Raw genomic sequence first — 273,844 nt, 5'->3', positions numbered from 1 at the left:
AATCATCATCATTGTAGACTGAACACTTCAAATTGTCCCCCAGAGCCAAAAGCTCATAGTTGTCATTCTAGTGTTGGGTCCCTCCATAATTGTATCTCCCTCCCTGTCCCAGTCTCTTGGATGCTTCACTAGGTTCCCAAACATGCTATATGCAGACAAGAGCCAATATAGACATGTGAATTGAAGTAATGTGGATTTTGGAAAATCAGGTAAAATGAAAGAGGACAAAAGAAAAGTAATCAGGTTTTTTGTTTTTGTGTTTTTTTTTCCCATCAAAGTCCCATGCTTTCACCTGAAAATTGGATTCAAAAATAAATAGGGGCACCTGGGTGACTGTCAGTTAAGCATCTGACTCTTAATTTCCGCTCAGGTCATGATCCCATGGTTCATGAGTTTGAACCCCGCCTCAGGCTTTGTGTTGACAGCACATAGCCTGCTTGGTATTCTCTCTCTCTCCCTCTCTCTCTCTGCCTCTTCCCAAATAAATAAACTTAAATAAATAAATAAATATTGCATGATCATATCCATTTCTGGCATGAAATGGAGTAGATCCACTTATCTCTATTCCTCTGCCCCTAAAAGCAGCTAAAGACTCTGAACATTATACATAAAACATACATAAAAAGGCTCTGAAAGGTGGAGAAAAGCAGGCAGATCGGCTGGAGATCTTGGGAGCTGAGGAACAACAGAGGTAGTTCTCTGTTTTCTTCTCACTTAATATATCCTACACTGGAAGCTAGAGAAGTTGTTAAACTGTAAATGCCAAGGAGAAAAGACAAGAAGAGCCCCCAAGAAAAACCAAAGGAATAGGAAACAAGCAGCCCAGAGATAGAAGACATATTTAGATAAAAACTGGCCTACTCCAGCCAAACAGCACTGAAAAATCTGCTGTGCCATGCCCATCCCATCAACAAAGGCCATGTGGGGAGCCTCAGCTTCCACTCTCACCCATCCCTCCCCGGGTGGTGTCAGAGAAAGCCTAGTAGGGAAGCCATAACTTTTATCCCTATTCTTCCATGATGCCAGTAAGGGAACAGTAACAAAATGGCTCTCATGCCCAGCCTAGTGGTGTCAGCAGAGGCTTAATGGGGAACCTGAACTTTCTCCCCCAGCCAGTATACTGAGGCACCCTTACCATCTCAGGTATCAATGGAGGGGGGGCACCTGGGTGGCTCAGTCTGTTAAGCGTCCAACTTCGTCTCAGGTTATGATCTCAGTTCATCAGTTCGAGCCCCACATCAGGCTTTGTGCTGACAGCTCAGAGCCTGGAACCTGCTTTGGATTCTGTGTGTCCAGCTCTCTCTGCCCTTTCCCTGCTCAGGTTCTGTCTCTCTCTCTCTCTCTCTCTCTCTCTCTCTCTCTCTTTCTCTCTCTCTCTCTCAAAAGTAAATAAACATTAAAAAAAAATTTTTTTAAAGAATGAAGGAGAAAGCAACACATTCTCAGACCAAAAAAAAAAAAAATTAAGAGAATTTGTGGCTAGTAGATCCACTCCAAAAGAAAGCTACAGGCAATTATTTTCATAATGAAGAAATGACAAAAGAATCTTGGAATATCCAGAAGAAAGAAAGAATAACAGAAAGAATGAAAAAATGCAAATATGAATAAATATAAAACACTTTCCTTCTCTTGAGTTTTCTGGGGTTTTTTTAAGTTCATTTATTTTTGAGAGAGAGAGACAACGTGAGCAGGGGAGGGACAGAAAGGGAGAAAGAGAATTCCAAGCAGGCCCCCCACCTTCAGCACGGAGCCCGACGCAGAGCTCAAACCCATGAACTATGAGATCATGACCTGAAACAAAACCAAGAGTCGGGGACCCAGGTGCCCCTTCTCTTGAGTTTTCTAAATTATGTTTGACAGTTGACACAAAAATCACATTGTCTGATATGCTTTTCAATGTATGTGAAGGAGGTATTTAAGACAATCATATTATAAAGGGAAGAGGATGAAGAAACTTAAAATAAGGTAAGATTTTTATAATTCATTTGAACTGATAAATAACAGTAGTAGATCATGATAACTTATGTAATGTGCAGCAGTGATGAACTAGTTCTAAAGTATCTTGATTGTTGTAGTGGTTGCATGAATCTATACATCTGATCAAATGGCATCGCAGTATACACATACATTATCAATGTCAATTTTCTGGCTTTGCTATTGTGCTATAGTTATATAAAATATATCTATTGGGGGAAACTGCATGAAGGGTGCACAGGAGTGGCCTATACTATTTTTGCAAATTTTTGTGAATCTATACTTATTTCAAAATTAAAAGTTTTTTTCTAAAAAAGGTGTGATCCTTACTCTAAACAAACTTACTGCTAATGTACATCACTTTCTGAAATTACAAGCCTGTTTTTAAAAACACACAGAAGAAGGGGACCCCTGGCTGACTCAGTTGGTAAAGCATGCAACTCTTGATATTGGGGTTGTAGGTTTGAGTCCTATGTTGGGTGTAGAGATTACTTAAAAATAAAATCTTTAAAAACACACACAGAGAAGAATGGTGGTTACCTCTAAGGGTTGCAGGGGCTAGAGCACTGAAGTATATGGGTTGGAAGGAGAATGACTTTTCACTGTACCATTTTTTATATATTTTAAATGTGTCATATTATATAGATTATCTATTAAAAATAAATTAAATAAATAAAAATTTGCATCATGATCATTGTCATTTTATTGTTTTCTAGAATATAACAGAAGTTCACTCAGATGGAGAGACCAAAAAGTATTTCTTTTCCCTATAGTCTTCATCTGCAATAAAAGAGCTAATTGAATGTCTTTGTGGGAATACTAGTTGCCCTTTCATGCATCCTATCAGTGATCAGAACACTGGGGCAGTGATCCTCAAATTTGAACATTTGGTTTTAGTCCATAAAAATCACCCAGGTAGATTGGATGATTTTACCAGGTATATTGTAAAATATAGATGTCCAGGTCCCAAGCCTACAGATTCTACTTCTGTAGGCCTATTATGGGACCTAAACATCTACATTTTAGCAAGTGCCTTACATGAATAAGTTTGAAGCTTGGCCCCAGAAGCTCACAAAGGCATGGGGGAAATGGAGTAATTTACAATGAAAGTCAGTGTGATTAGAACCCTATTGGAGGCATCAACACAGGCCAAGGGCCACAAAAAAGCAAGTGACACTTCTGCCTGGGTATGCAGCATGTTAAAAGGTATGTAACTTTCAGTCCCTCCAGAAGAAGGAATAAGTATGAGGAAGGCTACAGGAACAAGAAAATACAAATAATTTTAGTTAGGACAAATAGTTCAAGTGGTCAGAATGTTGAGGTGGGCACTGCCACAAAAATAATAAGAGCTATTCACCTCATTTTGTTTATAACAGCAAAAAAAATGACGATAATAATAAGCTGACCTAAATATCCAACCACAGGGGACATTTGGCTAAGAGAATTATGGTATTTCCACTCCATAGAATATTAAAATGTTACAAGCAGCAAGGAGATACTGTTGGGGAAAGTATGGATGTTAGAGTAAGGTGATTCTATACTCACTAGCTAGGTAAACTCAGGCGTTATTACACCTCCTTCTGCCCTCATTTTTCTTATCTTCAAAATGGGGATATATAACTCTCCTTTGCAGAATTGTGACATTTAAATGAGATAACCTTTGCAAAGGGCCTGGTTTATTCAATAAACATTATATATTGTCATTTCTGTTATCTTTGTTAAAACACTATATATTATCATTTCTGTTATCTTTGTTAAAAAGTTTTCAAAGGCCATACTAGAACACGAAAAACTGCTCAGAAGAGAATGCTAAGTGAAGAACAGGCTAGAAAACCATTGAGGTAGTCTGAGCTTCCTAAATGAGATTTTATAAGTGTTTTCCATAGTGCCACAGTGCTACTAACAGCCCAAATTAATTTGTCCCTTACTATATCTGCTGTTTCAGGATTCCATGCTTCTGCAGACTCAAGTATTTCTGAAAGCCCCCTGAGGGATCTCAGAAGTAGTGCAGCCAGGCTTCATGTATCATCTAATTTTCCTCCTTAGCCCCACCAGTGGGTGGTCTCTCCACCAAACACAGCAGCCTCTTACAGTCCACCCACTCCTTCTGTGGAATACCCAGGCACTCCCCCTGCCCCACTTCAGAGAATGTATTGACAGGCATCTTAAAAGTGCCAAAAACTATGAGCCATCATGTGCCAATGCTGCAGGGTAAGTTATTCCTACTTTTCATACTCCCTACAATTGGGAGTAGGGGACACCAAAGCCAATCTATCTTGCATCTATTGCCTTATGAAGTTTCATAGTGAAAACAACTTTCCATTTTTACTTGTAGACAACTCTTTTCCTGCCTAGGACATAAATCTGATGAGCAATGGGAGGAATGTTGAGTCAGGGACACATTCAAACATCACCTACCACACCTAGTCAGAATTACTTCCCCCTCAGATGATAAGGACTTTGTGTCTGTCCACACTTGTCTACTTGATTCCTTTCCTTAGCATAAGTTCTTTTCCAGGAGACACCTAGCTATTAGTAGACTCTTGGTTGCCTACCCTAGCATTCTGGCATATGTGCCTAGAAACAGCTAAACCCAAGCAATGAACATAGCTTAGAATCCAGATAGGAACCACCCCGTGGACCAGCGTATATCTTTGATTACAGCAATGTACCAATGCCCAGTGCCCAAATTAATCAATATAAGGAACCAGTCCTTAGAGAAATGGTTGGTTCTGGGGCAGAGAAAATACAAGATAAACCCAAAGCATCTCGTAGTATCAAAAAGTATTCAAGGGGCATGGGGTGGCTCAGTCAGTTAAGCACTTGACTCTTGATATCTGCTCAGGTCATGATTTCATGGTTACAAGATGGAGCCCTATGTCAGGTTCTGCACTGACAGTATGGAGCTTGCTTGGGATTCTCTCTCTCTCTGTCCCTACCCTGCTTGTGCTCTCTCTCTCCCAAAAATAAATAAATAAACTTTTAGAAAAAGTACTCAAATTCTCAAGAAAAAAAAAAAGAAGACTAAAACCAGAAACTCAAACAGAAGTACAAGAAAAAAGACAGGAAGGAAATACACTGAAATAATAAAAATAATTAGATTAATTGTATTAATAAATGTAATAAATAATAAGAACTATAGTATTAAAGCACTACAGGCAATTAATTTTCTTTTTCTATTTTTTAATTATTCTCTGATATGGTCTTATAAACTTCATAATGGAGAAAATATATAAATTAATGATATTTTAAGGGAAAATCCCTAGACATGGTAGTTATCTGAAAATAGAAGCTGAGGGGAGAGAAGTAGTGGAAGAAGACTCTGAAGTTTTTAGCTTCAGCAATCAAGTATCTGGTGATGCCCCACAGTGGAGGGTCTACAAAGGGGGAGGGTAAATACGAGGTGAAAAAGTTGGGTCAACAAGGCATATGTTTCATTTGAAAGGCCTCTGCAAGATCAGGTATGTCTAGTGAGAAAATAGAAATTTGGCTCTGAAGCTCTAGGAAGAGATCAGAGGCAGAAATTTTCCTCAGAGGAAATGAATAAAGTTTTTTAAAGTAGAGTGTATTGGAATCAAAAATAACAATAGGGGCGCCTGGGTGATTCAGTCGGTTAAGCATCCCACTTTGGCTCAGGTCATGATCTCACGGTTTGTGAGTTTGAATCCTGCTTCCAGCTCTGTACTGAGAGCTCAGAGCCTGGAGCCTGCTTCGGATTCTGTGTCTCCCTCTCTCTCTGCCCCTCCCCCACTTGTGCTCTGTCTCTGTCTCTCAAAAATAAATGTTAAAAAAATTTTTTTAATAAAAATAACAATGGAACATTGTTCAAGTATGGATAAGTTTGTGTTTATATTGTCTTAATACTATTAAGGAAAACATGCTGATTCAATCATTGATAATGTCTATCTTTTCCTTAGCATAAAACCTTTAGCCAAACAATAAATATTTCATAATGATTTTGTTGATCATAATGCTGACTTTGGGGAGGGAAACTCCTCCCTCTCTCATATTTCCTCACTAAAATTTCTGCTTACTCTATACTCATTTGGGGATAATGTATTCTCAAGAGATTAAGTTTTACCCTTACTTAGTTACAAATACCTGTGTAATTTCAGAAGATTCATTCATTTGACAAAAAGTAAGATTGATAATAGTGGCTGAAAAAGTTTATTTCATGTATAGGAGGACAAAAAGGAAATAAATGTTTTGTAAGCATCCTCTATGGCCAGCCAATGTTAGGAATTTTGTGCACATGATCTCATTTGATCGTCATAACCACCTGTGATGCAGGCATTGTTAACCCATTTCATACATAAGGAAACTGAGGATCAGAAGGTTAAGTAATTTTCACTCTTGGTCAGGTCATTCTCTTCTTTTCAGTGTTTTAATCATACTACTTTATGCTGTAGTTTTGAGGGTTAGTACAGTTAACCCTCACCTTGCCTTTTGCATGTATTTCCTCACTTCCTGGATTAGTTATCTATATATTTATCATTGTGCTAAAGATTTTATATGACATAGAATAAGCATTCCAAAACAATATTTTTTTCACTGCATATTTTTAGCCAGGAGTGGGAATGTGAATAGTATGATCCAAGAAGAAATAATAATGTAAGCAAGATGGCTGAGTTAAAAAAAAAAAAAAAACAAAAACCTGTCATGTAAAACTCACTTTAAAGATGATCTTTCCTACCAACAATCAAAAGGCTTAGCCAAATCTCCTTCACCATAACAGAGAAAGAAGAATCATACTGCAGAATTAGAGAGCATCATGAAACCTAATTAATTTGTATATAATTAAGAGTGTGAATTAGGAAGGGCCAATGGTATAGTCAATACAATTGATAAATATTCAACCTGAGAAATGGCAAAGTAACAGAATTCTTTGCATAATTCATCATCCCAAAGTACTTATAAGAGAATAGAATTGGCCCAAGGGGGAAAAAAGTAGCCTGGAAAATAGACCAATATAGATAGTTGAACAAGGCAGCAAAAAAAGAGGAGAAATGGGACCACAGCCAAAACATTTTTTGTTGTTGTTTGTTTGTGTGTTTGTGTGTTTTCTACACCTCGTTATGAGTTTTATCAGTGATCTAGCAAGGATGTCTTGGACATTACCATTAGAACTAAAGTAGACAATTTTTATACATCCATACTTGTCCATGTAACTCAATTTCATAAGCCTAAATGCGGTTCTTCAAATGTTATCTGATAATGATTTGAAGCACTACCTTACCAGCTGCCACCCGCCAGCCAACAGTTAAGTTTCTATGTCATTTAGGCATTCCAGTGAGACTTTAAATACATTTTGTTACATTTAAGTAATTCAAGGTGAAACTACCAGTTTGAAAGAAAATTGGAAGAAGCACTTGGAAAAGGTACTCTGAAATTTTAGGCAAGTGAAATTTAGTTTGATAGTCTTAAGAGGATACTTCCTACCTTATATTAAGTTTTCCCTCCTGTCAAAAACAACTGTAAAATTGAACACAACATGTGAGACAACCGTTTTTCAGGAAATACTCAGCAAAAGATTGATACCTGAAAGAGGAAAACATGAGGTGAGCCCTCAATTTACCCATCTTTTTACCTGGTAACAATTTTACAACCATTGGATGGTGAACTCCAAGAAGAGCATGATAGTCCCCTGAGCTGAGGAGTAAGAGAATAGAATACGGGAAGTGCTAAAGCATCTGAAATTTTCAGTACAGGGTACCCAAATTCAAGGAGCTACACAGAAAAAGAGGGAGATTTCTGAGAATTCCCTCTTGATTTTCAGACAAGGAGTAAGGAGAATGGGCAAGGAAGAAATCCCATGAAGTCTAGACTAGAGCAACGGGTTTAAGAGCATAACAGACACTAGAGGCACAGTCTTTGGGGACACAGACTGTCTGTGGCTGAGTCACAATGGAGAGATCTTACTGAACACGCTGGGTATTATGCTAAGATGCCAAGAAGATCACTACTTAGGAGTAAGGATCATGCCCTAGGGCCACTCTAAAACTACTCTGTAATGCCTAAAAGAAAGTCTCAATGGTATCAAAATAAGTTGCCAGTTTACTAACAGCCAAAATAAAACTCAACATTTTTTAAAGAAAGAATATAAACCAGATACGTTACAAGGACTCATTCACAATGTCAAGGATATAGTCAAAAATTACTGAACATGTGAAGAAGTAGGAAAATTTGACTCATTAAAAAAGAAAAAGTAGTCGATACAAATTCACCAGATCACCCAAATGTGGTCATTAAAAAAACAAAGACTTCTGAAAGTCTGTTATTTACATTTTTAAGGATTTAAAGAAAAATATGGACATAATGATTAATGAGATGGAGAAATCCCAAAGAAAAACTAGAAACTAAAAAAGAACCAAACAGGAATTCTAAAATTGAAATTTACAGCATTAATTTTTAATTAAAAATTTAGTGGATAGACTTAGCAGATTAGCAACTTCAGACTAAAAGCTCATGAAGTTCAAGATATATCAATAGAAATTATCCAATGTGAAGTAAAAAGAGAATAAAATGATTTTTTAAAATACTCAGTGAATTGTGGGACATAAAGTAGTCTAATTGTAATTAGAGCCATAGAAGGAAAACAGAAAGAATGATACAGAAAAAATATATAATTGAAAAAAATGTCAAATTTCATGAAAACCACAAATGTGCAAATAGAAGTGTCTTTTTTTTCTAAATACATTAAAAAAACACATATAGTCACTACACAATTTTTGGAAACTGCTGAAAAAAATCTTAAAAGCCACTCTAGGGGCAATAATGTGAGTGACATGGAGGCTAGAAGACAATGAAATGACATCTTTAAAGAAGTGGGGAGAGGTGCATAATTAACATAGTATCATCCATCAAGCAAAAATACTTTTCAAAAATAAACACATTTTTGGATAAATGAAAGCTGAATTAGTACGCTTGCACTACAGCAAGCACTGAAGAAAATTCTTCACACCTTAAACTAATGTCATATCTATACTTCAATTAAGAAAAAGAGGGAAAGAGAAGATTTTTCAGACTGAAGGGAAGTATCACTAGAAGGAAGCTCTGATCTATAGGAAGGAATGAGGAACACTAGAAATAGTAAATATGTGGCTAAATATAAAGGTTTACATTTTTTTCTTTTCTTAATCTTAAAAAACAAAGATTGCTGTTTAAAGCAGAAGTAGTGGGGCACCTTGGTGGCTCAGTAGGTTAAGCATCTGACTCTTGGTTTCAGCTCAAGTCATGATCTCACAGTTCGTGAAGTGGAGCCCCACAGAGTCTGCTTTGGATCCTTTGTCTCCCATTCTCTCTGCCCCTCCCCTGCTTGCACTCTCTCTCCCTCTCAAAAATAAATGAAACAAACTTTAAAAAAAAAAAAGCAGAAATAGTGACATTGTGAGGTGGGATTACAATGTATGTAGAAGTTAAATATGTAATAACAGCACAAAGCATGAAGAGGTAATGGAATTACAATGATGCTATGTTTCTACATTTTATTTATTTTTTTATATAATTTATTGTCAAATTGGTTTCCATACAACACCCAGTGCTCATCCCAAAAGGTGCCCTCCTCAATGCCCATCACCCACTTTCCCCTCTCCCCTACCCCCCATCAACCCTCATTTGTTCTCAGTACTTGTCTCTTATAGTTTGCCTCCTTGCCTCTCTGTAACTTTTTTTGCCCCTTTCCCTCCCCCCATAGTCTTCTGTTGAGTTTCTCAGGATCCACGTAAGAGTGAAAATATATGGTATCTGTCTTTCTCTGCCTGACTTATTTCACTTAGCATAACGCTCTCCAGTTCCATCCACGTTGATACAAATGGCCAGATTTCATTCTTTCTCATTGCCAAGTAGTATTCCATTGTATATATAAACCACATCTTCTTTATCCATTCGTCAGTTGATGGACATTTAGGCTCTTTCCATAATTTGGCTATTGTTGAAAGTGCTGCTATAAACATTGGGATACAAGTGCCCCTATGCATCAGCCCTCCTGTATTCCCTGGATAAATTCCTAGCAGTGCTATTGCTGGGTCATAGGGTAGATCTATTTTTAATTTTTTGAGGAACCTCCACACTGTTTTCCAGGGAGGCTGCACCAATTTGCATTCCCACCAAGAGTGTAAGAGGGCTCCCATTTCTCCACATCCTCGTCAGCATCTATAATCTCCTGACTTGTTCATTTTAGCCACTCTGACTGGCGTGAGGTGGTATCTCAGTTGGTTTTGATTTGTATTTCCCTGATGAGGAGTGACGTTGAACATCTTTTCATGTGCCTGTTGGCCATCTGGATGTCTTCTTTGTTTTGTTTTGTTTTTTTTATTTTTTTTTTAACGTTTATTTATTTTTGAGACAGAGAGAGACAGAGCATGAACGGGGGAGGGGCAGAGAGAGAGGGAGACACAGAATCGGAAGCAGGCTCCAGGCTCTGAGCCATCAGCCCAGAGCCCTATGCGGGGCTCGAACTTATGGACCGTGAGATCGTGACCTGAGCTGAAGTCGGACGCTTAACCAACTGAGCCACCCAGGCGCCCCTGGATGTCTTCTTTAGAGAAGTGTCTATTCATGTTTTCTGCCCATTTCTTCACTGGATTATTTGTTTTTTGGGTGTGGAGTTTGGTGAGTTCTTTATAGATTTTGGATACTAGGCCTTTATCCAATGTGTCATTTGCAAATATCTTTTCCCATTCCATCGGTTGCCTTTTAGTTTTGTTGATTGTTTCCTTTGCAGTGCAGAAGCTTTTTATCTTGATGAGGTCTCAATAGTTCATTTTTGCTTTTAATTCCTTTGTCTTTGGAGATGTGTCAAGTAAGAAATTGCTGCGGCTGAGGTCAGAGAGGTTTTTTCCCACTTTCTCCTGTAGGGTTTTGATGGTTTCCTGTCTCACATTCAGGTCCTTCATCCATTTTGAGTTTATTTTTGTGAGTGGTGTAAGAAAGTGGCTCGTTTCATTCTTCTGCATGTTGCTGTCCAGTTCTCCCAGCACCATTTGTTAAAGAGATGGTCTTTTTTCTATTGGATATTCTTTCCTGCTTTGTCAAAGATTAGTTGGCCATACATTTGTGGGTCCAATTCTGGAGTCTCTATTCTATTCCATTGGTCTAGGTGTCTGTTTTTGTGCCAATACCCTACTGTCTTGATGATTACAGCTTTGTAGTAGAGTACATTTTAAAAAGATTAAATTTAAAATTATATAATATTAATATTGTAATATATAATATAATATGTAATAATTATATAATATTAACTCTGGGTAGATAATTTATGGATGCATATTATAGCCCCTAGAGCTACCAATAGAACATAATGAAAAAAATGAGAAATTAAAACAAAATAATAAAAAGAATTGATCAAAACAAAAAAAGATGGGAAAAGAGATAACAGAATAAAGGAACAAAAGGATAAAGGAACAAAAAACATATGAGATAAATAGAATACAAATAGCAAGATAGTAGATTCAAATTCAACCATATCAACAATTGCATTAAAAATGAAGGGACTAAACACATCAGTTAAAGGCAAAGATTATTAGACTAAATCAGGCATAGCCAAACTATGATCCTACAGGCCACATCCAGACTACCACCTATTTTTTTTTAAATAGATTTAATTTTTTTCAACGTTTATTTATTTTTGGGACAGAGAGAGACAGAGCATGAACGGGCGAGGGGCAGAGAGAGAGGGAGACACAGAATCAGAAACAGGCTCCAGGCTCTGAGCCATCAGCCCAGAGCCCGAAAAAATAGATTTAATTTTTTGTTGTTGTTTTTGTTTTGTTTTGTTGCCTGTCTTTATTTTATTTTTTTTAATTGGTTTCCATACAACACCCAGTGCTCATCCCAACAGGTGCCCTCCTCAATACCCATCACCCACCACCCCTCCCTCCCACCCCCCATAAACCCTCAGTTTGTTCTCAGTGTTTAGGAGTTTCTTATGTTTTGGCTCCCTCCCTCTCTAACCATTTTTTCCCCTCCCCCATGGTCTTCTGTTAAGTTTCTCAGGATCCACATAGGAGTGAAAACATATGGAATCTGTCCTCTGTATGACTTATTTCACTTAGCATAACACTCTCCAGTTCCATCCACATTGCTACAAAAAGCCATATTTCATTCTTTGTCACATAGTATTCCATTGTGTATATAAATCACAATTTCTTTATCCATTCATCAGTTGATGGACACTTAGGCTTTTTCCATAATTTAGCTATTGTTGAGAGTGCTGCTATAAACATTGGGGTACAAGTGCCCCTATGCATCAGTACTCCTGTTACATTTAATTTTTTAGAGCATTTTTAGGTTTGCAACAAAATTAGGCAGCATGCAGGGAATTTCCATATGCTCCTTGCCCCCGCACACACATAGGTTCCTCCACTATCAACATCCTTCACCAGTTTAAAATTGGTTTAAATCAATGAATGTACATTGACACATCATTATCATTAATATCAATAGTTTATACTAAAGTTCACTGTTGGTGCTGTACATTCTATGGATTTTGACAAACATATAATGACATGTATCCACCATTATAGTATCATTTAGAATAATGTCACTGCCCTAAAAATCCTCTGTGTTCTGCCTATTTATCCCTCCCTCCCTCCAAACCCTGGAAATCTCTGATCTTTATGCTGTCTCCTTGTTTTTGCCTTTTTCAGAATGTCATATAGTTGGAGTCATATACTATGAAGCATATTGAGATAGACTTCTTGCACTTAGTAATATGAAGTTAAGTTTCCTCCCTATCTTTAGTGATAGCTCAGTTATTCTTGGTGCTGAATAATATTCCATTGATAGATATACCATAATTTAGTCATCCATTCATCTTCTGAGGGATATCTTGTTTGCTTCCAAGTTTTGACAATTATGTATAAAGCTGCTATACATATCTATGTGCAGGTGTTTGTGTGGAAAGAAATTTTAACTCCTTTGGGTGAATATCAAGGAGTGTAATTACTGGGTAGTTTGTAAAGAGTATGCTTAGTTTTCTGAGAAACTGCCCACTGTCCTCCAAAGTGGCTATGCCATTTTATATTCCCATTAGCAATGAATGAGAGTTCCTGTTGTTCCACATCCGCACCAGCATTTGGTGCTAAAAGTGTTTCAGATCTTAGCTATTCTAATAGGTGTGGTGGTATTTTGCTGTTTTAATTTGCAATTCCCTAATGCATTTAAGTGAAGTATCTTTTCAGATACTTATTTACCATCTGTATATCTTCTCTGGTGAATTATCTGTTCAGTTATTTTGTCCATTTTTTAACAGGATTTTTAATTTTCTTACTGTTGGGTTTTAAGTATATTTGTATATTTTGGATAACAGTTCTTTATCAGATGTATCTTTTGCAAATATTTTCTTCTTCCAGTCTGTGGCTTATCTTCTCATTCTCTTGACATTGTCTTATGCAGAATAGCAGTTTTTAATTTTAATGAAGCCAAGCTTATCAATTATCTCTTTCATGTATCATGCCTTTTGTGTTTTATTTAAAGATTCATCACCCAATCCAAGATCATCTAGGTTTTCCTGTTTTGTATTTTATATTTAGGTCCATGATTCATTTTGAGTTAATTTTTTGTGATGGATGTAAACTCTGTAAATAGAGTCTTTTTTTTTTTGTATGTAGATGCCCAGTTGTTCTAGTGCCATTTTTTTAAGTTTATTTATTTATTTTGAGAGAGAGAGAGAGAGGGCAAGCAGGGAGGGAAAGAAAGAGAGGGAGAGAAAGGATCCCAAGCAGGCTCTGCATTGTCAGCACAGAGCCTGATGCAGGGCTTGAACGCACAAACCATGAGATCACGACTTGAGTTGAAACCAAGAGTTAGACATTTAACTGTCTAGTGCCATCTGTTGAAAATCATTTCTTCATTGTATTGTCTTTGTTCCTTTGTCAAAGATCAATTGACTATATTTATGTAGGTCTATTTCTGAGCTCTCTGTTCTGTTTCATCAATCTATTTGTCTATTCTTTTTTTAATAGTTTTGGGGTTTTTTTAATGTTTATTTTGAGAGAGAGACAGAGACAGAGAGTGCAAGTGGAGGACAGACAGACAGAGAGGGAGAGAGAATCCCAAGCATGTTCTGGACCATCAGCACATGGCCCACCATGAGGTTCAATCTCATGAACCATGAGATCATGACCTGAGCCAAAATCAAGAGGTGGATGCTCAACTGACTGAGCCACCCAGGTGCACCTGTCTATTCTTTTGCCAATACCACTTTGTCTTGATTACTGTAGCTTTATAGTAAGTCTCCAACTCAGGTAGTATCAATCCTCTAACTTTCTTCTTACTATGTTGGCTAATCTGGGTGTTTTGCCTCTCTATAAATACCTTAGAATCAGTTTGTTGATATTCACAAAATAACTTGGTATTTTGATTGACAGTGCACTGAATCTACACATAAAGGTGAGAAGACCTGAAATCTTGACAATATTAAGTCTTCCAATCCATGAACATGAAATATCTCTCCACTTATTTAGATATCTGATTTTGTCCATGAGTTGTATAGTTTTCTTCTTATAGATTGTATAATACTTTGTTAGATTTGTACTGAAGTATTTCATTTTGGTGGGTTCCAAATGGTATTGTGTATTTTATTTCAAATTCCAGTTGTTCATTGCTGGTATATAGGAAAGCCATTGACTTTTGCATATATTAACCTTGTATATTGCAACCTTGTTATAACTTCTTAGCTTCAAGAAGTTTTCTTGATTTGGGGGGATTTTCGACATTTTCACAATCACATCATTTGTGAACGAATATGTGAACGAATAGTTTTATTTCTTCCTTCCAAAACTGTACTTCTTTTATTTCCTTTTCTTGTCTTATGCCTTAGGTGCACTTCCAGTACTATGTTAAAAAGAAGTAGTGAGAGTGGATATTCCTGTCTTTTTCCTGATTTTAGCAGAAAAACTTCTAGTTTCTCACCATTAATTATGACGTTAGCTTTAGGGTTTTTGTAAATGTTCTTTATCAAATTAAAGAAAATCCTCTCTGTTCCTAGTTTACTGAGAGTTTTTAATTACATATGGATATTGGATTTAGTCAGATGTATTACCCACATCCATTAATACAATCATGTTATTTTTCTTCTTTAGCTTGTTGATGTGATGGATTACATTAAATGATTTTTGAATGTTGAACCAGACTTGCATAGCTGAGGTTAATCCAACTTGATCATGTTGTATGAGTCTTTTTATAACTTGTTGGATTTAATTTGTTAATATTTTATTGAGGATTTTTACATCAATGTTCATTGATCTTCAGTTTTCTTTTCTTGTTATGTCTTTGTCAGGTTTTGGTATTAGTGTAATACTGGCCTTATATAATAAGTTAGGAAGTATTTCCTCTGCCTCTATCTTCTGGAATAGATTGGAGAAAATTGGTACGAATTTTTTCTCCAATATTTGGTAGTATTCCCAAGTGAGCCCATCTAAGCTTTGTGCTTTCTACTTTTAAGGGCTAATAATTATTGATTCAATTTCTTTAATACATATAGGCCCATCTGGATTGAGTACTTCTTGTGTGAGTTTTGGCTGATCATGTCTTTCAAAAAATTGGTCCATTTCAGCTAGGTTATTAAATTCGTGGGCATACAGTTATTCATAGCATCCCTTTATTAACTTTTTAATGTTTATGGGAACTATGGGGATGTCCCTGCTTTTATTTTTGATATTATTATTTTGTGTCTTCTCTTTTTTCTTTTTCTTACTTAGCCTGGATAGAGACTTATCAATTTTATTAATCTAAAGCTAAACATTAGTTTATGATTTTATTGATTTTCTCTATGATTTCCTGTTCTCAATTTTACTGATTTCTGCTCTAATTGTTATTATTTATTTCCTTCTACTTCTTCTAGATCTAATTTTCTCTTCTTTTTCTAGACTTCTAAAATAGAAAGAGATTATTGATTTTAGGTCTTTCTTTTTTTCTAATATGTGCATTCAATGCTATACATTTCCCTCTAAGCACTGCTTTCATTGCATTTCACAACTCTGATAAATTTTATTTTCATTTTAACTTAGTTCAAAGTATTTTTAATTTGCACTTGTGATTTCTTTTTTGACCTGTGTATTATTAAGCACAGTGTTGCTTAATCTGCATGTATTTAGGAATTTTCCAGCTATCTTTCTATTTTAATTCCATCATGGTCTAAGAGCATGTATTGTATTGTTTCTATTCTTTCAAATTTGTGAAGGTCAGTTTTATGGCCCAGAATGTGGTCCACTTCAGTAAATAGCCCACGTGAACTTGAAAATAATGTGTATTCGGCTGGTGTTGTATGCAATATTCTATAAATGTCACCCATATCCAGTTGATTGATGGTATTGGGCTCAGCTATGTCCTGACTGATTGCCTGCATGCTAGATATGTTCAGTATATACAGAAGTGCTGAAGTCTTCAAGGATAATAGTGGATTCATCTATTTCTCCTTGCAGTTCTATCAGTTTTTACCTCATGCAATTTGACCCTCCTGTTGTTAGGTGCATACACATTAAGCATTGTTATATCTTCTTAAAGAATTTACCCTTTTATCATTATGTAACGCCTCTCATTATTTCTGATATTTTTTCTTTTCTGAAGTCTTTTCTGTCTGAAATTAATACAGTTACTCTAGCTTTATTTTTATTAGTGTTAGAATGGTGTGTTTTTCTCCATCCCTATACTTTTAATCTATGTTCATTTTTATATTTAGAGTGGATTTCTTGTAAACAACATAACGTCTAGGTTTTTTTTTATCTACTCTGACAATCTCTTTTAAACCACTGATATTTAAGATGATTATTGATACTTTTGGATTAACAGCTCCCATATTTGCTAATGTTTTCTACTTATTGGCCTTGTTATTTGTTCCTATTTTTGTCTTCCACCCTTTTTATGTCTCTTGTGTTTTGTTTTTTTTTTTTAATTTTTTTTTCAACGTTTATTTATTTTTGGGACAGAGAGAGACAGAGCATGAACGGGCGAGGGGCAGAGAGAGAGGGAGACACAGAATCGGAAACAGGCTCCAGGCTCCGAGCCATCAGCCCAGAGCCTGACGCGGGGCTCGAACTCACGGACCGCGAGATCGTGACCTGGTTGAAGTCGGACGCTTAACCGACTACACCACCCAGGCGCCCCAGTGTCTCTTGTGTTTTAACTGAGCATTTTATATGACTCCATTTTCTTTACTTTCTTAGGATATCAATTATATTTAAATTTTTATTTTAGTTCTTCTAGAATTTACAATATGCATTTACAACTAATTCAAGTCCACTTTCAAATAATTCTATAATTCTTCACAAGTACTATAAGCACATTATATTAATAAAATATTCCTAATTCCTCCTTCCTATCTCTTGTATCATTATTGCCATTCATTTCACTTGTTCATAAGATACAATTATCAAATACATTGTTGCTATTATTTTTTAAACAACTGTTATCTGTTAGATCAACTAAGAATAAGAAAAACAAGTTTTTATTTTACCTTTATTTTTGCCTTCTCTATTACTTTTCTCCATGTAGATCCTGGTTTCTGACCCATATTATTTCCCTCCTCTCTGAAAAACTTCTTTCTTGCAAGCAGGTCTATTGGCAAAAATTCCTCAATTTTATTTGTCTGAGAATGTCTTTGTTTCTCCTTCACTTTTAAAGAATAGTTTTGTATGATACAGAATTCTAGATTGGTGGAGTTTTTTTTCTCACACTCTAAATACTTCACTACACTCTCTTTGCTTGCATAATTTCTGAAGGGAATTCAGATGTAATTCTTATCTTCCCCTATAAGTAAGCACTCTTTCTCCCGCCCCACCTGGCTTCTTCCAGTACTTTTTCTTTATCTCTATTTTTCTGAAGTTTGTACATGAGATGTGAAGGTGTAGTTGGGAGGGGCGTGTTGTTGTTTTTTGGGGGTTGTCATTTATCCTTTTTTGTGTTGTCTGAGCTGTTTGAATATGTGGTTTGATGTCTGCCATTGATTTAGGAAAATTTTCTGTTGTTCTGTTCCTTTCTCTCTGCTTTCTCCTTTTGGTATTCCCATTATGAATATGTTACACCTTGTATATTGTCCCACAGTTCTTGAATATTCTACTCCATTTTTGTTAGTTTTTTTCTCTTTATTTTAGCTTTTAACATTTCTAACATTCTCCAGCTCAGAGATTCTTCCTCAGCTGAGTCCAATCTAGTAATAAGCCCATCAATACATTTTTTATTTTTGTTACAGTAATTTTGATCTCTAGCATTCCTTTTTTATTCTTAGGATTTCTATCTCTCTGATTACATTACCCATCTGTTCTTGTATTTTGTGTACTTTGTCTACCTAGTGAACCTACCATATTAATCACAGTTATTCTAAATTCCTGGTCTGATAATTCCAACACTCCCGATACTTCTGAGACTAGCTATGGTGCTTGCTCTGCCTCTTCAAACTGTGCTTTTTGCCTTTTAATATGGCTTGTAATTTTTTGTTGAAACTGCACATAATGGGGGCGCCTGGGTGGCTCAGTTGGTTGAGAGTCCGACTTCGAGTCAGGTCATGACCTGCTTCCCATTCTGTGTCTCCCTCTCTCTCTGCCCCTCCCCAGCTCATGCTCTGTCTCTCTCTCTCTGTCAGAAATAAATAAACATTAAAAAAAAAAAAAAAGGATTCCCTTAAAAAAAAAGAAAGCTGCACATAATGTACTGGGTAAAAAGAACCATGATAGTGATGTAGTGGTAAGGTGGTGTGTGGGGAAGGGAAGTGTTATATAATCTTATGATCAGGTCTCAGTCTTTTAATGAGCCTGTGTCCGGGACTGTGAACTTTACAAATGTTTCTCAGTTTCCCCCACACACTTAGGTGGAACAAGAGTACTTGAGGGGGCTATAGTTGGATATTTCCCTCTAAGTAGGTTAGGCTCTGATAAAGCCCCATCAGATGAAGCTCTTGTAAAATAGAAGCTCTGGTAAAAACAGAATACTGTAGCATATTTCAAAATGATTTTCTCTTCTTACTGCTGGAAGCACAAGAAGATTTTTCTTTAATATTTCCTATGAAAATCTGGTCAAACTCCTGGATGTAAAACCAAAGTGTGGGCACCCTCCTAAGACTGGATCCCCCAAGGAGTTTTTAACCTCATAATTGTTCACACTGAGCCTCCAGCAATTCATCAATTACAGTTTAGGTTTTCTGATCCCGGTACTGGTTCCTGAGGAAATTTCTGCTCCTGGCTCCAATAAGGTGTGACTCTCTGTATCTGCCTGTCTTTTTAATTTTGAGGGCAGAGTTTTGCCATGTGATCTCAATTCTTTGAAGGATCTGAGCCGAGTTGTTTTCATTTTATTCAGCTTTTTACTTGTTAGGACAAAATGACAACTTCCAAGTTCTTTGCATGTTTCATTGGGAACCAGAAACCTCACCTATTTCTGTAAATAATGTTTGGGTGGAATATACAAATGGATTGTCAATGGCTGCTTTTGTGTTACAACGCACATCAAGTAGTTTTGAAAGAAACCATATGGCCTAGAAAGCCTAAAATTCTTACTATCTAGCCCTTTGCTGAAAATGTTTGCTGACCCCTGGACTAGATTTAAAGGCAGGAGTCAACTATATTCTGTCTCCAAGAGACACATTTTAAATATATAGACACAAATGTGTTGAAAGCCAAATTTAATTTTTCATTTGCCTTTGTTTCTCACATCAATAGTGGTGGTAGTGATGGTGTTTATGTGTTTATGTCATGGGATGAATAGAGATTGCTTTTTCCACGAAGGGTTGAGGCAGCATGGGCTGTGGGATGCTTCTGGGGCAGCTATTACTACTGTTATGACTTCTATCAGCCATTTTTAATGTTGTCACAATAAGATTATTTGGGGGTAAGAGGGAGAAATGTTTGCAATGCAAGAACTTAGTGATTTTTTTCACTATTCCAGTTTTCTGGGAATAGACTCTTCCTCTTTCCCTCTGCAGTTACAACATATAAGTGTTGTCATACCTCTTCAGGAAGGCAGTATGAACCAAAGTAGGAGAAAGCCTATTATGTATATGTTTTTTTTTAAGGTTTATTCATTTTTCAGAGACAGAGAGACAGAGCATGAGTGGGGGAGGGGCAGAGAGAGAGGAGAGACACAGAATCCTAAACAGGTTCTGGCTCTGAGCTGTCAACACAGAGCCGGACGCGGGGCCTGAACCCACCAGTGGTGAAATCATGACCTGAGCTGAAGTCAGACACTCAACCAACTGAGCCACCCAGGCGCCCCGTATTATGTATATGTTTTAGGTGTGTATGTGTGTGTGTATGATTGATTTCTCAGCTTCATTCTAAATCTAGCCAATTCATTCAGGCAAGTAATGGCATGCTTGGCATAACTTTCAAACTGGTATAGTTGCTCTACTAAAGGCTCTGTCTGTGCTCAGGGTTGAGGTGGATCTTGGGAAAGAACTCAGTTCTCCTCCCCTGTGTTTTTTTTCTCCCATTCCATGCAGCTGGAGATAAAGCCTTCCTGGTCTATTCTGCCCTATTTTAGGCAGCTTGCCTAAACACTCCCCTGGCCAGCTACTAAGGCTAGTTCTACATTTCCAGGGAGCTTGGATTTTTACCCCTATAGCTCTAAGCCAGGAGTCTTTCCAATAATCTCTGAAAAGTCTAGAGACTCCATCAGATGCATTCTCATCTCTTTGGTGTGGCAAACTCCTACTCATCTCGCTAAGTCCAGTTTAAACACTTCCTTCTAGGTAGTGCTTTCCCCAACTCTCCATTCACCCATGAAAGTGCTCCCTGTGGGCCTATGGTGTATTGGTTGAATGTCTGAAAGGGCATTGTGTGGCTGTGTGTTAATTTATCTGTTTACATACCTGTCTTCCCAAGAGACTTTAGTTTCTTAAAGACAGAAAAAATATCATCTTCATCTCTGATTTATAAAGCCTAGCATAGAATTGGACATAGTGGGGTATAAATAAATGGCAAATAAAAGAATGAATGAATGAATGAATGAATAAAACAGTGAACTAATGAGTCTCCAAGTGTTTTCTTAAAGAAAATGTGTTCCTCCTTTTTTTTTCTCTTCTTGTTTTTTTTTTTTTTAATTCAATGAAGACTTATTCAGTTCTGATGTACTTGGTGTAGGTGCCAGGGATTCCACAGAAAATAAGACTTTCCTGACTTCAAAGAGCTTCTTGTAGAAATTTTCCCTTAAAAAAAAAAAAAGAAGTGAGGAAAATGTGTCTCTGTCTTTGACAGATACAACAGAACTTTCAACTATCAGCTCATGAAAAAGAAAACCCAATTCAGAGGTCCTCAGATTTGGATAACTATGGTAATTTAAATAATATTTCTGCTATTGATTTTACTACCACATGAAGCCATGTGGTTATTACAGTGAAAACAACAGAAGGTGTTCTTTTTTTTTTTTTAATATGAAATTTATTGACAAATTGGTTTCCATACAACACCCAGTGCTCATCCCAAAAGGTGCCCTCCTCAATACCCATCACCCACCCTCTCCTCCCTCCCACCCCCCATCAACCCTCAGTTTGTTCTCAGTTTTTAAGAGTCTCTTATGCTTTGGCTCTCTCCCACTCTAACCTGTTTTTTTTTTCCTTCCCCTCCCCCATGGGTTCCTGTTAATTTCTCAGGGTCCACATAAGAGTGAAACCATATGGTATCTGTCTTTCTCTGTATGACTTATTTCACTTAGCATCACACTCTCCAGTTCCATCCACGTTGCTACAAAAGGCCATATTTCATTTTTTCTCATTGCCACGTAGTACTCCATTGTGTATATAAACCACAATTTCTTTATCCATTCATCAGTTGATGGACATTTAGGCTCTTTCCATAATTTGGCTATTGTTGAGAGTGCTGCTATGAACATTGGGGTACAAGTGGCCCTATGCATCAGTACTCCTGTATCCCTTGGATAAATTCCTAGCAGTGCTATTGCTGGGTCATAGGGTAGGTCTATTTTTAATTTTCTGAGGAACCTCCACACTGCTTTCCAGAGCGGCTGCACCAATTTGCATTCCCACCAACAGTGCAAGAGGGTTCCCGTTTCTCCACATCCTCTCCAGCATCTAGAGTCTCCTGATTTGTTCATTTTGGCCACTCTGACTGGTGTGAGGTGATACCTGAGTGTGGTTTTGATTTGTATTTCCCTGATAAGGAGCGACGCTGAACATCTTTTCATGTGCCTGTTGGCCATCCGGATGTCTTCTTTAGAGAAGTGTCTATTCATGTTTTCTGCCCATTTCTTCACTGGGTTATTTGTTTTTCGGGTGTGGAGTTTGGTGAGCTCTTTATAGATTTTGGATACTAGCCCTTTGCCCGATATGTCATTTGCGAATATCTTTTCCCATTCCGTTGGTTGCCTTTTAGTTTTGTTGGTTGTTTCCTTTGCTGTGCAGAAGCTTTTTATCTTCATAAGGTCCCAGTAATTCACTTTTGCTTTTAATTCCCTTGCCTTTGGGGATGTGTCGAGTAAGAGATTGCTACGGCTGAGGTCAGAGAGGTCTTTTCCTGCTTTCTCCTCTAAGGTTTTGATGGTTTCCTGTCTCACATTTAGGTCCTTTATCCATTTGGAGTTTATTTTTGTGAATGGTGTGAGAAAGTGGTCTAGTTTCAACCTAACAGAAGGTGTTCTAATTAACTAGTCAACTTTTGAGGACAGAGAAGGTAGGGAGAAAGAGAATAAAGTGAAAATTGAATTAGGAAGAATATAATCTGATCTAGGATCTTATCCTACCTATGACCTTCAGAAAGTGACTCATCCTGTGAGTTTAATTTCACATAATTACAAACTGGGGATATCTACCACATATGTATCAGTAGCTTTGTGTGCAGAAGATGACAATCAGTTTTATTCTTACTGAGCATCAATTCTCAATGTCTTTTTAAGTCATAAGAAAACATATTTTGCTCCCGAGAAGTTTGCGTAGAGTCTATAAAGATAAGAAATAATTTCTAAAAAGAAATTGGTACTCTTCATTACTCTCAAACCTGGACAGCTTGGAGAATATTCATATCTCACTTATGTCTGAGTTTTATGGTTGGCTTCTCACACATTGGAAATCTCAGAAGTAAAAAAGGGCATTTTGCTGATAGCTTATTACATCTCCATCTCTCCAACTGTTCTTTTTTAGGTACACCAAAAACATCCTCTGCTGTCGAATGCCTTCTCTTTCCCGGCCTTTCAAATCCTTCCACCCTGCTTGCCCTTTACAATGCCAATATCAAAATTTAAAAATGGGAAGCAATTGGCTTTTTTATCTAGCAATCACTTATTTTGTCAATTAGAGGTCCATTCTCTAAAGACAGATATATTTAGTCATGAAATATTGGCTGCAGTACTACTGGTAATAGCTGAAGAGAGACCAGCAGGGAAAATGCATGTCTGCTCTGGAACTAAGAAGATACAGCGTTAAAACTTCTAAAAATTGTTTTGTCATGAAATAATTGTTTAACCATTTTTCCTCAAATATTGATTTCATCATACTTGTAGCAGTCAGGGCCCCTCCTTGAGGAGGAGCAATTTATCCAGCAAATTATCCACCCTTTATCCTTTCGGTAAGTATTACTGAATACCTATAGTATGTGAAACGTTGTCCAAAGATACCAAGAAGTGTGCTCAGTGGACCTAAAAGATAAATGCAAGTCAGGGAAAGTAATCCCAAATGGAATATACTGTGGTCTCCTCATTTTATTATATTTTATATCTGAGTTTTAATGTCTTTTCTAACTTAGATCTAAATCCCCAGGGTGAACTTTGTTCTTTGCTGGCACCCAGTGTGCACCCAGTAATGACAGTTATTAAAATAGCCTCTATGTCAACATTGCCATTTTCAATGCCCACTACCAACCATAATCCAAAAGAAGTTTAAAAGATATAAATAAGTACATTGATTGATGTAGTCTCTATAGGAGCCACAGTATTCTTTCTTCCTTGGGAGTATTTTTTCATAAAACACAAAATTCTCTAAAAAAGTCCACATTTTGGCCCTGTAGTCCAATCTGTCAGAAGCTGCATGCACATCCCTATATGTTTATTGGATTTGAGCTGATGACCACAGTTCTGCTCTCATAACACAGCCAAAAGACATACTTAGTCACACCTTTGGGACTGAACAATGCTTCTTCCAGTTTCTTATATCACCTACCCTAACAATGACCACACCATGTCATAAGTCAACATGATTAAGGATGCACTATGGGGTTTATAGTTATGAATTCTAAGACTTCATGTGATGAACAAAATACTTGTTAAAGGTCAGTGTCACAGCTCTGCCTATCCCACCAGGAAATACAGATCTGTCATCAGCATTAGTTACTTGTAAGGGCAGTGGACAATTTTATCCTTAAAACAGTCAAGACTTTCATAGGCAAAATACTTTACAACTATTTTGGCTTTACAGCAAGTCTCCAAAGCCTCCAGGGTAGGGACTGAGTACAAAGTGGTAGGCAGGGTGCAGAAGAGTCAGCTTTATAGCAGCTCTGTTTCTCGGGAACTGGTCAGAGGGAAAGGCCTTTGGCAAGTACCCATACTTTGCCCAAGGGAATCAGTATTCTGCCTGAGTTCCTAAGTTAATAATAACCCAAGAAGTTTCTCTGGCCAAGACACTTACACAAGCCACTCTCCACATAGTTTTCTATATGCCTCTAACGTAATAATGACAACCACAAAAAATACTGTCAGCACTTAAATATTTTGGTTCCCTCTACAGGATCTCCATGCAGTCCGTCTGGGAAGCAGTGATGATGGTGGGTGTCAAGCACCCTCTTTCTTCCACTCTCCGCTTGGTGGAGAGTGGCATCAGGTACCCAAGTTACCACTGATTGTTCATTAGGACCCTCATTGAGCCCTGAGTCAGCTCTTCTCTGCTCCCTTCACCCCTGGCCCTCAGAGAGTGGTTCCCAGTGGTTCCCAGGCCCCCTGCTAATACCTCTTGCTGCCCATTTTGGATTTATTTGAGTAGCTAGACTGGGGGAGAGTAGGTCATGCATTTGAGGTTGCCCTAGGAGCGCCCACTCCTTGGCTAGGGTTTCAAAACACCTGAGCTATTCCTTTCTAAACCCAATTCCTCATTTCATCCAAGGTCTTGATCCATCAAGTACCAAGGTGAACTTTAGATGTACTTCATTGGATATTAAGAGTACCATAGAGCTACAGTAATTAAAATAGAATCTAATCTGGCACAAAATATAGTATATTGATGAAACAGTAAAGCTCCAAAACAGACCCTCTTAGTGATAGAACCTGGTATGTAATAATAGCCAACATACACATAGCAGGTAATCATGTGTACGGCACTCTTAATTGCTCTATGCACATTAATCCATTTAATTCTCATGACCATTACATGAGTAAACATTATTATAACCATTTTACAGAGGCACAGAGTGGTTAAGTAACTTGCCTGAGATCACCAAGCTAGTAATTATTGGAGTTGGGATTTGAAACCAGGCAGGCTGGTCCTGTAATCCATGTATTTAAACTCTATCCTATGACAAAGAGGGCATCACAAATGATTAAAGAAAATATTTTTTAAAGTAAATAATAGAAAAGGAAAAGGACATAATAGCTTTACTCTATACTTTGCAAATAAAATTCAGATGTTTTAGAGTTAAACATTAAAAAAATAAGAAAACTTAGTTCAGTATTGATACTTGATGTTGAGAGAGGGAAGAATTATGGATGAATACACAAATGAAAACATTTAATAGATTTGACAAAATAAAAATTTAACTTCTAAGGGGTGCCAGGGTAGCTCAGTCAGTTGGGTGTCCGACTTCAGCTCAGGTCATGATCTCGTGGTTCATGAGTTCGAATCCCACATTGGGCTCTGAGCTGACAGCTCAGAGCCTGGAGCCTGCTTCGGATTCAGTGTCTCCTTCTCTCTCTGCCCCTCCCCCACTAACTCCCTGTCTCTCAAAAATGAATAAATGTTAAAAAAATTTTTTTTTAATTTAACTTCTACATGTTAAAAGTCAAGTAATTAGCTGGAAAAAATATTTGCATTGTATAATCTATGGTTAATAGCTTTACTATATAAAATATAGTTACATGTTGGCAAAAAAAAAAAAAGAGAGAGAGAGGGAGAGGGAGGTTTATCTTAATTAAAAATGTGCAAATTGAGGGGAGGCTTATATAGCTCAGTCAGTTAAGCGTCCGAATCTTGATTTCAGCTTGGGTCATGATCTCACAGGTGTGAGATTGAGCCCCCTCTGCACTGACAGGGACCTGTCAGGCCTGCTTGGGATTCTGTCTCTCTCCCTCCCTCTCTCTCAAAATAAATAAACTTTAAAAATTAGGCAAATTGTGTTCACAAAAGAAGTAAAATGATCAAAAAACTTAGAAAAAATAATCCCTCTTATAATCAAAACAATGCACAGGAATAAATAGTAAGATATCCTTTATACCCTATTAAATACACAAACATTTCAAAAACAAGGAATATTTTCGGCATTGGTAAAATGGGTTATCACTGGTGAGTATGTAAATTGTGCAAGCTTTCTTGAGGCCAATTTCTCAATGGTTATCAAGAACCTTAAAGATGTTTATTCCCTTCAGCTCCGTAATTCCATTTCCTGTCAAGATCATCAGATGGCCAACAGGCACATGAAAAGATGTTCAACGTCACTCCTCATCAGGGAAATACAAATCAAAATACAAATCAATACCGCCTCATGCCAGTCAGAGTGGCTAAAATGAACAAATCAGGAGACTCTAGATGCTGGAGAGGATGTGGAGAAAGGGGAACCCTCTTGCACTGTTGGTGGGAATGCAAACTGGTGCAGCCGCTTTGGAAACCAGTGTGGAGGTTCCTCAAAAAATTAAAAATAGATCTACCCTATGACCCAGCAATAGCACTGCTAGGAATTTACCCAAGGGATACAGGAGTGCTGATGCATAGGGGCACTTATACCCCAATGTTTATAGCAGCACTTTCAACAATAGCCAAAGTATGGGAAGAGCCTAAATGTCCATCAACTGATGAATGGATAAAGAAGTTGTGGTTTATATATACAATGGAATACTACGTGGCAATGAGAAGGAATGAAATCTGGCCTTTTGTAGCAACGTGGATGGAAATGGAGAGTGTTATGCCAAGTAAAATAAGTCATACAGAGAAAGATAGATACCATATGTTTTCACTCTTATGTGGATCCTGAGAAACTTAACAGAAGACCATGGGAGAGGGGAAGGGGGAAAAAAAGTTAGAAGAGGGAAGAAGGCAAACCATAAGAGACTCTTAAATATTCTGCTTTTTTGTGTTTATTTCAAAGAGTCTAATTATGAGCCCCACAACGATATAACCCAAGTTTAGAGCTCTGGACGTAGAATTATATGATGATTTATGTTATCATCATGTTTGTTTTTAGGGTATTAGCTGTGCATCTTTATGTAAATCTACCTTGTTTCTCCTTATCTGCAAAAAGGAGATAATACTTTCCTTTCAGAGTGGTTGTGAGCCTAACACAGGGTCTTGCCTGTATCAGAGTACATGTATCAGAGTAAGTGAAATGAGGAGGGGCAGAGACAGTCTTACATGTGTGTGATATGCCAAGTAGACTCTAGTATGGTGCTGGTCACGTTTGGTAGGTCAGTAATTTTTGAGATGAATGAATGAGTGCTTTACGCACTCTGGTCATGACACTTATTAAGGAAACTCAAAAGTGCAGAAGCTTTGCTTTTTATCCATCCTATGATCCTGCCAGTTTTCCGTAATTCAAAACAATCTAGGTATTAGGTTTAAAGAACCTAAGAATACTTCTTTAGTTGACACTGAAAGAAATCACTTGGAGAAGGTGGTGGGTTATGAAAGCTTCTTTGAAAACCCACCCAGGCCACTCTGTTAAAGGATCTCCCTACTGACATTTCTTGTGAACCTGATGATCTCACAGCTCAGGCTTGTGCTGGTCCCTGCAAAATTATAAAGCATGATCAGCTTTCCTTTCCTCCTCCAACACCTGCTGTTCCTGGTTGCAGGGAAAACACTGCCAGGCAGAAAAGTGCTCTCAGACCCCTGGCTTCCTCCCAGCTGTCCTGTAACATGGAGTGCTACCTGCTTCACAGATTGATGGTGAGGGGGAGCCCTGGGTCTACTTCAGGCCAGCATATGGTACTCCTTGGATCCAGGTTTCTCCTGCTTTCCTGACCCAACAAGGCAGCCTGTGGGCTGGATTGGGCCACTGAGATTTTGAGGCACATACGGATTTTTGTTCGCTTTTTAAAAAATTCAGTCATCCATATTTAAACATAAAGAGGTTTTGCACGTGCACAAAATTTAGATTTTCAGCTTCCCTTGAAAAACCATGGAGAACTAGTAACATTGACCAACATCCTCGTTTGGAAATAGTCATTTGGAGAAAGCAAATGGGGACTGCCCCAATCAGTACAGTCCCTTTAGTTTAAGGATAATTTTGAAACAAAGGTAACAGTTGCAACTTTCATACAGATTAAAAGATAATACATGTTAAAGGCTGTATCTCATTCATTAATGAGTCAAGTGGTGAGGTATTACCACCAGTTCAAAGGAGCATCCAAAGATCAGGAATACTGGGGCGCCTGGGTGGCGCAGTCGGTTAAGCGTCCGACTTCAGCCAGGTCACGATCTCGCGGTCCATGGGTTCGAGCCCCGCGTCAGGCTCTGGGCTGATGGCTCAGAGCCTGGAGCCTGTTTCCGATTCTGTGTCTCCCTCTCTCTGCCCCTCCCCTGTTCATGCTCTGTCTCTCTCTGTCCCAAAAATAAATAAACGTTGAAAAAAAAATTAAAAAAAAAAAAAAGATCAGGAATACTGAAATAAAGGTGCTGTTGGAGGAACAATTAGGGAAGAAGGTCCGCTGAATCTCTGCTGGACAGAATTCACGTGTCTAGAAATAAAGGTCCTGTTGGAGGAACAATTAGGGAAGAAGGTCCGCTGAATCTCTGCTGGACAGAATTCACGTGTCTACAAGCAAAGATTAACTTTGCATTGTTATCACTTACCTCCAGCTTACAGAGTTGTGAAACAGCCACCATAGAATCTGAAGCAGATAGCCAGGCAGGGTGAGCTCTCTACAGCCTAGACTCCAGCCTAGACTCCAGACAGTGCAGTTTTCCATGGAAGTACACATTTTCCCTTACACTTCCATTTCCAGTTGTCATATTTATGGACTGCCTGACCCCAGAAGTGTTTGTTTACCCAGATCATACAGAGCCGTCATTTCTCCTGTTTTCATTCTTCTTCAGTTACAATGTGTGCAGATTAGACCTGATATCTCTACCTTCCCTTACAACTCCCTAATTCACATTTGTTAGTACTGACACCCTTCTCCACACACACATATCAACTCCATAAATTATTCATCCTTACTGGGCCATTCGGGTCGTTATCAGTGAGGTGTAGCTATTTCAATTTGTGTTAACAGGTGGTTGAATTATGTGATACTTTATCTTCCACTGCATCTGCTTTCATAGCTTCAATTACCATTGCAAACCATCATCACTTTCCTGAAAGCATCCCATGACATTCAGCTTCAAACATCTGCTGCCAAGAAGGCCCAGACATCTCTCTGCCAGCGAAGACCCTTGCCCCGTAAGACTGTGCCTTCCCCCCACCCTCCCACCGGCTCCCGCGACTCCCTCACCCTTGGCCCAGTCCTGGGAGAAAGAAAATCTGTTGGTTAAGTGAGGATGATGATGAGTGAAGGCCAACCACACCATCTTCCTGGACCCCAGCGGAGGGACAGAGAAAAAATTTAGGTTATGAAGCTAGGATTTTAATTACTACCTGAGACTGGGCATCCTCATGATGAAATTAAGCCTGAGATTTTATTACAAAATTAAAATTGCTGTTATGTGGGGGCGCCTGGATGGCTCAGTTGGTTGTCTGACTCTTGGTTTCCACTCAGATCATGATCTCGCAGTTTCCTGAGTTCGAGCCCCATGTCGGGCTCTATACTGGCAGCATGGAGCCTCCTTGGGATTCTCCCTCTCTCCCTCTTCTCCACTCATGCTTTTTCTGTCTCTCTCAGAATAAGTAAATAAACTTTAAAAAATTATGTGAACAAGACCAGAAAACAAGTTGCAGTTAGATGGAGTTTTCACCCAAGAATAAAGTGAGAAGCCCTCTATCTACTCCATTAAGTATTTACTGAATGTCGACTAGATTTCTAGCACTGTTTTAGGTGTTTGGCACATTGCAGGGAACACGACAAATAAAAAGTCCCAGCCTCATGTGTTTACATTCTAGTGTCGAGATTTTCTTAAAAAGTGGAGAGACAAAAATTGACATTGCATTTTGGATACTTTGGGAATAGGTTTTATTGAATGTACACTTTTGTACTACTATTATGGTTAGCACACACTATCCTGGTGTTTGAGGCTGAAACCATCCCTTCCACTTCCCCCAGGACCAGGCACCACAGATTCTGGGGTGTCACCCCAGCACGTGAGGGACTTACATCTGTGTACCTCCTGATCAAGAGGTTCTTACCGCTCTCTCAGCCTGACTAAACTTTGGACAAGATTTTTCCTGACTCTAGGCCCCGGACCTCCCATAGAGCATTTTCTTTAGAAACCTTGTGAAGTCTTTCATTTCCCTTTGAGATGTACCTAATATTTAAAAAAGGCTTTTGTCAATTTTACAAGCCAGGAGTGTCTTCCTCAAGGACCTGACAGCCATCCCTTTGAAATGCAATCATCAAGGAGACAGCAGCCCTAGGTGCCAGTCTCTGTAGGGGAGTAGGAGCCTAAGTTGGGCACCTTGCTCCAATCTGTAGCATCACCTCCTCTCATACAGTTATGAACAGTTTTCCTTTGGATAAAGCCAATAGACAAACACAGATGACCCATGACCTTTCATCCCAGGCCTCACAGAATCCAGATGGCCTAATGACCCCCAGGACTTGTCCTCCAGCTCACCCCAGCTCTTAAGAACCCTCCCCCATTCTGCTTCAGCAGACCTGAGCTCAGACTTAGTTTTGGTCTCTCTCTGATTGCAATAGTCTCTTTCCCTTCCTTGCAAAAATCTTTTCAAATAAAATCTCCCCCAAGTTCTGAATTTGCTATTTGACACCTTTCAAACTTCAGCCTTGCTCTTGCTCATTCTCTCTCAGGTCTTTCCTTCACGAGAGAGGCTTCTTCAAATATGCCTTCCATTCTTTACATCTCCCACTCACTCCATAGTCTTCTAGAACGTAAATCGGTCCATGTCCATTTCTCTTGAGCATCCTTAAACCTTTCCTGGAACAAGTCTCCAGTTGTGTAGCCAGAGAGACGCTGATCAGAAAACCAGCTCAGCTACTTACTAATGTGGCAATTCATTAATGTGGACTTCTCTAAGCCCCTGTTTCCAGTATTTGGAAAACAGGGATTACTCCTTCCCTCAGGAAAGGGAGCCATTACTTATGAAGTCAGGAAACAAATGCATGGACTAAGACAGCCATGGTATTTCCTACTTAAATGACCACAGCTAATTTTTACTTAGTGCTTACTATGGGCCACGTTCAACATTTTACATGTATTATCTCACTTAATTCCTCACTACCATCCTATGATGTAGATATTTGTAGGTATTACCACCATCATCTCCCTTTTATAGACCAGGAAATTGAGGTTGAGAAAGAGAGATTAGGTAATTTGTCCAAATTTCCAGTTGAGAAGTGTTGGAGTTCATATTTGAACCCGTCTGTATAGAGCTTACCTGCTAAACCTCCAAGGTAAAGGTTATACTCCCCATTCCCTTCCCCTCCCAACACATGGACTCTGCCTCCCACTGATAACCACCTACTCTCTATGCCCCAGTGCATTTGCTCATGCTGTTCTCTTTATGCCAAGAGATTGCTTCCTCTTCACCCAAACACACATACAACAAATTCACGCACACTCACATGGTCCTCCTGGTTATCAAGGCAGCTTTAAAATCCATTTTCTGTGGAATTTTCCCAACCCTTTCAGAAACAGCATTTTATTCATACTCCCAGAGCTTGTCACATAGATCTCCATATATGCTTCCATTATAGAATTCACATTTGTCATTAGGATAAAGTCTATGAGGTGACCTTAGAGCAAAGCAAACCTGAGGGAGATGTACAGGAAGGCCATGAAGAACATGATGAAAGGAATTTACAGTACGATCAGAAGATAAATACATTTGTTGCATTACAGAGGTGTAATGGTAAGTGTAGGTAAATTATAAATGACAATGTAATGACAAATAGGATGGGTTTATAGTTTGTGGGCTGAAATCAGCTGTGACAATCAAGTCATGTGCAACCTGAATCCAGAGAACATGGGCTCTAAGTGCACCCCTGTGAGAGCATGATTTGAAGTCTCAACAACAAAAACAACAACAACAACAACATAAAGCTCCTATAAATTAACACTCAGCTCATCCTTCTTTACCATGAAAAGAACCAACCTGGATATGACTGGCCCAGATTTTGTGCCCAGGGCACCATCCCTAGTCACCTGCAATCTCCATGCACTGAGAAAGGAATTCCAAAAAGCTTGGGATGGTATAACTGCCTCCTTAGTTGCTAAAGGTCTTCCACCTGTAAAAGACTTAAAACTATACAGAATGAGGTAATTCAAACCTTGATTAATATTCTAGGTCTAATTTGGGAATAGCCTGGGCATATTTGGTATGGAAAGTATTTATAATATTTAAGGATTTAGCATTTTAGAGTCTAACAGATTCATCTTATGATTCCAGTTTCAAATGCGTATTTTATTAATTTAGAGTTTGGTTTTCAAGTTGAAAGGTACGAGAATTTTGCAAAGTTTATAAATAGTATCATGATTACCAGACTTTAATATTAGTTATATAATTATTAGCTTTACTAGATTTGTTCAAGTACATGGAAAGGTTTTGTATATTGCAAAACTTAAGTTATAAAACTTAACAGAAAAAAATAATTTATTAAATTACTAAATTATTTTTATTTAATTTTTTTTAAATTAATTTATTTTGAGAGAGACAGTGAATGGGGAGGGGCATAGAGAGAATCCCAAGCAGGTTCCATGCTGTCAGCACAGAGGCTGACATGGGGCTCAATCTCATGAACCGTGAATCAAAACCTAAACTGAAATCAAGAGTCAAATGCTTAACTGACTAAGCCACCCAGGTACCCCTTAAATTATTTTTTTAAATGAATTTAACTATCCACAGAAATTTAAGTAACTAAATTGTAAGAACCCCTTAAAATAAATTGTGAAATTCAATAAATTTAAAATTAGAACTGTGGGTTGAATATAAAAAAAATTTAAATTATGGTTATTTCAACAAATTATAATTTGAAAATTTCTATACTGATAAACTGCCCTCCTAGAAACCTAAAAATCAATATCGAGGCACAATAATTACTACTTCTATGTCTGTTTCCTGCTACTAAACTATGAATTCATTGAGTGGAAAGCATCCTTATATTCCCATCATCTAGCACAAGAGTACCCAGAAGGCTAAGTTATCCAGCAGCTGATATCATCTGCTTTCTGCCATGACTGTAATATGCGATTTATCTATACGCTCTCAAGGAATCTTCACCACAACCTATTTACACAGTTGAGCGAGGGAACAATGACAACCCAGAAAGGGCTGAACGCTCCCAGTTCACACAGCTGGGGAGAGTTGAAGCCCAGGCTGAATCCAGACTGACTGCAGGGGCTGCATGTTCCCTTACCTTTTGTCACTAGTTGAATGGGTGAAAATCTTTAATGGTGGGACTTCGGACAGTATTATTTCAGCTGAGGACACAATATGCATGTGCTAGACATGGACATAAACTCTCCTGTGGGAACAAGTCACCAGGATCCAAGTGGACCTTCCTGGGAACAATATGAGAAGAGTAAAAAGGCTATCTTCCCTAAGAGACAGAAAACCATAGAGCCTGGAGAGGAGGAGATAAGCAATGGAGAAAAAGAAAGCAGTTTGACTTCATGCATGCAGAAGGATCAGAAAAAGTGCTTGCTGTCTGGTCGTGATTTATTTAATGGAGGCCCACCGGACATTTCCTTCACGGGCAGTTGGCATTTTGATTTGGAGCTGAGGAGCAATGCCAGGCAACCCAGATTAAGCAAACAAGATTCCTAGGAGTCAAGGAAGATTAAAGAGAAACTTTGGCACTGGTCTCAGGAAGAAGTACAAGAGGACAAGCAAGGGAGGGCAGCCCAAACAAAGGAACAGTATCAGAGGGGTTGGCTGACCCGGAAGTGAAACCCAGCAAAATCACCCACAGAAGTTTGGTTATTGTTCTAATTTGTGGCCAACTATGACTAACGAGTCTATTCTTTTAATTGACCTAACTAGAATCAGCACCAGAGGTGCTATGGGAGCTTTTTGCATTCTGAACTTCAAATGTACGCTCTTCTGAGGAGTGTACTGCAGGGGAAGAAAGAAGTCAAGTGAGAAGCGTGAACCATGGTATGCCCTGGGCCTACCTGACAGAAAAGCCAACAAACGATGTTAGGCGCTTGTGTTGCGCGACTGGCAGGAAAGTGAGGGAAATAGTATACTTCTGCTCAAATGGGGTTCTAGACTTTTAAATTAAACCATCATCTTGCCTAAATCCATCCCTTGACCCCCGAGACAAGAATGCAACATATTTTTCAACTATTTCCACGGCAGAGATCACAGCAATAGTGGTAAATCCCCCTAGAGGCATCTGGGGAAAGCTGTGGGTATATCTGGTTATCACAATGACTGAGGGGCACCATGAGCATCTAGGGGGCACAAACCAGGAGTGGCAGGCTTACCACAGTGAGTCAGAACACGCAAGAGCTGAAACATATCTCATATGACTTCCCAAAACCCATCTGTAATCATCTGAACTTAGAGTCCAACTCTGTTTTACAGATCTAAGGAACTTCTCAGACGGGTTTAATATATGCTGCATTTTCTAAGAATGGAGTTACCATATAAACCTAGGAAGGGATTATATTGTGCTCTGAACTTCACAAGGTGTTCACTAAATACAGAAGCTGATATCACAGACAGTGACAGCGCTCACGGTATTTTGGTGGCAGTACAACTCCTGCCCCTCGTATAAGGCCAGTTTACATTTGTGCCATTGTGACTGCCCAGCGGATGCAAGCAGCTGACGACTTCACAATGCCTTCAGTATGGCTGTGCACACGTCAGTATATTGGAGTACGTGCTACTGTATTGTGTCCTACTTTCATTTCTTGTCTGTTATTATATTTTGGTCACATGTTAGGTGAGAGCAGTTATGACTTTCATATGAGGATAATAAAGGATGCATTAGAAAATAAAAAAGAAGGCACTGGTTATGACAGGAAAGAAAAGGGTTGAATTATGGTTTTAAAGAAAGCAAGTATGTGGCACCATGACTTATGATTCCAAAGAGATGAGAAACAGCACTGCTGAAACATGCAGGTTCTGTAAGAAAAGACACTGTACATTATAGAATTATGATTTCTTTTCAGATCACACCCACCCATCTGTGTGCCTACCGACTGGCTTGTGACCAACCAGGGTATCATCCGAAATAACAAGTTATCTTAGCTGAAGACAAAAAGTGAAGCTTGGAATTGGGCTCCTTTCCCTAGAACACGACTCTCACACATTACCATGCAGGAGAATAAACTGGCATGTTTAATAAAACTGCTGGGCATTTTCTCTAGAGATTCTGATTTCGGTCTGGGTAGGATTCAGCCACCTGAGTAATGGGAACGGCACTACTCGGTGCAGTGCTTTCCACTAATGTGCACACAGATCTTCCAGGGACCTTTCTAAAATGCAGCTCCTGATCCAGCAGGACCAAGGTAGGGCCTGGCGTTCTAGACTTCCAACAAGCTCCCAGGTGATACTGATGCCGTTGGTCCACGACCACACCTGAATAGCCGACCTCTGTCCATCTGGGGACCAAAGATTCTGGAGCACACAGAGGGCAGGTAGAGAACTCACCTTCAATTCTCACGTACCTTACTCTGTGAGGATGAGATGGGCGTTGCCAGAACTGGACAGGGTTTTCACGGACATTCCCCTCCTACAGACCAAGGGGTCACACTGCAGGGGGATGCAGTTGGTCACCTTGGCTTCACCACAAATTACGGGGAGTTCTTAATCCTACTGCACGGAGGGATTTGCTCACACTGTACCAACTGTTCATCTGGATTTGGCTGCGATATTAATAACTTATGTAAAAAGTTCTATCCTTAAGCATTGCCATTACTAAAGAGAGACCATGGCACTTCCTCTGCATGGGAGAAAATCCATCCACAACCATTATCTGAAATCACCTAGATGTCGTCCAAACAGCAGTGGGACAGAGGCCTCAGGGAGTTCAGATCCAAGCAGAGGACTATGGAATTACCGCAAGCAGTTTGAGAACCCATATCTACAGACCATGTTTTTACACGTACCGACTATTTTTAAGTGCATGTGGATGTCATTAAGACACATTTTTTTAAATACCTTGTGGAATAAGTTCGGATTAGTTATGGGGCACTAGATATTTTCTCAACTAATGGATGTTAAAAAGACAATCACATATCACTTGGGGTGATCACACTATCTTAACATTAAAAAGGGGTCCTCATCTTCCAAAACATATGCCAGAAATAGCCTGACATAGAGAAACTCAAATCCTTCCATATTTCAGAGAATAAGTAACATATGTCATTAAATACATATATTTAAAGAAACTGTGTTCAAATTCTAAATGACTGAATTTTTCATTTTATAAGCCAAGAAAGAAAGGGCTGCAGCAGAATTTAACCTCAGATGGTTTAATAGAGTCATCACATTCACTATGTACAGGATTCTCCGAAGAAAGTGGGCCGGTCGCTTGCCGGGTGACCCAACCAGCACCAAAACCCCAGAGCAGCTCAGGGGCCGCTAGAAGGTGACAGTCTTGGCCGGCTTCACGTCTTCAATTTCAGACGACAGCCAACGGTATGTACGATGGCGCCGCAGCACCTCAATGGCCTTGAGTTCCAGCGGTGTTGCCTGAATTCCGAGGTCCTCCAAGCCGGGCAGGTGTGGCAATACCATGTCTGTGATGTGAAGCTTTGGACAGACAGAACCACAGAGAACACTGAAAACTGACCCAAACATGAAGTGCTATCCCACCAACACTTCAACACTCAAGCTGGCCTGAGTCCCATTACCGAGACTTGTTTTCAAAGGATACATGGCTGTTTTTGGTTCCTGGACCTCACTAAAAGCAGACCACAGAGAAAGACTGGAAGTGGGGAAAAAAGGCAAGGTCACCATACAGCAGCACAAAGGTCCCCAGCACAACCCATGAGCGCAGAACACTGGCTCTAGATGAGCCATTCTACAGACTGAAACAGAAATCAATCTGCAATGGAGATGCGCCAGTCACCATTGTCAGGGTTGCTTTACAGGAGGTTCAGGAAGAAAATAAAGTAGGGGCAAATGCAGAACTAGCCCATTCCCCAATTCTCCTTTCTGCTTCTGTTTTCACTCCTGAATTCGGGAGATAATTAGCATTTGTTCCTTGCTCATTAAGGGATAATCCATTAACCTTTGTGCTCCTGCTATACTTAGTCTGGTAGACTGATGCTCACCACAGATCTAAAACACCAAACCCATCTTGTTTGTAGAGAAGGAGTTGGAAGACTTCCATGATCCTAGACCATCCAAAAGCGTATGAAGACAATCAATCTGCATATAAAGCAGCATGCCCCTTCACCCACCTGACAAAGTCTGCAATCCTTCTACTAGGGTGCTGTGAGACAGCCTCCAAACCAAATCCAAAGCCCATTCAGCCTACTGTATCAACACCGGCTCCATTATCAGTGTAAGAGGCACATTAGCATAAGATACACTGAAGTGCTCTGACAGTCAGTCCTCCAGTCCCATCTGTCATGAACGTAGACGGGATAGATCTTCTTTCCAGACACAGCGTGTCAGAGGGGAGGATAATGCCTGCCCATTCACATCTGTTTCCTGAAGACTGTTTTCTCATCTTGTCTGCATTTTAAGTTTTAGGTAACATTCAGAGGATAATTTGACTGTTCTGGTTGAGAAACGGTCAACAGGCCTTCAAAAGTAGAGATAGTATCGTATTTTCATTTTATTTCATGTCCTCCCTAGAAACACTTCTACACACAGTGAGAAAGACTAGCATGGGAGACAGCAAGACAGGAAGAGCCAGAGCTCTGGAGTCCAACTCAATGTAGAGGGACAAGAGAGGCAGCCAGACACTAGTCAAGAGACTGAGAAAAGATGGGCACCTGGGTGGCTTGGTCGGTTAAACATCCAACTCTTTGTTTCAGCTCAGGACATGATCTCATGGTTCGTGAGTTCAAGGCCTGCATTGGGCTGGGCTCTGTGCTGAAAGTGTGGAGCCTGCTTGGGATTCTCTCTCTCTGTCTCTCTCAGAGCTTGTTTGGGAGTCTCTCTCTCTCTCTCTCTCTCTCTCTCTCAAAATAAATACATAAACCTTAAAAAAATATTTAAAAAAATAAGAGAATGAGAAAGAAATAACCAACCGAGTTGGATTACAGCGGGCAGAGTGGAGACCTTTCTTACCTTTCTGGAAGATGAAAATGTTCACTACTATTACACGCATTTTCAGCATAAAAAGTTGAAGAAAAATAAAAGGCAGGGAGAGGCAGGAGTAGTAACATCTGGCATGTATTCTGAGGGCTGCCTGAATAATACTTGCTGATGGTCTACAGCTGTGCTGCCCAGTACAGTAGCCACTGGCCAAATGTGGTAATTCTCATTTATACTTAAATTAATTAAAGTAAATAAATTTCAAATCTTCTTTCTGCAGCTGCATTAGCCATATTTCAAATGTTCAACAGTCACATGCTGCTAGGGGTTATGTTTTGAACATTGTAGATTCTAAACCATTTCCATCACTGCAGAGAGTTATATTGGACAATACTGGTTTAGATCCAGAAAAAGAAAGGAATAAACTGGGGGAGAATGCCTAGGTTTCTGGCTTGAGTAACAGAGAGAAGAGTGACCTCGTTAATTAAGATGAGGGAAGCCAGGAGAGAAGCAGGTTTGCACTTCTATTTGTGGACACGTTCAGTTTCAGAAAACTGTAATATACCCAAATACATGGAAGAGTCTGCAGCTGGGTAGGGTAGGGGCGCAATTCAAGGCTGGAGATAAAAATGCAGCCACGAGCTTACAGACAGCAGCTGGAGCATGGGATGAGCTGAAGGTTGCTCAGAGGATGAGCAAAAATACAAAGGGCTGAGGGCAGAGCTCGTGGGTCCCCCAGCGTGTACAGATCAGGGAAGAGAGGGTAAGTCAGGAAGAGAAACCGAAAAGCATGGCCTAGTGAGAGGAGGAAAAGCAAGGGAACATGGAGATGGCCAGAAAACAGATTGGCAGCCAGGGGTTCAAGGAGAGAAGGGGTGATCATAGGTAATCTTGCAAAGAGCAGTTTGTGGGGGAGAAACGGGTATAAAAGCTTGAATGGAGTGGGCTCTTGCTGAGGTTAACAGCAGGAATAGACAGCTCTCCTGAAGGGCTATGACTAAAAGGGACCCAGACAAACAGGACGGTAGCCAGAAGGGACATGAGGGAGGGGAGGGTTTTGTCTTTAAAAAAATGGAGCACTAAAGGCATGTTTGTGTGCCGTTGGGTATGCTCCAGCAGAGAAGGAAATCAGATCACATCCCAGAGAAGCTTGGGGAGGACGCACGCACTGGAGCAGGCCAAGACAGCGTGAGGTACAAGGCCCAAGCCACGGGGCTGGCCTCAGACAGGATAACAGACAAGAGCATGAAAATAACCCATGCCAGCAAGCAAACAACAATCGGTTCTAAGTCCTCCAACTCTGCAGCTCTCGGCCCGGCACCTGCCCACCAGGCAGATGTTCACCACACTCACACTCACCCGCTCCACTTTATCCCTCGTTGTCCAGGGCTCAAACGGACTCATTTCAAAGAGTCGTGCTACCCACCTGGAAAAAGGAATAAATAGGGCATATGTGGTAAGCATCTCCATAGCCAATACTCAAGCGAGCCTGCAAGAAGCAAAAGGAGAGACGCTGCTGTAGAGACAGGAGTTCACTGATTTTTTGGGTGTTTTGTTTTTTGTGTTTTTTGTTTTGTTTTGTTTTTTAAAGAAAATAGCCAACATCCTGGCACCACTACCTGTGAGGTTCCCCTCCCTTTCAAGCTACCCCAGCCTGACTGCCGTAACTCGTGGCACTCCTTACTCTTCATGAAGGATACAACAAATCTGAAATGAAAACTAAAATAAAGCCATTACTATGAACAAAACAAAAACTATCCAATGTTCAAATCTTATTTAACTTATCTAATCTAATTTAAACCTCAAACATTCACATATGCTTCTGTTAAGAATGCAGGGCAAGCTGAGTACTATGCTAGATGTAAACTGTAATACTTAAAAGCAGGCCCCCCCCCCAAAGGAACCAAAAGAATTCAAAAGTAAGGAGAAGCCTAAGATGTAGGGTGCAAACCAGGAAGCCACCCAGGACAGGAGAGCTGCCGGCCTCAATTAGTGCCATCTCTCCACTCTTAGTCAAAATAGAGCTCTCCTTATCTCTGCCACCGAGATCCTGTCAAGTACACTCAGGGCAGTGGGTTTCAGCTATCGTCGAGGCCCCCAGGAATTCCCCAGGGCCCCCACAGAGAACTGGGCCACAGGCTGGGAGTCCATGCTTGGAGTATCACCTGTCAGTACAGCCAGACCAGCTCTGCTTTTATCTGATTGACCCAGTGGGCCTTCAGTGGGTCACAGAACACGGGGTTCCAGAGCTTTTTAAAAACTTAACATCATTCCAATGTGCATAAAAAAATGAAAAAGGAAGCTGAAGATTGGCCAAAATTTCTCCAGGAACATATAAAACCTCAGATTCCAGACCACGTGTCCCAGTGGCAGAAAAGGGCACTTTACTGGGCTACCACAGCTTAATTAAAACTCTCGGACAAACCTTCGACTGTCTGTGCTCTGCTTCTACGCTGACAGACGACTTCCGCTGTCTATTTCTGTGTCCCCAGTGGGCCACTCCGTGTGCATACGCCAAATCCAGCTGAAGGTAACTCTCAATTTCATGCATTCCCGAGGAGACAGTGCCCGGCAATCTGGCTGACACCCCTGCTCTGTGCCGAAGCCGCTGACATAAGTGACCTCACCACCAACCCCAGTGGACATTTGTAAGTCCTTTACCTCATGTGACTTTTCTGCAGCATTTCATCACACAAATACTGACAGAGCGCCTCCTGTGTGTCAAGTACTGTTCTGGGTGCAGGAGATACAGATGTGAAGAAACAGCCAGGCTCCCCTTCTTGAAACAGTCATTTCCTCTTTAAAACACCCCCTTCCATTTGGTTTCTAGGCTTCCAAACACTCTACTTGTTTCACTTAAATGTCTGAATACTCATTTTGGGCCTTTCGGTAAATTCCTCTCACCCTGCAGGTCCTCCAAATGGCAGTATTCTCTAAGCTACATCCTCAACCCTCCTCCTTCACATACGTTATGTGCTCTTCCCTACTGATATCAGTCACTGAGTATCAAATGAGAATGAAGTAGGCAGCTTGAAAGACAGAACACTCTCAATAAATATTATCATCACACTGCATTCTACTTTTCTGACACCTCTGTTTGGTCATAAGCTTTCTGAGGGTTTAGTATAATATCTTGAGTTCCTAGTGCACTGCCTAAGACATAGGACGCATTTCATAAATATTTGCTGAATGAATGCAGGGGTGAACTGCCATGTTGGTTTATAAGTCAATCTCTGGCATGGGGTACCTAGGTGGCTCAGTCGGTTGAGCGTCCGACTCTTGATTTGGGCCCAGGTATGATCCCAGGGTCATGGGATCGAGACCTGTGTTGGGCTCCGCACTGAGTGTGGAGCTTGCTTAACATTCGTTCTTTCTCTCTCCCTCTGCCCCTCTCCCTTGCTCGCATGCTCTCTCTGTCTCTCTAAAAATAAAAAAATACATAAAATAAAAATGGAAAAAATTTTTGAAAAGTCAATCTCTGGCAGACTGGATTTGAAAGTCTCCCTGACCGGACCACTGTTAAGTGACATAATTCTGAGATCCTAAACCTGCAAAAGGAAGAAGTGAACCAAGAAGCAGGGCAAGAAGAAAGAAGATAAGGCGACCACAAGGCCAAATCAACCTGGCTTCTTCCCCTTCCCCCAACTACATGATCAGACTGGTTTAATAAAGAAGGATCCCCTTTCGACGTCTGGGTGAGTGGTATGAAACAGACGGAAATCTCATTGGTCCTTTACACAACCTCCTAAGCAAGACACTTCTACAAATTAACTAAGTGGTTTCTATGGAGAGAATTTGAAGAACTATAGATTTTACCTCTCGACTACATTGTACTTCTCATCCACAGTAATCCACACTCCCTTTCTTAGACACCTCTGGTTCCATCCTAGACTAAAATCAAGACATCAGGAGCACCACCTACTTAGAGATTCAGAGACTCCACTGTAATGAACATACTCCCTAATAACCCTAAGTGAGAGAGCATTACAAACAAATGTATCAAGTTAGGTCTATTTTAGAAGGCATAAAAAGAAGCACTTTACTTACTGATAGGCAAAATGTGGCAGAGGGTACGGGAGGAAAGGTCTGTGAGCCATAGCAAAGACATACTGCACCAGGTCAAAAAGGAGGTACCGACTGGGCCTACAAAAAGAAAATTCATAGTTCTTCAAATTATTTGCTCCTTACAAACTTTCTTCCTAAATTTAACAAAATAACATTTTCTCAGTGAAAGAGGAAACACATAGGCACTGAAGTAAATACAGATTAGTACAAAGAAAAATCAACCATAATCCCAAAGTTAGTATGTTTATATATCCTTATTTCTCATCCCCTTACATACACACGATTTTATTTTTATAAATGTAAGATTGCACAGGCATCCTATTCTGTAATGTCTTTTTCATTTAACATTATCATGGTCACTTTTCTGTGTCTCTCCATATTCTAGTGTATGTTTAACGACTGCATATATTGCAATGCGTGTAGTTGTAACTATTCGATAAATTCCCAAGTTGAGGGATATCTAAGATATTAAAAATATTTTTTCTCTACAAGATAATAACTTAATGAACATTCCCGCAGTAAATATTTGTACTTATCCAGAATTATGTATTTGTAATATATTCTAGAGGTGGAACTGGCTCAAAATATGCTTGGAAATCTTAAGGCTTTTACTGATACTTCCAAACTGCCTTCCAGAAAGGTCATATTAATTCGCATAAGATGCTACTAGCCCCCTTACCAACAATGAGGTTAGTCATAAAAAATAGGCAAACAAAACTTTGCCGATCTGCGAGGTAAGAAAAGTACCTCAACCTTTTAATTTGTGTTAACTTTCACTCTAGAGATTAAGTTTTTTTCTATAGGTTTGGCTACTTACGCTTCTTTCTTTTCTCTCTTTTCTCCTAAAGTCCCGTCTATAAAGAATAATTTGTAAGAATTCTTCACATTTTAATGACATAGTTGGAAATATTTTTTACTGTTTGTATTTTGCTTTGTAATGTTTTGTGGCATACATAAGTTTAAACATTTCACTTAAGCAAAAGTTCTGATTTATGATTTGCCTTTATAGTTAGAAAATCCCTCTACTGTCACCAGTGACATAAATTTCCACGTATTTTTTTGTAATGCTCTTGGGGTTCTTTAATCCATAATTTTGTGGATAACGTATTTTTATATTGATATAAGGAAAAGATGTAACAATGTTTATTGACTGATCTACCCTTTCCCCATATTCTGAAATGTCACCCTATCACATACTATATTCTTACATATATTTGAGATGGCTTCTGGACCTTCTATTCTATTCCACAAATCTGAATAGTTTTGTACTGGTACAACCTAGCTTTAATAATTATTATTGTTTATAATATATTTTAGTATCTCTTCACCCATTTTCCTAGTCCCCTTTGCCTCAAAAAGCCTGTGAGAGCTGAGAGCTGAATTCACACAATTCAGTGAGAAACTCAACATTCTGACATTTTAGCAAACAAAAACAAAAACAAAAAACATGAAAATGTCAGCTAGGGGAACATCAGACCAAGCCCTCAAACAGCATCCTTCGAGTACCAGAAGGACGTGTAAGGATCACTGTTCAGCACGCATGCTATGCCAAAAAACAATCTGTAATCTTTACAACAACAGGCAATACTGGTATCATGGGTAAACTAATTACACATAATGTACTTGCTCTTGTCCCCCAGCCGCCTCTCCACTATACTAGCGCAGCAAAGTCCCTCCTCTGGTTCAAGCGAGTATCTGCCTTCTTTGTGCCTGAACCACCAGCAAGATGGAGTTGCAGAGAAAATAACAGCTGGGCCACCTGGCTTCACCTATGTTTCTGATCACTAACTTCAAATGGAAGACTCAGTTCTGCTTTGCAACCCTGCCATGCTCTCCTAAGAGGTGTTTGTCCATTCTACCAGAGAATACCTCCTATCTTCAACTCGGTCCTCAAATTTTCCACAGACCTCTCTCACCCACCCCATCCTGCCTTTTAGCCGATGATCTCACCCACCATTTGTCTTTTCATCATTTTCTTAATGGTGCCTTCTGAAGTACAAAAGTTTCCCATTTTGGTGCAGTCTAACATCAATTTTTCCTTTTACAAAGTATGCTTTTGATATCACATCTAAAAAATCTCTGCCTAACCCAAGGTCTAGAACATTATTTTTCTTCCAAAAGTTTTTTTAGTTTTAACTCTTACATTTAGGTCTCTGATATATTTTGAGTTAATGTTTTCAGGTATTTTGTGAAATTAAGGGCCTATGTTCATCCTTTGGCATGTGGATTTCCCAGGACCACCTGTTGAAAAGACCATCCTTTCCCCACTGAAGTGTCATGACAGTTCTGTTAAAAATCAAACATCCATAAACACAAAGGCTGATTTCTAGACTATCTAGACTATTGATTCAGTTTAGTTAGAATAGAATATTCTTATGCCAGCATCACACTGTCTGGATAACTCTGGTTTGAGAGTTAAGTTCTGAAATTAAGAAACCTAAGTGCTCCAACTTTATTCTTCTTTGTCAAAATGGTTTTGGCTGTTGTGGATCTTTGCATTTCCATATAAATTTAGAATTACTTTGTCAATTTCTGAAAAAAAAAAAAAAAAAAAAAAACAAAAAACCCTGCTGGAATTTGGATAGGACTGGCTTGAGTAGAGAGATCAATTTGGGGAAAGTTTCCATGTTAATAATATTGGCTCTTCCAGTCCATGAACATAAGATGTCTTTCCATTCATTTAACTCCTCTTTAATTTCCCTCAGCAATGTTTTGTAATTTTCTGGATACTGGTCTTATATTTGTTAAATTTATACCTAAATACTTTATTCTTTTGACGTTACTGTGAATACAATTATTTTCTTAGTTTTATTTTCAGATCGTTTATTTGCAAATATATGGAAACTGAGTTTTATATCTGATCCTGTACCTTGTGACCTCACTGAATTTGTGAATTAGTGCTCCCAGCTTTATGTGTATTATCAATAGGTACCTAATAAATGAATGACAGAATGGACCAACATCATAAAATTAATAACTATGAAAAAACTAGGAGCAAAATTTAAGGTCTTATGCCTCTTTGCATTAGCCTCAAAGTGTCTGAGAAATAAGCAAAGTTTTCCTCTGCGTTGACGAGACAAAAAGAGAAATGCAGACACATATCCAGTTTCACACACACAAAAAAATGCCTGTGTTTCCATGTGTGCCAAACAACTATGACGCAATGCAGCCCAGCCAATGACCGTACTGGAGGGGGCTGGGGAGCGGTAAAGAGGAAACCGGTTAACTCATCACAGAGCTATTTCTACAGAGTAGGAAGCAAAGTCTGTAAAGCCATTTCTGTTCTTCTCTTCTCTAGAATCCTAGTCTAAGTACCTCTTGACTAGAGCCCGATGGCTTGAGGCTAGTGATGTATGGGCTCTGCGCTGAACACACTTTGTGACTAATTCTCCTAGAGTATGTAACTAATTGCACTGAACTAGGGAACTCAAAGAGAGGCCTAGCCTGCAGCCACTAGATTCAGAAATACAATACAATCATTTGCACTGACAAAAATTTTACTAAATGAAATCTATAATAATAGTGAAACATAACAATGTATGAATTCACAATCCTGGGAATGTATACTATGCCTCCTGGCTTAGAGAGAAACGTGTCTTTTCTCTGGAAACAAATATTTCCTAGGAATTAAAGTTATCACTTAATTGTTGAATCAGATCTCCACCTTTCATGGAACATCAGGTGTCATTAGCTTGCTTCACTGAATGACGGGGTTCTGGGCCAATTATTAAGTGGATTTGGTACTTTTCGGTTTGGCAGACTGAGTCTTAATTTTTTAGTCTTAGTTAAGCCAGAAAAAAGGTCCTAAACTCAGCTGTGACAAAATTTAATAAAATCAGGTAAGTTATACAGTTTAACTGTTTTCTATCTGTCCTAAGTGCAAAGACAGCATACCATAAATGATCAGTCTTGTGCAGCACTAACAACTGTATCGTAAACCAGGCCATTTCCAACCTTTGGGGGACACTGCAACACTCTATCGAAAGCAATTTGATTTTGCAACTGCACTTACTCCCTAAAAGTGTTCTGCTTGTGTTTCTGAATTTATAGTAACATCCTTTATTAAAAACATCACTGGAGTAGTACAAAAACATCCTTGGTAATCACTGGACTAAGTATATGTAATATACTAGGGCAGTTGGTGCTCAGACTTTGGTTGACAGAAAAATCACTTATTAAATCCGATTCGGTGGTTCACTCAAATCCTGATGCAACAGAACCATTCAGGAGATCCTGACAGTGGTAGCTTTTGGACAGCTCTTTGAGACACAATGGCTTCAGGGCTAAGGGAATAAAATTTCTGGAATAAAAATAGTTGAACAAAGACACTAAAAATGCAACAAATACATCTGTTAGTAGTAGGTTTAGATCTTATTGTTCCTGTAAATCATTACAATTCATTCATTTTAACAGGTAGTTTAAAGTCAAACTCTAGCCACCTACCCAACAAAGGCAAAAGATTTCCCTCTGGCATCTGGATCCTTAATGGCATTAACAATTCCTTTTGATACATCTACAACCTATAAGAAATTGTAACACATGTTTAAGCAATCCTTGAAAGAGAGAAACAGAGAGATGGGAGAGGGAGGGAGGGGGGGAAAGAAGGGAGGGAGGTCAGAAAACAGGCCACAACAATCACAACCAAAAAAAAAAAAAGATAAAATGGCATTGTCTGTTTCCAGAAAGCCCCTTAAAGAACCCACTCCTCAAAAGCTCAAATGATCTGCACATTGGAAGGTTCACCTATATATTTTTTCTAGTCAGAGCACATTCATGCTCAGGCGGCTGTCGAGGCCGTCTGATTTGACTTTGCCTACCATCTCTGCAATCTCACACCTTACCACTTGTTCCTCTAACGCTGTTACCATGCTATCACAAACAAGTAGGCTGAATCCCATGGAACTGCCAACATTCTACCATTTTGCCTTTCCAAAATAATACTTTTATATGGTTTCAGATCCCATGGTTTTCAACTGGGGGCGATTTTGGCTCCCAGGGGACCTTGGCAAATGCCTGGAGACATTTTTCGTTGTCACAACTGGGGAGGTAGTGCTACTGCCATCTGGTGGCTAGGAATGCTGCTAACCATTCTACAACAGTCCCTCTGACAAACGATTATCTGGCCCAAACTGTCAATACTGCCAGATGAGAAACCCTGATTCAACATAATATGGAACCCAACACGCTCTCTCCTCTGGGCCCCTGTACACGCTGTTCCCTCTGCATGAAATATTCTTGCCCAACCCCCTCATTTCCTCTGGGAGGCTGTGCCTGACCCTCAAGTCTGGATTAGGTGTCCTATATAAATCCTCTCCCTATCATAGCACTTACCACATTGCACGGCAACTGCTTTGCTAGCCTACCCTTCCAGCCTGGGGATAGCAATGTGTGTCTAGTTCATACCTCTATATGCCCAGTGACAGGTACAGCGTGCCTAGTACACTCAACGTATTTTCTTAAATGAGCAAACAAGTGAACACACAGAGAATACATGTAGCTCTTAAGTAAACTGAGAGGCAAGCAGTTGATGCAAGCTGAAAAGAAGAATGATGGAGTTACAGGATTAAGATAAAACCAGAATACTATGACCTGACTCTGAATCCAGCCAAAGCCCCTCCACCCAGGGTACTTACATAGACTGGTTGTTTCACTGTCTTCTTGCCCAAGGAAATAAGAGGTACACCACCAAACCAACGGATATCTGGCAGAAGAATGAGAAGTATTCTTAGAAGGCCTAAGGTCCTAGAAGACCCCCCCAATCTCCAGGTGCTCCAGGTTAGCATAATCAAGTGACTGAAGTAATGGAATAGATGTAGCTGACTTTGAGAGAGCTAGTCGGCAGTCACTTGTTTTTCAGATAACAAAGATGGAAAGTAAAAAAGCCAAATCTTTAAGAACATGGACAGCAAGGGAAAGTGGTCAAATGGCTTGGCCACTTGATGCATGGCCACTCCCAAGACTGGAGTCTAAACTGCACCCCATACTAAGGAGGCACATAGGAATCAATAGATCAGCGGCACAACATAGGAAACCCAGAAAAAGACCCTGGGTTTTTAGTATGGGAATTTAGTAAATGATGAATGCATTACCACAAATATGTGAGAAATGGAAAGATTATTTATACTACATGGTGCTGAGACAATTACTCTACTTATTGGGGAAAAAGAAAGGGAGGGAGAAAAGCCTCATCTCTTACCATAAACCAAAGTAGATTAAATGTAAAGATAAAAAAAAAACCTTATAAAAAAATTTTAAGGTAAACATTATTTATAAGAGCATCAAAAAGAATACAACACTCAAGAATAAACTTAATCAAGTTGGCTAAAGACTTGCACGCTGAATACTAGAAAACACTGCTGAAAGAAATTAGTAAGTCACAAACAAACAGAAACACATCTCACGTGGAAGACAATACTGTTAAGATATCAAACTACCCACAGAATCTACAGAGCTAATGCAGTCCCTGTCAAAATCCCAATGGTGTATTCTGCAAAGTACACAAAACTACACCTTAAAATTTATATGGAATCTTCAGAGACCCCAAATAGCCAAAACTATCTTTTTGTTTTGGTATTTTTTTTCAATGAAATTTATTGTCAAATTGGTTTCCATACAACACCCAGTGCTCATCCCAAAAGGTGCCCTCCTCAGTGTCCATCACCCACTTTCCCCTCCCTCCCACCCTCCATCAACCCTCAGCTTATTCTCGGTTTTTAAGAGTCTCTTATGGTTTGGCTCCCTCCCTTTCTTTTTTTTTTCCTCCCTTCCCCTCCCCCATGGTCTTCTGTTAAGTTTCTCAGGATCCACATAATAATAAAAACATATGGTACCTTTCTCTGCCTGACTTATTTCACTTAGCATAACACTCTCCAGTTCCATCCACGTTGATACAAATGGCCAGATTTCATTCTTTCTTATTGCCAAGTAGTATTCCATTGGACAGCTTCTTTATCCATTCATCAGTTGATGGACATTTAGGCTCTTTCCATAATTTGGCGATTGTTGAAAGTGCTGCTATAAACATTGGGGTACAAGTGCCCCTATGCATCAGCACTCCTGTATCCCTTGGGTAAATTCCTAGCAGTACTATTGCTGGGTCATAGGATAGATCTATTTTTAATTTTCTGAGGAACCTCCACACTGTTTTCCAGAGCGGCTGCACCAGTTTGCATTTCCACCACAGTGCAAGAGGGTTCCTGTTTCTCCACAACCTCTCCAGCATCTATATTCTCCTGATTTGTTCATTTTAGCCACTCTGACCGGCATGAGGTGGTATCTCAGTGTGGTTTTGATTTGTATTTCCCTGATGAGGAGTAATGTTGAGCATCTTTTCATGTGCCTGTTTAGTCAAAACTATCTTGAGAAAAAAAAGTTGGAGGTCTCATACCTCTTGATTTCAAAACTTACTACAGAGCTATAGTTATCAGAGATCAAAACAGTGGCATAAAGATAGACATATAAACCAGTGGAATAGAACAGATACAAATAACCTTTATATGTATGGTCAAATGAATTTTTTGGACATGGAACCAAAACCATTCAACAGGGAAATGACAGTGTTTTCAACAAATGATGCTGGGAGAACTGAATATCCACATATAAAAGAATGAAGTTGGATCCTTACCTTCCATCATACACAAAAATGAACTCAAGATGGATCAAAGACTTAAACATAAGAGCTATAACTACAAAATCCCTAAGGAAATATGGGAGAAAGCTTCATGACACTGGACTCAGCAATGATTTCTTGACTATGATACTAAAACATAGGCAACAAAGGAAAAGCAAATAAACTGGACTACATCAAAATTAAAAGCTTCTGCGCACTGAAGGACAGAGTGAAAAGGCAGCCTGCAGAGTGGGAGAAAATATTTTTAAGTCATATATCTGGTAAGGTGTTACTACCCAGAATATATAAAGAGCTCTTATGATTCAACTATAACAAAAAACAACCCAATTGAAAAATAAGCAAAGGATATGAACAGACGTTTCTCCAAATAAGATACACAAATGGCTAACACATGAAAAAAAAAAAAAAAAAAAGTTCAACATCAGTAATCATTGCAGAAATGCAAATCAAAATCATGAGCTATTACCTTACCCTCATTAGGATGGCTACTAACCAAAAAACAGAAAATAAAGTGCTGGTGAGGATACAGAAAAATTCGCACCCTGGGCACTGCACGGTTGGTGAAACTGTAAACTGGAAAAACCACTATGGAAAATAGTATGGTAACTCCTCAAAAAATTAAAAATAGAACTACCATATGATCCAACAATTCTACTTCGGGTATGTCCCCCAAAGAACTGCAAGCAGGGTCTCAAAAAGAGATTTGTATATCTGTGTTAATAGCAGCATTATTCATAATAGCCAAAAGGTGGAAGCAACCTAAGCGTCCACTGACAGATGAACAGATAAGCAAAATGTGGTGTGTGTATATGGTGGAATATTACTCAGCCTTAAAAAGGGAAGAAAATCCACCGGGCACCTGGGTGGCTCAATTGGTTAACGGTCCAACTCTTGGTTTCGGCTCCGGTCATGGTCTCACGGTTCCTGAGTTCGAGGACCACATCCAGCTCTGCACTGACAGCACAGAGCCTGCTTGGGACTCTGTCTCTCCTTCACTCTGCCCTTCCCCCACTTGCGCATGCCTGTGCGCTCTCTCTCTCTCTCTCTCTCTCACACACACGCACACACAAATAAATATTTTTTAAAAAAGGAAGGAAACATAATAAATGAGGACATTATACTAAATGAAATTAACCAATGACAAAAAATAGTGTGTGATTCCACATATACGAGATACCTAGAGCAGTCAAATTCAGAGGGGCAGAAAGCAGAATGGTGCTTGCCAGGGGCTGGGGGAAGGAGGGAACAGGAAGGTGTTTACTGGACAGAGTTTCAGTTCTACAAGAAGAAAGGAGCTGCACAGAATAGCTGCAGCGTGAATACACATGAACAGTACTGAACTGTACACTTAGAAGTCAGCTCAGGCAGCCATCACAAAATACTGTAACGGGCTGGCTTAAACAAGAGAAATGTATCTCCTTGCAGCTCTGGAGGCGGCAAAGTCCAGGATCAAGGTGTCAACAGTTCTCCTGGTGAGAACTGTCTTCCTGGCTTGCAGTCAGCCAGCTACGTTCACCCTCAGCCTTTCCTCAGTGCACATGTGCAGGGAGAGAGCTCCTCTTCTCTTAAGGCCACCAAGGACCCCACCCTTATTTCTTTATTTAACATTAATTACCTCCTAAAAAGCCCTATCTCCAAATACAATCACATCAGAAGTTAGTGCTTCAAGAAGAATCTGGGGAGAGGAGGGAAGACAAGGACATAATTCAGTCCAAAGCAAATGGTAAATTTTATGTGTATTTTACCACAATTTTTTAAATTGGAAATTAATGCAGAATGTGAAACGACATGAGCAATCAGGAGGAAAAAACACACAAAAACACATGATAAAAATATCTAAGTTGGATAAATGAACTGTGGTCCATCCATACAATTGAATATTATATTGAATATTATTTAGCCATAAAAAGAAATAAACTCTCAGCCATGAAAAGACATGAAGGAAACTCTTTTTAATGTTTTATATTTTGAGTGAGTGAGAGAGAGACAAACAGACAGAATGTGAGCAGGGGAGCAGCAGAGAGGGAGAGAGAGAACCGAAGTAGGCTCCAGGCTCTGAGCTGTCAGCACAGAGCCTGATGCAGGGCTTGAACTCACGAATCCTGAGATCCTGACCTGAGCGAAAGTCAGATGTTTACCTGACTGAGCCACCCAGGCACACCCTGAACACAGATTTTTAAGGCAATGAAATTATTCTCTATGATACTCTAATGGTAGATGTTATCATACATTTGTCAAAATACACAGAATGTACAACATAAAGAATGAATCCTAATGTAAATTATGGACTTGAGTTAATAATAATGTATCAATATTGGCTCATCGATTGTAACAAACATACTATACACTAATGCCAAATGTTAATAATAGAGAAAAGTGTGGGGAAAGACTGAGGGATTAAAGAATATATGGGAACCTGTGCTTTCCACTCAACTTTTCTGCAGACCTAAAACTACTCTAAAAAAACTCAAATGGGGCGGGGTGCCTGGGTGGCTCAGTCAGTTGAGCATCTGACTTCATTCAGTTCACGTCATGATCTCACGGCTCATGAGTTCCAGTTCCACGTCGGGCTCTGTGGTGACAGCTCAGAGCCTGCAGTCTGCTTCAGATTCTGTGTCCCTCTCTCTCTTTGCCCCTCCCTCACTCATGCTCTGTCTCTCTCTCTCTCTCAAGAATAAATAAAACATTAAAATAATAATAATAAATAAAGTCTATTTAATTTTAAAATAACTCAAGTAAACATGCCAACAAAAAAACTGCAGCAAATATAACCAAAGATGTGTACCCTTAATATACAAAGAGTCTAGACAAATTAGTAAGAAAAATACCTCTCAAAAAAAGCCAAACATACATGGACAAAGGACAAAGAAAACTGAAAGAAATAATATAAATAGCTAACGAGGAAAAATAGAAAGCTAATGATAAAACTGTACCTCACTAACCATCCTACTACTCCCTAGGAGAGGCAGAAACGTCTCCTAATATATGAGTGAATAAACTGACAGGTGCCTGGTAATTTGATAGAATCAGAAACTAAAGCTGGGTTCTTATCACAGACTTTAAAAATATATTCTCCCCCCAAGGGTGCCTGGGTGGCTCAACTGGTTAAGCAACTGACTCTTGATTTGGCCTAGGTCATGATCTCACGGTTTGTGAATCTGAGTCCCACACTGGGCTCTGTGCTGACAGCATGGAGCCTGCTTGGGGTTCTCTCTCTCTCTCTCTCTCTCTCTCTCTCTCTCTCTCTGCCCCTCCCCCGCTCACGCACGTGCTCTCTCTCCCTCTCTCTCAAAATAAATAATAAACAAAAAAATGTATTCTCCCCTGCCACTCCTGCAAATGTACAGGGAAATCATTTTTTTCCTGTAGAATGTCAAAACCTCATCACTTAGTCAAGGAGACTGATTTCCTTTGCCTAGACAAGTCTAATTATTAAACAAACAAAAACCCTGAGAGTAAGCATAACATGATGCCCAGCTCATGAAAGCAGTTTACATACCAACTACTTCCAGTTTACCAATGGCCAAATTAATATTTATTAATCCCTAATCCCATTCCACAGAAATGACTATTTACAAGGAAGACCTATTACACGCACCTGACAAAATATGACGCTACCTCTCTGTCTTTCAGATCAACATCTAAGTGACTTGACTGAATGTGGACTAATGTGAGAAAGTGGTTAGGAAACAGGGGCTTCATAAGAAAAATAAGTAAGGCCAACATTTAAGCAGGTACTGTGGGCCAGGTGCTGTGACAGGGGCTACTGCATTCCAGTAACACACCAGTCCTGAGGCAGACATTACCATCTCCATTGCAACAGATAAGGAAGCTGCCTCTTGTGGACTTGCCACCCTCACAGAACTCCCACGACCTTTCTGTGAATCTAAGGTGCTCTTTTCACAGGCTGTAACGAAGATCACGCTAGGCAAATAGGACCTCTGGGGAGAAAAAAAGCAACTGGGGGAGAGAAAATACACCTTAGTCTGTCAAATCAGAGAACACTGTTAACTTATGCTTCACCTCAACCTGGCTAACTCGTATCCTCTTTTCTATGACTAGGACAGAACACAAGCATACATACTTGCAAAATGATTGAGGAATCTATCTTCTCTTCCAAAGATGTCCGACGGCTTTATGATAATGGCTTCCGGAAAGGCATCTCTCACTTCCTTCTCTCCAACAGCCTAAACAAGCAACCAAACAAAGCAGAGTTCTGAGAGGAGAGAACAAAGCTCGAATTCCTTCTACTATTAGGACGTTACTGGTATTTCAAAGGTCAGTTTCTGCAGATTACGGTATGATTCATAAAGGTCAGTTACCCAGAATTTTTGTTTTTAAATAATACACAAAAATGCCCTGCCTCATATGGCTCTTGTTGGGTTCCTTCCCGTATTTATTCTAGGGAAGCTTAGGACAAAGAAGAAAGGAGAAAAATCAGAGTAGAACTTTTCTAGCTTCCATTTTTCTTTCTACTTACAGGTCCTCTGGTTTGTGTCAACAATCTAGCAGCCTGCCAGAGAAAGGATAGCGTGGTGGGAGGCCACGATATGGAAGTGGCAGCACACATACATACCCAGAGGAGTCGGGGAGGGGCCAGGAACCTCCCGAACCTCAACACCCTTTCCTATCATCTATCTCCTCCTAGACAAGGCCTCTTTCAATGCAGGTATCAGCACCAAGTCCAGCCTTCCTCTCCACCTGCACGACTCCTGTGAGTGACCTATATGTCCAGATAGGCTTGAACCTCTCAGTTTCTTGAGCTTCTCAATTCCAATGACCTCCTCTTCTCTCCACTTCTGCCCCTCTCAACTCGTTCAGGCCACAGTCCATATCAACAACTACAAGTGCCTGTCTTCTGAAACACTAAATGAAGACATCCTGCTCTCAGATGGCAACCTCCCATACCTCCAGGTGCTCCATTCATCTCTTCCTGAGATATCTGGTCTTCACCTGAATTCTCAGGCGTTCTAGTCCTCTGATGCTGCTTTCCTACTCATCAAGCCCTCCTAACCTGCCTCAGATTAGATTCCATGGCCCAACTTTTTAATCACTCTCTTACCAATATTGTAAATTACCTTGTCCCTTTGTCTTGACTCCACCCACCAGGCAAAATCCCAATTCTGAAAGAACCCTGTTAGCCTCCTTTGAGCCATGCACTCCTCCTGCCTTCAGAGATGGAGGAAAATAAATCATAATCGGACAACTCAATAAAAAATAAAACCACCCCAATTTGATTAAAAAATGGGAAGAAGATCTGAATAGACATTTTTCCAAAGAAGACATACAGATGGCCAACATGTATAAAAAGGTGCCCAGAATCACTAATCATCAGGAAAATACAAATCAAAACCACAAATAGGTGTCACCTCACACCTATTAGCATGGCAATTATCAAAAAGACAAGAAATAACAAATGTTAGTGAGGATGTGGAGAAAAGGGGGTCCTTGTGCACTATTGGTGGGAACGTAAATTGGTGCAGCCACCATGGAAAACAGCACGGGGGTTCCTCAAAAATTAAAAAATACAACTACCATGTGATCCAGTGATGCCACTTCTGCTAATATGTCCAAAGGAAATGAAAATACTAAGTTGAAAAAATATCTGCACCCCCATGTTTACTGCAGCATTATTTACAATAGCCAAGACATGGAAGCAACCCAAGTGTCCATCGGGGGATGATGGATGAAAAAAATGTGATACACACACACACACACACACACACACACACACACACAGAATATTTTACTCAGCCATTAAAAAAGGAAACCTTGCCATTTGCAACAATATGGATGGACCTTGAGGGCATTATGCTAAGCAAAATAAAGAAAGACAAATACCATATGATCTCACTTATACATGGAATAAAAAAAAAAAAAAAAGCCACCAAACTCTTAGATACAAAGAACAGATGGCCAGAGGCAGGGGATGAGGGTGGGTAAAATGAGTGAAGGTACAAGGTACAAGGTACAAGGTACAAGTGAAAGGAACAAACTTGGGGGTTACAAAATAAATAAGTCTCGGGATGTAACATAAAGCATGGCAACTATAGGTAAGGAAAATACTATTTCAAAGTTGCTAATCAAAGAGTAGATCTTAAAAGTTCTCATCTTGAGAAAAAAAATCTTTGAATATGTGTGGTGATGTTAACCAGACTTATTGTGGAGATCATCTCTCAATATATACTTATGTCGAATCATTATGTTATATGCCCAAAAGTAATGTAATGTATGTTAATGACACCTGAATTTTAAAAAATCATAAACTGGTACCACTATACACTCATGTCACCCATTTTAACTGCATCTTCAACATTTCCCACAAGTAGTGCTTTCTTCTAATTAGGTATTCTCTCATGACAGTTTCAAACACTCTCTATCCTATTCAGATTCCTCCCTTACTTTTTTCTTCCTTCCAGTAACCGACTTCACCTTCTAATTCAAAGAAAATACAACAGCAGACAAAAACCACCTCAGGTTCCCACCACAAAACCTACAATTCTCCTCCTTTCTTACCACACAGGGAAATGGCCCTGCCTCCCATGCTCCAGGGCTCACTTGCCCTTCCTCAGGAACCTGCCCAATTGACTCTCTCCTTTATCCTCAGTCTCTTAACCAGAACCTTCTCACCAGCACTTAAACAATGTCAAGGCCTTGAAAGAAAGAAAGAAAGAAAGAAAGAAAGAAAGAAAGAAAGAAAGAAAGAAAGAAAGAAAGAAAGAAAGAAGAAAGAAAGAAAAAAGAAAGAAAGAAAAAAGAAAGAAAGAAAGAAAGAAAAAAGAAAGAAAGAAAAGCGAAGAGAAGAAAAGAAAAGAAAAGAAAAGAAAAGAAAAGAAAAGAAAAGAAAAGAAAAGAAAAGAAAAGAAAAAAGAAAAAGACAAAGATTCCCAACTCCACATGCTCCTCCAGCTGCCTGCCTCCCTCCATCCTCTTACCAAACCACTTACACATGCTGCCTGCCCTTCCAATCCCCACTGCCTCGGCTCCTGCTCACTCTCTGCTCACCTGTGCTCTGGATTCTGCCCTAACACCTACGCCCAAACCATTCTTGGTCAGATCACAGATGACTTCCATGTCCGCAGATCCAAGGTGACTTTCTAGTTCTCACCTCCCTTAGCTTCTCAATGGCGTTCGTAAGCAACTACTCTCTCCTTGCGACGGTCTTCCCTTGGCTTCCATGACCTTGTACTCTCCTGGTTTCCCTACCTCACCACATCTACTCCTTCTCAGTCTTTTTACTTGTTTGGGTTTTTACAGGTGTCTCCTTGTCTACCAGAGCACACTAATCATTGGTACTCCTCTGGGCCCCGTCCAAAGTTCTCTCAATCTATGCTTCCTCACTAGGCAATCTTATTCCAAACATTGCTTCAATTAACTGGTTTTGTATCTCCAAACCAGACCTCATTTCTGAGCTCTAGGATCATAAACCCCATTCACGATTGTGACTTGGATGACTGACACATACCTGAAATGCGACCTGAGTACAAAACTAGATCATCCTCTTCCTTCTCTGTAAATATTCTATCTCAATCTTTGCTGCACAGTGGAACTCTCTAGGGAGACTTAAAAAATACCAAATGCCCAAGGTCTATCCCCAGAGATTCTATTTTCATTGGCCAGGGTGAAGCCTGGGCATCAGGATTTTTCAAAATTTCCTCAGTGATTCTAATGAGCAGCTACAACTAACAACCACTGTCCAAAAGCCTTGTCCTTCTCAAGTGTTTCTCACCTTATTCAACAGCACCATCATCTGTCCAGTGGTGTAAGCTACAGGGCTGGGCATCTTGGAGTCTTCTCTCTCCCCCACCACTGACTCCAGCCCCAGCCCCTGCCCTTCCAAATAACCATGGATTCAGAGGATTCTGTGAATGCCAGGGGAGAGGCAGGCACAGAGTGCACACACCCATTCCCCTTCATCCATGCAGTATGAAAATGGTGAGGCTCAGATGTGCTGCTAGCCAGCTCTGTTTCTTACAGCTCTGTTTCTTACAGGATTTCTTACAGAAACAGAGCTTACACAAAAAGAAAGAGGTGAAAGAATCACAGAGAAACAAAGCTGAAACCCTGATGTACCTTGGCACCAATGTGGCTAAGCTTCCCTATCCCAATTGCTGGATTTTTCAGAAACATGGGGCCTTTCACATTGGGTTTTCGGATGCTAGCAATTAAATGCACCTGACTGATAGATGTCCTCTCTCCCCCATTATATGCTCTTATGGCACAGCTCTCTACTTTGCAACACCAGGCACAACTGGAGTTATTTTCCTCAGTGGACTAGAAATGAGATATGGGCTAAGACCAAGTCTGTTTTATTCACTACCGTATGCCTACCGCCTAATTCAATATGCAGCATGCAGTAGGTACTTAATAAATAATTTGTTCAATAAAAAAATGCAGTGGGTCAAAAAGCTGGAGCCATTGTCAAAGAACTCTGAAAACAGGTAATAATGCTCTGTCCTTCTCTGAAGCCCCTTACCATAGTTCCCTGCAAACAGAGGGCACTTAACCAAATTGTCAGAACACAACACACACATATCACACACGTCAATCTAATTCTGGATACAGAGAATCAGAAGCCCCTTTTAATTCTGGAAATGTCAGTGAGAAACCCTTCTCACTTAACTTATGTTTCAAAGGGGCCAAGAAACTCTGGTTCTGTGAACCACTTCCCAGGTCAACTTGTCACTTACCTTATTTCTCAGATATCTAGAAGAGCTTTTAATATCAGCATTCAGATGTGAAACATGAATGAATTTTTCAACTCCAGCTTCCTTGGACACTTGAGCAATTGCTTGGGGAATCTTCACAAAAACATCCTCAAAATCAAAGTTTCTGAAAGAAAGAAAGAAAAAAGGAGGATCAGTTAAGAACACTTGACTCAGGATTTCAAAGTTTTCTGTGATAAACTGGTTTTCATACTATTGCTGGAATTCATAACAGTTAAACTTTTATTATTTATTTATTTTTAATTTGTGTGTGTGTGTGAGAGACAGAGAGAGAGAGAGAGAATGAGTGAGGGAAGGGCAGAAGGAGGGAGAGTGGGGGGGAAGAGGGAGAGGGGGAGAGAAAGGGAGGGAGAAAGGTAGGGAGGGAGGGGGAGGGGGGAGAAGGGGAGAGGGAGGGAGGGAGGGAGGGAGGGAGGGAGGGAGGGAGGGAGGGAGAGAGAGAGAGAATATGAATCTCAAATAGACTCCATACCTAGCATGGAACCCAACATGGGGCTAGATCCCATGACCCTAAGATCATGACCTGAGCTGAAATCAGGAATCAGACATTCAACCAACTGAGCCATCCAGGCACCCTCATAATAGTTAAATGTTTAAATGGCAATGATTTAACCCAAAATCAAAATATATATGTAAGAAAAAATATATATATGTATATAGTATATATGTGTGTATTTTTTTTTAATTTTACTGCTCACTGTCATTACTGTACATAGTTTAAACCTCACCATAAGTTATAAATCAGCACACATAATATTCTCTGTCCTCAAGGAATCCCAAGGCTGAGACCCTTTAAGGGTATCTGGCTGCAGTGATTGGGTAGGGAGGGGGGAAGTGTTGGGAGCTAAAAAGGAACCACTTCTTATGCTTGGGCCTTCTTATCCTTTTCCCTCAGGGAAAAAAAAAGAAACTAAAAAATCAGTCACCAATTTAATACAATAACGTTAACATTACATAATAAGATTAATACTTACTCTGTACAAGGCACTGCTATAAGTCACTACAGGAGATATAAAGTCAAAAAAGACCCTGTAAGTAATCAAAGAACTTAAAAATATGTGCTAAGGCAGACATAGATAACCAAACTTAATAAATATTAAGAAAATGGTGTGAACAAAGTGTTGTGGAACTGTGAGATTAAAACATTATTTGTTGATGAACAACCCACACAAAAGGTAAAAAGAACTGTTCAAACCAATATTCATGTTATCTTTAACAGTGTGAACAGATCTAGAACACTGTTTACACAAGAAAAACCAATGTTCAGTTTGACGAACAGCAGGATAGGCAAAATCCTCCTACCTAATCCATCCCAGCTGGACAAATCCAAACACAGCATCGGTAATTCATGAACAACCGGTGATTCCATCAAGTTGATGACACCAACCATACTAACACAATCTCTATTAGCTTTTTATGGGTAACATATCACATTGCTTACATACCAGACTTACCGCCGACTAAACCTCTTGAAAGGGTGTTATTGGGTATATAAACGGGTGTTCAATATTAATGCTTAATGATGGACTAATAAAAAATGTGACAACTACAATGCCTGACAGTAGAAGGTACCCAGTGAATGTCTACTGAAACTTAAGTCATCACATGCAAAGAAAAAACAAGAGACATCCAGATGGCTACAGACATATGAAAAAATGCTCAACCTTGCTCATCATCAGGGAAATACAAATCAAAACCATAATTACTGCCTCATCCCTGTCAGATGGCTAACATTAACAACTCAGGAAACAACAGATGTTGGCGACGATGTGGAGAAAGGGGCACCCTCTTACACTGCAAGTGGGAATGCAAAGTGGCCACTCTGGAAAACAGTATAGAGGTTCCTCAAAAAATTAAAAATAGAATTAGCCTACAACCCAGCAACTCACTACAAAGTATTTATCTAAAGGATACAAAAATGCTGATTCAAAGGGGCACATGCACCCCAATGTTTATAGCAACACTATCAACAACAGCCAAATTCAGAAAGAGCTCATGCGTCCATCAACTGATGAATAGATAAAGAGGGTATGTGTGTGTGTGTGTACACACACACACACACACACAATGGAATATTACTTGGCAATCAAAAACAATGAAATCTTGCCATTTGCAACAACGTGGATGAAACTGGAGTATATATTATGCTAAATGAAATAAATCAGTCAGAGAAAAATAAATACTGTATGATTTCACTCACATGTGGAATTTAAGAAATAAAACAAATGAACATAAGGGAAGAGAAGAAAAAATAAGATAAAAACAGAGAGGGAGATAAACCGTAAAAGACTCTTAAACACAGAGAACAAACTGAGGGTGGCTGGAGGGGAGGCGGTGTGGGGGATGGACTAAATGGATGAAGGACATTAAGAAGGGCACTTGTCGGGATGAGCACTGGGTGTCGTATGGAAGTGATGAATCACTAAATTCTACCCCTGAAACCAATACTACACTGTACGTTAACTAACTTGAATTTGAATTTAAAAAAAAGAAAAGAAAAAGAAAAATCAAGCCAAAGACTTACTTGGTTTCCCATTCTCGCCCAACAAGATTAATGACCACATTGCTGTGCTTCACTGCTCTTCGGATAGAATCTTTGTCCTTGCCATTCCATTCCTAGAAAAACAGTAGCCAGTCAGATGAAAACATAAGGGGTCCCCCCTGGCACGTTTCAAAATAGGCCATCTGATGTAGTCAGAATTTAGTACCATTTTATATAGGCTCCATTTATTACAACAAAAACGGTCATGAGGTCTGAACTCCTTGCTGATTCTCTAGCTCTCCTGGAGACAAATAGGTCAAAGAACATCTATTTCATTCAGGTAATGAAATGACAGAATTAGAAAAGACAATATTCATTTCTAGTGGGGCATATCCATTTTTGGCCACCCAACTGTCCCCAGCAAGTTTGTAAGGGATTCTAGTTACCAAATCTCCCTTCCTGAAACACAGCCAAAGACCAAGGATTATTTGGGAGGAAAATGGACTTTCCCTTTTGGTGGCAACCAGTTACAGACTAAAGACAAGAGGACTATCTCCTAAAGGCTAATGTTAAAATGGGAGCCTTCGTGACTATTTTCTTATTTCTTTTTAACTCTTTCCTCTTCACAATCCCAGATCTAGTCATTTCTACTTCAAAGACATGTCAAGCACACTCGGGGAGGTGTGACCTGCCCCAAAGTGCAGGCTGAGCCCATGGCAGATTTTCGTGTAGAACTAAAGTTCTGAGTGATTCAGACTATAGTCAGACGACGATTCGGGTCCAAAATAACCCCTAGCAAAGGTACAGCATTTTCTACATTAAAATGAAATTGGATTTTTTAAGCATTTGAATGGGAAATAATAAGCAGTAAGAAGTTTCTTAGGGTCAAATGCTAAGGTGTACATAAGAGTGAGTGGGGAGGGAGGTGAGGGGGGAAGTGAGCAGGAGGGGGTGCACTAACATCCCTGTGCAATTTAGAAAAGAGAGCCATGGCTACAGAAATCCGATTCCAGAGCAAAAGATGAAGCTCTCAGAAGGAGGAACTAGTTATAAGCGAAGGAGTGGGGGGGGGGGGGGGGGGGGGACAAGGGAAGTGTAGAGTAATAGCTGTGGAGTCAGACAGGAATGCAAATTCCATTTGCCTTTTTATAAACTGTACAAATTCTCCAACCTCCATGTAAAATTTGAAAATAAAAAATAAAAAATTTGAAAATACAACCTACCTCATGTGTTTGTTATGAAGATTATGTAAAAGAGACATAAAATCTGCTGCACGGTGTGTGACATACCCAACAAAAACAGCAGTTCTACACATACAGAGCTGAAACTTTTTTAGAAAAGATGGCACAGGGAGAAGAAAAAGAATCCAAGAAGATTCACAGTGGAAGAGATTGGTGCATAACTGCATGAAAGGCCCAAGAGGGATGCCTGGAGAGAAAGAACTAAAAGGAAACCAAATTCCCAGGGATGAGGCCCAGGGAGCACACTCAGGTTAGCAAACCAAGTGGCCATTAAGACAGAAGTTTCCAATGGAGACCAAAGCAGGGAAATCAGGGCTCCACACCCAGTATGGTCCATCCTTCTCAAAAATAAACAACAGTGAAGTCTCCCCTGTTTTACCTTTCCTGTACTTCCCCTTTTGTAAACATTATTACATTCAAAGTTATATGTTTAGTCTCCATACTCTCTTTTAAGACTGAGAGCTCCCTGTGGTCTTACTCATCAAAGCTTAAATACCTGTGGTAAAAACGGAATATACAGGGGCACCTGGATGGCGCAGTCGGTTAAGCGTCTGACTTCAGCCAGGTCACGATCTCGCGGTCTGTGAGTTCGAGCCCCGTGTCAGGCTCTGGGCTGATGGCTCAGAGCCTGGAGCCTGGTTCCGATTCTGTGTCTCCCTCTCTCTCTGCCCCTCCCCTGTTCATGCTCTGTCTCTCTCTGTCCCAAAAAATAAATAAACGTTGAAAAAAAAATTAAAAAAAAAAACAAAACGGAATATACATCATATGGCTCAATTCCAATGACTCTGCATGTGTAAGCCAGTCAAAGTGTTCACCTATTATTTGCGAAATACTTTAATTCTGAGGACTGACAAGGCGACCCATAATCTCAAGTCACAAAGAAACAGGAGAAAAGCTAAGCTCCTGTAACTGTAACACCATGAAGATTAAGATTTTAGAAAAGAAAAACACTTTATAGAAACAAGAAATTTCCAATATAGTATTATACTTAGCTTGTGAACTTTCAGTAAAGAATAAATGAAAAGGAATTAAAAGTAAAAATGTAAGAGAGATCACAAATACTCTGAATGAATGTATCAGAGATCTTAAGGATGTTTACCAAATATTTTTTAAGAGGGGAAAGTGGATTTTGAGAAACTTAACAGAAGACCATGGGGGAGGGGAAGGGGAAAAAAAAGAGAGAGGGAGGGAGGCAAACCATAAAAGACTCTCAAATACTGAGAACTGAGGACAATAAATTATATTAATTAAAAAAAAAAAAAAGAGGGGAAAGTGTGTAAATGGAAGAGCTCAACTCCATACAGGATGATAAACACAGGAAAATTTAGGCAGAAGAATAGGAGAGGAAGCATCCAGAGTGTTTCTCAATAGGGTAACTGTAGACATTGGGGCAACAGAGTTCTTTGTGGAAAGGGACTGCCTTGGGCACTGTATGCTACTTAGCATCCCTGGTCCCTAGCTAATAAATCAGTATGATCACCAGTCATTGTGGCAACCATAAAGGCCCACACATTTCTAATCACAGCATTGAAGGGTCTCCCCTACCCTGTATCCCCTGCCTCGCCCCATAGGCAACCACTGGCCCAAAGAAAGAACCTTCAGATTAAAGAGTAACAACAGGGAAGGCACAGCAAGCAGTGTTCTAAGCTAAGTCTGTGCCAAGGAAGCAAGTCATAAAACACCGTATGTGTGATTTTCAGTCTACAGAAGCACTGTCCAACAGAAATATAACATAAGGCACATAGGCAATTCTGAATTTTCTACTCTCACATTTATTGTTATTTATTTATTTATTTTTGAGAGAGAGAGAGAGTGAGAGAGAGAGAGAGAGAGAGAGAGAGAATATCTTAAGCAGGCTCCATGCCCAGCACAGGGGCCCGATGCGGGGCTCTATCTCACGACCTGGAAATCATGACCTGAGCCGAAATCAAGAGTTGAACGATTAACCAATTGAGCCACCCAGATACCTCTCCACTAGTCACATCTAAAATGGTAAAATGAGGGGCGCCTGGGTGGCGCAGTCGGTTAAGCGTCCGACTTCAGCCAGGTCACGATCTCGCGGTCCGTGAGTTTGAGCCCCGCGTCGGGCTCTGGGCTGATGGCTCAGAGCCTGGAGCCTGTTTCCGATTCTGTGTCTCCCTCTCTCTCTGCCCCTCCCCCGTTCGTGCTCTGTCTCTCTCTCTCTGAAAAATAAATAAACGTTGAAAAAAAATAAAATGGTAAAATGAGGAGCGCCTGGGTGGCTCAGTTGGTTAAGCATCCCAACTTTGGCTCAGGTCACGATCTCATGGTCTGTGAGTTTGAGGCCCACGTTGGGCTCTATGCTGACAGCTCAGAGCCTGGAGAGTGCTTTGGATTCTGTGTGTGTGTCTCTTTCTCTCTATGCCTCTTCTCCACTCACACCCTGTCTCTGTCTCTCTCTCTCTCTCCCTTTCAAAAGTAAATCAACATTAAAATTTTTTTTTTTTTAAATTTTAGGGGCACCTGGCTGGCTCAGTTGCCTAAGCATCCAACTCCTGGTTTCGGTTCAGGTCATGATCTCATGGTTCAGTTCATGGGTTCGAGCCCCACATCAGGCTCTGCGCGGACAGCTCAGAGCCTGCTTGGGATTCTCTCACTCCCTCTCTCTGCCTCTCCCCCCAAGCACACACATGTTCTCTCTCTCTGTCTCTCTCTCTCAAAATAAATAAATAAATATTTTAAAAACTTTTTTCTTAAAGAGTAAAATGAAACAGGTGAAATTCATTTTAATAATATACTTTATTTAACCAAATATACCCCTTATATTATTTTAATATTTAGTAAGTGTAAAAAATTATTCATGACTTATATTATTTTCTTTGTACTATGTCATTGAAATTTGATTGTATTTTATACTTACATCACATCTGAATTAAGATTGGCCACATTTCAAGTGTTCAGTGGCCACATGTGGCTAATGGCTACCATACTGGATGGCAGGGGCCTAGAGCAGGGATCAGCAAATTATGACCCATGGGCAAATCTAGCCTATAGTCTAACTTTGTAAATAAACTTTTATTAGAACACAGCCACTCCCATTCATTTATATTTTATCTATGGCTACTTTCAGGCAAAAGGGGAGAGCTGAGTAATCATGACAAAGACCCTATGACCTACAAAGGCTAAAATATTTACCAACTGGCTTTTTACAGAAAATGACATTTGCCAACTGCTAGATAAGAGTTTATAAGAATGAGGTAAATGGAGGATGCCCTTGGTTCACTCTGAGATGAAACTGCTGCTTTATTATACTGCCTCTCTCCCCTAAAAATGACCTCAGTACTTTACATCAGTCAACTCCAGTAATCAGCAATCAGTCACACAGACTCTTACCAGAAAGATAATCTGACCCAGGTCACCCATGGGACGAAGGTGCATGGTGTCATATGCTTCACACCGATAGGGTATGATCACCTGTGACCCCATACGTCCTAAAAAAGAACGGGTTGAAACAAGGATCAATACTAACATAATATGAATACTTTATACAACAGTGAGTTGGTAAATATTTAAATTACAGCATGACAAGTAAATGGAAATCATGTTTCACAAAAACATATTTTGCCCTGCTAGAGATGCCATAACTTTTCAGAGACCCCTATTCCTGTTTCAACATCCTACAGAGGAAGAGTGGTAATGCTTCCTAACATATAGCAGATCAAAATTACATAAATCCAAGATACAAGTAATTTGTAACACTGTTAAATTGAAAAGAAACATGGTTCATGGTTTTCATTAGGCAACCCTAATAAGTGGCACTGAGCATACTGAACTCAAGGAACTTTACTTACCAAGGCGGTTGACAACATATCGGCCCAAGAATCCCGTTGCTCCAAACACAGTGGCCACAACCCCACTGACTGAAGAACGCCCACCTTTCCCATGAGGTATGAGTGAATGATGAAGCTGGCGATGAGGAGGGCCATGAAACACAGCTACGGCTCTCGCAGTAATAGAAGAACCTTAAAGAAAACCCCAGAGTATAAAAAAGTGGCAAACGTTAATATAAAAGTGAGTATGAATAACCTCTTTTCCTAGAAACTTGTAACATTATTTTGCTATCAGTACTTCCAAATACTTAAGTTTAAAATGAACTTTTAAACCAAAAGTTATAATGTAAGTGCTTACAGCAATAATAAACACAAACAGCTGCAACAAAAAATCCATACGTCATAAGGAAATATATAAAAATTAGAAAGTACAGTTGATCCTTGAACAACATGGGTTTTAACTGCATGGGTCCACTTATATGAGGATTTTTTTTGATAAATATAGCACAGTACTATAAATGTATTTTCCCTTCCTTATGATTTTCTTTAATAGCATTTTCTTTTCTCTTGCTTTATTGTAAAAACACAACATATAATACATATACATAAAACATACAAAACATGGTAATCAGTTCTTTACGTTACCAGTGAGGCTTCTGGTAAACAGTAGGCTATTGGTGATTAAGTTCGAGGGGAGTCAAAAGTTATACATGAATTTTTTACTGCATGGGGAGGGAGGGGGTCAGTGCCCCTAACTACTGCATTGTTCAAAGGTCAACTATAAACTCCCTGCCCTATGGGATACAATATACAATATATTGTGATACAATATTTAAGTCACATTAAAAAAATTAAACAGTTAAAAATTAAGAGAGTAGAAACCTCCACAGTGAAAGGCACTGAGAGAATGCAAGGAAGGGAGCAATAAATCAGATAATTATGAGGAAGTATTCCTGGATAAAGTAGGTTTGGGGGCCTTTTTTTTTTCCAGTTTTACTGAGAATGAACTGACATACAGCCCTGTGTAAGTTCAAGGCATATGGCATGATGGTTTGATTTATATATATATATAATGAAATGATTACACTAGGTTCAGCTGGCATCCACCAACTCATAGAGATCCAATAAAAATGAAAGAAGAAAAAAACAATTTTCTCCTTGCATTGAGAACTCTTAGCACGAACTCCCTTAAATTTTCTATGTATCTTACAGCAGCATTAGCTAAAGTCACCATGTTGTACATTACATCCCGAGTACTTTTTTACGTTATAATGGTAGGCTTGTACCCTCTGACCACCTTCCTCCAATCCTCACTCCCGCAACCCTTCACCTCTGGCCACCGCAAGTCTGAGCTCTTTTTCTACAAGTTTGGGTTTTTTTTTTTTTAATTCCACATATAAGTGAGATCACACAGTATATGTCTTTCTCTGTCTGACTTATTTCACTTTAGGATAATGCCTTTAGGGTCGATCCATGTTGGAGCAGATGGTAGGATTTCCTCATTTTTTATGGCTAAATAATATTCCAGTGTGTGTGTGTGTGTGTGTGTGTGTGTGTGTGTGTGTGTGTGTGTATATATACACATATATATATACAACCTATTTATCTGTTCATCCCCTAATGGACACTTAGGTTGTTCTCACGTCTCGGCTACTGTAAATAATGCTGCAATAAACATGAGAATGCAGATATCTTTTTGACTTAGTGTTTTCATTCCCCTTGAATATATATTAGCAGAAGTGGAATTGCTGGACAGTACAGTTGTTATTTTTAATTTTTTGAGGAATCTCCATGCTGCTTTCCATAGTGGCTGCACTGCTTTACAATCCCAACAGCAGTGCACAAGGGCTCACTTTTCTCCACATCCTTGCTAACACGTGTTATCTCGTCTTTTTGATGATGCTGATTATAACAGGTGTGAGGTCATAGCTTACTGTGGTTTTAATTTGCATTTCCCTGATGACTAGTAATGTTGAGTACCTTTTCATGTACCTGTTGGCCTTCCGTATATTTTCTTTGCCCATGTTTTAATTGGGTTATTTGTCGGTTTTTCCTACTGAGCAATAAACTATTTTGAGAAAGGTTTTAAAGAGGAGTAACAACAGATTTCCATGTGAAACATGTAACACATACAACAATGTAGAGAAGGAAATGAATAAGCCCAGTGCAGGTAACAGAAGATTTACCTGGAACAGACTCTGAAACTGATGATGAATGAAAAATAAAGTTGATGATATATGCTGGAGGTAGAGGACTGTTCGTATAGAACATTTTTTTAAAAAAGAGTACAGTTCAGGGGCGCCTGGGTGGCGCAGTCGGTTAAGTGTCCGACTTCAGCCAGGTCACGATCTCGCGGTCTGTGAGTTCGAGCCCCGCGTCAGGCTCTGGGCTGATGGCTCGGAGCCTGGAGCCTGTTTCCAATTCTGTGTCTCCCTCTCTCTCTGCCCCTCCCCCGTTCATGCTCTGTCTCTCTCTGTCCCAAAAATAAATAAAAACGTTGAGAAAAAAAAAAATAAAAAAAAAAGAGTACAGTTCAGACTTAATATAAAACTATTGAAAATCATCAAAAGTAATGACAAAAGGAGTGTTTGAGAAAAGATTTCTGAACTTTGGAAAGGTTAATAGTGATTTGTCAAACCTCTCACTATTTCTTTTTAATACACTCAAGTTCTTGATCCTCAAAGTTCCTGCATCAGTGCTTTACATCTTCTCCACCCAGTCTATATGTGCAAGGAGACTATGTGGCCTTAGCCCGAACGTCTGCCAGGCTGGGAAACACCACTTCCCATGGCAGACCATACTCATTCCATCCAATAGTGAGCAAGTTCCACCACATGGGAGATCAGTGGCTGCTTCCCAGTAGCGTTGATCCCTATGTTCCTCTGGAATGACAAAGGACAAATCTAATCCCTCTTCTACACCTAAGTGTAGCAACGATATCTCTACTAAGTCTTCTCCAGGTTACACATCCTAGGTTCTGTTAACTATTCCTCATTTGGCAGAAGTGTAAAACTCCTTTGGATACATGTCAATTTTCAAGTGCCTTGAAACTCATTAGGGCAGTTTTAGAGCAAGTTACCTAATGTTCAGGGAGTAAGTAAAAAAACAACTGAAAGGTCTAAAGTGCTGATAAACGTCTGCTCCAATCAACAAACTGCTTACCAAGAGCACTAGTGCTTTGTAAACTTGGGGAAAGCTAAAAGAAACAAACAGAAATTGCTTTAGAAAATCTGTGTTTGGAGGAAAAAAAAGTCAATTCAAGCCCCAAGTTGGGCTCTGTATTGGGCATGAAGGAAGGAAGGAAGGAAGGAAGGAAGGAAGGAAGGAAGGAAAGAAGGATGGAAGGAAGGAAAAAAAGAAGGAAGGAAGGAAGGAAGGAAGGAAGGAAGGAAGGAAGGAAGGAAGGAAGGAAAGGGAGGAAGGAAAGTAAATAAGTAAGTCTGTGTCTATTTTCTGCACCAGACCCTCAGTGGCACTCTGCCCAGAAACCATGGTTTTTCCCTATGCAAAAGCATGAAATTACACAAAAAGCCTAGCTTACTGAATAGCATCTGAAACCACACTAAAAAGGTTAAAACAAACCTAGCTTACTGAAAAGCGTCTGAAACCACACATCTGAAAGGTTAAAACAAACACTGCAGATCAGACACACAATAACTGTCATAGTAACAGCAAAACTTACAAAGCTGTTACCCGATGCCAGGCATTGTTCTATGTGCTTAGTAGGTACTGTCTTATTTAATACAATTTTTACTGTCAGATTACAGATGAGGAAACTCAGGCTCGGAGAGGTTAAGTGATTTGCCTGAAAAGCCAGCAAAGGAGAATGAAAAGCAGTCCAGTAAGGGAAGGGGAAAAAAAAAAAAAAAAAAAAGGAAATGGTAGGAGCCAAACGAAGAGAGTGATTGATAGAAGTAAGAGTTAACTGTCAAATGTTGAAAAGTGAAGTAGGATGGGGACAGAGGACCACAGATCTAGAAGATGTTGGTTCTGAATGGCCTTAATAAGAGCAATTTTATTGCAGTGGGGATGACAGTCTACTGGAGAGGGCAAGAGAGAATGAAAGGCAAGGGAGTGGGAAAAAGAGTATCGAGGATTCTTCTGAGGAGACATGGGAAAAAAGGACTAGAGGAACATGAGGACAAGGAAGGATTTTTTTTTTTTAAATATGAGCTATTATAACATATTTACACGCTGATGGAAATGAGCTGGTAGAGGGGAAACATTAATGATTCAGGGGAGGAAATGCACAGGTAATTGAGGATGGGATGGATTGCAAAGCAAAGGAACTAGCCTCAGATCAAAACGAAAGGAGCTCATCCACTTTAACAGGAAGGAAAGTTGCAAATTATTGCAGCTCAGCTATTAGATTTTTATGGTGGAGAAAAAGATTGTTCTCATCTAATTCCTTTTTATTTTTTTTTTTTTATTTGAGAGACAGAGAATAGGGGAAAGGTGCAGAGGGAAAGAGAGAGAATCCCAAGCAGGCTCCATGCTGAGTGTGAGCCCCAACATGAGGCTCGATCCCTCGACCCTGGGGTCATGACCTGAGCCAAGATGGAGAGTCAGATGCTCAACCGAATGAGCCACCCCATGCCCCTAACACTGCTGATTTCTAGGTTAAGTTGAGAATGAGAGAGAAGCACATGTTAGAAGTTTTAGGAGACTGGCAATGGTAAATAATCATTACAGAAAAAGGGAAAGCAAATTTCTTTGAAAAAATGTAGTACTGAAAATCTACTTGATGTTTGTATTCATGAATTTAAAATAAGTCAGTTTGGAGTTTTCCCTAGTTCAGTTCTCTACTGCTCAGGGGTAAGCAAGAAATATGTGGTAAGCTTGTTTTTTTTGTTTTTTTGGGTTTTTTTTAATGCCACAGGCAGATGCACTGGGAAGTTGAGAATTTATAAAAGGGAATGATTAAAATGATGAGTAAGGAAGGAAATGAGGACACTGGACAAAGGACAGTTAATAAATTGTGAAAAATGACTGCAGCCAAGGAATTAATAATGCCTCAAATGGTTGTTATGAGGATTAGAGTAATGTATATAAAGTATTTAGAACATTATCTAGCACATGTTAAGCACATGTATTCAACTTTCTTTTCTACTACTCCAGATCTATGGGTAGTCATTTCACTCCCTTCTAAGTACTTTGTGATTCCATTCTTGTGAATTCTTGTGATTCCACCTTGTCCTTGCCTATGCCCGTGCCGGGAAAATACCCAGCTTCTCTGACTTTCCAGATTGTAACAACCCTAAAAAATCAGTGGAAGCTTTGCAATTCTCTACTGGTCTTCCAATCTAATTACTTCAAATGATACAATATTTCCCTTTTCTGATTTCCTATGTACTTAATAGTCTCTCCACATTTCACCATATATAATGTATTACAAAGTTCTGTTCTATAGTGTTTTGATTATGTTACACCCTAGACTTGCCTCTCCAGAGTTTATGCAAAAGCTTATTTTACCAGAGACAATAAAGCATACTGGTTAAGAGCACAAACAATGGCTTCAATTTAAAAGGGGTACGTTACAGTGAAAATGTTTATGGAAATATTTAGGATTGTGGTTAGCAGATAGCAGATACTCAACCAATAGCAGTTATTATCATTCATGATCTACATTATGTCACACCAATGTAATACTTTGACAAGAACCAACAAATGTCTTGCAAAGAAGTCATGACTACAAAACCATCACTACAAATGATGTGAACCAATCACCTTCCCAGTAGTATGCAGAAGCCCTACCCAAGATGTAAAACTAAAAAAGTCCTCCAAATACTTCTGACTTGCTTCTCAGCCTAAACATCAGAACTACTTGTGTAGCTTTTTAAAATTTAAGGTGCAAGGAGCCGATCTCAAAAATTCTGATTTAATACCTCTGCAATGAGTCCCCATTTCTATTTTTTCTAAAAGCATTAAAAATTATTCTAACATGCAGCTAATTTTGAGAACAAACAATATTTGGCAATGACTAGAATACACTACGAAAAAATACAACTTTTGGAGGCTGATTGGGTCAAATTTGTGAAAGGATGGAGGCAGAAGAATGATAATGAACCGTAACTGTATTTCCAATTTCCTTGCTTTTCTTGCCTCCTTTTGTGTCTGTAAGAGCAAATATATACTGTATTCTCAAACTGAGGACCGTGACAGCAGATCCAATCAGAATAGAAGGAAAAATAAACAACGCTTAGACAAACACTAGATATCCTTTACTCTTCTTCCCTTTTCTTTCCATTAAATTCCTGATTGTTGGTTCTCTCTCCAGCATCCCTCGCTCCCCCAGACCTCAGTGCCTCGACCTAACACACTCTACATCCGCAGAAATGCCTCGGACTTAGAAAATGCTTTTATAAATGTTACTTTAACCGTTTCAGAAACTCCCTGACGTTGTGGTATTACCGCCACTGTAACAGGAAGAATCTCAACTTGAGAGAGATTAAGGGTTTGCACAAGATCATACAGTCAATCCATTAAGAACATTCTCTCACTATCTTTTTCCCCCCATCTTTTTCTGATTCTTCTCCCCACGGGGGCCCAAAAGGCCCGCTGCCGGCCACACACACTTGTCTCATAACCTCAAACCGTTCCAACTCTACCAGAACTCATTCTTTCGATCCTTTACAACACCCCCCGCCCCCGCCACGTTCCCCTTTCCAAGTGTACAATTTAATATGTGAGCCGGGGAGGGGAAAAGGAAAGCAGAAACTACAGGCAGTTCCGGACCTAGAAAAACCGAGGTGCCTTGGGAGTCGGCATGAACGCTGCAGCACGGCACCACTCCCAACACTTCGGATCCCCATCTCGGAATCCCGATAGGGAGCCCCTGCTCCCGGTGACACTTACGTGACATTGGCAGGGCTCGGACAACCCTAGGGTGGAAGGCGGCCGCCATCTTCTCCCACAATCCCCCGCAACCGGCGCTCTGGCTACGGCTACTGAGCTGGGCCAAAAGTAATCTTCCACGCCTTGCTGCGCAGGCGCCAACGGGAAAAGAAGGGCCGGGTCAGAGATTAGGACAGGGTGTAAACTGGAGGGAACTGGGGAGGAGAGCAAGGTACAAGGGAGGGTTCGTGGAAAAGAGGGCAAAAAGGGGAAATAGAAAGTGAAGAATTTTGGGGTCAGAATCTCAGATCTGGAGCCGACCGTAAAGATAATCTCATTACCAAGGAATGTGAAGTTCAGAGTCAACCAGTGACTGGCTCGAGGGCATACAAAATGGCACAACCCGAGCTGCCTGAGCCAAGCTTTCCTGACTCAGTTCAGTTCATTATTTCCTGAAAATGTCAGATAGAGAAGTTCTGGTGAGACTAAGGGAAAGTAGAGGCGCGGCCCCTGCGCTCGGGAAGTTTTCGACGGAGAGAACCAGGGTCTAGAGGAGAAGTCAGAAAAGAAAGGAGTGAAGCAGGAACGAAGAGAAAGGGAGGAAGAAAAACAGAAATGAGGATGTGCACGTCGAACTCGTGCACATTCTCTCCCCGGAGACTTAGCTCTTGTTGTACCCTTTGCCTGGCAGGCTTACTTAGATGTCTACTCCAGCTCAAGTTTCTGCTTGAAGAAAACTTCTCAGACACCCAAGGTGGTCATCACTCCATCAGTCTCTTCGTTGCTATTTTATACATGAAAGCACTTACCACCAACTGACATGTGAATCCAGGTATCCTTATCCTGGTGTATGATTCATGAGTGGACTTAAGGAAGTCTGTGAACCTCCTGAAATATTAAGTAAAATCTAGTGGGTATGTATGCCACTGCACATTTTTCTAGAAGGAAACTCAAGATGACTCTAGAACAGTGGTTCTTAATTTTTTTTTAACTGTGGACCAATTTGAGAATCTGCACTGTTTTAGAAAGAGGTATCTAGACTCCATGGAGATTCCAGAAAGATTAAGTACTTGGCTTTTTTAACTAGTCTATTTTGGTCGTTCAAGACCTTGGAATAGGAGACAGCAAACTGCTGTGAGACATCTGCCTTGGGCTTATCAGAAAACAAACTAGTTGGGGGATCTTTCTAGATTGGTAATTCTTTCAGTGTTTTGGGGTTTTGTTTGTTTTTTGGGGTGTGTGTGTGTGTGTGTGTGTGTGTGTTTAGGAAGAAAGCAGTGCGAGTTGCTTGGATGGACAAAAGTCCCATAATGAGCAGAGGTTATTAGGCTTGTAAAATTGGTTGTAAAATTCAATCTACCAAATTGAATTGCAAGAGGAAAGAAACTTTTGAAGAAAATCAGAGAAGTTTAAAAATGCTACACAGTCTTAAATCTCTTGGCCTCGTCAAGTTTTCACCCAGCGCTTAAAATTTTCTGATATTTGATTCTGGGGTCAATATGATTATAAAAAACTGGTTCTGAAAAGTTGACAGACCCCATTATCATCACCATCCTCCTAACACCTGTGTAACATGCCAAGTATGGTATTTTACATTTCCAAGTCAAACACTGATGTTCTCAATACTAGTTTCAAGGTGGCATATTGTTCAAAAAGCACTGACTTAAAACTCGGAATGTTAGATCCCAGTCCTAGCTTTACCAGTTAATAGTTGTGACCTGGGCAAGTTTCTACACCTGTCAAACAGGGAAAGTAATACCTGCCCTATTACCTCAAAAGGTTATTGTGAGGATCAGATGACATAATGGGTGTGAAGGTGCTTTCTCAACTGCAGAATACTGTATGCATGTAAATGAAGTTCTATTTAAATACCACTGAAGTATCAAAATCCTAGACTGTTAGAACTTGAAGGGATGTAAGACATGAGTAAGCCCAATTTCTTTATTTTAAAGATGAAAAAAACCGAGGCAGTATAAAAAAATCATCAATAGATAAATAACCTTGTTGAAGAAAGCCTGTAACAAACAAGTCAGTCACTTTTGGATTTGTTAACAGTTGTAAACTTTATCTTGTGACCTTGATCAAGATTCTTCTTGTTTCATAGAAACTACATATCAGTCCTATATGGAGTCATTAATTAAGAGTACCTAGGATAACATTTCTAAAGGGGATGTACTAAAAATAAAGTCCTCCTCAAGGAAAGAAATTGCCAATCAAATGCCTGTTGGTCTGATTTATCCCAGCTCATTCTCAGGTCAAGGCATTGTAGAGAAAGGATTAGTGCTATTGTATCTGACCATCAAAAACAAAATTATAACCCAGAAATGGTCAGTTTGGGCAAAATACCTGCAAATTTATTATTATTATTACAAAAGGTAAGATGCTTATAACAGAGTCAAGGCTGAGTCCACAAAATGAAATGATTCCATGGGCTTTGTATAAAAAAATTAGCAGATGCTCAGTTTTTATTTCTTCTCTGTACCCATCTGAATTTGTTTGTACATAACACTGTTGTTTTAAGTGCAACCCATTGGTAAAATTCCCCGTCCCGTATTCCCTTCCTAAATTAGATACTTAAAGGAGAAAAATAATTGGAAGCAAGCCAGCCCAGTCCTTCCAAACTAAGCATCAGAGCCTTGAAGTGTATCTTCACCTATCCCCCTTGTCCTTTGACAACTCAGTTTCTGGTAGCTTCACTACTGTTGCTATAGAGACAATGATATCACCAGTTGTGATTCTGATGTCACTCTTCAGTCCCAACAAGGGGGAGGTACATGGAAGGCTGGGGGAGGAAACAAGATCTTGAGCTGAGCAAGAACATCCCAGCATCTTCACTGGGCATCACTGGAGTCTTCTGTGGTTCACTATTCCAGTGCTACAGAGGTAAGAAATTCCACTGGACTGATAAAACAGCCCATTTTCTGAGCCTCTGTGGTTAAAAAGTAGAATTCAGTGACAAGCGATGGTTAACTTTTAGTATTCAACCCAGCCTCCTTCTTTGCACAGTTTTAATTTTTGCATCAGTTTTCTGGGAATAAATAAGCCTCTCACTCAGTAGCATTACAGCTAAAGCTACCATCTTCACTGCTGAAATTTTTATTTTGTTGCAGATTTGACCAGATCTCCTTGGCCATCTTTTTGGGATCATGAGGGGCTCTTACTCCCTGCTTCCCAATTTGACAATGAGACTGGAAGCTTGACTACCTGCTGCCTTATTTTCATTGTGTAGCTATTCCAAAAGTTTTTTGTTTTTTATTTTTTAACCCCACTGCTCTAATAGCAAAATCAGACTGGTGTAGCTCTGAGTCCCGAATCTCCTCTACTTTCATTCTCTCTACTATTATTTCTGAAGCCTTGGCTAGACAATATGTAGCCATGTGGAGGAAGTGTCTGTACTTTATGGTGCAATAGAGGAAGAAACTAAGGGAAAATGAAAGTGGAGGAGATTCACAGAGAAGCTTAACACTGAATGGTATCACCAAGGGAAAAAGACACACACACACACACACACACACACGCACACTTCTTATCCTTAAACAAAATCAATTGTAACTGATGTCAACAATAACCAAATTTATTGAGTGTGTACAATGCGCCAGGCACTTAGAGGAAGGCAGCAAGACAGAAAAAGAGAATATATATAATTGAATATATTCCTTTTTAAAACTAGTTACGAAACTTGGTTGAATGAACTTTAAAACCTAATATATGTATCAGCCCTGCTTCATATATGTTGTCTGTAGTTTGGGCTTTTCTGTGACTTTAAGAACCTTGAGTAAACAGGAGCCTCTTGCTTATGATGGATACAGAAGAAAACAGTCTTGAGATAGAGTTATGGTATGGAGTACAGCAACCATAACCAAACCCACTGTGTTATGCCTTCTCTGGCTGGTATTCATGATTTGCACTCCTTCTCAATTAGTATTGAGGTAGCAATCACATTGGCACTTTTAAGAAATATCCCTTCTATTGGCTGCAGGATCCCTCTATTGGCCATAGAAAAATTTCACAGCTTGCAGGATGCTAACCTGTATTATTTAAAGTAGTATGTCCATTGTTTTTAACACTCCCTTTCTGAGCCTCAGTTTCCTAATCTGTAAAATGAGGTTGTTAGAATGGTTTCTAGGGTCCATTTGTCTATACATTGTATACAGTTATCTTTCTTTCCTCATCAAATTTAATAGATAATACAAAGCATTCGTTTTGTCTTTTACATCCTACCCTAACTCCAGGGTATTGTTCACCAACTTTAAGCATAAGAAATTTATGACACCATTCATTGGCTCCATTAAATTCTAGAGTTTCCTTCCCTCTTTTCCATCTCATTATGAAAAATATATACAGATTTAGAAGTCTGAATATTACCATCAAAAGATATTTAAGTACCATATATATTATTATATACATAGTACTATACATATAGTAATACTATAGATGTATATACACTATACATATATAGTACTGTGTATATAGTAATATAATGTACTTATTGTATATGTATACTATGCATGTGTATACTATGTATATGTGTATGCATATACATGTATATATGTATACTATGTATATAGTAATATATTTAGTACTATATATATAGTCTAAACGTCCATGGATGCAGATAAACACGCAAGAAGACATAGAAAATATAATAAAAAATGCTAGTACATCTAGGTGGAGGTGTTTGCTGGATACATGTGACTAAAATATGTTCTTTCTGTTGTGAAAGAAGTTCAAGAGCACTTTTGAAGTAATGATTTATCTGTATTATTGGGATAGGAGAGTCTGTTAATAAACCACTATATATATATATATATATATATATATATATATATATACACATATATATATGTACATATATATGTGTAAATATATATATACATATATATGTGTAAATAAACACACACACACACACACACACACATATATATATATATATAGAGAGAGGGAGGGAGAGAGAGTTATTCTCAGATTCTCCTATTAAAGAAAGAACAGTTGACATTATCTGGAATTTGAAATGGGCGCTATTCATATATTCATTCTTTCAGCAGACAATTATTAAGCACCAACTTTAATACACTAGTTATGAGGGATACCAAGATGAGTAAGAAAATGCATCTGCCCTTAGAAAGCCATCTAATAAAGGAGATGAACTATATGTGAGCAATTAAAAAACTAGATGGGATGTAAAGGTTGAAGCAAAATATGACGTAAACCTTGATGGAGGACCAATCACATTGAATTAGGTATTTAGGAAATATTTCATAGATGGGGTAAGCTTTGTCCTGAACTATCAAGCAAGGGTGGTATTTAGAGAGACATCACTAGGAGGTTGGGTGGATATTCCAGTATGAGAGTACAATGTCCTAATGTCCTAATTTAAATGTCTCATAAGAGGTAGTGTAAGGAAGATCATTGATCTGGGAGTTATATCTGACTAACTATAAATCCCCTTTACAACATGAAGATGTATATTTCTCTTAAGTCCTCAAAATAATATTTACAGAGTGTTTTGAGATCCATGAATTAATTCAGGGCACTTATTCTTCATTCTAGCTATTTATTTTTTGACTTACTAATCAAGCAAGTTTGAGATTAACCTAAAAACTTTTAGTTTCGTCATTGTTATTTAAGGCTATAAATCACTGATTTGAAGTGGAGAATAATAATAGTCATTTCAGGAACTGTTGGCCAAAAGATAGAACCTTTTTTTGTCATCTGGGAACCATCAGACTGCACCCAGAATAAGATCTGGACTTGAAATTTGAATGTCATTTTGTGCTCATGACTTGTGTGCTACATGTGAAAAATAATGTGTAAGTCAAAATCATTATTTGGTAATAAGGGCAATTGGGTTCATATGTAAAATTAGTCATTTTTATCTGTGTCTTTCCATTGCAGATCCCTTATATTTCATGGCAGGAGGGGTGGGTAAATTTAGGGATAGTGACGACAACAAATTAATCAAGAGCTTTCCTCGTATCTCAGAACCTGTCATCAGTAAGAGTAAGTGATCACATAATTTCCTTGCTTTTGCACTTAATTTTCACTCTTACTTTTTAATTGTGATATATAGCTTAAATAAGTTAGGAGATCCTGTTGAGTTTGTCATTTTCTATTAGAAGCAATTCATTAGGATGAAATATCAACTGGAGATTGAGAGGTAAGCTATTGACTCTCACTTGCTCTGTCAACAGTCCAGAGCAACCTGTTTCTAAGTCTTCTCATTATTTGTCCAAGTAATAGTAATATCCATTCCTTTATTCGTGGTAATGACTCAAGCATAAGGATATTAGCATATAATAGCTGCTGAGAGACCATACTAGGCTTAACTTCATAGACTTTAAAAACTCCCTTGTTAGGGTTAAAAGAAAACTATTAAAATGAGATACCAAAGAACTTTAGGAAATTGTAGAAATGTTTTAACGAAAAGAATAAATATTTATCTTTCTGGAGCTGGCCAGTCTTTCTCAGAGAGAATCTCTCCAGATAAACCCAGGCCCAGGGATTCTCATTCTTATGCAGAAGTATATTAGAATCATCCAGGGAGCTTTTACAAAATTCAATGTCTAAGTTTCCTCACCCCAAAACCATTGAAATAAAATTTTTGGGGGGTTGCCTGGGTGGCTCAGTCAGTTGAGCATCCGACTTTGGCTCGGGTCATTATCTCACGGTTTGTGGGTTCAAGCCCCTCATCAGGTTCTCTGATGTCAGTGCAGGGCCCGCTTTGGATCCTATGTCCCTCCTCTCTCTCTGCCCCTCCCCTGCTTGTGTTCTCTCTCTCAAAAATAAATAAACATTTTAAAAATGTTTCTTAAAAAAGGAAATAAGATTCTTTGGAAGGTAGTATCTGAGTCAGTATCTTTAAACAGCTCTCTGGGTGATTCTAAGGTCTAATCAGGGTGGAGAACCCATTGCTTACCCAAGGAAGAGAAACTGTGTCCCTAACTCAGGAATCTGAATTAGTGATTGGGGTATGAAAATACGTACAAATCCTTGTGGGAGCAAAAGACAAGTAGCTCTTAAAAAGTCTTCTGTTTATTTATTTATTTGTTTATTTGAGAGAGAGAGAGAGAGAGAGAGAGAGAGAGAGAGAGAGAGAGAGAGAATGAGCTGGGGAGGGGCGGGGGGAGGGGGGACAGAGGATCTGAAGCAGGCTCCAGGCTCTGAGCTATCAGCAGAGAGCCCGATGCAGAGCTCGAACTCCTCAACCACGAGATCATAACCTGAGCAGAAGTTGGACGCTTAACCAACTGAGCCACCCAGGGACCCCTATTTTCTTTTTAATAATTACCCATAATATTCTCTATGACAAGAATAATAAATCCATTTATAAGTAAGCTTAAGTCATGTGTGTAATCTGTATTTTATTTGTGTTGGTTTAATTTTGAGGGAGGATGTCAACCCCCACCACTGCCCAAAGTCCTTTAAAACAAATATTTCCAATTAACCAGCTATTCAACCTCTAATAATGCTTATTTCAAGCAAATTTTTATAAAATGTAATTTCACTGTAAAAAAAATTAGGATGAGCTTTTGGACTTTACTGTAACAGTTTAAAACAACTTGTAACAATTTTAAATACTTGCTTTGCTTTGTGCAAATCAAATATGAATCTGTATATCTGCTTAATAAAATTTTTTAGGCACATTAGAGAGGAAATATTGGCTTATTCTACCTTATTGAGAAGTGTAGATGTAAGCAAAATTTGTAGTGAAAGCAGGGAACTTCAGTATGGAAGCCTGGTAATGGAAATCTGGCATGGAAAAAGAGGTCAAAGAGAAGCTTCTCATACTTGTAGATTAGCAGTGGACAAATATTATGATAATTGACCATATTTTTGAAGACTATCAAACAAGATGCAATGGTATGGAAAGTGGACAAGACTACGGCAAGGAATATAAGAATAAGGGCTATTACACTAAATTTTGAGGTGAGCCAAAAGCAAGTGTAAGCAATTCTTTCATGACAAATGGCAACAAATGAGAGAAGACAGTGGTAGCAGCTAGATGGAGGCTTGTGGTGGGAGAAAACAACTAAAATGATTATCAGCTTTCTGGTTTGGAAGACTAGCTAGATGGCAGTGCCATTATTGAGATTAGGGAGTAGAGCAAAGTATTGGGAGAGCTATAGTACAGTCAGTATCAGCAAGGGCATCCACGCAAAGGCCCATTGGATGGTGCATGTGGTATCTCTTTTCTCTTGGCCTCAAGAATATTGGATGAACCATGGAGACTAAGAATTCCCCTAGGATCCTTGGCTACTTGGAGGAGGGATTGGTCTTAAGGAGGATCTACTAGACTTATTGTTAATGTAAGTTAAGCTAGTGCTCTAGAAATTAATGAAAATTAAGCATATATTACTTTAAAAATAAGCTGGTGGGCAAAAAAAAAAAGTTGGTGGGACAACAACAGGCAGAAAGACACAAATTTATTCTATTTTGATCACATTGAGTTTTGAGTGTCTACTGAAAATCCAGGATGTGGAAAGGTTATCAAGCAAGAACACATAGAGCAGAACACATGGCTACATAGGTTCATTTATGAACAAATCTGTATTAAGCACATCTACATATACCAAGCACCAGCTTCCGTACTAGAGACACATATATTTAAGAAATCTTCCTGCAGATGACAGCTGAGGATGAAGAGATCCAGAGTTCGGTGGGTTGAAGTAGCTTTTGGGATAGGTCTCTCTATTGAAAGCATTGCTCCTGTTTTCCACACCTCAGCCATTTGCCTATTTCTCTTTATGTTCATGTAACCTGTCCCTTTGATGACCCTTTCTCATTTTTTTTCTACTTCCAGATGTCGGATAGGGTTGACTGGCTACAAAGTCAAAATGGAGTATGCAAAGTTGATGTTTATACTCCTGGAGATAGCCAAGCCCAAGACTGGAAAATGGTAAGGGTCAACCACTTTTTATAGATACTAAATTAGGAATAAGTGGAGTACTATTAAGAGTAGCCTTACTCTCTCTACCACCACTACCCCACCTCTTATTTTCAACGGTGAAATTCTTGGGGAAAAATGTGAATTCCTCTAGAACAAAAAGTTACCATCCATATTGTTTTGGGGGTAAATTCTATAATATGGTAATTTCATAGAAGAAATATAGTATAATTAATGCAAAACATATATTACAGCTGTAAAATTTTGTTAGTTTTTAAACAGAAAGGGATTGGATTTCAAACAGAAATGTCTCAAAAGTTCACAAACTATTTTCCGAAATGTAGAACACTTCAAAACTCTCAAAAGCATAAATTCTCATCTAAGTAACATTATCATTCTGCCTTCATCAGCCAACAAACATTTATTAAGTACTTAGTGTCAGGCACTATAAATCAGGGTTTAGTTAGAAGATGGAAACCATATCAAGTAATTTGATACTAAAAAATTTAGTGAGGGGTTCCTGGGTGCTCAGTTGGTTGAACATCTGACTTCGGCTCAGGTTGTGATCTTGCTGTCAGCACAGAGCCTGCTTCAGATCCTCCATTTCTCTCTCTCTCTGCCCCTCACCTCCCAAAATAAATAAACATTAAATTTTTTTTAATTTAATGAAAGGTAATTAACTAAGTTAACCACTAAAAGCTGTACAAGAAAACTGTAAGAGTTCCAGAAGTAGCAAGTGTAGAGAGAAACCACTACCCCTAGGCTGCAAGAGAGTGAACAGGAAGAGACTAAGAACTCACAGAAGCTCCTTCTCCTTCAACCAAGGCAGCTTCAGATTTCTTTGGACAGAGTGTGGCTGCCACAGGAGCACTAGCCTGCTGGTGCAGAATACATTTGCCAGAAGGTGCAAGTGGGCCAGAAGTTCAGTGTCTCTCCAGTGCCCTCTACTAACAAAGCCAGTTGCCAAAGAAAAAATGGTAAAAGGGGTCCAATTCTAGTGTCACAGAGCAAGGCAAAGGATGGTAGACTTGGAGTTGAGAGACAATGTGGATAACTGGCACAGACTCTGTGCTTAGTCCTAGGGTCAGAGATATAAAAACAGGTTAGACAGAATTCTTTTTCTTAATTTAAGGGTTTCATAATCTAATGGAATCACTATGGTGATTCTCATCCTTAGTATTAATATTTATGAAACACCTATTTGCATGTAATGTTGCATGACCCATCTATTTATTCAAAATCTATTTGGTCTATCTTATATAGCCTAAGAGAGAAAACACTAACAAATATGCACAAAACATTAAGACATATAGATAATGAATATCCAATTACTATAGAGTAAATGCCAATCAAAACTGCTTCTATTAGATCTTTTCTTTACCTTTGCTCTTTCCTGTAGAAAAACAAAAGATACATCAATTTTAATACTAAATCAAATTAAAAAAACAGTCACAATTTATCATTAAGGAAGGAACACTCTGGGGTATGCAACAATAAATAAATAAAAACAGTTTCTGCCCTCATAGACCTTGCCATTAATTTGGGGAAATAAAAACTATATATGTGAAATATAAATATAATATAAAAGTTCTAAATAACCAGCAGACCCTAATTAGATCTAAATAACCAGTAGACCCAAATTATCCATTTGCCAGATGGATTTTCTGGCAGTAATTGCTATAGGTTTTTAAAGAATAGATCCAAGTCGGAGGTTGTCTAGGAAAGTTTCATAAAGTATGCTTAGCAGAGCTAGAGGTGAAGAAGAATAGAATGGGAGCTATATATGTTAACTTCAAACTAAAGTACTGGAGCAGAAGATGGCTGAGGAGAGAAAGTTAAAACCCTTAACCCTTTTTATGTTCTCTTTCATGGATGTGAAAATTTTCCCTGGCCTTGATTAAGAAAGACTCAGAGGGGCGCCTGGGTGGCTTAGTCTGTTAAGCGGCCGACTTCGGCTCAGGTCATAATCTCGCACTCCGTGAATTCGAGCCCCGCATCGGGCTCTGTGCTGACAGCTCAGAGCCTGGAGCCTGTTTCGGATTCTGTGTCTCCCTCTCTTTTTGCCTTTCCCCTGTTCTCTCTCTCTCTCTCTTGCACGCACGCTCTCTCTCTCTCAAATGTAAATAAATCTTTAAAAAAATTTTTTTAAAAGAAAGACTCAGAAATAATTTGGCCTCTACCTTCCCACCTGTTCATGATACTACTGTATAAGAAGAGAAAGAATTAAAGGTTGCAAGAGGGCAATGGGGTTTGGAAGATATAGATGTTTGATTGTAGACTTCATTGATAGAAAAAGTCATGTGATTAGTCTTTCAGTCAGTCATTATGGCCTCATCAACCACTTTTGCAAAGTTCTGGATAGAGTGGAATAATAGATATAAGGTGCACACTTTTTAGGTTTAAAAATGTAAATAGGCAATAAAAACCTATAAACACAGCCAGCTAACAGTTCTTTATACTCTATCATAAAGTTGTATGCTATGCTATAATTTTTTCAATGTTCTGTGAAAAGAATTGAAAAAGATAAGAGAAATAAACTCTACATCTGCATTATAAGACTTCCCTGTACATTTTACAGCCCAATTATGGAACATGTCTATTTGCAGATAGTGTGCCTATCTTCAAATAAGTAGGTAATATTGAAGGATAATTTTCAAAAGGTAAAATCAGGACTCCCAATCAGATATTAAAATGAACACATGTTAAAGATTTTATTTAACTCATTAATGAGGAAATTGGTGAGGTGTTACAACCAGTTCAAAGGAGAATAAAAAAAAGATGTATTATAGATCAGAAATATTGAAATGAATGGCAAAACTGGCCTCTTCCACAGTGCAGAAGGGAAATCAGCTGAACCTCCACTTGACAGAATTTGTGTGTCCACAGACATGTAGAATTATTCTGCATTGTCGTTCAACTACCTACAGCTCACAGTTGTAAAATAGCTCCCATAGAATCAGAATCAGATTATGTGGAGGGCTGTAAACAATGCTTAGTCTATAAACTATAGACTATAGGGAATGCATCATTTTCTACTGGAGGACAAATTTTTTTACCTTAGTTGCCTACATTTTGATAAATCTCAAAATAAGGTAACTTTTGATCACAAAACAAGGCTAATTTCACCAGATTTGGTCTGATTATTTACATAGGTATAGCAACCAGATAGGCCTTAAGTTTGCTTTACTGGAAGTTTTCATAAGGAATCTCAGGTTGGACTTTTAAAGGCCTCCATCATTTGATATCCTGAGACTAGGAAGTCGAGACTAACAAACTCTTCCTACCAGGTTTCACCTGTAGTTCCTAGAAGAACTCGCCTGTACACAGCTGGATTTCCGTGAAACCATTGTTCATAAAAATAGTTAAGTGATACTAATAAAAATGTTTAGGCCAAGTACTTTCAATTTTTTTCTATCTCTCTCTCTCTCTCTCTCTCTCTCTCTCACACACACACACACACACACACACACACACACACAAAATGTGGGGAGGGGTAGGTATATAATTGTGAACTGTTACACACAAGCTAAAGTGCAGACTAGTCGAACTCATGAACACACATAAGACAACTTTCACAGCCATTTACATCCCTCACATAACCAAGTGGCAGAAGTAGACACATTAACAGACCCAAAGATATAGCCTCTCTATCATAATAAAAAATAAGAAACAAAAGCATAGAAACTATTTTTAGCCATCAATGTTTCAGTATTCTATCTTAGAAATGAGCAAGGTAGGGGGGGATCGTCGGAAGATGGCGGCATAGGAGGACGCTGGGCTCACCGCACGTCCTGCTGATCACTTAGATTCCACCTTCACCTGCCTGAATAACCCAGAAACCCGCCAGAGGATTAGCAGAAAGGAGTCTCCAGAGCCAAGCGCAGACGAGAGGCCCACGGAAGAGGGTAGGAAGGGCGGCAAGGCAGTGCACGCTCCGGACTGGCGGGAGGGAGCCAGGGCAGAGGGGCAGCCTGCCGGCCAAGCAGAGCCCCCGAGTCTGGCTTGCAAAAGCAGAGGGGCCGGACGGAGTGTGTTCTGACAGCAAGCGGGACTTAGCATCTGGGAGGTCATAAGTTAACAGCTCTGCTCAGAAAGCGGGAAGGCTGGAGGACAAAGGGAGGGAGAGTTGCTGAGCCCCGGGACTGGACGACAGAGCTCAGTTTGGCAGGGAACAAAGGCGCTCAGTTTGGCGGGGAACAAAGGAGCTCGCCAGCGCCATCTCCCTTGCCCATCCCCCAGCCAAAATCCCAAAGGGGACCAGTTCCTGCCAGGGAACTTGCTCGCTCGGCGCAAACACCCAACGCTGTGCTTCTGTGGAGCCACCCCTCTGGCAGCGGGTCTGACTCCCTCCTGCTGCCACAGGGCCCCTCCTGAAGTGGATCACCTAAGGAGGAGCGAGCTAAGCCTGCCCCTCCTGCCCCCGTGCACCTTGCCTACCCACCCCAGCTAATACGCCAGATTCCCAGCACCACAAGCCTGGCAGTGTGCAAGTAGCCCAGATGGGCCATGCCACCCCACAGTGAATCCCGCGCCTAGGAGAGGGGAAGAGAAGGCACACACCAGTCTGACTGTGGCCCCATCGGTGGGCTGGGGGCAGACATCAGGTCTGACTGTGGCCCCACCCACCAACTCCAGTTATACACCACAGCACAGGGGAAGTGCCCTGCAGGTCCGCACCACTCCAGGGACTATCCAAAATGGCCAAATGGAAGAATTCCCCTCAAGAGAATCTCCAGGAAATAACAACAGCTAATGAACTGATCAAAAAGGATTTAAATAATATAACAGAAAGTGAATTTAGAATAATAGTCATAAAATTAATCACTGGGCTTGAAAACAGTATAGAGGACAGCAGAAAATCTCTTGCTACAGAGATCAAGGGACTAAGGAACAGTCAAGAAGAGCTGAAAAACGCTTTAAACGACATGCAAAATAAAATGGAAATGACCATGGCTCAGATTGAAGAGGCAAAGGAGAGAATAGGTGAACTAGAAGATAAAATTATGGAAAAAGAGGAAGCTGAGAAAAAGAGAGATAAAAAAAATCCAGGAGTATGAGGGGAAAATTAGAGAACTAAGTGATACACTAAAAAGAAATAATATACGCATAATTGGTATCCCAGAGGAGGAAGAGAGAAGGAAAGGTGCTGAAGGTGTACTTGAAGAAATAATAGCTGAGAACTTCCCTGAACTGGGGAAGGAAAAAGGCATTGAAATCCAAGAGGCACAGAGAACTCCCTTCAGACGTAACTTGAATCAATCTTCTGCACGACATATCATAGTGAAACTGGCAAAATACAAGGATAAAGAGAAAATTCTGAAAGCAGCAAGGGGTAAACGTGCCCTCACATATAAAGGGAGACCTATAAGACTCGTGACTGATCTCTCTTTTGAAACTTGGCAGGCCAGAAAGGCATGGCAGGAGATCTTCAATGTGATGAACAGGAAAAATATGCAGCTGAGAATCCTTTATCCAGCAAGTCTGTCATTTAGAATAGAAGGAGAGATAAAGGTCTCCCAAACAAACAAAAACTGAAGGAATTCGTCACCACTAAAACAGCCCTACAAGAGATCCTAAGGGGAATCCTGTGAGACAAAGTACCAGGACATCGCTACAAGCATAAAACATACAGACATCACAATGACTCTAAACCCGTATCTTTCTATAATAACACTGAATGTAAATGGACTAAATGCACCAACCAAAAGACATAGGGTATCAGAATGGATAAAAAAACAAGACCCATCTATTTGCTGTCTACAAGAGACTCATTTTAGACCTGAGGACACCTTTAGTTGAGAGTGAGGGGATGGAGAACTATTTATCATGCTACTGGAAGCCAAAAGAAAGCTGGAGTAGCCATACTTATATCAGACAAACTAGACTTTAAATTAAAGGCTGTAACAAGAGATGAAGAAGGGCATTATATAATAATTACAGGGTCTATCCATCAGGAAGAGCTAACAGTTATAAATGTCTATGTGCCGAATACGGGAGCCCCCAAATATATAAAATAATTACTCATAAACATAAACAACCTTATTGATAAGAATGTGGTAATTGCAGGGGACTTTAACACTCCACTTACAGAAATGGATAGATCATCTAGACACACGGTCAATAAAGAAACAAGGGCCCTGAATGAGACATTGGATCAGATGGACTTGACAGATATATTTAGAACTCTGCATCCCAAAACAACAGAATATACTTTCTTCTCGAGTGCACATGGAACATTCTCCAAAATAGATCATATACTGGGTCACAAAACAACCCTTCATAAGTATACAAGAATTGAAATTATACCATGCATACTTTCAGACCACAATGCTATGAAGCTTGAAATCAACCACAGGAAAAAGTCTGGAAAACCTCCAAAAGCATGGAGGTTAAAGAACACCCTACTAAAGAATGAGTGGGTCAACCAGGCAATTAGAGAAGAAATCAAAAACTATATGGAAACAAACGAAAATGAAAATACAACAATCCAAACGCTTTGGGATGCAGCAAAGGCAGTCCTGAGAGGAAAATACATTGCAATCCAGGCCTATCTCAAGAAACAAGAAAAATCCCAAATACAAAATCTAACAGCACACCTAAAGGAAATAGAAGCAGAACAGCAAAGGCAGCCTAAACCCAGCAGAAGAAGAGAAATAATAAAGATCAGAGCAGAAATAAACAATATAGAATCTAAAAAAACTGTAGAGCAGATCAACGAAACCAAGAGTTGGTTTTTTGAAAAAATAAACAAAATTGACAAACCTCTAGCCAGGCTTCTCAAAAAGAAAAGGGAGATGACCCAAATAGATAAAATCATGAATGAAAATGAAATTATTACAACCAATCCCTCAGAGATACAAACAATTATCAGGGAATACTATGAAAAATTATATGCCAACAAATTGGACAACCTGGAAGAAATGGACAAATTCCTAAACACCCACACTCTTCCAAAACTCAATCAGGAGGAAATAGAAAGCTTGAACAGACCCATAACCAGCGAAGAAATTGAATCAGTTATCAAAAATCTCCCAACAAATAAGAGTCCAGGACCAGATGGCTTCCCAGGGGAGTTCTACCAGACGTTTAAAGCAGAGATAATACCTATCCTTCTCAAGCTATTCCAAGAAATAGAAAGGGAAGGAAAACTTCCAGACTCATTCTATGAAGCCAGTATTACTTTGATTCCTAAACCAGACAGAGACCCAGTAAAAAAAGAGAACTACAGGCCAATATCCCTGATGAATATGGATGCAAAAATTCTCAATAAGATACTAGCAAATCGAATTCAACGGCATATAAGCATATAAAAAGAATTATTCACCATGATCAAGTGGGATTCATTCCTGGGATGCAGGGCTGGTTCAACATTCGCAAATTAATCAACGTGATACATCACATTAATAAAAGAAAAGAGAAGAACCATATGATCCTGTCAATTGATGCAGAAAAGGCCTTTGATAAAATTCAGCACCCTTTCTTAATAAAAACCCTTGAGAAAGTCGGGATAGAAGGAACATACTTAAACATCATAAAAGCCATTTATGAAAAGCCCACAGCTAACATCATCCTCAATGGGGAAAAACTGAGAGCTTTTTCCCTGAGATAAGGAACACGACAGGGATGCCCACTGTCATCGCTGTTGTTTAACATAGTGTTGGAAGTTCTAGCATCAGCAATCAGACAACAAAAGGAAATCAAAGGCATCAAAATTGGCAAAGATGAAGTCAAGCTTTCACTTTTTGCAGATGACATGATATTATACATGGAAAATCTGATAGACTCCACCAAAAGTCTGCTAGAACTGATACATGAATTCAGCAAAGTTGCAGGATGCAAAATCAATGTACAGAAATCAGTTGCATTCTTATACACTAACAATGAAGCAACAGAAAGACAAATAAAGAAACTGATCCCATTCACAATTGCACCAAGAAGCATAAAATACCTAGGAATAAATCTAACCAAAGATGTAAAAGATCTGTATGCTGAAAACTATAGAAAGCTTATGAAGGTAATTGAAGAAGATATAAAGAAATGGAAAGACATTCCCTGCTCATGGATTGGAAGAATAAATATTGTCAAAATGCCAATACTACCCAAAGCTATGTACACATTCAATGCAATCCCAATCAAAATTGCACCAGCATTCTTCTCAAAACTAGAACAAGCAATCCTAAAATTCACATGGAACCACAAAAGGCCCCGAATAGCCAAAGTAATTTTGAAGAAGAAGACCAAAGCAGGAGGCATCACAATCCCAGACTTTAGCCTCTACTACAAAGCTGTAATCATCAAGACAGCATGGTATTGGCACAAAAACAGACACATAGACCAATGGAATAGAATAGAAACCCCAGAACTAGACCCACAAACGTATGGCCAACTAATCTTTGACAAAGCAGGAAAGAACATCCAATGGAAAAAAGACAGTCTCTTTAACAAATAGTGCTGGGAAAACTGGACAGCAGCATGCAGAAGGTTGAAACTAGACCACTTTCTCACACCATTCACAAAAATAAACTCAAAATGGATAAAAGACCTGAATGTGAGACAGGAAACCATCAAAACCCTAGAGGAGAAAGCAGGAAAAGACCTCTCTGACCTCAGCTGTAGCAATCTCTTACTCGACACATCCCCAAAGGCAAGGGAATTAAAAGCAAAAATGAATTACTGGGACCTTATGAAGATAAAAAGCTTCTGCACAGCAAAGGAAACAATCAACAAAACTAAAAGGCAACCAACAGAATGGGAAAAGATATTTGCAAATGACATATCAGACAAAGGACTAGTCTCCAAAATCTATAAAGAGCTCACCAAACTCCACACCCAAAAAACAAATAACCCAGTGAAGAAATGGGCAGAAAACATGAATAGACACTTCTCTAGAGAAGACATCCGGATGGCCAACAGGCACATGAAAAGATGCTCAACGTCACTCCTCATCAGGGAAATACAAATCAAAACCACACTCAGATATCACCTCACACCAGTCAGAGTGGCCAAAATGAACAAATCAGGAGACTATAGATGCTGGAGGATGTGGAGAAACGGAAACCCTTTTGCACTGTTGGTGGGAATGCAAATTGGTGCAGCCACTCTGGAAAACAGTGTGGAGGTTCCTCATAAAATTAAAAATAGACCTACCCTATGACCCAGCAATAGCACTGCTAGGAATTTACCCAAGGGACACAGGAGTACTGATGCATAGGGGCACTTGTACCGCAATGTTTATAGCAGCACTCTCAACAATAGCCAAATTATGGAAAGAGCCTAAATGTCCATCAACTGATGAATGGATAAAGAAATTGTGGTTTATATACACAATGGAGTACTACAGGGCAATGAGAAAGAACGAAATCTGGCCCTTTGTAGCAACGTGGATGGAACTGGAGAGTGTGATGCTAAGTGAAATAAGCCATACAGAGAAAGACAGATACCATATGTTTTCACTCTTATGTGAATCCTGAGAAACTTAACAGAAACCCATGGGGGAGGGGAAGGAAAAAAAAAAAAGAGGTTAGAGTGGGAGAGAGCCAAAGTATAAGAGACTCTTAAAAACTGAGAACAAACTGAGGGTTGATGGGGGGTGGGAGGGAGGGGAAGGTGGGTGATGGGTATTGAGGAGGGCACCTTTTGGGATGAGCACTGGGTGTTGTATGGAAACCAATTTGACAATAAATTTCATATATTGAAAAAAATAAAAAAAGAAAGAAATGAGCAAGGTATCCAATTAATATCCATGAACTAACTCAATTTAATACCAATGTTTTAAGTTACATTAAAGATGCTGGAAATTTACAATCAAGCCAACAGTACCATAAAATATAATAACTGTTGTAATAAAGTTTGTCAGAATAATCATTCAATTTGATTAAACACAAATTTATATTTTTCATTATCTTAAACATTAAGTAGAAGTAATATAGCTTATTGGATTTTTATAACCTGTATAAGTTTATGAAGAACATATCAAAGTAAAATAAAAATGCATACTTCCATTATACTTAATACTGAGAAACCATAAAAGACATAGGTGTTTTTATGAATTCAAAATTATTTAATTCAATTTGTTTGTCAAAGATTATCCTAACTTATGTGAACTTAAGCTCCTAAAATCTTAACCTGATTAAGATTCCTTTATAAGAATACTTTTTCCAATCAGAATAGAGATCCTTTAATTTAAGACTTTATAATCTAATATAGCATTGTGTTGAGTATGAAGATACTACTGCTTACACTTAATGCTCTTTTGAATGACAAATACTGATAGCTTATAGCCTCAATTCTAAACTTGCAGCCATTAGATTCAAATGCCCAGTTTTCAACAAAAATCACAAGGCATACAAAGATACAGAGTAGTGTGGCTCGCTCAAAGGAAAAAAAGTAGGTCAACAGAAACTGTGTCTGAAAAAGACCTGATGGCAGGTCCACTGGACAAAGACTATAAAACAGCTGTCTAAAAGATGCCCAAAGAACTAAAAGAAACATGTGGAGAAAACTGAGAAAACAATGTGTGAACAAAATGCAAATATCAAAAAGAGATAGAAAACCTAGAGATAACCTAAAAGAAATTCTGGAGATGAGAAGTATAATAACTGAATTGAAAATTTCACTAAAGGGTTTCAAAGGCAGGTTTGAGCAGGCAGAAGAAGGAATCAGAAAACTTGAAAACAGGATAGTGGAAATTATCAACTTTAAGGAACAGAAAGAAAAAAGATTGAAGAAAAGTGAACAGAGTCAAGGAACCTGTGGTACACCATCAAATAAACAGTACATTGTGGGAGTCCCAGTAGGAGAAGAGAAAGAGAAAGGGCAGAGAGGATATTTGAGGAAATAATGGCTTAAAGCTTTGCAAATATGAAGAAAGGCATGAATATAAACATCCAAAAAGTTCAGTAAACTCCAAGAAAAATGAACTCAAAGCGACCCATGCTGAGACACATTACAATCAAACTTTCAAAAGACAAAGACAAAAGGAATATCAGTAGAAGTGATGTTTGACATTTCCAGGCCTGGACCACAAAAGTCTCCCATTCAGTTCTCTGTGATCTTGGTATTTCCCCATAAACCTGAAGAATAGATTTTGAGGAAACCACGCAAAAGCAGAGCCTAGGTCCCTGATTCACTGCAAAGAAAGCTTCTCATTGAATGTCCTCTGTAAGCAAAGTGATTGAGAAATAAACCTCTACTTTCTTCTACCACTGACACTTCAGGGGCTATTTGATTTAAACCTAGCATTATCCCAAATACTATACTTTGCATATGTCATTTTGTTGCCATGCCCACCCTGTTATATCTGACTACCAAAATGTTTAAAGGTCCATCTCAAATGCCACTACTTTTTCTAGTCACCCACCCCAAATTATCTGCCCCTTGTGTAACATTAAGCATCTCTCTTTTTATTCTTTTATAACACTGATCATATAGTATTTAGTAATATTTGTGTTCATATTTTGTCTCTACAGTGGACTTTATGCTTCCAGAAGGCAAGATCATATTTGTTTCATCTTTACATGTCCCACAGTTTCTAGTAGAGTGTGTTGTACACAAACACTGTATACATATTGAATTATGCAGATAGTTTGTATTACACATCACCTCCCCTAAATCCCTAAATCATCTCTGCAGTAGAGGGCCATTCAAGAAATGCTATCTCTCTCTGACTCCACCACCTTTTCTCTGTCCCTTTCTTGGACATGCCTATAGGCAGCACTCTTTCTTAAAACTTCTTCTTAAAGCTAAATTATGTCCATATAGAATTTCCCACTTTTTACTGATCTTTGGTTCAGAAAAACAATTTTTGTAAGTTTATTTGAGAGAGAGCACGAGTGGGTGAGGGGCTGAGAGAGAGAGAGAGAGAGAGAGAGAGAGAGAGAATCCCAAGCAGGCTCTGCACTGTCAGCACAGAGCCTGACGTGGGGCTTGAACTAACAAACTATAAGATCATGACCTGAGCTGAAATCAAGAGTCAGACACTTAACCAGCTGAGTGACCCAGGCACCCCAGAAAAAAAATGTTAAAAAAAATTCATCACAAAAGCTCAGCAATTAGCTGAACTCCTACCTGGTCTGATAGGAATGGATCTCCCATAGCTCCTACCTGGTCTAATAGGAATGAATCACAGTACACATCCCTAGCCATACTGTCTTCCAGTAATTCTCTTTTCATCCAGGGCAGTACTTCCCATATATACAGGAAGCCAAGTTTTGGGTTTTTTTTTTTCAATTTTTTTAACGTTTATTATTGAGAGACAGAAACAGAGCATGAGCAGGGGAGGGGCAGAGAGAGGAGGAGACACAGAATCTGAAGCAGGCTCCAGGCTCTGAGCTGTCAGCACAGAGCTGGACATGGGGCTCTAATTCACAAACCGTGAGATCATGACCTGAACTGAAGTCAGACGCCTAACCGAGTGAGCCACCCAGGCACCCCAGGAAGTCAAGTTTTATTCCCTAGTACTCCCATAGATGGCTAGCTATGTTTCACTGTATTATCAAGCTTATTGACTTCTCTTAATCTTCTCTTCTCTCTTCTGAAATCTAATCTCAACATGAAATGTTGGAGTAGTATTAATCATATCCACCACCATAAGATTACACAGTTTCGTGCATATTATGTCATTTAATACTAATTGTAACCACATGAGGAAATTATTAAAGTTAATAATTTTCATATGATCCAGCAATTCCTTTGTATATCTGAAGGAAACAAAATCACTATTTTTAAGAGATAGCTGCACCCCTGTGTTTATTGCAGCATTAGTTACAATAACCAATACATGAAAGCAACCTAAGTGTCCATCCATGGATGACTCAATAAAGAAAATACACAACAGAATATTATCCAGCCATAAAAAGAAGGGAGTCTTGCCATTTGCAATAACATGGATGGACCTAGAGGGTATTAAGCTAAGTGAAATAAGTCAGACAGAGAAAGACAAATACCATATGATCTCACTTATATGTAGAATCTTAAAAAAAAAAAAAAGGGACTCATAGATGCAGAGAACAGGTGGGTGGCTGCCAGAGGTGGGTGGTGTGAGAGTGAGCAAAATGGGTGAAGAGGGTCAAAATGTATAAACTTCCAACTATAAAATAAATAAATCCTGGGGATTTAATGTATAGCATGGTGACCATAGTTAATAATACTATGTTGTATATCTGAAAGTTGCAAAGAGAGTAGATCTTAAAAGTTCTCGTCACAAGAAAAATATTTTGAACTATGCATGGTGATGGATGTTAATTAGACTTATAGTGGTGATCATTTTGCAATAATGCAAATATTGGATCATTATAATTTGAATCTGAAACTAATATAATGTTATATGTCAATTAAATCTCAATAAAAAATAATGAACTTTCGACCATGCATCAAAAGTAAACACAGAAACACAAAAATCACATGTGCATAAATCAAAGAGCTCTTCTCCTAAGTGGGCACAAAATTCTTAATTACTTTGAGCTTGAGAGGAGCAAAAAAATACGTTGTCTCTTGCCCAATAGAAAATAAATCTCTATAACAATTATTCCATTAAAGAATCACAAAATGGTTAAGCAATAAAACCAAGTTCTTGATCATTGCTGCCACCAATGGTTATTGGCCATAAAAGAACCAAAATGAAAACCAAAAGCAAAATCAGTACATAGGAAAATTAAAACTAGAAAAAAGAAAATGTCTGCAAAGTTCTATTGCCACCTTGAATTCATCTCTGGGGTCAAAGAAAAAATGTACCTGGTACACTTCCCTCAATATTCTCTCAAGATGAATCTTTTGGACATATTGGCAAAGACTTCCAAAACTATTAAAATATCATTTTCAGAGAAGGGTGAATTAATAAGCTTCATATATGTATAGAAATAAACTCACATTAAAGGTTTTCTTTAATCATTAACAAGGAACTGGTGAGGTTCAAAGGAAAATCAAAGAAAAGAACCACATATATGGATCAGGGATATTGAAGTGAAGGTGCAAATGTAAGCAAAACTGACCTTTTCCACAGTGGGGGAGGAAGTCAGTGGAACCTTCTCTGAGAATTAACATGTGTAAATAAGGATACTATTGAATTGCTATCACTTATCTACAGAGTTGTAAAATAGAGGATCAGAAGATGTGGAAGACTATGCTATAAGATTATGCATAGTTTTCCACTGAAGTACAAAATTCCCCTGAAACAGCTATTATTCAAATTAGGAGAACCATCTAGGAGGACTTTACACCAACTGCCATGGCCCATGGATCCCTTAAACCAGCCCCATAGCAGACTGATACAACTGCTTTTCTCTTCTTTCCAAGTCATTAAAACACAGCCGTGTACTGTAGGTGTGGAGAGCCAATTCTGGAGTCAGAACTGTATTTGGATACTAAACTCCATCATATGGTAGCTCTGAGATACTAGCCAATTTATGTATCTTCTCTAAGCTACAATTTTGTCACCTACGAAACTAGAATAGTAATACATCCAGTGTAGAGCATATATGTAGATTAAGTGAAATAATGTGTGTAAAGCACCTAGTCCAGTGCCCGGAAAACACAAGTATTTAAGAAATAGTATCTAGCAACTATATGACACTTGGTAATTAAAATGACAAATCATTATTTTTTTTGATGGTTATAAATTATATCATTTAATCCTCATAATAATACTATGAAGAGTTTGCTGTTATTCCCATTTGACAGATAAGAAACTGGAAACTCAGATAATAAAGTATCCAACTTAAGAAACTTTAATAGAGTTAGTTAAAAACACAACAAAACAAATAACACAAAGGTATGTCAAAAAAGGAAAATGTTTAGATCACTCATATTTCTATCTTTCTGTGGTTACTACTGTGAACCAAATCATTCTTTAAAGATGGGTGATATTTGTAGTCATTCCTAGACAGACATTACTCTATTACACTGCTCCTTTACATTTGATAGTAAATAGGACACTTTCACATATTATTTTAGCCTGTGTCCAAGTGAAAATTATAGATTATAATATGTAAACATATACTATATGTACATGTGCTTATCACAGCTAGTGTGCATTAAAGAATCTGTATTCATTCAAAACCGATAAATTAACCACAGATATTAATTCCTCTATTATAAATTAGATTGTTCACTTAAGTGATATCAAATAGTTCACTGGAAGCCATTTAACATATCAAAATTGTGCTTGTGTACCTGGCAGAGTGATCAATTATGTACAATTGTCCTTGAATTCTCTAATTTTCTGAAGACTATAGTTGTGGTAAGAGACCTAAATAAAAACAGATGAACCATAGGAAATAGCAAGTAATATAAATATAATAAAAACTGGATTCAGTTCCAATGCTAACTCTGTTGTGTAGCTGTTGACTTTTCAGATCTTAAGGATGTATGTTGTTAAAAGCAATATCATGTAGTGGCTGACAGTAGGGACTCAAGAGTCAGACTGCCTAGGTTGGAATTCCTGCTCCATCAGTGATTAGCTGTATAACCTCAGATAAGTAACTAACTGAATCTCTCAGTTCTTCAATTCCCTCCTCTGTAAAATGCAGATAATAAGAGAGCTAACATTTAAGTTCACTGCAAAATAATGTTAAATGAGATAATAGTATTAAAATACTTATAACAGTGCCTGATACATACTAAGTACTCCATAAATGTTGGTTACTTTTATTGTGATGATGCAGCAGTTAAGGCTTGAGAGAGGTGACCATTTTTGTAACTAATATTTGAGGTTGTTCTGAATGTCCCATATCTTTACTCTGTTATAGTCGGATGAATCCTTGTCTATTTTTAAGGAAGCCTCAACTGATCCTATCAGAGTGCTCAGCTGGCTCCGCAGAGACCTGGAAAAAAGTACAGCAGGGTTCCAAGATGTTAGGTTCAAGCCTGGAGAATCCTCACTTGGCGGGGAAATGAGCAACCCAGGAGGAGACCCCCGCAGTGGTTTTTCTGTGGACTATTACAATACCACAACCAAGGGCAGTCCAGGAAGATTGCATTTTGAGATGATGCACAGAGAAAACCCTGTCCAGGGCCCCAGTGTCCCACTTGGTAATGGGAGTTCAGTAGATGAAGTTTCCTTCTATGCTAATCGCCTCACAAATCTAGTCATAGCCATGGCCCGCAAGGAGATCAATGAGAGGATAGATGGCTCTGAAAACAAATGTGTCCACCAGTCATTGTACATAGGAGATGAGCCCATACCCAACAAAAGCTTGAGTAAGGTGGCATCAGATCTGGTGAGCAAGACAGTCTCTGCATGTTCCAAGAATGCTACCTCAGATAAGACTCCTGGCTCTGGTGACAGAACCTCAGGATTATTACGGAGTCCCCCACATTTGAAATATAAGACCACTCTGAAGATGAAGGAGAGCACCAAAGAAAGCAAAGGTCCAGATGACAAGCCTGCTTCTAAGAAGTCTTTCTTCTATAAGGAGGTGTTTGAATCTCGTAACGCAGGTGATGCCAAAGAGGGTGGAAGGTTATCTGGGGAGAGAAAGATGGTCAGAGGGCAAGAAAGGCCTGATGACTTTACAGCTTCTGTTAGTCAAGGGATAATGACCTATGCTAACAGTGTGGTATCTGATATGATGGTTTCCATTATGAAGACACTGAAGATCCAAGTGAAGGACACAACTATTGCCACCATCCTGCTAAAAAAGGTACTGCTCAAGCATGCAAAAGAGGTCGTCTCAGATCTCATTGACTCCTTCATGAAGAACCTCCACAGTGTCACAGGGACCCTCATGACTGATTCAGATTTTGTCTCAGCTGTGAAAAGAAGTTTATTCTCTCACGGAAGCCAGAAGGCCACAGATATCATGGATGCCATGCTGGGTAAGCTATACACCGTGATGTTTGCAAAGAAACCTTCAGAAATTATCAGGAAAACCAAAGACAAGTCTGAGAGTTACTCCCTTGTCTCCATGAAAGGAATGGGTGACCCTAAAAAACAAAATGTAAACTTTGCATCAATGAAATCTGAAGGTAAATTGAGGGAAAAAATGTACTCTCCCGCATCCAAACCAGAAAAGAAGACTTGTGCCGAAACTCTGGGTGAACACATTATTAAAGAGGGATTGAGCTTTTGGCATAAAAATCAGCAAAAAGAAGGAAAATCTCCGGGTTTCCAACAGGTGACATTTGCAGCTCCCAACAAACAGTATAAGCCTGTACCAGACATTCCCCTGGGATATCCTCTGGATACTTGCAACCTCAGCCCCCCTATGCAATGCCGAGAGAAACCTGAGAATTTTATGTGTGATTCAGACTCCTTGGCCAAAGACCTGATCGTATCAGCCTTACTTCTGATTCAGTACCACCTGGCACAGGGAGGAAGCATGGATGCACAGAGCTTCCTTGAAGCTGCTGGCAGCACCAACCTGCCTGCCAACAAGTCCCCTGAAGTTCCTGATGAGTCCAGCCTTAAGTCTCCTCATATGGGAGGTGACCAAGATGAAGCAGAAAAGAAGGATCTAAAGAGTGTTTTCTTTAACTTTATCCGGAATTTACTTGGTGAGACCATTTTCAAGAGTGACCGTAGCTCTGAACCCAAGGTACCAGAACAGCCAGTTAAGGAAGAATATAACTACCAGTGTGAAAGACCTGTAACCCCTTCTTCCATCAAATTAAGTGAAGGTGATGAGGCTGGTGGTACCTTTGCTGGGCTGACCAAGATGGTTGTTAACCAGCTAGATGGCCACATGAATGGGCAGATGGTAGAATATCTGATGGATTCAGTGATGAAGTTATGTCTCATTATTGCCAAGTCCTGTGACTCTCCCTTGGCAGAGCTGGGAGATGATAAGTCTGGGGATGCAAGCAGGCCAACTTCAGCCTTCCCAGATAATTTATATGAGTGTTTACCAGTCAAGGGCACAGGGACAGCAGAGGCTGTCCTGCAGAATGCCTATCAAGCTATCCATAATGAATTGAGAGGTATATCAGGACAGCCCCCTGAAGGGTATGCAGCACCCAAAGTGATTGTCAGCAATCATAACCTAACTGACACAGTTCAGAACAAGCAACTCCAAGCCGTACTTCAGTGGGTAGCCGCCTCTGAACTCAATGTCCCTATTTTGTACTTTGCTGGTGATGATGAAGGAATCCAGGAGAAGGTAAGGAAGTAGAGTCAGAGGAATTTGGAGAGATCTATTATGGGTTAACTAGGGGTTTAAGTTCTGTTTTCTTTCTGAATGGGAAGATAGCCACAAGAAGGGTAGAATGGGGACAGCAAGAATTTGAAGATGCCTCTTGGAAGAAATAATGGATAAAGTAAAATTAGATTTTGCCCAATAGGAAGCATATCAAATGGGGAAAAGAGGGATAGATCTTATATAATCACATATATAAGTGGGATAAGTTTTATATTCATCACATATTATGTATGTGTGTGTGTGTGTGTGTATATATATATATATATATATATATATATATATATATATATATATATATACTTTTTCTGCATGTATTGTTGGGAATGCACAGATAAAAAACCTCTAAGAGGTTTAGCAAGAGTCAGATAAAGGTCTGGGCCTGGGCCTCAGGCTGAAGTTTGGATAAGACAGCATATTTTCCAAAGTATGAGAAGGAGCTGCTTGGAGGCATCCCGGGGATGTGTTGAGGGAGTTGGGAGTGGGGTAAAGATTCCAGGCTCATACCCTTTCAAACCTGTGATTATTCTCTCAGCTGATTGTCTAGGAAGTATTGAGGATTTGAAGGGATTCAATAAATAACATCCCTCTTCCCCATACTCTAAGTTCAATTGAGAAGTAAGAGTAAAGAATAAGGCAGATGGGAAACCCAAGTTTTCACTGTTGTTACTGGTAAAGGTAAGAGTGCCTTGTGCCTTCGAACTCCTTGCTTCTCCACGTATAGGCCTTGGAACTGCTTACTGAAGAAATGTGTGTGTGTGTGTGTGTGTGTGTGTGTGTGTGTGTGTGTGTGTGTGTGGTAGAACTGGTATATAACAAACACTACAGGAAGACCTCAAAGACATTGTGGGTTCTGTTCCACACCACTGCAATAAAGTCAAATTTTTTTGGTTTCCCAGTGCATATAAAAGTTATGTTTGCATTATAGTGTAGTCTATTAAGTGTGCACTAGCATTATTTCTTTAAAAAGTACATACTTTAAAAAATGCTTTATTGCTAAAAATGTTAACCATTTTTGAGCTCTTAGCAAGTATAATCACTCGTCAAGATCGCTACAACAAATATAATAATAATGAAAAAGTTTGAAATATTGCGAAATCACCAAAATATAACACAGAGACAGAGTGAACAAATTCTGTTGGAAAAATGGCACCAATAGATTTGCTTAATGCAGGGTTGTCACAAATTTCACTTTGTTAAAAAACACAATATCTGCAAAACACAATAAAGCAAAGTATAATAAAACAAGTATACCTGCATATCTGTTTCAGGTATACAACATTATAATTCAATATCTGGATATACTATAAAGTGATTTTCACCGTAAGTCTAGTTACCATCCATCACCACATGATTCAACTCTTTCACCCATTTCACTCACTCCTAACCCAGTTTCCCTCTGATAACTACCAGTCTGTTTTCTATCTCTATGAGTTTGTTTTTGTTTTGTTTTTTTAGATTCAAGATATAAATCTGGAAATCATATAGTATTTGTCTTTCTCTGACTTATTCCACTTAGCACCTCAAGTTACACCCTCAAGTTCCACCCTCAAGTTGTCACAACTGGCAAGATTTCCTCCTTTTTTATGGCTGAGTACTGTTACATCACACACACACACACACACACACACACACACCATACCTTCTTTATCCATTTACCCATTGAAGGACACTTGGGTTGTTTCCATATCTTGACTACTGTAAAAAATGCTGCAATGAACATACAGGTGCATATAGCTTTTCAAATTTGTGTTTTTGTATTCTTTAGATAAATACTCAGATGTGGAATTGCTGGGTTATAGGGTAGTTCTATTTTTCATTTTTTGAAGAATTTCCATACCACTTGCCACAGTGCCTATACCAATTTACATTTCCACCAACAGTGTGTGAGGATTTCCTTTTCTCCACATCTTCTCCAATTCTTGTTATTTCTTGTCTTTTTTATAATAGCCATTCTAACAGGTATGAAGTGATATTTTATTGCGGTTTTGATTTGCTTTTCCCTGATAATTACTTCAATTAGATATTGAACATCTGTCTTCTTTCAAAAAATATCTATTCAGATCTTGTGCCCCTTTTTTGTTGCATTATTCTTAAAATTTATTGAAATATGGTTGGCATACAATGTTGTATTAGTTTCAGATGTACAAAGTAGTAATTTTATAATTCTACACATTACTCAGTGCTCACCACAATAAGTGTAGTCACCATCTTTCACCATACAAGGTTATTACAATGTTATTGACTTCATTCCCCATGCTGGACTTTTCATCTCCATGACTTACTTATTGTGTAACTAAAACCTTATACCTTTTCATCTCTTTCACCAGTTTTGCCACCCTCCACACTCCTTCCCTCTGGCAACCCCTAGTTTGTTCTCTGTATTTAAGAGTCTGTTTTTGTCTGTTTATTAATTTGTTTTGTTTTTTAGATTCCATATATAAATGAAATCATGTAATATTTGTCTTTCTCTGACTTATTTTTTAATCAGGTTGCTTGCGTTTTGTTGTTAAGTTGTAGGAGTCATATATTTTGAATATTAACCCCTTATCAGATGTGTAATGTGTAAATATTTTCTCCCATTCAATAGGCTGCCTTTTCATTTTGTTGATGGTTCTATTGTTCTGCAGAAGCTGTTTAGTTTGATGTAGTCCTATTTGTTTTTGCTTTCATTTCCCTTGCCTTTGGAGTCAGACTCAAAAAAATCACTAAGACCAATGTGATGGAGCTTACCACCTGTGTCTTCTTCTAGGAATTTTATGGTTTCAGGTCTTATAGTCAAGTATTTAATCCATTTTGAGTTAATTTTTTATATGATGTAAGGTAGTGGCCTAGTTTCATACTTTTGCATGTAGCTGTCCAGTTTGCTGAGCACCATCTATTGAATAAACTGTTCTTTCCTTGTTGCATATTCTAGGCTCCTTTTTGTAAATTAATTGACTATATATGTGTGGGCTTATTTCTGGGCTCTCTATTCTGTTCCATTGACTTATGTGTCTGTTTTTAGTTTGCAAAACCATACTTTTTTGATTAGTATAGCTTTGTAGCGCAGTTTAAAATCAGCGAGCATGGTACATTCAGGTTTGTTTTTTCCTTCTCAAGACTGCTTTGGCTATGTGGGGCCTTTTGTGGTTCCTTACAAATTTTAGAATTATTTGTTTTAGTTCTGTGAAAAACGCCACTGGATTTTGATACATATTGCATTGACTCTGTAGATTGTTTTGGGTAGTATGGACATTTTAACAATGTTAGTTCTTCCAATCCATGAGCACAGGATACCTTTACATTTATTTGTGTCATCTTCAATTTGTTTTATCAGTGTCTTACAATTTTCATTTCACAGTACTTTCACTTTTGTGGTTAAATTTATTTCTAGGTATTTTATCCTTTTGATGCAATTGTAAATAGGATTGTTTTAATTTCTCTTTTTAGTAATTTGTTATTATTGTATAGAAACAAAACAGGTATCTGTATATTGATTTTTTTCCTGCAACTTTACTTAATTTCATAAATTAGTTCTGACAGGTTTTTGGTGGTGTCTTTAGGGATATATATATATTCATGTCATCTGTAATTAGAATTTTGCTTCTTCCTTTCTGATTTGGATGCCCTTCATTTCCTTTTCTTGCTTAATTTCTGTGACTAGGACTTCCAATAATATGTTGAATAAAAGTGGCTAGAGCATTCTTGTCTTGTTCCTGATCTCAGAGGAAAAGCTTTCAACTGTTCACCATTGAGTATGATATTAGCTGTGGCTTTGTCATATAAAGCCTTCATTGTATTGACATAGGTTCCTTCTATACCCACTTTGTTGAGTGCTTTTTATCATAAGTGGGTATTAAATTTTGTCACATGCTTCTTTCTGCATTTATTGAGATGATCATATAATTTTAATCTTTTATTTTGTTAATGTGGTATATCATATTGATTCATTGGTAAATGTTGAGCCATCCTTGCATCCTTGGAATAAATGCCACTTGAGCATGGTGTATGATTCTTCTATTGTAATGTTGAATTTGGTTTGCTAATATTTTGTAGAGGATGTTGTATCTATGTTCATTTAGGGATGTTGGCCTCTGATTTGTTTTTCTGGTGTCCTTATATGGTTTTGGTATCAAGGTAATGCCTGGCCTGTACAATGAGTTTGGAAGTGTTCTCTCCTCTTCAATTTTTTTGGAATAGTTTGAGAAAGACAGGTATTAAATCTTCTTTGAATGTCGTAGAATTCACCAGTGAAGCCATCTGGTCCTGGACTTTTGTTTGTTGAATCAGATTACTGACTCAATCTCCTTGCTAGAAATCAGTCTATTCAGATTTTCTTCATGATCCAGCCTTGAAAGAGTATATGTTTCTAGGAATTTATACATTTCTTCTAGGTTGTCCAATTTTCTGGCATGTAATTTTTCATAGTACACTCTTATAACCCTTGGTATTTCTGTAGTATCAGTTGTAAACTTCTCCTCTTTCATTTCTGATTTTATTTGAGCCCTGTGTGTGTGTGTCCTTAGATCTGAGGTAAATCTCTTGCAGGCAACAAACAAATGGGTCTTGTGGGTTTTTTAAATCCAATTTCATGATTATTTTCTGTTTTTGTTGTTCCTCTCTGTTCCGTTCTTCTCTTGCTTTCTTCTCTTGTGGTTTGGTGATTTTTTTTTAGCGTTACATTTAGATTTCTTTTCATTGTCTTATGTGTATCTAGATTATTGCTTTATGGTTACCATAAGGTTTACATATAACATCCTATATTTACAACAGTCTATTTAAGTTGATAGCATCTTAAGTTTGAGCACATTTTTAAAATTCTACATTTTTGCACCTCACCTTCCATCTCATTGTTCGTTCTCACCATGTTTATCTATTCTTCTCCTGAGTTTGGTGAGCATCTTTCTGACCACTACTTTGAACTCTTTATCAGGTAAATTACTTATCTCCATTTCATTAAGGTCTCTTTTTTGAAGTTTTGTCTTATTCTTTTGTTTGGAATATATTACTCTGTGTTCTCATCTTGTTTAACTCTTTGTTTGTTTCTATGTATTAGGTGAAACAGCTATCTTTCCTAGCCTTGAAGGAGTGGCCTTATATAGGAGATGAAACTTATTATCCAGCTGTACCCTAGCTTTTGGCTGTTTCTCAGATCTTAGTGATTTTCTGATTAGCTTGATTTGTTCTTTTTTTTAATATAATTTATTGTCAAGTTAGCTAACATACAGTGTATACAGTGTGCTCTTGGTTTTGGGGGTACATTCCTGTGATTCATCACTTATATACAACACCCAGTGCTCATTCCAACAAGTGCCCTCCTCAATGCTCATCACCTATTTTCTCCTCTCCCCTGCCCTTCCCATCAATCCTCAGTTTGTTCTTTGTATTTAAGAGTCTCTTATAGATTTACTTCCCTCTCTGTTTGCAACTATTTTTCCCCTTCCCTTCCCCCATATTCTTCTGTTAAGTTTCTCAAGTTCAACAGATGAGTGAAAACATATGATATCTGTCCTTCTCTGACTGACTTATTTCACTTAGCATAATACCCTCCAGTTCCATCCACGTTGTTGCAAATGGGAGGATTTTATTCTTTCTCATTGCCAAGTAGTATTCCATTGTATATATAAACCACATCTTCTTTATCCATTCATCAGTTGGGCTCTTTCCATAATTTGGCTATTGTTGAAATCACTGCTATAAACATTGGAGTACATGTGCCCCTATGAATCAGCACTCCTTTATTCTTTGGATAAATTCCTAGTAGCACTATTGCTGGATCATAGGGTAGTTCTATTTTTAATTTCTTTAGGAACCTCCACACTGTTTCCCAGAGTGACTGCACCAGTTTGCATTCCCACAGTGCAAGAGAGTTCCTGTTTCTCTACATCCTCACTAACATCTGTTGTTTCCTGAGTTGTTCATTTTAGCCACTCTGACCAGTGTGAGGTGGTATCTCAGTGTGGTTTTGATTTGTATTTCCCTGATGGTGAGTGATGTTGAGCATCTTTTCATGTGTCTGTTAGCCATCTGAATGTCTTATTTGGAAAAGTGGCATTCCATTCTGCCCATTTCCTCATCAGGTTATTTGTTTTTCGGGTGTTGAATTTGGTAAGTTCTTTGTAGATTTTGGACACTAACCCTTTATCTGATATGTCATTTGCAAATATCTTCTCCTATTCCATCAGTTGCCTTTTAGTTTTGTTGTTTCCTTCCCTGTGCAGAAGCTTTTTATTTTGAAGAGGTCCCAATAGTTCATTTTTGCTTTGATTTGCCTTGCCTTCAGAGACACGTTGAGCAAGAAATTGCTGTGGCTGAGATCAAAGAGATTGTTGCCTGTTTTCTCCTCTAGGGTTTGATGGTTTACTGTCTCACATTTGGGTATTTCATTCATTTTGAATTTATTTTTGTGTGTGGTGTAAGAAAGTGGTCCAGTTTCATTCTTCTGCATGTTGCTTGTCCAGTTCTCTCAGCACCGTTTGCTAAAGAGACTGTTTTCCAATGGATACTCTTTCCTGCTTTGTCAAAGATTAGTTGTCCATATATTTGTGTGTCCAGTTCTAGTTTCTCTATTATATATGTTTGTTTTTGTGCCAATACCATACTGCCTTGATGATTACAGCTTTGTAGTAGAGGCTAAAGTCCAGCATTGTGATGCCTCTGCTTTGGTTTTCTTTTTCAACATTGCTTTGGCTATTTGGGGTCTTTTGTGGTTCCATACTAATTTTAGGATTGTTTTTTCTAGCTTTGAGAATAATACCAGTGCAGTTTTGATTGGGATTGCATTGAATGTGTAGATTGCTTTGGGTAGTATTGACATTTTATTTTATTTTTAATTTTTTTAACGTTTATTTATTTTTGAGACAGAGAGAGAGCATGAACAGGGGAGGATCAGAGAGAGGGAGACACAGAATCTGAAACAGGCTCCAGGCTCTGAGCTGTCAGCACAGAACCCGACACGGGGCTTGAACTCATGGACCGCAAGATCATGACCTGAGCTGAAGTCAGCCGCTTAACCGACTGAGCCACCCAGGCGCCCCTTGACATTTTAATAATATTTGTTCTTCCAATCCATTAGCATGGAATGTTTTTCCATTTCTTTGTGTCTTCTTCAATTTCTTTCATAAGTTTTCTATAGTTTTCAGCATACAGATATTTTACATATTTGGTTAGCTTTATTCCTTGTTATTTTATGGTTCTTAGTGCATTGTAAATGGGATCAATTTCTTGGTTTTCTGTTGCTTCATTATTGACGTATAGAAATGCAACCGATTTCTGTGCATTGATTTTTGTATCCTGCAACTTTGCTGAGTTCATGTATCAGTTCTAGTGGCTTTTTGGTGGAGTCTTTTGGGTTTTCCATGTAGAGTATCATGTCATCTGCAAAAAGTGAAAGTTTGACTTCTTTGCCAATTTGGATGGCTTTTATTTTGTCATCCGATTGCTGAAGCTAGGACTTCCAACACTATGTTAAACAACAGTGGTGAGAGTGGACATCCCTGCCATGTTCCTGATCTCAGAGGGAAAGCTCTCAGTTTTTCCCCATTGAGGATGATATTAGCTGTGGACTTTTCATATATGGCTTTTATGATGTTAAGGTATGTTCCTTCTATCCCAGTTTTCTTGAAGGTTTTTATTAAGAAAGGATGCTGTATTTTGTCAAATGCTTTTTCTCCATCTATTGACAGGATCATATGGTTATTATCCTTTCTTCTATTAATGTGCTGTACACATTGATTGATTTGCAAATATTGAACCAACCTTGTAACCCAGGAATGAATCCCACTTGATCATGGTGAATAATTCTTTTAATACACTTGAATTCAACTTGCTAGTATCTTGTTGAGAATTTTTGCATCTGTGTTCATCAGGAATATTGGCCTGTAACTCTCCTTTTTTGTGGAGTCTCTGTCTAGTTTGGGAATCGAGGTAATGCTGGTTTCATAGAATGAGTCTGGAAGCTTTCCTTCCATTTCTATTTTTTGGAACAGCTTGAGAAGATCGGTATTAACTCTGTTTTAAATGTCTGGTAGAATTCCCCTGGGAAGCCATCTGGCCCAGGTCTCTTATTTGTTGGGAGATTTTTGATAACTGATTCAATTCCTTGGATGGTTATGGGTCTGTTCAAATTTTCTATTTCTCCCTGTTTGAGTTTTGGTAGTGTGTGGGTGTCTAGGAATTTGTCCATTTCTTCCAGGTTTTCCAGTTTGTTGGCATGTAATTTTTCATAGTATTCTTTAATAATTGTTTGTATTTCTGTGGTGTTGGTTGTGATCTGTTCTTTTTCATTTGTGATTTTATCTATTTGGATCCTCTCTGTTTTCTTTTTGAGAAGTCTGGCTAGGGATTTATCAACTTTATTTTTCAAAAAAACAGCTCTTAGATTCATTGATCTGTTCTACTGGTTGGGTTGGGTTTTGTTGTTTTTTTTTTTTTTTTTGATTCTATATTGTTTATTTCTACTCTAATCTTTATTATTTCTCTTCTTCTACTGGTCTTGGAGTTTATTTGCTGTTCTGCTTCTTGTTCCTTTAGGTGTGAAGTTATATTTTATATTTAGGATTTTTCTTGTTTCTTGTGATAGGCCTGGATTGCAATGTATTTTCTTCTTAGGACTCATTTGCTGCATCCCAAAGCGTTTGGATTGTTGTGTTTTCATTTTAATTTGCTTCCATATATTTTTAAATTTCTTCTCTAATTGCCTGGTTGACCCATTCATTCTTTAGTAGGATGTTCTTTAACCTCCATGCATTTGGAGATTTTCCAAATTTTTTCTTGTGGTTGATCTCAAGTTTCATAGCATTGTGATCTGAAAATATGCACAGTATGATCTCAATTCTTTTATATTTTTTGAGGGCTGTTTTGTGACCCAGTATGTGATCTATCTTGGAGAATGTTCCATGTGCACTTGAGAAGAATGTGTATTCTGCAGCTTTTGGATGAAAAGTTCTGAGTATATCTGTCAGGTCCATCTGGTCCAGTGTATCATTCAGGGCCATTGTTTCTTTATTGATTTTCTGCCTAGATGATCTGTCCATTTCTCTAAGTGGAGTATTAAAGCCACCTGCAGTTACCAGATTCTTATCAAAAAGATTGTTTATATTTGTGATTAATTGATTTATATATTTGGAAGTCTCCAAGCTGGGGGCATAAAAATTTATAATTGTTAGCTCTCCTTGATGGATAGACCCTGTAATTATGATATAATCCCCTTCTTCATATCTTGTTACAACCTTTAGAATCTAGTTTGTCTGATACAAACATGGCTACTCCAGCTTTCTTTTGACTTCCAGTAGCATTATAGATGGTTCTCCATCCCCTCACTTTCAATCTGAAGGTGTCGTTAGGTCTAAAATGGGTCTCCTGTAGACAGCATATAGATGGATCTTTTTTTTTTTTAATCCATTCTGATACCCTATGCCTTTTTATTAGAGCATTTAGTCTATTTACATTCAGCATTATTATTGAAAGATATGGATTTAATGTCATTGTATTATCTGTAGGTTTCATGCTTGTGGTGGTGTCTCTGGTCCTTTGTAGTCTTTGCAGCATTCCACTCACAAGGTCTCCCTTAGGATCTCTTGTAGGGCTGGTTTAGTGGTCATAAACTCCTTTAGTTTTTGTTTGTCTGGGAAATCCTTTATCTCTCCTTCTATTCTGAATGACAGTCTTACTGGATAAAGGATTCTTGGCTGCGTATTTTTCCTATTCAGCACATTGAATATTTCCTTCCACTCCCTTCTGCCGAGTTTTAGTGGACAGGTCTGCTACTACCCTTGATGTGTCTACCCTTGTAGGTTAAGGCCCGTTTGTCCCTAGCTGCTTTCAGAATTCTCTCTTTATCTTTGTATTTTTCCAGTTGCATTATGATATGCTGTGGAGAAGACCTATTCCTGTTAAGTCTGAAGGGAGTTCTCTGTGCCTCCTGGATTTGGAAGTCTTCTCCCTTCCCCAGATTAGGGAAGTTCTCAGCTATAATTTGTTCAATAAACCTTCTGCCCCTTTCTCTCTCTTCTTCCTCTTCTGGCACTCCTATGATACAGATATTATTATGTTTCATTGAACTACTTAGTTCTCTAATTTTCCCCTCATGGTCTAGTACTTTCTTATCTCTTTTTCTCAGCTTCATCATTTTCCATAATTTTATCTTCTGCTTCACATATTCTCCCCTCTGCTTCTTCCATCCTTGCTGTCACTGAATCTAGTTTATTTTTCACCTTATTTGTTTTGCACCTTATTTACAACATTTCTTAATTCATCGTGACTGTTTTTTAGTTCCTTGAACTCTGCATCAATAGATTCTCTGCTGTCTTCTATGTTGTTTTCAAAACCAGTGATTATTCTTATGGCTATTATTCTAAATTCTTGATCAGATGTATTGTTTATGTCTGTTTTAAGCAATTCTCTAGCTGTCATTTCTTCCTGGAATTTCTTTTCAGAATTCTTCTGTTTCATCATTTTGTCTAGTTTTCTGTCCCTTATGTGTTTTAGTAGCTTGTTATGTGTCCTGTACCTGCAAGCACTACTATATTAAAGAGGGGTCATGTGATGTCCAGGGCCTGGCCCTTCAGGAGGTGTTTTTGGAGTGTCTTACATGCTAGCTGTTGTTGTGACTCTGGTTGCTTTATCTCCCTACTTGTAGTGGTGGTTTGGACCTTCCACCAGGTGTGCTTTGATTTGTTCATTGACATAACCCTTGGGACCAGTGGCTGCCCTAGTCTGGATGAGGGGCCGTCTGGTTCAGTCAGTGTCAATCTTGCTCTGGTGGCTACACAGTTACCAGGCATGGATGGGTGTGGTGTGGCATAGGCATGTCCCACCTCCACTGTGGGCCCCTTGTCCATTCCCTGAAATCCCACCTTGTTGGTGATGGGGAGAAAAATGGCAAAACCCCATTCTCTCCTCCCCAGACTGGGTGTCCCAAACCACTCTGTTCAGACCATCTTTACAGTGCCATGCAGGCATGAGTAGGTCAGTTTGTTCTGCTCCACAGTCTCCTGTGCCCCCCAGGTGCTCAGCTGGGATTCAAACCCCAATGTATTAAAGGATCTTGCTCTGCACACCCTGGTTTCAGGGAAGTAGTACTCCAGCCAGCCAGCCAACAAAGGGCCTCTGGCTCCTCACAGTGCCACATGTGTGTGAGCGGGCTGTTTTGTTCCAGTCCGCAGTCTCCTGTACCTCCCAGGTGCTCGGCTTGGATTCAAACCCCAGTGTCTTAAAGGATCCCACTCTGCATGCCCCAGTTCCGGGGTAGTGCCACTCCACTCAGCCCACCAACAAAGGCCTCTGGTTGGCGGGCACCTGCAGGGTCTTTTGTCCTTGGAATGGCTCTGTGCCTTCTTCCCACAGCACTCAAGGGAGGGAATTGCTTTCTCTGACTGCAGACTGCACTCTGAGCTAGTTACCAAGCCTGGGACTGGCTCCCCTCCTCCCCAGGTGCATGAACAGGGCAGCTGGCCCCAGTCCAGAGAAAACCCTGCAGTTAGAAATTGATTCTTTCTCCATTTTGTCCATTCCCTGGTCCGTGGTTTTCTCTTGTCCAAATACAATCCTTCCACAGCCTCTCTCTTCCTTTTGTCTCTCCACAGAAGGGGATCCCTCCCCTCTGTTCCTATGCCACCTATTTTATCTCTCCCAGTTTGCAATCACATACCTATGGTCTGCCAAGTTGTCCCCGTGGGCTCTTGGAGATGTCTCTGCCACTCCGCAGCCTGTACTCTTGGAATTCCAAGTCCTCTGGCCTCAACAGTGCTGCGTTTGAGGGATGAGGGAACTTCGGGTTCCCCTATTTCACCACCATGTGGACTGGAACCTCACTTGAATTGTTCTTAATAGGTCCCAGTTGTTGAGGGTGTGCCCACATCTGGCAGTGTTCCAAAGGGAGGGATCTCAGACATTGCCTAGTTTCAGGTTAATTGTAAGCCAGATCCTCAGGCAGCAACTTTTAAGGTATGTAAATATACCCACAGTTGTAATCCCTGAAGACTTCCAGACCAGGAGATCTGGAGATCTTCCTGGGCAATAGTTGCAAAATTCATGTATTTAGACATGTGCTCAAGCTCCTTTTTAGGAGATATCAACAAACTGTGGCAAGGCCTTTTTCACATGAAGACTGAAGATGTATTTCAGTCTGCTGTCTGTGCAGTGCCATGGGGTGGTAGCCTGCCAAGGACTGTCTCTCTGTTGCAGACCCATAGGGCCCAGAAATGCAATTCCCCTTGGCCCCGAGACTCAGATGCTCAACGAGCATCCCTTTTGTGGTTTGTGCCTATCCATTGGCTGTGGCATGGTGAGCCATGGCTGCAGTGTGCAGGAACAGGGTGCTCTCACTGGAGCTAGCAGGCCTGTGGGTGGTGTGAAAATGACATCTGCCAGTATTGGCACCAACAAGGCAGAAGGAAAACACAAAAATAGCACCTGCCTTCATCCTGAGAGTCCCAGTAGGTTTCTGCTTCTGTGGCAGATGCTTTAAGATTAAGAAATGAGTCTCCTTTGCATATAGTCTAGGAGCCTTTCAAACTGTTGCTTTTGTGCTGTGTTCCAGGATGAGTGGGTTTGTATACAAACCATTTAAGAGCAGATTTTTCATTCCCTATAGCCATTTGGTTCTCCTGGGAGTAAACACTGTTGGTTTTTAAGGCCAGACATGTTAAGAGCTTACCTCTCTAGCACAGTTCATTAGGGTTGGGTGTCTGATATGGGGCACAAACCCCTCACTTCTCAGGGACAAGCTTCACATTATGAGATTCCTCCTGAGTGTAGCTCTGTGCATTTTCTTGCTAGACCATGTCTAACTGCCTCTCCTACCCATCTTGATGTGGTCCTTCTATATTCTCTTGTGGAAGCACTGTTCAGCTAGCTTTTGGGTCCTTTTCAGAGGGACTTATTCCATATGTAGCTGTAGATTTGTTGTGTTTGTGGGCAGAGGTGAGTTCAGGATCTTTTCATGCTGTTATCTGGAATCCTTCCCTGAAATCAAATTTTGAGGCTGGAAAGCATGAATACTTATTCAAGTTGCTGCTTCATGGTAATGTAGAGGAATTAAGGAATAGAGACCATCCCTACCACACATATACACATACACACACACCACACACTTAGGGCTTTTGATAATTTCATTTCAATTGAGAGAAATAGAATAGCACCAAGTAAGTAGTAAGCATGGCACAAGAGGTTGGAATTATTTATAAAAATAATTCATCCTCATAGAAACCAGAGGATGTGGAAGAATAAGTGGTATTGGTAACCCTTGTAACTGGGTTACTTTGTTTATCTGATTACTGAAAAGACACAGGATTGTATAACATACAGAAGAGGCTATACTATGTAAGAAACTCTGTGATTTATAAACTTGGAACTAAAGTGTGTCTATGGACCAACAGCACTGGCATCACCTGGGAGCTTGTTATAAGTACAGAATCTCAGGCTATATTCTTGCCCTACTGAATTAGAAACTCAATTTTAGCAAAATCCCCAGGTCATATGTGTGTACATTTAAGTTTGGGCTAGAGGATATAACATGGGGTTCCAATCCTAGATATATCCCTAAGAGTTCTTGGCAGGTTCTGTCTCTTTACAGTTTTTCCAGTCTGTAAAAGACAACTATTTTGATACACAACAATTAGTAGAGGGGCCTATATTCACAAAAGCTTTAGACTGAAGAAAAAAATCTAAAAAGGAGCATAGGTTTCATGTGTATGATATGTGAAATGCTTTTTTCTATAGCCATATTGTAAGTCAAACCCATTATACATAACATACATAACACATTCTGGTTTTATATTATTTTAGATTAGAATGTCTGTAATATACTTAATTAAAATGAAGGCAACATACTTGCATTCCTCTTATACACACAAACACATACACACATACATACATCTTTGCCCAGTGTAAAGATAAAGATGATCATCTATTTTATTAAAGGGAAAGAATGGAAAGGATGGGCAACAGCATGTCCAAATCTCAACTAATAAGTAGGTTTGCATTGAATATCAGTGTATTTTTAGTAAGAGTTGGATGAAGTATACATCAAAGAAACTACCTGAAAATTATTTGAGATTTTTTTTTTTTGGCAGAAGGGGAGATATGGAAATACTCCCATGCTAATGCTGTAACACTGTGATGCCCATGAACCCAATTTCTTTAAACAAATTTGTATCCATATTTCATTAGATAATATGTGTATAGTACTACATCCAAAGTCACAAAAGGCACAGTGAAATTAAGGATTTTTTTCTATCCTTATCTCCCAACCCATTGCCCTCCCTGGAGAAAACCTTTCTGATTAATTTCTTCTTTATCCTTCCAGAAATACATATGCATATACAAGCAAATGCTTATAGGTATATATCTTTTCCTTAAGTCAATATATATATATATATATATATATATATATATATATATATATATATGTATTCTCTTCCACAACATATTACCTGCCACATTCTTCTTAGTGGCTATATATTATTGTATAAGGATATTTAACCACTCTCCTATATATGGACATTTCAGTTGCTAATATTGCTCACTACAGGATGTTAACAAAAATTACCAATGTTTTTCTCTAGTACTTTTATGATTTTTTTTTTAATTTTTTTTTCAACGTTTATTTATTTTTGGGACAGAGAGAGACAGAGCATGAACGGGGGAGGGGCAGAGACAGAGGGAGACACAGAATCGGAAACAGGCTCCAGGCTCTGAGCCATCAGCTCTGAGCCATCAGCCCAGAGCCTGACGCGGGGCTCGAACTCACGGACCGCAAGATCGTGACCTGGCTGAAGTCTGACGCTTAACCGGCTGTGCCACCCAGGCGCCCCACTTTTATGATTTTTAAAAATATTTAAGACTTTGATCCATTTTCAATTCATTTGTACATAAGGTATGAGGTAGGAATGCAATCTCTTATTTTTTTCTAAGTGCTACAGGTTGTTGGTTCTTTTCTTGAATGTTCTGTTCTGTTATATTGAATTGTCCATTCCTAGTATTTTACTAGCATATTGTTTTAATTACTGCTATTCAGTAATGTGTTTTAATATCTGATAAGTCTAGGAACTCCTTACTTCTCTATCTCAGAACTTTCTAGGGTACATTTCTGTTTCTGTCCCCCAGCCACATGTAACCATTTATGTTTTCCATCATCATAGGTTTACCTTTCTTTCATTTTCTATAATCGAGCCATAAAATATGCAGTCTTTTACATCTGTAAAAGACTACACACACTAAGCATAATATTTTTGAGGTTTATCCATGTTGTAGCATGTATCAGTAGTTCATTTCTCTTTATTGCTGAATTTCATGAAATGGATATATAATGCATTTTATTTATCCATTCATTAGCTACTGGAAATTTGGATTATTTTCACTTTTTTGCTATTATGAATAATGCTATTATGAATACCCACATACAAGTCTTTGTGTGGACACATGTTCTCATTTCTCTTGGGTAACAAGAAGTGGGATTGCTATATGTTATGGTTAGCATAATTCTTAAGAAACTTCCAAACTGTTTTCCAAGATAGCTGTACCATTTTACATTCCCACCAGCGGTGTATGTGGGTTTCAGTTTCTCCATATTTTTGTCAACATTATTTTTTTATAGTTGTTATAATGGTATTTCACTGTAGATTTAATTTGATAAACATCATTTTATGTGCTCATTAACCATTCATATATATTTTTTGGTGAGTTGTCTGTGCGAATCTTTTACCCATATATTTTTGTTAATGTTTATTTATTTTAGAGAGCACAAGCAGGGGAGGGGCAGAGAGAGAGGGAGACAGAGAATTCTAAGCAGGCTCTGAGCTGTCAGCACAGAGCCTGATGCAGGGCTTGAACTTATGAACCGTGAGATCATAACCTGAGCTGAAGTCAGACACTTAACCAACTGAGCCACCAAGGTGCCCCTCTTTTGCCCATATTTTGACTGGGTTGGTTTCTTCTTAACCAAGTTATAAGAATTCCTTATATATTCTGGATACAAGTCCTTTATCAGATATAAATGATTTGCACATATTTTCTCTCAGTCTACAGTTTGTCTTTCTTACTCAATGGAGTCTTTTGAAGAGCAAAAGTTTTCAATTATAAAATCTAATTTATTTTTTGCCTTTATTGCTTGTGTTTTTTTTAATAGAAATTTATTGTCAAATTGGTTTCCATACAACACCCAGTGTTCATCCCAAAAGATGCCCTCCTCAATGCCCATCACCCACTTTCCCCTCCCTCCACCCCCTATCAACCCTCAGTTTATTCTCAGTTTTTAAGAGTCTCTTATGGTTTGACTCCCTCCCTCTCTAACTTTTTTTTTCCTTCCCCTCCTCCATGGTCTTCTGTTAAGTTTCTCAGGATCCACATAAGAGTGAAAACATATTGCTTGTGCTTTTTAATGTTATATCTAATAAATCCTTGCCTACCCCAGTGGTTCTCAACTGGAAGCAGTTTTGCCCCCAGGGGACATTTGGCAGTATCTAGAGATATATTTTGTTGTGTCATCAGCTGAGAGGGAGCTGCTACTTGGGTCTAGTGGAAGAGGCCAGGGATGCTGCTAAACATCCTAGAATGCACAATACAGCCCACAACACAGAATTACCTGGCCCATCACGTAAATAGGACCAGATTGAGAAACCCTGACCTAACCCAGGCATGAATATTTTCTCCTTTGTTTTCTTGGATAATTTCAGCTCTTATATTTTGGTCTGTGATCCACATTGAGTTCATTTTTGTGTATAATATGAGGAAGGCATCGAAATTCACCTGTTGCATGTGGATATGAGTTGTCTCAGTATCATTTGTTGAAAAGACAAATGGAGAGCTGGCCCTTATGAATTATCTTTCCCCTTTTTAAAAAATCACTTGTCCATAAATGTTGAGGTTCTAACTTTTTTTCAATTGATGTTTCAATGATACATTTTTTTCAATATTTTTACTTTTAACTTACCTATATCATTTGAAGAGTTTTTTTCTTTTTTGTAGGTAACATATAGTCTAGTTATGTTTTTTTTAATCCATTCTGACAGTTGGTATGTTTACATCATTTACATTTAGCCTAATTATTGATATGTTTGGATTTGGGTCAACTGTTCTAATTTACCTCCTTTTCCCCCATTTGTTTCCACCTTTTGGATTATTTTTTTTTTTTTAGTATTCTGTTTTAATTTATTGTGTTTTTTGACTATATCTCTGTGTTGTTTTTTAAGTAGTTTCCCTAAGGATTACAATATACATACTTTTTAGAGTCTATGTAGAATCAATAGTTGCCACTTAAACTGTGGTGTAGAAATCTTACTACTTTATAGGTCTCATTACCTTCTCCCTTACATTGTAGTTATTTAATGTAATCTACATATATTAGAAAAATCCTTAGACAATGTTATTTTTGCTTTCAATTATAAAAAATAAAGTCACACCTCATTTTATTGTGCCTCACTTTATTGTGCTTTGCAGGTATTTCATTTTTCACAAATTCAAAGGTTTGTAGCAACCCTATATCTGGCAAGTCTGTTGGTGCCATTTTCCCAGCAGTATTTGCTCACTCTGTGTGTCTGTGTCTCATTTGGGTAATTCTCAAAATATTTCAAACTTTTTCACTATTATATTTGTTATGATGATCTGTAATCAGTGATAAAAATTCACTGAAAACTCAAATAATGGTTGACATTTTTTAGCAATAAAGTATTTTTTAATTATGTACATTGTTTTCTGGACATATGCTGTTGCACACTTAATAGTGTAAACATACTATTATATGCACCATTATACTATTAGTATAGTGTAAACATATAGTGTAACTATTAGTATAGTGTAAACAATAGTGTAAACATACTATTATATTTTTTTGGTTTGACTCACTTTATTGTGATAAAAAAAAATTGACTCACTTTATATAAAGTGTGATATCACTTTATTATGGTGGTCTTGAACTGAACCCACAATATCTTCAAGGTATGCCAGTATTTTAAAGAACAGAGAAAATTTATTATTGAGATTTTTACTGTTTCTGCTGTTCATCATTCATTCCTGATGTTCCCAGTTTCCTTCTGACATAATTTTCCTTTTGCCTGAAGAATTAGAACACAATTTCTGGCCATGACTTCTTTTGTGTTTTTTTTTTAAGTTTTTAAAAAATGTTTTATTTATTTTTGAGAAAGAGAGACAGTGCAAGCAGGGGAGGGGCAGAGAGAGAGCGAGACACAGAACCAAAGCAGGCTCCAGGCTCAGCTGTCAGCACAGGTCATGATCTCACAGTTCGTGGGATCAAGCCCCACATCAGGCTTTACACTGCCAGCATAGAGCCTGCTTGGGATTCTCTCTCTCTCTCCCTCCCTTTCTCTCTGCCCCTCCCTGGCTTGTGTGCACTCTGTCTCTCTCAAATAAATAAATAAACATTTTTTACCTTATTCCTGATGTATAATTTTTGATACAGGATTCTGATTTGGCAGTTCTTTTTAGTGCTTAAAAGTGTTGTGCCATTTCCTTCTGACATTTTTGGTTTTTGACCAAAATATGCTGTCATTTGAATTATTCTTTTAAAAATAATTCAGCATTTTCTCTGACTGCTTTCAGATTTTTCTTTAATTTTCAGCAATTTGATTTTGACAGGTCCTAAAGTGAATTTCATTAGGTTTATCTTATTTTAGGCTCACTGAGCTTTTTGAATTTGTCAGTTATATTTCTTGGCAAGTTGGGGAAACTTTCATCCATTGTTTCTTGCAGCATTTTTTCTGCAAACTCTTTATTCCTCTCTTGGAACTCTAATGACATAAAAGCAAGGCCTTTGGCATTATTCCACAGGTCCCTGAGCTCCCTTTATTTTTTTCAAAGAGGTTTTATTGAAGAAAGTTTAATCAATTTCTTATGTTGTTCAATGCAGTTTATTTCTATGAATCCATCTTTAAGTTAACTAACTTTTCTCTCTCATCTTCATTCAATTTAGCCCATCTGACAAGTTTTCATTTGGATTTTATGTTTTTAGTTCTAAAATTATATCTTCTCTTTGTTGACTTGGTCCTTCCATTTGTTTTAAGAATATCCGTATGTTACTTTATTCTCTCTCATGGAAATTTCCCCCTTTGGAAAAGCTCCTGATACTTGGCCTATTTATTTTCCTTTTAACTCTTTCTCAGAGAGTCAGATGCAGAATACACAAAATAAAAATCTGGTTGTTTTTATTTGACAGAAACAGTGCAAGTGGGGGAGGGGCAGAGAGAGAATCCCAAGCAAGCACCACCCTCCCAGCACAGAACCCAATTCAGGGCTCGAACCCATGAAGAAGCCGTGTGAGATCATGACCTGAACCGAAACCAAGAGTCACGCTTAACCAACTGAGCCACCCAGGTGCCCAAAACTCTGGTTACTTTAGATGAATGGTGATGTACTGTGTTCATATGGTCAGAATTATTGCTTTGGCTAATTTTTCTCATTTCGAGCTTGGAAAGAGAGAGGAACATGGGGTTCAGAGATCTGGATATGCATGTTGCTTCTGCTAATTTCTAGCACTGTATTACTGACAAGTCTCACCACCTCTCTGAGCCATATCTTCATGAGGGTTGAATGGATCTCTGAGTTGCTCTTGTGCTCTAGCATTCTAGGCTCTCTGTTCTGTGGGGCATGGAAAGCAACATGTCCGTTTGTCCTCTGGTTATTTCACCCCTGCCCTTGTCAGTCTTAGGACAATGGTGGAAGACTGTTTTATGATATTACAGTGAGCTTAAGAACTTTAAAAGTCTTAGAAAACAAGATCACTCTTGACCAAATACCTACTGGAGGAAGCAAGATTTAGTCTTAGTGGGAGATCGTACTTTCCATATGATGTACAGGTGGATGCTAACATCTCTTCTTTCCAATTATGGAAGTCTTCTCAGCATCTAATTGGAGCCCCTTCTTCCGAAGTTTTCCAAGTTCTGCCCAGCCTCTTTGTTCCAGCCTTGTCAGGCCCTTTCTGGTCTGCCCTGGGATGCTCTGTCCTTACACTACTGCTTTCTTTCCTTTCCACAGCTACTTCAGCTCTCGGCTGCTGCTGTGGACAAAGGACGTAGTGTAGGTGAGGTCCTGCAGTCGGTGCTGCGCTACGAGAAGGAGCGACAGCTGGACGAGGCAGTGGGAAATGTTACACGGCTGCAGCTGCTGGACTGGCTGATGGTGAACCTGTGATCGGCGCCCACCCACTGCTTTCCCTTCTCCCCATCCCTTCTTACTTCCACAGCTCTCCATATCCTTACAGAGCCCTATCATACCACTCACATCAAAGACACGTCATCTTATGCTAGTCACTGGATTTTGCAGATTTTCCCGTCCATGCAAGCAAGGACACAAAATTAAAAAGATTACATTGAAAGGACTCCAGGTGTTTGGTTTCCTTGGGATCCAATGGACAATAAGGTCAAGAAATTTCAGGAATTAAAAAATAATCAGATGGATAACAAGAAGAAAAGTAGTGCTGGACTGAGAGGACTGCTAAGGTGTTTCTATGTATCCTGTCTGTGCTACAACTTGCAGATCTCTGGCCTTAAAATGTTCCCTAAGAATAAGACTATTTAGCCTTTATAATCATGCAAATCACAAAGTATCTTCTATTCAACCTGTATCATTCTCATTATGATATGGAGGACTTGGCTTCTTCTCCTATCTCTGTAGAACAACGGTCTTCCTCAATTTTATTCATAGTTGGTGTCAAAAAAGGTCCAGAAGACCTGAGTTCTATTGCCACGTCTATACTTTTCTGGCTATAGGACCTGGGACAAGTCACCTGTTAGGACATTTCTCCCACCTAAGGCATTTTCTGTTCTTACCCTCAACTTTCTGTGAAATTTTATATTTTTGATCTTGCTAGAAACTTTCTGCTTTGGTTCCTAATTTCTGTATTAATTCCATCTCTTGGGGGCTCTACTCAATTCTGTCAACCCCTGGAATATTTATCTTTCCTATTTCCTTTTGACCCTCTGCTATTCTCATTCTGTTTCACCTTTCCTGGGTAAAAGGTGTCTCCCTTCATGGAATATGACACAGTGATTAAAAGGAAAACTATAAAGTCAGGTATATTTTCTATGTTGTTTATGAGGTTATGATCTTAAGTTTCTTGTAAAATTGTATCTGTTCTATAATTACAATCATATAAAGATTATGTATTCATGTAGATAAGGACTAGTAAACCAAAAGAACCCGATTAGATTTTGAGGATGCTGGATGAATGAACATATCCTGTTGTTTACTCGACTTCCCTTCCTTTGGGAAATATTCTGTCCCCTACTCCACATTCCAAGAGAGGCATCAGTCATGGTGCTACCACCATCACAGTATAGGCTTGTGACCCAGGCTGGCCAACCACAGGATCCCAATATCTCAGACATAGTGCTTGGTTCAAATCCAATAATTTCTGAGATTTTCCTGCCAGCACTGCATCTTTTTACTGGATAATGGTGGTTACTTTAACATCTTGGCAGAGCTTGTCTTTAGAATGAAAACCACAAAAAGAAGCAAAACTAATAGGTGATGAGGGAGTCTGAGCCCTATGACCTTGTCTGAACTTTTAGATTCTGCTGTGCCTGAAACTACACTTACTTACACCTCCTGATTCCCCAATTACATAAGCCAATAGATGTCCTTTGTTGCTTAAACTAGTTAATAGCTGAATTCAAACTAGTTTTTCATTTTCATTTTCAAATAAGAGTCCTAACAGGTTAGCTGTCTTGTGGGGAAAAGAAAAAAAATTCTTTTATTTAGAGTTCTATTAGTGATACTATACCATTGAATACTTACCCCTCCCCCCACCCCACACACACATTGTTTTATCTGATTGAGGGCATAAGAAGGGAGTGTAGGTGCAAGGACATTCTCCCCCATCTCTCATAATAGGAATCATGCTTAACTAGCCATATGAATAAAGTTTTTTAAAAAAAAAACCTTTATGCGTTAAAAAACAACAATCTCTGTAATATTGTACAATATAAGTGCTGTCTCTAATAAAAATCCTTGGTGGAAAGGAACAGGACACACCTTCAGCAAAGGTCATACAATAGGTGGTAAAATATTCATGTTTTTGGATGAGGAGTTTTTACTTCGATGCCCTGGGGAGGTTTTGGACTCCTCTGGTCCAGCAACTGCCTCTGGCTTTCTGGAAGCTTCTGTTAGCTGAGGCAACTGGACAACTTCAGATGTGTGCTGGAGAATGCCCTGCTGGTCACCTGAATTCTGAACCTGCTTAGTGGTGCCACCTTTTATTTTGTCTATGGTCTCTTCTTTGATGGTCACCTCTGCCAAAGGAGAGAGAAGACAGAAGGAACAAGTGTTCAAATGTGAATTATATTCTATTAGACCATAAATCACTTTGGGAAAATCCTGGTAGTAATGATATAAAAACAATTCATTTGTAAAGAGCATTCTCTGTGTCAGGCATTATTCTAAGCGCTTTACATTTATTAATTTCTTTGAGCCTTTTCACAACCATAGAGAATAGGCATTATTCTCATTCTCATAAATGAAGAAACTGAGACACAGGGAAGTTAACTAAATTGCCCAAGGGCCTACACCTGGTAAATGGTAGAACCAGAATTAATCCCAGGCAACCTGACCCCAAGGATGATGTACATAACCATGAGGCTATATTGCATATAAAAGATATCTGCATAATGCCATAATCAGTCTGATAAAAATTCAAAAGCTAATTATAGGCAAGCCAGAGGAGAAGAAAAGGAAAGGACAAGAAAAGAATTGAAGACAGAGAAAAATGGAAAATCCTAATGATAACAGGGCAAAAAGGGGGGCAAATCCAGCTAGAAGTAAGACTCCTGAAAGAGGTTATACTCAAAAGTGAGAAATGGCAGGCTCCTGGTGATGTAGTCAGAATAATTATCCAAGATGGAGGTCAGAGAAATTGACATACAATCCTCCAGAGGTACCCGATCCCTGGACTATAGGAAGAGGACTGACTGTACCTTTTTTGCCCAAGGGATGATGCCCTTGAACCTTTTCCTTCCGAGCCTCAGAGGGGAAACAGAGACTGGGTTTCCTCAGGGTCTGGGGCCTGGACCGTGGTTTGAAATTCCGTGGCTCATGAATCCAAGCATGCTTGAGGGCCTGGTCAGGGGTCATGCGAAGAGAAGGTTCCCATCTATACACCAACAAAGCCCAGCATGGGTTATTGTTTTGCTTCCCTTTCTAATGTTGAAAATATTTTAAAAGACCCTGACAACCTCAGTAAGGTATAATAAAAATAGTTCGTTCTTAACCAATCTAAGCTGCGTTATACCTCAAAGATATCATAGATATCAAAGGTATCAAAGATAACAACATATAAATTACCTGGAAACAACTATGAAAATAATCTTTTTAGGAAATTTGCATGACAAACCAGGGAACATATGAGAGCCCAAATCTTCCAGAGTTCCTGGAAATTCCCGCAAAAGAAATATTATAATATTATAGAAAATCTTAACTGCTTGGGCTTTAGGGTTCAGTAAACTAAGATCAAAACAAAGAGATGCTTAATTTCAATTCCCAAAACTTGGGACTTCAATTATATCACACAGAACATTATAGAATGCTAGAATATTAAGCTTATAAGGAGATTTGGGTATAATCTAGTCAAACCTCCAATGCAGTGACAAGGCATCTGACAGAAACTTCAACACAGAATCATCTTGCTATTCTTTTTTTTTTAGCTATAATATTCTTGTCTTTATTTATTTTTTTAATATATGAAATTTATTGTCAAATTGGTTTCCATACAACACCCAGTGCTCATCCCAAAAGATGCCATCTTCAATGCCCTCACCTGCCCTCCCCTCCCTCCCACCCCCCATCAACCCTCAGTTTGTTCTCAGTTTTTAAGAGTCTCTTATACTTTGGCTCTCTCCCACTCTAACCTCTTTTTTTTTTCCTTCCCCTCCCCCATGGGTTTCTGTTAAGTTTCTCAGGATCCACATAAGAGTGAAAACATATGGTATCTGTCTTTCTCTGTATGGCTTATTTCACTTAGCATCACACTCTCCAGTTCCATCCACGTTGCTACAAAGGGCCAGATTTCGTTCTTTCTCATTGCCCTGTAGTACTCCATTGTGTATATAAACCACAATTTCTTTATCCATTCATCAGTTGATGGACATTTAGGCTCTTTCCATAATTTGGCTATTGTTGAGAGTGCTGCTATAAACATTGGGGTACAAGTGTCCCTATGCATCAGTACTCCTGTATCCCTTGGGTAGATTCCTAGCAGTGCTACTGCTGGGTCATAGGGTAGGTCTATTTTTAATTTTTTGAGGAACCTCCACACTGTTTTCCAGAGTGGCTGCACCAGTTTGCATTCCCACCAACAGTGCAAGAGGGTTCCTGTTTCTCCACATCCTCTCCAGCATCTATAGTCTCCTGATTTGTTCATTTTGGCCACTCTGACTGGTGTGAGGTGATGTCTGAGTGTGGTTTTGATTTGTATTTCCCTGATGAAGAGTGACGTTGAGCATCTTTTCATGAGCCTGTTGGCCATCTGGATGCCTTCTTTAGAGAAGTGTCTATTCATGTTTTCTGCCCATTTCTTCACTGGATTGTTTTTTGGGTGTGGAGTTTGATGAGCTCTTTATAGATTTTGGATACTAGCCCTTTGTCCAATATGTCATTTGCAAATATCTTTTCCCCTTCCATTGGTTGCCTTTTAGTTTTGTTGATTGTTTCCTTTGCAGTGCAGAAGCTTTTTATCTTCATGAGGTCCCAATAGTTCATTTTTGCTTTTAATTCCCTTGCCTTTGGGGATGTGTCAAGTAAGAAATTGCTGTGGCTGAAGTCAGAGAGGTCTTTTCCTGCTTTATCCTCTAGGGTTTTGATGGCTTCCTGTCTCACATTCAGGTCCTTTATCCATTTTGAGTTTATTTTTGTGAATGGTGTGAGAAAGTGGTCTAGTTTCAACCTTCTGCATGTTGCTGTCCAGTTTTCCCAGCACTATTTGTTAAAGAGACTGTCTTTTTAACATTGGATATTCTTCCCTGCTTTGTCAAAGATTAGTTGGCCATACTTTTGTGGGTCTAGTTCTGGGGTTTCTATTCTATTCCATTGGTCTATGTGTCTGTTTTTGTGCCAATACCATGCTGTCTTGATGATGACAGCTTTGTAGTAGAGGCTAAAGTCTGGGATTGTGATGCCTCCTGCTTTGGCCTTCTTCTTCAAAATTACTTTGGCTATTCAGAGCCTTTTGTGGTTCCATGTGAATTTTAGGATTGCTTGTTCTAGCTTCAAGAAGAATGCTGGTGCAATTTTGATTGGGATTGCATTGAATGTGTAGATAGCTTTGGGTAGTATTGACATTTTAACAATATTTATTCTTCCAACCCATGAGCATGGAATGTTTTTTCCACTTCTTTACATCTTCAATTTCCTTCATAAGCTTTCTATAGTTTTCAGCATACACATCTTTTACATCTTTGGTTAGATTTATTCCTAGGTATTTTATGCTCTTGATGCAATTGTGAATGGGATCAATTGCTTTATTTGTCTTTCTGTTTCTTCATTATTAGTGTATAAGAATGCAACTGATTTCTGTACATTGATTTTGTACCCTGCAACTTTGCTGAATTCATGTATCAGTTCTAGCAGACTTTTGGTGGAGTCTATCGGATTTTCCATGTATAATATCATGTCATCTGCAAAAAGTGAAAGCTTGACTTCATCTTTGCCAATTTTGATGCCTTTGATTTCCTTTTGTTGTCTGATTGCTGATGCTAGAACTTCCAACACTATGTTAAACAACAGTGATGAGAGTGGACATCCCTGTCGTGTTCCTGATCTTAGGGAAAAAGCTCTCAGTTTTTCACCATTGAGGATGATGTTAGCTGTGGGCTTTTCATAAATGGCTTTTGTGATGTTTAAGTATGTTCCTTCTATCCCGACTTTCTCAAGGGTTTTTATTAAGAAAGGATGCTGAATTTTGTCAAATGCTTTTTCTGCATCAATTGACAGGATCATATGGTTCTTCTCTTTTCTTTTATTAATGTGATGTATCACGTTGATTGATTTGTGAATGTTGAACCAGCCCTGCATCCCAGGAATGAATCCCACTTGATCATGGTGAAAAATTCTTTTTATATGCCATTGAATTCGATTTGCTAGTATCTTATTGAGAATTTTTGCATCCATATTCATCAGGGATATTGGCCTGTAGTTCTCTTTTTTTACTGGGTCTCTGTCTGGTTTAGGGATCAAAATAATACTGCCTTCATAGAATGAGTCTGGAAGTTTTCCTTCCCTTTCTATTGTTTGGAATAGCTTGAGAAGGATAGGTATTATCTCTGCTTTAAACATCTGGTAGAACTCTCCTGGGAAGCCATCTGGTCCTGGACTCTTATTTGTTTGGAGATTTTTGATAACTGATTCAATTTATTCGCTGGTTATGGGTTCATCTTGCTATTCTTGAGTATTTTTAGTGACAAGGCACTTACTCACATAATTAGCTATTCCAGTATTGATAAAACTAATTCTTTAAAAATTCTTCATTTTAATTGAGCCTAAATTTATACTTCCCAGGAACTTGCACACTAATAACAGACCCAGGTTCTAATTCTACCTACTAACATTACAGTAGTCCCCCCCTTCTCCATGGGGTAATACATTCCACCCCCAATGGATGCGTGAAACTGGACAGCACAAACATCTGTATATACTATGTGTTTTCCTATACACATACCTATGATAAAACTTAATTTATAAATTAGGCACAGTAAGAGATTCACAACAATAACTAATAATAAAATAGAATAAGTATAATAATATACTATAAGAAAAATTATGTGAATGTGGTCTCTTCCTCTCAAAACATCTTCTAGTGTCATACTCACCCTTCTTATGATGTGAGATGATAAAATGCATATGTGATGGGATGCAGTGAGGTGAATGACACAGGCAGTGTGATGTAACGCTAGGCTACCAATGACCTTCTGACGAGATGTCAGAAGGAGGATCATCTGCTTCTGGACCACGGTTGACTGTGAGTAACTGAAACCACGGAAAGTGAAACCGTGGGTAAGGGGGGGCCACTGTATACAGAATGGGACAACCCACCTATATTTTATGTTACAATCCTCCAACTATCCAAAAACATTTACATTGCTACTAAGTGTTGCTCATATGATATGGTTGCCACCTTCCTGCATAGGAAATTCTAGCTATTGTCTTACTGGTGTCCACCATGCTGGGGATAGCTTTTAACTGCAGGTAGATGGCATTAATATTGTAGACTCATCACGCTCATAAACAACTCAATCTCCCAGTTCTTTTTCAAATGAACTGCTGTTAAGCTACAACTCCCCACAGGACTTTACATTTACCTTTCTTAAATTTGACTCAAAATTTCTAGTCTCTCATTCCAAAAATTTGCTAATTAGTAAAAAGAAGAAGAAGAAGAAGGGAAAGAAAAAGGAATGATCAGATAATGGACCCATTAGCGTGACTGCTCCTCGCAAGTTGTGAACAGCCAGCCCTTTGCTCTAAAAAAGAAAATAATTTCTTTTTTGGTTCTGAGCTGTGTTCTGGATGGCTGGGGTTTATGGATAATTCACCTCAGTCTCAGTAGTGAGTTTTTGTCATGTGTTAAAGCACATTCATTTTATAGTCTCAGCAAGAAGCTGGCAGTGGGTGGTGACATGGAGATAATGATGGAGTACAGGATCCTTCTCTATCTCCATTCTACAGATGAGTAGCATGACCCACAACCTTCAGAAGTACTTGACGGCTTATCCGCTTAGCTAGTGCACAAATGCCAGAAGAGTATTTTGCTAAAACTACTCCATCCCACTGGAAGAATGAGAGGCCATAGACCTATGGTCTCTAAAAATGCTAAACACTTATAGGACTGATATAACTGGAAGGCACCTTAGGAATACCTGTATTATACAGAAAAGGAAACTGAAGCCCACAGAGAGACAATGACTTATCAAATATCATGCAGCTAATCTATTTGCCATTCAGTGGAAACACACTTGCAAAACTTCTTTTAAAATAATGACAAGAGCTAACATGTTCTAAACACCTTCTAAATTAGGCACTGCTCTGAGTGCTTTTTTTACTGGTCTTTTTTTCACTGTGACTTGACTGAAGTACAGAACCTAATTTCTCAGAGTCAAAATAAGCATATAGGTTTGTAAAAGCTGTACAAAATAAATGGTTTATAGATAAACCCTTCCCTAATTCCTTAATACAAAGAGGATTTAGGCTTTATTTCCTAGGGAGATAGGGAGGGAACCAGAGACATACACTGGGTATGTATGTAAACAGTTACAACATAGAGGAGGTTGACTTCAGTTCATGAAGCAAAAGCTATTCAGAACTTGCCTACACCTTGCTGCCCGGCAGTTTGAGGCCAAGAAGGCAAGTTCTACCCACACACTGTAATCCAGGGCAAGTCACTGTTTGAGCCTCAGACTCCACATCTCAAAATTAAGCAAATCATCTACTTGCTAATCACACAGGAAGGGAAGAGAGCAGTCTGATGAGGGAAAGCATTATATAGACTTCAAGCTCTATGGTCAGTATTTATTATTATTTTTATAACTGTGTCCCAGTCCCAGACTTTCACCAGCAAATGAGTGGGAAAGTACAGTGTTTAAGAGGACACCTAGAGGCAAAGACACCATGACAAACTCACACCAAACATCTTCTGAGAAAGTCCAGGAAGCTGGCATCGTAGGTTTTCAGCACCATCGTGAGATCCTTGGAATCTGGGTATCTTTTTCTCCCCCTGTTGTTGGTCATATTTTTAGGAAAACCTTTGGAATCTTTGGAGATACAACATTCTGTGTTTAGTTCCAGGTGTTAATATCCATTGGTCACATCACAGCTTTTTACTCAACCATGCTGCTTCTTGGAATGGTCTTTGCAGCTCTATCTCAGTCCTATACCATACCCCTCCCATACACACGAACATGCCCTCAGTCTCAGTCAGACAGAAAGAACCACATGTAGATTATCCAGTGAACGCAATTAACCTTTACAAACAATACTCCCTACTATCCAGTATGTTCTGAGCCTCCTTCCTGCCTCCTCCTCCCCAAATCAAATGACTTAAATGGTTTAACATTAACCAAGGTAAAATAATAATGATAATGATAATACAATAATAATAAATCTAAAGTGACAAAAACATCAGCTCTGAACAGAAAAAGATGTTGTCTATTCTTGGATTTTCTATGCCCTCTCTCCTTTCTCACTAGCCCAATAAAATGAGAATTTGGGATATGCCTAAAGTATAACAAGAAAGTTATTGTAGGAGAATCATCTGCTTTCAGAACTCATTTACAAGCCACACAAGCAAATAAATCGCATTACTTTCTATAGTCACATCAAAATTTTGTCCATAAATTGGAATCACCAAACTTGGTTTGTTGCTTAAGACACAGTCTGGAAGTCTCTTTTCTTCAGTCATTTTTCATTGATTAAAACCCTTACCAAAGGTATTTGTCATGCCTGAAAAAAAGCCCTGAAGACATCTCCAGAGGTTTCCCTAAAATGCTCTGTGCAGTGCTTTGAAGGTGAGGCCACTCATCTGGATATCTATACTCTGGTGTGCATGTTCAGAAAAGACCACTTTTGCTCATACCTTCTAAATCTGCATAAGGATGGACATGAACAGATACATACACTTTGCATACTAAACTGAATTCTCACAAAAACTCAGTGGGGTTCACATGATGGGCATTCTGGAAGGTGTATAGTGAAGCCCTTCTATTACTTTTGTAATCAATACAATTTGTGGGTCCTCAAAAAGAACATCTGCTCATACTGAATTCCTAGAAGAAACCACAAATGTGTATATACACATACATGGGCATGTGTATCTACAGACATAAAAATAAATTGGGGACATTGCACAGGGTATATAGGTCTTGTGAACTCATATAAACCCCATTTCCTTTGTTCAAACCCCATTTCCTTTTTTACTGTGGCACTAGTACTCCCATTTGATCTTATATGTCTCTTTTTACAAATGACTGAAGAATCAGGCTCACAGGCTTATAAAAATAACAGCTCATGAGGTTGTCAGTATGTAATTGTTTTTCTTGTTCAAGTTTTTCTCATTGCTCTGACACTCCCCAATATTTAATTATTATCTCCATCTCCTTTTTGCAGCCTGGAGTATCTAAGTAGCTTACTACCCTTGAGGCAACATCACTTTCTGCTAATCAAACATATAAACTACAAGTTGCTGGGGTTTGAGGAGCTTTTGGCAGCCCAAATATGGGCAAGGGAGAGACAAGAATTGAGGTGAACATATTGTTTCTCCCACTTACTTTATCATAAGAATCACAAAGAGCTGTTGTTAGAAACTGACTCTTGAGTTCCACCTCAAATCTGCTATATCATAGGTTATATAGGAAGATAATGGGAATTAGCATTTTTGCCAAGTTCCTAACTGATTCTTTTCTTTTTTAAGTTTATTTTTAGGGTGTAAGGGGACACAGAGAGAGAGGGAAGAGAGAATCCCAAGCAGACCCCATGCTGTCAGCACAGTGCCCCATGTGGGGCTCAATCTCATGAACCATGAGATCATGATCTGAGCAGAAATCAAGAGTCAGATGCTCAATGGACTGAGCCACCCAGGCTCTCCTCTCCAGCTCTGATTCTTATAATCAGATAAAGTTTGGGAAACACTGAAGAGGATGCAGCTCCCAATAAAGCCCTTTCTTATGCAGGAAGTGAAGATATGTGGATGTTGCCACCAAAAACACATCATTATTTTAAAGCCTCAATGCTGATGGTAAAAATCAGTACTCTATGAACCAGACCCTCTTACCATGCCTTATATTACTTTCCTTTTAGTGCCCCCCACTATAATTTTGACTTCAGTGTTATGGGCTTAAGACGTGACCCTTCCCACAATGTCTTATCTAGCCACAGGGAACACCAATATTCCTACTTTTCTTTCCCTAAATCCTTTGAAATCCAAAAGGCTGAATTAAATATGGTGGATAGGAAAAATATATTTGGGGTTAAAAGACCAATTCCATTGTTCTATGTATAAGTTATACAAACAAGCCAGCCAGATCTTCCTACCTAGCCATCAGACTGCTCTAGAAGAAGTGTTAGTGCATGGGCACTGTTCTAAAGCAACCAGGACACTGATCATGCCCAAAGGGAAGGTCTTCAAAGCTCTGACTACAAGGTGACATCTCAACGTTTTAACCATTGGAGTGGCATGGGACTGACCAATCAGAAAGGATGACATCTTTGGCACTGAAACAAGATCATGAGGTCTGCTTGCCAGGCCTTAAAATTTTAGTTTCTGGATCACAGAGTCCAATGAGTCCTGGAAAAGGGGCCAGGGAGCCTGTAGCTGTGGCAGTGGTTTTTTACCAAATTGTGCAGATGGAGACTACATTTTAACCCCCCACATGATTGAACCAGTGTATATGACTCATCACTAACATGACTAAAACATTTTAGTCCAGAAGGATCCCCCATTAGGGTATCTTTAACTCTTTTGTTGATGGGGCAAGTTAAAGAAAGTAGAGGATTCCCCCCCAAATTTTTGGGGGGCCCTCTTGGGTGGAAATAAGATGTGAGATGGCTAAGAGTGATGGAGATTCCACAGCCAATATAAGCCTGTAAATTGACCTGACAAGAATGGCTGGTCAGAAATGTCATTCCAGATGGTGCAGAGCCCCTAATTGTGGAGTCCCTTTCCCCTCACATCTGGCTTCGCTCCATATGGCTGAACTTCCATTTCACTATGGCTTTCTTTCTTTCTTTCTTTTTCTTTTTTTTTTTAAAGAATCCCTTAGGTTCTTGTGATTCTTTAAAAGGATTTTAGATATGGGACTGAGTTCATCTTTGCGGTGCATAGTGCCCTGGAAACCCTGCCTCAGTTGGACCTGAGGTAGATCATTGATCTACCTGTCCACATTGTACAGCACCAATCAAATAGAAAGGCAGAGGGTCAGAAAATCCAGAGCCTGGAAACAGCATGGGGCCATCGATGAGGCTTAATTCCAACAATTAGGCAGATGTCCTCCACATAACTGGCAAGCCACAACATACCCACAGCCAAACTGTTCTGACAACCTTTATTTACCCATTTCATAGCCAAGTTTCAATGATCCTGGCATAGTAAAGATATGGGGATTTAAGATAATTTCAGCAGGAAAGAAATGCTCCATTATTTATATAACAAAGAAATTTCCCACTCTTCTGGAAAAGAAGCTTCTGCTCTTTGATTTCCCTGAACAGTACATAGTGTGAAAGGGGAAACTGCTTGCAGACATAAGGAGAATTTACAGGAGATGACATAATTATAATATTTCAAGTTTTCAAGATCTGCTGATAGATTTTCTGAACAGGAACCTGGTTATTTTTATGCCAAGACCTCCTTTGCAATGTGACTGCCCCATCCTATCTCCATCATGCTTTCTGGTACCACTTCTCAGCATCTTTTTACTTTTCTAACAGAAACTCCCAATCACAGCTTGCCCTTTGGGATGGAGCCATGGGAAGAGAACTAAATGGGGTTTAGAGTATGGAAGATATCTTCAAGGTCTGTAAAAGCTCATCATCACAATGGGAGAAAGAGATTTAGACCTGGGGACTTACCAAAAAATGTCTGTCTCCTGGAGGCTGTCTGAATGAAGTGGGTTGGCGGCAGGCCCAGCACCTTCAACAAATAAAATGCAGTGGGTTCACTCTTGTGGACTCACACATTAGAGCTGGTGGGACTTTGGCCAAACTTTGCTTCTACAGACAAGGACCCGAGGATATTAAGTGATAACCTCAAGTCAGTGGCAAAAAGGCCCAGAGCACGGATCTTCTGACTCCTAATTTAGGGCTGTTTCAGTATCCTGAGGATCAATATTAGCCATGTTATTCTAAATAAGCATTAGCACCAACTAGAGGTAGGCCACTCTAGATGGCAGCCAGATCTCATTGTCAGAATAAATAAACCAGTGTACATGCTAGCCACCCTTGAATTAAGGAATGACCTCCCTGGGAAGGAAGGAGGAGAAAAGGAGGTGGAAATCACCAGATGGGCATCAGTCTACTATTTGACAAAATATCTTCTTGAAAAGAAAAGTGTAAACGTTATTATTACCTAAATTATTCTTTAATGTTTATTAATTTTGAAAGAGAGAGAGAGAGAGAACGACCAGGGGAGGGGCAGAGACAGAGGGAGAGAGAGAGAGTCCCAAGCAAGCTCCACACTGTCAGCACAGACACCAATGTAGGGCTCGAACTCACAAACTATGAGATCATGACTTGAGCCGAAATCAAGAGTCGAACACTTAACTGACTGAGCCATCCAGGTGCCCCAATTACCTAAATTATTTTAATACTTATTATTTTCAATCATGAGATGAAACTATGTTTACTAATTCTCAAGGGTGTGTGTGTATCCCTCTGAGCACCTATAACTTTGAGGCAATCTAGAAAATAGAATTTTTGGATTAATGGGTGGACAGACAGATAATTAAATAGAGTAACATAAATATATACATGGAGAGAGAGAGAGAGAGAGAGAGAGAGAGAGAGAGAGAACAGAGACAGAAAAAACAAACAGGGAAATTAGATAGATCTTTGTTCACAAAATATCTTTGTTTACTGATATAATAGTAAAATGTGAAATTTCCATTTTTTAGGGTTATTTTCTCCTGTTTTATCTTCCATAACAAGAAGACTTTAAGAAAAATATACAATAAGTAATATACAATGAGCCTTAGTAAAGCCTTCTTATTGGAAGATATTCTTCCCAGAAAGTTAGGATAATAAATGACTAATGACTGAACAATATATAGATTTGGATAGGTGTCATCTTTGGTTTTTGGATTCTTCCGAGCATATTTGAAAGGATGGTATAACAGTTTAATTTTAAAATGTCACTATTCTAGCTGAAAGAGAAATTAAGAAAACAGTTGCAATTACAATTGCACCAAAAATAATAAAATACCTAGGAATAAACTTAACCAAGGAGGTGGAAGGCCTGTACTCTAAAAACTATAAAACATTGATGAAAGAAATTGAAGATGACACAAAAAAGATATTCCATGTTCATGGATTGGGAGAATAAATATTGTTAAAATGTCCATACTACCCAAAGCAATGTACAGAATGTAATTCCTATCAAAACATCAACAGCATTTTTCACAGAATTAGAACAAATAATCCTAAAATTTGTATGGAACTCACAGAAGACCCTGAATAGCCAAAGCAATCTTGAAAAAGCAGAATGAACCTGGAGGTATCACAATCCCAGATTTCAAGATATACTACAAAACTGTAGTAATCAAAACAGTATGGTACAGGCACAAACATAGACACATGGATCAATAGAACCAAATAGAAAGCCCAGAGGTAAATCCATAACTATATGATCAATTAGTCTTTGAGAAAGTAGGAAAGAATATGTAATGAGAAAAAGTCATTTCAACAAATGGAATCGGGAAAACTGGACAGCAACATACAAAAGAATGAGACTGGACCACTTTCTTACACCATACACAAAAATAAACTCAAAATGGATAAAAGACCTAAATGGGAGACCTATAACCATAAAAATCCTAGAAGAGAGCACAGGCAATAATTTCTCTGACATCAGCTATAGCAACATTTTTCTAGATATGTCTCCTGAGGCAAGGGAAACAAAAGCAAACATAAAATATTGGGACTACAACAACTAAAAAATAATGTACTGGATGGGAAAAGATATTTGCAAATGACATATCTGATAAAGAGTTAGTATCCAAAAATATATAAAAAATTTTTACAACTCAACCCCCAAAAACTAAATAATCCAATTAAAAATGGGCAGAAGACATGAACAGACATTTCAACAAAGAAGACCTATAGGTGGCCAACAGACACATGAAAAGATGCTCAACATCACTTATCATCAAGGAAATGCAAATCAAAACCACAATGAGATATCACCCATACCTGTTAGAATGGCTAAAATGAAAAACTCAAGGAACAATAGGTGTGGACAAGGATGTTGAGAAAAAGGAAACACCATGCCCTATTGGTGGGAATGTAAGCTGGTGGAGCCACTGTGGAAAACAGTTTGAAGATTCCCCAAAACATTAACAATAGAATTACCACAGATCCAGTATTTCCACTACTGGGTACTTACCCAAAGAATACAAAGATACTAATTCAAAGGGATACATGCACCCCTTTGATGATTATTGCAGCATTATTTACAACAGCCAAATTATGGAAGCAGCCCAAGTGTCCATCAATAGATGAATGGATAAAGATGTGAGATATATACATATATATGTGTGTGTGTGTGTGTGTGTGTTTGTGTGTGTGTGTGTGTAATGGAATATTATTCAGCCATAAAAAGAACGAAATCTTGACATTTGCAACAACATAGATGGAGCTAGAGAGTATAATGCTAAGTGAAATAAATCAGAGAAAGACAAATACCATATGATTTCACTTATTTTTGGAATTTAAAAATCAAAACAAATTAACAAAGAAAGTAGAGACAAAACAAAAACAAAAAACAAAAACAGACTCTTAACTATAGAGGATAAATTGATGGCTACCAGAGGGGAGGTGGGAAGGGGAATGGATGAAATAGGTGAAGGGGATTAAGAATACACTTATCATGGTGAACACTGAGAAATATGTTGAATCACTACATTGTATACCTGTAACTAATATAGCGCTGTATGTTAATTATACTGGAATTAAAAAAATTGTTAATGATAAATAAATAAATAAATAAATAAAATGTCACTATTCACAATATGCTGGAAATTTCATCCTCTGCAACTATTTAAAGTTATGATAAAAATGCTAGGTGTCAACTCAAAAATGTACAGAGGGGCACGTAATTCCAAAAATATTTTAGAGAACATCCAACAGCAATAGGAAGTATTCAGGCCACTGCCCTACAGCGAGTCTGATGCAGCCCCATGTTTCAGAGTGTAAGCTGACCACCCTGTGGGACCTCAGTCCTCCTCCTCACCTCCATGATGCAGGCTAGCTGCTCTACTTCATTCTCCCCAGGAAACAGAGGGTAGCCCGTGTACAACTCAGCCATGATGCAGCCCAGGCTCCACATATCAATGGCCATGTTGTAGGGATGGCCTAGAATCACTTCTGGGGATCTGTAGAACCGGCTTTGGATATAGGTATATACTGTGAGGAAAGAAAGAGAGCCATCATGTAAAATCCTCCTCTCCAAAACACGCTCCTCCAGGGCACCTTCTCATGTGAGGGCCCAGGATAACTAACACTCCCTACCACTTTTCACTCTCTCAGCTTGGCAGGGAGATGGAAGTACCAGCCAACCAGCACATCTGAGTCACACTGCATATTTAATCTCATCTCTCAAAATAAATAAATAAACTTAAAATTAATGTAAAGCTAAATTTTCAACTATCATGTGAATTTGGGGGTAGAAACTTTCTTTTTTTATTTTTTTTTTAAATTTTTTTTCAACGTTTTTTATTTATTTTTGGGACAGAGAGAGACAGAGCATGAACGGGGGAGGGGCAGAGAGAGAGGGAGACACAGAATCGGAAACAGGCTCCAGGCTCCGAGCCATCAGCCTAGAGCCTGATGCGGGGCTCGAACTCACGGACCACAAGATCGTGACCTGGCTGAAGTCGGACGCTTAACCGACTGCACCACCCAGGCGCCCCTCTTTTTTTATTTTTAAAAAATGTTTATTTATTTTTGAGACGGAGAGAGACAGAGCATGAGCAGAGGAGGGGAGAGAGAGAGAGAGGGAGACACAGAATCGGAAGCAGGCTCCAGGCTCTGAGTTGACAGCACAGAGCCCGACGTGGGGCTCAAACCCATGAACTGTGAGATCATGACCTGAGCTGAAGTTGGACACCCAACCGACTGAGCCACCCAGGTGCCCCTGGGGTAGAAACTTTCTGAAAGTATTCTGATTTGATAAGGGAAGAGGCATATTAAAATTGAAAAAGAAATACAAAATGCAGACTCTTCTAATGTGTATTGAATATATTATGTGCATTGCATAAAGTATAGAAGGAAGACCCCAACAAAATCTGAGCAAATGAAGCCAGCAGAAGAAGACAGTACTGTGGGGAGCCTAGATTTTACAGTGGTAGGAGAAATGGGACATTATAGTGATTTCCACATGCTGTTATAGGGGCGGGACAGGGATTCTGCAGTCACTTCTCTGTTGTTTGCATTGGTTAGAGAAAACAGGTAATAATTTTGTGATTTAAAATACAATAAAGATAGGGGTGCCTGGGTGGCTCAGTTGGTTAAGCATCCAACTCTTGGTTTCAGCTCAGGTCATGATCTCATAGTTCATGGGTTTGAGCCCCATATCAGGCTCTGTGCTGACAGTGCAAGCCTGCTTGGGATTCTCTGTCTCCCTTTCTCTGTGCCCCTCCATTTGTGCTCTCTCTCTCTCTCTCTCTCTCTCTCTCTCTCTGTCTCAAAAATAAGTAAATAGCCATTAAAAAATAAATACATAATAAAAATGACTTTTATACTCTGCCTGCTTCCAAAATGGATTTGATGTACTTTGCAATCAAAGTACATATACGCACAGCATAGTTCTTTAAAAATTGATTTAATGAACAGTTATATAATCCTTAACATGTGCCAGGCACTATTCCAAGTGCTTTGTACAGAGAACCCTTTCAGTCCTTACAACAACCCTATGAAGCAGGTACTATTATTGTTCCCATCTAAAAATGAGAAAACCGAGGCATACAAAGATTCAAGAAATAATTAGAGTCAGCAAGCTGTAAGTGGCAGAGCTGGGATTTGAGCTCGGGATGTTTGAGTCTATACTGGCTAAAATAAAGATAAAAGGAAGTCAGAAAATATGTAAAGGGGAAATGACTATCTGAAATAAGGATAGGATCATTATAAATTCTATTTGGAGCATCCTGGCAGCCAAGACAAGAGGTTGCATGCTTTTGTAGCTGAGAAGAGTAAGCAGATGAGTGCTTTGTGGGAGGCATATTGTTTTCTAGCTGGAATTTCTTTGGGGTTCCATACATAAATTGTAAAGAACATGTGTCTTCAAAAGTAGTGCTCCAAAATATTTGGAAACAGCCATCTTTCAGGGGTTTTTTTCAGCCTCTGATGAAGAGGGTCCTCTGATATCCCCTGCCACCATGAAAGCTGGTCCCAAAGTCCCTCTTTGGTGGGCCCTTAACCCAGTCTGTACATGTTTGTAATCACTGCACCTGTCATATTACCTGTATCTTTGTTTCTTCCGCTGAACTGTAAGCAAGCAGAGCACAGAACATGTTGGGCTTATTTTGTTGTTCCTGTGCCCAGAACAGTAACAGACACGTAGAAGATACTCTAAGTGTTTGTTAAATGGTACATGTTCTTGCCATCAAATTTGATAAAAGTCAAAAGAAGAGACACTTAAATCAAGTTCAGTGAAGTTTATGCAAATGTGCTCCAGGGATGCTTTCTGGATTCTAACCTGGAAAAAATATAGTCTACAGAGCCTAGGGCAGTGAATCCCAAACCTCAGAATGGCTGTGTACTCTAAAATCAGACCCCTGGGTGTTCCCCCAGAAATTTAGGTTCGGTGCATCTGGGGTGAGGCCCTGGGAGCTGTAATTTTTTAGAGGCCTCAAGTGATTCAGATATACATCTTGTTAGTTTGGGGACCCAAAGCACTAGGATAATTCCAGATTCACAGAATCTGAGTGCTGCAAAGGACCCTTACGGTATTTGAGTCCGATCTTCTCATTTTGTAGATCAGGAAACTTAGAGAAGTGAAGCACCTTGTCCAAAATCATTCTTGGAATTGTTGTGACAGAGCCCAGGCTACAACCCAGGTGACCTCGCATGGGAAGTACTGTTTCAGTAAGGGAAAGAACTCACATTAGAAAACTTCAGACAAAGGGGCCAGAATGGGCTTACCTTTCTGGTGTTCATAACAACTTGATCCAAAGTCAATGACCTTAACAGAGACTTGGCCCTTTTGGTATAACACTATATTCTCCTAGAGAGAAGAAGAAAGACATAGTTAGGTTTTAAAAACGTTGCTCTACACACTCTGTTTACCTGAATGTCTGCCATCTTCTGGGACCCAGTTCAAAATGTGACCACCTCCAAGTGGGCCTCCTCCCATGCCTTCTCCAAACACCATGTTCTCCCCATTCCTCTGACTTCCTATTCAATTTGTGGTCTGCACCTCTTGTTTGGACTCAGTATTTGCTGCTTTGAAGTATTTCTTTTGCATAGATTTTGTCTCTTTCTGCATATAGAATGTGTAATTCCTGAACACTGTGGTTTATTTTTCTCTCCTTGGCACCTGGTTCTATCCCTTGCTTGCATAAGGTCTTAGAAATATCACTGACAATTTAATGTTTCCATTAAGTGTTCCACCAACATACTGATATGTCAGTAATGGACAAAAAAAAGGGGCAATAGTTTAATTCGAGTTGTGATTCTTTTGCTAACTTCGGGGGCAATGTGAAACCAACATCCCAGGAGAGTCATGGTTAAGCAAGCAGAGCTCATGGACTCTTAGAACATGAGGGTGTACTACCTAAAGGCTAGAATATTAAAGTCCCAGTCAATGGCTTCATGGATCTCAATATCAGATGGATTGACGATTATGAATATCAGATGAATTGCTTGCTTACTGAGTTCCTTAACTTTATTGCTATGGCATAGGCTTGGTCTAAAGCCTCTGGCACCACAAATTAAGAAAGTACAAACTTAGTCCATAATATCTTTTCTAGAATATCTATATAACTTGAAGAATTCAATCAGCAAGTGTTTAAGAAGCAGACATTTCCAGTGTGTCTGCATCCCAATGGAAAGTCTCCTTAACTAAATGGGGCAGGCCTTCCTACCATATTGACAGAAACAGCTCTATCGAAGGGATGGATGCATCACAGGTCATTGAAACTAACCTTTGAGTACATAAGAATTAACTCCCTGATTCTTGATCTACACACATCAAGCACTCTCCTGGTTGCATGTGTACTTTTCTACTGGGCACATATATTCTAGGTTACTATTTCTCAAGTAAACCTATTATGTCATGTCAATTTCCTTAGTAAGAGTCAGTACCCTAAGCCCAAAGACCATGGATGTTGTAACCCTTTGAAGCTGCAAAGCTTGAATATGGAGAATAAATCAATGTATCACTATCCTGTGAGACTCCACCAGTAAACCCTGAAAGAACAACCCTATCTTGTCAATATTTAATTTTAAAAATATCTCACATTTACCTGATGAGTTTCTCCAAAGAGTTAAAGATAGAACTGCTTTATGATCCACTAATTGCACTACTGTGTATTTACCCCCAAAATACAAAAACACTAATTCAAAGGGATACATGCACCCCTATGTTTATAGCAGCATCATTCACAACAGTCAAATTATGGAAGCTGAGTGGATAAAGAAGATGTGTATATATAAGCAATATAATATTATTCAGCTATAAAAAGGAATGAAATCTTGCCATTTGCAACAACATAGATGGAACTAGAAAGTAAAATGCTAAGTGAAATAAGTCAGTTAGAGAAAGACATATATCATATGTTTTCACTCATATGTGGAATTTACGAAACAAAACCAATGAGCAAAGGGAAAGGAGAGAGAGAGAGAGAGAGAGAGAGAGAGAGAGAGAGAGAGAGAGAGAGAGAGAAACCAAGAAACAGGCTGTTAACTATAGAGAACATACTGAAGGTTACCAGAGAGGAGGTGGAGGGGGATGGGTGAAATAGGGGATGGGGATTAAAGAGCACAATTATCATGATAAGCACTGAGTAATATATAGAATTGTTGAATCAATATATTGTATATTTGAAACTAATATACCACTGTATGTTAACTATACTGGAATTAAAATTAAAAACTCAAAAATTTTTGGGGTGGGTGAGGAGAAGGGAATGAGGAAAAGTTAAGGGATATTTAAATATTTGTGAGGGTCATGCTGTTTCTGGAACCAGTTCCTGACCCCACATTTTCACACTCTTATACCTTTCCCCTAGCTACCTGTACTCCTCCAGTTTGCAATCATTAATTCTTCTAACAAGCATTAATTTGTTGCCTACCATTATTATTGTCAGGTACCATGTCAGAGCCTGGGAATAAAATGGTGAGAAGACATGGTCCCTGACCTTGGGGGAGCTTGCAGTCAGTGGAAGATAAAGAAACCATTCCTACATAGCAACCAGTGCAATAGTAGAGCTAAGTACAGAATACCAGCAGGACCTGTGAGAAGGGCACATCCTTTTGGAACGGAGGAAGTGGTCAGAGATTTGCTGTACCCTTAAGACCACTTCAGAGTAGAAGGGACAGAGTCAGGATTTAGTACAGCAGTGCTCCATCTCTCTGCACAAAACATCTCTGTACACCCTTAAGCCTTTCATAGGAAAGCCCTCAGACCTTCCTGTTCCTTCCTGTCTCGGTGATGCCACATCTCTCTGCATTGCCTTGACACCTGTCCCTTAATCTTTACTGCATCATTCTTGGTTTACATAACGTATAAACATAACTGCTTGGCTTCCACCCTGAAACCTTGGCCAAACAGCTTCCCAGTTTCCACTGGAGAATAGAACAGGGAAGTTTCTGAGGGTGGGAAACAGCTCCCTCGACAGGACAGAGCTTGTACTCACAGGCTTGAGATCACAGTGAATGATTTTCTCTACATAAAGCATTTGCAAACACTTCAAAACAGAGAGGGTGAAGCGCCGAACTATTGACAGACTGAAGCCTTGAAAGCTATTATTCTTCATCAGCTCATACAAGTTGATTCTGGAAAAGAGAGAGAGTGATGTGTATGTATCAGTGCAAAAGGTATAATACTTACTTTGAACCCGCAAACCATCCCATATCACTTGATTTCCCTCTGGTAGTAGGCAAGTCTCAGACCAGGAGGCAAGACTTTTGTGTCATATAACCTCAATTTTCCCTTTGATTCATGGTGGATCCAATGTGAAGCCCAACTGTGCTGGCCTCTCTGATGTCCCCTTGTTTCTTATGTGGCAAGGTTATTAAACCACTTTGTTACACATGTGGGTGTTAAAAGGTTGGACCAAACTTCTGAAATATTCATAGCTTCTTAGGCCCTTGGAAGGGATCTAGAAAGTCCAACACCCAACAAAGTGGCCACTCCTGCCCCAAATTGACAAGGCTATCTAAAGACATCAGGTTCCTATCAAGTAAGGGAAAAAGAGAGTGGGCAGATGGGGGCTGAGGCAAAATGGAGAAGCCTGACCCTATCTAAAGTGAGCCTGGCTGCCTGGTCCCATCTGACAGGGTTTACTCTTGCTAGATTACCCTAAAGTTTTTAGACAGGCAGAAGCCTGCACTACTGTATGGAAGTCTGCTCTATTATATGAAATATGCTGACTTACAAATTTTGGAAACAAATGCAAAGCATTTTAACAAGAAAAGCGTATCCACGGGCTGCTAGTTTGTGACTCTGCAAACCTCAGTGATTTGGGGAGAGGTGGGAAAGAAAGGGCATGATCCAGAAACAACTCTGCATCAACTTCTTCCTAGTTTCCAATCTTCCATTCCTAAGCCTTCTCTAACACTGGCAGTATTTAGGAAGCTGTTCCTTCTTGAGGGGTACAGAGAAGATGTGAAGCTCCAGCCTCATCCTGACTGGCTGTGTGACCCTGGGAAACTCCCAGCCCCTTTGGTCTTTGGATTCTCCCTCTGCACACCTGCCCCTCCCAACCTCTCAGGCTCTTTTAAGAACAATGGCTTCTAACTGTGTACTGTGCCTTTCTAGGCAGCCTGGCTTGTCCATTTTGATGCATGGAAGATAACTCATCTCTGCCTACTGGAAAGCAGAGCACATTCTGCACTCATCAGAGATGGTGAGAAGGGTGTCATCCTTCCTTCTGACTCAAATTTAGCTGGTTCCCAGAATTTCACTGACAGCAATGGTGTCCTGGGAGCCCCAGGCTACCAGCTCAGTGAATCCCATAACACTGGGCCTCTGAGAGCCTACCCCAATTATCCCCCTTTGCTAAATGCACTCTGGGTTTCAGGTTTTGTTCAGATTGTGAAATACGGTCTTCTCAGAGAGAAAAGTAATCAAACTAGCATGCCCTTCCAATTAGCACACCCTTCCAGTTCCAATATTCAGCAAGGTGATGCCAGTCTATTTCAGTCAGGTTCTGTTCCCTGCCCCAAGATATCTGCTCGTATCCTTATTTTCTCAAAATCATAGTTCTTTCCCTATGCTGAGAAGCTAGCTGCCTGCCCCCTTGGTTTCCAACCACTGCACCACAGGATTATAAAGCCAGTGAGTGGAGACATGGACGAGGACAGTCCCTTTCAACATATCTAAGTTTCAGTCTTGAGGGCAGAGACCTTGTATTGGTTATGTCACCCAGTTTGTCACCCTTGTCACCCAGAGCTTGTGCAGCACAGCCAGGGTATGCTGGCAGTTGACAGGCATGACTGAGGGATAGGGTGAGATGGGTAGCTTTAGGTCCAGCTCTTTGCTCCTTGGCTTTCTAGATAACTGAGTGGCCATTGTGTCCACTCTAGTCATTAAATATTCACACCCAGAAAAATCTAGTGTTCTGACTTCAAAGTTTTTCTTCTGTCAATTTAAGCAACTTTTCAAAAGAAAATGAATTGAGGAAAAGCAGCTGACCCCAAGAGTTCAAAGGTGATGCAGAGATGATTGCGAAAATAGAAAAAGTCTTTCATGTGCACCACATTGTAGGTGTTGTCTTTGTCCTTCCTTCTGAGAGCCTCCAGGATCTTCAGCTCCACCAGTGCCTGGTGGTGAAATCTGAAGGGGTCAGGGAGTGGCAGGGAGGGCAGACAATGGGGACAGAGGACACAGTGTTATGTCATGCTGCAGCAGTAAGCCCCTTCCCAAGCCTCTCCCCATCTCCCCAGCAAGACTGTCCAGAGGGGCAGAAAGCACTAAAAGCTCCACACTCTTGCCCCCTCTTTGCCCCATCGTGGAATCAGGTAGGTAGAGAGAGAAAGAGGAAAAAAGATGAGGAAGATCAAAAGAAAAGGCAGAGTCAGGAAGGGTTGGCATTATGAAGGGGCCAGAGTCATGCAGGCAACTCCCCCCACCCCCGCCCACCATGGTCTATGCCATCTGCCAAGCCACACCTCTTCTTGTTCCTGATGATTTTCAAGGCCACCAACTCATTATTTTTGTGATCCAAGCACTTGGCCACCTGTCCAAAGGACCCTTTCCCGATCATCTCCAAAACCTCATAGCGGTAGGCAATGTGGTCATGCAGGACCTGCAGAAGCCAGGCCAGAGTGAGGAACAGAGCCATAAACTCTGGGACTTCCCTCACACTGGGGCCCCTGAGTCAGCTAAGGGCTGACTCCTAGAGGGAACTTTCTGAACTGCCAGGCACTGGTGCAACTCCCACCCTCCTCTCATTGCTGCTGCAGTGGTTAGGTTGTTGCCTAGATCCCAGGCTCCACATGTGGTGCCAGGAAAATCCCACAGGTTCTATCTGTCATACAGTGCAAAGAACATTGGATGGTCTTCAGAAAACTTGGGTTCTAGTCCCAGTCCTGCTACCACCTCTAGTTTTCCACATGTGTGGAAACCTATAAAGCAAGAGGATTAAACAAAGTGTCTCTAAGGTCGCTTCCAGTTTAGACATTTCCTGATTGTTGAATGCAGTTGAGCAGCAGCTTCAGTGTGGAGGAAGTTCTCTTTCTTTCCCCTGATGTGTCTCCACCAATCAGAGAAGGCTTTGTGTCTGCTCTGCCTCCTTCTGGTCAGATCTGGTTCTCCTCTTGACTCATCCAGATTTAATTCTAACTTGGAGTTAGCAGTACAGAACTAGACTCTTTCTCAACTAAGAGGAGGAGCATTTTCCAAGACCCAGAATCACCCATGTCCCTTCATGGGCTGCAAACTAGAGAACAGGTATTTATTCACAGCAACAGGAAACCTTCAATTAAAAAGACTTTATCTGTGTGTCTTCAGACAAGTCACTTACTCACTCTGAGCTGAGTGCCCTCATCTGTAACTGAAGGTTCTGGATAAGAACCTCTAAGGCTCACTCTGGAAAATAGTATGGAGGTCCTTCAAAAAATTAAAAATAGGACTATCCAATGACCCAGCAATTGCACTACTAGGTATTTATCCAAGGGATACATACAGGTGTGCTGTTTTGAAGGGGCACATGCATCCCAATGTTTATAGCAGTGCTATTGACAATAGGCATGTATGGAAAAAGCCTAAATGTCCATCAACAGATGAATGGATAAAGAAGATGTGGTACACACACACACACACACACACACACACACACACACAATGGAGTATTTCTTGGCAATCAAAAAAGAATGAAATCTTGCCATTTGCAACTAGGATGGAACTAGAGGGTATTATGTTAAGTGAAATTAGTCAGAAAAGGACAAATATCATATGTCTTCACTCATATGAGGAATTTAAGATACAAAATAGATGAACATAAGGGAAGGGAAGCAAAAATAATATAAAAACAGAGAGGTGGGCAAAACATAAGAGACTCTTAAATATAGAGAACAAACAGAGGGCTGTTGGAGGGGTTGTGGGAGGGGGATTGGCTAAATGGGTAAGGGGCATTAAGGAATCTACTCCTGAAATCATTGTTGCACTATATGCTAACTAACTTGGATGTAAATTTAAAAATTTATTTATTTATTTATTTATTTATTTATTTATTTATTTATTTATAAAAAAGAACTTCTAAGGCTCTGAGAATCCCTGATTCCTAGTTTTACATTCATGAATTTGGGAGAGGTGAAAGACAAATGTTTGTGTACAAGTTCTCAGGATGTGCTTGTGATTCTGTGGTGGTGATTTGTTCATACAGCAGGAATCAAGATCATGAATACGAACAGGTACAACTTTACTAATATGTGGAAGTGGACTACTCCACCTATAAAGATCTGTCATAAAAATGTACAGGGAAAGGGAAAGGGACAGGTTCTGCACATGCTGGTGTAAAGGTATTTGGTATATATTTTATACAGGCCACCAGTTTGGATATATCATAATTATTTGTCTACATGTCAACTTTGACAATGATTGTCATCACTTGAGGCCAAGGATCAAGTTGTACTCATTTTTATTGTTCCCTTCATATTTCCAGAGTCTAGCAGATGCCCCAGCATGGTAGTTTCTCTCTCAATAAATAGGTATTAAATTAACACTTGCTGACAGAATAGAAATGAGAATGCAGTGGGCTGCTTGTTTGGGAATTTGGCTCAGTGAATTGTCTATTTGTATGTGCAGAATGTAATGAAGATGGAGATTTTGAGTGTACAGTGAGCATATGTTATCCCCCTTCCTGCCTCCACCAGTAACATAGCTGCCTAAGATTTAAGACTGAGGAACTGAGTTTCAGTGAATTAACTTAAAGGTAGTGCTGGCATTGCTGGGGAATTTCCCAGAGATTCTATGCCCAGGTAGGAGGGTGGGCAGGGAAGGGGTTGAGGATACCTGGATGAATTGGAGGTAAGGTTTACATTGGTGATTCTTGACCAAGGATCCATTATTAACCTATCCCTCTTTGAAACTTTGTGTATGTTCAGGGTGCCTCTTCTGGGATGAGGACTGATAGCTTTTGTCAGACTCCTAAAGGGATCCTTTGCCTAAAAATGTTGATAACCAGGGCACTAGATAGAGGATGTGTGCTAGAAACTCTAAATCCATCCTTTTCAGAGTGTGGCCCAAGAACCAGCAGCATGGACATCACCTGGCAGATTTTGAGAAAGGCAAAATCTCAGGTCCCATCCCACACCTGCTGGATAAGAGCCCACATTTTTAACAAGATCCCTAGGTAATTTGTGTACATAGTAAAGTTTGAGAAACACAGCTCTAAATACTCTTAAGAAGTATGTCTCTTCTATGAAGCCTCACAGACCAATCTTGTCTCCTTTAAATGTAAATGAGTTGTGAGAAAATGACTAGAGAAGGAAATTCCCAGCAGCCCAAAAACCTAATGGACTAAGTATCACACACATCTGGACATCTTTGGAAGTGGACATTTCTTTCCAAAGCAAAAGAGACACTTTTCACCACCCAGATTTCACCTTCAGGCTGGTAAGAGGCACTGTCCTGAGGAATTCTCAGATACAATCAGAAAGGAGGAGAGATTCATCTTTGCTAGGATCCATCTTTGGAAAACTGAAGAAAGTTGAGTATTAGGGACCAGGGGCTACAGTGACAAGAACTTTTTTTTTTTTTTTTTTGGTTGAGAGTAAATGGCAATTAAAATAAAATTGAAAGAGGTCCATGTGTGGACTTGTATGGAAGACCCAAAAAAGAGAATGCTGGGAAGAATGCATCTTATTCCATGGAGTCTGGCCTTTCCAATGGGTCCAGGTTTGTGCACAAGAAGAGCTTGTGGGAATTTGCCAAGGATGCAAATCTGTTACCCCAAATACTCTTGGAGAAATCAGTATTGTTAGCAGAGTAGTTTTTATATTAATTGCATGTTTTCCCATTTTTAAACATGGCATGTTCCCATTTCCCATTTTTAAACATGGCATTCCTTTGGTTTAGAACCTACTAGAATCCTTCAGGATGCCTAGTCCAAGGTATATTGGCACCAAATGCTATAAAATACCCCACACTTTTTTCCTTTCCAGATTACCTCTTGTCCCCAAGCCCTAGGTCCCTGGAGATACCATGATCTACTCCCCTGTCACCTTCATATAGGAGCCATGTTCATCATCAAAACTCGTTTTGCTGAACTCAGGAGTCACGTGGAGCTTCTTTGCTTCCAGCCCCAGGAACCACAGCTCCGTGTAGCCCAGGATCTCACTTTGTTCATAAGAAGACAGCTGGTTCTTAAAAAACTTTAGGGCCTCTGTGTGAAAGACACTATCATTGTCAGTTGAGGCAACAAGGGGATTTTCCCAGAGGGCTGATGATGGCACCCCTTCCAGCTCATGAGTCAGTCACTCTTTTCCTCAACTAGATGGCTTACTAAGGATCATGTGTCTTTAATCTCACAGGATAAAAATGTAAAGGATAAATGCTAAGGTGTCATATTCATTTCAACAAATCAGGAGGGAAACACAAGGGAAGGGAAAGGGAGAATTTAGACCTCAAAAAGCTATGAGTTGCAGCAGCATGGTAAAAATTCCAGACATAAACCTAGTGTCAATAATAGTATGTAGTTATGGCAGCAGTTTCCAAGTTAACATGGTTTGGGGCTACACAAATGGTTTATCCTGGGAGGGTTTGCAAACTATAATGACTTCAAGGACCCGACAGGTAGCTTAAATGCAACTTTAAAGGGGCCCAGGAGATATTCCCACTCAAATCTGCAGCTAAGCCAAGGAGCACCTCCAACTACAAGGAAGGAATGTGTGTTCACTCTTCTCTAACCCTCACTGATTGCCAGACCCCATCAGGTGTTTGGTGTTTGGTCTGAGGGCAGGTGGGGTAGGAGAGGGAACTGCTGGAAGGAAAAAAGACATGAGAGAGAAAACCTGTGTGAAGGGCAGTCATGTGAAAGCTGAAAATGGCATATTCTTAGCTCAGAAAACAGAACCATGACCTAAGAGCACTAGGAGCAGATATCAGCTCTGTAAAGGCAGAACTAGCTCAGAACTGAAGTGATGTGGTCATGGATGGTTCCCGAGATTGTTTAAGAAGAAGAACAATAATTTCAAAGCTGCAAGAGCTCTAAGCATTGGATAGTGTCAGCATAGTGGATATTGGTTCTCCTCCTTTGAATTCTAATAGAGGATGAATCTCTGAACCTTGTGAGAAGTCAGGCTCCTGGCCAAAAACTGATGTGTGATTTTTCTGGCCCAACACCTGGAAGCTTAGCCCTCCCCACCCAGTTCATCTTGTGACACCTTGGCCATCTAGAACCAGCCCCCACTATACTCTGCTACCACTCCAGAGACATACCTGCTGCTGTCAGAGGCACCTTGTGCTTTCTTGGTGGTTTCTCCTCTGGCTTGGGATCTTGGGTTTTAATGCTTGAATGGAAAGGCATTTCTGAAGTCTTGAGCTCAGAAGCTGACATCTGATTGTGAGTCTGATTCTCCTGTCCAGACAAAGAGACTTGAAATAAAGGACTGCTTAGACTTCTCCGGGGTGTCACAAACCATTTATCAGACCAAGGACACCCACATCCAGCCAGACTCTTCTCCTTCCTTCCCATGGAGAAAATGGTAATTATGAGACATTAGGTTTTCTCAATCTTCCTCTCAAAGGAATCAATCTCATGATTCTCTGTGAGGCCCATGCACATTACCATGTGTAGTTGACTAGCCCAGTGACATCTTACTGCAGGAAGAAATGGAATAGTTTTTTTGTTTGTTTTTTTTTTTTTTACTGCTGCTCTGGAAAAGGCCAGTTCCTAACTAGATAAAGTGACTTGACCAAGGGCACAAACACGTGAACTTATGTGTCTATAATACCTCTTTAACTTGGCACTTTCTCACATCTCATTTGGCCCTTACATAAAAAAAGGGGACACTGGAGGAAAACAATTATTCTGTATTCTTCTAACATTTGTACATCAGACATTTCATTCTTCCTTTCCACAAAGAATCCTCATGACAATCCTATAGAGAGCCCATTTTGATTAAAGAAGGTCAGTGATTTATTCGATAAGGTTTGCATTCATTGTAAGGGGTGAGAACAGGACTAGAGCCCAAATATTCAGGTGCCATTGTGCTTTCCCCACCATCCTAGACCTTCATAAACTTGGTTGTAGACTGAAGTCACATCTTTAACCTGCCTGCTCAGGGCCAGGTCCATTGCCCTGTACTTACCTGATACAGCAAGGGTGGCTTTAGTAAGATTTTGTTGCTGATGTGTGGGAGGTTAACCATGTTCTTCTTCCCCTTGGTATCCACAAAAGGGAGTGAAGTAATGCTGGTGTTTGTATTCTATATAAGAAGGAAGTGGATAAGGTACAGACACCTAAGGCAAGAAATCTATGTCTTCAGGGAGTCATTTCTCCCAGGTTTCCCACCAGAGCAAGAATGAGCCTAAACCAAATACAGGCCTAAATCTATTTTCAAAGCTCTTGTAGAGAAAAGTAGAGTGGAAAAGCATATGGGCTGTGGGTTTGAATCCCTTCTCCATCACGTACAGCTGTAGACCTTGAATAGGTGACACAACTCTTCCTTTAAGTTTTAGTTATCTCATCACTACCATGGGGACAAAAATAGGATCTACCTCATAAGGGTTTTGTGAGGCAAATGAGGCAACTCATGTAGAGTATTCCATAAGTGTTAGCCATTATTATCATCATTTCAATATCTTACCACCATAATATGGGGCAGTTCTTCCTGCTATATAATTTACATCTTCCTTGGTACAATATAAGCTCCCACCTCCTCTGCATTATTGATTTGACCTCATTTGGACCCCTGCCCCCATGCATTGACTGACTGATTTATTGATTATGAGAGGTAGTCTATCTATCTATCTAGTGAATAGCAACATTTAAAACTGTGTGGAGATGAGGCAATGGTGATGTGGATAGAGCATATGCATCATATTATGCTGAGGTGACCAAAAATGCCTCTGAAAAGCTACCTTGTAGCTGGGAAGCTATCCTACCTATCCTCATCCTTCCCTAGAGAAAACACACTAAGTATCACTTCCTACCTTAGGCAAGAGTCGAGTCATTCTGAGGTTCTTGATCTTGGGAGGTGGCTTCTGGACTTGAACCAAAGGCTTACACTCAACCTAGATCAAGTACAACAGTATTGGAATAGTGCTTAGCATGCTATTACCTCAAGCTGTTGAGACATATGTTTTGCTTAATTATCACAATCAAGATACACTTGAAGCCAGCTCTCCTGACCTCAAAGCTAGGAAGAGCTAAGAGAGGCTCAAGAAGTACTGAATGAATGTACGAATGAATGCATATAGAAACAAGTGTTCTTTCTCACAGTGCTTATCCTGGATTGAATTTTACTATGGTTATCATACTTTTTTTTAAAAATCCATAGAAGCCTTTCTTCAAATAAAATCTTAATTAGGCACCCTGAACAGGGGAAGAAGTAAAAGCTGAGCTGTTCTTTCTACAGCTGTTCATTTCTACAAATGCCCATAGTCTTGCCAAGGGACTCTTTATGCCCTCAGAGTGGCTCTGAAGGTGCCCTAGTGGAACCCACTAGAATACAGAAGACCAGCCTGAACACCAGTGATTGATCAGAAGAGACTTCACATCTAGAAAGGGGTCTGGAGGAAAAAGACTAAAACAGCAGAGCTGTGTCCCCCAAAGGGTGGCAAGCACACAAGGAAAGTGTGTGACATAATTGTATATATTACAAGATAACAGTTATCTAATGGTTATGCATTTATTTTAGTATCCATGTAAAAACTATAGCACATTAAACCTGTAATTTTGTAGTTGTTACTATGTAAAATGATATTAAACTTTAAGGCAAAGACAAAAACAAAAACAAAGTGTGAGTGTTATGGAGATATGGCAAAAACCATGAAGGTGGCACTGAAATGACTAAAGTTTGGCAAAAACAGGCTACAGTTTGAATCTAGGTTCTGCTCTTTGAAGCAGAACTCATGGGTTCCCTCCTTCCAGCCCTCTCTTAGGGAACTGAATGACACTTACCCAAAGCTGAGACAAGCTGGTGCCAGATACACTTCTATAAAATTTGGTATACTGGCCACATTGAAATAGGAACTGGGTATAGTACTTTAATATCATCCAGCATAGCTAAGCACTCTACAGAGCTATAATGAAGGGAACCATTTAGAATAGTACATCTTGACCTCCTAGAATAGGGACATGCTCTGAGGGAGAATGGGCTGCATAGAACATGTCTCATAGCCTTACACCAAACTAATTTGATTCGTTAACATATACTAATGCAGGATTTGATTGTCTATTGAAAAGGCAATGATGCTATCTGAGAAAATACTGGAGTCACAAATCTCAGAGTCCCCACTTCTCATCAAATAAGTTTGTGGGACTAAAACTTATAACAATCACCAACAATGACAAGCTAGCATTGAGAACAAGTTGGGGAGACTGGACAGAAAAAAATATATTAACAAAACACAACTAAATACCAAACAAAGGGCATGAAGATTGAGTGTCAACAAAGAAGGAAGAGATCACTGTAAATAAAGTCTTCCCAGGTGGATGTGAGGAGGCTTTGTGGAAAGGGTGTCGCTTGGCCTGGGCTTTAACTGGGAGGAAGGGTAGAGAGCATGTTCATTAGGTGAGACAATATCTGGGAATGCTCTAAGGGTTTCCACTGCTCATGCTGGGTAAGCTGGAGCAGAGGGTACACTGGATTGTGGAAGGCACTGAATGCTAAGGTAAGATATGTGATCTTTATCTAATGGGCAATAGTGAATCACTGACAGTTTGTAAGGCTGGGAGTTACATATGCAGAGCAGTATTTCAGAAAGACCCTTCTAGCAGCAATGTGGCATAAAATAACGATTAGACAAACTCTGAAATCAGACCTTAGTTTTAAATCCCAGCTCCACTACTGGTTAGTTGTTTAACCTGGGGCAAGTTATTAACCTTTTTTTCATGTAATATGGAGATAATAACAGTACCATCTTCCTAGGGTTGTTGTAAGTATTAAATGAGTTCATATGCATAAAGTGCTTAAACCAGTGCCTTGTATAAGCCAAGGGTAAGTGTGTGCTAGACCTCATTCTCCTCTTTTGTAAAATGAAGAGTGATTTTGGTTATTTCTCATGAAACAAGAAAATCATGGACTTGGAAATGATGGAGAATGAGCAAGATGATGCTGAACTTAAAATGGTTAAAGGAATTGAAGATGTTTAACATGAGAGAAGATAAAATAAAATATCTGGGAGGTTAACAATTCTGATACTGCCATCATATACACTGGAATCAGATGACTAAATAAATGGACTACAGATCACAGGAACCAGGTTTCCCAATGTTGGACTGGAATTTATAGATAATCAAGATCAACATCAACATTATCACTATGTGATAATAGATTAGAGTTGGAGACATAAGTAGGAACTCATGTTTAACTCAATGTACATACAAATGGTTACACATAGTTATATTTATAAATATGTGTATATGCAAGGGTTAATACATGTGCGTGTGTGTGCGTGTGTGTGCGCACACACACACACGCACACACATTTCTTTGTTTTATATAACACCCCAGTAGAAACAAGGGAACCTAACACTCACAGCTTCGTTTTTAATACCATTCTCCAGTAAAAGGAACCAAGCTCCTTAGAGAAATGATTGGTTCTAGGACTGAAAAAATGTACAAGATGAGCCTGGAGTATCTTCTAGTGACATAAAGTAAGGAAGGAGTAAAAAACCACAAAAACAATAACAAAACAAAACAAAAAAACACATTGATGAGAGTGTGTCAAAGGGGCATAGGAACCAGCTGAAAAAGTTCCCAACGGCCAAAGCTGGAACAATTGTAGCAACAAAATAGTGTTGGTTTGTAACACAAACTTTAAAGCAAATATCTATGAATCCATACACATGTAAATGAATGACTTAATAAAGAAATTGGCAGAAGAAAAGAAACAAATCTTCCATGCAGAAGAGTACCTAATATATTATACAGATACTCCACCACAGAGGGTGGGAGCACAACTCCCCACTCCTTAAGCTGTGCATAGTGGCTGGTTTCCCAAAAGTATAACAAGGAAAGAAGAGAACAAAAGCAACTTTACAGGAGAAACCAGACAAACACTACCTCGGCCAGGTAATCTAGTCAACATCAGCAACCATGAAGCATGTAGATAGTAGGTGTCATTGATATAATTTGATGAAATGGCATTTTGCTTTAGTGGTCTTCTTCCCAAAGCCTACAACCCCAATCACATCATGAGAAAAACAGACAAATTCTGATAGAAAGGCAACCCACAATATACGTGGTCAGTATTCCTCAAAACTGGCAAGGTCATTGAAAACAACCAAAATCTGAGAAACTATCACAGCTGAGAGGAGCTTAAGGGGACATGACAGTGAAATGTAATGTGACATCCTGCATAGGAACATGGAGTGGATAAAGGACATTAAGTGACAATTAAGGAAATCTGCCTAAAGTGTGGAGTTTAGTTAAAAATGTATCGCTGTCTGGGGCGCCTGGGTGGCTCAGTCGGTTGGGCGTCTGACTTCAGCCAGGTCACGATCTTGCGGTCCATGAGTTCGAGCCCCGTGTTGGGCTCTGGGCTGATGGCTTAGAGCCTGGAGCTTGCTTCTGATTCTGTGTCTTCCTCTCTCTCTGCCCTTCCCCCATTCATGCTCTGTCTCTCTCTGTCTCAAAAATAAACGTTAAAAAAAATTTTTTTTAAATGTATCGCTGTCAGTTCATTATTGTAACTAAAATACCACACAAATACAAGATTTTTAATAGTAGGGGAAACTGGGTGTGAGGTATGGAGTGGTATAAGGGAACTCTGTAGTAGCTTCTCAGCTTTTCTGCAAGTCTAAAACTGATCTTAAATAAGTATATTAATAAAACAAACAAAACCCCTGAGGGGAGGGGTGATGTCAGAAGGGCTATTGCTTTTGACTCAGTATGAACTTGCTCTACGTGATCTGAAGGATGGAATGAGGTCAAAGTGTGGGATTTATAGAGAGGTAGTTTCGAGTTCAATAAAAAGAAGGATTTTCTAGAGCTTAAATGGAACGGGAGTTCTTATGAGGTAGTGAGTTCTCCATCACTGGAAGTGCCAAGTCCACCTAATGAGCACCTGTGAGAAATGTGCATGGACTCGATGAGTGGGCAAGATGTAACCTCCAAAGTCCTATCTGTCTCAAGACTCATTCAAGTGACCCCTAGGAGTGCATCTTGAGTGCACCCATCATCCTCTCATGGAACCAATGTTGAGGACCATCGTATAGAACAATGTTTCCCAACTTTGTCATACCACACCACACATAAAAAATTATATTTGTGTGACACTCTGGGGCAAAAAGAGGGGGCAGCTCATAGACAGACTCTACCAACACAGGGTTCCAGCTGCCTCAGGCTCATCTGCCCTAAGGGCTGCTGATCTCTACAACTGTGCACACCTCTATGAGTGTGTCCCACAAGTTTACAAACTTTCTGCTTGTTTGTCTCCAGCAGCTTCCTCGAGAGACACACGATGGCCCATAACAACATTTCATTCTATCGTGGTATCCCCAGGAGGCAGGAAGAAGAGGGTGTGATCTCCCATATTCACAGTGGCAAAGCAGAATTTTTCCTTTAAGACCATGAGCTTTGTGGCACTGTTCTATGATCCCTGACTAACCTCTGAGCCAATGTAACAGGAATCTCTAACAGTCATGAGATCTATCTCCAAATTTAGCGTTCTCAGTGTAAAAAATGTTTTATTCACAGGGTACATAGCATAGGCAGTGACTCCTATGCTGTCTAAAACCTGGGCACTGGCCCAAAGCTAGAGAAGCCTCTGGAGGAGCCAGGAGATAAAAAGACAAGATATCTGAGGATGCCACCAGGGCCCTTTCACGGCTTCTTGTTATGAGCATCACTGTTTTTGGAGGCCTTCTCAACAGCCAGGATTGAACTATGAAGCTCCTCTATTTTCCAAATTTCTTATACAAACATGTACTGCTTTTATAATTTAAAAATACTGTTATTTAAAAACAATATTATAACAAAGAACTCTAAATGGTTCATTGCAACACTAACAGGGAAAGGCAGTGACAATGGCAGGGGGCACTCTTTCTGCGAGAGCCTGAAACAGAATCAGACCTGAAAGACACTGTCAAGGAACCTGGACTCAGAGCCTCAGAGCATGGACACTGCACTGTACAGATCGAAAGAAGGGAGGGGAACCCCCATGTTCACAAGTGGGCTCAAGTTGCTAGGAGACCCCTGTGTTCACAAGTGGGCTCAGGTTGCTAAGATTCCCCCACGTCTAGGCCCATATTCAAATCTTGGGATTCTCCTGGGGTCTCCAGCTAGTCTTGCTGTCACTGGGTGATGATCCAGAGGGTCTAGGCACTGCCTCAACATGCATGGCGAGAAGGCTGGTCGATCAGAAGCCTGGAGTCTCAAATCCTGACCCTGGGCCCCTCCTCTACCTCTCTTGTGTCTCTGTCTTCTGAGCTAGAGACTCTTAGGTTCTCACACTTCTTTTGTTTTCTCAGCAAAAGAAAAAGGCAAATTCTATCTCACTACTTTGCAAAAGCCACCTCACCTTCCTCAAATAAAAGCTGAGTTTGGCTTAAAAGCTAATTCGAGGAAGGTGGGAAAGCTGAAACCCAGCTGAAAGCTCCACCCCCCACCCACATCCCCAACATTCAGCCAAAAGAGGTAACAGGTGCTAAAACATTCCAGTTGCTTATTCCTGTGACTTGCTCTCAAGGATTCTTCCAGGAACACCTAGGTCCTGCCTCCCAGGCCAGGAGGATATACAGAATCACAGAGTTGGGATGGACTTTACTGATGCATTCATTTTTAACATATTTACTGAGCGTATCTATGTGTCAGGCAGTGTGCTAAGCACAGATCACACAGTCCAGACGTTTCAAATTTACTGAAAAGCTCTTAAAATTTAGAATCTCCATCCTGACCCCAGACTCCTTAGTGGTGGGGCCTAGAAACCTGTATTTTTTAAAAAGTTTCCCAAGTGAGTAATGTGCAGCCAGAATGGGAGCCACAATCTAATGCCATCCCCTCCTTGGGAATTCATCTCTTCCTGCCCTGAAGTTGGCTTTCTTTTATGTCCTTGATGTTTATGTTTCCTTCCTTATTTTTTGTGAATTCTTATCTCCCCTCAGCAAGAGTGTACGGCAACAAACATGAGGCCCCTCAAGAGTTTTCCCTCTGGATGGTTCATGTAGGGGGTCCCCACAGTGCCTAGCCATGTGTTAACATCCATGGCACCATAGTCACAAGAGCCTGGACTGAGCTGAGACCACCTGCAGAGACAATCTTGCATTTGCTGGGTGTCTGGGATGGGGGCAGGGCATGTCATTTTCCTTGCTGGTACAGTGGGATTAGCTATAGGCTGCTTCTAATGAAGGCTGCCTCTTCGTATGTTGTCACAGGGGCGTGCCTTTGTTATAAATCTGGATTATTCAACACAAGCTGACTGCAGTAAGCACAACCTCCCACTTGCAGGACTGAATGAAAATATTTTCAGAAACTTGCAAATTATCATTTATGATTTCCTACCATGGGTGGCATAATTGTGTGAGAATGGAGATATCCCTCCAAGACTCTGCCCACCATATCCCTAGTTTAGGCACCTGTTGTAATGGTCTCCTAAGCACTACCCTGCCCCTTCCCCAATCCATCCTCTACTGCCTAAGACCTCATAAATTAAACATGAACCTCTGATCTTGTTGCTGCACTCCTTAAACCTCCCCAATGACTTCCCAGGGCATGGATGTCCTGGCATAGAAACCTTCCCAGCTTCATCCCTTGTCATGGCCTTGGCCCTGACCTTTTGGCTCCAGAAATAATGAATGCCTTGCAGTTCTCAAACACCTTGTTGGTTCACATCTCAGCACTTCTGCTCCTGCTGTTTCTGCTTGGAATATTGTCTCATTGGCCAGTTGTCACCTTCCTCCGTTCCAAGTCCTTGTCACTGAACTTTGTCATTGTCCTTGAACTTCCAAGTTCAAGTCCCAGCCAAAGTGCCACATTCTCCATGAAGCCTCCATAGCCAATGCATGTGTAACTTTCCCACTACCCCATGCTTCATACTTGCTCTGACCACGGCACCTGCAAAGGTTTGTTACACAAGGTTGTCTTACATCTGCCTTCTTCTGCCAGACTATGAGACCCTTTAATAAAAAATCTGAGTCTTATTTCAGAATCCCAAGCCTAACATGGTATCTCACACATAGCAGTCACTTAAATATTTGCTAAAGGAAGGAAGGGAAGGAGAAGGGGCAGACTGAAGGAGCAGGAAATCCCTAGTACTTGTTCTCAAAGACTTGAGCTGACTCTCAGTCACCTGGGATGATGAGGGAGAATAAGGCGAGCTGAGGGCAAAGTACAGGCTAACAGCACCCTTCCACACCCAGGTGGGATATTATGTGATATTCCTCAAACACCCATGGCTTCCCAAGAATAGGGGAAAGGAAAGTAAATGGTTGACTGACAGAGATCACAGTCATGCAGGATGGGAGTCTCCTTCGTTTACAGATAACTCAGTAAACTGCAAGAAAAAGGCAATTTTATCCATAGCCTAATATCCAGAAACCTATAGACTCTGTTTCCTGGAGCCCTAATATCACCCTCATCAAGAGGTAAGGGGGGGTTAAGTGCTTGCCATAGTGATATGGGAAACAAAGACAAATGAAAAATTAAATTTCCTTACTGCCTACAGCCCATGGACAAGTTCTTGAAACAAGCAGAGTGACCTTCCTCTAGGAGCTCAGCTGACTCGATGATGATGCTTTGCTAGGGGCAAAAGGGAACCTTGGCTTAATATTATCTTGACACCCCACCCCCTCAGGATCCTGTAAATCTACTTTAACATATACAAATTCCTTTGGAAACTTCTTTTATCTCAACTCCCCCAAGATTTATTGACAATCATACTCCAAGCTTATAGCCCCCTGATATACATCTGAAGGATCCCATGATGGAGGTTTTACTAAACAGTAATAAATCACGTCTTTCTAACAACAGCTAGCCCCTCAAGGTCCTGGAAACCTTGCTTCCAAAATTCCTTAGATAATTATGCTGTCCCTAACCCCCTCCCAACCTGAAGGTATATAATCACTCTTCACAACCCCAGTGCAGCTCTTTCTGTCCATGGGTCCTGTCCCTGTGCTTTAAGAAAATCACCTTTTTTTGCACCAAAGATGTCTTCAAGAATTCTTTCTTGGCCATTGGCTCCAAATCCCACCATCACCCCAAAACCCCATCAGGGAGGCAGTTGAGCTTGGATGTCAACTCTGCCTTGTTGATAGTCCACTCTCTCCCCCATGTCACCACATTCCTTCTCCTAGTGGCTTCCTCTCCCACCAGGGGCCAGTGCTCTCCTGCTCCCTGGCACTTCCTTTTGGAAGGAATGCCTCCTAGTCAGCAAATGCACACAAGAGAATTCCCCTGTCCATACCCTCTTCTCAAAGGTAGTTTCATCTTCAAAGAGAAAGCCTAGAAAAGAACATATTTTGATGCAAATGAATGAATCTCTATTCACACAAGACTTCCTGGTGCTGGGGAACTAGATGAAAGAGAAATCCCATGTCCTGCATCAGTGCCCTGTCCCTGGTGGCACTGTGCCTTCCTCTTCTCTACTTTGCATTCTCCTCAAGTCAAGCCCCCACAACATGTGTGGTTTACCCCTCCATCACAGGGGAGTATATTTTCTGCCCCTTTATAGATAGCTAAAGGATAATAGGTCAGGTCCTTTTGCAGGGCTCATTAGAACAGAACCTCAAGGCTCACTGTTTCATCTTATTACCTTGGACAGAGCCCTGGGTGTCCTCCTCATTGGCAAAGTTCAGGGGAGAACGCAACTGGACTCTCAGCAAGCATCAAGGCCACCCTGGTCTCCTGCCCCTGGGCCACCCAGGCTTTGCAGAAAGGCACACTTCCATCATACCACCCCACCTTGATCATACCTCACAGGCTATTTTTCTATTTTCTCAGCTGGCTCCTCCTTGTCTCTTCCTCTTCCCTGTTAATTAAAAAAAAAAAAAATCCCCCAGTGCATGGCCAGGGTTGGATGAAGCTCAAGTTTGATGATATCAAATCACAGCTTCCTCCTTGCAGGCTCCATAATCCCTTCCCAGAAGCCAGAACAACTGAGAATTCAAAACAAATGCATTAATGCAGAGAAAGGGTGTGATGAGAAGAGAGAAAAAAAAATCTTTGGGGATTCTATATAGAGCACAACAAGTTTGACAATTAGGCCCATCAGAGCACCATGAGAGCTGGGAGAAAGAGGCGGTTGCTAGGCTCCTCACATCCCCAGCTAAGGCATTAAGCTACTATCACTGCACAGAGCTTAGGCAAATTGCAGCATCTCTCCCATGGCTGGCTACTTCTAGCTAAGCTTCTGCCCTGAAAGCCCCTTTGGTGTGTGAAGAAGCCCAGGATGCCTGGACAGAAAAGAGTAGCCTCTTGCTTATACTCACAGCCAAGCCTAGACTCAGGAGACCCATTAGAAGAGTAAACACAGCCAACCACTTGGGAGGGCCAGACTTTCATCTCACTGATCCAGTATCCTCTCTGGAGTCCTGCCCACCAGGCTGTGTCCCTGGTGAAGGTGGAGGAAGGAGAGCCTTGGCATCCTTAGGGCTTGAGGGAGGGGCAAGAGCTTGAGTCTGAAAGCCCAGATGCTTGGAGCCATTTTCTAATGGACTTAGTGCATGGCCTAGGGGGAGACATAACCCTTCTTCTGATCTTCTGATAAATGAAGTTTGGACACTTATGGTGCTGGAAGCCACCTTAGGAATCTGTAATCAAATGCCCTCATTTCACAAATGGAGAAAGGGAAGTTAAGGAGGCTATCCAAGTGACCTGTCCAAGATAACACAGCAGTAGCAAACCTGAGTCAAGAATCTATGCCACCAAGTGCCTTTTTACTGTACCATGCTGCCATCAGATGATGTCTGACCTCTTTTGTGTTCTGCCATGAAACTGAATGGGAAGAGATTATAAAGCATTTCCCCTCCAAAGGTCTCTAAATACAAAATAAGATCATGCCTTTATTCTGATGGTGCCTGGATAAAGTTGCCAATAGATAGAAACATTCAGAAAGCAAGAATTTATTCTATAAATTAGACACTAAATTCTTGCCAATAAAAAGTAGATTTATGCACCCTCTAAGAGTTAGAGTAGCTGATTTCTAAGGTTCTATTCCCATTAATTCAGATTCATCCAATGCATTTGCAAAAGTTATTCCTTCTGCCTGAAATACCTGCCTTCCAACTCACCACACAGCCTCTTTGCATAACCCCAGCAGGACATCATTCACTTTGAAAAAAAAAGTGAATAATGAGCCCTATAACTTGTACCCCTTGATGGGACTGTAGCTGATTGGCATGCCATTGAAGCACGAGTCATGTACCTGGGCAGTAACAACATCTTAAGAAAACTTTCTCTAGGCCCTCATAGAATTTTGTTTCTACTTTAGTGACTACACTAACCATGCCCTATTGTCATGTATTTTTTACATGTTTATGTCCCTCACTATACTATGCACACACAAAAAGGAGATATATATATGTTTATTTTTGTGTCCTAGCACTGAGGATAATGCTTGGCCCAAAGTTAGCTCTCAATAAACACTTGTGGGATGGTTTATGAAAGAATTCATCCATCAAAGGTCTTTAAAGCTTCACAGAAGAGAAAAAAAGTACTTGACTCTAAAGTCAGATATTCACTGGAATTCTTACTCTGCTACTTGCCAGTAGTGTGACCTTGGCAAGCGATTTATCTTCTCTCAGGCTCAGTTTCCTTTTCTGTAAAATAAGACTAGTAACCTTACAGTAAAACTAAAAACAAAAACAAAGCACACATGCACACAGACACACACAAAAATAAGGTACTGTGAGTAAGAACTAGCAGAGACTATAGATACCAGAATCAGAAACCTTCCCCCTCAAAAGCTCCAAAAACTGAAATTATCAGGTAAAAACTGAAAAACAATCATGTGTGATACGCTTAAAGAAATAAAAAAGACTAAAATATAAGCTACCATGCAAATAACCAGATTTAAAAATAAATAAATTAGAACTTGGAAAAATAAAAAATATATATAAAAATTGAAACTTAAACCTTGATGAATGGACTTAATAAAAAATATTTAAGCAAAAAAGGCAGAACCAGGCACTTCACAGAAGAGGAAACACAAATGCCAATTAACATACAAAAAAAGACTCAATCTCATTAATCATCATCAAAATGCAAATCAAAATACATTAAGATATTGGTACCCATCTACCAAACTAGCACATAGAAAGCCATACAATAACAAGTGATAGAAAGGATGAGGAACCATTAGAACTCACACATACTGCTGGCCGCAAAGTACTTTGATACCAATGTTTTAGAAAAGAGTTTGGCGTTATCCAGTAACGTTAAGTATCTACATACCCTGATACCCAGCAATTTCCCTCTTAAGTGTCTACTCTAGAAACCCTGCATATATGCACTAGCAGATGTGCACAACAACATTCATAGCAGCACCATTTTTGATAGCAGAAACCAGCAAAAAACCACATGCCATCACCTGCAAAACTGCAAGAAGTGTGATATGCCCATACAATTGAATACAGCAGTGAAACTGATTTATAAACAGGTTCCTGTGAACAGAAGGATTGATATGGACAGTACCTAAGGGACATAGGCACTGAGCAATCAGAATGGAGACCTGATCAATCCAAGCCAGATGCTGTACCAGGGTATGCTGACTTAGTACTGGGCCTGAGAAGTGATTGTAGAACAAAAAATGAACAGCACGATTCCATGTATATAAATCCAAAAACATGCAAAATTAAACAATACATAGTTTAGAAGGATTATAAACATGTAGAGAAAGAAATGAAATAACATGTAAAAGAGTGGTTACCTCAGAGGGGTCAATGTAACGTAAGATGGGGAGAGACACATAGGAGACTTCTTCCTTAAACTTCCTTAAACTGTGTAATATATACCCACAAGGGTGTTCATTGCATTATTATTCTTTACACCCTACACACATACTTAAATATTCTTTTATATATTCAATACTTAATAATAATTTTTAAAAAGCATTAATGAATTATAGATAAAATCTGAATCCCGATTTCAGTTTTTATTAGCAGAATGGTTTTAGGTAACTTGCTTAATCTAATCTCTTTGTATCTCAGTTTCCTCCTCTATAAAGTGGGGGTGATAACTGCCTCAATATTGCTGAAAGAAGCAAAGGTAAAAGGCTAAACATACATAGGGGAGGAGGTCGTATTTCTAACATATCCATATCTCCACCTCCAATGTCACTTTCAATGGAAGTTGCCTATTCAGTCTGAATAATTCTGATACTCAGAGAAACTCTCCATGTCTGCCTGTTTCACTTCCTTGTCACAGCAACAGAAGGCAACCTGCAGTCTTTCTCTCTCCAAACCAAGAGCACCAATGGGAATGCAAAACAAAGGAACTGGTACTTATTATGTAGATCTCAGAAGGAAGCATGGGTCCCAATGAGAAAATGGGAAAAAGTAAGTAAGCACTCTCCTTTGGGAATGGATGTGTTGGCTTTCTTTCTCTCTTCAGCTATAATCGACTGTGACTTCTGTTTCTTTGCAATACCCAATGGTCAGAATGCTTGTTTTTCCTATGGAGCACCAATAAAGAAATGAGATGGTGTAAACCCTCAGATCTTTTTTCACTGTGGAAGACTCATTACTAAGTCTGTCTGCTACAGGAAACCCTTTCTGTTCAATGAAGAGGAGGGAAGGTAAAAGAAATCAATATTGAATGGCCCTCCACCGGCAAGCTCATCCTCTTATCTCTTAATTTCCACCGCAACGGGAGAGGGGGTTTGTAGGAATAACTATACCAAGTTTCACAACCAAGAAAGAGCCTTAACAATCTAACCAAGGCCTCATAGCTGGTGTCTAAATAGACATCTGTCCCCACATGATAGAAAAGAACTTTAAAAAAAAAAGTGTTCATGATCCCAAGAGATTCTGATTTCAGTGGCCTTTAAAACCTTTCCCAAGTGGGGTGCCTGGGTGGCTCAGTCGGTTGAGCATCTGACTTCAGCTCAGGTCACGATCTTGTGGTCTGTGAGTTCGAGCCCCGCGTCAGGCTCTGGGCTGATGGCTCGGAGCCTGGAGCCTGCTTCCGATTCTGTGTCTCCCTCTCTCTCTGTCCCTCCCCCATTCATGCTCTGTCTCTCTGCCTCAAAAATAAATAAACGTTAAAAAAAATTAAAAAAAAATACCTTTCCCAAGTGATTTTTAAATATCCAATCAATATTGAGAACTACTGGTCTAATTCCATCTCAGCTCTCACTGATGAGGAAAATAAGGGCTGGTCTGTACCATTCTCGGCATTAACCCACAACATCTGACCTTTCTATAAAGAATTCCAATTTTAAGCTTCAGGAGAGATGGGATTGTTTTGTTTTTTGTTTTGTTTTGTTTTGTTTTGATCTGTTTTGTTCTCCACATCCCCAGCACCTAGAACAGTGCCTGGAATGAGTAGGCACTCAATAAATAATTGTAGAGGGAAAAAATAAACACTTTCCTAGTTTCTATTCCACAAGTACACATTGAGTTTTAATCTGTGTGAGGCACTGTCCTAGGTTCCAGGCATTTAGCACTGAACCAGACAAACAATATCTATGCTGTTATAGCACTTCTGTTCAAGAACAGCACTATTCAATAGAAACATCATTCAAGCCACGTGTGAAATTTTAAATTTTCTGGTAGCCACATTTAAAAAAGTAAAAAGAAACAGGTGAAATTAATTGTTATGTATTTTATTTGACACATCATTTGCAGAACACTACCTTAACATGTAATCAGTATAAAAATTTTTACAGTGTTATCAAGGTGTTAACATGCTACAAAACCCACCCAATTATAAAAAGTTATCAGTAAAGTACTTTACATTCATTTCCTCACACCAAGTCTGTGAAACATGGTGTGTATCGTTCACAATGGCAGCATACCTCCAATTGGACAAGACCCATGTCAAGGGCTCCGTAGCCTTACATGGCCAGTGGCTGCACTATTGGTCAGTGTAGTTCCACAGGGCAAGGCAGACAGTAAACAAGTACACAAACAAATACAGAATATAATTAGAAAGGGTGTTGAGGAAGGCTTGTCTAAGGAGGTGGTACTCAGAAATCAAGTGACTGGAAGGATAGAGGATAAATAACAGAACCTGTTCTTCCAGTGCTGAAAATAGAAAATGTATCTTTAGAGGGCTTAGTTAGGAAGTCCTTTGTAGCTCCTATTCATCAACTGTCAGAAAAGCTGTAAAGTAACACTCTATATTAACAGAGTTCCCTTCCCCAGACTTCTCCCAGGTTCTACTCCTAAATGGTCTAAGAGAGACCCCGGAGTGCTGCTAGGTCCTCCAGGCCCAGAAGCTGGCCGTTAGGCAACACGTTTTCTATGAACAGAGTTACGGAAGAGCCAGATATCATCCAACCTGCTAGCTGAGATAACTGTGGTCCAGAACAGAGGATGTTCCCTCTGCTGGCAGTCAGGACAAACTATAACACAGGAGCATTTTCCTCAAGTGCGGAGAGATCCTGTGTCATTGGGAGCCACTGTGAGAGCCCTGGGATCTTTGCCAGCTAAGTGGAGAGGACAGGGACTCTCCACAGGCATCCAAGGCAAATGACTTCCTGCAGAGATCTCTCTGTGGCAGATGGCTCTTTAACATTTAGTCAAATGAATGGGGGCATTTTTTAAAGCATCCTACATTACTATCCGATGATCACCCTGTTATCTTAAATCCAGGTGAAATCAATTATTAAAAACAACATTTTAAAACTCTCTTAGCTGGGGCCACCTGGGTGGCTCAGTCGGTTAAGCGCTCACTCTTGGTTTCGATTATGATCTCACAAGGTTCGTGAGTTTGAGGCTCGCATCAGGCTCTGTGCTGACAGTGCAGATTCTCTCTCTCTCTCTCTCTCTCTGTCCCTTCCCTGCTTTCTCACTCATGCTCTCTCTCTCAAAATAAATAAACTAAAAAAAAAAAAACTCCCTTAGCTGAAATACTACCAAGATCCATATTTAAAATAAATATTTAATTATTATTATAAATATTATAGTTATAACTTAGAAGATTAAATATTGTGAAAAAATATACATTATTATCAATTCATTCAAAAATTCAAAATATTTTTTCCAACACTTGCTTGGGGCAGTTGATAGGCTGAGATTCAGAGCACTCTCATCTTCCATGTGTTTTTAGGTCAAGAGATTATAATTCCTTCTTTTCATCCTCCAATTAATATGATTATCCACTGAAACCCAAGATTTCACGTACTGAGGATGGTTATTGACTTGTTTTCATTTCCTTACTTAAGCCTATTCAGCTCAACTGGATAAGAAGTCCATTGGGGAAAATGAACAAATGGTGAAATGACATTTATTTATGGCCCATAAGAATAATTACCAATGTAAAGACAATAGTTATAAGTTTAGATGGTATTTTTTATTATTGATTTTTTTTAAAGTAGGCTCCATGCCCAGCGCAGAGCCCAACATGGAGCTCAATGTAGGGCTTGAACTTATATGACCCTGAGATCAAGATCTGAGCTGAGATCAAGAGTTGGACACTTAACCGACTGAGCCACCCAGGTGCCCCTAGACAGTATTTCTAAATGGTATTGTCAATTACTGGCAGTTACAAAAAATACAACACAAATGAATTTTTATTCAGCATGATTTTTAAATTTTTTTTTGACAATTCTTGTTGTGGCAACTATAGCAGAATAGGTTTTCCTTAAAATTAATATAAATATATGAAGGAATTTTATAGGACAACATTTAACAGAGTTGACATGACTCAGCAAAGAGGCAATGAATAGAGTGGTTAAGAATACGGGTTTGGGGCTCTGGGTGGCTCGGTGGGTTAAGGGTCCAACTTTGGCTCAGGTCATGATCTCACAGTTTGTGAGTTCAAGAGCCACACTGGACTCCAAACTGGTAGCCTGGAGCCTGCTTGGGATTCTCTCTCTCCCTCTCTCTCTCTGCCCTTCCCCCACTCATGCTCTGTCTCTCTCAAAATAAATAAACTTAAAAAAAAAGAATATGGATTTGAATTCCATCTGCCACTCAATGGTTTATGGCCATGGCTAATTAACTTCACTTGAATCTCAGAAATCGGGATAATAATTGTACTTGCCTCTAAGATTCACGTGAGAGTCATCCAAGCACTCAGTAAACAGGAGCTCAAGCAGATTAAAACAAATGTAAGTTGTGAAACTCATGGTGATTTTTCTAAGTCATGACCAAGACCATTCTGTTTGTATAATAGTTTTAAATGTGAACAGAATGTTGTCTTTATTATCCTGTTTGATGTAGATTTACTATTTTAAATTAAATATTATTTTTTGCTTTGTCAAAAGAAATGTTTTAGGTATTAATAAATTTTTGTACCTATGAATTATAAAATAATGGTTTTGTTGTATGTGATAATGGCAGGGATAGGGATGGGGAACAACGGACATCAGGATTCATTTTTATGAGTTATAACCCTGAGGGGGAGAAGGCCAGGGTTAAATCAGCAACACTGCTTGGAGGAGGTGACCTAATAGTCATAATTTTAAGGAGGTGGTGTGTGATCTACAGGGAGGAAAACTTTCACCAGGCCTCAGACAGGCTGCTGAACTCTGGTTCTTCAAAGCATTGACACGAACAGGACTCAAGGTCAAACCTAATGCCCCGGACTCGTTTGCCACAGAATTTTCAGAGCAAGGACCCCAAATAATACGATCTTTTGAGGAAAGTGTGAAATTCAAACTGAGGGCATTAGATGAAAAAGTACGCCTGATTTAGAAGTAGATCTTGTGATCACAAAGTCACCACATCACAAAATTACCTTCAGTGCTGTAGCATTTTACTAGTTTTGAGGTAAAAAGGAAGGCACCATGTCTGTGTTAGGGAACACACACACACACACACAGACGTTTTCTGGAAATTTCTTGCATACATGTTTGGAACATTCTGGGACACTTCTAGTGTGGTTCCAGAAATACGGAGCGCAATACAAGACACTGTAGAAGAGACATAGCCTCAGGCTACCCGTTCGATGAAGGCCCTGCAGTTCTGGAGTTCATGACACTACACTCTGGCCCTGTAGCCAATTTCCCTCCAAGCCTGCCCAGACCTGGCTCTACCAACCAGCCTGGTCCCCCCACAGTTCCCTTCCCCTCACACTGTCATCAGAGGTGCTTGGGGCACAGTGGCCACCACTGGGTCCAGGGTCCCCAAGTCTTCATAATGATACCCCTACTCCCCAAATGAAATTCAAGGATTTTTACCTTCACAGGGTTGACATACTGTTTCTTTCTTGTTTTCAAAACTGGGAAGGATGTTAAACTGCATTTCCTTGGCTTTTTAGCATCCATTGTAGTCCTACAGGAGGAAGGGTAGAAAGAAAATTGGCAGTAGGAGCAAAGTGTCAGTAATGGCCCCAACACCCAAGGCGGGAAGAACACAGGGCAGGCTTGGAGACAGAAGTAGGTGGCGGGCCTGAAACAGTGACTGAGTCTCTGTTACTCCTTTTGTTTCCCTTCTGGTGACTGATGATGTCAGGAGAGGGGGCGTCTTGGCATGAGACTTTGGGTGCTCAGAGCAGAGGGAGACGGCAACCAAGGAAGAAAGATGAGCTAATAATGTGGCCAGCAGTTTAGGACACCAAACAAAAAAGACCCATTTCCTCTAGCTCACTGCAAAGTAAGACATTCTCTTGCCACACACACCTTACACTCTGAAAGATACATACATTAGCAGTTACTTGGTAGCTGAATGCCTATAGAAAAAGAAAAAAAGGACAATTGGTAGAAATGCTTTCCCTGGATCTCATTTAGCCATTTTTGCACCTTCTTTACTCAGGGCACAGCTCCATGAATAATGAACTCGCTGCAAGAGGAAGAACTAATTCAACTTAAGTTTATGGCATCTAGTCAAAGTGGTGATTTATGTGAGTGGAAGAGTCTTAGAGGCTCTCATGCCACTGCTACACACCTGTTCCACAAGCAGACGGATGCTGGAACTCTGCTTTGTGTCCCTTGGAAGTCCCTTGTCAGCCTCCAACTCTAGCAAGAGCCAAGGGAATCGGGAATATATGAATAAGGACAGAAAGGGAATCAGCGCAAATGTTATCCTGGCTTCTGCCTACCATTACATTGTTTAGGTTCTTACAGACACTATAATAGTGACAGCATCACAATTTTAAATTATTCAGAGGACTGAAGACAAGTCACGTCCACTGTTCTTGCAGTTGGAAAATCAGAAATTACTTGTCTCTATATAAGGAGAAGTTTAAAAATGCAGCAATATGTATTATAGACTATGATGCAATCATTTAAAAAAATGAAGCAAATTTCTATGTATGCCTGTAATATATTGAATAAAACAGAATAATATGAATGATTCCATATTTATTTAAGAAAAACCAAGATGTCTGCATGACTTTACACAGGCATATTGAGCAATATAGAAAATTAAACCATAAAGTTAATTACCTTTGAGGGACAGAGCTGAGAGAGGGTGCTGGGGACTTTAATTTTAACACACACACACACACACACACACACACACACACAATATAAAAAAAGTCCTTCCCACCAACAGTGCAAGAGGGTTCCTGTTTCGTGCCCCCATGTTTATAGTGGCACTTCCAACAATAGCCAAATTATGGAAAGAGCCTAAATGTCCACCAACTGACGAATGGATAAAGAAGATGTGGTTTATATATACAATGGAATACTACTTGGTAATGAGAAAGAATGAAATCTGGCCATTTGCAGCAACATGGATGGAACTGGAAGGTATTATGCTAAGTGAAATAAGTCAGTGAAAGAAAGACAGATACTATATATGTTTTCACTCATATGTGGATCTTGAGAAATTTAACAGAAGACCATGGGGGAGGAAAAGGGGGAGAGAAAGGTACAGAGAGGGAGGGAGGCAAACCATAAGAGATTCTTGGATACTGAGAACAAACTAAGGGTTGATGGGGGATGGGGGAGAGGGGAAAGTGGGTGCGGGCACTGAGGAGGGCACTTGTTGGGATGAGCACTGGGTGTTGTATGGAAACCAATTTGCCAATAAATTAAATAAATAAATAAATAAATAAATAAAGCCCTATGCAAACAGTATGGAGGCTCCTCAAAAAATTAAAAATAGAACTACCCTATGACCCAGCAATTGCACTACTAGGTATTTACCTAAGCGATACAGGTGTGCTATTTTGAAGGGGCACAGGTACCCCAATGTTTATAGCAGCACTATCGACAATAGCCAAAGTATGGAAAGAGCCCAAATGTCCATCGATGGATGAAGCGATAAAGAAGATGTGGCATATATATATACAATGGAGTATTACTCAGCAATCAAAAAGAATGAAATCTTGCCATTTGCAACTAGATCAAATCAAAAAGAATGAAATCTTGCCATTTGGATGGAACTAGAGGATATTATGCTAAGCAAAATTAGTCAGAGAAAGACAGATATCATATGACTTCACTCATATGAGGACTTTAAGATACAAAACAGATGAACATAAGGGAAGGGAAGCAAAAATAATATAAAAACAAGGAGGGGGACATAACATAACAGACTCTTGAATACAGAGAACAAACTGAGTGTTGCTGGAGGGGTTGGGGGTGGGGGGAATGGCTAAATGGGTAAGGGGCATTAAGGAAGACACTTGTTGGTGTGAGCACTGGGTGTTATACATAGGGGATGAATCACTGGAATCTACTCCTGAAACCATTATTGCACTATATGCTAACTAACTTGCATGTAATTAATTAATTGATTGATTGATCTAAAAGTCCTATGCAAAAGCAAACAAAAAGTAATAGTTGCTTCTCTTCAAATGATCATAATGTCCCTTCTTTCTTCCCTTCCTTCTTTCATTTCTACAAACATTGCTGAGATAATTCCTCTGACAAACCAGACATGGCCTCTGCCCTCAAGGAGAGTTTGTAATCTAGGAGGGGAGACACATGGACATTACAACGTACATGATCATTACAATGCACGTGATCATGGCTTTAATAGAGGCCTGTGCAAAGAGCTAATGGAGCACACTTCCAGGGATGACTAACATCTGTTGGAAGAGCTGAGGAAGCCTCTGCACTTAAGCAGAGTAGAATTGTCCTTGCGGAATAAACAGGACAGGAATGGAGTCGGGGCAGTTGGAGAAGACTGTGTAGGGACAAAAAGTATGAAAGAGCAGTGCCTTCTCCAGAAAGTGTGAGTACATGGACATTGCTGGTGGAGGGCCAGAGAGCTGGTTAGACTGTAAAGAAAGGGTTGCATGGTTTATTCTAAGCCTGAAAAAATCAGACTTGTACTTTAGGATCATCTCTCTGGCAATGCCATGGAGCAAGGTTTGGAGGAGCTCAAGTAGGAAGCTGTCTGGAGCATCTAGGCAAGACATGATGCGGGCCTCAACCAAGGCAATGATAGTAGGACAGAGTGCAAGTGGGAACCTGGGATAATTTGGGGGACAGAACCGGTAGAATTTGGGCCATCAATCTGATGTGGAGGTTGTAAAATCTGAACACTGGGGAAGAATGAATATAATTCTTTCTGCCAGGGCTCTGTATCAAATGTTCCCTCCATCTACTTCCCAAGGATGTGGGACACCATACAAGTCCACGTGCCTCTCTCCTGGCAAGTGGAGCTTTTTCTTCATTTCAGCTTCAGGTGCCCTGTCGGTGAAGACTACACAAAGACCTGAAGAAGATGCTGAGGGATCTTGGAGTCTCATCTCAGTGCTGCCCCCAGACAGATTCTGAGCAAGTCATGTGCCTTCTCGAGACTCAGTTTCCCCATTTGTAAGATTTGTAAGACTGGACCAGATGACTTCTGATGTCCCTTTCAGTTCTAAGCTTCTTTGATTCTAACTTTATTAAATATTGTCAGATTGGGGGAAAAATTCTATTGTGACTTTGAATAATTCTGTGGTTCTCAAAGACTATTTTGTGCCATTTTTCCCCTAAGAATGCATTCAATCTAACTTCCATTTAATCCATGACACTTAGTCCACACTCAAAGCTTCACAAATACCATGTTTTATCCTCAAAATAAGTGGTGAACTATGTAGAGTATGTTTTACAGCTTGTTTACAACTGTTGCATGAAGGATTAGAGAAAACAAATAAATTCATCTCAGAGCTAGAGTAAATATTGCTTTGAAAACTGAAACTAAAACTTAAAAATTACTCCTATTATTTTACATGAAGATCAGTTTCCCTACCTCTCCAGCTTATATACCCATCTCTTTCCTCTGGATTTCAGCATTTTTGCTTGTGTTACTTGATCAACAACTTTATTGTTAATTATTTTAGGGGTAGACACTTCATCTCATCTTGATTGTGAATCTCTTGGGGGTACGAATGATGAACTTGGATTTTGTTTTATTTTGCTTTATCTTATTTTTTATATTTTTCATAGGGGTATGGACAATGACTTGTCTACTGAAAGGCCTTTGTACAAATGTTCTGAAGAAAGAGAAATCTAAGACAGTTTAGATTAATTCATCAAAAAAATTTGAAATCACCATCTGAATGTCAGAAACTGTGCTAAGCATGGGGGATTGAGAGATAAATAGAACAGAATCCTTGCTTTCATGGAGTTCAGTCTTGTGGGCATGACAGACCCATAAACAGTGGACTGCAGACACAGTATTTTATACATAATGCATTATCTATGTACACCAATCTTCGATGCCCAGAAAGGATATATATCTTTTGAGATTTACCTGGTATGGTTTTAGTATTTTTACTGCAGCTGTTCAGTAGCTAGTTCTTTATGCCCTGGAGAGCTACCTTTGGGGCAGAAATTGTGGCAGTGAAGAACTTTGCAGGCACTCCCTTTGCATTTCTGTGAACAAGAGACAATGTATTTAATGCATTTAACTTACTGTCACTTCTGCAAAGAGAACTCTTCGGGTCCCTTTGCAATTATCCTTGAAACCCTTCATGGTCTGTGGACTCTCAGAGCTGGAAGGGGTTTTAGAGGCCATTCATCCATTTCCTGCCTGGGAGAAATCCTCCTTAGGGTATCCCTGGCAATCACTCAGTCTCTGCTTGAATATTTCTGACAGAGCTCACTGTTCATCCAGGCAACTCATTTCTCATCCAGCTGCTGATACATATGATTGGTGCCCAGCAAATGTTGGTTGGAAGAAATGATATTGAACAACATACCCTCCACTGATACTTGTTATCTTCTGCAGAACAACAAAGAACACATCTACCCTCTCTTCTACTCAAGAGTTCTTGAATATTCAAAACAGTGGCTTTTGCTTCTCTGGAACCTACTCATCTCCAGGCATTCTGGAGTCTTATTTCAAACGCCTCTTCATATGATACAGCATCCAGGCATGATGGAGAGAACCTATATTGTAACTATTCCTCTCTACTGTCTAGTTTTTTGATGACCTTGCTTTAAGAGGCTACGGTTTTCTAGAGTCTAGGTTATGGACTGATCAGGGCTAACTCAGGCAGGAAGATCTTTACATCATTCATCTGTTTGCTATATTTCTATTAATGAAGCCTAGACCAGTATTTTCCCTTTTTAGCCATCACAACACACTCATGTTGGATTTGGCATCAGCTAAAACCAATGACTCCCAGCACTGGGTCCTCGGCAGGTTTGAGAAGTATCTTTCTAGCCAAGAGTTGGGGAAGGCGAAGTCAAAGAATGGCTGGCACACTACTAGAGACTACCTTCAGGTTTATCATTACCCTCTTGGTAAGGACTAAAACAGACAAGGGAAATAACAGACCAATTAGCAGAGTCCAGGTTTGGAGAATTCCTTAGAACGCCTCGATTTTACGTACCCAACACACATAAATGATGAAGTCCCTCAAGCAAGACTGGCAACAAAGGACCCATTTGTCCTTTCATAGTCTGAACTTTCTATAAATGGCCTTGCACTTTTGACCATCAGTCATTTTAAAACAGGTCTGAGGGGTCACAAGTTACTTAAGCCCTGAATTGACTGATGGACATTTCAAACGTAGCAAGTAGCACAAATCAACTTAAATCAGATTTTTTAAAAACCCAAATTTTGTATTCTTCATCCCTCTTTTGGGGAAAATATTTGCTAAAAGGAGCATCACCCTGGAGTGGCAAGTATCACCAAAAGGAAAGCGTTGCTCTGGACGTACGATCCACCCACCGCTTTGAGTCGCCCTGCATTGGGCTCTGGCTGAGCACGGAGGCAGGCAGGGTCAGAATAGGCTCGTGTCAGCCAGATCCTAGGGCGTCCACGTGAGGCGTGGGGTCGTGGGCTCACTTTTGACCTCCAGGAGGACCAGCCAGGACGTGAAGATAAATAAAAGGGGAAGAAATTTTGTGCCCCACGTTGTTGAGGCCAGGGCTGGAAGCGATTTCAGGAGAGGTCTTATGAGCTCCCTAAAATCCACCTCTCTCCACGACGCATTCAGCCCAGGTCAGCGATGCAACATTCTGTTAGGAGGAAACTGTATCCACGTTGGGTTGTGAGGACAGAGCGGTTCAGAGCACTTTCCTCCAGTCCGCGCTCACACTCAGCCTCTCTCTCTCCTTTGACCACACTTCTACTACATGCATTCTCTGCTCTGCACCTCCCTTGACCCCGCTCCGCACCACATTCTTTCCCCACAGCCCCAGAGCCTTTGGCCCGCCAGCGTCCACCCCCACCCCCACCCCGGCCTTACTTGGTCCCCACGCGGGCAGAAGGTGGGAGGAGCTGCATCCGGCTAGCGCAGACTTGCCAGGCGGCCGCTGCGGGACACTCACTCCAACACCCCGCCCGCAGGCCCACCCGCGCGGGCCGGGGACCACGCCCTCCTCCCGTCGCTAGGGAAACTCTGTCCACCCTTTTTGTGACTCCGGACCTGAAAGGACTTGGGCTCTGGACCGGTCCAAACCACCTTTCACACCAGATCCTAGAGGACACCTCTCTTCCCTTTGCTCCAATTCAATCGCCCCAGAGTTGAAGGACATCCCAAGGATGGGGAGATTAGAGTTCACCCAATTGCCCTAGTCTCCTGAAATTATCCCTACTTTCTCCCTTTTCAAAAGTCTGTGGTTACCAGAAGCTCACAGCAAAAGTTCTGGATATAATATATTCAGATGAACACTTCTTGAGCATTTGCTCTGCATCAGGTTTTGAGTGCATGAAAACTAAGGGAAGTTATAGTTGAATGACAGTAGCAGGGCCTGGAAGAATACGGTCTGCTTGATAGAGGAAACATTCAAAAAAAGCTTTTGGAAAGAGCAGAGTTGAACTGGATTCTTCAAGGCCAAATAGGAATTGCCTGCTTGTTTGTAAAGCAGGCAAACAAGAGCCAGGGTAAAAGCCCAGAGCAAGGGGTAACAACATGGTATCTTAGGTGCTGGCACAGTCCGGAGCAGGAGACCAGGTTGAAGAAGCAGGCAGGGAACAGCCAAATGGGAAACATCTTGCGAACTGAACGGGGTAGGCTGTACGTGTATGGTTTTTAAGCAGGGGAATGTTCATGCTCAGATTTTAGAAAACTTTCTGGCAATATGGTATGAAAGATAGGCCAGATGAGGTTAAAAATCAAGGCAAGGATGCCTGTGAGAAGTAGTAAGTGACATTTCAGAGAGGACAGCTCTGCGTAATTTATGGAATAGAAGAAGCTCAGTGACCAGTGTGAGGGGTGGTTGTGCCTGAGGCCCTCCAGTTGATGGTGGTGCCACTTACTAACAGAAAATACAGGAGGGGAAACGCTGGGGGGCAGGGGGAAGTTACTGATCCAGTGATGCCTTATTGCATCAAATTATCAAAGGACTAGGTAGGCTCTTGTGTAGAACAAGATCTGGGCTAAAACTCCTGACACAGTCTACCACTGGACTTTGAAGTCACCTAAGCTTTAAAACAAACAAAAGGCAGGGGAAAAGAATGGAATCACACAAAATAGGACATTATGGTGGGAAGAGTGAGTGTAGGGGACAGAAAACATTGGAAAGCTGAAAAACAATGAACAGGCAGAGATGTGGGGAGAAAATTATACAAGAATGGTGTCACGTGGGACCAGGAAATAAAATGTGATGAATAGGGCCTATAAGATTAGGTGAGAAAAATGTACACTGCATTTGACAATGAAAGGCCATTAGTGCTGTCTGCAAGGCCAGTTTAAACATAATTTAAAGTCGTTTTCAATACAAACTATTACTCTGAATGACACAGAGAAAACAGGTTCATCACGCTGGTACCTCTGGATGACTAATCAGTGACATCAGTACCTCATACATGGCAGGCTCTTAATAAATGTTTCCTGTTAAACAGCACCAGACAGTATGCATCTCAATACGTTGTACCTGAATATATGTTTTCAGAAGTGGATGTCGCGGGGTAGGTTAGGAGGTACATGACAGTGTAAAAACATATGCAAGAAAAAAAATGTATAATAGCAACAGGCAAACGCTCACTTCAGTCATAATTCTAAATTACTTATTTTCACATTAACATAATTGTTTCTACAAACATGTAAAACTGAACTAGTATTATTATACATGTTTAAATGGTTGACATGATTTGAAGAGCTTTTATTAAAAAGTGATCAGGAGCGGGGCGCCTGGGTGGCTCAGTTGGTTGAGCGGCCGACTTCAGCTCAGGTCATGATCTCGCGGTCCATGAGTTCGAGCCCCGTGTCGGGCTCTGTGCTGACAGCTCAGAGCCTGGAGCCTGTTTCAGATTCTGTGTCTCCCTCTCTCTGACCCTCCCCCGTTCATGCTCTGTCTCTCTCTGTCTCAAAAATAAATAAACGTTAGGGGCGCCTGGGTGGCGCAGTCGGTTAAGCGTCCGACTTCAGCCAGGTCACGATCTCGCAGTCCGTGAGTTCGAGCCCCGCGTCGGGCTCTGGGCTGATGGCTCAGAGCCTGGAGCCTGCTTCCGATTCTGTGTTTCCCTCTCTCTCTGCCCCTCCCCCGTTCATGCTCTGTCTCTCTCTGTCTCAAACATAAATAAACATTAAAAAAATAATAATAAATAAATAAATAAATAAATAAATAAATAAACGTTAAAAAATTAAAAAAAAAAAAAGTGATCAGGAGCTGGCTGAAACTCTCACCAGAAAATGTAAAATATCCATAACTACTTTTATTCATAACAAGTTCAGAGCTAAGCTTCCTGAAAAGCTGGATTATCTAATATCATAATAGAGATGACCAGATACTTGACAGCCATCGTCTAAGGTACCGGCTTAACATAAAGTGATGATTTGAAGAAACAGCTCCCTCCAGCCCCCACCCCTTATATTCACAACAAAAAGACTAAGTTTTTTTTTTTTTTCATAAAGCATTCATTTAATCTAATGAAATATAGACAACCTAATGTAGACAAATGTAGACAGGTGCAATGGGCTCAAGGAAAGAGCATATCAAACTTTTTCACTTTTATTAAAGGCTTTGATGAGAACTTCATAAAATGTCATGAAATTCTATTTGCTATACAATAAACATCTACTTCTGAGTAGGCGACATAAGTCATTATAGCAACCATTTTAATGGGTAAATGAATTCTGAATTCTTAGTATTTGACTAAAATATGAAACATTTTTGCAATTAAACTGACAATGTAGCTTAAGTAAGATTTCAGAAATGTCTCCTGGAAAAAGTGGGAATGTTTCCTTTTAAACTCTGAATAGTTACAGTTAAGGTGCCATAAATTAGACAAAGCTAGAAAGGAGCATCATGTTTCTAGAAAAGAATAGCATGCAACATGGACTTCCTCCATGTCAAACTGACAACCACTGAATGACAATGACTTATTATACACAGGAAAAATAGAACACATTCTCCAGAAGGAAAGGGCATTACAAGATAATTCTGATAAACAAACCCCTTATTGAAATCTTGAATAGCTTCAGAGAACATCATCATGGAATGGGTAGAGGCAATTTATAGGACATTAAAGGATTCCTTTATCTTATGATACCCTCCTTAAATATAAACACACATCAAATATAAACACACTTGTAAAACTGTGATTCTCTTAATCAAACATGTGTTTACTATCACACTCAGCTACTAGCGGCATTTGGATGCAAAGGTTTAACTCGTGCTAATCTGGACAAACCCAGGCGGAGACTCTGATTTGGAGACTTAACAGACACGCCTGCCAGTGGGCTCCTGATGCTGCTGCTTCCGGACATCGCTGAAAGAAAACATAGCACCTGATGCTGATGATGTTAGAAATCTCCTAACAAAGATCAACTTACAAAACAGAAGATGCAAAAAAAGGTAGGTAGAGATTACTCTGGTATACAAGCTCTATTCAAGTTACAAACAAGATCAAAAGAATGAACAGTATTAAAGATTAGAAAGAATATAGTACTGCCTATTTTCAAACATGCTCCGAAGGCAAGGTAACGACACCAAAACTTTAAGCATGAAAGCTGAAGTTGGTAAGTTGGGAGCAAATAACATTGGTTGCAGAGGCATAGAGAATAAAGAAATGCATGCGGTTATAATTTCTAGTAGTAGAAAAATCTAATGCATTTTTTAAAAATCCCATATTTTTCCAAATACTCCTTGAATCTATTTCTTTTCAAATATTAAATAACTGTAAACACGACCAATACTCTTTTTACTTATTTATTCTAGTTCTTTTAAGTGACATCGTATAGTATTTGCCTTCTCTGACTGGGGCTGGGGTGGGTGAGTGAAATAGATAAGGGGGGGATAAAGGAGATTAAGAGGTACAAACTTCCAGTTATAAAAGAAATGTCCCAGAGATGAAAAGTATAGCACAGAGAATATAGTCAATAATATTAGAATAATGTTGTTTGTTGACAGATGGTGACTACACTTATCATGGTGAGCACTGAGTAATGTATGGAATTGTTGAATCAAGATATGCCTGATATTTCAGAAGATGAAGTAATTAAGAGACATTAAGTAATTATGCAGTCTCAGACTGAAACCCTTTCCTTTTAATGCTTTTTTTTTTTTTTAATATTTCAAGCTTTTATTTAAATTCTAGTAAGTAACATATAGTGTAATATTAGTTTCAGGAGTAGAATTTAGTGATTCATCACTTACATATAACACCCAGTGCTAATCCCAACAAGTGCCCTCCTTAATGCCCATCACCCATGTAGCCCATCCCCCTACCCACCACCTCCCCTCCAGCAACCCCCAGTTTCTTCTCTATAGTAAGAGTCTCTTATGATTTGCTTTGCTCCGTTTTTTTTCCCTTAAACTCCACATATGAGTAAAATCATATGGCATTTGTCTTTCTCTTATTTATTTCATTCTAGCTCCATCCACATCACTGCAAATGACAAGATTTCATTCTTTTTCATGGCTGAGTAATACTCCATTGTGTGTGTGAACACCACATCTTCTTTATTCATTCATCAGTCAGTGGACATTTAGGCTCTTTCCATAGCTTGGATATTGTTGATAATGCTGCTATAAACTTGGGGTACACGTGCCCCTTTGAATCAGCATTTACCCAAAGGATACAAAAATACTGACTCAGACTGAAATCTGTCTATTAATATCTAGTTATCGGGGTGTGACCACTATGGACCAATCAAGAAATGTCAGTAAGGGGCACCTGGGTGCCTCAGTCATTTAAGTATCCCACTCTCGATTTCAGCTCAGATATGATCTCACAGTCATAAGATTGAGCCCCACCTTGGGCTCCAAGCAGAGTGTGAAGCCAGCTTAAGATTCTCTTTTTCCTTCTCCCTCTGCCCCTCCCCCAATCTCTCAAAAAAAAAAAAAAGAAAAGAAAAAAGAAATGTCAGTGAAAAGAAGTAAACCAAACCTGAGTCGATTTGGAGGGACTTAGAAAAGGAAACGGGACAAAGGGGAAGAGACATGCCAGACAGAGGAAACTGTATACAGAGAGGCTCTTAGAGAAGATATACATTGTGTTTAAGGAAGAAAAACTGTATCAGTTTCACTGGACTAGGAAGTGGACACAGGACGAGTTATGAAGCCACAGGTAGCTTGGGCATGAAATGAATGGGGCCTGGACTAGGGTTTTGGTAATGTCAGGAAGGGTGAAAGCCAAAGAATTCTTGAAGGATCAGCAAGGCTTGGCTGTGGAACAAAAAAACACAAAGGGAAGAGAAGTCAAGTCTGCTAGGGCATTTGTGAAATGCTAGAAGTCCCACATACAGGTCCTGAGGCTTCAGTCAGACTATGATCAATGGATCTTGAGCAAACAGACTTGTTGCCAAAAATAAATATCAGGAATTTAAAATGTGGACACTCTTTGACACTGTAATTCCACTACTAGAAATTTATCCTAAGAAAATAATCAAGGATGTGCCCACAGATTTCTAAAATAAGGATGTCTGTGCTTCTTGTAACCTTATTTATGACACTGAAAAAACAATAAGCAATCTGGATGCTCAGTATAAGGGAATGATAAATGACAAATAAATGCAGCAACTAAAAACCTTGGTTTTGAAGAATACGGTATAACATTTGCAACTAGGAAAAAAAGCTGACAGTGATAATTTTCCAAGCCTCTGCCCTTAATCAATAAACATACCATACCTGGTGGGACCCACTTAGGTTTTTTGTTTTCAGCCAAAGGACTGCGTATTTGTAATGGTTTCCTAGTGACCTCCGAAGAACCAGAAACCTTTTTTGGTGAAGGCTGAAGTTCTGATTTCACAGAAGCTGGAGCAGAGTCTCCTGAAGTCACTTTAAAAAATATACATAGAAAAAGGTTTTCATAGAGGAAGAATAAGTCTGGCAGGTAGGTATAAAAATTATAAAGTTACATAATCTCATAAAAATTAAAAAGGCAAGATTATCAATTAGAGAAACTCTAATTATACACAAACATTTATTGAGAGCCTAAGAACAGCCATCTTTAATGAGCATTTATATGCCAGGCAGTGTGGTAAGCATGCCATATATATCGCTTTTAACCCTTAGAGCTGCTCTCATACCGATATTCCTAGCCCCACTGCCAGATAAGGAAACAGACAGGCTGAGCAGTCTGCCTGCAGTATGCCAGCTGGTGCGTCCCTGAGCCAGGATTAGGAACCAGGTCTGGCTCCATAGTCCATACATTATATAATGGCGTCTCATCAGTATATATTGTCAGTGAGACAATATATTAGGCTCTAGGGTTACAAAGAGCTCACAGATCGTGCTGCCAAGGAATTTACGGTTTGGTCACTAGGCTCTAGTAGAAAGGGGAAAAAAGTAAAGACGTGTATAATGCAGTGGGGATAAGAGATAAGACAAAGTCTAGAGGTATACACAGGAGGGAACCTACAATCTGTATGCATACCTGCATAGGGGTAAAAGTTACAAGGAAGTTGTTTGAGGATAGTTTGAGCCAAATCAAGGCTGAAGAGGAAAGATGAGTTAGAGGGAAGTTTTCCAGGCAGAGGGAGTAGAGCATGCAAAGCTGGAGAATGCAGCAGGTCCCAGGACCGGCCTCTGGTTCAGTACAGCTGGAGCAGGAAGGTCAAGGAGAGAGACACGGACAGGGTGCACATCACTGATGAAGAGCTGTGTGCACCAGTGAAGGTGTCTGGCTAGTCACAGTCATGTACTGGTTTTTCTTGGGAACACTTGTGTTCTGAACACATCTTTCTGATGGTAGTGTATGGCAAGCAGACCACCCAGAAGGCTCTTCAGGTTATAAAGAGGTAGGAGGTGATAAAGGCCTGAACACAGGGAGCATGAAGGAAAGAACAGCAGTTGGAGATCTTTTAGGAATTAGACGGGGGGAGGTAGTGATAGAGATGAAGAAATAATCATAACTTGCAAGTTCCTGTCATGGGCACACTGCTGGATGGTATCATTTATCCAGAGATGAACACAAGAATGAGACTAGGTTTTGGTGTCTGGGGTGGGGGGAGAGAGGGATGTGCTGGAAATGAAGGGAGGAGAGGTAGAATATAAATTCACTTCTGAGATAATGCTTGCTATGATATACCTAACGATATCTAAAGGTATTTGAAGATGAACATTTTCACTATATACTCTTCTTAATGTTAACCTCTATATTGCCTAGATCAGCACTGTCCAACAGAAGCTTTTTTGCTGTGATGGAAATTCTGTGCTATCCGTGTGATAGCCACTAGCCACATGTTATTATTAAGCACTTGAAATGGGGTTAGCAAAACCTGAATTCACTTTTAAAGTTTATTTAATTTCAATTAAGTCTAATATAGCTGTATACAGCCAGTGGCTATCATATTGGACAGCACAGCTCTCAAAAATTTTCTCTATCAAGGGAAAAATTGTAACATGCGCCTGATGAAAAGACTCTCAATGGTTATTCCATATGTTACTAGTGGGACTAGTAATATATTCCATATTTCCTAATTCTTAACCCCATTATTTGGCAGTTAAATTTTACTACTAAAATTATATTTTAAGCTCCCTTGTGAAACAACTTGCTCCAATCCAGTAGACCTGAAATGGTAAATTCCAATGTGTAAACTAACATTTTATTCTTAATTTTTAGTGTGTCTTGGTGAGGAAGCATAAACAAACATCCAAAGAAAATATAAAATACATTCATACTGTCAATGACTTTTTCATATCAGTTTGTGGTAGGCAGAAGGATGGACCCTCAAAGATGTCTATATCCTAATTCCCAGGACATGTGTATGTCACCTTCCACAGCAAGGGACTTGGCAGATGTCATGAAGTTAAGGATCCTGAGAGGGGGAGACTATCTTGAATTATCTGGATGGCCCAATGTACTCACAAGGGTCCTTATAAATGAAAGTGAGAACCAGGAGAAAGAGAGAGAGAGAGAATCAGTGATGTGATGTGAGAAAGTCCCCGCCTTTTCTGGCCTTGAAGGTGGAAATGGACCCCTGTGGACCACCAGTCAAAAGGCACAGGCAGACTCTAAATGCCAGAAAAGTCAAGAAAAGGAATTTTCCCCCAGAGCCTCCACAAAGGAACACAGTCCTGCTACTAGCTTGATTGTAGTGCAGTGAGAAGCACTTTGAACTTGTGGCCTCCTCAATTATAAAATTATAAATTTGTGGTTTTAATCCACTACGTTTGTGGTTATTTGTCATGGCAGCAACTGGAAACTAATATACAGTTTTATCTCTAAAACCCACTGCACTTAAAACCTAATTTCTGAAAACCAGATGAATTTGTCAATTTAAAAAGACACTAATTAAAACCTTATTAATTCAGAATACAGTAGAGGGAGGAATATGAATCAGTATTTAGTCCTTATTTCTCAGTAAGTACTCAGCACCACACTAGTTAAGGTGACAGCAGCTCCCAGCACCAATAAATGGAGTCTGAATAATGGAAATCTTAGTTTCAAACAATGAAGACAGAAAAATATATATCGGTAAGTAAAGAAAAATCAAGTTAATGTAAGTTATAGTTTATAATAATCTATTATATATTATGAACTCAAGAAAAAACAAAAAAGCCCTAAAACACATAGCAAAAGGGTTCTCAAATCAAAGACTAAGTCAAGCATGAAAGCAAGAAATTAGAATCATGTAAACTTCCCTGTTAACTGCCTGGAAAAAATGTGGTCCAGTGGCTACAACTTGGGCTCTAAATGGACAAAACTAGGTGCAAATTCTAGCTCCTCATTTAATTAGCTGTAAGAATTCCTACAAATTATTTAACCTGTCTGAGCCTCAGTTTTCTCACTATCAAATGCAGGTGATAATAGCTACCTCAGAGGGTGGCCATCAGTGCTAGTGGAGGGTAATTCTAGTAAGAGCTGGTAGGCAGTAGACAGTGGGCAGAACTCGTCTGCTTTTCTCCCTTCCCCATCCCTCCTTCCATCTACATATCTTAGCTAGAAATGAACACTGGCAAAATGTTACGGAGAACAAAGGCAAAGGTAAGAAAAACACAAATAAACCAAATACGTTTTATAAAGTTAGTGTTTTGGATTAAGCTTACCCAAAGTATTACATTTGGATCTAGGTTTCTTCTCCTTCTTTTCAACTGGGGATTTGACCTTCACTTCTTTCTTTTTAATTTCTTTCACTTTATTTTTTCTCACAGTGAAGTCTTCATCATTATCTTCACTCTCACTAAAATCAGAGTCATCCTCGGACTCTTCACCTAAAACAAGAGGATTGCATATACTTGGTCTTTGTTCTAAAAAGTGAGGCTTCCATGTATACCTGAAACTAACACAACATTGCTTGTCAATTTACTTCAGTTAAACAAAAAATGGACTTCTATGGCCTTGAATTTACAGCCTTTGCACTAGAGTCTTGTGTGCCTCCTGCTATGCTATGCCACCGCAGTCACTGAGAGGTCACCTGGGTTTGAATCCTGGCCCCTCGGCTCACACTTTGTGTGACCCTAGGGCGCTCACTTCACTCGGCTTAAGTTTTCTATGTATAAAATGAGGATCACCATAAAACCTACATCATAGGGTTGCTGTGTGGATTCAATGAGTTAATAGAGACAAAGCCTTTAGAATGACATCTGGCAGACAACAAGCAAAACAGAATTGTTTGCTCTTACTGTTATCATTATAGTTCCCATCAGTAATCTTTGTTTCCAATATTTCCAGTTTAATTCAGTGACTTTCGAAAAGAATGATAGGGTACGTTACCAACTCTTTCAAAACAATGACCTTGATGGTGATAGTAACATTATACCTTCCCTTAATCACGTAAACTTCAACATTCTAGAATAGAAACCCAATGGGAATCTAGAACAGACTAACCATACCACAACATCTTAACTTATAATCCTACATATGATTTCATTTGGGCACACCTGTTATTTCCCACAAACCCTTCTCTGTACTGCGATGCTACAAGCCAGAGAAGTAATAGATTAAGGAGCTACAGCTGCTCTGGGAATAAGCACAAAGAATAGCTGATAATCAAGCAACAATTCTTCTATTTTGGGTGGGGGAGGGCCAAGGTGGGGGAGGGGGTCAGAAAACCATGTCTTGTAAATAATAAATTCTGAATGCTAAGTGTAAATAAGGATTATTAGTACTATATTCATAAAAACTTTACTTTTTTTTAATTATAAAAGCAGTATATGCTTATTGCAGGAAATGTAGACCACAACAAAAAAGTATTAAGGCAAAAGAAAATCTCCTAATCTCACCACTCAGAGATAACTGTTATGCCCACCACATATAATATCTACCTATCTGTAGGAAATATTTTATATAAAAATAAATATCATAAAGTTTTTCAAGCATACACAACCTGAAACAGTAACACAGCACTCAGATTCAATATTCATCAATACTTTGCTACATCTGTTTCATCTCTCTCTCTCTCTCTCTCTCATCTTCTTCCTTTTCTTCCGGAAGTATGTTAAAATAAGTCTGAGGCATCAGGTCATTACAATTGTACATACTTCACACTGCATCTCTAGAAAACATGAGCTTTTTTTTAAAAAACACAACAATGTCATTATCATATCTTACAGTATCAACGATAGTTTCTTGGTATAATCTTCTATCCAGTCCACATTAACCACTTTTTTTTTAAGCCCCCAACATGGGGCCTTGAACTCATGACCCCAAAATCAAGACGAGCTGGGACCAAGAGTCGGACACTTAACTGACTGAGCCACCCAGGTACCATTTAATCACTTTAAAATAGAGCTATTGAAGTAACCAAGTCAGTTGTCCTATAGAACTTCTGACATTCTGCATTTGTTGTCTGCTTTCTTCCTCATGGCGTTTTGCTTATTCTGTGAGCTGGAATTTTCTCAAGGCCCAATTAGAATCAGGCTCACCTTGTTATTTTTTTGTAAGAATGTACTTCATAAGAATGCTCTGTACTTCCTATTATATCAGATCAGAAAGCATAGAACATATGGTTGTCCCACTCTTGGTTGGCACAGTTGCCGCCAGCCTGAATTCTCATCGTGAAGATCCTCGTCAGCTTTCCATTGATAGCCTTTGCCTAAATTAACAATGTCATTATGATCTTCAAATTACTATTTCCTTATTCTGTCTTTCCATACAAATAAAAACTTAAAAACACATGAGAGTAATCAACCCACATATTCATATGATGATTACTGGGTTATATAATGCCAGCAGACCACACGAAGGCTGCTATATATAGTACTTTGAAAAATCAAATAATTGGGGCACCTTGGTGGCTCAGTCGGTTAAGTGTTCGACTTCAGCTCAGGTCATGATCTCACGGTCTGTGAGTTCAAGCCCCACGTCGGGCTCTGTACTGAGGCTCAAAGCCTGTGCTCAGAGCCTGGAGCCTGCTTTGGATTCTGTGCCTTCCTCTCTCTCTGACCCTCCCCCATTCATGCTCTGTCTCTCTCTGTCTCAAAAATAAATAAATATTAGGGGCGCCTGGGTGGCGCAGTCGGTTAAGCGTCCGACTTCAACCAGGTCACGATCTCGCGGTCCGTGAGTTCGAGCCCCGCGTCGGGCTCTGTGCTGACAGCTCAGAGCCTGGAGCCTGTTTCCGATTCTGTGTCTCCCTCTCTCTCTGCCCCTCCCCCATTCATGCTCTGTCTCTCTCTGTCCCAAAAAATAAATAAATGTTGAAAAAAAAATTTAAAAAAATAAATAAATAAATAAATAAAGATTAAAAAAAAAAGAAAAAAGAAAAATCAAATAATTATTTCTGGAGTCCCAAAAGGACCTAGGTTCAGGGAGGGCAAGTAGTGGAGTTTCTCCAAAGTTTCAAAATATAGACTCTAGAAGGACAAAACTTCCTATGTATCCCACAGTTCTGGTAGTGCATGTGTTCTTTTCTTGGCCTGAGAGGATAAATGGTAGCAACTGGCTAAACTCTACTTATCAAACTTATCTAACGGTAAGGTCCAACTGACCATCATCAGTCAACAGAGAAAGCAGTTAAATCATCTGGTGGTGGTAAGTGGAGCTCCCAGAATTCCAAGTCATTAGCATACCAAATTGGTGAAGCTGAAAGGCCCAAACAATGGGGTTACGGATTCTGTGAATCTTTAGATGTCCTTAAGAAAAGTCTATGTTCTCTCCAATTTTCATTTTTCTTTCCCTGCTGAAGGTCACAAATGATCCTTTCTCTTTTCATCTAACTACCATTCTATTTTGTTTCTATGAATTTGGCTATTTTAGATACCTCTTATAAGTGGAACCACCCAGCATTTGTCTTTTGTGACTGGCTTATTTTGCTTAGCATAAAGTTTTCACGGTTCACCCAAGTTGTAGCGCATGATAGGATTTCCTTCCCTTTGAACGCTGAAATTCTATTGTATGTATAGACCACATGGTGTTTATCCATTAAACTGTTGATGGGCACTTGAGTTGCTCACCCCTTAGCTACTGTGAATAACACTGCTATACATATGGGTGTGCAAATATCTGAGACCCTGCTTCAATTCTTTTGAATATATACCCAGAAGTGGGATTGCTAGATCACATGATACTTCTATTTTTAATGTTCTGAGGAGATGCCACCCTGCTTTCCACGGCGGAAATCCCACTAAGAGTGAACAAGGGTTCTAATTTCTCCACATCCTTACCACAGTAGTTATTTTCTGTTTTTTTGACATCCTAATGGGTGTAAGATGACACCTCACTGGTATTTTGATTTGTATTTCCCTAATGATACTGATATTGAGCATCTTTTCATATGCTTTTTGGCCATTTGTGTTTTTGGAGATTTTAACAACTTCCTTTCAAAGGCATAGAGGCGACTTTAAAGTCACTATCCAAATTATAATCTCGATAAAAACTTACTTTTATAAAATTATTAGAGAGAATATATGAGGTTGGAATGCAAATAAGAGAATATTATTCTTTTTAAATTCTATCATACCTCTAGAAACATAACCCATTAATTACATAAACCCAGCAAACAAAGCAAGTGATTTCATTTCCACACAAACATTTTTAACCACTATTAAAGACAAATTAATTTCATTGGCATGTTAAGTAGACTTGCAGTTTATAACTTTAAAATTGTTGACTGATTTTTCTGACAAGCATGTGTCAAATAACGATAATGACATTCTGGAAGTGCTACAATCATATCCCCGAAGAAACAATTAAACTGACAAGGAATTATTTTCTTATTTTGGGCTTTTTTTTGTATTAAGTAACCTTAAGTTGGGAAACATTCAGTCCATGCTCTACTATGCTTCTTCAGGGCATTTTCTTTCCGTGGCTCCTACTTTCCGGTGCTCCAGTTACATCAGTTGTTTCTCAAAGTAAGATCCCTAGACTGTCTGCTTTGGGATGACCCAGGTCATATAAAGGGGCAGGTACTGGTTCAAAAGGCAGACGTCTGGGCTCTACTCTGTCTTCCTCTTCTACATAGCTCTTCTACGATGACACTTGATACATTCTACATTTCATTACTGTCTGTGTCCCTTCACTCGACTTTAAGCTTCTTAAGGGAGCTCTGTTTTGTTCACTGCTATATTTGTAGTGTCTTCAATATAATGTACATAACAGATACTCAAATATTTATAAAATGTTGATGAACAAATCCATTTGTCAATAGCATGTTAAAATCTATCAAAATATAGCATCCGATTTGGCACAAATTTATGGATTTATTCATTTTAATTTTTAATTAATATATTATGATGCTCTGTCCAGGTCACTATGCTTCCCATTTGTCCTAATTTCTGAATGAATCTGAAAAACAAAGTCACAAATAAAAATATAGGTTTCATATCACTTCATCCCCAAGATATTTCATGGATTTCTAGTATTATAGAAAGAAGTGTACACTTCTTAGAAAGTGCCAGCCTGCCTCCTTAGCCTCTTCTAGAACATTCTCTGCCCCAGGCTTCCTGATCACTTTCTTCTATGTGTGCTTGTCTATGCCATTGTTGATGCTTTTCTATCAGTCAGGAACGCTATTTTACCCTTTTAGTTTGTGTAAATACTACTTATTTTTCAAGGTACAGCTTAAAGGTCACCTCCACATGAAGCTTTCTCCCCAAATGGCAGAGCTGGATGTAACTGTCCTGTAAGTTCAAGTTTGCATATACCAAACATTTAGCACAGTGCTTTGCATCCACTAATGGTCTTTAAGAACTTTTTACTGAATTTCCATAGGCTTAATTTGGAGGTAGGATATAACTCACCAGTTGCAAAGTCTGGTTCAGAGTCATTAGCACTATCGCCATCACTGCCTTCCAGAAGAATCTTCCTCTGTTGTACCATAGCCTTTGATGCTGCTTTTCTTTTCCCTTGAACACCAGGAAAATCATCTTCCTCAGTAATCTTATCCAAATCTTCAGGAGAGGCATAAAAACCAACAGAAAACTTTTTGTGACAGATAATATTGAAAGAACTGCAAAATAGACTTCTATCACATCCGTTGTTTTTATCTGCCCAGCTTCATTCCTCCGCTGCTTCTAATAGATCACATAGTCCAATCTGGCACAACCATGATAAACGTCAGTATCCTGACAACAGAGTCCAGGGTAAGGATAAGTGTGAGACCCAACTGAGGAGGCTTTCCCCAAGAAATCTGAAAAGTGGAGCAGGGAAGATGCAGCCGCTTTCTTCAGTGGTCAACAGCTATCAACTAGAAGCCACAGGTAGTCATGACCTTCCACCAGGGAAGAAAAGGAAAATTGGTCTGCAGTAAAAGAGAAAAAGACTAAAACACAAAGAAACAAAGGAGAGGAGGTGAAGAGAACCTTGACAAATTTAAATATCTTGGTTTTAGCTACAGTGTCAGGTATTGAAATAGAAGTTAGAAAAATAGCTTGTTGATAGAAAAAATTAGTATTATTATTAATATCAAAGCTTACCTAAATAATCACTGGCTACACTGCAATTGGAGATATGAGGGGCCTTACTCATTGTTTCACTTCCACGACTGTCACACTTTTCAATGCCTAAAGATAAGGAGGAAGGAAAAAGATACAGATGCACCTTAGTCAATGGGTAGAAATAGGAAAACTGGTGTTCAAATGTAAAAGCTTTCGGATACAGATGCATGATCCAAGCTCAAGCTAGTATGACTTACCTTGGAAAGGTCAGCATACGGTTTGGGAGTTGGGCTCTGAAATCAAACACACTTAGACTTAAGTTGAAATTCAGGCTCTACCCCTCCAACTGGCTACACGAGTATGAGAATATGGCTTATCCTAAGACTTAATGTCCTCATCTATATTGTGGAGAGAAAAAATAGAGCGTGGACTAATTAGGTGTATTTTGGGGATCAAAGTGGGTCACATGTAGAAATTGCTTACTGTAGTGCCCAGCACATAGGAAACAGTCAATAAATACTATCATTTCTGTGTAATAGATACATGCTTTTACTAACAAAGATTTTTCAATCATTATAATAACCTTAAAATGATCTAAAGTATTTCAAGAGGACTTTGAGTCATGGTAACTGTACTATTAAATCCTGGTGCTATAAAGTATATTAATCTATGAGAAGTGGTACTTCCAAGGAAATCCTGCTATATATTCTACCAGCTCTTATAGGAGAGAGATGAGTTCCATTTTCTCAGTTTTGGATATAAGATAATTCTCTTTGTTTCTTTGATTTCCTGATTAGTAAACGGCTCCCTAATCAATCAACAGTGTTTTATTTACTGTCAAATAGGAGGCAATAATGACTGAAACATCTATACCCCTAAATGAGCTAATGAGTTAAAAATATCCTCCAACATAAAAGAAGCTAAGTCAAAACAATTTCATCCAAAAAGCATGCTAACAGTTTGAATGTCTTTTCCAAGAATAATTTCTGCCTCTCCAGAGTATCAATACTGTCATCTGCTACACAGTGCTAGAAAAATCGGAGAAAAACCCAGAGAAATCCAGAAGTCCTACATCTTGTAAGTCCACTGAGCCTGCTAACCAAACTAGTACCTTCAGCCTTCGTAAATAATAAAAATTACCCTCACTAGATCATGTTTAACTAATTTGAATTTTGAGAGAAAAGAGATGGGTTATTAGGACTGTATAGACCAATTCATTTGCTTAAGAAATTAAATTTCCACTGTAAACAAAAGTGACTTGCATCCAAGCTCATAGTCCATGACTTAGTCCAGAGTTGGCATCAGGTGTTAAGCAGAGAGATGCGTGTGCATGAACGACATTCATGCAGAATAAAGCACGGAATCTAATTATGCCAGTTGCTCCATTTGCTATCCAAAGTATTAAACTCTTATTGTTTCCTCTATGAAGGCTCATCCGGAGACACAATTACAAAAGCAATGAGGTTACAAAAAGAAATATATAGAAAGTAAAGTTACTTTTATCTTGAGCCTCTTCCGCATCAGTGGTGACTGTTGGAAGTTCCTTCACTGATAAAGCAAGTGCGACTTCTAAGTCTCGCTGGTAGAGCTTGTCATCTAAAGCTATCCTAAAGGGAGACAAAAAAAAATAAAAATGAGTTTTTAAAAATATCAATCTCAACCAAACAGCAAAATCTGAGATTTTTCTGAATCACTATTTAAGAGCTGCTAACCTCACAAAAATGTTTTCTAAACAGTAATCATGATAACTGACTTTAATGGTTAAGACTGCTAATGTGAAGTAATGTCATGTTACAGGTGCATACGAGATTGAAAAAGCAGCAGTCTGTGCTGTTGTACGTATTGCCTCCTTTCAGGGTAATGTCAGTCCTTGTTACCAATGCCAAGCGCCTGCTCAACCTAGAATAAAGACTTTCCTCAAAAATCCACTTAGAAATCTTCCTTGACCTCACTCACACCTCCTTAGACAGGTATTATAGCTCTTTTATTAAACTGTTCCTCCCAATCTAGACTTTAACAGATATGTCACCAAGTACTTACTGTGTATGAGGCACTGCACTAAATAGAATACTAAAAGTACCCTGAAGGAGTCCGCAATTAATGAGGAGGGTAGGGAAATAAGACGTACTGATAATTTTCCTATATGAGCAGATTATTATGTCTCCTATTAAAGGTGGTCAGAGTGTTAGGGTGTGTAAGAAATCAAAGACAGATTTAAGAAAAAAGTTATATAAAGGACGAAATACTGAGATGCACCTTGAAGGATTTATTTTTTAAAAATAAGTTTTATTGAGATATAATTCACACAGCATTAAACTCACCCTTTTAAAGTGTACAATTCAGCAGTCTTTAAGTATATTCAGAGTTGAGAAACCATCACCACTACCTACTTTCAGAATATTTTCATCACCCCCAAAGAGACCCTATATCCATTAGCAGTCACTCCCTGCTTACCCGCCCCTAGCACCTGGCAACACTAATCTACTTCCTGTTTCTATGGACTCACCTATTTTAGACATCTCAAGTCAATGGAATCATACATGCAGACTTTTATGTCTGGCTTCTTTTGCTCAGCATGTTTTCAAGGTTCATCCCTGTCGTAGCATGTATTAGTACTTCTTTTTACTGCTGAATGATATTCCAGTGTATAGACAGACCACATTTTACTTATCCACTCATGAGTTGGACAGACATTTGTACTGCTACCATTTTCTGGCTATTGTGAATAATGCTGTGAAGCTTTGTGTCCAAGTTTTTGTGTGGGTATATGTTTTCATTTCTCTTAAGTACATACCTAGGCAGGGTCATAAAATAACCCCATGTTCAACATTTTGAGGAACTGTTACTCTGCTTTCCAATGTGGTTGTACCATTTTACATTCCCAGCAACAATGTATGAGAATTCCAGTTTCTCCACATCCTCATTAACATTGGTTATTGTCTGTCTTTTTTATTATGGCCATCCCAAAGGGTGTGAAGTATTATCTCACCATGGTTTTGATTTGCATTTCCCTGATGGCTAAGGATGCTGAGCATCTTTTATGTGCTTACTATTAATTTGGAGATGTTCTCTGGAGAAATGTCTACTCAAATCCTTTGCCCATTTTCTAAATTGGGTTATTAATCTATTTACTGTTGAACTGTAAGACTTCTTTATATGTTCTGAATACAAATCCTTTATCAATTATATGATTTGCAAATATTCTCTCATTTGTAGGTGTTTTTGTTTTTTTGTTTTTTTTTTTCACTGTACTTAAACCTAGCACAAGAATCTCAAAACCAAAAACAAAAAAAGAGAAAAAAGTAAAGAGCAGGACATGGGGTAACTTTCTCTGTGTTAATGAGCTTTTCTCCAGCTTGCAGCAGTGAACCACACCATCCCCCATGTTCCATTTGTTAATAGTCCCCTTCTGCCAATCTCCTCTCCATACTTCAGGTTTGGGGCCTCTCAGGACTTCCTTCCCTCATTCTCTCTTCTCTCTTGGAACTAGTGGAAGTCCAGAATTCGTCTAGAAACTATAGGACCTTTTCAGTGCTGGACCAGTCTAAACAATATAAAGAAAAAGTATCTTTTATCTGCAGAAAAATACATGGGTTTCAATTTTTATAAAACTATCTTTACAGATTGTAATTTTAAACAAAGTAGTCTTGTAAGACTTGAAGACTTTAGAGACAAATATACAGTCCTATAAAGTAAGCTGTACTTCCTAAACTTTGTAATTGTCTTTAATGATTGTCTTAATACTTAAATGAATATTTCCTAACATGTTTGTGAATTTCTTTTTTAAGGCAGAAAGTCAGAAGGGGATTAATGGTACATCTCTGTTCTCCTACATGCACTAAATAAAATAATACCTACGACTGGGCTCAAGTTCTAATTTAAACGAAGAGTTCAAGGGACACCCAGGGGGCTCAGTCGGTTAAGTGTCTGACATTGGCTCAGGTCACGATCTCGTGGCTGGTGGGTTTGAGCCCCATGTCGGGCTCTGTGCTGGCAGCTCAGAGCCTGAAGCCTGCTTCACATTCTGCGTCTCACTCTCTCTCTCTGCTCCTCCTCCGCTCATGCTTTGTCACTCTCTCTCAAATAAATAAATAAATAAGCATTAAAAAAAATTAAACCAAGAGTTCAAATTTGTCCCTCTTTTAAGTTAACACATCGAATGTATATTTACTGTATGTCTTACCTCTCACCTTTTTTTAGGGGTTTTCTCTTGCAATGGGATATCTTCTTTCTGGAGATTCTTCAGTTTAGGTTTCCTTGTTTCTGGTTTTAACTCCTTTGGTGTTGTTCTGGGTTTTTTATTTAAAGGCACAGTTGCAGAAATAAAGTCATCTATTTGTGTGTGAATCAAAAATAAAAGAATATATAAAAAATAAATTAATTAAACAAAATAAAATATGAAACTGCTTTTCCTAAGAAATATAAACATTTTCTTAGCAGCTGAAATTCACTACAGTGTGTGTTCAAGGTTTAAACGTTAAGAAAGTTGTTTAATTGCCATCATTTAAAAAATGTTGGCGTATTATTTGTCTTTATTCTCACTCATGCTTTTCAACTTTGTTTTAGTGGCCTTTGTTTATTAAAATATAAGTCTATCAAAAGCCAATTCACTACAAAATGTGATCTAGTTCCATTGACACTCAACATAAACCTGCTGTGGTAGTTTTTTTTTTTTTTTTTTTTTTATGTTCATTTATTTCTGAGACAGAGAGAGACAGAGCATGACTGGGGGAGGGGCAGAGAGAGAGGGAGACACAGAATCAGAAGCAGGCTCCGGGCTCTGAGCTGTCAGCACACAGCCCGACGCAGGGCTTGAACTCACGAGCTGTGAGATCATGACCTGAGCAGAAGTCAGATACTCAACCGACAGAGCCACCCAGGCGCCCCCTTGCTGCGATAGTTTTTACACACATGTGCAGCACATGGATGAATACCCTCAGGGTACACGTAGTCTTGATTACAGCGTTAGCATTTATTAATACATGTTGTCTCTGCCAAGTTTCCCCATGTTGGAATATGTTAACTTGTGACTTACCCCCACGTCCACCCCATAATGTCTAGAACACTACTGTCAATTTATAAATATTTGGTGACATACTGATAACAGTAATAAAAAGCTACAGGTCAGAGTCTACACTATTTTCTCCCAAGTCTTAGACACATTTACAGTTGAGCCCAATGCAAAAAACAGGTTCCTTCAAACCTCTGAATAACTGAACATTTGACTCACAGAAAGCTCTGAGAAATACAAAACCTATTTCGAAATATGATGTAATCTAACTAAATGTTTCTCACACTTTTTGACCAAAGTTCCCTTAACAGCAGAGACAAAGAAATATATAACCCAATAGACTATGCCTATGCCCAACCTTTCTTCAAGGTCTTGTTTTTGTTTCTTTTTTCCTTTCCAAGTTTTTATTTAAATTCCTGTTAACACACAGTGTAATATTAGTTTATTAGTTCCAGGTGTACAATTTAGTGACTCTACACTTACATACAACACACAGTACTCATCACAAGTGGTACCCTCCTTAATCCCCACCACTTATTTAACCTACCCCCCCCCCCCACTTCCTTCTATAATCATCAGTTCTCTATAGTTAAGACTCAGTTTCTTGGTTTGCCTCTCTTCCCCACCCCATGTTCGTTTTGCTTCTTAAATTTCACCTGTGAGTGAAATCCTATGGTCTTTGTCTTTCTCTGACTGACTTATTTCACTTATCCTCTAGCTCCATCCACATTGTTGCCAATGGTAAGATTTCACTCTTTTTTATGGCTGAGTAATATATGATCTAGCAATTGCACTACTAGGTATTTACCCAAAGGATACAATAATACTAATTGCAAGGGACACATGCACCCCAATTTTTATAACAACATTATTTACAATAGCCAAACTATGGAAAGCACCAAATGTCTATCGATGGATGACTGGATAAAGAAGTGGTATAGAAGGTTGGGGCGCCTGGGCGGCACGGTTGGTTGCGCGTCCGACTTCGGCTCAGGTCATGATCTCACAGTTCATGAGTTTGAGCCCCGCGTCAGGCTCTGTGGTGACAGCTCAGAGCCTGCAGCCTGCTTCGGATTCTGTCTCCCCCCTCTCTCTGACCCTCCCCACTCACACTCTGTCTCTCTCTCTCTCACTCAAAAATAAATAAACATTAAAAAGAAAAAAAAAAGTGGTATAGAAGGTCTCATTTTATTGTACAGTTAATGAGGATTTCACATTATATTCTGTAACACATTTGTGTTTCAAAAGACAATGTGTTCCTTCTTAGGGAAAGAGATAGGAGGAGACAAACCACACTATGAGAAACATGGACCTAGAGTAGTTTAGCTCTAAAGAGCCATTTCACTAGGTCCTGTTCATTTATCACTTACCTACATAATTCTTGTCAGTGTAATTATCAGTAGAATTATCCCAAATGCTTAGAAAATTACTTTTGCAGCCCTAGCTCATATACAATTGGGTAATATGTTCAATATTAGAGTTCTATATGTCATATGAATTCTGAGAAAATAAATTTCCAAGTTTTTAAAGCAAAAATATGAATCTCTACTTACCATCACTGTCAGAGTCCTCAAACTGCGAGTAATTGACCGATTTCTTATGCCTATGAGCAAGACAAATTTTTAATTACACAAATGCCAATTTCCCACCTCTAATCCTTAAGACCATTGACAGTCTGAGTAAACGAAAATGTGTTTCAATTCTCTTAAGAGTACTTAAACTTGACAGGGCACCTAGGTGGCTCAGTGAGTTGAGCAACCGACTTTGGGTCTGGTCATGATCTCATGGTTCATGAGTTCAAGCCCCGCATCGGGGTCTGTGCTGACAGCTCAGAACCTGGAGCCTGCTTCTGATTCTTTGTCTCCCTCATTCTCTGCCCCTCCCCAGCTCATCATGCTCTTTGTCTCTCTTTCTCAAAAATAAACATTAAAAAAAATTTTTAAAAAAAGAAGTTGGATTTTACAGTAGGGACTTAGCATTAGCTAAAATAGTTATAACTATACTTGATATACCTGATAAGGAAAAAAAATAATTCAGATAACCCTCAAAGTAAAAATAATATCATTAGCACAATTTATATACTGTTTAATTGCTGTGGGGCATTTATAAGTTCCTGTTGTATTTATTCTTTTGTTTTATATATGCATTGTCTTCTTACTAGATTATAAACTTGACACTTAAAGACATTTTCTCTCTCTTTTTAATCTCCCCACAATACTAAATAATGTTCTTTATGCAACGGATGTTGAAACAATGGTGACTTTGTACCTACCACCTCAAATGAATCTTCATACTACTTTAGAAAACCATTAGAAGAAAGTGATATTCAAAGTGAAAAAAAAATAAATTCACTTTCTTCCTTCTTCCTCTAAGCACTAAATGAAATGGTCTTGTAGTTTTCTTTTCTACCTTCCACCAAACACCCAAGTGTGAATAACCTAGTAGGTCAGTTGTTCTTTCAAGGAAAATGGGTATTCTACAAAAAAGAGGTCAGGTCAGCTCCCAACTCAAACAATCTCACAAGTGCTTTGCCTGAAGACAACCACCATAGAAGTACTTTATGTATGTATTTCATTTCCTCATGTAGAATATTAAAATGAAGAATACTCTTGTTACTCTCCTACTCTTTGGAGTTAACGAATTTTAAAAGCTGAATAAAATATGAAAGCCTCTTTAGAAATTCTGAAACTGAATCATAGTAAAAATAAAAACTTAAAAAAAGAATATGCTCAGTAATTGAGCTACAGTGAGGATGACAATTTTTACTGCTTCATCAAGCACATTCTTAAGTGAAACTGGTATATTTTTTTTTTGTACCCCGAATGTGCAGCAGGAAAGAATACAATGACACTTGTGCAATATGGTGCCACTGCCTTGATTCATGCTAAGGTGCCAGCAGTTACACCACCATTGCAGTGCAGATGATAGAACAATGAAAAAAGTGAGCAATGTCTTAGGATTATTGTGAAAATAGTTTTGACCTCATGGACCTCCTCAGAGGGCCTCAGGGAACCCTGGGGGTCTTCAGACCGTACTTTGACAACTGCTGTTCCAGACAAAGGCATTATGTCCTCGCTACTTGGGTGGACATACTGAAAATCCATTTCAGACTTCATATGTTCAGAATGGAACTCCTGATCCCCCACACCTCCTGAACCTGTTCCCTTTCCTAGTCTTCCTCATCTTGGTTAGTACAAAGACCGACCATTCAGTAGCTCAGGCCAAAAACACTGTGAAATCATCCTTTTTTCCCCTTAACCTCCACATCTATTACATCAGCAAGTTCTGTCAGCAGTATCTCCAAAATATACCCCAAATCCATCTATACCATTCCATGTCCACTGATAACATCCTACTCCAAACCGCTATCTAATGATGTAGTGGTTTCCTTGTTGCCATTCTGGTCACCTTATCTGCCATTCTTTCTCCACCAGCAGCCAGGGAACTTCATAAAACCAAAATTAGATTTTCCTGCCCTATTTAAAACTCTCTGTTGACTTCCCATCGTTCGTAGAATACAATCCAAACTCCTTTTTAAAGCCTGCAAGGTCCTACCTACTCTGGCCTCTGCCTATTTCTCTGCCTTAATCCCCTACAATTCTCCCCACTGCTTGTTAATGCTTCAGCTTTAGAAGCCTTCTTTCTCTTCCTCAAACAAAGTCAAGCTCAGGGCCTTGGCTTTTGTCCCCTCTACATGGATTGCCCCTGATTTTCGCTGGCTAGCTCTTTCTCATCACCCATGTCTCAGATCATGTATTGTCTCCGCAGAGAGGCACATCCTAACTACAGTGCTTACAGAAAGACTTTCCTCCTTCTCACTATCACTTTGCGGTATTTGTGGCCCCCTACCCCTCACCCCTATAACCTCCCACACCTAGTGGGATACATTAATCCTTATTACAATAACTTTCTAAATGAATGGCTGACTGTAGGCCTCCATAGCACTCCACTGTGGTTAAGTAGAGCAATAGTTTCAAATAGTATAATGGAAAACACAGAGGCTCCGGAACCAGTACGATTTAGGTTTGAGTGTTATCCTGCCACTCACTAGCTGTGTGACTCCGTTAACTTGGCCTTTATACCTGGGAGTTTAAATCGATAAAACAGGAATATCTAGACTGCTATATCAAAGAACTATAGTGATAAAATAAAGAAGTAACACGTGAGTAGGAGATGGTTGAAATGTAAAGCGCTGTTCGAATGCTAACAGACCAAAGGCTTATTTAAATGGCTGGGGGGGTGGGCAGTAAAAGAATCGGCAATTGCTGCAAAGGAAGGCATAGAAGGATAAAGGTAGGATGCTAGGATACTGCTGTGGAATGGGCGGCTCTCAGTGGAGGCTGGAGAGCTCCACAGAAACCGTCCATCCCACCTTCGCTACGCACCGTCCTATTCGGCCCTTTCCCGTCAATCTTGTGCAGGCCAAGTTGCCTACGGCGTCTTCCTGCTTCTTCCCATCCCCGCAGATGTCATGAACTACCCACCTCACAGGCCGCACCATGGCCCCCTCCAAGGCTGAAAGTTTGCAGCTTTCAAATTCTTGTTGGCAGCAGTGGCTGTTTCAATTCCCGCCCAAAACCAGACACTAGAGCTCTCCGCCCCCTGCCACCAGCCCTCCAATGATTACCAGCCATCCTTGCTGCGGCGCATGCGCACTGAGAAAAACCGCTGGTTCTCGCAGTTCCCAAGATATTGCCCTTCCGCATCCGGTCTACCAAAGCGGAGCACAAGCTTTGCCAATGCACTTTCGTCACGACAGTGGATTTTTTTTTTTTTTTTTTTTTTGAGCCTTCTCTGAAATTCACAATAATAGTAGAAATACGCTTTTTTACATTTTTAAATGGTTAAATTGAAGCGATATGGGAAAATGGGGCACTTAGACCTGGAATTTTCTATAGAGTGTCGAGGAAGAGGAAAAGGTATGGACGAATCTGCTCATGCAGATCTGCTGGCTGTAAAAACAGGTCTGTAAGTCAGCTGATGTTGCCGGCGCCCCAGCTCGTTGATATCTCCGGTGTGTGGACTGCTCGGGACTTAGGCACTAGGGTAGGTGAGCCCAGACAAAGAGCGAGGGACGGAAAGCGTTCAGACTGAAAGCGGCTAATGAAGAGGGTGTTTTCCTTACTCGTCTGGAGCTTCTGGTGCCCACAGCCTACCCCTTCCTTTCCCTAATTTGAGCCTCAGAACCTCCACTCTGGCGGCAGGAGTTCGGTCCAGCCCACATTTTCCCATCTCAGTTTTGCCTCGGAAGCCTTCCTTAGTTTCACCCCTGGTTTAAAAAAAATTTTTTAAGTGAGGAGAGAGAACTAAATTATCGGTTTGTTGAAACATAATAAGTTTAAATGTTGAGCCGGTTGATACCAGAGCTAATGGTTTTTGTTTACCGAAAATATTGAATTTAAATAAGATTAGGCCGTAAACCTATTTCTGTAACTTTCAGTTCCCTGCTACAGTGTTCCTTTACTCTTTGTCTTCATCGTGTGTATTCAGTTAGCAACCTGTGGTGTTTTTTTTTTTTTATTAACATTCTCGTGAAGAATTTCTTTTATTATTACTAGTTTTCATCTGCTGATCATCCTATGTTTATCAGATGCTTCGTATTTATTGTTAGATTAATCCTTATAATCTACGAATTAAAAGCCTCCTCAGTGCCTAAAATGAGATCTGAAGAATGAGTAGTTGTTAGCCAAGGAAAGAAAAGCGGTAAGAGTGCTCTGGTGTCACTTTTTCCACTTCAAAAAGGTTGAAAGTGGAAGGAGAGGTTTAGTATTGAAAGGAGTTCAGTATGACTGGAAAATTGTGAATTTGTGTGTTGGTGAGGAGGGGTACAGGTGCTGGGAGAAAAAGTCTGGAGATATAAGCAGAGACATGGTAAACTGGATTAAGGAGTTTGCATTTTTTAATGTAATTATTTATTTTGAGAGCGACCATGCGAGTGGAGTAGGAGTAGAGAGAGGGGGGAGAAAGAATCCCAAGCAGGGTCCTCGCTATCAGCAGAGAACCCTTGGGTGGTAGGGCTTGATCCTGGGAACAGGGAGATCATGATCTGAGCGAAAACTAAGAGCCGCTCCCGCGAGTGAGCTACCCAGGCGCCCCAAGGAGTTTGAATTTTATCCTGAGAGCAATAGAATATGATCAAAGGGTGTTAAGCAGATGAGCAACACAATCAGGTGCTTTGGAAAAATTACTGTAACTTTAGCATAGAGATAGTGTGAAAATTGTTCTGATGGTGAAAAGTCTAGAGATAGGGAGCCTAGTAAGGAGGCTAATAAATAAATCTTTAATTGGTGTTGATTCTTACTCTTTTTGGCCAGATTTTCTTCTTTTTGAAAAGTGTCCAGTTTGCCTTTTGGGATATCCTGTACTTTTTTTTTTTTTTTGTATGTCTTTTCTACATGAAAATCTTTCCAACACCATCTTTCTTCTATGTCCAATAAGATCACATATCTAAGATCTTCAAGATCACTTCTTAGTCCCTGATCTATTTCTTTGACTTGGTATTCCCCATTGTTTCCTAAGCTCTGTCTACCCATTCATCTCTTTCTAAGCATCTTCTCTGCTCTTCTCTCCATGTTCTTCCCTTATTCTTGAGAACCCTGCCTCAGAATGAAAAATACTTTATTGGCATAATGGTTTTCTCCCCCTAAGTGAAGTTTAAAAGGAGCTTTTTTCCTTAAAAAAAAAAAAAAAAAAAGAAAGAAACACATCATTTTCTTCATGAAGATGAAAATGCAGGAATAAAGGTAGGAAAACCTAGAATAATAAGCTCCAAGTCACACAAACATAATCAGTGAGTGGTGGAATATTTTCTTAGAGGTAGTACGATATAATGAAACGTGATTTTTGTGATTTATAATCTGATGGATTTTGGTTTGTTTGTTCTATAGAAACCCTGCGAAAGAAGATGAAGAAAACCAGAGAAAAAGTCTACAACAGAGAGAGGGAATTTGTGTATAAGTTCAAAGTAGGAACTCAATGCTTAGAACTGAGGGTACCTCTCAAATTTCCTGTTCAAGAGAATGCGAGTCATTTACATGGACGTCTGATGCTGCTGCACAGTTTACCATGCTTTATAGAAAAAGGTGAGGACTGATTTTTGTAATACAACTTTATTTTCCTATTATCTCTTTCCTTTGACATTTCATATTAGAGAGAATAAGCCTGAGAAGCTTGAAACCGCAATAAAATATGAAGTGTTTAACTGCTTCCAAGAATAAGAATATTCCCCAGATCTTTGTTTTATTGTTTTTTTCTGTACCCCTTGAGTTGTTTAAAAGGCAGTTTAGTATAAAAATTAATTTACAGGGGTGTCTGGATGGTTCAGTCTGTTGAGTGTCCAGCTTTGCCTCAGGTCATGATCTCAGGTCATGATCTTGCTATTGGTGAGTTCAGGCCCCTCATCAGGCTCTGTGCTAACAGCTCAGAGCCTGGAGCCTGCTTCAGATTCTGTGTTTCCTTCTGTCTCTGCCCCTCCCCTGCTCATGCCCTGTCTCTCTCTCTCTCTCTTTCTCTCTCTAAAATAAATAAATATTTAAAAAAATTAAGGGGCACCTGTGTAGCTCAGTCGGTTAAGCATCCGACTTCGGCTTAAGTCATGATCTCAGGGTTCATGAGTTAATAAAGCCCCGCGTCGGGCTCTGTGCTGACAGTGGGGAACCTGAGCCTGCTTCAGATGCTGTGTCTCCCTCTCTCTCTGCGCCTCTCCTTGCTTGCTCTCTCTCTCCCTCTCTATTTCTGTCAAAAATAAAACATTAAACATTTTTTCTTAATTAAAAAAATAATATAATGAAAACTCAGTTACAAAGTCTGGGTTAGAATGCTTAACATCTTAATTTAGTGGGTGGATTCATTTCAGCTATCCCTGATTATAATATAGAACTGTATTCCCAAATGCATTGCCCTTTTAATGATCTGGTCCTCAGTTCCTGAGATGTCATGGGAGAGAAGATATACTAATCTTTGAATAATTTGTACTTACCTAAATTAATCCCATAGCCATCGGTATTAAACCATTTTAAAAGGTCTGTGTTCTATCTCACAGATGAGGAAAAAATTTTAAATTGAGAATATGTTGAATCATGAAAAGTTAGACTTAAAAGGAAACCTAGGAACTATCTAGCACAGTCTCATTGTACAAATAAGGAATCTGGTGCGTTGAAATGTTAAATTATTTGCCTAAGGCAGTAGTTCTCAAAAGCTGTTCCCTGATCAGAATCTACAGCATCACCTGAAACCTTGTCACAAATGCACATTCTTGGGCCTCACCCCATTCTTGTAGAATCAGACACTCTGGGGGTGGCATGCAGCAATCTATTTCAGTAAGCCCTGCAGGGAATTCTGATGCATGCTAAAAATTGAGAACCACTGGTCTACAGTTACAAACATAATGACAGAGTCAAGACCAGAACACAGGTATCCTGATTTCTATCCCTGTTCCGTTTCCATTATATTATCTCTAAGTAGTGTCTCTAAAATTGAAATTACAGATCATCCCAATTAAATTAGTTTTAATATGCTAATCATTCAATTTCTCTTTCAAATAATATAACTATATAGGATATAAATGTTTTTCGTTTAAATACAGTAGCCTTCAGACCCTCAAAATCTGTAGATTTTCCTTTATATGCTTTTACCTGCTTGGTTTCAGATGCAAGCTTGATAAAAGAAAATTTCATGTTGGAACACCTAACCAAGTGAAATGTTCCCTGTTCATGTCTGGATTTTGCTTATGTTGGTATTTTTTGTCCATGTTGCAGACTTAAAAGAAGCTCTGAGCCAGTTTATAGAAGAAGAATCCCTCAGAGATTATGATAGAGATGCTGAAGCATCCCTGGAAGCTGTGAAATCAGGTGAAGTTGATTTACATCAGCTGGCCAGTACGTGGGCCAAAGCTTATGCTGAGGTGAGAAAATAGATTAGATTGCAAATTTCAGGGATTATCTGGACTTTGATGAGGATTATTAAATTGCTAAAGTAATACTGAAACAATTGTAGAATCCTTTTATCTCTACATACAACACTTTATTTCATAATGTACAATATAAATTGATGGTCATGTGCCTCTTTTCTGTATCAGGTGAGCACTTACGACACAATACTTCATGTAATGCCTTTGTAAAAGAGGAACTACTTTTGTAGTTCTAACCAGCACAGGGTTGGCAGAGTTAGTGATTAAAAATACAGGGCACTCACATGTTCATAGATGGATGAATGGATAAAGAAGATGTGGTATATATGTGTAATGGAGTATTACATGGCAATGAAAAAGAATGAAATCTTGCCATTTGCAACTACATGGATGGAACTAGAGGGTATTATGCTAAGCAAAATTAGAGAGAGACAAATATATGACTTCACTTGTGTGAGGAATTTAAGATACAAAACAGATGAATATAAGGGAAGAGAAGCAAAAATAATATAAAAACAGGGAGGGGGACAAAACATAAGACACTCTTAAATATGGAGAAACAAACAGGGTTACTGGAGGGGTTGTGGGAGGGGGGATGGGCTAAATGGGTAAGGGGCGTTAAGGAATCTACTCCTGAAATCATTGTTGCACTATATGCCAACTTGGATGTAAATTTTAAAAGAATAAATTTAAAAAAATATAGGGCACCCAATTAAATCAGAATCTCAAAGAATGAATTATTTTTTAGTATAAGTATATCCCATTAATATATGGAACATACTTACAGTAAAATTTATTCTTTGCTTATCTGAAATTCTAATTTAACAGAGGTAACCTGTATTTTATCTGGCAACCTTAAACTAACAGGGGTAGCTCATTTTAAGCTTTGATTTAGTTTTTTTTTTTTTAGCTTTGATTTACTTTTGTCTTTTCATTTATCCTCACTGTTGTGTTACATAACGTCATCATTTTCCATTTAAATATATCTTATTTTCATAAAGTCTTAAGATGCCACAGATCATAGCACGCACTATTATCTTCTTTACTACTGAGAAAGAACACCAGGACCACTTACACTATGATAGGGTAACAACATACCATCAGTGCAAGATGCATTCTGATTTCTGAGAGTGGTAATATGAAAACATATGCACCTTGGAGTTGATGAGGTATAGTATGTTGAGAACCTACCCTATGCCAGGTACTGTGCCAGCTATCAGACATAAAACAGTGCACAAGGCAGACACAAAATGAAATTTCTGTTTTAGTTAGCCAGAAACAGAACTATGTATACAGATAAATTCAATAATTGTAAAGTATAATGAGTGAATTACATCCCAGTGTAAGTAATGTGGTCTATGAGAATTTGAAAATCAGTTTTATGAGGTCATGTTTTGTTACTCAAACCAGTTTGCTTCATGCCCATTATGGTGTCCTAGTTTACTTAAAAGATGACGCTATTTACATGTATTATTTTAAATGTTAAGAATTGTTCCATTAAAAAAATATATGCAGGGGCGCCTGGGTGGCTCAGTCAGTTAAGTGTCCGACTTCGGCTCAGGTCATGATCTCGCGGTCCATGAGTTCAAGCCCCGCGTTGGGCTCTGTGCTGACAGCTCAGAGCCTGGAGCCTGTTTTGGATTCTGTGTCTCCCTCTCTCTGACCCTCCCCTGTTCATGCTCTGTCTCAAAAATAAATAAGATGCTAAAAAAATTTTTTTAAATAAAAAAAAAAAGAAAACAACAACCCTAATTCTTTTTCTGTATTAAAAACCTGGGTAGCTTTGTTGGTCCATCCTCTGACTCCTGATTTCAGCTCAGGTAATGATCGCAGGGTTGTGGGAGTCTGCTTCAGACTCCACGCTGAGTGGGGAGCTGGCTTGGGATTCTCTCTTTTTCCCTCTCTCTCAGCCCCTCCCCCACGCTCTCTCTCTAAAATAAAAAAAAAAGAGGGGCGCCTGGGCGGCTCAGTCAGTTAAGCGGCCAACTTCGGCTCGGGTCATGATCTCGCCGTCCGTGAGTTCGAGCCCCGCGTCGGGCTCTGTGCTGACAGCTCAGAGCCTGGAGCCTGTTTCAGATTCTGTGTCTCCCTCTCTCTCTCTCTGACCCTCCCCTGTTCATGCTCTGTCTCTCTCTGTCTCAAAAATAAATAAACGTTAAAAAAATTTTTTTAAATAAAAAAAAAAAGATATGCATGTAATAAGTATTATTTAAAGAAACCTAATCTTTCTGCTGATGAAAGGATAAAGCTGTAAGATGTATTAAAAGAGTAATTCTGGGGGCGCCTGGGTGGCTCAGTCAGTTGGGTGTCCAGCTTCAGCTAAGATCATGATCTCATTGTGAGTTTGAGTCCCACGTTGGACTATATGCTGACAGTTCAGAGCCTAGAGCCTATTTCAGATTCTGTGTCTCCCTCCCTTTCTGCCCCTCCTCCACTCACACTCTGTCTCTCTGTCTCAAAAATAAATAAACATTAAAAAAAAATTTTTTTTAGAGAATAATTTCAGGGCACTTGGGTGGCTCAGTCAGTTAAGTGTCCAACTTCAACTTAGGTCATGATCTCGCAGTTTGTGGGTCCAAGCCCCGCATCGGGCTCTGTGCTGACAGCTTGGAGCCTGGAGCCTGCTTCAGGTTATGTGACCCTCTCTCTCTGCCTCTCCCTCGCTTGCATGCTCGCTCTCTCTCTCTCTCTCTCTCTCTCTCTCTCTCTCTGTCTCTCTCTCTCTCTCTCTCTCTCAAAAAAAGATAAACATTTTAAAAAAAATTTTAAGGAAAAAAAAGAAATAAAAAGAGTAATCCCACTAAACTTGTTCAAGCTGTATTTTTGGTATGTCTGAAATGTGTTGGGTACACAGCTGAGGATAAGTCTTTGCCTTCAAGGAGCTTACAATCTAGTAAGAAGAGACAAAGAAATCTCTAGCCTATAACACTGTGCAGTCAGTGTTAGGATAAATACTGTGAGAGCATGTGTGGAAGTTAGGGGAGGAATGAGTGGTCAAGAGTTCTTGAAGAAAGCAGTCAATCTCTCCACTAGGATTACTATTGGTTTGATACAAAATCTGGAAGCAGATCCTCTTCTATCCCTGATTTTGTGTAACTAAAGAGAAAACTTCCCAATGGTGAGTCAATAGGGCTTATGTGTTGAAGTTTATCTTACTATTTTTTTAAAGTTTATTTTTATTTATTTTGAGAGAGAGGGAGAGAGCATGATCGGTGGAGGGGCAGAGAGGGAGAGAGAGAATCCTAAGCAGGCTCTGTGCTATCAACGTGGAGCCTGAGGCAGGGCTCAGTGCCATGAACTGTGAGATCCTGACCTGAACTGAAATTGAGAGTCAGACACTTAACCGACTGAGCCACTTCAATGCCCTGAAATTTATATTATTATTTTTAAAAATTACCATATTTACTAATTTATGGTTTAATCTTATTCTTCTGCACATTAGCCATTCTAAAAACAGGAATTTGACTATCTTCCAGGTGAATGATCATAACAACAGTAATATTAATATAACAAAATAAGAACAGTTTATACTGACTCATTTAATCACAAGAGTTCAGATTTACATTGAATTAAAATCAACAAGCCTCAACTGAGCAAGTACTCTGTTCTCCCCCTGTGCAAATTGAGTAGATACCTAGCACCTCTTGTTATATAGAGTTCAGCTTTCTAGCAATGCCAAACTTCCAGAAGTATAGTTGCTTGTTTGTTTTTATTTTTTAATTTTAATTTTAATTTTTTTATGTTTATTTTTGAGAGAGAGAGTGTGTGAGCAGGGAAGGAGCAGAGTGAGAGAGAGACACAATCTGAAGCAGGCTCCCCTCTGAGCTGTCAGCACAGAGCCTGACCACGGGGCTCAAACCCACGAACTGTGAGATCATGACCTGAGCCAAAGTAGGATGCTTAACTGACTGAGCCACCCAGGCGCCCCTGTTTTCAAAGAATTAAGGAAAGATAGAGAAAAGAAGCTAATTCTAACAGTAAAAAAAGAAGAAAAAAAAAAAAGGAAGTATTGACAGGAAAGTGAGAAGACCCAAATATTGTTATACCCACTGGATGTATTTGGACTGTCACTAGCTGTGAAAATTATAAGCCGAACAGCTCAATACAGCTCAAGAAATGTGGGTATCAGCAAGGAAAAAGAAGGAACTGAAAATGAAAGGGAACTATGTTGCAGATTGCCAAAGGGCCTGCAGAGGTTAGAAGCCTCGGTACTGTGGAGACCAGAAGGATCACAGCGTGACTCTGATAGTGGAAGCAGAATGGAGTAGAGGACGGGACAGAAGGGGGCTAATGCATCTCTGCCATATATGGGTAAACACTATTTCAGTAACCTGAGAAGAATAACTGGACCATCAATAAAGAGATAAAATGGCCAAATGTTTATGGTAATACCAGTTACTTTGGTTTATGAAGGAATGAACTGCATTTACTGTGAATGGATTTACTAGATACTTCAGTTGCGGAGATATTTAAATCACGAGACTTTTACATTAACCACCTTTTGACAAAGATCTTTAAAAAATGTAGTACAAGGGTGCCTGGTGGGCTCAATCGGTAGAGCATGTGACTTTTGATCTCATGGTCATGAGTTTGAGGCCCATTTTGGGTGTAGAGATTACTAAAAAAATAAACTTAAAAAAATTTTTAATAAAAAGCGTAGTACACATTTCCTTGTGCTTTCTTAAGCACAGTATATAAAATTCAGCTCTAACTTCTTGTTGACTCTAAGTCATCATTATAAATGTAAGTAATTCCCTGTAGGGAATACCATGAGGCATTGCTGCAAGAGAGGACTGTGTGTCCTATCACAGCACAGATGTACTGAACATGCTGCTGTTATAAAAGGAATTTTCACAGTGGGGACCATTGCCCCTGATAACACAGCTGTGCTTTCATATGTACTTACCTGGTAGAGGAGGTTCTGATGGTCTACCAAAATGTGTGTGACTCTAAGTCCTACTTTGTACAGTAATTCTATTTTCTTCTGTGTTTCCTTTTCTTATCTACTGTCAGGATTAGTTGCTGGTCATCTTGTTCTCCTTCCAGCCTCCAAACATCTTATTATATTGCTTTTCCTAATCACTGCAGCATCTTTTGCTATTGCATTAATTTTTTAAATAATGGGAAGTAAGCCTGGATAGATCAGGAAAGCCAAACAGAGCAAACTGTTGACAAAATTGTACAGTTGGCTATTTTTGGTGGTGCCCTATCTTCCATTTCATTATTCTCTTCTTAAGTCTCTTTGTATTCATCCATTCATCAAATGTGTACTGAGCATCTGTTAGATATCAGATACTGTGTTAGGCACTTGGGGTTAGCAAAAACAAAATAGACATAGACACAATTCTTACCTTCATAGAGTTTACAGGCTGACAGCAGACAGATAGATATGTAAAATTAAAAGGAGTGGAATATATTAAGTGCTACGGTAGGGGGCAGAGTGTGAGGAAAGCACAAAGCAGGTACACCTATTTTAGTCTACAGAACTTCAGGAAAGCTTCCCACAGGAAAGAGAAACTGAGTTAAGACCTGAAAGATTAGTTAGAAATAGGTGGGTGAAAGGTATATGGTGGGAGAGTGGAGAAAGAATGTCCTGGGTAGAAGGTAAAACATAAAGTCCTGGAGGTGAGAGAGCCCATGGCACATTAAAAAAACCGGAAGAGGGGCACCTGGGTGGCTAAGTCAGTTGAGCATCCAACTTCGGCTCGGGTCACGATATCGCGGTTCATGGGTTCGAGCTCCACATCAGGCTCTGTGCTGACAGCTTGGAGCCTGGAGCCTGTATCAGATTCTGTGTCTCTTCTCTCTGCCCCTCCCCCACTCATGCCCCCCCCCCCCGATAAACATTAAAAAAAAGGGGGGGGGGCAGGCGCTTGGGTAGCTCAGTCAGTTAAGTGTCCAACTTCAACTCAGGTCATGATCTCACAGCTCATGAGTTCAAGCCCTACATTGGGCTCTATACTGACAGCTCAGAGCCTGGATCCTGCTCCAGATTGTGTCTCCCTCTCTCTGCCCCTCCCCTGCTCATGCTCTGTCTCTCAAAAATTAAATGTTCAAAAAAATTTTTTTTAATTTTTTTTAAAGAAAAACTGAAAGAAGTTCAGAATGGCTAGGAAAGAGTCTTACAAGACATCTTGAGTTTTGTCTTTTTTTTTTTTTTTAATTTATTGTCAAGTTAGTTAAAATACCATGTATACAGTGTAGTCTTGGCTTCAGGACTAGATTCCCATGATTCATCACTTATATACAACACCCAGTGCTTATCCCAGCAATGCCCTCCTCAATGCCCATCACCCATTTTCCCCGCCCCCCAACTCCCCACCCCCATCAACCCTCAGTTTGTCTTCTGTATTCAAAAATCTCTTATGGTTTGCCTCCCTTTCTGTTTGTAACTTATTTTTCCTTCCCTTCCTCTATGGTCTTCTATTAAGTTTCTCAAATTCCATATATGAGTGAAAACATGATATCTGTCTTTTTCTGACTGACTCATTTCACTTAGCATAATACCAGTTCCATCCACGTTGTTGCAAATGGCAAGATTTCATTCTTTTTCATTGCCAAGTAGTATTCCATTGTATTATACCCCATCTTCTTTATCCATTCATCAGTTGATGGACATTTGGGCTCTTTCCATAATATGGCTATTGTTGAAAGTGCTGCTATAAACATTGGGGTACATAGGCCTCCACAAATCAGCGCTCCTGTATCCTTTGGATAAATTCCTAGTAGTGCTGTTGCTGCGTTGTAGGGTAATTCTATTTTTAATTTTTTGAGGAACCTCCACACTGTTTTCCAGAGTGGCTGCACCAGTTTGCATTCAAGAAGGTTCCTGTTTTTTCACATCCTCGCCAACATCTGTTGTTTCCTGAGTTGTTCATTTTAGCCACTCTGACCAGTGTGAGATGGTATCTCAGTGTGGTTTTGATTTGTATTTCCCTGATAATGAGCAATGTTGAGCATCTTTTCATGTGTCTCTTGGCCATTTGGATGTCTTCTTTGGAAAAGTGTCTATTCATGTCTCCTGCCCATTTCTTCACTGGATTATTTGTTTTTTGGGTGTTGAGTTTGGTAAGTTCTTTACAGATTTTTGATACAACCCTTTATCCAATATGTCATTTGCAAATATTTTCTCCCACTCCATTGGTTGCCTCTTATTTTTGTTGATTTTTTTCCTTCACTGTGCAGAAGCTTTTTATCTTGATGAGGTCCCAATAGTTTGTTTTTGCTTTTATTTCCCCTGCCTTTGGAGATGTGTCAGGTCAGAGGTTGCTGTGGCTGATGTCAAAGAGGTTGTTGCCTGTTTTCCAGAATTTTGTTTCCTGTCTCACATTTAGGTCTTTCATCCATTTTGAATTTGTTTTTGTGTATGGTGTTAGAAAGTAGTCCAGGTTCATTTGTTCTGCATGTTGCTGTCCAGTTCTCCCAGCACCATTTGCAAAGAGACTTGTCGTTTTTCTAGTGGATACTCTTTCCTGCTTTGTCAAAGATTAGTTGGCCATATATTTGTGGTTCAAATTCTCGGTTCTCTATTCTATTTCATTGGTCTGTGAATCTGTTTTTGTGCCAATACCATACTGTCTTGATAACAGCTTTGTAATATAGCTTGAAGTCCAGAATTATGATGCCTCCAGCTTTGGTTTTCTTTTTCAACACTGCTTTGGCTATTTGGGGTCTTTTGTGGTTCCATACAGATTTTGGGATTGTTTGTTCTAGCTCTGTGAAGAATGCTGGTACTATTTTGATTGGGATTGCATTGCATGTGTATATTGCTTTTGGTAGTATTGATATTTTAACAATATTTGTTCTTCCAATCCATGAGTATGGAATGTTTTTACATTTCTTTGTGTCTTTTTCAATTTCTTTCATAAGCTTCCTGTAGTTTTCAGCATACATATCTTTTACCTCATTGGTTAGGTTTATTCCTAGGTATTTTATGGTTCTTGGTGCAATTGTAAATGGGCTCAATTCCTTGATATCTCTTTCTGTTGCTTCATTATTGGTGTATAGAAATGCAACTGATTTCTGTACATTAATTTTATATCCTGTAACTTTGCTGAATTCATGTATCAGTTCTAGCAGTTTTTTGTTGTCTTTTGGGTTTTCCATGTAGAGTATCATGTCACCTGTGAAAACTGGAAGTTTGACTTCTTCTTTGCCAATTTGGGTGTGAGTCAAGATGGTGGAGAGAGAGGGATCGGAATGTCCCTCAACCCTCAACTCAAACACAACAGTATTGAGGTCAGAACACTTGGAATACCAGGAATCCAGGCTATAGAGTGACAGAAAAATATCCACAGGTGGAAAGAGACAGCCTGGCAGGACAGAGGTGTCTGTTTGTGAATTGGGAGACATAAAACAGGCGGTGTAGGCACAGAGGAGCGGGGGAACCCCTTTGGTAGAGAAACAAAAGGAAGAGAAAGAGAGGCTGTGGCAGTGTGGGATTGTATTTGGACAAGAGAAAAACCTCCCTGGACCACGGACTGGGGAACAAAAAATACAGAGAGAGCCAGTGTCTACTTTGCAAATAGCCTTAGGAGTGAATATCAGAGTTTTCAGGGTTGCTCGACTTTCTCCAGACTGGAGCTGCTGCCTGTGGGGGAGGGAGCCAGCCCCAGGGCTCAGTATCAATCTCAGGGGCGCCTTGGGAGAGGACAGTCCCCTTCCTTGAGTTTTGTCTTTATGCTAAAGGTAATGAGCAGCTTTGAAAGAGTTTAGCAGAGTAAGATGATCATATTTACACTTCAGGAACATCAGTTCAGTGCATTAGTGTAAAGAATTTATACTGCAAGGGGAAAAATTGGAATAAGTTGGAAGACTATTGTATTTAGGGAAGAAATGATGAAAGCTTTGTCTGGAATAGCAGTAATGGAGTTGAAGAGAAGATAACAAATGACTTTTCATTCATGCATTTGTTTATTCAACAAATACTGTTGTGGATCCTGTGCTAGGCATTGAAGATATATCAAAAGAACAAATCTGGTCCGTATTACCTTCACTAATGGTAGTGAAAAAGACAGTTAATAAACAAGTATATAAATTATAATCATAAACATGTAATAAAGGAAATAAATAGGGTACCATCATAGGAGGAGGGGGAGAAGTGGGATGGGAGGACCTGTTTGTATGGGGTTAGAGATCTCCTCTCTAAGGAGGTAACATTTAAGCTGAGACTTGAAAGATAAAAGATCACTTGGCCCAGATTTCTGGCTTGGACAACTGGAGGAACAGTAGAAGAGTGGCTCCCTTCACTTGAGAAGCAAGGTTTGGCATTAAAGTGATGGCTTCAGTTTTATATCTATTACATGTGAAGTGCTTACAAGACATCCATGTGGAGATGTCTCATAAGCACTTAGCTATCTACACCTGGCACTCAGGAAAGATTATTGGATTGGAGATAAAGGTTTTGGAGTCACTTGTACATAGATGAATTTTGAAGTCATAGAAGGAATGAAATTGTTCAAGGTGACTGTGTAGAATGAGAAGAGTAGATGCCTGCACAGAATCCCGATGAAACCCTGTATTATAATTATCTATTGACTTATCTATATCTCTTACTTATGGATAGCCACTTGGAAATGTTTAGTTTTTTCTCTATTATAACTCTGGTACCTAGCCCAGTCTCTGAAAAGAACAGGGCTTTGGTATGGGTTGTATAGATGGGGTAGATGGATGGAAGAAAAAAAAAAAAGATGGGTGAATATACAAGTAAATGAAGACACTAACACTTGAGGATGAACGGCAGAAGAAGAACCTGCAAAGGAAAGAGAGGAACTGGCCCAGGAAGTGGAAGGAAGACAGAAGATTATGGTTTCATGAAAGTTGAGAAAAGAGAGGTGCCAAGAAGGAGGGAATGGTCAGTAGTGTCAGATTCTGCCAAGAAAATGTAGTACGAAAAAGACTCAAAAATATCCATTGGGTTTATCAGGTAATCTTATCTGTGGCAAGATCAGTTTCAATGGATTGGTGGGGGCCAAAACTAGATTTCAGTGACTTTAAGAATGTGTGGAAGTGTGGAAATAGATTGAGTGGAAGTAGATAACTCAAGAAGCTTGTTTGCATGGAGAAGAGAGACAAGGCATTTGCAAAATGAGAGCACAGGGTCCAAGATTTATTTACAGTGGCAGAGAGGAAGTCTAGAAGGTACAGAATTCAGAACTCAAGTAGAGAGTTAATCTTAACTGGGAAGAGGGACCCTTCTGTTATGGCAGAAAGGAGGAAGGAAAGGGTGGACATAGATTCTGAAAATTGTACTACTTTGGTAGCAGGAAGTTGAGGACATTCTCTTCTAACTGCTTCTGCTTTATCTGGGAAATAATAAGGACAGACCACTTGTAGATGAGGTGGGGAACTGATAACATAGTTGGATGTTTGAGGAGAGAACTGACCAGAGAAAGATAGCATTGCATCATTGAAGGGAAAGATTAGACTGACACCAGTCTGCCACCATAAACTTTACAGTTTTGTAGTTTTTCTGCTGCAGCATTCTATAGCCCAACTGCAGGCATAGAGAAGAGGAATAAGATTAGAGTTTTGTTAGGTGGGCAAGAGAAAGAACATGAGTCAAGGTAGTTGAGGATTTTGGCAAGACAGTGGTTAGACAATGGCGGAGGACTGAGTAAAGACAAGGATTCGGGGAAGTAAGAAGGCAGGGCATTGAGTTGGGTTATCCACATGGACATCCAAGTGACTCAGGTTGATGACAGGAGGTGGAAATGAGAGGAAGTCTGTGAACTCAGCACCAAAGTTTTATGTGGGAAGGTGGAAGTGGAGAAATAATGGCCGGGACATTAGTTTTCTGTCTGTAGGCCTTTCCTCAGTGCCCCATTCCCTTCACCTGTCACAGTTCCCTTTCTAGTATGGTCTCTCCTGAGGGAGTGGTATGAGTTAGGTGAAGGGAAAACTCTGTTTAGTGTTTCTCATGTAGGTAGTTTCTGCCTATTCATAAGGCTTGCTCTAGGCCGATTTTTAAATTGATGTTGCCAGTTATTGTAGTAACCAATCTGGTTAGTGGGGTGACTGGATGTCCGGTATTATGTATGGGCAAACAGATCCCTACGATCTCTCACTAGCTCCTTTCTACAAAATTTTAGCCTGAACTTGAAGTGAATTTTGAATGGAGCTTAAGTCATGTAGGCTGGTTATAATTCCTACAGCAGTTATCAGAATGTGCTTTCAAGTTTTCAGAGTCATTAGAACAGATGAAATCCATGTTTTAGTCACCTTAAATTCTTCCCTCGTGATCTGGCAATTGATTGAAATATAGGTGAAAGAAAACAAGGGGGAAAACTTTATGTATTGATTGACTGGATTCAAGATACCTGTCTCTGAGATTTGTCCATTTGTTTTATTTTAGGTAATTTATTACTTGGAGTTATGCCATTGATTAGTTTTTAATATTGGTAAGAAAAGGGAAGAATTCAGATTGTTCTTTTTTCACAGATGTCTGTCTACAAAGATCAATAAAGGAAAAAATATTGAATTCTTTGTGTTATTTCCACCTTTGCCATTAAATTGTATGATCTTTGACAAGGGACTGATCAGCTAGTTTTCTCACCTATAAAGTGCTGTGTCTGTCTGATGTGTTGACATATCCACAGGTCCCTGGGACAGGCATCCGTACCTCCCTGGATTTGTGTGTATACTTCCCTGGATGTATCTGTGCATGTGCTGAGGGTATCCCCATTTTGCCTCTCCTTGTTTTGTTTTTCTTGTTTATCAGTGTTTACTTGGTCCCTTATCATTTTGATTGCTGTTTTCCTAATCTTAAAAGCATGCTTACATTTTTTTAAGTTTTTTTTTTTTTAACATTTATTTATTTTTGAGAGACAGAGCTCAAGTGGAGGAGGGGCAGAGGCGGGGGGGACACAGAATCTGAAGCAGACTCCAGGCTCTGAGCTGTCAGCACAGAGCCCGATGCGGGGCTTGAACTCAAAAACCGTGAGATCATGACCTGAGCTGAAGTCGGACACGCAACCAACTGAGCCACCTAGGTGCCCTTGAGCATGGTTACATTTTAAGAAGAATACTAAAATACTAGAAAAGGTCAAAATAAGGAAATCACATATGTTTATCTTGATATAAAATCCTATGCATGAATTGGGTTTTCAGAGTCATTGCATCACTAAATAGGTGACTACATACATAACCTCATTTTCCAAATGTATATCCTTTTTTAGCAATGTCTTATTTATAATGAGTAGTTTTTTCTGATTATACTAATACATTATAATATAAGTAAAGATTATCGGAAATGCCACTCTTGCGAAATTGCCACCATTAGCGTTTTGCTCATCATCCCTTCGTGTGTGTGTGTGTGTGTGTGTGTGTGTGTGTGTGTGTGTGGTTTTACAGAAATGAGATCATAGCATCCTTAGTTTTTTTTCCATCATGGGTACCTCCTATCCCTTCCTCCATGTTAGCACCCCCTCCTCATCCCTGCCTCCAGGTAACTTCTATTACAACTTAGTTTGTATCTTCCCATATTTTTTGTATACTATAATAATCCTATATAACCCATATATGCACATACATAAATAGGTCTTTCTATCCTTGTCTGATGTACAAAAATGGAATCATATTATATGTACCTAGAGTGTATTAAATAAAAATACTGTATCATGATTTATGTGCGTATGATTTACCGTATCATAAATGTCTGTGTATCATCTTGTAGACCACATTAGAGCATGCGAGGCCTGAAGAGCCCAGCTGGGATGAAGATTTTGCAGATGTATACCATGACCTAATCCATTCTCCGGCCTCTGAAACTCTTCTAAATTTGGAACATAATTACTTTGTTAGTATCTCAGAACTGATTGGTGAAAGAGACGTGGAGCTGAAAAAGTTACGAGAGAGGTATTTCAGATTTCTTGCGTTATCATAATTAAATGTTACATTGTCAGGTATGATGGCTGCAGAACAATTTTCATTCAATTGTAAAATTGAAAAATAAAATAGAAAAAATTCTCTAATATTAGAAATTAGTTTTTTGTGTGTTTCAATCTGTAGTTTCAACTAGGAAAACTTCTCAAGTGATCTACCTAAATAAATTATGGTAGCCTCATATATTATTTCTAGTAAGAGGAATAGCTTACATCTTGTTGAAGGCACCTCTTGTCAAAGGCTTTATTCTAGGCACAGTGCAAAGTGCTTTAGATGATGTCTTAATCCGTTCAGACTGCTATAACAAAATACCATAGACTGGGTGGCTTACACAAGAGAGATTTATTTCTCCCAGTTCTGGAGGCTAGGTAGTTCAAGATCAAGGTGCCAGCAGATTTGGTATCTGGCAGACCCATCTGCTTCTACACCATGCCTTGATGTGTGCTGCCATGGCCTTTCCTCAGTGTGCCCTCCTGGTGCATATCTTTTAGAGAGAGAGCTCTAGACACCAATTCTGTCATGAAGGCTCCAACCTCATGGCTTCATCTAAACGTAAGTACTTCCCAAGGCCCCACCTCCAAATATCACATTGGGGATTAGGATTTCAACATATGAATTGGGGGACACAAATATGCAGTCAGTAACAGATGCCCTGTCTCATTTAATTCTTACCAGAATCCTATTATTACCACCTTTTACAGATGAGGAAACTGAGGTTTAAATAAGTTAAGTAATTTGTCTAAGGACAAGCTGGAATTTGAAACTAGGGAGTCTGACTCCAAAGCTCTTAACCACTGTACAATGCTCTCTCCCTGTTCAGAACCTCTTTAAAACCCTGCCATTACTATGTTCATGGTCTCTCTCAGTTCATTTTGTAAGTTCATTTACATGAAGTAAAAAATAACACTAGTCTTATTCCAAGAAATTTTAATTAGATTTTAATTCATTGCAAGCAGTATGCAGGCAGTCTTTTTGTCTTTCATTTTTTTCTTCAGAGTAAGTAAGTAAAAAATTGCTAGCATTATTTATTTTAAAACCTGACTTTCCAGATTGCTTCCTGGCAGTTCATAAAATGTAATAATCAAGACATGCTTTTTCTAGATAATCCATTTTGATCTAGCAGAATTTAATAAAATTTATTACCTTAAAATATATACTTAAGACTTTAGGTATACATGGCATTAAGATAATTTTTTCAGTGTTGCTGATGTGAAATTTCCTTGATTGTGAAAGTATATTAGAACCAAATCACATGTATTTTGTGTGACTAATTTCATAATCTGTCCCAAAGTAGTAAATTTAAAATAACGTATACTGGTTTGCTCCTGGCTCTCATTTGCTTTGTATTAGAAAATGTTGGGACTAGCAAGATGAGAATAAACTGTTATTTTGATGATTGTCATAGTTAAGAATATGTAAAACACAAAAATCATAAGCAACTGAATTTAATAATTCTTCCTGAGAAATACTCTTCTGTGTACCAGATCAGCATTTTTACTGTATTGCATAGATTTGTACATTTTTGTAACAATTCTACACCACTCAGCCTTTTTTTTCCCCTATCTAATAAAATATTAGAACTGTCCCTGTCGAAAAGAACTTGATGTCTTGACATTTGTTACTGTGTATGTAATTAGCTGTTTTGAGGCCGTTTATTCCTTTATAGACAGGATACCTGCAGTATAGGTAGTTGCCATCAGGTAGATAGTTGAAGCTGTCTCCCAAAGGAGATGAAAATTTGATGTTTTTTTTTTTCCCAGTCTTTTATGATGTAGCCAGTAAAGCTGTAAATACATTTTTAGAATTAAGAACGAAATATAGATTCAATTTATATAAATATATGAAAGTATAATTACCTAATATTAATTGATTACTTTCTGTTGAACTTCATTTATTTGGTTTTTTTCCTACCAAGGCTTCAAATAATATAACCTTCAGCTCACTCTGAATCTGCTCTTGGTTCTCAGGTTTTCTGGGACTATCCTCATTCTCCTATTTAGGTACATTAAAAAAAAATCCCAGCTTGGCTATAGTCAATATCAATGTATTCTATAGTCCATATCAATAGCTATGAGTAGGACTTTCATTCAGCTGGTAAGCTACTCTGAATTGTGACTTTGCTATCTGCTCACTACACCTCACAGAAAATCCCATATCTGGCCACCAGCATTCCGTATTTTTTTTTTTTTCTAAGTCAGAAGAAGATTCCTATTCCACATGATTCTTCACCTTTTGGGAAGCTGAATTAACTTACTAATTATCTGCATTTACTGATACTTCATACATTTTTTTTCTTTTGTGTAATAGTTTTTTTAGTAGGAGTTTGTTTGGGTTAATGTTATTTTTTGAAATGTCCTTTGGACAAATTTCTTGATAGAGTTTTGCTTTCTTTTTTTCTTTCTAAACATAAACAATATTGGAATACATTTATTTTGACAACAGCTTTGCAATTTATTCTCCACATATCCAAACTGTTAGCTGGAAAGGAAAAACAAGCTGTGTTCCTCCTGAGGTAGGTAAATAGTGTAAAGGTGAACAGTGTAACTTAAGGCAAGTTGGAATTCACTGGTATCTGGAAGTTCACCCAATTCACTTACCCAATTCATGAGCAGAAGTGACACATTTTCTTATTTCTGTCTTCATTTTAATTCCACTTTACATCTTAAAAAGACAATTTCTCACCACAGCATCAAGACTGTTATAATCCTTTATTTCTAAATGTCTTCAAGATAATGTTCACATTGTTAGAATTGTCACACCTGACATACTAAGCCAGTATCTAGTTAGGTATAGCTAGAAACATAATGAAATTTCCTTTTATCTTAATCATAGAAAATGTATATTGTATCATTAACTGTATCATTAGCTATTTGCATTTCTGACACATTTAGAATGAAATAAATGTTCATGAAATTTCATTTGTTGAATTATTTATTAGTCTTTTTTTTCCTTACTGTTGATTTGCTGTTGTTAGCAAACCAGATATAAAATATAAATATTTAAAAATATTCATATATTGATATTTAAAGATACTGAATCCCTAAAACTTAAAAATGGCAATGATACTTTTTATCCACTAGAGGGAACATGTGTAATGTAAAATATTAATCTATTTATATCGAACTTTATATTTATAAATGTTTAGCAATTATTTATGTTTTAAATAAAATCTTACTTGCAAGCACATGGCCCCCAGTAGTTACAAAAAGTTACTGGGGTCACCTGCATTAGAATTAGGGGGAGACTAAATGATATTGCATATTTAATACTAGAAAGTATATATAGAAATGTATAAATGTATAATATATATGTGTTTTATTTACCATATACATGTAAGTGTCTTAATCAGTTGTTATAAGTAAGTATAAATTCTCATTTAAGAGCAATTAAATTAATGAGAATGATAGTAAAATCCTTTTGGGTCACATCTTTATTCTTTCCACATGTGTTTGCAATATATTTTAGAGCAAACTTTTAAAATGTATTTGTATTAGAAAATAATTTTTAGATTCGAAAATGTTCAATGAACTTATTTATTAAAATATACACACATAAAAGACAACAAACTGTAGGTGTACAGTTAAAGTACGCACACCATATAATCATCACTCAGATCAAGAAATGGAATATTTCCAGCACTGCAGAAGGCTCCCTCGGGCGCAGCTGATCACAACCCATCTCTCCCATAAGGAACTTCAGTTATCTGAACTTCTAACAGCATTGATTAGTTTTTCCTGTGGGAAAACCATGTTTAATTTATGCATATTGTTTATTTAGGTAAATGAAGAAGGTATAACTAAAACATATCTTTAGAACGTATCTCATATTCCTATGTAATGAGAGCTTTATGACTTAATACCGGTTTTATTCTTAGAACCTAATTGGTAGCTTTGGGCAATACTGTATAAGCTGACTTCCAAATCTTGAAGTCACTTTAACTCATGTAAATAGAAGTAGAAAATATGTTAAAGCTGGAGTTGCAGAGTGTCATCTTTGAGGAAATCTGCAAATGGAAAGGAGTCTTGACTTTAAACATTAGCCATAGAAATTGAAAGATTACCTAGATTTTGACCACATTCACTTATGGGTTAAATTTAGATTAAAATTTAGCTGTACAAATGACGTTGGTATTATATGACATTGTCATTATTTCCACATCTGCATTTCCAAGGCTTCAAAGTGCTTTCCTGGTATTATAGTTGCCATTCCTGGACATACTCCTTTAAAATAAATTTCTTCTTTTCTTTTTTTTTTATTATTTAAAAAAAATTTAATGTGTATTTATTTTTGAGAGAGAGAAAGAGTGCGTGTGAGAAAGAGTCAGGGAGGGACAGATATAGAGGGAGACAGAATCTGAAGCAGGCTCCAGGCTCCTAGCTGTCAGCACAGAGCCTGAGGCGGGGCTCGAACTCACAAACTGCGAGATCATGACGTGAGCAGAAATCAGACGCTTAACTGACTTGAGCCACCTAGGCGCCCCAAAATAAAAATTTTATTTTTGCTTCATAGAGATTGTTCAGTGATTCTGGAGTGGCCATATACCTTAAAGATTTTATGACCATATTTTATCTTCTTATTTATGTTTTAGACAAGGTATTGAAATGGAAAAAGTGATGCAGGAATTGGGGAAATCACTGACAGATCAAGATGTAAATTCACTGGCTGCTCAGCATTTTGAATCCCAGCAAGTAAGTGAAGTAGAATGACTTTTAGATACACAGTTGCGTTTTCTTTTGCTTATTTATTTTTGTAAAAAAATTAACCACTTAGTGTACTCTCTCTTTTTAGGACTTAGAAAATAAATGGTCAAATGAATTAAAACAATCAACTGCCATCCAAAAACAAGAATATCAGGAATGGGTGATAAAACTTCATCAAGACCTAAAAAACCCCAACAACAGCTCCCTCAGGTATTAATCATGTATGGTTCTTATTAGATGAAAGTTCGTTGTGGGTAAGAGTTTGTATTTGTTGTAAAATTGAACATTTTTAGGGGCGCCTGGGTGGCGTAGTCGGTTAAGCGTTCGACTTCAGCCAGGTCACGATCTCACGGTCCGTGAGTTCGAGCCCCGCGTCAGGCTCTGGGCTGATGGCTCAGAACCTGGAGCATGTTTCCGATTCTGTGTCTCCCTCCCTCTCTGCCCCTCCCCCGTTTATGCTCTGTCTCTCTCTGTCCCAAAAATAAATAAACGTTGAAAAAAAAAAATTGAACATTTTTAGTTGTAGATATTTAAAAAAATTTTTTACTGTTTATTATTTTTGAGAGAGAGAAAGAGCATGAGTGGGGGAGGGGCAGAGAGAGAGGGATACACAGAATCTGAAGCAGTCACCAGGCTCTGAGCTGTCAGCACCGAGCCCAACTTGGGGCTCAAACCCATGAACTGTGAGATCATGACCTGAGCCAAAGTCGGATGTATAACCGACCTAACCACCCAGGTCCCCCTTCAGTTGTAGATATTTTTAAGTTAGCAATGACAGTTCAAGATAATTTTATGCTTCTAACACCTTTGGTGTAATTTGGATTTATGTGGATTATTTAGGGAGGGGGGTTAATTGGTTGGCCTAAAATAGTGATTCCTACCCCCCCTAAAATTTAGCTATAAATCTCTTAGGTGTGTATATCTAAATACCCCAACTACTACCTCTTGGGGTTTTTATTTATCTTGAGAGTGAGAGCATGCACATGCATGCACATGTGAGTAGGGGAGGGACAGAGAGAGAGAGAGGGAGAGAAAGAGTATCCCAAGCAGGATACCTGAGATCATGACCTGAGTCAGAATCAGGAGTCAGATGCTTAACTAACTGAGCCACCCAGGCACTGTGTGTCTCTTGTTTTTTTTAAATTGGTTTCTGTTCAGTGCAATATGCATTGATTGAATGCATCTTAAATGCCAAGCACTCTCTAAGCAGAAAAACAAAGAAGATGCCTACCCATGTGGAGCTTATATTCTAGAGAGACTGACCTATAAATAAAACAGTACTGTATAGAATGATACGTGCAGTAATATAAGCATGTACAAGGTACAAAAATAGTCTATTTGTCTACAATTTGTCTACAATTTGTAAGTTGTACAGTACCTGATGGCCTAAGTACACTGTATTTCATATATTGCCCTAGAGTTTTGACAGTACCTGTGTTATTTCCTGGCTGTGTACTTGTGTGTTTGAGAATTTCTTTCTTTCAAATCTTAAAGTATATTCAACTGGAAATGTACTTAGTACAGTATAATAATCTTATTCTCAGCTTTTGCCTGTTATTTGGTATAAACAGTTAGAAATAGCATTTTATTTGTATAATGTCAGTCTCCCCTACTATTCTTGCTTTGAAGACAAAAGCCATGTTTGTTTTTTCTATTGTTGTATACCCTGATCGTTGCCAAGTGTCTAGTTCTTAACACTGGCACAGAAAACATACTCAATACATATTGATGGGATGGGTGGACAAATAGGCAGGTGGATGGATTGTCATTAAACTCTTAACCTGATATCTGTATCACCTTTTATCCATATACGTAATATTTCATTTGCCTTATTTTCCCCAAGACAACACCTTAGAAATACTTAAACAATTTTTATGATTAGAAATGGGATAGCATCCTTGGCACTAACATATTTTACATATTTGACTATAGTCCTCATTTCAAATAAAAATATTAACACAATACAAAGGGAGAGGTGGGTGGAAAGATGGGTTGGGAACATCTGTTTACTGTAATGTAAATGGTGTTTCTCAAACTGTTGGTTTCAATCTGTTAGGATAATTCTAGATTCTTTACTTTCCACTCAGACTTTTAAAAATAACAATAAAATGTTGGGGCGCCTGGGTGGCGCAGTCGGTTAAGCGTCCGACTTCAGCCAGGTCACGATCTCGCGGTCCGTGAGTTCGAGCCCCGCGTCGGGCTCTGGGCTGATGGCTCGGAGCCTGGAGCCTGTTTCCGATTCTGTGTCTCCCTCTCTCTCTGCCCCTCCCCCGTTCATGCTCTGTCTCTCTCTGTCCCAAAAATATATAAACGTTGAAAAAAAAATTAAAAAAAAAATAACAATAAAATGTAATGGAATGAATTGGAATGGAAGAGAGTAGAGTAGAATAGGTGGAAAATATGAGAGCACATCATGCATGAAGCTTCCTATAAATAAATGTGTGTATTAAGCCAAAATGTAAAGTATATACTGTATGTTGTGGTCAGAAATGTGGAAAGTCACTGATTTCAGGAAGCTGAGAAAGCCCCTTATTATAAACATTCTCTCTCATTTTGCTGCTATAGTTTCAGAACTTCAATCTATAGAATCAGTTCCATTGTGTACCTGTTGGCTTCTAGCTGGTGCTGATTTTAAAAACTAAATATTCCTAGGAAAAATGTTTTTAATGTAACTTTGTTAGTTTGCTTTTCTTGCCAGTAGGGGTTTCCTTGGGCAGCAGAAACCTGTTTTCAACACAACTCCCTATAGATTTCCTACAAGAAATTGATTAAAGTGGTATCTTTTTTAGTCATTATTTTTGCGTTTTTAAAAAAGCTATTTCTCGGGGTGCCTGGGTGGCTCAGTCGGTTAAGCAGCCTACTTCAGCTCAGGTCATGATCTCGTGGTCCATGGGTTCGAGCCCCACGTTGGGCTCTGTGCTGACAGCTCAGAGCCTGGACCCTGTTTCGGATTCTGTGTCTCCTTCTCTCTGACCCTCCCCCGTTCATGCTCTGTCTCTCTCTGTCTCAAAAAAATAAATAAATAAATAAACATTAAAAAAAAATTTTAAAAATAAATAAATAAAAAAGTTATTTCTCTTGGGGTGCCTCAGTCAGTTAAGCATCCGACTCTTGATTTAGGCTTAGGTCATAATCTCACAGTTGTGAGATCAAGCCCCTCATTGGGCTCCACACTGGGCATGGAGCCTGCTTGAGATTCTCTCTCCCTCTCTCTCTCTGCCCCTCCCCTGCTCACACTTTCTCTCTCTCTCTTTAAAAAAAAAGTCTGTTGAAGGGTAAATTATATAAATTAAAATTTACGTCTTTTAAATTTACATTTTGATGAGTTTTGACAAACTTAACTGGTCATGAAATCATCACCGCAACCAAGATACAGCATTTCACTTGTATACCTTTATAACCCATTCCTTTCTCTTTCCCTTCTCCTGTCAACCTGCTCTGATTTTTGTCCCTGCAGTTTTTATTCTTTTCAGAATGTCTTATCAATAAAATCAAACTGTTATGTAGCAGTTTGGTGTCTTGCTTCTTTTACTTACAATGCATTTATGACTTATGCATGTTGCTTCATTTGTGAGTAGTTTTCTTTTTATTGCTCAATTGTATTCTAGAAATTTTATAGTTATAATGTATATGTATGAGTCATAATGTATTATTTCATACACATTATATATGAAAATATAAGTGAATATGTCTACTATAAGTAATGAATAAGTATATGTATATGTATATATATATGTGTATAGTTTTGTTATAATATATTCATTTGGTTTTGGCATCTGGGTAATGACAGCATAAAATAAGTTGGTGGTCTGCCTATGAGCCTGTCAAAGGAATTGGTATCTGTGATCATCAATCTGTATCATGTTTTTATTTCTAGCACTTTCATTTCTTTTCTCTCTTTGCTGAAATTCTTTGTGCATCCTGTGTGTTGTTTTCCAGTAGATCTTTCATATTGGTCATTGTTATGTGAAAGTCTTTTTTTTTTAATTAATTTATTTTGAGAGAGAGACAAGGAACACATGAGCAAGCACAGGGGAGGGGCAGAGGGAGAGAGAGAGAGAGAGAGAGAGAGAGAGAGAGAGAGAGAGAGAGAGAGAGAGAGGAGTCCCAAGCAGGCTCCATGCTGTCAGGGCAGAGTCCAGTGCAGGGCTTATCTCACAAACCATGAGATCATGACCTGAGCCGAAATCAAGAATAGGATGCTTACCCAACTGAGCCCAGATGCCCTGAAAGTCTTTTTCTTTTAGGCCCAGTACCAGGGTCATCTCTCAGTCTGTGTTTGTTGATTGCTTTATCTCTTGACAATGGGTTATTTGTTTCTTTCGCTTGCTTTTTTTGTGTCTCTCTCTCTTTTTAAAAAAATAAATGCTGGGCATTGTGTGTGTTTGTAAAGAAGAGACTAAGGTAGATAATATTTATGTCCAGAAACGAACAGGCCATTATTGTGAATGTCATGCCAACCTAGTCAGCAGTTGAGCAGAGTTTGGTTTTTTCCTTCAGTGATACCACAGGCTGCATTTTCTACCATAGTAAGCTGCTGCCACTTTGTATTTAGGTGGGGCTTTGGGTTCTAGAGGGTTTTTCCCTGTCATTCTGCTCCATCCTCAGCTTTCAGTGTTTGCAGTCCTGTGCCAAGCATGAGGTCTCTATGCTGTTGCTCTACCCCTCAGGAGTAGACCATTGTTGTTTGTGATGTGATGCTAGGGTCATATTGGGGGTGGGAAATATGTCTCCGTTGTCTTTGTCCAGCTTCAGTTGTGTGCAGGTCATATATATCTAGGGCTTGGGTTTGGGGCATTCTCAGCATTTCTACCTGTGCCACAAAGGAGGCTCTCTTGTCTCCTGCACAGCCTCCGGTGTTTTCTTGGAAACACCTGGGGGAGGCTGATGAAAGAGATTTTGTAAGTACATGCAAATTTCCCTTGTGCCTGAGGCTCATAGCTATTCTAAATTTACATGCTAACCCACACTTGTCCTTTAAGAATTGTTAAACTTTTAGCCATTTCTTCCTATCTCCTTACATTGCAGCAACTCATTTCCACCATGCTCTGCCAAAGATGAAAACTGTGTCTCCTGTCTGTCCTTGAGGGGTGTGTTGCACTTTAGAATTGATTGGTTGCCTTGTTACCTCAAATTTCAGGAAAGTTATGATTTTATAGATTATCCGGCTTTTCCTTGTTGTTAGAGTGGGAGCAACAGTCTCTTGTGGCTTTTCACATCCTAAAGTGAGGATGTTTTGTTAATATCAATTTTTTAGGTTTAAATTTGCCGTATATACTAATGAAGTCAATCAGTGAGACTAAGAGACTGTTTGGAACAACCCCAAAAATGTAGTCCAGAATGACTATTATAGACTTATATCATCTTCCACATACCATGAAATTTGAATTTACAATTGTACAGTTGTTGAATGCCTCCATGGAAACCTTTTCAGCAAACACAAGAATGGAGTAGAGCAAAGAGAGAAGTTTTTCAATGGGAGGAGGCTGTTGACGGAAAAAAAGCAGGAAATGGTTTTTTTTTAAAACCTCTATTTTTTTAAATAGAGGATATGAATACATCAAAATGAACTTTCTATTTTTTTATTATTCCTTTTATTTGACTTTTTAATTTTCAATTTTTATTTCTATCACGTCACCTTTTTTAGTTTTGCCTAGAGCCAACCCTGATACAGGATATATTATATATTTTTTCAATATGCCATTTTAAAGTAGTAAGTTAATCACTTCATTTAATCATTTTCTTAGACCACTAAGAAATACTAAATGGTAATATATGAGCTGATATTGCAATGACTGGAAAGAATAATATGCATTACTTGCTGTGAGGAAATGAAAGAACAAGTAGGAATTTTAAAACCTGTTGGTGTATATGATTCTTACTTGTTACCATAGATTAAGGATAAGTTTAGGAATAGGTTAAGTGGTACTTACAGACTTCACTTTGCCTCATTTCATTATAAAGCTTTCTTTCCTTCAAGAAAAGTTCTTGACAAAGAGACGAAAAAAGCATACGAATAATTTTATTAATTGCAGTGAGGAAATTAAAGTTCAACCGAGTCAGTTCAGAGAATCTGTAGAAGCAAATGGAAGGATTTATGAGGAGCAGAGAAAGTTGGAAGAAAGTTTTACCATTCACTTAGGTAAGTGGACTCATTTTTTGTAGGCGTAATTTGTTGTAACTTCTGAAGCTTTTTTTTATGTTGTAAGAGAAAAATCCCCAGCATATGAGTAGACTGTACCCATGTTATTTTTAATTACGAACGATGTCCTGCTCCTGAAGTTTGTTGGCTGTATGCTTTCTGTATTGGCTAATATATTATCTTTTACAAATAGAAAAGTGAAATCTAAGAGGTGCCTGAGTGGCTCAGTCAGTTAAGTGTCTGACTCTTGATTTTGGTTCAGGTCACGATCTCACACTTCGTGAGATCGAGCTCCGTGTCAGGCTCCACACTGACAGCACAGAGCCTGCTTAGACGCTCTCTCCCTCTCTCCTCTCTCCTCTCTCCTCTCTCCTCTCTCCTCTCTCCTCTCTCCTCTCTCTCCCTCTCTACTCCTCCTCCCTGCCCGAAATAAATAAATAAACTTGAAAAAAATAATTAAAAAAATAAAGGTGAAATCTGAATAGTTATTAGGTTGGGAAATTGCAAAACCTATTTCTAATTATTTGTAGCACAGATTTATCTGAATTCCTGCCATAGAGATTTACATCCTGTTATACTCGATTTTTGCAGCTGTCTAAGTTTCTTTCTGGGACTGTTGCCCACCCCCTAGGAGCCCAGTTGAAGACCATGCATAATTTGAGATTGCTGAGAGCAGATATGCTGGACTTCTGTAAGCACAAAAGAAATCACCGAAGTGGCGTGAAACTCCATCGACTCCAGACTGCACTGTCACTTTATTCCACCTCTCTCTGTGGCCTGGTTTTACTTGTAGACAATCGAATCAATTCATATAGTGGTATTAAAAGAGGTAAGTTAACATTGCATATTTATTTTGTTAAATTTCTCCTTTGAATACCATTCTTACAAAGAAAGGGATTATAGAAAAACAAAAATTTTAGTTAACCCCAGTATTCTGGTAGCCAAGCAACACACATCCCCAGCCTTGGCTATTTTAGATTTCTGTCATACTTCAGCATGGGTAAAGTGCTTCAGGATATTTACTTTTTCTTAAAATTGTGTTATCTCATAAGTAGTGCTCTTATAGGATTCTTGCTTCAAGGCATAACAGAAAGAATAATCAAGATGTAAATGTATTCAGTTCAGAAGCAGATCCTGGCTCAGTGAATTTTAGCTCATCCTTGTGTCCTTTCTTCCTTGTTTTTTTTAGATAGCCTACTTCTTAAATGTGCTAGGTAATAATCTATGTTCCGTCTGTAAAACTCACTTTTTATGATTTTTAAAAAAATTTTAAATATATAAAGTATATTGAATTGTGTAACTTTTTAAAGAAGCTTGAATAGAGTTTATTTCCCACCATAAATATGAGAACTTTCTTATATTTTTTAATACTTTCTGGGACTTGATTATGATTAAAGTATCTATTACTTAAAGCAGGTTTGGAATTATATAAAAATTTCCGTGTTTATTAATTATTTACTCTTTTGAGTGGTAGATTAAGTTTCTGATTCAAACAAAATTGATATACCCTAACTTAAGACATAATTATTAAAAGGAAAAGTATAAGAAATCATTCTTGTGAATTTTGTATTTTATTTCTGCTAGCTCTCATTATCCTTAAGTAAATACTAAATATTTGATAGCCCACCTTTAAAAGTTTGTAAATGTTTTGGGTCCCTTAGATTTTGCCACAGTTTGCCAAGAATGTACTGACTTCCATTTTCCCCGGATCGAAGAGCAACTGGAAGTTGTCCAGCAGGTGGTACTTTATGCTAGAACCCAACGAAGGAGTAAGTTGAAAGAATCACATGGTCAGTAAAACTCAAATTTTTCAAAGTTTCACTTTCAGTGTATTTTGTCCCTAAGCACTCTAATAGCATATGGACCGTTATTAAAATAGAAAGTTGTGTTGGTGGAAAAGTGTAGGAAAGAAATTAAGGAAAAAACTCAGGATCTTTAGAAGGTTGAATTCTGTTCTAAATTTTCTTTTTTGCATGATTTTGTTTAATAGCCTTAGCAAAAACTTTTTAAATTTAAATTCTATAATTATACTTGAGGTAGGCACTCAATGTAAAGTTGATGATTTTTTTTTCTTAAGATTATTTTTTGAGACAGAGAGAGAGCACACAGGGGCAGAGAGAGAAGGGAAAGCCAAGAAGGCTCTGTGCTAACGGCAGGGAGCCTAATGCAGGGCTCAAACTCACGAACCTGAAATCATGACCTGAGCTGAAGTCGGATCTTAACCGACTGAGCCACAGAGAGGCCCCAGTGATCTTTTGGTCTGAGTTCTATATCTCTAAAATGGACATAATTACTATGTTTTGTAGTCATAGAATTAATAGTAGCACAAAATACACACTTTTTATACATTTCATCTTTGATTCCTCCTAGGTAGCAGGATGTCAATTATAAGAATTGTTTTTGATTGTTCTTTAAAAAAATCACTATGTCCAGAACTATGTCCTGCTTTTTTCATATTTATCCACAATTTAAACATCCTTTCTAACTCTTTGGGAAATTATTTTTAAAACTATAGAAAACATTCACGACATCTTTCTGTGTAAGATCTCTATTCGTAGACTTAAGGGAAGATAGAGGTAAAAGAAAAATCTTTAACTCAAATTACAGAGTAATTCTATTTTTTTAATTGAAAAATATAAGTTTTAAAAGTGGTTTCTTTATAAGCTAAATTGGCATCATAAGTTCGTTTAGTTAAGAGCTAAATATAAGGGTAATATTCATAAGAAATATATGTAAGCTCCATTTTTCTTATTTTTCAGACATTTCATATTATGTAACAGGCATGAAATAACAATGCACGTTCTCTTATGGCTGGAATGCATACTCAGCATTTTAATTTATTTTTTTTATAAAAACTTGATGTCTTGCCCAGGAAATAAAATATGGCAGGTTTTTTTTTTTAATTTTTTTTAACGTTTATTTATTTTTGAGACAGAGAGAGATAGAGCATGAACGGGGGAGGGTCAGAGAGAGGGAGACACAGAATCCGAAACAGGCTCCAGGCTCTGAGCTGTCAGCACAGAGCCTGACGCGGGGCTCGAACCCACGGACCGCGAGATCATGACCTGAGCCGAAGTCAGCCGCTCAACTGACTGAACCACCCAGGTGCCCCAAAATATGGCAGGTTTTTAAAGTACGGCTGGTCAAACTTTTAAATCAGCTTATGTACTTCGATGTCTTTTTTGTTGGTTTATTTTGCAACTGCAGTGTTTAAAAGAAACCATTTGATAGTACTTTTGGTTCCTATGTTTTGTGTTTTGTAGTGAGCAAAGAGATACTATTTTATCTTTGCTTGCTGTCTTTGTTCCTCTTCCCGTATTAATTGTAGAATTTCTCACTTTCTCCTGATGCTAGAATGTAGCTTTCTAGACTTAACCTTGGTAAGCATTCACTATAGTTTCTGTATTTATTCAATAGACCTTTTTTTAAAAAAGTTTTATTTTTTAATCATTTCTTAAATAGGTAAAACAGTCTCAAGATTCCCAATTCAAACTGTATAAAAGAGCATACAATGAAAGTCTTCATAATTCCACCAGCCACTCATTTCGCACCCCAGAGACAGCCAGTGCTGCCCGGTATCCTCCAGACATATGTTTATGTACACATCAGTGCATGTGTGTGTGTATTTATTTAATTTTCCCTTTTACACAAGTGGCATCCTTCTCTGCACACTTTTCCACACTTGGCTTTTTTTACTGAATATTTATCTTGGCCATCATGTATCAGTGCATAAAGAGCATCCTTATACCTTCTGCTGTGTAGTAGTCCATTGCAAGGTATCCAGTTATTAATCAGTTCTGTGATGACACTTAATCCATCCCAACGTTTTTTCTATTATAACAAATAATGCATGAATCATGTTACACATATAGTGCCACGCATGTGTGAACCTATCTCTAGGAATAGACTTCTAAGAGAAATTACTGTGTTAAAGGGGACATACATTTATAATAATATTGATAGTGTTCGCAGTTGCCCTCCATAACAGTGCCACCAGCTTATATTCCCACTCCAGATAACTGTAGCTTTGCTGTGGCACTGTGTGTTACATATGACACGTGTCAGGAAATCATACAGAAATGTATCCTAACAAAGGACCTTTCAGAAAGTTCCAGTATGTCCTCTTATTCTTCTACCATCTTCTTCCTGTCTCATTCAAACTAACAGTGATGTGATCAGAAACATTTTAATATTATTCTTAGTAGTGACTAAAAGCATGAAGATTGAGATCATGACAGGTGTGGGAGAAGGAGGAGGATTCTAAGTATATTTATGAGAGATACAAAGTGTGTAGCAAATGACAGGAAGTTTTCAAACCACATACGGTTAAGGCAGTGTGTGTAAATCATGGTATTATTTTGCTCTTGTTCAAGCAACTATTTTGTGGTTTAAGTGAGTCAGTGAAACAAGTAGGTTTATAAAACACAACTTTCTTAAAGGAACCCACATGTTGTCATAGAAGAGTTCTGTGAAAATGCTTTCTCCGTCTTTTCCTTTTCTGTGCATGCCCACATATTTGTTCTACACATTTACATCCCGATACTCAAGTACTTGTTTATTCTAAGGCACTCCATCACTTGTTTTTACTGTGTTCATTATATTAGAATCTTTGTGTTTCTGCAGTCCATTATAACAAGCCAAAAGCAATTTAGTTTTCTGTGCACATTTTATGTACATTTTTTTTAAGTGAAAAAGTCATTTTCTTAGTATTGCAAGGTATTAGTGAAAACATGGAGGGGGAATAGACTATGAACTAACTGTTCTCTCTTATTCACTTAGTAGGAATTCTGTCTGTTCATACCCCATGTGAACAAAATTATTAGAGTCCTTTTTTATCATTTGTTTTCTGGGCCAATTATTCATTACTGATTATATGAAGTTACTTTCATTCAGAACACTTTTGAAAGCATAATTCCCCTTGATATTTTCAGGTACCCTTTTGAAGTTCTGTTTTCAAGATATTTTCTGATGCTGACAGCCTTTCCAAAATAGTTTTGCATTTAATTGAAATACACAGATACCTTCTTAAAGATAGCTGCTTTGAATGCTAATATTGATTCTGCATTTTCAGGTTTTGGTAGAAGATACATCTGAATCTTTAAAAAAATTTTTTAAATGTTTATTTATTTTTGAGAGACAGAGCGAGTGTGAGAGGGAGAGGGGCAGAGAGAGATGGAGACACAGAATCGGAAGCAGGCTACACACTCTGAGCTGTCAACACAGAGCCTGAGGCTAGGCTCGAACTCACAGACTGCTAGATCATGACCTGGGCCAAAGTCAGACGCCTAACTGACTGAGCCACCCAGGTGCCCTGAATTTTATAAGAAATCTGTTAAAAATAGATGTACGTGTATAAAATAATGTGTGTCCAAGTATAATAATGTACGGTCAATTGCGATGTCTTATTTTACCAATATTTATCCTTCTAAATAATATCATGCCTTCTAGAAAAAAAGATTAACTATTGAATACCTAATAAACAATCTTCCATTTGGGCACTGAGTAGGGCACTTGTTGGGATGAGCACTGGGTGTCATATGTAAGCGATAAACCACGGGAATCTACCCCAAAAACCAAGAGCACACTTTACACACTGTGTGTTAGCCAATTTGACAATAAATTATATTTTAAAAAATGTTCCATTTGAAACAAAGTCTCACATATCTTTTTGAAATACATGGTATATGGTGTAGATAAGAAGTAACCCCAGATTGCAGAATGGGCTATATATCAAGTGATTCCTGGTACTACTCGCCATTTGCTTGGAGTCCTGGACAAGTTATATCAACAACAGTGACTCAGAATCTAAAAATAAAGATGGCCACACTACAACTATTTAACGAAGTTGTTTTATGTGTAGTTAATTTAGTGCCCTGAACCTCCCGATGAAAAATAGGGTGCTGGCAAGTATAATGTGGTTAAGACCATAGGATTTGGACTCTGGGTATATGAGTTCAAGACCTGGTTCTACCACTTAGCTGTGAATCTTTGGCTAAGTTACTTAACTTATGTAAGCCTCTGTTCCTTCACGTATACAATGAAGACAGTAATAGTACCTACCTTGTAAGGCTGTGGTTTTAGGGGTTTTGTAAGAATTAAATGAGACTGTGCATGTAAAACGTATATCAGAATGCCTGGCAACTAGCTATCCTTAGAACATTTTTGCTGTTATTGTGATTGATTGGGGAGTACTAGAAGTAATGTGTTCTCATATGTTGTATGTTCTTTCATGTTGCATTATCTTATGAATAGATTCTGGAAACCGAAATGGAGGAAGTGACGATAAGGCTAAAAATTCTGACAGGAACTATTTAAATATTTTACCTGGTAAGTGGTATTTTCCTTGAAATTGCAGTTTTCTAAGAATCACATACATGTAGATCGTAGATTTGAAATACAAGTTCTGAAATTTAAGTTCTTATAAAAAGTTTGTCAATGTCTTACTTTGAAACAACATTATATCTACATAATATGCTTTCACAGATGTTCTGCAATTTAAATCTTTATTCTCATATTAGTACTGACTTGCTAGATCCATACAAGAAAAATTTTTCAAAGTTGCAAAACTTTACTCATATTTGCTATTTTAAATGTCTTCTGTTATATATTGTTCCTTAAATGAACCAAGAAGTCATTTTTATTCTGAAATACAAACAATACTAGAGATATAAAGAGTTGAACTTGTAGACAGAACATGAGTCATATAATTTCTTATTTCCACTTCCCCATAAATTTTCCTGTTCCCCATTTCTTTGATTTCCTTTATTATTTTTTGGCATATTGTTTATCAACTGGAAATTCAGGCCCTCTTCCAGATTGAATTCATTCTGATGATGCTTAGTAGTGTTTATATGACAGGGTATGACAAGGAAGACATATCTGTTCACAAACATGAAATCTTGTAAGCTTTTAATCATTTCAAGCTTGCATTTTCCTCAATAGGTTGTTTCCTCACGTTTTCTGCCCCAGATTTTCTCCCATGTAGGTCACATTCCATTTAATGTAAGCAGATAGCACGCCCCTTTCTGGTATTCGTCTTGTCAGTCCCAGGCAGTTAGCTTGTGGTCATCAGCTTCCGAATTTCCTCCCACCTTCAGATATCCTACCTTCGTGGGTAATGTTAGAGGCAGGATTGCATCACCACACGCTGTTTCCTCCACTTTGTGGAACAGGAAACTGTCCTCCTCTCTATCTAAAAATACCTTCATTGAGACAGGATTTATTGTATTTCTCTTCACAGATCCCTAATTTAAATCATCCATATTTTGTGGCTTTCTTAAAATGTGCCAATCTTATTATCTATTCCGGAGGTGCTGATGTGTGGGTTTTTTTTCAACTTACTTCTTTCTTGCTATATTTATTTCCTTCATTGCTCCTTTTTGGGAAAAGCCTATAAGTTAGTATTTATTATTACCACCAAATCAGGAGACTATGTCATAGTCCACATTAGAAACGGGTATCAAACTATTCAGTTAGATATGCTAACACCATCTGAATTTCCATGTAGTTAGGGGATGCCTGCACAGCCAGAAAGTTTACAGGAGATGAAGAAAGACCCAAGTCACAAATGCTTTTAAGTTTTTAAGTTGCAAAGGAAAATAGTTTTATTTATATATTTTCACCAGTAGGTTTACTTGATCATTACCTAAGTATTTACAGTTTATATCCTCTAATTCTCACAACAACTTTATAAGGAAAGCAGTCAGGCATTATTTTTTGCATTTCTTATACAAAGTACAGAGTTTAAATTGAATTTATTTGCCCAAGATCAACTCAGCCAGTAAAGGCTAGAGATCCGATCTTCTTAATACCCAGTCTAGTCCTTTTTCTTCTATATCATCTTATTTTGATTACCATTGCCCGCTCGATGACCCCCATTTCAGTACTGGGTAAAATGAGGCCAAGAGACAAGTCATGTAAGGTCAAACAAAGCAGTGCCAATTTGGGGATTAGGAGCACCTGACTTGTTCACTAAGTCATCTGCCTCACTGCTGGACCGCAGCCCATATTTAATGCTGTGACTTCCCTCATCTAAATTATCAGTAGGAGTTGAGGGGTAATGCACTTCACTGGGCCCGGAAGGATATTGTCTCATACAGTCTGCCAGGTTTCTGATAAACAGTCTGCCTCTTATATTGCCTTCCAAGGAAATCACAACTATACTTGCCACCACACAATTTTCCTTTTTTAAATTTTTTATTTATTTATTTTTTTGTCTAGTTAAGTCCAAAAAAAAAAAAAGACCTTTGCATGGGACCTGTCACTAGCATCTATAGGTGTAGCTTACCAACACTGGTAACTACAAATGAATTAACACTATGCTAAAGTATATCAAATACTTTTAAGCATACATGTATTTATAAATAAAATCCTAAGGTAATGACTTTAAAGCAAGTGGAAGCAGAATTTGTGAGGGCATGGGTTAGTGATGAAAGTGTAGTACTTAGAAGAGCAAAGCTTTCCTAGAATTTTCATATCAGAGTTTCCAAGGAAGCATGTGTATTTGTAAAAACATATTCTTCATATGCTTGTATATTTTATATACTTATTTTGACAGAAACTGCAGAATGTACAGGCTGATGGCTAGTGTGGCTCCATACAAAATGGAGTAATTATAGGAAGCATGAATTCTAAGGTTTGATAAATGCTGCTCCACTATTCAGTCTATAATCATTTGTTCATCCAGCCATTCAACAATTGTTTATTAGGTACCTCCTATGTACCAGGAACCATTCTATGTGCTGGAGATAGAACATTAAACAAGATAGACAAAATCCCTGTAGTTGTTGAGCATAAACAATGGTCTCTTTAATCTCAAATAAATAATTTCAGTGCTGAGAAGAAAATTAAACAGAACAATGTAAAGGAGAATATGTGAGAAGTATCCTATCAGATAGGATTGTCAAAGAAGATCTCTCTGAGGAGGTGATCTTTGATCTGAGGCATCTTTGGTGAAAAGAAGTCAGCCATATAAGAATCTTGGGGGAAAACTTCGATGAGGTAGCCCTGATTTGGGAACAAGTTCTACGTGTTTGAAGAACTTTACAAAAGCCTGTGTGGCTGAGCAGGAAGAGAGGATGAGACAATAGGATGTCAGAAAGATGGGCAGTGTTCAGATCATATAGGCTGCGCAGACCACAGTAAGGGGCTTGGCTTGTTTTCTGAATGAAGTGTGAGCCTGTTGGATGATTTGAAGTAGATGAGCGATATAATCTGATTTATACTGAAATTGTTTTGGCCGCAAATGTGGAAATGGTTTGTAGGTAGGCCAGACTGAGAGCAGAGAGATTAATTAAGAGGCTATGACAAAAACCTAGGTGAGAGATGATGGTAGCTCGAGCTAGGGTAATAGCAATAAATTGAGTATCCCAGATTTGAGAAAATTGTTGGAGGTATTACTGAAAGTAGTTGATGGTGAAGTGTATTGTGGATTAGGGAATAGATACTGAGATAAAGTAGTTAAGGGCAATTTCTATGTTTCTGTTCCGTGCCACTAACTGGAGGGAGGTTAGATCCATAAACTGAGATGGAGAATTGCTGCCTTAGGGTATGTGCAAGACAGGTAATCAACCTGTTTTTACATATTCACTTTGAGTTAAGTAGGACATTTTGAGCATTTACATCAAAATAGATGTGAGTACTCATTTGATTTACTTACTACTTGGTGATCACTTCATACCAGTTTATGAACCTATGCAAAATTGGCTATTGTCTCTTTTTTTTTTTTATCACCTTCTTTCCGAGAATTAAGGAGCAATGGCCGTATTTGTTTCCTGAGCTCAACATACAGGTTCCTGATATATCTCTACTAGTTCAGCTCATTGACTTCCCTAATTATAGTTATTTATAAACCCTATTGCTGAAAGCGATTGATGCATTTGAAAATCATGATTGCATTTGGTGTTCACAGGAGAATTTTATATTACACGGCATTCTAATCTCTCTGAAATACATGTTGCTTTCCACCTTTGTGTGGATGACAATGTGAAATCGGGAAACATCACTGCTCGAGATCCTGCCATTATGGGACTCCGAAATATACTCAAGGTTTGCTGTACCCATGACATCACAACAATAAGCATACCTCTCTTGCTGGTGCATGATATGTCAGAGGTAAGCATAATTTTATAAATATGTTAACCCTTAATATGTAATAATAATTTTATAAATACCATAATTTTATAAATACCATAATTTTATAAATATGTTAACCCTTAATATGTAATAATAATAAAATCCACTTTACATTTTAAAAGCACTTTTTAAAAACTAATGCACTTTTGTATCTCCTATCTGGTTAATAGCATTGAGTGACAGATGATACAAACCAATGAATAATCCTTAACCATTTATGTTCAGAGAATTCTGGTTTTATCCTACAGTACACAAATGAGAAAATAAAGTCATCTTTAGCTTTGGATAAGGCATATGCCCTTATTCCTCCCCCTTCTCTCCCTCTTCCTCCATTTTTGTCTTAAGTGGCATTAGATTTCTCTCCACATTTATATTTGGCTTACACTAAGATTAAAATTAGTCTGCATTCTTGGGGGTGGGGGTTGCAGCGCCTGACTGGCTCCGTTGGTTAAGTGTCCAACTCTTGATTTTGGCTCAGGTCATGATCTCACAGTTGGTGTGTGAGTTCAAGCCCCACGTCGGGCTCTGCGCTGACAGTGCAAAGCCTGCTTGAGATTCTCTTTCCCTTTCTGCTCCTCCCACTCTCTCTATTTTTCTCAAGATAAATAAATTTTAAAAAGTTAGTTTGCATTCTCTGAGTATGCATTAATAGGCAATAGAAGGAGATGCTAGATAACAAGAAGAAGCCAGCCTCGTTTTAACATTCTCCCAAGGATGCTCTTTGGGCAGTTCAACTATTGGCTTCTACAATTAAAATGTGGCATAACCATTCACTCGTTTTATTATGTACTGTGCATTATTGTATATTCTGGAAAAAAAAAATCTTTCCGTGACTGTTTGCTTTCTCTCCTGTTTTCCTTCTCATCCACATAGAAACTGGTTAGAGGGGATAAGCTGAAGAGATAATACAAAGACTAAAAGGTCAATTTTCAATAGTCTGGAGAAACAAAGTAGCTTCAGCACGGTGGATGTAGGCAAGTCCTTCTGGGAGAGCCAGTGGTCAACCTGGTGATGAAAGGCCCATGTCATCAACTTGGTGCCTGCTGGTTTTGAGGTGGCTTCTTTTTTTTTTTTTTTAACCAAAATGGCTTAATGCAAATCCTGGATGCCAGGAAGGAAGTTTGGCTATTGATTATTAAAAGGTATTTCCCAAAGTAAAGGGTATGTATATATAAATACTACTTTTTAGAGCAAAACACTTAGACTCATTAGCAAAGGCTTCATTTTAGATGCAATACCCTATGTAAGCACACAAAATCAATTCCAGGTAAGATGAGGTTATTTTACATGATTTTCCCCTTTCAGCCCATTTTTATTTTCATCAGACACATTGTTTCGATTAAGAGAATTCTGGCTCCATCCTGAGAGCTGCATCAGACTGCCTAACTTCTCATTCCGCTCACTTCTGTAGCCTCAGTTATACCTAATATGGTATCAGGAGAGATTGACAAACGTGGTTTGTTTGGGATTTTTTCGACTGTCACTTTATAAAGCTTTAATTCCATCAGGAATTTTTAGCCACTGTTAAGTTATCGTCACTAACTAGTCCATCTATAAAAGTCTTTGGAGAATAACAAAAAGTTTGTGATGAATTCCAGCTGCAAGGAAACATCCAAACATTCCTGCAGCTGGACTCCTGGTTAACCAGTTTATAAAAATGGTTATATGTAGGTGGGAAACAACCTCAAAAACAGTATTTCCTAAAGTCACTAAGTTTGGATTTACTTCCAGACATCTGATACTACTAGAATTCCCTCTCCCACAATGTTACAAAAGTTACATGTTTTAAATCGGGACAGCCAGCTGCAGGACATTAAGTTTGTTTCCAAAGTGTCCATTTTAATTCACAAAAGTATATTGAGCCACGATCCTCCCATTTGTTGTATTTAAACATCCATTCGGGTCAGGAGGTTTATTCTACGAACTCGGACAACACTGCACAGGATATACAGTTAATCTTTGCTTTAGCTTTCATGCAAGGGCCCCAGAGCATTTTCAAGTGTTGTTTACTTCCTCTAACAAAACAATTTCAGTTACCACATTTTAGTGTGTGCACAGGAATGACGATGATGTCTGCAACAGCCCATGTTCTGTGGTAGAGCTGTAGAAATTAATTGCAGTGTTCGAAAAAGAAAAAAAGGAAAAGAACAAATATTCTATCAGTGGGAAGAAAGACATCCTGATTTCACCAGTTTATCTCTGTAGATCTTTGTGATCTGAAGGTACTGGAACCAATCTAACCTAATAGATGTAGAATGAATCTGCAGGCCAAGAATCCAGAGTTCCTGATTCCTTTTTATTTTTTACTGTTAACCAGTTGAATAATTTGGGACTTAGGGTTTAGTTATTATAACTGTGGTTGATGAAGGTGTTGTTTTTAAATTTGTATTAGAATATAGTACATATATGGGGCGCCTGGGTGGCGCAGTCGGTTAAGCGTCCGACTTCAGCCAGGTCACGATCTCGCGGTCCGTGAGTTCGAGCCCCGCGTCAGGCTCTGGGCTGATGGCTCAGAGCCTGGAGCCTGTTTCTGATTCTGTGTCTCCCTCTCTCTCTGCCCCTCCCCCGTTCGTGCTCTGTCTCTCTCTGTCCCAAAAATAAATAAACGTTGAAAAAAAAATATTTAGAATATAGTACACATATAGAAAAGTATACATAAGCATATAGCTCAAATTTTCACAAACTAAACACCCATGTAACCAATACCCAGATCATAAAACAGAACATTGCACCACCCAAAAAGTCACCTTCATGCTGCCTTCCAGTCACATAAACCACACTCTTTCCATGAGGGTAACCATTTTTTTCATTTTGAAAAGCATGGATTACTTAGGCTTGTTTCTGTAGTACATACTGCTGTATCTGGCTTCTTTCACTCAATAATTATGTTTGTGAAATTTACTCATATTATTGTCTGTGGTTATAGATTGTTCATTCACACTGTTATATATTATTCCACTGTGTGACTAGACAATTATTTAGCCATTCTACTATTTATGGACATTTGGTTAGTTTCTAGGTTTTGATTATTATTACTAATGCTGCTATGAACATTCTAGTACATATATTTCTGTTAGATATATACTTAGGGATGGAATTGTTAGATGTCATGGCATGCATATATTTATCTTTGGTATATACAACCAAATAGTTTCCCAAAGTGATTGTTTTTGAATGTGAAAAATAAGATAGCCAGATTGTTCCTCACCTTCAGGTAATGGCTGAGAAACTGATTAATAGGAGTAGGTCAGATACCTCAGAGGCACATACTTGAGAGTAAAGAATAGTTTTTCAGTTTCTCCCATGGGTGCATAAACTCAGAAAATATTTCTGATATCTAACTTTCAAGACATCTACCAACTAAATCTTAATCACCTTTGCAGTTCAACCTTATCCTTATCAGAAGATTCAAGTTGAGTAGTCGAAGTATGGCCATTTTCTTTTTAGAAAGTATTGTCTGCAATTATAACCACAGTTGACATTTTTTTATCTTAATTGCAGCAGAGTTAACATACAGTGTTGTATTAGTTTCAGGTGTACAATATAGTGATTCAACAGCTCTATACATTACTCAGTGCTCATCATGATAAGTACTCTTAATCACCTTCACCTATTTCACCCCCACTGCCTTCCCCTCTGGTAAACATCTCTTTGTTCTCTACAGTTAAAGAGTCTGTTTCTCAGTTTGTCTGGGTTTTTTTTTTTTTTTTTCCTTTTTTCATTTGTTTTGTTTCTTAAATTCCATATGAGTGAAATCATATGGTATTTGTCTTTCTCTGACTTATTTCACTTAGCATTATACTCTCTAGATCAATCCGTGTTATTGAAAATGGCAAGATTTCATTCTTTTTTTGGCTAAATAATATTCCATTGTGTATATATACCACTTCTTCTTTACCCATTCATCAATCAATGGACTCTTGAGCTGTTTCCATAGCTTGGCTATTGTAAATAATGCTGCAGTAAACATAGGGATACATATATCCTTAGGATTGGTGTTTTTGTATTCTTTGGGTAAATACCCAGTAGTATGATTACTGGATCATGTGATAATTCTATTGTTAATTTTTTGAGGAATCTCCATACTGTCTTCCACAGTGGCTGCACCAGCATACATTCTCACCAACAGTGCACGACAGTTCCTTTTTCTCCATTTATTCACCAACACTTGTTTCTTGAACTTAATTTTAGTCATTCTGACAAGTGTGAGTTGGTATCATTGGGATTTTGATTTGCGTTTCCCTGGTGATTAGTGATGTTGAGCATCTTTTCACGTGTCTGCTGGCCATCTGTGTGTGTTCTTTGGAGAAATGTCTATTTGTGTCTTCTGCCCCTTTTGTAATTGGATTATTTGTTTTTTGGGGTGCTGGGTTATATCAGTTTTTTATATATTTTGGATACTAACCCTCTATCAGATATGTCATTTGCAAATATCTTCTTCCATTTAATAGGTTGTCTTTTAGTTTTGTTGGTTACTTCCTTTGCTGTGCAGAAGCTTTATATTTTCATGTGGTCCCAATAGTTTATTTTTGCTTTTCTTTCCCTTGCCTCAGGAGACATATCTAGAAAGATGTTGCTATGGCCGATGTCAGAGACATTACCGCCTGTGCTCTCTTCTCGGATTTTTTGGTTTCAGGTCTCACATTTAGTTCCTTAATCCATTTTGAGTTTATTTTTGCATATTGGTGTAAGAAAGTGGTGTAGTTTCATTCTTTCGCATGTAGCTGTCCAGTTTCCCCAACACCATTTGTTTAAAAGACTGTTTCCCATGGGATATTCTTTCCTACTTTGCTGAAGACTAATTGTCCATATAGTTGTGGGTTTATTTCTGGGCTTTCTATTCTGTCCCATTGATCTATGTGTCTGTTTTTGTGTCAATACCATACTGTCTTGAACCACTACAGCTTTGTAATATAACTTGAAGTCTAGAATTGTGATACCTCCAGTTTTGTTTTTCTTTTTCAATATTGCTTTGGCTATTCAGGGCCTTTTGTGGTTCCATACAAATTTTAGGATTGTTTATTTTAGCTCTGTGAGAAATGCTGTTGGAATTTTGTTTCCTTTTTCTAAATTTTTTAAGTTTTTATTAAATTCTAGTTAACAGGCAGTGTTATATTAGTCAGGTGTACAATTTAGTGATTCAACACTTACATACAGCACCCAGTGTTCATCACAACAAGTGCTCTCCTTAATACCCATCACCCAGTTAACCCATCCCCCGCACCTTTCTTCTGGTACCCATCAGTTTGTTCTCTATAGTTAACAGTCTTTCTCGGGGCACCTGGGTGGCTCATTCAGTTGAGCATCCAACTGTTGGTGTTGCCTCAGGCCACAATCTCATGGTTCATGGGTTCGAGCCCCATGTTGGGCTCTGAGCTGATAGTGCAGAGCCTGCTTGGGACTCACTCTCTCTTCCCCTTCCTCCCCTTCTCTCCCCCGATCTCTGTCTCAAAACAAATAAATAAACTTAAAAAAAAAAGAGGGGTGCCTGGGTGACTCCAACTCTTGGTTTCATGATCTCATGATTTCATGAATTTGACCCCCACATCAGGCTCTGTGCTGACAGTGTGGAGCCTGCTTGGGATTCTCTCTCTCCCTCTCTCTCTCTCTCTCTCCCCCTGCCCCACTCATGCTATCTCTTTCTCAAAATAAATAAATAAAACTTTAAAAAATTATTTAAAAAAGTCTGTTTATGGGTTTGCCTCTTTTTTTCCCTTATGATTATTTGTTTTGTTCCTTAAATTCCACATATGAGTGAAAACATATGGTATTTGTCTTTCTCTGACTGTCTTTCTCTGACTCCATCCATGTTGTTGCAAATGGCAAGATTTTATTCTTTTTTTTATGGCTAAGGAATGTTTCGTTACATATATGTATACATATAAATTGTAGAATTGTTTGTTCTAGCTCTGTGAAAAATGCTGGTGGTATTTTGGTAGGGATTACATTAAATGTGTAGATTGCTTTGGGTAGTATAGACATTTTAGCAGTATTTGTTCTTCTGATCCATGAGCATGGAATATCTTTCCATTTCTTTGTGTCTTCTTCAATTTCTTTCAGCAGTGTTTTCTAGTTTTCAGAGCACAGGTCTTTTACCTCTTTGGTTAGCTTTATTCCTAGGTATCTTACAGTTTGTGGTGCAAATGGGATTGTTTCCTTTTTTTTTTTTTTTAATATTTATTTATTTGTTTTTGAGAGAGAGAGAGAGAGAGAGAGAAAGAGAAACACAAGCAGAGGAGGGACAGAAAGAGAGAGGGAAACACAGAATCCAAAGCAGCCTCCAGGCTCTGAGCTGACAGCTCAGACACGGGGCTTGAACCCACAAACTCTGAGATCATAACATAATTATGTTATGAAAATGGCACCTTACCTCTGTTGTCTTTCCACCAAAACCGATAGCTTCAGTCTGACCATGAGAAAAACATCAAACAAATCCCAGTAGAAAACATCCTATAAATTACCTGACCAGGACTCCTCAAAACAAGGGAAGTCTGAGAAACTCACAGGCCTAAGGTGACATAATAACTCAATATATGGTAGTATGCTGGATGTGATCCTGGAACAGAAAACATGTTAGGTAAAAAACAAAGGAAATCTGCATAAACTGAACTTTAGTTAATAATAAGGTATCAATAGTGATTCTTTCTCTTTTTTTTTTTTTTTGGTTATTAAATTATTTGTTTATTGTACTGCATTTAATGCACCCAGTAGAAAGGTTAAAAATGTATTCAGGGTTTATTTTGAACTGACAGCAAATAAAAATCCTTTTGAGATCATGACAATTTGACAGCATTATGATTAAGTTCAATAAAGGTACATGGGGTATTTGGAAGATCAGATTCTATAGCTGCCTCTCTTTAAGGCTTCTAATTCATCTAGTTCCTTAAATGATAGGGGGGAAAGCCCATATTTGGTCAGGAAACATTTCAAAATAAAGTCATAGGTTCTCTCAGTAAAATGTCTTTTCATGTCAGTTGTTAAAATGGAGCCGTGGGGTGGGGGCTTTTTTTAGAAAAATGGATGCATTTGGTTTAGTAGGTGGCTGGAATGGGATGTTTACTTCTGTTACTTTCATATGTATACAATAAAAGCATTTTAATGCACTGTTCAAATATTAATACAATTTAATGGAGTTATTTGTGCTAAAATTGAGAGTAGTTGGAGTTCTTATGTCATTTATATTTGTCTTTAAAATTAATTCTCTAGAAAGTTTTAAGGGTATGTTTAATTTTTTTAATTACACTTACTAGGATAATTAAATTGGTTTGTATTCCACAGATATAGTCTAACAGCCATAAGGAGTTATATACCTAAAGACCAGAAGAAATCCAGCTTACATTAGCCAAAAGTTGCGTGATTCTGTTCGCAAAGTAGACGGTCAATGTTATAGACAAATTAAGATCTGATTTTTTTTTCTTACAGAGTTCTGTTAAAAACATATGATATGTTTTGGTTCTGTTTTTAGGAAATGACTATACCATGGTGCTTAAGGAGAGCAGAACTGGTGTTCAAGTGTGTCAAAGGTGGGCATAACCTTATATTTAACAACATGATCTGTATTTCTTACTCCCAAATATTGAAACAAGATCAACCCAGGAGAAAGAATATGAAAATTACCTCTGTCATCTCGTACCTCAGTTAAAGGTGGTTTAACAAACAAATACGTTTTACTTATCTTTTTCCAGTCATAAATAAACAAATCTCTGGCCCTCTTGAAATACAGGAATATTTGGATGTTATTTATATTTTGCTCTGATTATAGCTTGCTCTCTATTGCCTTTTTATTTTCTTAAAAAGAAAAAAAATAGAACCACAACTTCAGTTAATCTTTAATAACCTGCTTTAGCTTCATTGTATGGAGATTAAATAGGACTTGAGAAATCCTAAATGAGAATACGTTGACAAAATTATGTTAAACCTCTCTGGCATGGAGAATTAAGGATTGTAGAAATTTATCTGTTCTTTGGATCTTGGCTTGCCTACACACAAGTGGCTACCTGAAAAGGAATGACACAAAGCCCCACAATGATAATTCAGTTTATTTCCATAAGGGACGTGTAGGTTTGAAGACCAAAATTCATAATTCAGCAAAGTGTTGTTCTATTTTAGGTTTCATGATGGAAATGGCTTCTTGGGATGGAGGTATTTCCAGGACGGTGCAGTTTCTGGTACCACAGGTGTGTTATGTGAATAGATCTTTGCTATAGTATTGCTCCTAGATATAGCTAGGCACACTGCCCTAAACTCAACATAATATAAAAATACTAACAGCTTTCTATTTGTTACGAGAAGTGTTTGGATGCCATAAAGGCATTTAGTTTATTGTCAGGGATGTCAGCATCTACCACTCAAGGGATCTTTTATTTAATGCCAAAACTGTATTTGACTCATCTTTTGTTTTTTTCCCCACATTTATGTTATATAGATCTTGAAGAGTCCATGTAAAAGGGCATTAGCAGAAAATAATTCTGTATTCTGTACTGAGCTTAGCAAAGGTAGTGGTACTTTTGTTACTGATTACACTAGAGCTATCTAGGGATTTTTCTGGCAATCAAACTTATTATTTGACAGAAACAACATAGATTCTCAGAAGATTGAGCCAGAAAACACCCCCTGCCCCATGACCCTGTGATTAACTCAGTCATGAAAGAGAATTTTCATATATCTCTCTCCATATCCAAGATTAGTTCCATATTTTAAGTTACTTTAAAATTTTTTTTTAAAGTGATGATTTAACAGATGTGAACTTTTCTTTTTACCCCTTACAGAGTATTTCTGAAGAAATGTTCTATCAACTTAGTAACATGCTCCCCCAGATCTTCCGAGTGTCATCAACGCTTACTCTGACGTCCAAGCACTGAACCCTTAGAGACTGACACTCTGGCAGAAGACTGCCAAACTCTCCAGGAACCTGAGCTGTGCTGGGCTTCTGTCAAGCAAAAGATGCCCGGAAAGAGAACTTGCAATCCAAGCCACAAATCAAATCATGATGTATGTCTGTGAAACCTTCCAAAAATTCATATACTGTATAGTCTAGTGATCAGCATTTTACTTGTATATTTACTCTTAAAATGCCTTTTTGAAAGAAATCTTTCTTTCTACTGTTATGTCCTCTCTGTGAATATTAGTAAGTTAAAACATCCTATATATCATATCTGGACACTTGATGTAGGAGATTGTTGATTACATTTTCATGGAGACATTTGACTTTTCCAAAAGGTTTGAATCCTATCTAGTGCAAGACTTAATCAGCCATATAAATAAAATCTCCCCTTTACCTTATTTGCCAAGTGAAAATTAAAAGACATTGAGATACACATTTCAAGTATGGATTTCTCATGAAAATCTTTGTGGAAACACAAGCCTATGAAACAGACATGCTTATTCTTTTAAATTCTCCTGTTTGTAAAACTTGTTTTTATTGTACTCTTTCTAAAGTTTTACAAGAGTCAGAAGAAAAAGAAATGAGTCAGAAAAAGACTTTGGATTCTTTACCTCTGTCTCAGCTTCTCTATATTATTGACCTTGCCCTTGTCTATTAATAACATTTCATGTGCTAGGAAAATAATATGCTTATTTGCAAGCCTAATAGAAAGTTAGTCTAAACCAGCACCTGGCAGGATTTTAGTGCTCATCAACATTATGACAGACAACAAGGATCGTTTTTATTTTTCCATCCTGCTTCCTGCATTCTCAACTTCCTTAACCATTCTACTTCCTGCATTCCATTTTTGATAACTATGTGCCCATTTCTTTCTCTGCTCTGTCTGTCCTCCTTTTCCATTGTCTTTCCTACCTGCTTAGATGCCACATGTCACTTATTTCTCCCATCTACAACATTTTTATAACATCTGTAACACATTTGCTATGAGTAGTGGCAATAGTTTCCTCAAATCCAAGTTATATGGATGTTGTAACTGGCCAGTGAAATGAAATGGAGGATGTTTGACATCATAAGATGGTGTATCTTGATTCCAAGGAACATAAAGCACTCTTGTTAATATACCTAAAGACCTAAATGTAGTAACTTACAGAAACTCTTCTGACACACAAAATGCTTTCCCATAACATGGAATGTGTCTTGATTTTCTACTCAAGGAAATGACTGCCCAAGTAACAACGCTAAGAACACCCACTCCAGACTGTCCATTACACACTAATATCCTTCCACATTTTTCAGGGAACCTGATGATCCCACCAAGAAAAAGGTAGGAATTCTGCTTTTATAGCAAAAAATTGTGTTCCAGGCGCCACTGGTATCACTGAGACTGATTCTAATGCAAAGCAAGGTAGGCAGAGGTGGAAAATAGAGGTGTGTTAGAGCAGTATCAAAGACTGTTTTAGTTCATAATATCAAAGGTCAAATTGGAGGTGGGTGGAGTCGGATCAATAAAAGGCATTCAAAAAGAGGAACTGAGAATCTTTCTATTGTAGTCCTGTAACTAAGCTAAGTGGACAGCTAACGGGGGCGCAGCCAGAGGTCAGGGGGTAGGAGTAAGTGTTCATTTATGGAAACTTGGTGAATGCTAATGCTCACTTATTCCTTTTCCACCATATAATGTAGTGGCTTTCACCCCAGGACAATTAAAGGTAATATTTGGCCTGTGAAATCAAGATAAATATATTAAGTATCCTTTTTTCACCTGTACTGTAATTTGATATATATGGAAGTGGTTAAGATTGGGAAAATGCTTATGATGTTATACACTACTGCTATGAAGACATACTAAGTCCTAAGCTAATAACAAATATATAATTCAAAGTACTAGTTATTGGGGATTTTAGTGAAGCTGTGGGTGAAAGTCTGGAGTTTTGTGTTTGGACCAGGAAAGGTGACATCATGATCTTTTTCTGAGTGTTCTAGAGAGCTTTGTGGAGAGGAGGGGTTTCAGGCACTTCCTGAGTGATGTGAAGAAAGTACCTTAGCAGGTTGAGAATGGAAGGGGAATTCTAGATCTAAGATAAAGATAAGAACAGAAATAGAATGAGGGAGGCACTGATAAATGGCCAGTAAGTTGAGAGAAGCTGACCACAAGAGCCTTTTAGGGGTAGGGGTGGAGGGCCTCAACACAAACATGGGCAAGGAGTGTTCCAGTGAGCATGAAGCTTTCTATTTGCATAAACAGCTAAGTATTTCTAAGACAGATGGACAACATGGGCCTCAAGGCCTTAAAAATATGCTTTGGAAATCACTCAGGGGCATTGATCCTGGTGTCTCCATTCCATACTGCTCTTCCCCTTCCCCAATTTTTGTTCTCAAAGCACAAAACCGAGTTAAGCTATAACCTCGCCATTGATTGTGGTCATGTTCTCAGCACGACCATGTGACCGGAATGGAAGAAATGCATGAAAAAGAATTTCAACAGAAACACAACTTCACTTGCCTGGGAGCTGGCAGATCTCTTACTGGCACAGTACACACATCATTTGTGCCACTTTGGTTAGATGCTGGCTCATTCTCACAAGGAGAAAAAATGTTCCACAAAGGAAGGATGAACTCATGGCAACATTCCTGTTCTAGAGGCCCCAAGGAGAATCAGCAGAGCTGTGTCCGAAAGAACAGATACAACCTAGAGAGTGGAGTCTTGGCAATTTCTCAGTTTCTAGGTGAAAACGATTACTTTTCTGTTACTTCATTCTCCCATTTAGATGAAACTGGATTGCTTTGCTCAAAAGTAGTTACAGAAATAGAAATTGTTTTATTATGGAATAGAACATGTTTTACACCTGTTTACCAAAAGTGCCATGTATTCAGAACCACTGAGATCACTGGTTTTCTATCCTTTAACCATCAAAGAACCTTTCCATTAGCTCCCCCATATTTCTCTGAAATGTTTTGAAAATGTTTACTTAGCAAACAAAGTCATCTGAGCAGTAGTCTTTGTTGTCGTAACAGACATATCTGTGGAGCTGAGTGATAGTATTAGCAAGCAACACATAGTGTTCCCACATAGGTATCATTGTATAATTCCCATACATACTTTTTTACATAGAATACATAGAATTATCGTGTAGTTCCAGGCAAATTCACAAAAACAAAAACAAAACAAAAAAAAAAAACCTTGCTGTTTTATTTAACCTGTAAGGTCTCATCCCAGTGAAATGTATTTTGGAGAGGTTTTTTGTTTTTTGTTTTTTGTTTTATAGCTCAATAACATCACAAAGGACCACTAATTCCAAGAACCTCAAGCTGAGAACCACAACTTTGGGCAGAAATATTTACATGAGTGCATTGCAAAGGGAGGGCAGAGATAAGGACAACATGAGTGACAGATTGACCCAAGAATCCCATTCAATAAATGCCAAGTGTTATACTGAGTTTCTCCCATACACAAAGGCATGGTGCTAAGCAAGATTCAGCCTCTAGAAGGCTATACAAAGGCTGTGGGACTTGAGGAACTATTTGATTAAGGTAATAAGACTTTGCAAGCTTTTCTGTGACCCGTGATGATGCCTATGACCAAGCCGAAATCCCAAGTGAAGCCGAAGGGATGAGTAGCCTCCTGAAATGACCTACAGAACTAAGAATACCGGCTCATGTCCTTTCAGTATACACAGCTAGTTAGTGCAGTACAATCCAGATCTCTCTTGCTGTCCTTTTCCTGATCTATCTAAATGTAAGATTTGGCTGAATTTCATGCCACTCATCGTTAATCATGGATTCTATATGATTTCACCTGCTTGCTCAAATTTGTAACTCTAAAATTAATAACAGCACTTTCCAAGGCACATAGTCATTTACAAAAACAATGGTTTTTATCAAATCCAAGTCGTGGCTGTTGTAACTGGCCCACACAATGAAAGGGAGAACCTTCGGCAGCACTTGAGCAGCACTCGAGTGAAAAATTCGAGTAGACACACACCTTCCCAGCTGAGAGGAACAAGGCCACTAACACTCTGCCTTCTGGTGTCAGCTCTCATTACGTAAACAAGTGTCCTTTTCATGGTCTATTTAGTGTCATGTTTTTCACACCTTTATGCATTTTGTTGCTGATTTTGCTGTTCAGTGGCCCCCAAGTGCAGTGCTGAAGTGCTATCTAGTGTTCCCAAGCCTAAAAAGGTTGTGATGTACCTAATGGAGGAAATGTGTGTGTTCCATAAGCTTTGTCCAGGCACAAGCTACAACACTGTTGGTCGTGAGTTCATTGTTAATGCATCAATAATCTATGTTAAATAAGGTGTCTTTAAAAAGAAACATTTTAAAAGGTTTTATGTTGATTAACTCACAAAAATAATGCGAGGCTTGCAGGAACCTGAACCTGTATTTCTAGGAGCAATGGCTCGATATTTCCTCCTTTAGTGTTCACAGTGCTAGAATCAACTGTATGTGTGTGTTCTCTCCCAGGCCAGAGCACGTAAAGAGCTACCTGTGAATATCTTTGGCACATGGGGAATGAAACATGGAACGTATTACCAGAGAAGCAAACAGATCTTTTCTGGGGGTGTTTAGGAATTAAGCAGAAGCTGCTGTCACAGATTAGATATGATATCTGCAGGAGGAGATTGTATTTGTGGGTTTCTCCCGCCCTCTTTCATTCTCTCCTGCTTTCTATCCTTTGCTCCTTTTTTTTTCTTTATAATGAATTCCTAGTTTCTTTATTAGCAAATATGTGCTCAAAACTACTCAGAATGACAGTATGGCATCAGAGAGGAGGAGCACAGTCTCTAGAGTTAAACAAAGCTGGTTCAGGGGCCAACTCCCTGATTGACATGCTGTGGCTTCTCACATTGAGCATATTACCTAACACCCGTAAGCATGTTTCCTTGTCTGTAAGCTCTGAAAAATTAATAATAGTATCTACCTCATTGAGTAGTTGGAAGGATGAAGTAAGAAAGCACATACTACCTGGCATATAGTCATTCTATAAATATTTGCTGCTATTATCCTTCCTTCATGCCTTCCTGTCTCCCCTTCCTTCCTTTCTTCCTTCCTGTCTGACCTTTCTCCTTCTTTCCTTCCTTCCTTTCACTAGATAGTAGTGATACTAAGTCACTTAAAACATCATGTCCTCAAGTAGTTTACAGCCTTATTGAGTTGAGAAAGGAACACATAGTAACTCACAGTATTAGCCAGCATATAGTAAGGGTATACAGTCAGTGCCAAATAGAGTGTACACAGAGTACTGTGGAAGTCAAAATAGAAACATGAGCAATACATTGGGCTGAGAAGGATGTTGAGCCCCTTGAGAGCTGCTTAGCCCTGCCTTTCTCTGGCATTGAGTAAGTATCCTCTGGGAGCCCTTGTTACACTCAATAGGTCAAGCACAAATCCTCCTGGCAGGCAGACAGAACACCACCTGTGCCAGTGGCAGCAACAACTTCAGAAACAAAGGACGGCAGGTTATAATGTCAGGAGGAAGTCACAAGGTAGGTAAGTAACCCTGTATTTGAGTGAAGCAGGAAGTACTATTACATTTTTATCAGGTGAATCTAGATTTTAGACAACAGTGGTATAAAGTAGTTATAAAACTTAAACTCTCCTAGCCCTGTAGCAGCCATATAGAGCTCCTATAATGCTTCTCTGGTTCATCTCTTATGACTCTCTTGTCAGTGAGATGACCAGAAGTCTCCTATATTACAGATGACTGAAGCCAGAGGATTAAGTGCTGGCAAAGGACTAAATGCTAGAAAGCTACAGGGAAGAGGTCCTGAGGATGAGAGGATTAGAACTTAGACATCACTCGTTTACTTAGTCTACTTTGTGCGTGTGGTGGCAGTGACAGGGGAATGGGTAATAAATACATCTCTTTATTTTAAAAATCATCTTGGCTAACAGAATAGCAAACCTCTCTGAAATTTACTGGCTGAAACAGTAAGCAGTTTCTAGTCATAGCTCTATGGGTCACCTCTATAATTCTTCTTATCTTACCTGGACTCATTCATGAGTCTTCAGACCTACTTCAGTAGGTCAAATAGTCAGTTCTGAGGCTGGAATTGAATGATCTCAGCTAGGGCAACTGGACATGCCTTCACTGGGTCTCATCCTCCAGGAGGCTACCCCAGAATTTTTCACGTAACAGTAGCAAAGTTAGAAAAGAGTGGAATCATGTAATGACTCTTGAGACTTGGAATTGATACACTAACACTGCCACCACATTCTACTGGTTAACACAAGTCACAAAGCCATCCCCTATTCAAGGAGTGAGGTAATAGACTCCACATTTTGATGAGAAGGGCTATAGGAGTCACATTGTAAAGAACATGGACATAGGATGGGGAAAAGAATTGGGAATATTTTTGCTATTAATGTATCACTCTCTCCTCTTCCATAACCACTTTCTTGATGTTGTTGTTGTTTTTCATTCTTAATTGGTTTATTTATAGTTTCAACTCATATCTGTGTAGTGTAGCCTTGTCTATACAGTATAGCCATAAAATGTGTCATATTGAAATGTGTCAAAAGATCATATGGAAAGCTTTATTTTCTACATATCATTCAACAACTTGCTTTTTAAAAATCCAACATCATGTTTTTGAGATTTAATCATATTGATACAGATAGAGCTAGTTTGTTAATTTTAGCTGCTATATATTATTTTTGAATACTCTAAACTATACACTTGCAGCCCAGTTTATTCATTCTCCTATTGATGCACAATGAGGTTACTTTCACATTTGTGCCATTTTGTACTGTGCTACAGTAACCACATTCTTACACAGGTGTTGTGCATATGTGTTAGTTTCTCCAGAGTATGTATCTATGAATGGAACTGCTGGGTTATAGAATGTTGACATCTTCAAATTTCATAATTCCAAATATTACTCCCAAAGTAGTACTAAATTCTCCTTCTACTGGCAGTATATCCTTATCCCCTTTTCTCCATATCCCATATAACCTAGGCAATAATTTTCAGAAATTTTAACTTTTGTTATTTTGATAAGTATGAAATAGCATCTCATTGCTCTTTTGTTTTACATTTCTGTGGCTACTAGTGATGATGAGTTGCCTGTGTGAATCCTATGTCTATTTTTTCTATTGGGTTGTCTTTTTCATATTGATTTTTAGACTTTTTTTTCATATTTTGAACACTAAACCTTTATAAATTATTCTTGCACATGTTTTTCCCACTTTATAGTTTTCTTTTCACTTTTTTTATATTTTATTTTCCACACAGTTTTAAATTTTAATAATATAATTTATCACTCTGAGATCTGAGTGGAAAAGCAAAAATAAATCTACATCTAGACCCTTCATGGTAAAACTGTAGGACACTCAAAATGAAAATGAAAATTTTAAAAGTATTCTAATTTTTTAAAAAAAATTTTGAGTGTTTATTCATTTTTGAGAGAGAGAAAGACAGAGCGAGTGGGGGAAGGGCAGAGAGAGAGGGAGACACAGAATCCGAAGCAAGCTCCAGGCTCTGAGCTGTCAGCACAGAGCCCAATGCAGGGCTTGAACCCATGAACTGTGAGATCATGACCTGAGCTGAAATTGGTCACCCAACTGACTGAGCCACCCAGACATCCCAAAAGTATTTTAATTTTTTAAATTAAAACCAAGCAAAGAGAGATTTGAATTACAATCTCAAAAAGAGCAGACTCCTCAGCAGCAACAACAGATACAACAGATATAGATACAACAACAGAATATGATGAAAGAGTAAGAGAAAATAACCACTACCTAAAAGTTTTATACCCAACTAAACTATCGTTCAAGACATACATCTACATAAACACATTTAAGTTTATGTTGATACAGAATAGAACTAGTTCATTAATTCTAGCTGCTATATATTATTTTGAATGCTCTAAATTATACACTTGCAACCCAGTTTATTTATTCATTCTCCTATTGGTATACAATGAGGTTACTTTCACATTTGTGCCATTTTGTATTGTGCTGCAGTAACCACATTCTTACACAGGTATTGTGGTGCATATGTGTTAGCAGAACTCTAAAAAATCTCAAGGAAACTGCTTTACTTCAGAAAAAAGGAAACTTATCTTCAAAGGAAGGGAGAATATTTCAAATGAGAGAACATATGGTTTATTTAAATAAAAAGCAAAGGGCCAAGATAAAGTTGACCAGGTAATCAACAAAAATATTTAGTTATTTATGGATTTTCTGAAATGCCTTGAGAGTTTAGCCATGGAGCATGGCAGGCTATCTCCGTGTAATGCCTTCCAGTGTCCTTCTGTTGTGATATCCACCTTATTCAATCAAGATACCATTTCCCTTACAGAATTTCTCCATCCCTAAACTTTTATTTCATACGTTCCACCTATGCTACACTGTAAGTCAATACCTTTTATCTGTTATCTGTTCACTTTTTCTCTCAGTTTGTATCTAACTTACTGTTTATTTCGATTTCATTTAACTTCAGTGTCAAGGACCATGTATTTTTTATATAGAAATTCTACATTATTTTCATTTCTAAAAATTCTTTGTAAATCTGCCTGGTATTTTTTTGTAGTGTCTTGTTCTTATATTTTATATTCTATGACTTTAATCATTTGAGATATATTTATTATATATATTTATCAGACCACTCAATTATTATTACTATTACTATTATTATGACTATTATTTTTTGGTGAAAAAATTTACATTCTCTCAGCAAATTTCAATTATATAATACATTGTTATTAACTATAGTCACTATGTTTTACATTACATGGTGATAAGATGCATAAAACTTAATATATTTTATGGAAGTTTGTATCCTTTTACCAACCTCTCCCTATTTCCCCCAACCCCTCAGAGTTTGGCTATTTTTAAGATTCCAGGTATAGGGGCGCCTGGGTGGCGCAGTCGGTTGAGTGTCCGACTTCAGCCAGGTCACGATCTCGCGGTCCGTGAGTTCGAGCCCCGCGTCAGGCTCTGGGCTGATGGCTCGGAGCCTGGAGCCTGTTTCCGATTCTGTGTCTCCCTCTCTCTCTGTCCCTCCCCCGTTCATGCTCTGTCTCTCTCTGTCCCAAAAATAAATAAAAAACATTGAAAAAAAAATTAAAAAAAAAAAAAAAGATTCCAGGTATAATCAATGCCATGCAGAATTCATCTTAGTCTAGCTTATTTCACATAGCATAATACCCTCAAGTTCTATCCATGTTGTTGCAAATTGACAGGATTTCCTTCTTTCTCATAGCTGAAATTAGTGTGTGTGTGTGTGTGTGTGTGTGTGTGTGTGTATGTGTGCACATGTGTGTTTATATACACACATACATCTTCTTTATTCATTAATCTGTTGAGAGACATTTATGTTGTTTCCATATCTTGGCTATTGTGAATTATGCTGCAATGATCATGGGAATGGAGATAACTCTTCGACCTGTTTTCTTCTCGTTTGGATATATACCTAGAAGTGAGATTGCTGGATCATATGATAGTTCTATTTTTAATTTTTTAAGAAACCTCCATAGTGTTTTCCACAGTGGCTGCACAAATTTACATTCCTACCAAGAGTACACAGGGTTCCTTGTATACTGTATGTACACACACATATACATATCACATTTTCTTTATCTGTTTATCTGTCAATGGATACTTAGTTTGTTTTTATATATAGGCTATTGTAAATAATGCTGCAATGAACATTGAGATGCAGATATCCCTTCAAGATCACAATTTCATTTCCTTCAGATATATACCCAGAAGTGGAATTGCTGGATCATATCATAGTTTGATTAATTTTTTGAGGAACCTCCATATTGTTTTCCCTGGCAGCTGCCTAATTTACATTCCCACCAACAGTGCACAATAGTTTCCTTTTCTCCACAGCCTCACAAATATTTGTTATCTCTTGTCTTTTTGGCAATAGCCATTCAAACAGTTCTCAGGTGATATCTCATTGTGGTTTTGATTTGCATTTCCCTGATAATTGGTGATATTCAGCACCTTTTCATGTACCTGTAGGCTATTTGTATGTCTTCTTGGGAAAAGTCCTGTATAGTTCCTGCCCATATTTAATCAGATTGTTTCCTTTTTTTTTTTTTTTTTTCTATTGAGTTGTATAAGTTCTTCACATGTTTTGGATATTAACCTCTTACCAGATACATGATTTGCAAATATTTTCTCACATTCTATAGGTTTCCTTTTCATTTTGTTGGTTTCCTTTGCTGTGTGGAAGCTTTTTAGTTTGATGTAGTTCCTCTTCTTTATTTTTGCTTTAGTTGCCTTTCTTTTGGGGTCAACCTCTCCCCCCCCAAAAAATTGCCATGGAACTATGTTCTCTTCTAAAAGTTTTATGGTTTCAGGTGTAATGTTCAAGTCTTTAATCCATGTTGAGTGGATTTTTGTGTATGCTGTAAGATAGTGGTCCAGTGTCTTTCTTTTGCATGTGGCTATCCAGTTTTTCCCACACCATATATTGAAGATATTGTCCTTCAGCTGCCCCATTGCCTATTTTTGGCTCTTTATCATAAATCAATTGACCATATAAGTGTGGGTTTATTTCTGTACTCTCTTCTGTTCTATTGATCTATGTTTTTATGCCAATACCATACTATTTTGATTACTGTATCTTTGTACTATAGTTTGAAATCAGGAAGTATGGTGCTTCCACCTTTGTTTTTCTTTCTCAAAATGGATTATGCCATTTGGAGGCTTTGTAATTCAACACAAATTTTAGGATTATTATTTCTATTTCTGTAAAAAAAATGCCACTGGAATTTTGATAGGGATTGCATTGAATCTATGGATTGCTTTTGGTAGTGTAGATATTTTAATTTTCATTTCTTTTAAGTTCTTATTTAAATTCCAGTTAGCAGACAGTGTAATATTAGTTTCAGGTGTAGAATTTAGTGATTCATCACTTACATATAACACCCAGTGCTCATCACAAGTACTCTCCTTAATACCCATCACCCATTTAGTCTGTCCCCCCATCCACCACCCCTCCAGCAACCTTCAGTTTGTTCTCTATATACAGTTAAGAGTCTGTTTTATGAGTGAAATCATATGGTATTTGTTTTTCTCTGACTTATTTTGCTTAGCATAATACACTTCAGCTCCATACACATCGTTGCAAATGGCAAGATTTCATTTTTATTTATGGCTGAGTAATATTCCATTGTGTATATATACCACATCTTCTTTATCCATTCATCAGTTGATGGACATTTTGGCTCTTTCCATAATTTGGCTATTGTTGGTAATGCTGCTATACATCCGGGAGCGTGTGTCCCTTTGAATCAGTACTTTTGTATCCTTTGGGTAAATGCCTAGCAATGCAATTGCTAGGTCATAGGGTAGTTCTATTTTTAACTTTTGAGAAACCTCCATATTGTTTCCTTTTTTTTATTTTTAAATTTTTTTTTCAACGTTTATTTGTTTTTGGGACAGAGACAGAGCATGAACGGGGGAGGGGCAGAGAGAGAGGGAGACACAGAATCGGAAACAGGCTCCAGGCTCCGAGCCATCAGCCCAGAGCCTGACGCGGGGCTCGAACTCACGGACCGCGAGATCGTGACCTGGCTGAAGTCGGACGCTTAACCGACTGCGCCACCCAGGCGCCCCAAGAAACCTCCATACTGTTTTCCAGAGTGGCTGCACCAGTCTGCATTCCCACCAACCGTGTAAGAGGGTTCCCCTTTCTCCACATCTTCACCAACATCTGTTGTTTCCTATGTTGTTAATTTTAGGCATTCTGACAGGTGTAAAGTGATATCTCATTGTAGTTTTGATTTGTATTTTCCTGATGAAGAGTGATGTTGAGCATCTTTTCATGTGTCTGTTAGTCATCTGTATGTCTTATTTGGAAAAATGTATATTCATGTTTTAACTGGGTTATTTGTTTTTTTGGTTGTTGAGTTTGATAACTTCTTTATAGATTTTGGATACTAACCCTTTATCTGATATGTCATTTGCAAATATCTTCTCCTATTCCATAGGTTGCCTTTTAGTTTTATTGTTTCTTTCACTGTGAAGCAGCTTTTTATCTTGATGAAGTCCCATCCTGATGAAGTTCATTTTTGCTTTTTTTCCCCTTGCCTCTAGAAACATGTCTAATAAGAAGTTGTTATGGCTGATGTCAAAGAGGTTGCTGCCTGTGTTCTCTAGGATTTTGATGTTTTTTTTGTCTCATATTTAGGGCTTTCATCTATTTTGAATTTATTTTTGTGTATGGTGTTAAGAAAGTGGTCCAGTTTCATTTTTCTGCACATCACTATCCAGTTTTCCGAATATCATTTGTTGAATAAACTATCTTTTCCCATGGATATTCTTTCCTGCTTTGTTGAAGATTAGTTAACCATATAGTTGTATAGTTGTGGGTCCATTTCTGGGTTTTCTATTCTGTTCCATTGATCTATGTGTCTGTTTTTGTGGCAATAACATACTGTCTTGATGACTACAGCTTTGTAATATAGCTTGAAGTCCGGAATTGTGATGCCTCTGGCTTTGCTTTGCTTTTCCAAGGTTGCTTTGGCTATTTGGGGTCTTTAGTGGTTCCATACAAATTTTAGGATTGTTTGTTTTAGCTCTGTGAAAAATGCTTTTGGTATTTTGACAGAGGTTGCATTAAATGTGTAGATTGTTTTTGGATAGTATAGACATTTTAACACTGTTTGTTCCTCCAATCCATGAGCATGGAATGTCTTTCCATTTCTTCTTCAGTGTTTTATAGTTTTCAGAGTGCAGGATACCTAGGAATAAACCTAACCAAAGACAGCAGTGAGGGGATTTTAACAATATTAATTCTTCCAATCCATGAGCATGGGAATACCTTATCATTTATTTTTATCTTCTTCAATTTCTTTCATCATTGTCTTATAATTTTCAGTGTAGAGATCATTCACCTCTTTGGTTAGATTTATCCCTAGGTCTTTTATTCCTTTTTATGCGATTGTAAATGAGATTGTTTTCTTAATTTCTCTTTCTGATATTTCATGGTTAGTATATATAAATGCAACTGATTTTTGTATATTGATTTTGTATCTTGAAAATTTACTGAATTTATTAGTCCTAACAGGTGTGTGTGTGTGTGTGTGTGTGTGTGTGTGTGTGTGTTGAGTCTTTAGGGTTTTCTATATATAATACCATGTCATCTACAAACACAGTTTTATTTCTTCCTTTCTAATTTGGATTAAATTTATATCTTTGTCTTGCTTAATTGCTCTGGCTAGGACTTCCAGTACGATGTTGAATAGAAGTGGGAAGAATGGGCATCCTTGTTTTGCTCCTGATCTTAGAGAAAAAGCTTTCAGCTTTTCACCATTGAGTATGAAGTTATCTATGAGCTTGTAATGTATAGCCCTTATTATCTTGTGAGGCATTCTCTCTATACCCAGTTTGTTGTGGGTATCATGAATGGGTATTGAATTTTGTCAGACGCTTTTCTTTCTGCATTTACAGAGATAAGCATATAATTTTTATCCTTTATTTTGTTAATGTAGTGTGTAACATTGATTTTTGGATGTTAAGCCATCCTTTAATCCCTTCATCCCACTTTATCATAATGTATGATCTTTTTAGTATATTGTTGAATTTGGTTTGCTAATATCTTGTTAAATATTTTTGCACCTATGTTCATCAATAATGTCTTATCATTTTCTTTTCTTGTATTGTCCTTGTCTGGTTTGGTATCAGGGTCATGCTGGCCTTGTAAAATTAGTTTGAAAGTATTCCCTCCTCTTCTGTGTTTTGGAAGAATTTGAGAATTGGTATTAATTCTTCTTTAAATGTTTGGTGGAATTCAACAGTAAAGCCATCTGGTCCTGAACTTTTCTTTCTTGGGAGATTTTTTTTTTATTACTGATTCAATGTCCTTACATTGGTCCATTGAGGACCAATAATTGGTCCATTAGGGTTTTCTATTTCTTCATGATTCAGTCTTGGTACCCTGCATGTTTTTAGGAATTTATCCATTTATTATAGATTATCCAAATTTTTGGCATATTTTTGGTGGTATCAGTTGTAATGTCTCCTCTTTAATTTTTAATTTTATTTATTTGAGTCCTCTTTTTTTCTTGGTAGGTCTAGCTGGAGTTTTTTTTTTTATTTGTTTATATTTTTAAAAAGACTATCTCTTAGTTTTATTGGTGTTTTCTATTGTATTTTTAGTATCTGTTTTCTTTATTTCTCCTTTAATCTTTGTTAATGCCTTCCTTCTACTAACTTTGAGCTTGGATTGTTCCTTTTTTTTTTTTTTTTTTTTAGTTCTTTGAGGTGAAAGTTAAGTTGCTTATCTCTTTGACTTTCAGTTTACTTGTCTAGAAAGTACAACTAATACCTTTTTCCCTCTCAACTTCATAAAATCAGGCAAGAAAAAAATGAGATGAGAGAATGCTTTAAAAATTATAAAGTTTAAAAGAAAAAGGTAAGATTTAATTTGATTCTTAAAAACCAGGACCACATTTGAATATGAGAATCTTATTTCTTATGGGGGATTGCTGGACAGAAGGAAAACTAAAATTATCCATTAAATATTTATTGAGTATCTGTTACATGTCATACATTATTTTAAATGCTAGAAATATTACATAATGGTAAAAAAGATATCTATGATCCCATACCCTGCCTAGTATTTGAGATGTAATAAATCAAGAGGTAAACACATATGTAATTATAAATTATTAGGACTCCTATGAGAAAATTATAAGAAGAATATAGTTGATATGGAAATACAGGAAGGCTTTTAGGAAGAAATGACATTTAAGCTAAGACCTGTACAGTTAATAGTAATTATCCAGATGAAGAGTTGAGGAAGAGGCTTTCCTAGGCTGAGGAAATAAAACAAAGAACAAATAAAATTAAAAATAAAAATTCAGCAGCTTCAGGAAGTACACAACTGAGTGAAGAACTAAAGCCTCATATTTCTGACTAGAAGATTAAAAATAGGGAGACACAGGGAAATCATGGAATGTGAGAGATTTAATACCCCATAAAGTTGTTTATGAACTCCTGGGCTTACTCCAGGGATGTGTCGGCATGGATCCACCGTGGGATAAACCACTATGCAGATTCTAGACTGTCCACTGACCAGCATACATGTGAGAAAAATTTAAATAGCACTGAAAAGACTTTGAAGATGGACCTGACATTGAAACCATAACTAACAAAAGTTTGTTTTGAATGTATGGACTGAAAGAAATTCAGCTGACTGCCAGATTAGAGAAAATATCAACATTCTTCATAAGATTTAAACAAAATCCATGATTTTATAACATAATATTTTGAATGCCCTAGATGCAATCTAAAAATATCTGTCATACACAAAACAAGAAAAATCTCAACTCCCAAAAGATAATGAACAAATGCTAATTCTGAGATTACACAGATGTCAGGTTTATATAACAAAGACTTAAAAAACACCTATTATAAAAATGCTTCATGAACTAAGTACAAACTCTCTTGAAATGAATAAAAAGTAGAAATTCTTAGCAAAGGAATTGATATAAAGAAGAATCTCATGAAAATTTTAGAGCTAAAAAATTCCATCTCTAAAATTTAAAAAAAAATCACTAGGTAAGAATCAGAAACATCATAGAGGTGACAAAGAGTTGTTGAACTTGAAGATAGCTCAATGGACATTCTCCATGCTAAACAACAGAGAGAAAAAAAATGGAGGAAAAAAATTGGGCTGAGACTCAGGGACCTAGGGAATATTGACAAAATTCTGACATTCATGTCATTGGAGTCCCAAGAAGAGAAAGGATATGGTGCTGAAACAGTATTTGAAGAAATATTGTCTGAAAACTTCCCAAAGTTAGTGAGTAATATAAACTTATAAATCCAAGAAGTTCAGCAAATCCCAAACAGGATAAACTCAATGAAACTTACACTAAAACACATCCTAATCAAATTACTGAAAACTAAATACAAAGAAAAGAGTCTTGAAAGCACCAGAGGAAACCAATGCATTACTATAGAGAACACCAATTTGAATGGCAGCAGATTTCTCGTCAGAAATTGTAGATGCCAGAAGGAAGTAGAAAACACTTTTTAAGTGCTAAAAAGGACCATCAACCCAGAATCCTGCGAAAACAGATTCAAGAATGAAGATGAAATAAAGACATTTTCTGCTGAAGGAAAAGTAAGAGAATTTAAAGTGCTGCTAAAGGAAGTTCTTCAGACATAAGAAGATGACTTCCAGGAAGAAAACTGGAATGTCAACAATGAAGGAAGAGCAACAGAAATGGTAAATGTCTGAGTAAATATAATAGATTGTTCTTCTCTTGAGTTCTTTAAACTATACTGGACAGTTGGAAGCAAAAATTATAACATTGTCTAATGAGGATTTCAGTGCATGTAGACGGAACTACCTAGCAACTACAAAATAAAGAGAGGGAGTAAAGAGGCCTATATGTTGATCAGGTTTCTACATTCCACCAAAGTGGCAATATTAAGCCTTAAGTAGACCATGAAAATAATCAAGCAAATAAATAAATAAGTGAAAATTCTGAGACAAGAAATGTGTCTAATGCATTCAAATATATAAGAAGTCAAACAGTACCAAAGGGCCATTGGCTCTTGACTGCTTCTTCCTCATGTGAGAAAGATTCCAAATGGAAATTTTGCCTCATTCCTCAGTCCTTTCACATACCCCCATATGTAAACAATCACTGAAGCCTCCTTCCTTCTTTCAAATCTCAAATATTTCTCTCCATTCTGATGGGCCCTTCGTAGTCCAGGGCATCATTTCTGATCTGCATACCATTCCCCCAAATTGTCTCCCTAACTCCAGTTTTGCCTCCTACTTCTTTCTTCATCTCACTCCAGTTACCTAAAATTAAAATGTCATTATATATTTTGGCTTAAAACATAAATTCCTCCCTCAGTCCTTTTAAAATAGTGAATTCTTTAGCCTGGTTAAAAGGCTTTTCATAGCATGCCTCCTGATCATCTCTCTAGTCTCATTTCTTGCCACTCTCTAATCTCTCCCCCTAACTATATTCCCTAGACTAGCATAGTAAACATTTTAGGTTTTAAAGTCCTTATGTTCTGTGTTGCAATTACTTAACTCTGTAGTTGTAGTGGAAAAGCATCCATACACAATATGTAAATAAATGGGTAGAATTATTTGCAAATAAAACCTTAACTACAAAAACAAGTGTCTGCCTGGATTTGGCCCATGGGCCATTATGTGGTGACCCCTGCTTTAGACAATTAAACTACCTACAAATCTGTGGACATGGCATTTTTTTTTTAATCTCTTGAGTACTGCACAATATACTGTCTGTTTGGAACGTTTCTCTCCTTTGTCTGGCTACCTTCCATCACCAGGTATCAACCTGGATGCCACTTCATCAAATTCTTTCCTAGACTCCCTACTCCTCTACATTGCACATATCACATTAATATATTTACCTACTGATATATTTACCTGTTTCCTTGTCTGTCTTCTCCCACTTGTCTATAAGCTTCTGGAGGGCAGAAACTACGTCATGTCCACATTTTAATCCCTAGTACCTAGCAGAATACTTGGCACATACAAGCATTCAATAAAACTTTCAGTTATTCTATTCAGTGAAGGGAAGGCCAATAGCTCTCTGGCTGACCCAGCCCCTGTCTTAAAACTTCAGGGCAGGGAAAATACTGCCTAACTCGATGGTTGTATCTCCATAGAAGCTGTGATCTGTTTTGGGCAAGCCATCCCTTTCCTTTGGCCTGACTTCTCCCAGGGAAAAGAGGTCCAAAATTAAGGACCAGCCACTGTATCTCCTCTCAGACAGCACCCATCCCATCTACCAGGCAGCTCAGAGCCATCTGACCCCACTTTCGGCAAGCATTCTCAGCCACTGATTTTAAAAATAAGCCCCGAGGGGGTAAATTGCTACATCTCTTTCCAAAGCCTGTTGTAGATGCCAAAGGCGGTGGACAATGAACCATTTGTGGTTAAGGGTGGAGCAACCACCATTCAGCCAGGCATCCTGGGGACTCTCCCTGCCTGTTCAGTGTCTTCCCTTTTCAGCCCATTACCAATAAAGTGGGAAAAGGGCAACTTTCTCTGCCAAGCCATCAGGTAATTAAGTATCTGAGGAATCAACCATGTGTCCTACTCTCAACTATTGCTAAATCTCAGGCAAAGACATGGGCCCTTCCCACAGAACCTTATAATTTATTTGAAAAAAATAAGATAGGTATGTTTGAACCATTTAGAGATTAGTAAAATGCATGTATTTATTTACTTACTCACTTTTTAAAGTGCCTACTCAATGCCAGTCACTGTGTGGGATGCTAAGTCACAGAGACAAAAAGTTCATTCAAGGATACTCTCCATCTACTACAATTTCCAGTAGGAATATATAATATGAATGGGGTTTAGAGTTAAAGATGTCAGTAAAGGCTAAAGTTGTCAGAGAAAGTTCCATCAAGGAGGTGGAACTTGAACCGGTCTTGAGGAAAGTGTGGGGTACAGATTTATGAATGGAAAGAGAAAATTTCAGCTAGAGGAGATGACATGGCCAGAGGTGAGGAAGAGAACTGAGTGTCAAGAGTGGGGAGGAGAGGTGAGGAGTGGGAAATAAGGCTGGAGGAAAAATGAAGGGTTGTGGTGGAAAACCCTGAAGACTGGACATTTAACTTGAAGTGGGAAGATAACATCCTTCTTCTTTTCTTTGAGTTGTAATTCACATACCATAAAATTCAATGGTATTTTAGTATATTCACAAAATTATACAATGATCACCATTATCTAATTCCAGAACAGACAATATTCTTTTGAATATTTCTGAACAGAGAATTCATGGGATAAATTTGCATTTCAAGCAGATTAACCCAGCTACAGGAGCAGGAATGATTGTGTGGAAAGAAACTAGACACAAAGACAAGCTAAGAGGTTCAGAAGCTTGGAGATCTAGACCAGAATAGGTCATAGTGCCACAGCCTGTCTATGGGCTTCTCACTCCACCCAGGATGGTGAGGTTGACAGCAGGATAATTTATTGAGATAATAATCTATGTCTTTTTCTTCTTTTATTTTCCCTCCCTTGTTCCAAGAAGATAGCAGATATTTGTATTCCTTAGCTTAAGCAGTTTTGGGAGCTAAGCTAAAAGCAAATTGCCTGTGGACAGCCACCCTTCCTGACTTCTGTTTTAGAAGTTCTGAACTCAATATTGGGATTGTGTTGGGGGAGGAGAGATAAGAGACCCTTTGGGGGCAGTGGGAGCTGAAGCTGAGAAAGCAGAGAACAGAGCAGAGAGGGAAATCCCCCAAACTGGGAAGAACCAGTGATTTCTGGTTCTGAAAGGCATAGGGACCTCAGAGTGGGTGACAGAATGCTTGACCCCAGGTCTCAGAGCTCCAGGGGTACCAGCCTCATAAAGTACTCCTGCGCCCGTGTGTGGTACAGTGAGGATGTCAATTCTGACAAAGTGGACTAAAGACCAGAAGAGTTTTCTGCTAAGCATTCTATTCAGCAAAAAACTCCTGGGATTTTGCCCTATCCTGGGACATGAAGAGCCCCAACAATGATGGAAACTGCATTAAATGCCAGCTTGGCAGGTTCAGAGTCACAGGTAAAAAAGTTAAAGTACTGGGGACCTTCTTGAGGGGTAGTTGAACATACGGGTTATTCGAACAGATTCTAGAAACCAACTCTCTGGGATTAAGCCTCGCACTGTGATCTATTAGCTGTAGGATTTCTTCAGACTAATGATAATGACAATCAACTATCTCATAGTGTTGTTGTGAGGGTTACATGAATGGACAGGTTTAAAAACAGTTATAATACTGTCTGGTGCATAAAAAAGCTATGTAAATGTTTGCTTATTATTATTAATAAGAAGGAAACAAATAGTTGGGGGAAGGGAGGAGTGTTGCCCTATAAAAGAAAACTATTCAGTGGAAATAAGGGTGGGGGAAGAAGTAGAGGGAAAGAAGACTTTAAAAAGGCAGTACTAAGGATGAAAGACTTAAGGTAAGTAAATACCATTTAGACACAAAAGAAAAAGGAAAGTGAAATAAAAACAGATAGATGAAGATAAATAGGAATAAATAGGTGATTTGATAGACATTAGATAGATATGAGATAAAAAGAGATTAAGAAATACATACATCACATAATTAAAACATCACAGAAGTAGAAAAATGGTGGGAAAAAGTAACTGATAAGATGACATAACTGAGAAGGATCAACTAATATAGATAGATGATAAACTCAGAATGAAATGTAGAAAGTAGCATCAGATGCTACATGGAAAAAAGCGGGGTCAGAAAGGAAAGATGAAAGGGAGGGTGGGACTCAGTCACAATGGACTCAATGACCTCCAGTCTGTGAGATGGAGGAGACTGCTGTCCCCTTGCCTAGCCCTGCACCCCAACCCCCTCCCACACAGCTTAGCTTCATCTTCTCTGACTTCTAGACCATGTTCCTCTGGGAACGTCCTGTTCTCTGTTCTGTACACTTCAGAAATTGCCTTCTTCAGTCTGGTTTTCTAACTGTTTTGTGTATGCAATTCTTGTCTCCATTCCAAAAGACTGTGTGCCCAGGGGGAGTGGGTCTACCACTCTCTCCACTTTCCTGGTATGAGGAGGAGAGAAAATGTGTTGGAGGCCAGTCCTGGTATAGAAGTGGGAATAGGAGGGCCATGCCAATCTCCAACTACCAGTATCACCATCCTGTAGGACATCACCAATCACCCATGGAAAACAATCTAAAAACAACTTGGAGGGAACTAGCTTGCCCTAGCACAATAAAAATGTATGCAGTATCTGATGATCCCTTCCCTTACTGCTTCTCAAGAATCCAGACATCTGTAACTCAGCATTTTCCTATAAATAATTGGTCTCCCCTACAAAACTGTGAGCTGCCAGAGAGCAGAGACTATATGGGAAAAGTTTCAGAAATGTTACAGAATAAGCAAGAGCTTTATATTCTGTATCTACCACTTCCAAGCATCTGAAAATTTCTACCACCTCGTAGTTGATGTGCTTGGTCCTAAGGGCAGAAATCTTGTCATCAGGAGAAGAGAAATTCTGATGTAAGAAAAGAGACCTAAGAAGCTCTGTTTACACAGGTCCTGAATATAGGCCCAGGGCCTGTTAGAATCCAGAGAGAGTTCTGGTCATCTCAGCCAAATGAAACTCCCCCATACTGATCTAAACCCGTTCCTTTCCTCCTAGACAAGAGGAAGGAAAAGTCCCATTCGTAACCACGGAGAAATAAAAGTCTTCCTCGGTGATTATATACAATTTACAGCAGAGTGTTTCATTTGGTGCCCAGGAGCCTGTAATAGCTGGAATTACCCTTGTTCCTCTTCCTCTTTGAAGGGCCAGAGCTGAGAAGTGCTCTGTGATTATGTGTTAGGGTACGGCATCTCCATGCCAAACTTGCTCAGCCCGATTTGGTGTGTGTGCGTGCGCGTGTGTGTGCATGCATGAGCGTGTGTGTGTGTGTGTGTGTGTGTGGGTGTGCATGCTTCCAGAACATAATTTCCCCACATCCCTGCATGGTTTTTCAATTCATAAATAATGAATTAAAATGCTTTTGGAGTGCCTGGGTGGCTCAGTCTGTTAAGCATCCAACTTCGGCTCAGGTCATGATCTCACGGTTCATGGGCTCGAGCCCACATCTGTCTGCTCAGAGCCTGCTTTGGATTCTCTGTCCCCTTTCTCTCTGCCCCTCCCACCCCCTCAAAAATAAACATTAAAAAATTATTTTAATTTAAAAAATGCTTTTGCCATTTCCACCCATCCTTACTGGAAAGGGAGGCAGAGAAGTAAGAAGGGAAGGAAATTAGAATCATCTTTTCACCCCACAACTTTACGTGTGAATTGAGAACTCCAGTATCAACAAAGCAGAAAAACTGAAGTGAATTGGGCTGAGATGTACTGATTGCTTACCGTCCAGGTGATGAAAACCTGAGAGTAACAACAGATTCCCTAGGTTGTGAAGGTGAATGCTTCTGCATGGATACAAGTTGTGACTGGTACTCTCCCCAAGTTAGAAGCCCTGAGGAAAGTGGTACACAATAAAATATTAGAAACCCGAAGTCTGGGTTGCAAACATTTTCTGTGAAGGGCCAAATAGTAAATATTTTAGGCTTCATGAGCCATATGATTTCTGTTACAACTTCTCAGCTCTATAGTGAAAAAGCAGACTTAGACAATATGTAAACAATTTGGCATGGGTATGTTCCAATAACATACAATAACATTTATTTACAAAAATAGCAGACGGCTAGATTTGGCCAGTGGGAGGTAGTTTGCTGACTCCCGCACTGAGTGATTTAGTACTATGAGGACTTTGTTTTGAAAAATCTTACCACTTGCAACAACGTGGATAGAACTGGAGGCCTTTATGCTAAGTGAAATAAGTCAGTAAGAGAAAGACAGATATCATATGCTTTCACTCATATGTGAAAATTGAGAAACTTAACAGAAGACCATGGGTGAAGGGAAGAGGGGGAAAAGCTTCAAATAGAGAAGGAGGCAAACCATAAAAGACTCTTAAATACAGAGAACGAACAGGGTTGATGGTGGGGGAGGGGATAATGGGTGATGGGCATTGAGGAGGGCACTTGTTAGGACGAGCACTGGCTGTTGTATGTAAGTGATGAATCATGGGAATCTACTCCTGAAGCCAACAGCACACTGTATACACTGTATTGTAGCTAACTTAATAAATTATATTTAAAAAAGAAAAAAAAGAAAAATCTTGATACTTTGAGGGTAAAGACTAAAAGACAGAAATGATGGAGAAGGAAAGGAAGAAAAGGAAGAGGTGAAGAATAGGTAATGATTGTTTTTAGAATAAAGATAACTTGGAGCATCTGAACTTATGGGCTGTGTGCAAAGGAAAGAACAAACTCTTTAAGCCATTTGTTTTGGAAATCTTCAAGTGGGCTGTAAGTACTGGCAAGGAAAGCAGTTGTGACCAAGTACTCAAGAGTAGAATTTTGGTTCTAATATAAAAGGACTATCACCCTGTATTACTTACCCATTTCTGTGTAACAAATTAACCCCAAACCTAGTGACTTAAGACAAAAATAAATATTTATCAACTCTCATTGTTTCTGTGGATCAGGAAGTCAAGAATAGTCTGGCCAGCTGTTTTGGCTCATGATTTTTCATAAAATAAAGACAGGTCAGCCAGAATAGCTATTATCTGAAGGCTTGACTATAACCGAAGGACATGATTTACTCATATAAGATGGCATTGGCTGTTCGGTGAGGGTCCTCAGTTCTTCTCCATATGGGCCTCTCCACAGAGATGTTTGAGTGTTCTCACAACATGGAAGCTGGCTTCCTCCAGAGTAAGTAAACCAAGAGGCCAAGACAGAAGGTGCAATATTTTCATGACCCAGTATCAGAAGTCATACACCATGATGTCTACCATACTTCACTGGTCACAGTGACCAGCCCTGATTAAATGTCAGGGAAGGCTAGTCCAGGGTGCAAATACCAGGAAGCAGGGATCAATGAGGTCCATCTTAGAGACTGACCAGCTGCCGCCTAATAACAGAGAACTAAAAGATGCATCTGTGGTCCCAGTCTAGGATCTGCATATTAAGATGGCCTAGGAATTTGTATTAGTTAGAATGCATCTGGCTAGAGAAAGAAAACAGAGCAAAACACTCAACTTCAAGTTGTTTAAACCACAGGATTGATTTCACTTATGAAAGGGTCCACAGTTGGGAATTTTCAGGGTTAGTTAATTCCGTAGCTCAACAATATCAGGTTCTTGTTCAACCTTTCTGTGGTTTTCTTGGCTTTTCCTTCATGGTCACAAAATGGTTGCTACAGCCCACATTACATGTTTACACAGTTGCATGTGGAAGCAGAAAGAAAGGAATATCTATTGGGTAGCCAGCAAACAGCGCTTGCCACAAAAACTGGTGTGACCCTCTGAACTGAGTAATATGAACAGTGTACTTGTAACTTTCTTAGAACCACAGGATCTTAGCGATGACTAAGTCTAGTTCCCATGTAATGCTCGCATCCCTTCTATCAGATCCAGGGAACATTGCCATATACCAAGATTTCCTTTCACTGTAGTAAAATAGCTTGGGCTTCATGAATATATGACAGAGGCTTCTGGTCAAAGTGCAGAATTGTAATAAATGTAAAAAGTTGAGGCCAACCTATTTAGGAGACAGTCCCTGAGCCCCTCACTGGTAGCAGGAACTTTGGAAGCACTAGTGGAGTCTTTTATCAAGGCCTGCCTTAGCATGCTTTGACCATCAATGTAGATGGGTATTTCTCTTGCCCTTAAAATGACTTTCAGAAGAGGCACATTCCCCTAAATGACATTTGCTCATAACAGTAAAACCCCAAATTGAATAACTAAGACCCAGGAGAGAGACTTCCAATTCAATACAAGCAAAACACATTTTCAACAAATACAATACACGATTTGCTAATGGGGATTCCTCTACAGGAGGAAAATTTGCATAACACAACCCCCAATTTCCCTTCTAACTCCAAAATCAATGATTCTTTTTTTTTTCAAAATCAATGATTCTGTATTTACTGTGAATTTCTTCATGATGTTAAGATTAAGCTTCTTTTGTTGAGCTTTCAGTGTATTTCATGAAGTCATAGAATATCAGAATTGATACGATGTAAGAGATTGTATATCACTTTATTTCTTATGTCTTGAGTCAGAGCTCCTATTAATTTAGAATAAATATTTTATGACCTTCCTTTTATATGATTAGAAATTTTTGAGTTATATTTGAATAAACTTTCTTAAAATAGAATTTGCATAGAATAAAATATCATCATCTTAAGTATACCATCTAATAAGTTCTGAAAATGTGCAACCTCTACCATCACAATCAAGATATCCATTTCCCAAAAAGCTCCTGAATGCCCCTTTGCAGCCAATTCCCATCACTCCTGGTTCAGGGCACCACTAATCTGCTTTCTGTCATTTTAGATTATTTTTTTGTCTATGAAAGCATTCATTTCAAATATAAAATCATAAAGTATAAACTCTGCTGTGTAAATTAGCTTGGGCTCCACAGATTGTTTCTGACATTCACCCAGGTTGTAACAGTTCTTATTGTTCAGTGTTTTTCCATTGTACGGATATGCCAGTTTGTGAATCATTCTTGGGTTGATATACATTTGAGTTGTTTCCAGTTGAGGCACTTATGTATAAATCTGCTATGAATTTCCATATGTAAGTTTACAGTTTTCACATACAAGTTGATAGATTTTTTTTACAGAATATGGTTTCATTTCTCATGGGTAAAGATGTTTGAGTGACATTGCTGAGTTGAACAGTAAATGTATGTTGAACTTTGTAAGAACTACCAAGTGGTGGTATCATTTTACATTTCTACCAGCAAGGTTTGAGAGTCTTAAGTTACTCACCTAATTCTCACCACCACTTGGCATTATGATACTTTTTATTTTACCATTCTACTGGGTGTGAAGTGGTATCTCACTCTGGTTCTATTTACCCTTCCCTGACATATAATGATGTAAAGCACCTTTTCATGTGCATATTGACCCCTTTCATACTTTTTTTTTTTACATAGAGTCTGTTCAAATCTTTTGCTTACTCACAATGTTTATCTTATTATTGATGAGTGAGAATGCTTTATACATTCTTATTATTAGTCCTTTCTCAGATATGTGTATTGAAAATATTTCCTCCCGTGTGGTGGCTTAGCTTTTCATTTTCTTACCATTCTTTTTGAAGAGTAGAAGTTTTTAATTAGATGAGATACAGTTTAAAATTTTCTTTTATTGATACCACTTTTGGTGTTATGCTTAAGAAATCATTTCCTAACCAAAGTCACAAGTGTTTTTTTATATGTTTTCTTCTAGAAGATTTACAGTGTTAGATTTTACATTCAGGTCTATTTTGAGGTAGTTTTTATATATGGTATGAGGTGTGGATCAAAGTAGCTGCAATAAGAAATTACTGTGTATTTAATAGCTTAAAACAACACAAACATGGGCACCTGAGTGGCTCAGTCGGCTAAGCATCTCACTCTTGATATCAGCTCAGGTCATGATATCACAATTTGTGAGATGGATCCCCAAATGGGACTCTGCATTGTCAGCACAGAGCCTCCTTGGGATTCTTTCTCTGCCCCTCTCCTGCTCATGCTCTCTCTCTCTCTCAAAATAAATAAATAAACATTTAAATCAACAACAACACAAGCTTACTATCTTACAGTTCTGTAGATTCAAAGTCCAACACGGGTCTCACTGGGTAAAATCAAGATGTCGGCAGAGCTGCATTCAAGGAAAGTCTGGGGGGATCTAAGGAGAATCTCTTTCCTTGTCTTTCTAGCTTACAAAGGCCACCCACATTCCTTGACTTAGGATCTACTCTCTCCGTCTTCAAAGCCAGCAACATTGCATTGCACTGTATCTTCCTTTCATCGTCACATCACTCTCTGACTCTATTCTGCCTCTCTTCCATGTTTAAGGACACTTATCATTACAGTGGGTCTACCTAGGGTAAACGCCCCAATTCCTCAAATCTTTCACTCAGTCCCTTTTGCCATGGAAGATGGAAGATAACATATTCCCAGGTTCTAGAGATTAGAGCATGGACATCTTTGGGGGTGAGGGTTACTATTCTTCCTACCACATTCATGGACTGTTCCAGCACCATTTGTCGAATTACCTTGGCATCTTTGCTGAAGTCAGGTTTTTGTTGTTGTTGTTGTTGTTGTTTTTGTTTTGTTTTGTTTTGTTTGTTTTTTACATATGTGTGAATCTATTTCTGGACTCTAGTCAGCTCCATTGACTGTCTTAAGCCATACCATAACCTCTTCTTGATTTCTGTAGCTTTATAGAAATCTTGAAATCAGATAGTGTAAGTTTCTAACTTTGTTCTTTTTCAAAAATTTTTCTGACTGTTCTATGGCTTTTATATTTCCTATAAATTTTAGAGACAAATCATCAATTTCTATAAAATGCCATCCTGGTTTGGTTTATTTATTTTTTTTGAACAGCTTTATTGAGGTGAAATTTGCATACCATAAAATTTATTCATTGTAAGCATAAAATTCAAAGAATTTCAGTAATTTACAGACTTGTACAACCATTACCATAATTCAATTTTAGAACATTTCAATTATCCTAAAAAGGTCTTGCATCCATTTTCAGTAACTCTCTTTTTCCACTCCTAGCCTTAGGAAATGATTAATCTACTTCTGTCTCTGTGGATTTGCCTTTTAGGGACATTTCAGGTAAATAGAATCATAATATGCAATCTTTTTTGTCTGGGTTCTTTCATGTAGCATAATGCTTTTGAGGTTCTATCTTATACCATGTATCAGTACTCTGTAACAGCTCGTTGCCAGAAAGTATTCTATCTTAAGAATATACCACATTTTGTTTATGCAAAATGTCCGGTTTGATGGACATTTGTTTGTTTCCATTTTGGGGTAACTATGAATGATACTTCCATGCACATTCATATATAAATCTTTGTGTAGACCTGCATTTTCATTTTTCTTTAACTTGTTGAGCACATGCCAAACTATTTTTGGAGGCTGCATCATTCTACATTTCCTACCAGCAGTGTATGAGGGTTCCAGTTTTTCCATAATTTCACACCCCCTTGTTTTTGTCTGTATTTTTGATTATAGAGTCATCCTAGTGGGTGGGAAAGCATATTTCTTTTTAGATTTAATTTGCATCTCCCTAAGATTAATGATTTTGAGCACTTTTTCATTTGTTTATTGGCTATTCATGTATCTTCTTTTTTAATTTTTTTAATGTTTATTCATTTTTGAGAGAGAGAGAGAGACAGAGTGTGAATGGGGGAGGAGCAGAGAGAGAGAGGGAGACACAGAATATGAAGCAGGCTACAGGCTCTGAGCTGTAAGCACAGAGCCTGACGTAGGGCTTGAACCCATGAACTGTGAGATCATGACCTGACCTGAAGTTGGATGCTTAACTGACTG

At 38.9% G+C, this 273,844-nt stretch overlaps 5 protein-coding genes across 23 annotated transcripts; 2 read left to right on the top strand and 3 right to left on the bottom strand.

The window, feature by feature from the left end:
* Window positions 1-36,627: 36,627 nt before the first annotated feature.
* NDUFA9 (NADH:ubiquinone oxidoreductase subunit A9) lies at window positions 36,628-73,316 on the bottom strand. The gene is made up of 11 exons (XM_003988290.5): window positions 73,172-73,316; window positions 66,338-66,508; window positions 65,880-65,977; window positions 61,327-61,418; window positions 58,767-58,908; window positions 54,161-54,263; window positions 48,080-48,147; window positions 46,890-46,966; window positions 42,429-42,524; window positions 39,741-39,807; window positions 36,628-36,923 (listed from the first exon to the last, which is right to left on the bottom strand). Exons 1-11 carry the CDS (start codon window positions 73,218-73,220, stop codon window positions 36,753-36,755), a joined length of 1,134 nt encoding a protein of 377 aa, XP_003988339.1. The 5' UTR covers window positions 73,221-73,316; the 3' UTR covers window positions 36,628-36,752.
* AKAP3 (A-kinase anchoring protein 3) lies at window positions 73,294-120,476 on the top strand. Of its 5 annotated transcripts, XM_023256695.2 has the most exons (7): window positions 73,294-73,382; window positions 73,842-74,064; window positions 75,905-76,033; window positions 79,046-79,150; window positions 81,951-82,046; window positions 97,778-100,126; window positions 120,134-120,476. In XM_023256695.2, exons 5-7 carry the CDS (start codon window positions 81,951-81,953, stop codon window positions 120,287-120,289), a joined length of 2,601 nt encoding a protein of 866 aa, XP_023112463.2. In that variant the 5' UTR covers window positions 73,294-73,382; window positions 73,842-74,064; window positions 75,905-76,033; window positions 79,046-79,150; the 3' UTR covers window positions 120,290-120,476. The 5 variants fall into 5 exon arrangements, with proteins under 5 accessions (XP_023112463.2, XP_019689946.3, XP_003988338.3 ...); XM_019834387.3 differs by lacking the exon at window positions 73,294-73,382 and having other exon boundaries at window positions 73,402-73,982; XM_003988289.6 differs by lacking the exon at window positions 73,294-73,382 and having other exon boundaries at window positions 73,402-74,064; window positions 97,805-100,126.
* Window positions 120,477-122,067: 1,591 nt separating this feature from the next.
* Window positions 122,068-174,488, bottom strand: DYRK4 (dual specificity tyrosine phosphorylation regulated kinase 4). Of its 8 annotated transcripts, none has more exons than XM_045061279.1 (17): window positions 174,353-174,488; window positions 172,408-172,529; window positions 168,658-168,728; window positions 167,952-168,045; window positions 150,657-150,737; window positions 149,813-149,929; window positions 148,941-149,079; window positions 147,725-147,885; window positions 144,170-144,306; window positions 143,694-143,834; window positions 141,694-141,832; window positions 138,980-139,061; window positions 136,071-136,243; window positions 132,698-132,758; window positions 128,760-128,907; window positions 123,070-123,245; window positions 122,068-122,388 (listed from the first exon to the last, which is right to left on the bottom strand). In XM_045061279.1, the coding sequence occupies exons 4-17, from the start codon at window positions 168,036-168,038 to the stop codon at window positions 122,144-122,146; spliced, it is 1,887 nt and encodes a 628-aa protein (XP_044917214.1). In that variant the 5' UTR covers window positions 168,039-168,045; window positions 168,658-168,728; window positions 172,408-172,529; window positions 174,353-174,488; the 3' UTR covers window positions 122,068-122,143. The 8 variants fall into 8 exon arrangements, with proteins under 8 accessions (XP_044917214.1, XP_044917213.1, XP_044917212.1 ...); XM_045061278.1 differs by lacking the exon at window positions 168,658-168,728 and adding an exon at window positions 173,833-174,136 and having other exon boundaries at window positions 174,353-174,440; XM_045061277.1 differs by lacking the exon at window positions 168,658-168,728.
* A 2,539-nt stretch (window positions 174,489-177,027) lies between these two features.
* RAD51AP1 (RAD51 associated protein 1) lies at window positions 177,028-198,987 on the bottom strand. Of its 3 annotated transcripts, none has more exons than XM_023256701.2 (9): window positions 198,708-198,985; window positions 195,876-195,925; window positions 193,502-193,643; window positions 190,809-190,918; window positions 189,351-189,437; window positions 188,676-188,825; window positions 183,543-183,707; window positions 180,180-180,329; window positions 177,028-177,819 (listed from the first exon to the last, which is right to left on the bottom strand). In XM_023256701.2, exons 1-9 carry the CDS (start codon window positions 198,821-198,823, stop codon window positions 177,686-177,688), a joined length of 1,104 nt encoding a protein of 367 aa, XP_023112469.1. In that variant the 5' UTR covers window positions 198,824-198,985; the 3' UTR covers window positions 177,028-177,685. The 3 variants fall into 3 exon arrangements, with proteins under 3 accessions (XP_023112469.1, XP_023112470.1, XP_023112471.1); XM_023256702.2 differs by having other exon boundaries at window positions 198,807-198,983; XM_023256703.2 differs by lacking the exon at window positions 177,028-177,819 and adding an exon at window positions 179,038-179,717 and having other exon boundaries at window positions 198,708-198,987.
* Window positions 198,988-199,216: 229 nt separating this feature from the next.
* On the top strand, window positions 199,217-246,407 carry CB4H12orf4 (chromosome B4 C12orf4 homolog). Of its 6 annotated transcripts, none has more exons than XM_019834385.3 (14): window positions 199,217-199,368; window positions 201,210-201,404; window positions 203,079-203,224; window positions 215,904-216,085; window positions 220,701-220,800; window positions 220,901-221,022; window positions 226,848-226,954; window positions 227,586-227,783; window positions 228,616-228,723; window positions 233,207-233,281; window positions 236,865-237,067; window positions 244,554-244,611; window positions 245,198-245,265; window positions 245,857-246,407. In XM_019834385.3, the coding sequence occupies exons 2-14, from the start codon at window positions 201,227-201,229 to the stop codon at window positions 245,947-245,949; spliced, it is 1,638 nt and encodes a 545-aa protein (XP_019689944.3). In that variant the 5' UTR covers window positions 199,217-199,368; window positions 201,210-201,226; the 3' UTR covers window positions 245,950-246,407. The 6 variants fall into 6 exon arrangements, with proteins under 6 accessions (XP_019689944.3, XP_003988335.3, XP_023112459.2 ...); XM_003988286.5 differs by having other exon boundaries at window positions 228,616-228,744; XM_023256691.2 differs by lacking the exon at window positions 199,217-199,368 and adding an exon at window positions 200,061-201,065 and having other exon boundaries at window positions 228,616-228,744.
* Window positions 246,408-273,844: the final 27,437 nt, after the last annotated feature.

This window comes from Felis catus, chromosome B4 (assembly GCF_018350175.1).
Source record: "Felis catus isolate Fca126 chromosome B4, F.catus_Fca126_mat1.0, whole genome shotgun sequence".
NCBI classification, from domain to species: Eukaryota; Metazoa; Chordata; class Mammalia; order Carnivora; family Felidae; genus Felis; species Felis catus.
Note: the sequence above shows the minus strand (reverse complement) of the source record. Positions and strands in the feature narration are given on the sequence as shown.

Excerpts from the sequence above, each read along its gene's own strand:
- NDUFA9 (XM_003988290.5), bottom strand. The coding sequence starts at position 73,220 with ATGGCGGCCGCCTTCCACCCTAGGGTTGTCCGAGCCCTGCCAATGTCA. Across the intron at positions 65,978-66,337 it reads ATATGTTGTCAACCGCCTTG|GACGTATGGGGTCACAGGTG; the intron begins GTAAGTAAAGTT and ends GTTCTTTTTTAG. Across the intron at positions 58,909-61,326 it reads GGGCGAGAATGGGAAACCAA|AAACTTTGATTTTGAGGATG; the intron begins GTAAGTCTTTGG and ends TCTTTCTTTCAG.
- AKAP3 (XM_023256695.2), top strand. The coding sequence starts at position 81,951 with ATGTCGGATAGGGTTGACTGGCTACAAAGTCAAAATGGAGTATGCAAA. Across the intron at positions 82,047-97,777 it reads AAGCCCAAGACTGGAAAATG|TCGGATGAATCCTTGTCTAT; the intron begins GTAAGGGTCAAC and ends ACTCTGTTATAG. Across the intron at positions 100,127-120,133 it reads ATGAAGGAATCCAGGAGAAG|CTACTTCAGCTCTCGGCTGC; the intron begins GTAAGGAAGTAG and ends TCCTTTCCACAG.
- DYRK4 (XM_045061279.1), bottom strand. The coding sequence starts at position 168,038 with ATGGATGCTAAAAAGCCAAGGAAATGCAGTTTAACATCCTTCCCAGTT. Across the intron at positions 149,080-149,812 it reads AGCCACCCTTGCTGTATCAG|GAGAATCAGACTCACAATCA; the intron begins GTAAGTACAGGG and ends TTGTCTGGACAG. Across the intron at positions 128,908-132,697 it reads CAGGAGACAGACATTTTTTG|AATGTTGTATCTCCAAAGAT; the intron begins GTAAGTCCCCAG and ends AACTAAACACAG.
- RAD51AP1 (XM_023256701.2), bottom strand. The coding sequence starts at position 198,823 with ATGGTGCGGCCTGTGAGGTGGGTAGTTCATGACATCTGCGGGGATGGG. Across the intron at positions 195,926-198,707 it reads GGAAAGGGCCGAATAGGACG|GCATAAGAAATCGGTCAATT; the intron begins GTGCGTAGCGAA and ends TCTTGCTCATAG. Across the intron at positions 177,820-180,179 it reads ACCTAAGTGGGTCCCACCAG|CGATGTCCGGAAGCAGCAGC; the intron begins GTATGGTATGTT and ends GTTTTCTTTCAG.
- CB4H12orf4 (XM_003988286.5), top strand. The coding sequence starts at position 201,227 with ATGAAGAAAACCAGAGAAAAAGTCTACAACAGAGAGAGGGAATTTGTG. Across the intron at positions 216,086-220,700 it reads CTGAAAAAGTTACGAGAGAG|ACAAGGTATTGAAATGGAAA; the intron begins GTATTTCAGATT and ends TTTATGTTTTAG. Across the intron at positions 237,068-244,553 it reads TGGTGCATGATATGTCAGAG|GAAATGACTATACCATGGTG; the intron begins GTAAGCATAATT and ends TTCTGTTTTTAG.